This window comes from Salvelinus sp. IW2-2015, linkage group LG18 (assembly GCF_002910315.2).
Source record: "Salvelinus sp. IW2-2015 linkage group LG18, ASM291031v2, whole genome shotgun sequence".
Taxonomy (NCBI): Eukaryota; Metazoa; Chordata; class Actinopteri; order Salmoniformes; family Salmonidae; genus Salvelinus; species Salvelinus sp. IW2-2015.
In genome coordinates, this window is record NC_036858.1 from 34,029,730 (window position 1) to 34,301,945 (window position 272,216).

The 272,216-nt window shown below is 42.0% G+C and overlaps 4 protein-coding genes and 1 pseudogene across 11 annotated transcripts; 3 read left to right on the forward strand and 2 right to left on the reverse strand.

The window, feature by feature from the left end:
- The first annotated feature begins 16,779 nt into the window (after positions 1-16,779).
- On the forward strand, positions 16,780-24,588 carry LOC111978386 (core histone macro-H2A.2). 2 transcript variants are annotated; one of them, XM_024008416.2, is made up of 9 exons: positions 16,780-16,943; positions 18,567-18,758; positions 19,271-19,377; positions 20,194-20,388; positions 20,512-20,619; positions 21,815-21,914; positions 22,020-22,109; positions 22,357-22,531; positions 23,985-24,588. In XM_024008416.2, the coding sequence occupies exons 2-9, from the start codon at positions 18,587-18,589 to the stop codon at positions 24,148-24,150; spliced, it is 1,113 nt and encodes a 370-aa protein (XP_023864184.1). In that variant the 5' UTR covers positions 16,780-16,943; positions 18,567-18,586; the 3' UTR covers positions 24,151-24,588. The 2 variants fall into 2 exon arrangements, with proteins under 2 accessions (XP_023864184.1, XP_023864183.1); XM_024008415.2 differs by having other exon boundaries at positions 16,781-16,943; positions 20,509-20,619.
- Positions 24,589-24,646: 58 nt separating this feature from the next.
- Positions 24,647-135,597, reverse strand: LOC111978387 (Golgi-specific brefeldin A-resistance guanine nucleotide exchange factor 1). Of its 5 annotated transcripts, none has more exons than XM_024008417.2 (40): positions 135,316-135,597; positions 119,159-119,262; positions 118,649-118,715; positions 72,294-72,425; positions 67,119-67,237; positions 66,505-66,613; positions 65,998-66,058; positions 59,137-59,191; positions 55,862-56,009; positions 53,750-53,940; positions 53,467-53,638; positions 53,008-53,219; positions 52,812-52,910; positions 52,465-52,659; positions 52,026-52,221; positions 51,756-51,893; positions 51,552-51,640; positions 51,140-51,342; positions 50,726-50,849; positions 48,373-48,498; positions 46,865-46,947; positions 46,410-46,646; positions 42,933-43,026; positions 42,665-42,841; positions 42,268-42,332; positions 41,948-42,071; positions 41,728-41,799; positions 41,516-41,610; positions 41,100-41,253; positions 34,035-34,260; positions 33,654-33,811; positions 33,173-33,419; positions 32,187-32,377; positions 31,040-31,190; positions 30,518-30,648; positions 29,172-29,273; positions 28,771-28,884; positions 28,345-28,528; positions 27,587-27,760; positions 24,647-27,464 (listed from the first exon to the last, which is right to left on the reverse strand). In XM_024008417.2, the coding sequence occupies exons 2-40, from the start codon at positions 119,252-119,254 to the stop codon at positions 27,190-27,192; spliced, it is 5,586 nt and encodes a 1,861-aa protein (XP_023864185.1). In that variant the 5' UTR covers positions 119,255-119,262; positions 135,316-135,597; the 3' UTR covers positions 24,647-27,189. The 5 variants fall into 5 exon arrangements, with proteins under 5 accessions (XP_023864185.1, XP_070304586.1, XP_070304587.1 ...); XM_070448485.1 differs by having other exon boundaries at positions 32,175-32,377; XM_070448486.1 differs by having other exon boundaries at positions 53,458-53,638.
- A 12,685-nt stretch (positions 135,598-148,282) lies between these two features.
- Positions 148,283-165,786, forward strand: LOC111978714 (pituitary homeobox 3-like). 2 transcript variants are annotated; one of them, XM_024008929.2, is made up of 5 exons: positions 148,283-148,508; positions 151,011-151,064; positions 157,472-157,598; positions 162,025-162,230; positions 164,059-165,786. In XM_024008929.2, exons 3-5 carry the CDS (start codon positions 157,490-157,492, stop codon positions 164,623-164,625), a joined length of 882 nt encoding a protein of 293 aa, XP_023864697.1. In that variant the 5' UTR covers positions 148,283-148,508; positions 151,011-151,064; positions 157,472-157,489; the 3' UTR covers positions 164,626-165,786. The 2 variants fall into 2 exon arrangements, with proteins under 2 accessions (XP_023864697.1, XP_023864696.1); XM_024008928.2 differs by lacking the exon at positions 151,011-151,064 and having other exon boundaries at positions 148,284-148,508.
- Positions 165,787-174,314: 8,528 nt separating this feature from the next.
- Positions 174,315-182,909, forward strand: LOC111977914 (inactive pancreatic lipase-related protein 1-like; annotated as a pseudogene).
- Positions 182,910-187,517: 4,608 nt separating this feature from the next.
- On the reverse strand, positions 187,518-230,210 carry hspa12a (heat shock protein 12A). Of its 2 annotated transcripts, XM_024007636.2 has the most exons (12): positions 229,804-230,210; positions 211,541-211,617; positions 211,196-211,326; positions 207,258-207,444; positions 203,873-203,977; positions 203,575-203,691; positions 201,297-201,468; positions 196,020-196,106; positions 195,286-195,390; positions 194,550-194,808; positions 192,902-193,005; positions 187,518-191,600 (listed from the first exon to the last, which is right to left on the reverse strand). In XM_024007636.2, the coding sequence occupies exons 1-12, from the start codon at positions 229,892-229,894 to the stop codon at positions 190,969-190,971; spliced, it is 2,067 nt and encodes a 688-aa protein (XP_023863404.1). In that variant the 5' UTR covers positions 229,895-230,210; the 3' UTR covers positions 187,518-190,968. The 2 variants fall into 2 exon arrangements, with proteins under 2 accessions (XP_023863404.1, XP_023863405.1); XM_024007637.2 differs by lacking the exon at positions 196,020-196,106.
- Between the last annotated feature and the right edge of the window lie 42,006 nt (positions 230,211-272,216).

A 272,216-nucleotide genomic window follows, 5' to 3' on the forward strand; every position in this document is an offset into this window, starting at 1 on the left:
GCAGCATAGTGACTTTTCCTTGTGGATTGAGAACGTTCTTTGCTATACAAGAGGCAAAGTTCACATTTGCATTTCCACTTGTTTTCAGGTATTAAGCAATGGAAAATCCACCTTTACTTTCAACTCAAACCTCCATTTTACATCCTGGCTTCATAATGGGGGTTTAAACGAGGATCATAATACTATTTTTATGGCGGAAATATAGAAAGCGCTCTGGATCGAGCCAGGGGCCATAAAATGAGATCTGCTTGTGGCAACCCCTGTTCGGGCTTTCGTTGGAAAACGGTGTCTTTAGGAAAACCTATCAACACCTCCGCACACTCCACAGCCTGAAAATCAGGCACCTATTCAAGAATCTGTGACATTTTGGAGACGGCCTCAGTGACACTCTCCCTTGTTAGCGTGGAAACATTCTTATGCGTTTTACACATTTCAAGCCGTTCATGCTGTCCGGCACCGCTGATCTTTCAGAGTCAAGGGAGTGCTTTTAATACAGCGGCACCAACATTAATGTGAGTGATAAGTGACAAGCAACCAGATAGTGTAGACAGAATTTATCCACTGCTCAGCGCTCCCTGGTGAGGAGGCCTGGAATGGAAACAGAAACTCCAACAGTCCCCAGCTGGGACTCCATGGTTCACATACTGTTGAAAGAAAAGGGCTGAAACCAGACGGCCATTAGAAGCTACTGTACAACATTTCTACACAGATCTTTTTTCTGTCCTGAAGATCATTATAAATAATGTGACCATTAGCCAGTGTGGCCATTTGGCGTCTAATGCAACTTCAACAAATTTGTTTTCTGTCCATGATAAGCCTGGAAGGAGAACTACATGTTTGTCCTCATATTCGAGCACCAGAGTAAAATGAGCACACAGAGCCTACAGCACAGAAACAGTTCATAAACCATTTCTCAGTCCTTAGCAAATAAAGACGTTCGCAGCAGATGTGTCGAGGACAAAACGCTGATGACAGACGCAATCTTCTCATGCTATAATTCAGTAGCTCCACAGTTATGTTGTGATTTATGAATTGCTTTTAAGACAGAGCACACTGGATTACATCCACTCAGCTGTCTGTCCCTGTCCTCCCTCCACTCATCTTCATCTTGTTTTGGACTACACAGGCAAAAAAGTGAAAGAACCACAGAAACAAAGGCTTGCCACCATGCCTAGGTATCAAATAGAGATTGATACCCACAGGTTTTCCCACAGGTCTCCCTTCAAGATCTGTGTACCTTCCTGAAGGGTGGGGCTACTGGACAAGGCACTATTTTGTCTACTCTTCGTTTGGAACTCAGTGTCAGATTACATTTATATAATGGCTGACATATCGTGATGTCTGTTCGTTTGGGTGTCCATGTATGTGTAGCACGTAAATAACGGGCCTCGTACGAGTGTCAAACCACCAGTATGGAAAACATTTTTGGGGTTGAAAAGCATTAAAGAATACATTAATTTGAAGTAAGGCAGATGACAAGCTTATATTTTTTTTAGACGTGGGCTGCCTGGGTGGTTGTGTGTGTCCTCAGACCTCCATCTTTCACAGGAACAGGAAATACTGCAGATTTCCTGGGAAATGACACTCTGCCAAGTTTAAATGCCACCTCTAAAAATACCCGTGTGGAATGCAGGGCTTGGCAGTGGAGTCAACTGAGTGGCCCGGGCCTTGTCGCCACTCCGAGGGCCTATTTTGACACGACAGCGCCGTCTGAGCGAAACCCGAAACCTGCTCCTCTGTTCAGCTCCTTCACTTTAAAGCGTTATTTCTGTTCTGAGACTCTTTTTGGGACGACTTGCAGGGTTCCAAGAGCAGATGAGGGAGGATTTTTGGGTGCTATTCCCCAGGGCCCCTGTACTATTTGCCTGTCTTGAGGGCCCCAGATTTTCTGGAGAGGATCTATCGCTCACTTGTCTGGATCCTATAAATCCCTGCCATAGGTGCCCACGCTGATACGGCATGATAGGTCTATTATGTGACCCCTTTCTGGTGGGACAGCCTGTTCTAGGTTAGAACTTCCTCACCCCGCCCTGCTTCCTCCAGCTCTGGTGACCCAGCGTCACGAACGTGCAATGGTGTCTAACATGATTTTACACTTTTTCGAAAGCTATTTTGAGATAGTGGACTACAGCATTTCTTATTGACTCTATTTGTATTAATCGTTTTACAGAGTGGATTTTAAACATGTGTTCTTATATTGCAACGTCCCCCCACTTTAATTCATAGCTTTATATCAAAGGGCTAAATTCATCTAAATATCGGAGCGCCTTTCAAAAATGTTATGTACATTTCAAATTGAAGTCCTTTAGCAGTTCCCCTCCCCTTTACAGAGGAGAAGTTGTAACAGTGACAAGACATGATGAATGGCAAATAAAACAAATCAGTTGTCGACTGATTCCAACTGAAATAAAGTCAGATCCACGACACTGCACTGCGCCTCTCCAATTTAGCGGTGTATTTCACAGACCCTCAGCACACTGGTGGGTTTCCATCCACAGTCAATCTCTATCCCATTCTCTACTAGGCAATTCTCCTCAGGCCTTCACCCCTCAGGTACCATTTTATTGTAGCCTCATTTAGGATGTTGCTCATTCTCTAACGGAAGACCTGTGCATGTATTTCTGGAGAAACTTCCTGGTCTAGAATGAGCTTAGCTAGAGCTATTAAGTCCAAATTACTGAAGATGGAGTTTTATAGGAATCTTACAGGATATTGTATATACAGTGCATTTGGAAAGTATTCAGAGCCCTTCCCCTTTTCCAGATTTTGCTACGTTAAAACCTTATTCTAAAATGAATTCAATTCTTATTTTCCCCTCATCAATCTACACACAATACCCCATAATGACAAAGTGAAAACAGGTTTTTAGAAATGTTAGCAAATATATATATATATATATATATATATATTAAACAGAAATACCTTATTTACATACATTTTCAGACCCTTTGCTATGAGACTCGAAATTGAGCTCAGTTGCATCCTGTTTCCATTGATAATCCTTGAGATGTTTCTACAACTTGGAGTCCACCTGTGGTAAATTAAATTTATTGGACATGATTTGGAAAGGCACACACCTGTCTATATAAGGTCCCACAGTTGACAGTGCATGTCAGCGCAAAAACCAAGCCATGAGGTCGAAGGAATTGTCCGTAGAGCGCCGAGAGAGGATTGTGACGAGGCAAGAACCCGACACAAGAACCCGATGGTCACTCTGACAGAGCGTGAGTGGCCAGAGTGGCCAGACGGAAGCCATTCCTCAGTAAAATGCACATGGCAGCCTGCTTGGAGTTTCCCAAAAGGCAAATAAAGGACTCTGACCATGAGAAACAAGATTATCTGGTCTGATGAAACCAAGATTGCACTCTTTGGCCTGAATGCCAAGCGTCATGTCTGGAGGAAACCTGGCACCATCCCTACGATGAAGCATGGTGGTGGCAGCATCATGTTGTGGGGATGTTTTTCAGCAGCAGGGACTGAAAGACTAGTCAGAATCGAGGGAAAGATGAACGGAGCAAAGTAGAGAGAGATCATTGATGAAAACCTGCTCCAGATTGCTCAGGACCTTGGAAGGTGAACCTTCGCCCCAGTCTAACAGGAACACAACCCTAAGCACACAGCCAAGACAACGCAGGAGTTCTTCGGAACAAGCCCCTGAATGTCCTTGAGTGACCCAGCCAGAATCCGGACTTGAACCCGATCGAACATCTCTGGAGACCTGAAAATAGCTGCGCAGCGACGCTCCCCATCCAACCTGACAGAGCTTTAGAGGATCTGCAGAGAATGGGAGAAACTCCCCAAATACAGATATGACAAGTTTGTAGCGTCATACCCAAGAAGATTTGAGGCTGTAATCGCTGCCAAAGGTGCATCAAGTATTGAGTAAAGGGTCTGAAAACGTATGTAAATGGTATGAGTTTTTTATGTTTAATACATTTGCAAACATTTGTAAAAACCTGTTTTTGCTTTGTCATTATGGGGTATTGTGTGTAGATTGATGAGGGGAAAAAACAAACAATCTAATCAATTTTAGAACAAGGCGGTAACGTAACAACATTCTGAAAAGTCAAGGGGTCTGAAGACTTTCCGAATGCACGGTATATTTTTCATCCCAGTAATGATACCTGCATACTGTATCTCCTACCGTTATGCCATCAGGACCTTTGTGAGCCCTATGAGAATGGAATTGAATGGATAGATGGAACTGGCAGTCACTGACACCTTTAACAGTCTCAGCAGAGGAAGGGTCTGCTATTCGGGTCTCCTCATGACTGAGCCCACCAATGGCATTCACGGTAGGTCCAATTTGTATGTCATTTCCGACCACAAGAAAGGTGAACGTTATCGCATTTGGACTGCTTTAGAAGGGCAGCGCTTCAGTCATCTTTTTACATGGCCTAAACTGACAGAGAAGAAGACCGTTTATTTTACTAGGTGAGACATCTCACAGTATTAGTAAAGCATTGGCCACACATTCACTTTACCATTGTAGAAAGACATCACTAACAATCTCTATTTCAGAGCCAAAAGCAGATTTGACAACTTCCCACAGATGGTCATGACCGAACAGGCATAAAAGTACCAACTAAATATCCCCTCAAATGAATCCTATTTCAAGGGACATTATTACATAAATTACAATATGAGCCATAAATGCATGGGGAAAGCAGCCAAAACAGCCATAGAGTAAACACATGTAGACTACTTTTCCAGCTGGCTCTTTACGGTGCCACCTGAGTGCGTTTTGGGGTTTGGAGGCTCTTTTAGGTGGGTTGCTGGGAAATGACTAGAACCCCGTCCATCCATGTGCTGTTGATGCGTTTGTGACAGGTCTGAATCACCTGATACTAGATTATAAAAATGGGCTCCATATGATTTTCATAAATCGCAAAACATATCAAAACCCCACAATGTTAGAAAGACTAAACATGAAACCACTGTATTACCATATGTATCTACTGGCTACTTATCCAAGGGATAACAGAACCTGTCACGTAACGCAGGAACAACAATAGGAGATGTACTTTTCTCTCTTCGTATGGTAACAGACCATCAGACTGGTGGTCTGTTACCCCCCCCCCCCCCCCCGTTAACTGTTCCAGGATAGTATTCCATGGTTTTGTCAGACAGCAGAGAGCAGACAGTGTTTGGGGTCCTTTGATTGTGGTCAGATTCAGTGAATAAGAAGTTATAGGCCAGTTAAGTAATAAGGAACACTGAGTATCTGACAACGAACGATATGTACGCCTCTCTTTCCACCACTGAGGGGTCAAACTAAGCAGAGCCTTGGGGAGGTCAGCAGAAGGGGAAACAAGCACCTACAGGAGGAAAGGAGCAGCAGCAGCAACCACAATAGGAAGCTACAAATGTCAAGCTATCATAATTCATAACTCACTCCTCTAATCAAGCCCTGAGCTTTCTGTTGTTGATAAAACCATCCGAGTTATCCATTTACAAATAGTCTCTGAAGCAGTCTGACATCAGCAGAAGTAGGAACTGACAAACTCTCCATCCCACTCTTCCTGCACCTTAGAGCAGGTCATATGAAGAAAAAAAAGCCACTGGAGTAAACATCTCCCGCAACCCTTAACTGACAGATAAGGAGTGTACTGAGGTAACAAAGGGTTTCCCTTTGTCGTATGAGTGGGGTGGGTGTGAGGTGACAGCGAGGGGAAGGGATGGGGAAACCACACCTTGGTACAGAGGGTCACATTCCCAGGGTGAGGGTCTTGAATCATGATACACAAACTCAGAGCTTCCTGTTCACCTTTATGGCGTATTTAAAGCTGGAAACACATACAGTCTGTCATCCATGAGATCATGTACTCCAGAATGTACGTCCCCCCCGAAGCTTCCTCTAACAGAGCCCACACAGACAGGCCTGGGGAAACCATCTCTTCTGTTCCTCCTGAGGATGAAGCAGGCATCTGGCACCCTATGGCTATTACAGACAGGACCATCCTGTGAGCAGGCTACAGTATAGGTTAGGTCATTAAACAAATAAGGCCAAGGTTAGAAGGGTCTGCATCCTCTCTGCTTCTATCTATATAACTGCCATCTGGTTCTGCTTTATTTCACAACTCTGGATAAAAAGGATCATCTTCTTTATCATTAACTGATCTTGGGTTGTCAGCAGATACACTGAGTAATTCACACATTTTATGGCATGACGTTTTATGGCATGACACAATATTTCTCAGTTTGATGGGCGTGGTGTGCTTGTGTCAGTCAAGGCCAATCTGGACTATATTTCATGCTTATTCAGAATGTTTTCAAAATAAGCCTGCAGCTGTGTGGGCTTGGTTGTTTTGGGAGTGAAAATGCTCTTGGTCACCCCTGAAAAATAATAGTGCATTTTTTGTTGTGGAAATAAACAAATCATATCACTTAAGTATTCTATTATGTTGACTCTCATGTGTGTTTTCAAAGTAACACAACTAGCGGGGTACAATGGCAAAATATTGTACATGTACGTGTTATAAACCCATGTATTTATCTGTGTGTAAGACATGTAACATTTAAATATATGAATAAAGCCTGTGCAATGTGCCTACCAGATCAATACCTACAACACAATCTCAGGTAATCATTAGATTCATTTGAGTGTTTAACTAGTCTGCTGTAGCTTAATGCCTGAGACAATTACATTGAAGGAACCACAGTAGACATGCGGATGCTGACCTCTACTGGGTAGCAAGCGAGATACAACAGGGCAGGGCAAGATGAGAACCCAAACCACTCTGTCCACCTGGATGTGAATTACTAGCAAGCTCTTATTCACAATATCATCACTTTACACTACCTGAGAGATCATTTTTACATAAAGCTGTACACAAGACCATCTCTTCCTCAACTGTTTTATAGCATAGAACTAGGAATGATGGGAAAAATAAGAAAGGCTACAGAGCTTGCCAGCATGGAGTCCTAAAAACGGAAATGAGGTTACCCCTGGTTTGTTCAGCCATTCCTATGGAACAAATGAAGGGGTAAAGAATAGGGTTTTGGGATAAATGCCAAAAATACAGTCTGATGTTAACACAGGCTTAAGAGATCTTATATGTTGTGTTCTATGAGATGATATCTGTCAGTTAACATGACCTTTAAGAATTCTGAAGTTTTTATGTGCTTTTTTTTATTACATAAATGCTTCAAATTCACACAAACAATGTTAGCTGATGAAGATTATTTCATAAAACAAAATGTATAAGATCTTCTAAGCCTGGGTTTACCACAGATCTTGTTTTCTGTGTTTATCCAAAAACCCTACAAAAACGTTGTTCAATTATCCCCATAGTCTTTGTCCAACGAACTATGGCGGAGTCATTGCCTACAAAAAAACGACATTACTATTGCTATCTATTGCTGAATAGCGACAACAAAAAATCGCTAAGGATCATGGTGAAAGTGGCATAACTAGCAAAGGATCATGGTCGATGTAGTCATTTTCATCCTGCCTGAGAGAGTAAACCAATTATGTATATAAACCCTGGATTACAGATGCTATGTAATTGGCCATTGAGAGTCTTTGAAGCCACCGGTCGGCCATATTGGCACTCCCCAGTTGGAGCAGTCCTCCATAGGAATGAATGGAATTCTACAGTATTTCAATTAAATGTTTCAAGGACGAAATTACATGGATTTAAGTATGTTTTTGTTGTAGTGGGGACAAACGTTAGTACTCTCTAAAAATAAATACTTTAAAAGTAAAAGTTCTTTGTCAGACAAGGGCTTTTGGCACCGCTAGGTTGCTATGCAGTAGCAGACCAGCAGAGCTCGTGACTTCACTCTCCAGATCGGACACTGGAGGCCTGATACAGGCACGCCTGGTGCCCAAATAGATGACGTATGTCACGCAGCTGAGAGTTGAGTGTTGAGACGAATGGATTCGGTTCAGTCAGTCGTCATGATCAGCCCTTCCCAGGAAGAAGAACAGATTCTGTTCAGTCATTTCAGTTCAGTCAGTCGTTCTGATGAGCCCTTCTCAGCTAGCTAATGTACGTTTGTTGCTAGAAACTTCAGTGAGAATTTGAAACTGGTCTTCCGAAGTTGGGACTTGAGTGTTCAGAATCATTCCGCTTTTTTTTTCCAGAGTAATTGTATTTTTATTTTATTGTATGTTACGTTAGACGCTAATGCCGTAGTTGTACATTTCCGATGAAAATCAATACAATAAATGTGCTTTAGCGGTCACTATGACCTTATATTGGCTTGGTAACCAGCTATGCAGGAAATATCACGTCTTATATAGTTTCAAATGTGGATTCCAAGGCTTTAAATATAAGGTCAGGTTCCCTTTACTTTAACAACACAAAAATAAGGTAATGTTATGCCTTTTGAACACCTTTTCAGTGGATGTAGGCATTTTTGCAATGTCCCTGGATGTTATTCATCAGCTACCGCGAGAAATAAACAAAACTTAAAAAAAAAAATATTTTCATTATTTTACAGTCCTAGTTAAATTCTCACCAATAATGTTATTTTCATGATTATGGTATTTATTATTTTATTTAAGATTATCTTTGTGTCCCTGATATCACTTTCCACCCTGTTAGTTGTAAATCTCCATTTAAAAACCCCTTCCCCACAATGACACCACGTTCAGGAAGTGTCATCGTTTCTTCGGTGGGAAAACAATGGTGCAAAGCTAAATAAACAAACAATTTATTTTTCTATGTTGTTAGTCTGTATGTCCCACTCATAAATTTACAAACTGTTAGGCTAAATTATAGAGAAAATTAACAACATATTATAATGTTTAATAGAGAAGGTAAAACCCTGTTCAAGTGTTCACCATTATACCAACTCAATCTTGCTCACACAGAACTTTGGCTAATTTAAGGCTCCAACTTTCCTTTCCTGTTAAATTCCACCTAATCTTGCATTGTCATACCTACAAAATCACGTTGTCACACATGTAGGGTCCTTAAGAGGTCTGGAGAAAGTTATGTTGTAAAAACGGTTTGAATCCTCCACTGGGATTTTGATTGGATGTAACATTTCAAGAACCCTCCCCCACTAGTCCCTTGAAGGGGGTGGTGTGTTATGTTCGTCACTGTTTTCTGACCTGGTGCCACCGGCCCGGATCCACAAGGGGGCAAGACCCCTCAGTTGAAACTTGTGCCCCCTTAGTTTTAGTTTTATATCCCTATATAAAAATAGCACAAAAAATAAATAATTGTGACAGGTTGGTGAAAATGTCTCAGCACAATGGACAGAGCACACAGCGGTATGTGTGGGGTGGGTATGAAAAGCCACTTGGGCGGTTAACTATGACTCCTTTAGGTTTCCATAAAAAGCGGGAAAAAACACTTATCATTGGTGGTAGGCTAAGTGAATAACGTGATACACGGTAATATTTGATTTTGATTTATAAGGGCAGGGTCAAGTTTACCATTGAAGCTGCTTCACTCAACCCTGCCACACGCCCCACCACTACAGAGTTTACTTAGCTTCTTAGCTAGCTGTAAAAAGCTCTAAGTTGTTATTAGCCTTAGCCTATTTCGCTAGCTCGAACCAGCTAATCTGCCACTGCCACAATGGATATAAGAAATTGGCTTAGACAAATTACACAAACAAGACGCAGGCCTCCTAATTGTCCCTAGAATTTCCAAGCAAACAGCTGGAGGCAGGGCTTTCTCCTATAGAAATCAATGTTTATGGAATGGTCTGCCTACCCATGTGAGAGACGCAGACTCGGTCTCAACCTTTAAGTCTTTACTGAAGACTCATCTCTTCAGTAGGTCATATGATTGAGTGTAGTCTGGCCCAGGAGTGTGAAGGTGAACAGAAAGGCTCTGGAGCAACGAACTGCCCTTGCTCTCTCTGCCTGGCCGGTTCCCCTCTCTCCACTGGGATTCTCTGCCTCTAACCCTATTCCAGAGGCTGAGTCACTGGCTTACTGGTGCTCTTCCATGCCGTACCTAGAAGGGGTGCGTCCCTTGAGTGGGTTGAGTTACTGACGTGATTCTTCCTGTCTGGGTTGGCGCCCCCCTTGGGTTGTGCCATGGCGGAGATCTTTGTGGGCTATACTCGGCCTTGTCTAGGATGGTAAGTTGGTGGTTGAAGATATCCCTCTAGTGGTGTGGGGGCTGTGCTTTGGCAAGTGGGTGGGGTTATATCCTGCCTGTTTGGCCTGTCCGGGGGTATCATCGGATGGGGCCACAGTGTCTCTGACCCCTCCTGTCTCAGGCTCCAGTATTTATGCTGCAGTAGTTTATGTGTCGGAGGGCTAGGGTCAGTCTGTTTATCTGGAGTACTTCTCCTGTCTTATCCGGTGTCCTGTGTGAATTTAAGTATGCTCTCTCTAATTCTCTCTGGAGGACCTGAGCCCTAGGACCATGCCTCAGGACTACCTGGCATGATGACTCCTTGCTGTCCCCAGTCCACTGCCGTGCTGCTGCTCCAGTTTCAACTGTTCTGCCTGCGGCTATGAACCCTGACCTGTTCACCAGACGTGCTACCTGTCCCAGACCTGCTGTTTTCAACTCTCTAGAGACAGCAGGAGCGGTAGAGATACTCTTAATGATCGGCTATGAAAAGCCAACTGACATTTACTCCTGAGGTGGTGACTTGTTGCACCCTCGACAACTACTGTGATTATTATATTTGACCATGCTGGTCATTTATGAACATTTGAACATCTTGGCCATGTTCTGTTATAATCTCCACCCGGCACAGCCAGAAGAGGACTGGCCACCCTTCATAGCCTGGTTCCTCTCTAGGTTTCTTCCTAGGTTTTGGCCTTTCTAGGGAGTTTTTCCTAGCCACCGTGCTTCTACACCTGCATTGCTTGCTGTTTGGGGTTTTAGGCTGGGTGTCTGTACAGCACTTCGAGATATTAGCTGATGTACGAAGGGCTATATAAATACATTTGATTTATATCAGTCTCAACATCAACAGTAAAGAGGCGACTCCGGGATGCTGGTCTTCTAGGCAGTCTGAAAGTTTCCAGCTACAATAGTCATTTACAACATTCATAATGTCTACACTGTATTTATGATCAATTTGATGTTATTTTAATGGACAAAACAAATAGCTTTTCTTTCAAAAACAAGGACATTTCTAAGTGACCCCAAACCTTTGAACGGTAGTTTATACAATATTGACACTTTCTCAATCAAGAAATTGTGTAAGGTATCAGTGTGTGGCAAGGTGTTGCGAGACGAGACAAGCCCAGGAGTTATTTGGAAGAAAATTGGCTGGAATTACCTTCCAGTTAACAAGGTGGAGACAAGTATTCCGATTGGTTTACCGGACATCCTAGTCCCATGTGATTTCTCTTTGATGCATAAAATAGCCAGTCAAACAGGCTTGTGTAATATGGTTAACTGCTCTCATACATTTCTTATGAACTGAAAGTTTCCCTCATGCCTGTAATTGCTGGCACATATATTTGCACATTTTCAATAGTCTGTAAATGTCCATTTAACTTATGATTTATGTCTATAGCCTTTATGTCTATTTGCAACATCATGGCAAGATTCTGTGGGATTACACAGAAAAACCAAAAATGGTCAACAGCCTACTGTGCAGAATTGACAACGAATGAAGGTGGGCAACCATGATGCATTTTTCTTGGTCTACATGTATGTATCTATGTATGCATGTATGTACAGTGCCTTCGGAAAGTATTCAGACCCCTTGACCTTTTCACACATTTTGTTAGGTTACAGCCTTATTCTAAAATTGATTTAAAAAATGTAAATCTAGACACAATACCCCATAATGACAAAGCAAAAACACGTTTTTAGAAATTCTTGCTAATTTATTAAAAATCAAAAACGGAAATCTCAGTTACATAAGTATTCAGACCCTTTACTCAGTACTTTGTTGAAGAACCTTTGGCAGCGATTACAGCCTCGAGTCTTCTTGGGTATGACGCTACAAGCTTAGCACACCTGTATTTGGGGAGTTTCTCCCATTCTTCTCTGCAGATCCTCTCAAGCTCTGTCAGGTTGGATGGGGAACGTTGCTGCACAGCTATTTTCAGGTCTCCCCAGAGATGTTCGATCAGGTTCAAGTCTGAGCTCTGGCTGGGCCTCTCAAGGACATTCAAATCAAATCAACCTTTATTTGCCACATGCGCCGAATACAACAAGTGTAGACTTTACTGTGAAATTCTTACTTACAAGCCCTTAACCAACAGTGCAGTTCAAGAAGAAGAAAATATTTACCAAGTAGGCTAAAATAAAAAGTAACACAATAAGAATAACGAGGCTATATACAGGGGGCACCGGTACCGAGTCAGTGTGCAGGGGTACAGACAAGTTGAGGTAATCTGTACATGTAGGTGGGGCGAAGTGACTATGCATAGGTAACAAACAAACAGCGAGTAGCAGCAGTGTACAGGGGGGGGGGGGACCCATGCCAAATCCTTTCAGTCTCCTGAGGGGGAAAAGCTTTTGTCGTGCCCTCTTCACGACTGTCTTGGTATATTTGGACCATGATAGTTCGTTGGTGATGTGGACACCAAAGAACTTAAAACTCTCGACCTGCTCCACTACAGCCCCGTCAAAGTTAATGGGGGCCTGTTCGGCCCACCTTTTCCTGTAGTTTCCATGATCAGCTCCTTTGTCTTGCTCACATTGAGAGAGAGGTTGTCCTGGCACCACACTGCCAGTTCTCTGACCTCCTCCCTATAGGCCATCTCATCGTAGTCGGTGATCAGGCCTACCACTGTTGTGTCATGAGAAAACTTAATGATGGTATTGGAATCGTGTTTGGCCACGCAGTGGTGGGTGAACAGGGAATACAGGAGGGGACTAATGACACACCCCTGAGGGGCCCCAGTGTTACGGATCAGTGTGGCAGACGTGTTGTTGCCTACTCTTACCACCTGGGGGCGGCCCGTCAGGAAGTCCAGGATCCAGTTGCAGAGGGAGGTGTGTAGTCCCAGTAGTCAATGAACAACATTCTCACATAGGTGTTCCTTTTGTCCAGGTGAGAAAGGCAAGTGTGGAGTGTGATTGAGATTGCGTCATCTGTGGATCTGTTTGGGCGGTATGCGAATTGGAGGATGCTGTTGATGTGAGACATGACCAGCCTTTCAAAGCACTTCATGGCTACCGACGTGAGTGCCACAGGACGGTAATCATTTAGGCAGTTTACCTTCACTTCCTTGGGCACAGGGACTATGGTGGTCTGCTTGAAACATGTAGGTATTACAGACTCGATCAGGGAGAGGTTGAAAATGTCAGTGAAGACACTTGACAGTTGGTCCGCGCATGTTTTGAGTACACGTCCTGGTAATCCGTCTGGCCCAGCGGCTTTGTGAATGTTGACCTGTTTAAAGGTTTTGTTCACATCGACTACCGAGAGCGTTATCACACAGTCATCCAGAACAGCTGGTGCTCTCGTGCATGCTTCAGTGTTGCTTGCCTCGAAGCGAGCATAAAAGGCATTTAGCTCATCTGGTAGGCTCGCGTCTGGGTTTCCCTTTGTAGTCCGTAATAGTTTTCAAGCCCTGCCACATCTGACGAGCATTGTAGTAGGATGCAATCTTAATCCTGTATTGATGCTTTGCTTGTTTGATGGTTCGTCTGATGGCATAGCAGGATTTCTTATTAGCTTACAGATTAGTCTCACGCTCCTTGAAAGCGGCAGCTCTAGCCTTTAGCTCGATGCGGGTGTTGCCTGTAATCCATGGCTTCTGGTTTGGATATGTACGTACAGTCACTGTGGGGACGACATCATCGATGCATTTATTGATGAAGCCGATGACTGAGGTGGTGTATTCCTCAATGCCATTGGATGAATTCCGGAACATATTCCAGTCTGTGCTAGCAAAACAGTCCTGTAGTGTAGCATCCGCGTCATCTGACCACTTCCGTATTGAGCGAGTCACTGGTACTTCCTGCTTTAGTTTTAGCTTGTAAGCAGGAATCAGGAGGATAGAATTATGGTCAGATTTGCCAAATAGACGGTGGGGGAGACCTTCGTATGCATCTCTGTGTGTGGCGTAAAGGTGGTCTAGGATTTTTTTCCCCTGGTTGCACATGTGACATGCTGGTAAAAATTTGGTAAAACTTATTTAAATTTGCCTTATAGAGTTGGTTGAGAGCGGTCTTAGTGCCAGCTTCACTTTTTGGTGGTAAATAGACGGCTATGAATAATACAGATAAGAACTCTCTTCGTAGATAGTGTACAGTCTACAGCTTATCATAAGGTACTCTACCTCAGGCAAGCAATACCTCAAGACTTCTTTAATATTAGACATCGAGCACCAGCTGTTATTGACAAAAAGACACACACCCCCACCCATCGTCTTACCAGAGGTAGCGTCTCTGTTCTGCCGGTGCATGGAAAATCCCGCCAGCTCTATATTGTCCATTTCTTCGTTCAGCCACGTCTCGGTGAAACATAAGATGTTGCAGATTTTAATGTCCCGTTGGTAGGATAATCTTAGTATTAGGGCATCAATTTTATTTTCTAACGATTGCACCGTAGCAAAAAAACGTGAAGGCATTGGGAGTTTACTCGCTCGCCTCCGGATTCTCAGAAGGATCCCCGATCTGCGTCCCCTTTTCCGGCGTCTCACGCAAAAGGCATGGATCTGGGCCTGTTCCAGCGAAAGCACGATATCCTTCTCGTCGGACTCGTTAAAGGAAAAAGTTTCTTCCAGTCCGCGGTGAGTAATCGCTTTTCTGATGTCCAGAAGTTATTTTCGGTCATAAGAGACGGTAGCAGCAACATTATGTACACAAAATGGAAAAAAAAATATTAAAAAATTGCGCAATTGGTTGGGAGAATGTAAAACGTCAGCCATGGTCTTTGGCGCAATCTTTTTCAGAGACTTGTCCCGAGGCCACTTCTGCGTTGTCTTGGCTGTCCTGTTGTAAGGTGAACTTTCGCCCCAGTCTGAGGTCCATGGCGCTCTGGAGCAGGTTTTCATCAAGAATCTCTCTGTACTTCGCTCCATTCATCTTTCCCTCAATCCTGACTAGTCTCCCAGTCCTTGATGCTGAAAAAACATCCCCACAGCATGATGCTGCCACCCCTATGCTTCACCGTAGGGATGGTGCCAGGTTTCCTCTAGACGTGACGCTTGGCATTCAGGCCAAAGACCAGAGAATCTTGTTTCTCATGGTCTGAGTCTTCAGGTGTCTTTTGGCAAACTCCAAGCGGGCTGTCATGTGCCTTTTACTGAGGAGTGACTTCCGTCTGGTCACTCTACCATAACGGCCCGATTGGTGGAGTGCTGCAGAGATGGTTTTCCTTCTGGAAGTTTCTCCCATCTCCACAGAGCTCTGTCAGAGTGACCATAGGGTTCTTGGTCACCTCCCTGACCAAGAACCTTCCCGCCCGATTGCTCAGTTTGGTCGGGCGGACAGCTCTTGGAAAATTCTTGGTGGTTCCAAACTTCTTCTATTTAAGAATGATGGAGGCCACTGTGTTCTTCGGGACCTTCAATGCTGCAGAATTTTTTTGTTACCCTTCCCCAGATCTGTGCCTCGACACAATCCTGTCTCGGAGCTCTACGGACAATTCTTCGACCTCATGGCTTGGTTTTGGCTCTGACATGCACTGTCAATTGTGGGACCTTATATAGACAGGTGTGTGACTTTCCAAATCATGTCCAATCAATTGAATATACCACAGGTGGACTCCAATCAAGTTGTAGAAACATCAAGGATGATCAATGGAAACAGGATGCACCTGAGTCTCATAGCAAAGGGTCTGAATACTTATGTAAATAAGGCATTTCTGTTTTTTTATTTTTAATACACTGGGCTTTCACCCACGACAGTGTCTATGGTTTACAGAGAATAGTGCAACAAACAAAAAAAAGAGCCAGTGGAGGTCCTGTGGGCAAAAACAGCTTTTAAAAAAAAAAAATTAATTAAACTTCAAAAAAATTCTTTCACCTTTATTTAACTAGGCAAGTCAGTTAAGAACAAATTCTTATTTACAATGACAGCCAAACCCGGACGATGCTGGGCCAATTGTGCGCCACCCTATGGGACTCCCAATCACAGTCAGATGTGATGCAGCCTGGATTTGAACCAGGTACTGCAGTGACGCCTCTTGCACAGAGATGCAGTGACTTAGACCAATGCGCCACTCAGGAGCCAAATGAGAGAGGTTGAAGAAGAATGGCAAGAATCGTGCAAATTAACATTCAGGACACAAACAGGCATATAACGGCCCAGTACAATAGTGGTGTGCAGAACGGCATCTCGGAACGCACAACATGTCGGTCCTTGCCATGGATGGGCTATTGCAGCAGACGACTACACCGGGTTCCACTCATATCATCTAAAAAATAAGAAGAAGCGGCTCCAGTGGGCACGTGATCACCAACACTGGACAATTGAGGAGTGTAAAAACATCACCTGGTCGTAAGAAATCCTGGTCCTGTTGCTTCATGCCAATGGCAGAATCAGGATTTGGCGTAAGCTGCATTAGTCCATGGCCCCATCCTGCTGGTGTCAACAGTACAAGCTGCTGGTGGTGTAATGATATGGGGAATGTTTCCCTGGATCTCATTAGGTCCCTTGATACCAATTTAACAACGTTTGAACACCACACCTTGCAGAATCCATATCTGAAGAATTCAGGCTGTTCTGGAGGCCCGGTACTAGATTGGTGTACCTAATAAACTGGCCACTGAGTGTGTATATGTATTCAGAATTTATCATTTACACATTTTCCAAACTGCTCTATAGGCATACAAGGCCAAATTCAGTCGTATATATTCAACCAACATTCTTCTCCCCTTCAAGCCATGTTAAGGGGGCGTTTTCATTCTATTTTCCCCGGACTGAATTTTTCCCCTTTGCAGCATCAGTAGTAGTAGAGCCAGCCCCCTATGTAGCCTATGTACGTACGGTGGTTGTAGTTTTATTAACAGGATCCGCATAAGGACAGCGAATACAGCCATTCTTCTGAGACTTGTGAAAGAGAAGATCAGGCCTGCATCGATTCGTGTAAAGGAGGACAAACAGGTATCAAACTTGGATAATTTCACTCTCGCGCATATCCGGTTTATTGCGTTTTGTGGCGAGCTGCGTCTTCGAAAGAACGTTCCTTTCCGACCATGTCTGATGAGATTACACATCCAATGGATTGAAAACAAAATGGGGGTTGCGCTGTAGCATGGGAGGAACATAATTACAAGAAAGGTTATGGCCCGATGTCCCAGACATTTCTATTTGAGAACAACAGCCGCGGATGTCTAGTGGATAGGCAACCAACTTAAAGCAAGGCCATTGATTAGATAGATAGTTAGTTAGGTGTGCATAATCCTGTTGCGATAGGAGGAGCCGGTCAGAAGAAAAACGTTTCAAGGGGTTATTTTTATTCCTGCATAATGGGGCGTATATGTATAAACATTTGCCATATTCATGGATTTTTGTACATTTAAAACTGCTATGTCGTTTAGGATCTGTAGTTACGTTTAAGACGTCATATTTGACAAAAAAAAGCATTAATTAAATTACTGTTCGTCGAGTAGCGTATTGTAAGCTATTATACTAGGTGGCATGATCTTTTGTTCTTATATTTTTCATGTGCATGTGAGCAATCCAGAATCCAAAACGCATTCAAGATGCACAAATCAATGCATTCGAAAGAATATATGTCTGGTCTCAGATTGCAAATGCCATTTCCAAAACTGGAGTCTAGGCCACCGCGGCCGTTTTCTGTACGGTATTATTGAGTTTGTTTACATAGTTACCTTTGGGAAAGTACGTTGGCTACCCTTACCTCGAAAAGCAGACTAAATACTATACAAATATTAAGTATTTACAAATGATAAATAAAAATACGTTAATCAAATAATCCTATATGGCGCGCAATTAATTTTTTTAATTTTGTAGGCCTCTTATTCCATCGTATTTTGGAATTGTCCTCCAATGATATCTGTTAGTGTGCTTTGCTAGTTTTAGTCAGTCTCTGATCTTATCAGCCTTGCAGAACTGTAGTCCCACATGAGGACTACAAAACTCCAACCCACACAAAACCCACACAAAACAGGCTGAAATAATCCTATATGGCGCGCAATTTATTTTTAAATTTTGAAGGCCTCTTATTCCATCGTATTTTGGAATTGTCCTCCAATGATATCTGTTAGTGTGCTTTGCTAGTTTTAGTCAGTCTCTGATCTTATCAGCTTTGCAAACTGTAGTCCTACATGAGGATGATATGATGCTCCTGAAAGGCACCTTCTCAACCTGGAATCTCAATCTTTGTTTCTCAAGTTTACAGATCTGCACAGATCTGTTAATGCATGTGTATCAGTTTAAATAATGAGTGGTCAAATAGCCTGCTGACAAGTTCCAACTTTTCACGCTCAGACTTGGTTATGCTACATGTACACACCAGCATCTAGTCAATGTATGGAAGCTTCAACGTGGCACATTGCAAGCTTTTGGAGGCGTAAATTGAGTCTTTATAAAATTCCTTTGGGCAAACAAAACAGGTGGTAATTATAAAAAACAGTTTTGCACATTGCTGTAGTGTATTTCAATTGGTTCATCGTTGCCTGTACAGTACAAGTGACCCATTTAACATAGTTTCAATCTCCATCCTTAACACTAACCATGGTAAATGGACTGTTGTCCTCCCAGGTAGACGTAGCTGAGGCAAGATGTCAGCCCGAGGAGGGAAGAAGAAGAGCACCAAACTGTCCCGCTCTGCCAGAGCAGGGGTCATCTTTCCTGTGGGGAGGATGATGAGGTATCTACGCACAGGGACCCACAAGTACCGCATCGGCATGGGGGCACCCGTCTACATGGCAGCCGTCATAGAGTACCTGGCAGGTTGTTGTCTCACCTGAGTGAAAACACACACACACATCTTTCTTCAATTCAGTTGTGTGTCCAATATAACAGTAAAAATGGTATCTAAAATATATACTGAATAAAAATATAAATGCAACATGTAAAGTGTTGGTCCCATGTTTCATGAGCTGAAATAAAACATCCCAGAAATTTCCCATATGCACAAAAAGCTTATTTCTCTCAAATGTTGTTCACAAATTTGTTTACATCCCTGTTAGTGAGCATTTATCCTTTAGCCAAGATCATTCATCCACCTGACAGGTGTGGCATATCAAGAAGCTGATTAAACAGCATGATCATTACACAGGTGCGCCTTGATGAGAAAACAACAATTGAATCCATTTTAGAATAAGGCTGTAACGTAACAAAATGTGGAAAAAGTCAAGGGGTCTGAATACTTTCTGAATGCACTGTATTTTTGTTCAGTATATAACTGATACTTTATAATTTGTGTCTGAAGATTTTCTAATGACATTCATTTATTTGTTTAGCTGAGATTTTGGAGTTGGCAGGAAATGCAGCAAGGGACAACAAAAAAGGCAGAATAACTCCTCGGCACATTAAACTGGCTGTAGCCAACGACGAGGAGCTCAACCAGGTACAGTATTATTCCCATTAAAATAGACAAACATTTAGGAAATGTCAGTGTTTGTCGCTCCACTTCATTGCATCATCGTTACACTATATTATATTGCAGTATATTTCCCAATAGGGATCCATGAAACTATGATGAAGGGTGTCCCTTTGTCTTAAGGGTTCAGGAAGGTACAGATGACGCCATATGGCATCAGGCATGAACTGCCACCGCTTCGTGGTTAACCCCAAGTGGAAAAATGTTTTATTGAGGCCCGATATCCTGACAAGACATACAGTGCTGTGAAAGTATTTGCCCCCTTTCTGATTTTCTCTATTTTTTGCAAATTCTTGATACTGACTGTTATCAGATCTTCAACCAAAACCTAATATTATTAGATCAAGGGAACCTTAGTTTACAAATAACCGGAAAAATGTATACTTTTATTTATTTAATAAACATCCAACAATCAATAACTGGTTGTGCCACCTTTAGCTGCAATGACTGCAACCAAATGCTTCCTGTCGTTGTTGATCAGTCTCACGTCGCTGTAGAGGAATTTTGGCCCACTTTTGCATGCAGAACTTCTTTAACTCGGTGACATTTATGGGTTTTCAAGCATGAACTGCTCGTTTCAAGTCCTGCCACAAAATCTCAAATTGGGGTTTAGGTTTGGACTTAAACTAATTCCACTTAATAGACAATGTTCTTTATCATTTCGGCAGGATTTTTTTTACCACTTGACTAGTAAAGTATTTGTTCAGAGCAAAGAAATTGACCAATGATAGACTGAATACCTATTGAAAAGTAAACTAATTCACCTGTTCTTTGGCCTCTCAGCTTCTCCGAGGGGTGACCATATCAAACGGAGGGGTCCTGCCTCGTATCCACCCGGAACTATTGTCCAAGAAGAGGGGCAGCCGAGTGAAAGTGGACACTCAGGTGACCGTGCCAGAGAAGAGGGCGGAACGCGTCAAGAGCATCAAGAAACCCACCACCAAAAAAGGCAAAGGCAAACCAGGCCGCAAGCCAAGGGTCAGTACACATGAATGGGCTTTGTGAATGATGGCAAACATCTCAATATTTGTCAATGTGTTTGTTATAGTGTTATAAGAAGCATGAATGTGTTCTGTTTTTCATTGATTCCATGATAAGAAGAGCACAGAAAACGACAAAGAAGCTGTCGTAGCCAACTCAACAGTGGAAGATGGACCAGGTGATGGATTCACTATCCTCTCAGCGAAAAGCCTGTTCCTTGGACAAAAGGTATCATGTCATGTCAGTTATGACAAAACTGTCATTCTGTGACACCTATTGTAAAGATACTTTTGTATATATAATGTGGACACCCCTTTAAATTAGTGGATTCTGATATTTCAGCCACATCCATTGCTGACAGGTGTATAAAATCGAGCACACAGCCATGCAATCTCCATAGACACACATTGACAGTAGAATGGCCCGTACTGAAGAGCTCAGTGACTTTCTACATGGCACTGTCATAGGATGCTACCTTTCCAACAAGTCAGTTCATCAAATGTCTGCCCTGCTAGAGCTGCCCCGGTCAACTGTAAGTGCTGTTATTGTGAAGTTGAAACGTCTAGGAGCAACAATGGCTCAGCCACGAAGTGGTAGGCCAAATCGTCTGTCCTCGGTTGCAACACTCACTACAGAGTTCCAAACTGCCTCTGGAACCAACGCCAGCACAATAACTGTTCGTCGGGAGCTTCATGAAATGGGTTTCCATGGCTGAACAGCTTCACACAAGCCTAAAATCACCATGCGCAATGTCAAGCGTCAGCTGGAGTGGTGTAAAGCTTGCCACCATTGGACTCTGGAGCAGTGGAAACGTGTTCTTTGGAGTGATGAATCAATCACACTTCACCATCTGGCAGTCCGAAGGACGAATCTGGGTTTGGCGGATGCCGGGAGAACGCTACCTGCACGAATGCATAGTGCCAACTGTAAAGTTTGGTGCAGGTGGAATAATGTTCTGGGGCTGTTTTTTATGGGTTGGGCTAGGCCCCTTAGTTCCAGTGAAGGGAAATCTTAACGCTACAGAATAGCAAGGTCCATACAGAAATGGTTTGTCGAGATTGGTGTGGAAGAATTTGAGTGGCCTGCACAGAGCCTCAACCCCATCGAACACCTTTGGGATGAATTGGAACACGACTGCGAGCCAGGCTTAATCGCCCAACATCACTGCCCGACCTCATTAATGCTCTTGTGGCTCAATGGAAGCAAGTCCCTGCAGCAATGTTCCAATATCTAGTAGAAAGCCTTCCCAGAAGAGTGGAGGCTGTTATGGCAGCAAAGGGGGGACCAACTCCATATTAATGCCCATGATTTTGGAATGCGATGTTTGATGAGCAGGTGTCCAAATACACCTTGGTCATGACACGTATGCATTAAGTTTCTTAGTAACTTTGTCATAACTTCAACTCTATATCCCCTTAAACAGCTTTCACTAACAGAGAGTGAAATTAGCAAGATTGGAACGATCAAGGTGGAGGGAATCATCAACCCCACAAATGCCGAGATGGACCTCAAAGAGGGAGTGGGTGAGGATGCCAGACCTGCTCGTCTTTTCATCTTAGAATCGCGAAAGCTTCACAGCCCATTATACTTTTGACTCTTTCTTACCTGTTGTGTGCTGTGGTCTGCAGGCAATGCTCTGGAGAAGGCAGGTGGGCGGGACTTCTTGGAGGCAGTGAAAGAACTGAGGAAAGCACAGGGACCTCTGGAGGTAGCGTCAGGTATGGAGACACGGACACCCAAACTAATGTCAAATCTGCTGGATGAAAGGGTTTGCTTTTGTATGGTTAAAAGGATGCAATTACTGAATGTGCTTATCCAAATACCCAAATGTAGCATAATCCAGTTGATTGAAACACATTGTCTCACCTCACTTCAAAACCAACTTACAGTACACTGTCAATGCTACATTTAAACCTACACGTGAAGAGTGAAACGTCAGTGTGTGTGTGCGTCTTCCTCCTGTAGTTGCGGTGAGTCAGGCCAGTGGGATGCCAGCTCGTTTCGTCATCCACTGTAACATCCCTCAGTGGGGCTCGGAGAAGTGTGAGGACCAACTGGAGAAGACTGTCAAGGCCTGCCTCTCTGCTGCAGAGGAGAAGAAACTGAAGTCTGTGGCCTTCCCCTCACTTCCTGCTGGCCGGTGAGACTACTCAACTACAGCTTTAAAGGAAAATTCCACCCAAAAACTATCTTTTGGTATTTGTTTCATTAGTCTATTGTTGTTAGATATGACATTCAAAATACAGAAATACAGCCAGTATGTTGTTTAAATCTATACCAGTAGCTAGGTTTCCATCAATTTGTCGAACGATATTCAAGCGAATATTCTAATTCACACAAAAGAATATGCCCATACAGATGCCATATCTTGATTTGATCACTGTCAAATTCAAATGAGCCTCGTGATTTACATACATTCACTGAAAACCCGCGGATCTTTCTTGCTTGCTCAAACGCTAAAGCACCAGACAGAATAAATGTCCTAGTACTGCAACATTCAAAATGTTTAAAAATGCAGGCATACACATCAACAACCGTCGTTTTGTATAGCTTAGTAACAAGCTAGATGTTGGTCTCCACTATGACACACAAGTGTATCTGAAATGCAGCTATACGCTACATATAGCCTGCTGTAGCCTATTAAGATCTAACATATGTATTACCAGCAGCGGTGCTTTTCTATCAAACTGGCTTCTTGTGAACACACGTAACTTTTTTATTTACGGAATAAAAAAACTGAAATTCTATTTGTTTTTAAGGTCGATGGTTTGGGCACAAAGTCTGCTTTAAACAGCAAATGTGCCCACTCTGGTCTCGGCATGTGCTCTAGCCAACAGCTCGCCGATACAGTGCAGAGGATATGCCTACATGATGAAATTATGGATAAGAGAGAGATTGTATTTATTTGTCAATTGGCAGGCAAGCACCAATCATGTCACCAGCATAAAATAAGAACCCTTGATATCTATTGAAAACTAGCATTAAGCTTATCATGCACTTTCACCAACCTGTGAAGTTTATCATAATTTATTTAATCTGTAGCCTAATCGGCATGCTTTTTCAAGTTGAAGTGGGAGAACCACACAACATATCACGTGACTGCAAATTTACCTCGACATGGTTATTCTAAATATTGCACAATAAATTGTTTCCACCGGAATTTGTTGCATAATCGTATCACAGCCCCCCAAAATATCCACCTTTGTGTAGCATATTTTGTTTTGTCGACAGTTAGGAAATGTACAGACAATTTGACCGTTTCCATCAGGCCTGTAGTGAGTTTATCAGACAGGCACTTGACTCACAAAAATGGTTAGATGGTAACCTGCTGAGTAACAATAACAATGTTATTTTAAAAGGTACAATTCATAAGTTTGGAGTCCAGTAATAAAAAAAAGGGGCCTCAGCGGTCTGAACTAGGGCTCTCAATTTATCTTTCCTCGATTCCTTCTTAAAACACATTTGAGAAAATGGTCCAGGGAGGGACCTTGAACCTTATATTCAAAAAAGGTTCAGGATGCAGCAAGGAGATAGGAATCGCAGAAAGACTAATTGAAATTAAGCCCACATCTGTGCATCTCTCCTGGTTCTAGGAATGGATTCCCAAAGCAAACAGCCGCCCAGCTGATCCTCAAGGCAATCTCCAACCATTTTGTCTCCGCAACGACCTCTTCCCTGAAAAACATTTACTTTGTACTGTTTGACAGCGAGAGCATCGGAATATACCTTCAGGAAATGGCCAAGCTGGATGCCAAGTGAAGATGAGATAGAGATGCTCGATTTGGGGGTGTTTTTTAACGGTTGCAGTTGTATTTCAGATGGATCTTTGTTTTTGCAGCTGGTATAGTGTGATGGAAGATGCTGTAAGTAGGTGTTTTTGACGACATCGGGTAGCCCTCGGAAGGTGTTAAAACATATTTTTTTGTGAGTGAAGTACTGTATGCATTTATGTTACCGTCTTCCTTTTACGGGATTGCATTATTTTTTAGACTAGATTAAATTAATAATCCCCATGGCTTGTCATTCGTATCCCTTATTTACTGATATTGTTTTTACATTCCATGTACAAAGACAATTTTAACGGTTGTTTTTCTGCCAGAATCACTCTGTAGTTTCTGATACAGTTAGTTTACTAAGAAAGAAAAAAAGTGTTTCACATTCTGCTTTGAAATAAAAATACAGATGTTTTACACCACAGATCCAGCTGTGATTTGATTAATGCATAATTTACTAACAACCATGAATAAGACAACAATCCAGTTTCATTACATTTATCACAATGTAAAAAGTACATGACCTATTCTTCATATATACATTATATTCATGTAATTTCTTGTTCACTCAAGAATTAGCTCCTGGTATACCTAACAATACAGTACAACAAATTAACATAACAACTGACAGAGGGGCTCCACTTCATTGTGTTGTGTTTGTGCACAGACTAATGCAATTTCTGACATAAGGCAGAGGATTCGGAGAGTAATGTAACCTGACATGGAAGTAGTTGCTCCCAACTGTGCTTTGACGAGAGTATTAATTCCCCAACACCCCATTCATAGCTATAAAAATACTATAGACTGATAGGGGTAACGGCCAAGAAATAAGCTGCACTGAAGTTGACTCCGATCACAAGGTTGGGTATTCAAAATAGACACCTGACGTGTTCTAAGTGGTTGAGGCTTTTGAAAACCATTGTTTGTTCTTCCGTCATCACATGCAGTGAGAAGTCTGGTACGAGTATCGTTTGATAAGATGATCAAGGCTCTAACTTCAACATGCCAATGTTCCAACTCTGCAATCCATAGCTTACTGTACAGACGGTGAAATGCAAATATACTTTCACTGAGTCAAGTGGGGTAATTGTAGTCCCGTATGAAACTTACGCAGATGATCTGGACCAAATCATCTCATCTCTTGAAAATGAAAACTGAATTTAAGATCTGCTTGTCTCAGATTTACTGATTGCGGTCTATGCTCAATCTGCTCACGTCATATAATATGACAATATGCTTACTCAAGTCTTAAGTGGCCACAATTGCTGTATGCATCATGTTGCTTAGAGTGTTGGACCAGTAACCGAAAGGTCGTTGGTTCGAATACCCGAGCTGACAAGGGGAGAAATCTGTCGATATGCCCTTGAGCAAGGCACTTAACCCTAATTTGCTCCAGGGGCACCGTACTACTATGGTGGACTCTGTAAAATAACACATTTCACTGCACCTATCCGGTGTATGTGACAAAACATTTATTACACAAACGTGACGGATACAAATGACAAAAGGCAATATTGTACTCCATTAAATAATCTCATTAAGACCTTACTATTAAACTCTCCTAACCTGATCGACAAACGCTGACACGTACAGAGTTTCACCATCACAGAACACAGCGAACCAACCACACACCCAGGCCAGACCAGTTGTCACATTCGGAATGTTCTAGGTGCTGCCCTTGTTAGCAATGGCAGCATCTCAAATCCATCTTTCCAAGCCAAACCATGCACACCTTTGTCCCGCTTGGGTATAACAGTATTTAAAGTACGTAAAGTGTCGTTTTAAAACATATCTTTGTTCTTTTGTGTTTTAGGGCCATTGTAATAAAAATTTGCAAACAAGATTGTGACAACTTGTAGGCTAATTTCTAACCTCTGACACAATTTTATACTGGAAATATGTATGCTTTATATTACTGTACACTTACATTTCGACCCTCCAATAAAATAGTTATGATATAAGTCTGTTTTTGTTTTAAGACAGTGCCCTGACACTTTGACTGGAGTAAATTAATCTGTTTACATCCTATTCAGTAAACATGCAGTACCTAAAACCCAAATAAGTTATTCACTATGATTTTGTTCCTGGCAGAACCTCTAGATTAATGTTAAGCACAGGCATACTCAGGCAAAACTTTAGCTATTGGGGGCCCTAAACGAGATTTGGTTGGGGAGGCCCCCCACCAAGCGGGCCATTTTTTTTGTGCCCCCCCCCCCCCCTTGAAGGTGGAGAGAAATATCTTTTAAAGTAATTTCCTGGAAAACATTTTGCCATGGGGTGTAGAGAAAAATGTTAGCAGTTTTAAAGCAAGTTTACTGCAGTTCTATACATTTTTCCATGGGGAATAGACATTTTTGCCATACATTTCATGCAATTCTACTGACTTTGCTGTTTTAAAGCTTATTTCCTTGCATTTGTTTCCCATTTTTCCATGGGGTGGAGAGACATTTTAGCAGTTTTAAAGCCAATTTCCTGCAATTCTACACATTTTGCCATGTTAATGATATCTGAGTGAGAGTGACTAACAAAATCAAAAAAATGGTGGGCCCCCTAGAAGTCAGGGCCCCTGGGCAAGTGCCCTGTCAGTATTTGGCCATGATTACTACAAGTTTAGATAACTGGCTAGACTAATTTACCAATCAAAAAATTGTTAGACGACATAGCTAATTGGAGTGACTGACAAAACAAGAGAAAAACTGCTAATGCACAACCAATTTTCAAACTTGCACCTTGTGTATTCTACTAATCTAACTCTCGAAAGTAATTTGAGACCCCGACGGAGTTCCAAAAAATGTCTGCCGAATAAGTGAATATTGAAGGACAGCAGGCCCCAGGATGTTAGATAAGACTTCAAAGCTAGATGTGTCTGTTGTTTAGTGTCGTCTGAGAGGTGACCATGGATGTCATGGGTCTCTCTCTGTGTGTCACAGACGGTTTATTCCCCTGTGTGAAGGGGGCAGAGCCTAAGGAGAAAGGTGGGGGATGGAGTGCCCCCCGTGAGAGTAGGCATAGGGCTATGGTGGCTCTATTTGACCTGCGGGGTGTCACTATGGTCAGTGGGGCGGGGGGCGGGGAGCAGGGGGACAGGGCAACTGGCCTCAATGAGGGCGGGGTTGAGGATAATGGGGAGGGACATAGGGGGCACGCCCCCCACCTGCAGATGGGAGGCCAGGGGCTGCAGGATGAGGGGGGACTGACTYRTGKGKGASTGRMTCAGSGGGSTAGAGATCTGGGGRGACATCTTCACTGGGGTGCGCATGGGGGGAGTCGACGGGGGCACTGGAGATGATCTGTCTGTTCCTGGAAGAGAAGAGAGGACATTGATTAATTCACTGATTGTTGGCTATGAAACTGACATTGACTAAATTGATCGTTGGCGTTGGCCAGATTTCATCTTTGACTGGCCACGTTAACATGGTTACCGTTGGTACTAGGTGGTGGGGGACCTTGGGGCGACACTGGTCTGCTGGAGGTCTTTGGCTCTGTGGGGGCAGCTGGCACTGGCACAGGAGATGGGGCCTGAGCTGGGGGTGGCGAGGCTGGGGGGCAGGGGGCAGCCGGCTGGACAAGCTCCACTGGGGGACTAGGAGCAGGATCTATGGACACAGAGCACATACAGCCATTACATTTCAGAGATCTAGCATTGATGTATATAGCAGAACACTGAAACAAGACTAAGTATAAATCATGAAAAACATGTAGGCTGTGTTTTCGAAAATCCGATTTATGCTTGATCCAGGAAAATGCGGTCCGTAGGCTCCGTACGGAGGGTGTGATGCAAACGCGGAGCCTCCGTAGGCCTGCAGAGGCCAAATCAAGCTCCGTATCGCATCGCCATGTGCATCCCACATTTTGTAAGGTTTCCATATAGCTCCCCATTGACATGATTGGTTGACGGTAGGTGGGGGCGGTATGTCCTGTATAAACAACTCACTTCCTTGACAACTTCCTTCACAACAGCTATGCTCCGCGAAGCGCAAGAAGTATGGAGGCCCTGACTACTGCAGAGACCGCATCGCAGTAAATGCTGTACTGCCAATACAAATCCAGATAACCTACCTTGTTAACACTCAAAGCAGAGTATATATCCTGTCTCTTATACACATCTAGATGTGTATAAGAGACAGGTATATATCTGAGAAAACAGGGCCTTAATAGAAGCAGGTTTGCGGTCCAGTACCTGGTTGTGGTATGACTGTCTGTTTGAAGAGCTCCTCCCGGAGGTTAGGCAGGAAGCAGTTGATGCGTTCCCAAGTGATCTCCCACAGGTCAGAGTATCCCGTACGAGAGTCAGCGCTGTGGAAGATTCCTGCTGTGTCCATCACCAGCAGCATGTTCTTCAGAGACTCTGGGATGGCCTCCAGCTGGGGGTAGGTGGTGATAACAACCAGCCAATTAGCCATGCAATCACACACATAGATGGGAAAAAAACACTGCTTGAAATGAGCTGTATAGGAATAAACATGAATTATTACTTAAAGACCAGTATTTGTTTTCCTTTCTTTTTGTGTGCCCTCCTTTGAGTTTGACCACTCAGATTAGAAGCACCTGCGCTTATAGGAGTTGAAATCGACATGCGCTACTGTGTAACAGCAGGCATCCTTACCAGCAGGTCACTGGAGCCAGCGTGCATGTACTTGTCCATGAAGTCCAGGATGGTGAGCCACAGGGCAGCGAAGGTGGTCAGAGACAACAGGGGAGAGAGGTGCTGCAGGAACACCTAGGGGAGAGCAGAGCAATGGAGAGCAACAGTGAGATATGCAGATATGGCATGGGTAGACAGGCACACAGCATATTATACTATCGCTGTTCAGGCAGATGAGAAGTGCTAGACAGTAGAAGGATTTAGCAAACTATGGCAACTTCTCAACAACAACAAAAAAGAACACCCCAAAGGCAACAGACAGTTGTAGGAGAGTCTAAACCTGTGGTCTGAACACAGTCTGACAAAATATCAGATTTCACACTTTGAAATGGATGCCTGTTGTGTGTTGACTGAACTCTGACCTTTGACAGCAGGGTGCAAGCCCTCATCCTGGTCTCCTCCATTCCACACACGTCTGCAGGGCTAATATTGTCCAGAAGCTTGGTCAGCAGGGGGAACAGCACCTGGGAGCACACAGTACACAGTACTTAAAACACAGTTAACACTGACAACGCTCAGATTAGACAGACAGACCACTTACAGTGCATTCAGAATGTATTCAGACCACTTTACTTTTCCACATTTTGTTACGTTACAGCCATATTCTAATTTTTTTTTTTAAATTGTTTTTCCCCCCCTCATCAATCTACACACAATACTCCATAATGACAAAGCAAAAACAGGTTGTAGAATTCTTTTGCAAATGTATTAAAGATAAAAAACTGAAATATGACATTTACTTAAGTATACAGACCCTTTACTCAGTACTTTGTTGAAGCACCTTTGGCAGCGATTACAGCCTTGAGTTTTCTTGGATATTGGCACACCTTTATTTGGGGAGTTTCTCACATTCTTCTCTGCAGATCCTTTCAAGCTCTGTCAAGTTGGATGGGGAGATTTGCTGCACAGCTATATTCAGGTCTCTCCAGAGATGTTCAAATCGGGTTCAAGTCCAGGCTCTGGCTGGGACACTCAAGGACATTCAGAGACTTGTCCCGAAGCCACTCCTGCGTTGTCTTGGCTGTGTGCTTAGGATCGTTGTCCTGTTGGAATTTGAACCCTCTCCCCAGTCTGAGGTCCTGAGCGCTCTGGAGCAGGTTTTCATCAAGGACCTGTACTTTGCTCCGTTCATCTTTGCCTCGATCCAGACTAGTCTCCAAGTACCTGCCTCTGAAAAACATCCCCAAAGCATGATGCTGCCATCACCATGCTTCACCATAGGGATGGTGCCAGGTTTCCTCCAGACGTGATGCTTGGAATACGGGCCAAAGAGTTCAATCTTGATTTCATCAGACCAGATAATCTTTTTTAGTTTTTTTATTTATATACATTTGCAAAAATGTCTAACAACCTGTTTTCGCTTTGTCTTTAATGAGGCATTGTGTGTATATTGCTGAGGATTTTTTTTTATTTAATCAATTCTAGAATAAGGTTGTAACGTAATTTTTGGGGGGTAAAAGTCAAGGGGTTTGAATACTTTCCGAAGGCACTGTATTTCCCACTTATTTTAGAACGTGAGATTTTTCCATAATACTTATTTGCCATAGAAGCTAGGATTTGTCCCAAGTGCCTACTCTTTTAATGAATCGTCTATTTTCAGAGGAACCATTCAGCAGCCATTCTTGTGACCCACTATTCCCCATACGCACACCAATTTCCAGTGGTCCTCCTAGAATGTGGAAAATTATGTTCAGCATCCTCCTCTCACCTTGTTGAAGCAGGACTCCCACTCCACAGCATCTAGTGTCTGCAGGTCATGAACCAACAGTGCCCTCTGGAGGTAGGTCAGGGCCTGCATTCGCACCAGCCTCCTGGCGTCGCAGCACAGCCAGGCTATCCCTATAGGGTTCACACAATGTATGGACACTTGAGCTAAGACTGGCTATAGTGGAACGAGAACAAGATCACTGAGTCCACTAAGTCCATTCTCTCAGGGGTCATCAGTCAATTAAGGGGACCTAGGGAGTTATTTTTTACCTTCAAGCTTATATTTAGATGAATCTCCAAATATTAGTTATCAGTTCCAATATCAGCAAAAAAAATATTAACATGTGAAAACCTTGTCCACGAAAACAGGAAATGAGCATTTGGCTTCACACAATAACACACATTGACACTTAAAACATTCCTCCAATGACTATGAAACGATGATAAATTGTGTTTATTAAAGTTTAGAGGTGCCTTTATTTAAATAGGTTATAATGATAGCAATGGGGATAAAGTCTCTGACCTTGGAGCAGTGGGCACCAGCAGCTGGTCCACAGTGTCTTGGAGTCGGCCTCAATCTTCTTCCCTACAGGCTCCAGGCGGCGCTGCTCCTCTGCCCAGGAGCTGTAGATGCCGGAGGCCCTCGTATGCAGCGTGTGCATCAGATCTAACAGCTGAACCAGGGGGAAACACGGAACTCCATGTCAATGTGGTCATTGCTAATCTAATCACAGCTTGATTCTAAAACACGAATGTATGACTTAATGTCTGTATTGTCTTGCTGGCTCCAAGACACATACTACAGTATATTTACATATCTATGGCTGCGTTTAGACAGGCAGCCCAATTATGATCTTTTTTCCCACCAATTGGTCTTTGACCAATCAGATCTGAAAACGATATGTGAAAATATCTGATGTGATTGGTCAAAATACCAATTAGTGGAAAAAAAGATCAGAATTGTGCTGCCTGTCTAAATGCAGCTTAATATTAGTGTCAGTCGTCTGAGCATGAATACCTGATTCGTGCCAAATGAGTTCTGAAAAGAGATGGCAATTATTGCTGACAGATCACGTAACTTTGACTCACTCATATAGGGCCGGGATGATACCAGTATCGCGATACTTGTTAGTGCCGTGGCAAGGAAACAAAACGCAAAGCAGATTTCATGTTGGAAACAAACATCATTATGTTGTCATCCAGAGTCACATTTACAATATTTTACATACAGCAGGTTTTTAACAGACCAAAGAGTTTGGTCTGCTTTGTGTTTGAATTTTTGCCAAGGGAAAAACATTGCGATAGTGGTATCGTCACCGAATAGGATTAAACACCGCCAGAACATTGCTTAATTGCCATGACAACCATAGTCTGTCACTCAGCCTCAGTCTCAATTGAGTATGCAGAGAGAGAAAAGACATCTGAAATCTCCCAAAATTCCCACCTTTCCCCGCAACCCCACCTCCACCCCACACACCTGAGAGCAAACCTGGGGCTTATTCAGGAGGGCACAACGTTACAGAACGTTCAGAGAGATAATTATATTGTGTAGAACAGACATGATTGTCTGTTGTATAGTTCTGAACATTTCATCCAACCGAACAGAGCCCCTGAGCTCTGAGACCAAGGTAGAAGGGAAAGAGGGCTGTGGTACTTACGTCCTGACTAACCTGTAATGACACCGTGTGGTAGCTGGCAGGGACCCCCTCGTCCTCCTCATCGTCGCTATGGGAACGGGAAGGCCTCTGGCTGGAGGCCTTGGCGCGGCGGGATGCCCCCTCCTTGTACCGGGGCTTCCTCCTCACACGGGACTTCTGGGAGTCGTACTTGTGGTTCTTCTTCTTCTCATAGGTCCTGTAGCCTGTAGGTCAGTGGAGATGAAGAGACAGTTTTAGCCATTGTTACAGATATATCCTGAATAATTATCTGAATTTATATTTCTACAGATGTCATATTTTGACGGCTATGACTTAGCGCTTGGGAAAAAATGCATTCCTTTTATGTTAAACCAGGCAACAAAAGGCTATATCAACTTTGAGTAATAGCAGGTTTCAGGGCTGTGTGGTTTCCATTAGCTTCCATATAGATAAGCGCTGTGCTTAACTGAGGTCCTTGATCGACCAAACTTTATTATTAAGTGTGTAAAGCCGTGTTGACAGCAGGTATCTAAGGGCCTGGAGCGCTGGGAGAAATGAAAAGGCTATCAGTGGTGCCATGCCTGCAGAGTGCACCAGCACCACCTTCCACTGTAATCCCGGGCTTTACTTTAGTCTTTTCTAGATCAAATCAAATCAATCTAGATCACTAACAGACTGCTGTTGCTGGGGAGAAGGGAAGTGATACAGTCCTCAATTAGAGGGTTGGTGTGGAGGAAGCAGGTTAGTCACTCTATAGGCATGCCTTTGGATCCCCTTCCAAAGGGTTTTGAGACTAACCACCAAAAATAGCAAACTGTCAAAGCTTAAATTACTCAAGCATAGTTTGATGACATGTGTTAGCTTGGAAAACAGCATTGATGGAAAGAAAGGCAAATACAATGCTGAATTCATTGTTGGAAGATTTCTAGTTGTTATGAAAAAACTAAAAACACTTTGGAAAGACAGAATACAAAATGAACCTCAAACAAGTATATATGTCAGTCAACAGAAAGCCATACCTCCGTTTAGGCTGGCCTCCACAAACACCCGGATGGCCTTGACACACAGCTCAAAGTTCTCGGGGGTGACGTGTGCAGCGTCGCGTACTATGAAGGAGAGGGACTCCACACACTTGATGAGAGACTTGGTGTCGTGGAAACCCATGTCTTGACCCAGGGTCAGGCTGTACTGGTTCACTAGAGGGTTTAGCAGGGTCGTGGAGCCAGAAGCCGCTACCTTGCTGATGTGCAGGTCGTCTTTCCCAACCTGCCAATATAAACACACTGTGTGAGATGTGCCGTATGTTGAGGCATTGAGAGTATTGACTGACATTGATATGACAAAATAACACACGAGTTTCACTATTACTCTCGGGCCTTCCACAATAAGCAGCGTAAAATAGTATCAATGCTATGACGATCTCTGGAATTGATCGTCTGAGCACTTAAAAGAAAAGCGTGTGCACGTGATGTGGAAGTGTGTGTGGGTGGGGGCTCATACCACCAGCCATCCGCTGCTGGTCACGTCCACGTCAGTGACAGAGCGGGGCATCCTGGACTTTCCGTGCTCCGTGTAGACCTCAGAGTCAGAGGTGTACCCCCGGTCCAGACTCACCTCACTGGGGTGGTGGAACGACAGCTCACTGTCCGACTGGGCACCTGGAACAAAGGTGGAAACGGGACATGAAAACAACAGTTTAGCAGACATAAAAACGCACCACTTAAAAGTGTGGATGTGTGCCCTGTAATATAACAGCTGAGCTGTTTGTATAAAGTCAATAAAATTGACCATAAACTTGTAGATTTTTTTCTCAGCAGCTAAGGACAACAATGTAGCCTACCATTCCACGTGATGGTGTGTGTAAGTAAGTAAAAGGCTGACCTGTGTCGATGTCTGGGGTAGTGGAAGTGACCCTGAAGGAGGCGGGGGGTTTGATCCCGGCCCCGATGCACTCGATTAGGGAGAAAAGGGTGAACCAGTCGTCTGTGCAGTGGATGTTGGCAGCGTTGGTCTTAAGCAGCTCATGGAGGCCATAGGCCACCTCCCGGCTAACCCGGGCCAGGACGTGTGGTTTCATCATCAGCAGGAGACGCAGGGACAGCAGCACCTAGAGATGGGGTGGCAGAGGGGTTAAGGGGACGCGGTCACTTTAAAAGACCAACTGCTTGAACTGGCTGCGACCTCAATCTCACCGATTAAGGAAGTGAAGTATGTTCCTTACAAACAAAGTTCAATTTATATAATGACAGTTTTAGTTCTCACAGTTCTGCTAGGTCTCACTGCACGTTTGAAGGGACAACAAGATTAAGACGAACAAATGTAGGATTTGTGACAAATACATTGTGGGGAAGCAAAAGGAAGAAGAATACACTATTAGTTTACCGTAACAATGTCCATCTGGGTTAGAGATAAGATTGAGAAAGGGGAGCAAAAGATAGTGCTCCATTTACAGTTTCTCGATTGCTTGAACACTGAAGGAAACTGGGATCCACATGGCCAAAACAATAACCTCTTTTGCACAACAGTTAGTCATTTCTCATCCTTTTCACACTAAATGCAAATGCGGGACACTTCTTTTGCTAAACAGACGCAACTCTGAATCACAAGACACTTTTTGCTAAACCGTAGACAACGCTCTACATAAGACACAAATCAATTGGACCTCTATACCAGGTGGTGTCAGAGGAAGGCCCTAAAAATGGTCAGACTCCAGCCACCCAAGTCAGACTGTTCTCTCTGCTACCGCACCGCAAACGGTACCGGAGCACTAAATCTGGGACCAAGCCATATAAGATTACTAAATAGTCTGGATAACTATTTGGTATACTATCTGCATTGACCATTTTTGTACTAACACTTCTTGACTATGCACACCCACACACTGGACTCTACCCACACATACAGTACAGTGCCTTCAAAAAGTATTCATACTCCTTGACTTATTCCGCATTTGGTTGTGTTACATCCTGAATTCAAAAAGGATTACATTAAAAAAAAATCTCAGTCATCTACACACAATACCCCCATAATGAAAGTGAAAACATGTTTAGACATTTTTGCAAATGTATTTAAAATGATATACAGAAATATCTAATTTACATAAGTATTCACACCCCTGACTCAATACTTTGTAGAAGCACCTTTAGCAGCGATTACAGCTGTGAGTCTTTCTGGGTAAGTCTCTAAGTGCTTTCCACGCCTGGATTGTGCAACATTTGGCCATTACTCTTTACAAAATTCTTCAAGCTCTTTCAAAATGGGTTGTTAATCACTGCTAGAAAAACATTCAGGTCTTGCCATAGATTTTCAGGAACATTCACCGTCTTCTTGGTAAGCAACTCCAGTGTACATTTGGCCTTGTGTTTTAGGTTATTGTCCTGCTGAAAGATGAATTCATCTCCAAGTGTCTGGGAGACCAGGTTTTCCTCTAGGATATTGCTTGTGCTTATCTAGTTTATTTTTTTATCCTGAAAAACTCCCCAGTCCTTAACGATTACAAGCATACTCATAACACGATGCTGCCACAACTATGCTTGAACATTTGGAGAGTGGTACTCAGTAATGAGTTGTATTGAATTTGCCCCAAACATAACATTTTGTATTCAGGACAAAAAGTTAATTGTCCCACTCCACTTCAATGGCTGTGCGAACTGGAACACGCTGTTGTACACGTCGATCCAGAGCATCTGGTGAGTATGCAGGTCATGGAAGAACTGGGACATTTTCAGTTTCCAGGAATGGTGTACAGATCCTTGCGAGATGGGACTGTGCAGTATCATGCTGAGACATGAGATGATGGAGGCAGATGAATGGCACCACAATGGGCCTTCAAATTGCCATTGATCAAATGCAATTGTGTTCGAACTCTGTTCACAACGTTGACATCAGCAAACCGCTCGCCCACTCCATGCCTTGCATATGTCATCTTCCCGGTAATGTTAAAACCAGGATTCATCCATGAAGAGCACACTTTTCCAGCGGCCATCAAAGGTGAGCATTTGCCCACTGATGTCGGTTACGATGCCGAACTGCAGTCAGGTCAAAACCCTGGTGAGGATGACAAGCACGCAGATGAGCTAACCGGAAACGGTTTCTGACAGTTTGTGCAGAAATTCTTCCGTTGTGCAAACCTAGAGTTTCATCAGCTGTCTGGGTGGCTGGTCTCAGGCGATCGATCCTGCAGGTGAAGAAGCTGTATGTGAAGGTCCTGGGCTAGCGTGGTTACACGTGGTCTTTGGTTGTGAGGCCGGTTGGACGTCCTGCCAAATTCTCTAAAATGACGTTGGATACGGCTTATGGTTGAGAAATGAACATTAAATTCTCTGGCAACAGCTCTGTTGGACATTCCTGCAGACAGCATGCCAATTGCACGCTCCCTCAAAACTTCAGACATCTGTGGCATTGTGTTGTGTGAACAAACTGCACATTTTAGAGTGGCCTTTTATTGTCCCAAGCACAAGGTCCACATGTGTAATGATCATGCTGTTTAATTTTCTCAATAGGGGGGGCGCTGTTCTCACTTTGTAAAAAATTGTTCCCAAATTAAACTGCCTCGTACTCAATTCTTGCTCATACAATATGCATATTATTATTACTATTGGATAGAAAACACTCTCTAGTTTCTAAAACCGTTTGAATTATATCTGTGAGTAAAACAGAACTCATTTTGCAGCAAACTTCCTGTCAGGAAGTGAGAAATCTGAAATCGAGGGCTCTGTTCCAGGGTCAGTTTATTAATTTGCATGGAATCTATGGGTCTACATGCACTGCATACGCCTTCCCCTAGATGTCAGTAGGCAGTGAGAATTGGAATGGGGTGTATAGCTCTATCTGAGGCCGAATAAGACCTGTTGGACCTGTTGGACCACTTTAATTTCTTCACCATGGCGCGAATCGGTCACCTGGATTGCGTTCTGAAAAGCTGTCGTTATCGACGTTAGATATCTCCGGCTCTGATTTTATTCGATATATGTGTTAAAAACATCATCAACTAGTTATATTAAACCGACTTACAATCAGTTTATATAAGTTTATTCCGATTTTCGGTATTTTCTTTGTGATGCGTTCTGGGGATTTGGACACTTCTGTGCCGCATGGCTAACGTTGGCTAGCGTTCTACAGATGAAGACGACATTCTACAACCGAGCAACGATTATTCTGGACAAAGGACAACTTGTACAAGATTCTGATGGAAGCTCATCAAATAGTAGGAACGATTTATGATGTTTTTTCGTTATTCTGTCGAAAATGTTTAGACGTAATTTGGGCGCTGTATCTCTATAACGTAAGCTGTAAGTCGTACTAAAGTTAATTTAAAAAATCTAACACAGCGGTTGCATTAAGAACTAGTGTATCTTTAATGTTGCTGTCCAACATGTATTTTTAGTAAAGCTTATGATAGTTATTTGATTAGCATAGGTGCCTCCAAGATTTCTCCGGACAATATTTCTGCATTTTCACTACGTATTCACATTGTTCAACCACGATTTGTGCCGCTAAATATTGCACATTTTCAAACAAACCATATATGTATTGTGTAATATGATGTTTATAGGACTGTCATCTGATGAAGTTTGAGAAGGTTAGTGAAAAAAATTATATCTTTTTGCTGGTTTATTCGCTATCGCTAACGTGTCTTAATGGAATGCGGCTGTGTGGTAGGCTATTGAGTAAGCTAATATAATGCTATATTGTGTTTTCGCTGTTAAACACTTTAAAAATCTGAAATATTGGCTGGATTTCACAAGATGTTCTCTTTCATTTGCTGTACACCGTGTATTTTTCATAAATGTTTTTATGATGAGTATTTAGGTATTTACGTGTGGTTTTCTGTAGTTATTCTAGCTGCTTTGGTGAGACTACTGCAATGTAAAACTATGATTTATACCTGAAATATGCAAATTTTTCGAACAAAACATATGCTATACAATAAATATGTTATCAGACTGTCATCTGATGAAGTTGTTTCTTGGTTAGTGACTATTTATATCTTTATTTGGTCGAATTTGTGATAGCTACCTATGCAGTAAAAAAATGGTGAAAATATGCGGTTGGGTCTTTTGCTATCGTGGTTAGCTAATAGAAATACATATTGTTTTCCCTGTAAAACATTTTAAAAATCGGAAATGATGGCTGGATTCACAAGATGTGTATCTTTCATCTGGTGTCTTGGACTTGTGATTTCATGATATTTAGATGCTAGTATTTACTTGTGGCGCTATGCTAGGCTATGCTAGTCAGCTTTTTTACTGATGAGGGTGCTCCCGGATCCGGGATTGTGACCAAGTAGAAGTTAATCAATTTCTTGATATGCCACACCTGTCAGGTGGATCGATTATCTTGGCAAGGGATAAATGCTCACTAACAGGGATGTAAACAAATTTGTGCACACAATTTGATAGAAATAAGCTTTTTGGAACATTTCTGGGATATTTTATTTCAGCTCATGAAACATGGGACCAACACCTTACATGTTGTATTTATAGTTTTGTTCAGTGTATCTACCTCAATTTCCTCTTACCCCTGCACATCGACTCAGTACTGGTACCCCATGTATAGTACCAGTCAAAAGTTTTTCTTTATTTTTTACTATTTTCTGCATTGTAGAATAATAGTGAAGACATCAAAACGATGAAATAACACATATGGAATCATGTAGTAACCAAAAAAAAGTGTCAAATCAAAATGTTTGATTCTTCAAAGTAGCCACCCTTTGCCTTGATGATAGCTTTGCACACTCTTGGCATTCTCTCAACCAGCTTTACCTGCATTGCTTTTCCAACAGTCTTGAAGGAGTTCTCACATATGCTGAGCAATTGTTGGCTGCTTTTCCTTCACTCTGCCGTCCAACTCATCCCAAACCATCTCAATTGGGTTGAGGTCGGGTGATTGTGGAGGCCAGGTCATCTGATGCAGCACTCCATCACTTTCCTTCTTGGTCAAATAGTCCTTAAACAGCCTGGAGGTGTTGGGTCATTGTATGTTGAAAAACAAATGATAGTCCCACTAAGCGCAAACCAGATGGGACGGCATATCGCCGCAGAATACTGTGGTAGCCATGCTGATTAAGTGTGCCTTGAATTCTAAATAAGTCACAGACAGTGTCACCAGCAAAGCACCATCACACCTCCTCCATGCTTCACTGTGGGAACCACACATGCAGAGATCATCCGTTCAACTACTCTGCGTCTCAGAAAGACACAGCGGTTGGAACCAAAAATCTCAAATTTGGACACATCAGACCAAAGGATAGATTTCCACCGGTCTAATGTCCATTGCTCATGTTTCTTGGCCCAAGCAAGTCTCCTCTTCTTATTGGTGTCATTTAGTAGTGGTTTCTTTGCAGCAATTTGACCATGAAGGCCTGATTCACACAGTCTCCTCTGAACAGTTGATGTTGTGATGTGTCTTTTACCTGAACTCTGTGAAGCATTTATTTGGGTTGCAATTTCTGAGGTGCAGTTAACTAATGAACTTATCCTCTGCAGCAGAGGTAACTCTGGGTTTTCCTTTCCTGTGTTAGTCCACATAAGAGCCAGTTTCATCATAGCGATTGATGGTTTTTGCGACTGCACTTGAAGAAACTTCCAAAGTTCTTGACAATTTTCAGATTGACTGACCTTCATGTCTTAAAGTAATGATGGACTGTCGTTTCTCTTTGTTAATATGAGCTGTTCTTGCCATAATATGGACTTGGTATTTTACCAAATATCTTCTGTATACCAACCCTATCTTGTCACAACACAACTGATTGGCTCAAACGCATTAAGGAAAGAAATTCCACAAATTCCACAAATTAACTTTTAACAAGGCACAACTGTTAATTGAAAAGCATTCCAGGTGACTAACTCATGAAGGTGGTTGAGAGAATGCCAAAAGTGTGCAAAGCTGTCATCAAGGCAAAGGGTGGCTACTTTGAAGTGTTTAACACTACATGATTCCATATGTGTTATTTCATAGTTTTGATGTCTTCACTATTATTCTACAATGTAGAAAATAGTACAAATAAACAAAAACCCTTGAATGAGTAGGTGTCCAACTTTTGACTCGTACAGTATATAGCCATGCTATCATTGCTCATTGTGTATTTATTCCTTGTGTTACTATTTTTTCTCTCCCCCCTATTATTATTTATTTATATTGTTTTCTGCATTGTTGGGAAGGGCCCATAGGTAAGCATTTCACAGTTAGTCTACACCTGCCGTTTACGAAGCAAGTGACAACATTTGTATTTGAATCGTGTTGTCTTTTTTTCACGTTAAATAACAATGACTCACATAATATTATATTTGTACCACCAACCTGTAAACTACCTTTGCATAATTAGTCCATAACTAGACATGAAAGTGTTTTCTGGTGAGTTATTTGGTTTTCCATGGGTTGTAAAGTAGACCACATTCCATTTTTCTTTTTTTATATTGCTGAGAAAAGTATTCAAGCAATCAAGAGAAGCTGTAATGATATAGCAGTTCAAGGTCAATAGGAATGTCACATAATAAACACTATTGAGGTTACAGGCCAGGGCATCAAGTCCCTCTTGGAAAAAAAGATTAGACCAGTTAAAACCTGGATAATCAAATTGTCCCACTGATCAACACAGACTGTAAGGTAGTTCATTGTGTGCCTTGATGCCCGAGCAAATACAACAATTGAGAGAAACATCTGACACCAGCAAACAACTATCACAGGAAACATCCTTTGTGACTTGTTATACAACAAATTGAAGCCTCCTTTTTAATTGCTTTAAAGACTAGGCCAGATAAGACCAATTGCTATGGTTAAAGGACATTGACCTAACAAAGCTGTGTGTGTGTGTCCATCAGATGTAAGACTCATTGGATCAACAGTCCAATCATCCAATCACTCAGTGCTATCACTGCATCATTTCTGTGTTAATGCAACGATGCACTCCTAGATAGTTTGGTTTCCCCTTTCGTGTGCGTGTACCTGGGAGCTGATGTCCTCTCTGCGCAGCAGGCGGATGGCCAGTCTGATGAGGCCCACCACGGCCCTCTCCACCAGGAAGCAGCTCTCTGTAGCCTGGACACACAGGTGGCACAGGTGATCCCGCACCGTCTGCCATACACACGACACACGGTCCCTAAACACACACACACACACACACACACACACACACACACACACACACACACACACACACACACACACACACACACACACACACACACACACACACAGAGAGAGAGAGAAACACACAAATGATAAGGACTCGATAGCATAACAAAGCCTGATGTTGAAACAGCTGATTTGACTGATGTCATTCCTAATGGACAGATGTGGGACAAAACACACTGGCCCTGACTCAAAGCAAACATTCTACCCTTTCTTCCCTCTGGCTGTACCTGTTCTCCATGACTATGCGTAGCAGCATCTCCAGGCAGAACGCAGCATCCTCCTCATCATACGTCTCCTCATCAGGTGTGACTGAGATCAGGGCCTGTCCACAAGAAACAGTTCTTAGAAAACAATACTTGAACGTTTTATACTCCCTGCATTTTAGTAATTAATATTCAGACAATACATAGACAATATTTGCCTGTAATGTTATGATTACCTTCATCAGCTCCTGTAGAGACTCCAGCTGCAGGAATTTACTCTCTGTGATCAGCTTCTCTGGGTCACATTGCTGGAGGGGGAGTGACAACCCCCCCAAAATGTTTTATTAATAAAACAATTAAATGCACTATATGAACTTATCAACAGAGGCAATTTGGATGAGTGTGATAGAGAGAAAGCAGTGGGCTAAGGGGTGATGGGTGTTGTAGTTCTGGTACCTTGATACAGAGCATGGCTGCCTGCTTGGCCTCCTGGTTCTCAGTAGAGGGCCCACGTTGACCAGACTGCTCCGCTCCACTTAGTGTCAGCCAGTTCACAAAGCTCAGCACCGCAGACTCACCCCTGGGAGAAAGGGAGGAAGACATAGAGATGTCAAACACGTTAAAAAAACATGTAATGTTTAATGATAGCCACCCATTTTACAACATGGAACTGGATTTAAATGTCAGAAAAGCTCTAGGTTTTTTTTAAGTGAAAGAGCTCAGCCTGGTATTTGAGCGAAACAGATGATGTGACATGATTCTAAGGTGACTTTTACCGATTTGACGGCGTCTCTTCTCTTTGAAGGGAAATCGTTCCATTTGGCTCCACAAAATCCTCCACCTGAATGGACATAAGCACACAAACGCCACAGACATTCAAGAAGGAAGTCATGTCTAGTTTAATATCAGTAGGTGGCAGTAGAACATTCATAATGTCTTACAGAAGAGTCCGCAGTCTTCCAAATTCAAACAGAGAACCATTTCATCCAGCAAAATGAATGGAAGGTTTGAATTTTCCAAAGGTACTCATAAACATGATTGAGGCCATTCGTTTTTTCTGACCATGTAACCTGACCAGGAAAAAAAATGCTCACCCTTTCTGGTTACGTCACAACAAGGTCAGGTAAATCTCCTGTCCCTGACCATTGTCAGTAATAACGAAACAGTTCTGACCTCCAGCATGGCCTTGGGCAGCAGCTCGGCTCTGAACAGCTGCAGCATGGAGTCCATGATGTTCTTCCAGCCCTCCCTCAGGATGTCACCGTGCCGGTGGGCCAGGTGGAACATTGTTTTCACCGCTATCTGTGCCTTCCCGTTACTCCCAAACACTGTGGGCAGGTTCTCCACCGACTGTATTGAAATCATCCAGTGGAAAACGTTAGAATACTCTAGTGCACTAGTTGAAATGCGAAGGTTCCCACATTTGAAATTAAGCACTTACCTCACTGCTGAGTGTTGTAAACTTGCAGAGGGAGATGATCAAATTATCAAAAACGTCACTGAATCCATAATGAGCTGATATCATGGCACATTTCCTAAAAGGAGAGAGAGAAACAGATCATCAAGCCTCGCTCTCATTCGCTGCTTTCCCCAAGGGACCCTTCTTCAGCATCTCCTCAGAGCCACATCGCTGGGCCCAGAACCATCTGTGACTCGTTTCAGGAAACTAGGCGTATGTCGTGCGTCACTACTTCACAGGAGAGCCATTTGAACAAACTTTTTTTTAATCAAAGTGAGTTTTTTGGCAGAAATGCCTTCTGAAACATGTGAACTTTCATTTGCCTTAATAACAAACTTGTAGGCCATCTGTAAATACGAATAAAATTGTTAAATTACGAGCCTAGTTGGTTTAGCCACAGAAAAGTTTTGAAATCAGTGGAAATAGAGTATGATCGCTAACGAGATGGAGAAAATGTTGCCATTTGATTGCAAATATGCAGACGGAGTCGAAAAGGGAACACACAAAAGGCTGTTACATCTTCAAACTAAGGGCAACCATTGCGTCCGTGACAGAGGGAGAAGCGTCCATCCATGTATACGGGTAAGAGAGTCTAGCTAGCTACATTTTCAGATATTACACGTTTCTAATTTTGTCAGAAAATCGTTTTCATTTCAAGTTAAAGTGTACTGTTAGCTAGCTGGCTAGCTATTTATTTGAGACTAAATGGATTTTATTTACGTATTACATTGTTAAAATAAAAGTGTTCATTCAGTATTGTTGTAATTGTCATTATTATTATTACAAATATATATATAATATAAAAATCGTCCGATTCATCGGTATCGGCTTTTCTTGGTCCTCCAATAATCGGTATTGGTGTTGAAAAATCATTATCGGTCGACCTCTACTCTGGATTAGACGTCGACCGATTATGATTTTCAACGCCGATACCGATACCGATTATTGGAGGACCAAAAAAAGCCAATACCGATTAATCGGCCGATTTTTAAAATGTATTTGTAATAATGACAATTACAACAATACTGAATGAACACTTTTATTTTAACTTAATATAATACATCAATAACATCTATTTAGCCTCAAATAAATAATGAAACATGTTCAATTTGGTTTAAATAATGCAAAAACAAAGTGTTGGAGAAGAAAGTAAAAGTGCAATATGTGCCATGTAAGAAAGCTAACGTTTAAGTTCCTTGCTCAGAACATGAGAACATATGAAAGCTGGTGGTTCCTTTTAACATGAGTCTTCAATATTCCCAGGTAAGAAGTTTTAGGTTGTANGTGCAATATGTGCCATGTAAAAAAGCTAACGTTTAAGTTCCTTTCTCAGAACATGAGAACATATGAAAGCTGGTGGTTCCTTTTAACATGAGTCTTCAATATTCCAAGGTAAGAAGTTTTAGGTTGTAGTTATTATAGGAATTATAGGACTATTTATCTCTATACCATTTGTATTTCATATACCTTTGACTATTGGATGTTCTTATAGGCACTTTAGTATTGCCAGTGTAACAGTATAGCTTCCATCCCTCTCCTCGCCGCTACCTGGGCTCGAACCAGGAACACATCGACAACAGCCATCCTCGAAGCAGCGTTACCCATGCAGAGCAAGGGGAACAACTACTCCAAGTCTCAGAGCGAGTGACGTTTGAAACGCTATTAGCGCGCACCCAGCTAACTAGCTAGCCATTTCACATCGGTTACACCAGCCTAATCTCGGGAGTTGATAGGCTTGAAGTCATAAACAGCGCAATGGAAGAGTTGCTGGCAAAACGCATGAAAGTGCTGTTTGAATGAATGCTTACGAGCCTGCTGGTGCCTACTATCGCTCAGTCAGACTGCTCTATCAAATCATAGACTTAATTATAACATAATAACACACAGAAATACGAGCCTACGGTCATTAATATGGTCGAATCCGGAAACTATAATTTCGAAAACAAAATGTTTATTCTTTCAGTGAAATACGGAACCGTTCCGTATTTTATCTAACGGATGGCATCCCTAAGTCTAAATATTGCTGTTACATTGCACAACCTTCAATGTTATGTCATAATTACATAAAAGTCTGGCAAATTAGTTCGCAATGAGCCAGGCGGCTCAAACTGTTGCATATACCCTGACTCTGCGTGCAATGAACGCAAGAGAAGTGACACAATTTCACCTGGTTAATATTGCCTGCTAACCTTTCTTTTCGCTAAATATGCAGGTTTAAAAATATATACTTCTGTGTATTGATTTTAAGAAAGGCATTGATGTTTATCTTTAGGTACACGTTGGAGCAACGACAGTCCTTTTTCGCGAATGCGCACCGCATCGATTATATGCAACGCAGGACACGCTAGATAAACTAGTAATATCATCAACCATGTGTAGTTATAACTAGTGATTATGATTGATTGATAGTTTTTTATAAGATAAGTTTAAAGCTAGCTAGCAACTTACCTTGGCTTCTTACTGCATTCACGTAACAGGCAGGCTCCTCGTGAGGCAGGTGTTTAGAGCGTTGGACTAGTTAACCGTAAGGTTGCAAGATTGAATCCCTAAGCTGACAAGGTAAAAATCTGTCGTTCTGCCCCTGAACAAGGCAGTTAACCCACCGGTCCTAGGCCGTCATTGAAAATAAGAATGTGTTCTTAACTGACTTGCCTCGTTAAATAAAGTTGTAAAAAAATATACATAAAAAAATCGGCAAAATCGGCGTCCAAAAATACCGATTTCCGATTGTTATGAAAACTTGAAATCGTCCCTGATTAATCGGCCATTCCGATTAATCGGTCGACCTCTACTCTGGATAACATAAAAACAGCCTAACCAGCTCTGCTAGGGCAAGTAAAATGGTCAGAGTGAGCTGTTCTCTCATTTGTGTCAGGAAGCAGCTAGCCAACTTTAACAAGTTAGCTTGGGTGCTTGACTGCTGTCAGGTCAGAAAGCTTGGATCAACCGTACTTTTCGGCCAGAGCGTCCGGTGTGCGCTCTGAAGCTCCGAGAGCGAAACGCTCTGAATTTACAAATGGCCAATCTGGCAACGCTCTGAGTTTATGAACGCCCAGAGCACACTCTGGCACTCCAGATTAAATTTACGAACACACCCGTAGTATAAACCAGCCTTTAGTCTAGAAATCTTTGGTTGTTTAGTACATAGACTCACATGTGAATCCTTAAAGAGATGGGTGGGGCTAAAGCTTAAAAGGGTGTGAACGACGCTGAATGGGTGTAGACAAAGAAGAGCTCTTCCAGTAGGTAACAAAACATTAAAGGGTCATTTTCTCAAAAATGAGATTACAAATGTATCAACTTTTAAATCAGAATTACTTTCCCATTGTACTTTCCCAACTGTAATGTATGATATACCATTTTCTATCTCTGAGTCTCTACTTTTATTCAATGTAAAAAACATTTTTTTTTTTACATTGAATCGAGCCGGTCGGTCACATCTGAGCAGGCCTAGTGTACCTAAAGCCAGCAATGGCCTTCTGGATGATTGTGTCGTCCAGGCTCTTGTCGAAGACGTAGGAGAGGGCTGCGATGGTGGGACCCCAGGTCATGGTGAACAGGTCGTGGTCGTAGCTGCCGGCGGGCACATGGAGGAAGACCCCCTCGGAGGTGGCCCCCCGGTGGAGCAGCACGTTCCATACATAGTTCTCCTTCACCAGGCCAGACTGCTCGTCTGGCATCACTATCTCTTCATTCCTACACGACAGAGAATACCATGATTGCTAAGGCAACTTTGATCATCTAGGGTGGGTCGTTTGACATGGGGAAAAAACCCAGACATAACTTACTGTCAAAGTGCCAACGCTGAAACAAATAAGTACATCCTCTTGAAATAAGATTGATTTTCTTCATCTTGTGTGTGTGTGTACGTCACAAACATTTCTATATAAGATCTACAAAAGACTATGGCTTACTTGATTGCATTGTAGATGTCCTCCAGCATATCCTGATCAAAGTCTGTATTTCCATTCACACCCTTCAGATTCTTCTTGAATTGCTACATGAAGGGGGAAAAAAGAAAGACAGTTAACACTGATAATATGGGAATCAGGGCACCCTCATCACACCAATCATTGTGGAGCTCTGCCAGCTAGCCTGGCTCTGGTATCCAATGCTTTGGCATGCAATGCTCTTGCTAATTGAGCATCCAATAATTAAGGGGGTAGGGGTCCAAGCTTTACCAACGTATGTGTCACTTAATACGGTTAGGTGTAGTGTTAGTCAAACAGGATCGAGGCCAAGAGCCACAGCAAATAAACACATCCACCGTGTGTTGACTGATCGAATCAAGGCTCCTGGTTGGCTGCGTGCTTTGGCTAATGGCAGGTAAACCAGAGGGGAAACTCGAGATGCTTTGCAGCGGGATGGACAGACAGAGAAATAAACACAGTGAGGGCTCAGGGTCGGCGTGGAGCAGACGACGGTAACAATAGCCTCCACAGACACAAAGCAGCTGGCCGTGATGCCTGCCAAGTAATCATGGGACTGACAGCCAGAGACAGCAGAGCTGTTTCCACACCGACATGTTTGTTGAAGAGCTACAATGTTGCACTATGCACTAGCTGAGTATAATTCAGAGCAATAGCATCTTCGACTATTGCCATGAGCCTCACAGAATATCGTATCATGGCATTTGTATGACAATTGGATAGGTCACATCGTAAGAACTTTCATCCGTAATTACGGTGTTGTTATATACTGTGCTGAGAGTCAGTAAACTGAACAGTGGGAATTTCATTGCCCTCTAAAATTTCTTATCGAAGGTCACAATTGCAAATGGCAACCGAGGATCGGGTATGTCTTGTGTGGGAGAATGGCCCACCATAGGCCTCTTTAGAACCCTGCCCATGGGACTTGTGTTTAGTCTTCAGGCGCTGTCACTCACACAGAGAGAGGGAGCCAGGACTGCTCCTCCCGTCCTCCCCCCCATCCTCGCCCACCCCCCTCACTTCTCCCACCCCTCCCGTCACGTCCTCTCTCCCTCCTCACTTCTTCCACCCCTGACTAAGCAGGATGACCTAATCCCATAGACCACCACTGGGCACAGCTGTTACTGGAGGTCGGCTTTCTTCAGACCATCAGAGGGTCTGGAAGAACCAGCACAACATACTAAATGTAGGGTGTCTAAAAGGGTCTTAACAGGGCCTCTTGTGAAACCCATCGCTGCATGGCACAAAGCGCTCATAAGAGGTGATTCACATCATATCTAACATATGTGGGTTATAGGTGCATTTCTGAACATTTCAACTAAAGACAAAATAAGATCGGATAAGATTTTGTTTTGTAGTAGTAGAAAAATTAAATTGGTAGGAATAGTAACTTAGTCCATTTATATCAATAAAATATATTTAAAATATAAAAATAGTGAGCGAGTTTTCATGGGAAATAAATAGTGTGTGTGTGTGTGTGTGTGTGTGTTTACCTCAATGGTCATGGGGATGTTCTGCTTGCGCACGTTGTTGTTGTGTTGGTCCATGTTGAGCATGATGACAGCATAGGCCAGGGCGAAGCCTGCGTCGTTGGTCATGAAGGGAGAGCCGTTCACTTTCTACACACACAGGGAAAGACACACTAATATAACCCTCTGTCCATAGAAATACTTTCCAGGTCACGAGGGCAACCCTCTCCGGTTATTTAAGGAGCAGCCAGTGGCCTTGCTGGTTTTGTCCCCCTGCCCTCGACAGACAGGCCGGCTCTGTTTATTATGTATGCCTAGTCACTTTACCCCGACCTACAAGTGCATATTACATCAATAAACTCAACTAACCTGTACCCCCGCACACAGACTCTCGGTACTGGTACCCCATGTATATAGCCTCATTATTGTTAGTTTTGTGTTACTTTTAAAAACATATTATTTTTTACTTAAGTTTATTTAGTAAATATTTTCTTAACTCATTTTTGTTAAAACTGCATTGTTGGTTAAGGGCTTGTAAGTAAGCATTTTACGGTAAGGTCTACTGTTGTATGCGGCGCATGTGTATAAATCAAATCAAATTGTATTTGTCACATCAACAGCTGAGTTCCAGATACACACATCAATATAACAACCTTGGCATATCAAAACATCTAAACTCAGCAACAACAAAAAAACGTCCCTTTTTCAGGACCCTGTCTTTCAAAGATAAATCGTAAAAGTCCAAATAACTTCACAGATCTTCATTGTGAAGGGTTTAAACACTGTTTCCCATGCTTGTTCAATGAACCATAAACAATTAATGAACATGCACCTGTGGAATGGTCGTTAAGACACTAACAGCTTACAGAAGGTAGGCAATTAAGGTCACAGTTATGAAAACTTAGAGAACTGCAGATGTGGCCAGGGAAATAAATCGCAATGTCCGTACCGTGAGACGCCTAAGACAGAGCTACAGGGAGACAGGACGGACAGCTGATCGTCCTCGCAGTGGCAGACCACGTGTAACAACACCTGCAAAGGATTAATACATCCGAACATCACACCTGCGGGACAGGTACAGGATGGTAACAACAACTGCCCGAGTTACACCAGGAACGCACAATCCCTCCATCAGTGCTCAGACTGTACGCAATAGGCTGAGAGAAGCTGGACTGAGGGCTTGTAGGCCTGTTGTAAGGCAGGTCCTCACCAGACATCACCGGCAACATCGTCGCCTATGGGCACAAACCCACCGTCGCCGGACCAGACAGGACTGGCAAAAAGTGCTCTTCACTGACGAGTCACGGTTTTGTCTCACCAGGGATGATGGTCAGATTCGTGTTTATCGTCGAAGGAATGAGTGTTACACCGAGGCCTGTACTCTGGAGCAGGATTGAGGTGGAGGGTCCGTCATGGTCTGGGGCGGTATGTCACAGCATCATCGGACTGAGCTTGTTGTCATTGCAGGCAGTCTCAATGCTGTGCGTTACAGGGAAGGAATCCTCCTCCCTTATGTGGTACTCTACCTGCCGGCTCATCCTGATATGACCCTCCAGCATGATAATGCCACCAGCCACTGCTCGTTCTGTGTGTGATTTCCTTGGTGGAAGAGTGTGATAACATCTCACAGCAAGAACTGGCAAATCTGGTGCAGTCCATGAGGAGATGCACTGCAGTACTTAATGCAGCTGGTGGCCACACCAGATACGGACTGTTACTTTTGATTTTGACCCCCCCTTTGTTCAGGCACACATTATTCCATTTCTGTTAGTCACCTGTCTGTGGAACTTGTTCAGTTTATGTCTCAGTTGTTGAATCTTATGTTCATACAAATATTTACACGTTAAGTTCGCTGAAAATAAACGCAGTTGACAGTGCGAGGACGTTTCTTTTTTTGCTGAGTTTATATTTGTCCTGCTGAAAGTGCAGTCACAGCTGCTCAAAGAGACATGTGTGTGTGCAGTAAGAATATCTGTGAACTCATTCAAGGCGATTGTGTATGGACAGGGAGACTATGAAAAGACATTACAATAAAATATTTTCCAGGTCACGAGGACGACTCTCTCCGGTTATTTAAGGAGCAGCCAGTGGCCCTGCTGGTTTTGTCCCCCTGCCCTTGATAGACAGGCCGGCTCTGTTATGTCAGCCTTGCAGTTGCAACTTTATCCTGTTCCCCTAATTACCTGAGTGACTAATGTTCCTGGCCTTGATCCAGATCAGGGTCACAGTTCCACTGGACGTAATTACATGATGATAGGGACAGTTGGTGGCAACGATTGCCTTGCGGTAATGGAAGAAGTGTGTCCCTCCCTGTGCCCCTGTGCATGTGTGTGAGGAAAAAGAGAGACTTCCAAGGGGGGTAAGGCAGCTGACTTACATGCCAGGTGTCTGTGAAGGTTTCCAAAAGTCTATGGATGACCGGAGCCTCTCCTGGCAGTCTGAAGGCCTCCAGATACAGACGCAGCGCCTCGTCAATACGCAGCCCTCGGAAGGTGAACGTGCTGCACGTGAGAATGAGTATAATTCACTAATATGGATATTCTGAAGTATATTCTTCCGTTTCCTGTCAGGTCTTTTTACTCAGCTAAACATATCCATTTGTTTACTGCATTTTATAATTGTTAGCGATTAAAGACAATTCCTAGGGTTCAACTAAATAAACGTCACTGCTTCACTATTCATTGCTGCACTAGTAACCCGAGCCAAGCTTCAGTACAATTCAATGAAGGAGAAGATCCAACTGGTTGTACATCATGCTGCCCGGTAATAAGAAGAAGACTGGGGCTCCTACCTGACGAAGCTGTCCAGTAGCTCCATGTATTTGCGGTCACTGATGAACTCTCCGATCTGCTTCTTGTCGAGGCGGGGGTTCTCCCGGAGCCACTGGGCCACCTCGTTGTTGTCCATGGGGCTGCTGAGGAGACCCTTCTCCTGCAGGAACTGGATGCCCTTCTTAGGCTTCTGGTTGAACTGCTCTGTGCCGCTGTTCAGCAGCTGTATTCGTACAATATAAATATGATCACTTTATCTTAGCGACACAAAGCGGGTCGAATCACAACTTGAGATCCACAAGCGGACTCAAACGCCATTGTTGTCAATGCATGGTTTATGTCAAAGTCTGAGTTACAGGACGTGTGGAAACATCATTAACGGCCACGCATAAGTCATTTAAAACAGATGCACAACAAAATCATAAAACATACCTTCTTTTTATTTCTGATGTCCAACAGCTCTTGAGAATCAGGTAAACAAGACGAGAAGCGTTGTGGCTTTTTTGGTTCTTTCTTCTCAGCTAAAATAAAAAATAAAATGTTCACACTTAAATCAATTTCATTCATGTCTATGAACCTGAATGCTAACCCAGTGCTTGAGGAGACCTGGCCACTGGTTAGTAAAATCAAACTTACCTGGTTCTGTCTCCTCCTGGTCTCGTCTGCCCAGTCTCATCTTCTCTGCCATCAGGTGTCCGCTGGTAGGTGGTAGGGGCACACTGTCAGCCTCTGGAACATTCTGACCGTTGGCACTGTTCACCTGCCTGCTCGCTTCTACAACCACATCAGAAAAACATTAATGAATAACCCTCTATACACATCTGATACAATCATTGTCAATGTAAATGATGGACAAAGACCATCAAAGCTGAAAGTATACCAAGTGTATGAGAGCAATCGGCGTACCCGTGGTTGTGTCTGTACAGTCGTTGGGTGAGCACTCCCCTTCTGCCAACACCATTTCTGCGGATTGGTCCTGCTGAGTGGTGCTGTTGAGCACCTTGGCCTGGCAGTGGGCCTCAGTGCTGTCAATCACAGTGAGTAGGGCCTCTAGTGAGAGGAGGTGGGTTGTGTAGAGCTGTCCGGACACAGGGAAGGCATTCTGCAAGACAACATGACACAAATACACCATAGTTCAACAAAAGAGAACAATGTTCCCCTGAAAATGAAAAGCATGTGACGGTGTGCATCAAAAGGAAACAAATGAAGTATTAAGCCTTGACTGAACGGGACAGTGGACACTCTTCTAATGCAGATTTTTAGAAAGTAAACAAAACCCTAAGCTCTCCGGAGTGATCATCAAGTGAGTGTGAGTGGCCAGAGAACAGGCATCATCAGTTCCCACCTTGGAGAGCAGCTTGGTGAGGTCTTCAAACAGGTTTGAGCAGTAGAAGTCACAGTCGTGGTTGATGTAGAGCTCGGTGACGAAGCTGGGGATCCTCGAGAGCTGCACCAGGGCCTCCAGGGCCATCTCCTTCATCTCATAGGGCATCTTCATGTTCTCTGACGTGATGATGTCCATCAGCTTCTTCAGATACATCTGCAGACCGTGAGAAGGTGGTTAAGTTGGTCACTCTGTTCAGCTGCTGCTTTTTACCATGACTCAGCTTGTGTGTGGTGGTGTCAAACTAGTCATTAGTGTGTGAACACGTGTGACAATATCAAATGCGAAGAAAATAAACTCCCAAGTACCTCGAGCTGAAACTTCAAATGTCCTCGCATGCTCTCAAAGAGCAAGAAGCACCCTCGAATGGAGGCGGCATACAGGTTCATACGGTTCACACTTAGCAACTGAAATAGAAAAAAACAACACGGTAGTTACGTTGTATTGTGTTGAACAGATGCAATAGAAGGTTCCCCTCCTGAACAAACCTGTGGCGTACAGTACCTGGAAGAGGTGTCTGCAGAGCTCGTCTTTGACCAGGCCCAGCAGTGACTGGTAGGGGGCGATGTGAGCCGCCTCCAGAGCCACGGTCAGCAACTGCAGGCCCATGTGCATCATGGCGTCCGTGTTGTGGCGGTCATGGGGGTTGGTCAGTGAGATGAGGAAGCGGAAGATCTCCCGCAGACAGGGCAGGGAGTAGGGGATGAGAGCCGTACCTGGGAGGTTAGGAAATGACAACATGACAGTTAGGAGAGGATTCAAAGCCATCATTTGGGTGAGACGTCAGGGTGGGGTGAGACACGGGATATAAAAGGAGACACGCAGAGACAAGTTGTGAGACATGGGTTGAGACGTGTTGAGACATGAGGAGAGACATAAGGAGACACACAAGGTGAAATGCGAAGTGGAACAGGGTGAAATCCAAACAATGCTGGAGGTGGTGGGATGGCTCACCATCCTCACCGTCTCTCTGTGTTTGCTGTGGTGTGAAGCGGACTCCTCGGGGGTTGACATAGTCCATGTCATGTAATGAGGCTGAGTCCGAATGCTCCGTCACAGATTCTCCGTCCTCCAGGACCTCAGGGATGGACTCCACCGAGGTTGACTGGGCATGCTCCACCTGCCTACCCTCAGACTGGCAGGGGAAACAGAAAAATCAGCGTATGAACATTAATGAGCATGAACAAAGACTAGGAATATGCAAAAAGTGACCGATAACATAGCTGATTCCAGTGCCCCCCCCCACCTGAGTGTACAGGCGTCCAGGCTCTGTGGAAGGGGTGGTGGCGGCAGAGCTGCTCTGGTCCAGGTCTGTCAGGTCCTCTCTGGAGGTGGCCTTGGAGCAGGTGTCCAGGCCGCTGTCTGTGGGGATGGACATGGAGGAGGCCACGCTGTCTGAGACAGACAAACTATCCTGCTCGATGAATGGGACACCACCTGGTAGAAACACACAGACCTGTGTTAGCTACATCAGCATTTTTTGTTGAAGATCGCCTAGACTTATCCATGCTATTCATCTCTCCGCTTTAAAATGCATGACAGTATAAATGTTAATATATCTATGAGGTTTAAGTTTAATAGAGACATACAATGAAGCCCCCTTGGACCAAATATGATTCTCTAAGCTGTTCTTTACCGAAGAGGCATTTGTTATTGATGTTGTGGCGGGGCATGCATTGATAATGTTTGATCAATTGTCTGTCTTCCGGTTATTACAACGCGGTCGACTTAGGGGTTCGAGCATTGGTCGACTGTCTGTGCCCTTCCTTAGTTTACCTTCTATGTCTATCCCCCCGAACTTGTTTCTAACACGGTCTGAAAAAACAATAAAATGTGTGAAAAGAAAATGTTCATAAACTCAGCAAAAAAAGAAGCGTCCCTTTTTCAGGGCCCTGCCTTTCAAAGGTAATTCGTAAAAATCTAAATAACTTCACAGATCTTCATTGTAAAGGGTTTAAACACTTTTTCCCATGCTTGTTAAATTAATCATAAACAATTAATGAACATGCACCTGTGGAACGGTCGTTAAGACACTAACAGCTTACAGAAGGTAGGCAATTAAGGTCACAGTTATGAAAACTTAGGGCACTAAAGAGGCCTTTCTACTGACTCTGAAAAACACCAAAAGAAAGATTCCCAGGGTCCCTGCTCATCTGCGTGAACATGCCTTAGGCATGCTGCAAGGAGGCATGAGGACTGCAGATGTGGCCAGGGAAATAAATCGCAATGTCCGTACTGTGAGACGCCTAAGACAGCGCTACAGGGACACAGGACAAACAGCTGATCGTCCTCGCAGTGGCAGACCACGTGTAACAACACCTGCAAAGGCTCAATACATCTGAACATCACACCTGCGGGACAGGTACAGGATGGCAACAACAACTGCCCGAGTTACACCAGGAACGCACAATCCTTCCATCAGTGCTCAGACTGTCCGCAAGACGCTGAGAGAGGCTGGACTGAGGGCTTGTAGGCCTGCTGTAAGGCAGGTCCTCACCAGACATCATCGGCAACATCGTCGCCTATGGGCGCAAACCCACCGTCGCTGGACCAGACAGGACTGGCAAAAAGTGCTCTTCACTGACGAGTCGCGGTTTTGTCTCACCAGGGGTGATGGTTGAATTCGCGTTTATCGTCGAAGGAATGAGCGTTACACCGAGGCCTATACTCTGGAGTGGGATCAATTTGGAGGTGGAGGGTCTGTCATGGTCTGGGGCGGTGCGTCACAGCATCATCGGAATGAGCTTGTTGTCGTTGCAAGCAATCTCAACGCTGTGCGTTACAGGGAAGACATCCTCCTCCCACATGTGGTACCCTTCCTGCAGGCACATCCTGACATGACCATCCAGCATGACAATGCCACCAGCCATACTGCTCGTTCTGTGCGTGATTTCCTGTAAAACAGGAATGTCAGTGTTCTGCCATGGCCAGCGAAGAGCCCGGATCTCAATCCCATTGAGCAAGTCTGGGACCTGTTGGATCCGAGGGTGGGCTAGGGCCATTCCTCCCAGAAATGTCCAGGAACTTGTAGGTGCCTTGGTGAAAGAGTGGAGTAACATCTCACAGCAAGAACTGGCAAATCTGGTGCAGTCCATGAGGAGGAGATGCACTGCAGTACTTAATGCAGCTGGTGGCCACCCCAGATACTGACTGTTACTTTTGATTTTGACCCCCCCTTTGTTCAGGGACACATTATTCCATATCTGTTAGTCACATGTCTGTGGAACTTGTTCAGTTTATGTCTCAGTTGTTGAATCTGGTTATGTTCATACAAATATTTACACGTTAAGTTTGCTGAAAATAAACGCAGTTGACAGGACGTTTCTTTTTTTGCTGAGTTTACAAGATTGAGTCTCACCAGAGAGGTTGTTGTTGCTGAGGGTGGTGGTAGGGGCCTGCTCCAACCCGCCCGAGGCACTTCGCACCATGTGACGGGGGGGATGGGGCGAGCGCTTCTGCTTCTTCCACTTTGACGACTCACTCATCCCACCAGCACGCATCTTCAGCTAAAACCGGTAGAACACACACAGTCAGTACACAAATACACAAAACCACTGGCTGTGCTCTTGGCTAGAGGGTGTCGTAATATCATCATATATTGTACAGATGATGGTATCAGGTTAATCTTTTAAAGGCAATAGGATCCTTTTCCATACAGTATTTGGACAGTGCCCCAGTATAACACAGTCTTAAAACAGAAAGTCATACACAGACGTCTGAAAACACAACACTGTTTACTAACAGCTGAGATTGCATAGCAGTCACCCCAATGGCAAGATACAATATCTGTACGAAGGTGGAATAAGAAAATTCAACAAAAAGTCACACAGGATTAAACACAAGAAACAAATTCAAGCAGCCACAATGAAAAAGGTCATGGCATGGTTTTGTTACTCCAACACTTATAATGAATCTAACTACATCAATACATCTTTTAAAAACATCTTGCAAATTGTATTTATTTTTTTAATAGCATTGTGTATGAATCTTCAGAAGTGGGTGGTTAGTGGGTTCAGAATAAGAGGACAGGAGGGGCAGGGAGGATGAGGAGGAGGGATGGTCATTCTCCAACTGAGTCACCAGTCATCTCCTTACCTGCACTCGTTTGTTTTTCCACAACATATTGTAAGCCTCAGGAGAGAAGGGGGCAGGTGCCCGTGATTAGTGATGGACGACATGTCAGCAGCAGCACACAGACAAGCAACTCAGTGATGCATGGGGTGTGGGGGGGGTTCAAACAGAGTACCATGCAAACCCCACCGGGATGGGCTTGTTTGGGGAAGAGGGTAGCGGGTTAGGGGGAGGGACACAGGCAGGCTCCATACGGAGACTTTCACGAATGAGCAGGCAATCAGACAGAACGGCAAACTTCACATTGTAACTGCTCAAGCGGACATTTTTTTGACCCCCTTTTTCTCCCCAATTTCTATCTTGTCTTATTGCTGCAACTCCCGAACGGGCACGGGAGGCGAAGGTCGAGTCATGCATCCTCGGAAAAACACGACTCGCCAAACCGCGCTTCTTAACACCCGGCCGCTTAACCCGGAAGCCAGCCGCACCAATGTGTCGGAGGAAACACTGTTCAACTGATGACCGGTGTCAGCCTGCAGGTGCCCAGCCCACCACAAGGAGTCGCTAGAGCGCGATGAGCCAAGTAAAGCCCCCCCGGCCAAACCCTCCCCTAACCCGGACGATGCTGGACCAATTGTGCGCCGCCCTATTGGACTCCTGATCACGGCCGGTTGTGATACAGCCCGGGATTGAACCCGGCTCTGTAGTGACGCCTCTAGCACTGTGATGCAGTGCCTTAGACCGCTGCACCACTCGGGAGGCCCCAAGCTGACATTTCTGGTGCCCATCAATATTAGTATTTGTACACTTGGAGTCCAGGTTTGATGGGGTATGATTGTGAAATAAAAGTGTCACGTGTGTTCTTCTCTACTGTTTGTGGTATGAGGCTAAATCAGAAATGCCAGGGAAATGTCCAATCCAAGCCACACGATGCATACAGTGCATTCGGAAAGTATTCAGACCCCTTTACTTTTTCCCACATTGTTACATAACAGCCTGATTCTAAAATTGATTAAATTGTTTTCTACCCCCCATCAATCTACACACAATACCCCATAACGGCAAAGCAAAATATGGTTTTAATTTTTTTTTGAAAAGTTGTTAAAAATAAAAAACTTAAATATCACATTTACATAAGTATTCAGACCCTTTACTCAGTACTTTGTTGAAGCACCTTTGGCAGCGATTACAGCCTTGAGTCTCCTCTGGTATGACGCTACAAGCTTGGCACACCTGTATTTGGGGAGTTTTTCCCATTCTTCTCTGCAGATCCTCTCAAGCTCTGTCAGGTTGGATGGGGAGCGTTGCTGCACAGCTATTATCAGGTCTCTCCAGAGATGTTCAATCGGGTTCAAGTGCGGGCTCTGGCTGGGCCACTCAAGGATTTTCAAAGACATTCCGAAGTCACTCCTTCGTTGTCTTGGCTGTGTGCTTAGGGTCATTGTCCTGTTGGAAGGTAAACCTTCACCCCAGTCTGAGATGCTCTGTGCTCTGGAGCAGGTTTTCATCAAGGATCTCTCTGTACTTTGCTCTCTTCATCTTTCCCTTTATCCTGACTAGTCTCCCAGTCCCTTCCGCTGAAAAACATCCCCATAGCATGCACCTGTTTTCGCTTTGTCATTATGGGGTATTGATGAGGAAAATAAAAATGCATTTAACACATTTTACAATAAGGCTGCAACGTAACAAAATGTGGATAGAGAGAAGGGGTCTGAATTCTTTCCAAATGCACTGTATATAGAAATGGGTATGAATACATGAACAGTCTGAAATAACGTAATTTGTCGTACAGCCTGAAACCATTAACCTGTATTTATTTTCGTTTAAATTAAATTGAATTGAGTTTATTGGGATAAAAAAAAAATCTAACCACCAAATAATGAAATGTCTTTTTAAGTTGTTAATAATTTATGATGTGGAAATATGAAATTCCTTTAAACCCAGGTTATAAGAAAATGCTAAAATATCCCTAAAATGCACCCTCATGCATTCACTCCAGAAAGCCATGCTACTCTGGCCTATTTCAATGCACTAGTCGAGAGCCAATCGAAAGGTGTCTTTAACAAGTACCCTCTCTAAGCCCCTCTGATTGGTGTTTTTAGGCTGCTCTGTACAAATAAGATCATGTGTGTCCAGGATACAGGATGGGATCTGTGGGAGGGAACACAGGCAAATATGCATTCTGTAAAGAGGAACTCAAATAAAAAAGAATAATAATAAAATTTAAAAAATTCAGCATTTGATGAGATGGCGGTGATATTGGGAAAAGGACAATGGGTGGAAGCAGAGGGAGGGAAAGGCATACTGGGTATGCAGTTGCAATTCTACACGTCAAGACAATATATTATTGTTTTGACAGTTTTCTTTTTGGCCGTGGGGGAGCAAAGACCTAGCAAAAAGAGGTGTTGCTGCGGTGGACATCCCTGTAGAGTACAATGATTATTCACAGCACCATGGGGATGACAGGAACCAGGAGGCGACAAGGGGAGGGGGTGATGCAAGAAAATCAGTCATAGCCAAACATCACTGGCACATTCAACATTAGGCCTAATTTGATTTTACCTTCTTCATGTTGGCGCCCACAAAACTTTTGGCCTCCTCTTTAAACTGGGGTAGTCTAAAAAAAAGAAGGGGGGGGTGGATGTCAATTATCAGACTTATACATTCATTAATGTAGCTATGTGATACATTGTCCTGTCCTCTCCTCCCTCTACGTTGAGTTCCTGTGCCTTCTCAAACTCTACCATCAATTCATCAGCCACCGTGAGGCGACAGGAAACCTGATATCCACACACCAACAAAGCAGTTTCCGTTTGCAGCGGATATTTGAAGTTGAGTCACTTTTATATGTAGAGCTAGAGCAATCAATCAAATTAAATGTAGTTATAAAGCCCTTTTTACATCAGCAGTTGTCACAAAGTGCTTATAAAGAAACTGATCCTAAAACCCCAGAGAGTAAGCAATGCAGAAGCACAGAGGCTAGGAAAAACTCCCTAGAAAGACTGGAACCCAGGAAGAAACCAGGCTCTAAGGGGTGGCCAGTCCTCTTCTGGCTGTGCCCGGTGGCGATTATAAGAGTACATGGTCATTAAGAGCACAGAAGGCTTTAAGCCCTTGCAAACTGTAGGTTACCAAGGGCAGTACTTGAATATCACAGTTTAGACTAACATGGAGACTCAATGTCATTAACGCCACACTGAAAATAAAATCTGTATTGTGTAACCACATGCATGTCAATATCCAAGCAGGGACAAAGAACGGAAAATTGTTTGTCATCTTAGATGAAATTTAATTAAATCCCCCAAAGGCTTGCAGAGAGTAAATTCAAAACAGCTGGTGTAGAAGTTGACAACTGCTAAACAAAGCTTGTTAAACTAACCAAAGCTCCATGAAAATAACCATAAACACAGAGAGAGACCGACGCTTATGAGGCACTAGGCTGACAGAAGCAATCTGTCTGAGGGACCTGCATTTCCATCCCGAACCCAGATGAGCTTCTCAGTGGCTTGACGAGATGAGCTGTGCAGCGTAATGTTTCTACTCCTCACACATTGTCCGAGAGCCCTGTGCTTTGTGGACTCTTGGGCTTTGCGGCGAATGAGATGTCACTGGCTACCACACACACACGGAGACGGGCCCCCCCCCCCCCCCSMCSYYAMCTCTGCGTTAATAGAGTGTTGTCTTGCAAGCTCGATTATTGGATGATCTGTGAGTCCAACAGATTAACATTCATAATACTTTCAGTAGGCAATCTAAGCCTCCTCCTGAGCACTCAATGAGATCCGCTGCTCATTATGCCCGGCTGCCCAAGGCTCTTACGTCTTTATTATGGATGAGCTGCGGACAAGAGGGGGGGGGGGGCTGGGTGAGTGAGTCTACGTAATAGGCATCCTCAACGTACTCGCACGTTGTTGTGGGAAGGAAAGTTGTAATAACAGGCCTTCATCTTTTCACCATTTATTTGACCTTTATTTAACTAGGCAAGTCAGTTAAGAACAAATTCTTATTTTCAATGACGGCCTAGGAACAGTGGGTTAACTGACTTGTTCAGGGGCCGAACGACTGATTTTTACCTTGTCAGCTCGGGGACTCGATCTTGCAAACTTTCGGTTACTAGTCCTAACCACTAGGCTACCTGCCGCCCCGATGGCTGTCATTCATTTCTATTTGCATATCCGACAACTAGTAGACAGTGTTGTAAGAGATATGATAACAAGCTGCTGCAGTGCATGACACACAACTCCCAACGACGACACAAATACACAAAGAACGTCCTGATGGTGACTTAGCGATATCAACGGGCTCTACTGTGAAAGACACCACGTTTCTTAACAAATCCTGCATCAAATAGCCTCGTCTGAGATCCATGCGCCTCCAAGAGAGAGAATTACACCGTGACTTTGTTTTGAGCTCTGTTTATTTTTGAGGTGGCGAGGGGGGGGCGGGGCGTAATACATTTAGAGAATGAGACGACTCTATTCCGGCTGATTTTATGATCATTTCTGGCAGGATTACTGGCCATGCTAATTCTGTGTGTGTTTATGGGGGAGACGCTCTTCTTCATCTATATGCAGATCATACAGTCTGGCGCTCTGCAGGCTCATCCACTCGTCTGTGAGACGATGTGACTGGAAGTCTAATGTACGGGCCTCTGGGACAGGGGGTGGGGGGAGCGATATGGCATGCTTCCCCACTATGCTGAAGTCGGTAGAGAATCATGTTATTGCATTAGTGGACCGGCGCCTTGTTGACCTCTGAATGCAGAGGGAAATTAAGACGCTAAGTGTTGCTGAATACGTTAATGTACAATGCCTTCAGAAAGTATTCACACATTTTGTTGTGTTACAAAGTGGGATTAAAATGGATTTTATTGTCATTTTCTGTTAACGATCTACACAAAATACTCTGCAATGTCAAAGTGGAAGAAAAATAACATTTGTAAAAAATAAAAATAAAAAACATGAAAAATAAAACACTAATATATCTTGATTAGATAAGTATTCAACCCCTTGAGTCAATACATGTCAGAATCACCTTTGGCAGTGATTACTGCTGTGAGTCTTTCTGGGTAAGTCTCTAAGAGCTTTCCACAACAGGATTGTGCAACATTTGCCCATTATTCTTTTCAAAATTCTTCAAGTCAAATTGGTTGTTGATCTTTACTAGACAACCATTTTCAGGTCTTGCCGAAGATTTTCAAACAGATTTAAGTCAAAACTGTAACTAGGCCACTCAGGAACATTCACTGTCTTCTTAGTAAGCAACTCCAATGTAGATTTGGCCTTGCGTTTTAGGTTATTGTCCTGCTAAAAGGTGTATTCACCTCCCAGTGTCTGGTGGAAAGCAGACAACTGGGCTGTCCTCTAGGATTTTGCCTGTGCTTAGCTCCATTTCATTTTTTTATTCTGAAAAACTCCCCAGTCAACGATTACAAGCATCCCATAACATAATGCAGCCACCACCATAGTTGAAAATATGGAGTGGTATTCAGTAATGTGTTGTATTGGATTTGCCTCAAACATAACACGTTGTATTCCAGGACAAAAAGTTAATTTCTTTGTCACATTTTTTGCAGAATTACTTTAGTGCCTTGTTACAAAAACAGGATGCATGTTTTGGAATATTTTTTTTTCTGTACAGGCTTCCTTCTTTTCACTCTGTCATTTAGGTTAGTATTGTGGAGTAATGATGCTGTTGATCCAACCTCAGTTTTCTCCTATCACAGCCATTAAACACTAACTGTTTTAAAGTCACCATTGGCCTCATGGTGAAATCCCTGAGTGGTTTACTTCCTCTCCAGCAACTGAGTTAGGAAGGACGCCTGTATTTTTGTAGTGACTGGATGTATTAATACACCATCCAAAGTGTAATTAATAACTTCACCATGCTCAAAGGGATATTCAATGTCGGCTTTTTTTCTTAATCTACAAATAGGTCCCCTTCTTTGCGAGGCATTTGGAAAACCGCCCTGGTCTTTCTGGTTGAATCAGTGTTTGAAATTCACTGTTCAACTGAGGGACCTTACAGAAAGTAGTTATTAGTTATTTAAAACAATTATTTTTAACACTATCATAGTACACAGTGAGTGTCCATGTAACTTATTATGTGACTTGTTAAGCTTACTCCTGAACTTACACTATACAGTGCATTCAGAAAGTATTCAGACCACTTTACTTTTTCCACATTGTGTTACGTTACAGCCTTACTCTAAAATGTATTTAACAGTTTTTCCCCCCTAATTAATCTACAGACAATACCACATGAGAATTCAAAATAAGTTTTTAAAATGTTTTTTAAATGAAATAAGTATTCAGACCCTTTACTCAGTACTTTGTTAAAGCACCTTCGGCAGCGATAACAGCCTTGAGTCTTCTTGGGTATGACGCTACAAGCTTGGCACACCTGTATTTGGGGAGTTTCACCCATTCTTCTCTGCAGATCCTCTCAAGCTCTGTCAGGTTGGATGGGGAGCGTCACTGTAACAGCTATTTTCAGGTCTCTCCAGAGATGTTAGATCCGGACTCTGGCTGGGCCACTCAAGGACATTGAGACTTGTCCCGAAGCCACTCCTGCATTGTCTTGGCTGTGTACTTAGGGTCGTTGTCCTGGAAAGTGAACCTTCGCCCCAGTCTGAGGTTGAGCACTCTGGAGCAGGTTTTCATCAAGGATCTCTCTGTACTTTGCTCCGTTTATCTTTCCCTCAATCCTGACTAGTCTCCCAGTCCCTGCCACTGAATAACATCCCCATAGCATGATGCTGCCACCACCATGCTTCACCATAGGGATGGTGCCAGGTTTCCTCCAGACGTGACGCTTGGTATTCAGGCCAAAGAGTTCAATCTTGGTTTCATCAGACCAGAGAATCTTGTTTCTCATGGTCAGAGTCCTTTTGGCAAACTCCAAGCGGGCTGTCATTTGCATTTTACTGAAGACTGGCTTCCGTCTGACCACTACCATAAAGGCCTGATTGGTGGAGTGCTGCAGAGATGGTTGTCCTTCTGGAAGGTTCTCCTATCTCCACAGAGGAACTCTGGAGCTCTGTCAGAGTGACCAGGAAGCTCTAGGAAGAGTCTTGGTGGTTCCAGACTTCTTCCATTTAAGAATGATGGAGGCCACTGTGTTCTTGGGGACCTTCAATGCTGCAGACATTTTTTGGTACCCTTCCCCAAATCTGTGCCTTGACACAATCCTGTCGTCTCGGAGCTCTACGGACAATTCCTTCAACCTCATGGCTTGTTTTTTTGCTCTGACATGCTCTGTCAACTGTAGGACCTTAAATAGACAGGTGTGTGCCTTTCCAAATCATGTCTAATCAATTGCAATTACCACAGGTGGACTCCAATCAAGTTGTAGAAACATCTCAAGGATGATCAATGGAAACAGGATGCACCTGAGCTCAATTTCAAGTCTCATAGCAAAGGGTCTGAATAATTATGTAAATAAGGTATGTTTTTTTATTTTTATAAATGTGCAAACATTTCTAAAAACCTGTTTTCGCTTTATCATTATCGGGTATTGTTTGTAGATTGATGAGGAAAAATGTTTATTTAATCCATTTTCGATTAAGGCTGTGGAAAAAGTCAAGGGGGCTGAATACTTTCCGAATGCAATATACACAAAAGTATGTGAACACCCCTTCAAATTAGTGGATTCGTCCATTTCAGCAACACCCGTTGCTGTATAAAATTGTGTATAAAATCGAGCACACAGCCATGCAATCTCCAAAGACAAACATTGACAGTAGAATGGCCTTACTGAAGAGCTTCGAGACTTTCAACATGGCACCGTAATAGGATGCCACCTTTCCAACAAATCAGTTACATTTCTGCCCTGCTAGAGCTGCCCCGGTCAACTTTAAGTGCTGTTATTTTGAAGTGGAAACTTCTAGAAGTAACAACAGCTCAGCCGTGAAGTGGTAGCTCACACAAGCTCACAGAATATGACTGCCATGTGCTGAAGTGTGTAGTGCGTAAAAATCCCCTGTCCTCGGTTGCAACACAGCACAAGAACGGTTCATCGGGAGATTTATGAAATGGGTTTCCATGGCCGAGCAGCCACACATAAGCATAAGATCATCATGCGCAATGCCAAGCGTCAGCTGGAGTGGTGTAAAGCTCACGCCATTGAACTCTGGAGCAGTGGAAACGTGTTCTCTGGCAGTTCGACTGACGAATCTGGGTTTGGCGGATGCCAGGAGAACACTACCTAGTGCCAACTGTAAAGTTTGGTGGAGGAGGAATAATGGTCTGGAGCTGTTTTTCATGGTTCGGGCTAAGCCCCTTAGTTACGCTGAATGGAAATTTTAACGCTACAGCATACAATGACATTCTAGACGATTCTGTGCTTCCAACTTTGGGGCAAAAGTTTGGGTAAGGCCCTTTCCTGTTTCGGCATGACAATGCACCCGTGCACAAAGCGAGGTCCAAACAGAAATGGTTTGTCGAGATCGGTCTGGAATAACTTGACTAGCCTGCACAGAGCCCTGACCTCAACCACATCAAACACCTTTGGGGTGAATTGGAACGGCGACTGAGAGCCATACCTAATCGCCCAACAACAGTGCCCGACCTGACTAAGGCTAGTGGCTGAATGTGATGTCCCTGCACTAATGTTCCAACGTCTAGTGGAAAGCCTTCCCAGAAGAGTGGAGGCGGTTATTGCAGCAAAAGGGGAACCAACTCCATTTTCATGCCCATGATTTTGGAATGAGATGTTCGACGAGCAGGTGTCCACATACTTTTGGTCATGTAGTGTATTTAGGCTTGCCATAAAAAAAGGGGTTAAATACTTAGACTCAAGACAATTCAGCTTTTCATTTTTTATGAATTTATAAAAATGTAAAGAAAACAAACATTATTCCACTTTGACATTATGGGGTATTGTGTTTAGGCCAGTGACAAAATCTCAATTTAATACATTTTAAATTCAGGCTGTAACAACAAAATGTGGAAAAAGTCAAGGGGTATGAAAACTTTCTGAAAGCATTGTATTTAATGATAATTCCAATTGAGGCTTGACAGGGATTATACCATTATCAGTAGATGGTAAACTGACTTTTGCATAAAAAAAGCTTGAATGATTATCATTGGCGCTTTAACATGGTTGTTTACAGAACCAATGGCTCACACGTCTGATGACGAGGACTGGGATTTTCAGTTGGAGTTTAAGTTCACCAAATGATCTTCATACTAAAAAGTCAGACATTGATTATGAAGCAACTTGTAAAATTAAACAGACTTGTAATTTACACACAGCACAGTGAGGTAAGCCCTAACCCTACAACTTTCCCTCCCAGTGGTTTTCTGGGTAGGCACTCTAATCCAATATCCTGAAGTTTTCCAGTCCCAGTGTACGGTCTGGAGGCTTGGGCTTGTCTCACACACACACACACACACACATATATCTCCCCACCCTTCCCTTTACCTGGAAAACAGCAGCTGCACCATGTCCACCAGTGTGTGTTCGGCTGATTTCCTCAGGAGCTCTGTGGAGAGGGAAAAACAAACAGAGGAGGTGCCATTAGAGCCCAGAAGACAAGAGGAAAGAGGCCAGGCTGGGACCTCTTGTCTGTCTATGTTTGGCCTGGATAAGGAGGGCATTTTATTAAAGCACAGCTCAGGGACTGAGGTAGGGTTGGGGGGTAAAGGGGGGGGGGGTTAGTGAACTACTAACGCCTGAAGGTCTGGAGGGGGTGAGAGTTGTAGATGAGTGGTAGAGCTCATCAAAACGTTAGGCTGGAGTGATGAGGATTCCAGAGGCCATGGAAGCTAAACGTGAGAATCAGGTTCATATCCATGAGTTACAGAATTTTTTCCCTGGAAAAGCTTCATAAAATACAGCTTAGTGTCTTTCTAGCAAAGCATGTGGACTAGCTGCAGTTCCTTCCAGGTGCATTAATCACTGGGAGAATTACTGAGATGGAGAACTCACCGCTGAGGCGCATCTCGAAGCAGATGCGGAAACACGACTGCATGATCTCACACACAGACTCGTTGGTCAGGTGGGCTCCTACGGGCGTGAGCAGCAAAGTCCTCAGGACCTGTCAAGGCAGAGACAGTGTGTATACATGCGAGTGTGTGCATGCGTAACATTCAGGGTTGCCATCTCAGTTCCACATGGGCTTTTACGAGCAGAGGAGGCTGGTGGGAGGAGCTATAGGAGGACAGGCTCATTGTAATGGCTGGAATGGAGGGTTTGGAATCAAACACATGGAAACCCCGTTTGACTCCGTCCATTTATGCCATTCCAGCCATTACAATGAGCCCATCCTCCTATAGCTCCTCCCACCAGCCTCCTCTGTTTACGAGGTATGTCATCATACAGTAAATGTTCAACCTCAAAGGGAATCCAGCCAGGGTATTCATGCATGTAATACACTTGTATAAAGTTTCAAATGACAACCCATTCCCCATATAGTGCAGCATCTAATATGTGCACTACTGTAAACTGGGAAAAGGGTGACATTTGAGATGGAGGCCTTGAGCTTGTTTGATTGATCATCGTCTGGTGCACGTCTAGCGGGGAGATTTTAGCTGTAAGATTACCTGTAGGATTTTCATGAGCACTACTTCATCGCTGGCGGGGTCCGTCCCTACGAATCTGGCGTGTGTGACGGCATCCGCCATGTTCTCGATGGCCTCCGCCGCCGCCTCGTGGTTAGCATCTGCACAGGACAGATAACAAGATGGCCAATGTGATCATCTCCTTAGAAATCAGCGGACATTTTATAAAACCGCTCATTTCTTACGCTGCTCATTCAAGCCTCAAGTCTGCCAAGTTTCACTCACAACACTTCAGCTGAATTTAAGTGACAACTCCATTTGGAACTGTGTGAGGCACACGACAATGTTCAAATATGGAATGCACATTGATATTGCCATCTTCTTACCAGATGTAAATACTGTGCTACAAGACAATCTGTGAAACGTTTGATGTTAAGGAAATCCTTATGATGGCCTTCAACCTCAAAACGAACATACCTGTGTGGCAGACATTGTTTTCCAGACCAACTAAACCACTATTCTTTTCCGATATGATCAATGAGGACACATTTTTGTCATCTGAGATATTGAATAATTAAAATAGCAAAAATTCCAAGTAAAAGCCCTAGTGTCGCTCCACCTCAAAAAGCACAAGGAAGAGGATTTTGACAGTCTGACAAGGTATGACAACAATCCGTGTTGGTTTTGTTGTCCACTGTTTCAAATGCTAACTTTTTAGCATGTGTCACAAATCAAATGCAAATCAATGGTAACTATATTAGCATTTTCACACTTCATGTCCAACAACTTCAAAAGCCGTCGTTGGCTAATGACAATTTCTTAGGATTCCTCATGTACTCAATGTTTGAAAAAGGTTTGGTCCAAATCGGATGTTAAGTACAATATTTATTGAATATTATATGATTTCTATAAATTAAAATATTATTTCAGAACAATCTGAGATGGGGGATGTCATAGCTTGTTGAAATGACATGGAACGACCCCATGCTAAGGCAAGAGGGGAAACAAAACTATCTAGGAGTGCATCATTACATGAATGCATGTTTAATGCACAGACAGCTGCTGTCAAACAGATAATGCAGAGGACAGGTTTTCTGACAAGTGATAGCACTGCATGATTGGACTGTCGAGCCAATAAGTCTTACATCTGATGGTCACACACACACAATCTAGCATGGTCAATCCAGAAGGTCCTTCAAAGCCTGGAGATCTAATCACCAAATGTGGCCTTTTGTGGGTCGTGCTGGCCAATTGGCTGTCTAGGCAACAGGAGCTAGTGTTTTGAAACCCAACAAGGCCAGGCAGCAGCCTGGAGCCAGCATGTTTTTCTTTCCCATCGCTCTTAAAAGGAGCATTTCATTAACTTGGCCTAATAAGCAGAGAGCATACTAGGGGAAGGAGAGGGATAACAAGTGAAAGCCTTTCCAGGTAGAGGTCTGATGCCACACAACATTCTATCTATTGACAGATAAATAGGAAGGGTTTAGGCGGGGGAGGGGGGAAAGGTTTAGGCTGGTGCCATCCTTCCCACTGACAATCGATAATTGCTGTCATTAGCCAAATGAAGTGGGGTGAAGTTACTTATCAGTGAGATGTTTAGCAAATTAGTGTGTGTGTAAAGTCTTGGAGCGTTTGTCGACGCTGTGAAATAACGTTTGCGCCGAGAAACGGCGCAAACGTGGTTAGCCGAGTGAAACTGTACACTGCCAAAGTCCCTCAACGAGGCGAGGGTCACAACAACCGCGGGAGTTGTGCTGAAAACGTCTCATCCCACCACAGAAACTGGAGCCACGGGCTATCCAGCAGAATGTCAGAAGTGATATTAAATACTAATCCCCCTAGCCTAAGGGGAGGACTATTGTTAAAATAACACCGTTGGCTGGGAGTGCGTGGCTGGAACAGCTGTTCTGTAGTATGATGTGAAAAAAAGAACATTCAGACTGCCGAGTAAGAGAGAGAGGAGAGTGGGTTTCAGAATGCCACACACAAAAACCCCAGAGGCACATACTGTACGACGACCAATACATCTCAAACCAAACAAAAGGGTGTGTATTTTTCCTTAGTGTAAGACAACTGCTGATGTAAAAAAAGGGCTTTATAAAATAATTGTGATTGAATAGCACAACAACCCATTATCAGACAGGCCCAGGTAACATTTTTGTAAAAATACCCGATCTTCAAATGTTGCAATAATAGTTTCGCTGCATTAAAAGTTGACTTAACTGGCCTTCATGTTTTAATATGTTTTATATAATGCCTATATGACGTAACAACTCATTAGAAAACCAGTGTGATATTTTGCGCCTCTCTTTTGAGCGGGTAATGAAGGCAAATGCTCAGTTGAGCTGTTCTATGAGCCTTATGAGGCTGGTGTGGTCATGGCTGCTTTCAGCAGGCTGAGTGGTGGTACCTCTAGGCTCTGAGGGATGTCGGAGAGGAGGGGATCAGGATGTCCATCAGTGGAGGGGCTTAGGCCAGCACTCCCTCCGTGCCAGCAGACCTCAGGCCACAGATTGAGGGGAATTAGCCCTCACTCAATGAAATGTGTGCACGAGTGGGAGTGTGTGTGTGATTTCCCTTGGTCTCTTCCTTCCATCTTTTCCGGACCCCCCAGGGCGACAGAGGGGGTAAGGCAGGGCCCATTGCAAACAGAGGAAGGGTGACGGGGGGACAAAGGGACGACACGAAGGGGAACATGTTCGGAGTGACACGCAGGGTAAAAGCAACAGGGCTGAGTTACATGCTGTGGTGTGTTTCTCCTGAGAGGAGCCTTGGGAAGGGATATTAAGAATGTGTGCAAACTTGCAGAGCCCTCTCCACCACATCACAGACACGGGAGAAAGCAGAGCTCTGTAATCATTCAAAGACAAAGACCTCCACTACATACCATACATCTAATGGGAAACATTTGAGAAATTATTGAAAATTGACAAATTGACAAATAAAATGATCAAAAACGAGTGAATGACCATTAAATCTGAACATTATTGACACTGCAACCAGCAGATGGCAGTGTTCAACAGGATCAGCCCTCTGCCTGTCTCTTAGTATCAGTCATTCACCACCAACACAAGTCATTTTAAACCTCTTACTCCGCTTGTACAACGGTGTGACAAGTGGACAATTGAGCAAAAAATGACTTCATTTGAGACATTTTCTTTGGCTGGGGTTTTGAAAGCAATTTCAAAATTACTGCATTTTCCAAAGTTTTCATAGATTGAGTAGGCCTACTACGTGTGCAGTACTAATGTAGGCTACATGTCATATTGTTAGCTAATATAGACAGCCAGCTCTCATAAACGTCTGAACGGAGGGATACTAAGTTGACTTTTCACTGGAGAAGGGCCTAATCAGAACGGCTGGAGCAGGCTCATTAGTATAAAAGCCCTTCGACACTGAAAGATTGTTCATTCAGTCTCACATGACTCTATGAACACGAGACAGACCGTCTCTAGTTCACCTGGTTATCAAGGTAAGAGGTTTCTCTCCGACTCTGCAGTCAATTCTAAATAACTAGGTACTGGCATTTCCTTTAAATGACCATGTCGTAAGTACCAGAATACTACTAAGGCAGTACTTAGGAACTATTTGGATTTAAATGGTAACTAAGCCCTGTAAATTTGGCACTACTTACTGGCTAATCAACAAGACATCAGGGCCAACTCTATAGTAAGTACATATTCTAGTAGTGAAGTGAATAAGTTATTCAAGTGAATACGTTATTCTAGTGAATAACGATGTTAATGTCTAAACAGATTACATTTAGAAATCAATTTCAGTATTTTACAACCTTTTCGGGGAGGCCTAGAATTAATCCGTTGAATTAATCAAAGCTCTAGAATTTATTTTACAATTGAAATCATAATACTTTATAGATGCAGAATCTCCGTTGAAACGCTCAATCATTATTTACCATTTTATTAGAAAGTTTAAGTGTTTAACTACACTACATTTATTGTCCAGTAATATGCTGTTGAAAAATGCATGTATTTATGTACGATCAGAGTCCAATACAACCAGTGCTTCCTCAGTTCCTCAATACGTCTAACGACTGTGATCCAACGAGCCGCTTGCTGTGTGAGCAGACAGATGGTGTAGGGGAAAATGATGCCGTTGACTTCAGTGTGTTAACAAGCTGGGAAAGACCTCACAGCATTTGAGGAACACGGGTTGAATTCAAACGGAGGGTAATATCTGAGCGTGTCATATCCTTCATTCTGCGCTGGAGGGCCATTGTCTTGAGGGCTGCAGGGTCACGTTGCCATGGTTTCCCACCCATTTGAACTCCACTGATGAGGTGTGTGTGTGTGTGTGGGGGGGGGTTATAGGATTAGGAAACCGGCGTTGGGTTTGGAGTGACAGACAGGGGATCTGGGAGTGATTTGTGAGAGGCTGATCTGTGATGGTGTGTGCTTGTGGTTTGTGAGAGAGTGGTGTGTGTGTGAGGGTGTGTGAGGCCGTGCATCTAGACTCAGTTTGCCAGGTATTCCAAGGGCTTGTGGGATCAGACTCGAAAAAGACAACTACGGTACACCTCAGGACACATGCCAAAAGCAATGGTCGTAGAGCTGAAATCAAATTACACATAGCCTACCCTTCCCACATATGTTGTATTCACCAAATATTTGGCCAATATAACAGCTGAATGATAAAATTACAGCCCAATAAAAACAACATGTTCAGGACAGGGATGCGATAAATGGTGTTATTCAATGTTACAATGGAGCTTATTTATTTCAGCGAGGCGTCGCAGCTGTTTTGACGGTCGGAGATGTAACATTTATTCAACCCCTGCCATTTAGAATAACATCTGGTGATACATGCTTTCTTCACACTTTGGCAAACTGGCGGACGCCTGCCATATTTCCATGATGATGCTAGCAAGGACGAGCTGTGCCATTTCTGTAGTAAACAACACGTCCATTTAAGCATCGATAAATCAGAACTCGTCATTCTTGGCATGCCTGGAGCCAGAGGGAGTCCATGATGACTGTGTTCTCACAGATTGACAATATAAACAAGTCACCCCTCCAATTGGAAAGCCGTCTTTAACAACAACGTAGTGGTCCCACACAGAAATCTCTGTCAATGCTACATTAATATCATGGCTAAATAACTGACAGAGCACCTTACAGTGTTCTCTGTATATAACATAAATGCTTAGACAACAGACCTGACCCGTCTGTCTGTGTGTATGAGGACAGCTGTGCTGCTCACCTATGAGGCCGTAGGACAGGAACTTGTTGACAGAGGTGAGGGCCAGGCCTGTGATTGGTCCGGTGGTGTCTTCAGATCGTACCACCTCCAGGAAGGGCCGCAGGAATACGTTGGGCTCCACATCTGACAGCTCTGCGGAGACAGAGAGGAGAGGTCGGTCAACACTTACAATTAAGCAACACTGAATACAAAACAGCTTTAAATGTATTGATAGGTTTGTGTTTTGGTGGATCAATTTAAGTGATCATTTAAAACTATATACACAGTGGTTCTTCCTTTAAAAGTTGTCTCATACTGCAGCACACCTTGTGGGTTGCCGCAGAATTCTATGGCCAGTTATTTAAGTGTCAGCCATAGTTGCCATTAATGCTAATTTGACCACCAGAGGGCATCTTTGAGAAGCATTTGACAGTTTTTAATATAGGCTGTACATAGAGAATTTAAAAACTTTTTTTGTAAGAACATAGTATATGGGATTGATTTTAAGAAATGTCGCTTAATTAATTTTATTAAAATTATAGTGTTTCTATTCCAAGAAAATTGAAAAACGAAACCCTCAGGGTTTTGCTGTACAACGTGACCGGTCGGGAGTAGGCTACTAAGAGCAAAATAATCCTAACATTTCCACACTCTAATTGTGGGCTAACCAACACCGAAACGGAGAGAAAAATCTCATTGATTTATCAAGACCAGTCCCCATGCTTGTCTCAGACTAGAGCGAAATGGTGCTGAAATAGTTGACCACACGAGGGTAGACTATTGCTTCAAATCCTATTATAACAATTGGATGACTTTGGGTTTTCCAGTAAGCAACAATTTGTTGCCTTCATTAGCCTACTTTATTCTGAAAAATGTATCCGTAACTCTGCCAAGCCTACAAGCAAAGATGAACTGGTGAAGGCCATCAAGATGTTTTGGCTTGAGAAACTGACCATACAACAATGCAACAAATATATTGATCATCTCAGCAAGGTTTTATCCATGGTCATGGAGCTGGGGGGGAAGTGCAACTAAAATGTAGTTGAAATAAACATTTAATACAATGCAAGTTGGGGGGGATTGTCACACCTAGAGTAGCCGGGCATTTAAAATGACAATTTTGTAAATAAATCAGAAAAAAGTTCCAGAGCTCACAGGTGACTGTCCGCCAATACCACCTGGCTCTAGATCAATGCATCAGCTGATTCGTTTTAAAATCACAGCTAAAGCGATTTCATTAAGGGTTTCAGTTAGGAAAATATGGCGCTGTACAACTGGACCAGTCGAGTGTACTGTAGGCCTAAGCTACTAAGTGACTGCAAGTGATGTGCAAAATAATCCTAACATGCCCAAATAAAAATTTGCTTGATTCATCAAGACCAGTCCCCATGCTGTCATTCATTATTATTACTAATAATCGCTGGATAACAGATCGGTGCTCGGAACTCATTAAGAGGCAGCTTCTATCTCAAATATAATCATTAATTCAGAAGGTTAAACCCATAGGTTTTAGGTCTGCAGTAGGTAAAAATGATTATTCATAAACCATGTGCCATGGAGTCGGTACATCGAAAATCTCTTCCCAACTATTTTGCAATCTATATGGCACAGCTGTCCATTTAATGGTCCTTAAATAAAACTGGTATATATTTGTACTTTTCACAATTTATTTTAACCAATTTTGGTCTTTAATGCAGGACCGACAGACAAGTTCTTTACTTTCCCCCCCTTTTTCTAACTGAAATTGCAACCAACTTTCTATGGCTTGTTTAAAAAATAACGATATTTTGGAGATGATTTTGTTTCAAATACCCGAAAGTGAGAGATTGTAATCTGAATAAAGGGGAAAAAGCCAATCTTGAACATGGGGTGAGACACTTAAAAATGTGTAAATAAAGACAGTTTGTTATTTAGAATGATATATTTCTGTTTTTAGAGGGAAAGAACACTGAGAGCACACCGTGCCTATTTTTCAAAAATCGTCAGTCCACATCTAGTGAAATTCCCCCATTGTAAACTCAGCAAAAAAAGAAACGTCCTCTCACTCTCAACTGCGTTTATTTTCAGCAAACTTAACATGTGTAAATATTTGTATTAACTAGAGGTCGACCGATTAAATCGGGATGGCCAATTAATTAGGGCCGATTTCAAGTTTTCCTAACAAATCGGTAATCGGATTCTTTGGACACCGATTGTGGACGATTACATTGCACTCCACGAGGAGACTCCGTGGCAGGCTGACTACTTGTTACGCGAGTGCAGCAAGAAGCAAAGGTAAGTTGCTAGCTAGCATTAAACTTATCTTATAAAAAGAATCAATCTTAACATAATCACTAGTTAACTTACACATGGTTGATGATATTACTAGTTTATCTAGCTTGTCTTGCGTTGCATATAATCAATGCGGTGCCTGTTAATTTCTCATCGAATCACAGCCTACTTAGCCAAACGGGTGATGATTTAACAAGCGCATTCGCGAAAACAGCACTGTCGTTGCACCAATGTGTACCTAACCATAAACATCAATGCCTTTCTTTAAAATCAATACACAAGTATATATTTTTAAACATGCATATTTAGTTAATATTTTACCATATTAATGACCTAAGGCTCGTATTTCTGTGTGTTATTATGTTATATTTAAGTCTATGATTTGATAGAGCAGTCTGACTGAGCGGTGGTAGGCAGCAGCATGCTCGTAAGCATTCATTCAAACAGCACTTTCGTGCATTTGCTGAGCTGTTAATGACTTCAAGCAGGCTGGTGTAACCGATGTGAAATGGCTAGCTAGTTAGCGGGGTGCGCGCTAATAGCATTTCAATCGGTGACGTCACTCGCTCTGAGACCTTGAAGTAGTTGTTCCCCTTGCTCGGCAAGGGCCGCAGCTTTTGTGGAGCGATGGGTAACGATGCTTCGAGGGTGGCTGTTGTCGATGTGTTCCTGGTTCGAGCCCAGGTAGGGGCGAGGAGAGGGACGGAAGCTATACTGTTACACTAGCAATACTATAGTGCCTATAAGAACATCCAATAGTCAAAGGTATATGAAATACAAATGGTAGAGAGAGAAATAGTCCTATAATAACTACAACCTAAAACTTCTTACCTGGGAATATTGAAGTTAAAAGGAACCACCAGCTTTCATATGTTCTCATGTTGTAAAAGTTAACTTTTTTTACATGGCACATATTGCACTTTTACTTTCTTCTCCAACACTTTGTTTTTTAATTATTTAAACCAAATTGAACATGTTTCATTATTTATTTGAGGCTAAATAGATTTTTTTTTTAAGTGTTCATTCAGTATTGTTGTAATTGTCATTATTACAAATAAATAAATAAATAAATAAATAAATACAAAAATCGGCCAATTAATCGCTTTTTTTTTGTCCTCCAATAATCGGTATCGGTATTGAAAAATCATAATCGGTCGACCTCTAGTATGAACATAAGATTCAACAACAGACATAAAATGAACAAGTTCCACAGACATGTGACTAACAGAAATGGAATAATGTGTCCCTGAAAAAAGGGGGGGTTAAAATCAAATGTAACAGTCAGTATCTGGTGTGGCCACCAGCTGCATTAAGTACTGCAGTGCATCTCCTCCTCAAGGACTGCACCAGATTTGCCAGTTCTGCTGAGAGATGCTACCCAATCTTCCACCAAGGCACCTGCAAGTTCCCAGACATTTCTGGGGGGGAATAGCCCTGGCCTCCGATCCAACTGGTCCCAGACGTGCTCAATGGGATTGAGATCCGAGCTCTTCACTGACATTCCTGTCTTGCAGGAAATTACACACAGAACGAGCAGTATGGCTGGTGGCATTGTCATGCTGGAGGGTCATGTCAGGATGAGCCTGCAGGAAGAGTACCACATGAGGGAGAAGGATGTCTTCCCTGTAACGCACAGCGTTGAGATTGCCTGCAATGACAACAAGCTCAGTCCGATGATGCTGTTACACACCGCCCCAGACCATGACGGATCCTCCACCTCCAAATCGATCCCGCTCCAGAGTACAGGCCTCGGTGTAACGCTCATTCCTTCAATGATTAACGCAAATCTGACCATCACCCCTGGTGAGACAAAAGGCGACTCGTCAGCGAAGAGCACTTTTTGCCAGTCCTGTCTGGTCCAGCGACGGTGGTTTTGTGCCCATAGGCGACGTTGTTGCCGGTGATGTCTGGTGAGGACCTGCCTTACAACAGGCCTACAAGCCCCCAGTCCAGCCTCTCTCAGCCTATTGCGGACAGTCTGAGCACTGATGGAGGGATTGTGCGTTCCTGGTGTAACTCGGGCAGTTGTTGTTGCCATCCTGTACCTGTCCCGCAGGTGTGATGTTCGGATGTACCGATCCTGTGCAGGTGTTGTTACACGTGTCTGCCACTGCGAGGATGATCAGCTGTCCGTCCTGTCTCCCTGTAGCGCTGTCTTAGGCGTCTCACAGTACGGACATTGCAATTTATTGCCCTGGCCACATCTGTAATCCTCATGCCTCCTTGCAGCATGCCTAAGGCACGTTCACGCAGATGAGCAGGGACTCTGGGCATCTTTCTTTTTGTGTTTTTCAGAGTCAGTAGAAAGGCCTCTTTAGTGTCCTAAGTTTTCATAACTGTGACCTTAATTGCCTACCGTCTGTAAGCTGTTAGTGTCTTAACGACCGTTCCACAGGTGCGTGTTCATTAATTGTTTATGGTTCATTGAACAAGCATGGGAAATAGTGTTTAAACCTTTCAGAAGGAAGATCTGTGAAGTTATTTGGATTTTTTCGAATTATCTTTGAAAGACAGGGTCCTGAAAAAAAGTGCTAAAAAAGTACCAAAAAAACACACAAAAAAAGATTGGAGGCCACTGTGTTCTTGGGGACTTTCAATGCTGCAGAAATGTTTTGGTGTGTTCTGTGCCTCGACAATCCTGTCTCGGAGCTCCTCAAACAATTCCTTCAACCTCATGCCTTGGTTTTTGCTCTGACATGCACTGTCAACTGTGGGACAGGTGTGTGCCTTTCCTAATCATGTCCAATCAATTTATTTTACCACAGGTGGACTCCAATGAAGTTGTAGAAACATCTCAAGGATGATCAATGGAAACAGGGTGCATCTGAACTCAATTTTGAGTCTCATAGCAAAGGGTCTGAATACTTATGTAAATAAGGTATGTCTTTTTTTAAATAAATGTGCAAAAGTTTCTACAAACCTGTTTTCACTGTCATTATGGGGTATTGTGTGTATAGATTGAGGGGGAAAAAATAATGATACATTTTAGAATAAGGCTAATGTAACATAACGTGAAAAAAGTGAAGGTCTGAATAATTTCCTAATGCACTGTATACAAAAAAGAAAATGACTTGATTAGAGATCACATGGCCTCTACTCTGAAAAAGGAGCAATATTATTTTCCAATATCTTAATGCTCTCAGATATCTCCCCTTATGGCAGTGGGATTTTCAAATCCCAACCAAGTGTGGGAAGTCTCGGTAGGGCCTTAGCCCTCAGTTCTGCTGTTGTGCACAAACATACAGAACAGCGTGGTCAACAGCAGTGTGCGGACTTTTCTCTGCCTTTAATATGCTTTGCTCTCTATAAAAGGTCTGTGTAAACAGCTATGGTGCCCCAGGGCAGATCAATAGGGAATTAGCTGCTGTGGAGGTTGTAACCTTTTCCCGCTGCTACAGCACGGTAAGAGATGGGAACAAACGTGTGTGTGTCAGAGAGAAAGACAGAGGGTGAGACACACAGAGAGAGAGAGGCATTCAAGTACCGCCTCTTATTCACCTTGGCAGCATGGTATCTTATTACAACTCAATTTCCAAAAGCTCTTTTTAAAGGCAGCTGTGTAGGATGTGGGATTTAGCATTAATGAAATTGACTGGAGAGTGACTGGGCTTGGTGTGGGGGTGGGGGTGGGGGTTGCTGGTGGTGCAGCAGGGTCAAAGCGACTGGAAGAAATCCCATAATGCCCTACAACAGTGCTTGTATGTTTACATTTTCCAAAACAATGACAAAAGATGTGTACAATTGACAGAGTGAAAAACAATGAACAAGCTTATTCTAAAGCACCCACAAGAGGCAGATTGTGGTGTATCAATTAAAGATTCAAGTCAGGTTACATCATTGAGCCAACCAAACACAGCTGCAGAACATGAACCAAATCTTCCTCTTAATCAATTCACAGAAATCCAGTTCGCCTTGCATCTCTCGCGATTGGGAAACCACCTCGGGCCAATCCACAGAGGCTTGGGTAACAGCTCCCTCTGAGGGTAACTAAGAGAGAGAGAGAGATGGGGGTGTAGAGGGGCTGCAAAATACAAAGCAGGTAAAACAACAATGGCAAATTAGTGGAGTCACGAACACTGTTTGGAGTGTTGTGTAGAAATACTGCTTGCCATAGCAATATCACATGGATTAGGCTTCCTCTGGAGCAGCTACTCTAAACGCGAAAAAACAACTTGTGACTTCAAAGGCTGAGAAGAGCCTCGACCAAATTTCCAACAGTGCACATGTGACCGCCACGCATTAGCTTGTGATATCCAATACCCCCGCGGCTTGTTTGGAAATCAAATATGTAATCATTTTCGAAATTTCCACAATCCTTCATCGGACGCCAGGTTGCTCTTAGACTTGCTTCTAAAAGTAAATCTCCTCCCGCTTGCTTTTTCTTTTTCTTCATTTTTTGGGGAAGCTGATGTTTTCTTTGTATTCTCCCTCAATGCTCCTTTGATGGGGTAGGTCCATTTGGTGTACGTTTTGCCACAACGCTGCAGTATCGGACTGAACAACGGTCTCAAAGAACCATAGGGGTCACCTGAACTCCGCTGAAAAGTAATTTCCTCCATCAGATATCAAGGCAGAAATAGCAAAAACAAACTTAAAGGGGTTGTGTTCCTATCAATCATTGCATCAGCTCTTAGAAACTTTTAAAGGAGGGGGCTTAGTATACATTACTTTACAGTTGGGAGAGGAGCAAGGGACGGGAGAGGAAGTTGCTCAACTGAATCTGTCAATAGAGGCTGATAAAGATTTCATCAAAAGCGATCACCCCTTAAGTGCCACGGCTGCGTCTCAAAGACCCTCAGATTGGTGAACTCAATTGTGTTGTATTGATCCGACTGGCCATCGGTAAGCAGGGGCTAGGCCATCGGACAGTCTCTGGCTGGGCTGCCCAATCTTCTTAAATAAAGGCTAAATATGGCTCTGTAGTTCAGCTCAATCTCCAGGGCTTGTAGAGTGAAATAAATAAAGACGGCCGCAGCACCACCACGGTGAGACGATCACACCATAACCAGGTTGACCTCTGGCTGACATTGCTCTATATAAAAAGAGGATGAAAGTCACTCACCATCCATGTAAATTGCCTCCCAACTGTCTGTCTGTGTGTGTGTTAGAACAATTTTCTGAGGTTGTTTGAGGACATTTGGCCATCTTGGAACCATAGCCCATTGTTCTGCTTGGTGTGAGCAGCCATGTGTGGCCTACCTTTGCAAACAACCAAAGCAGAGACAGGGAGAGCCTGATCCTTTGCCCCCAGGAAAGCACCTCAGTCCGTGCCATCTAACGTATGCACATTGGGGGTAGAGCAGAAAGGGCTTAAACAACACATATGGAATCATGTAGTAACAAGTGTTAAACAAATCAAAATATATTTATATTTGAGATTCTTCAAAGTAGCCACCCTTTGCCATGATGACAGCTTTGCTCACTCTTATATATAAATAATATTATCTATTATATTGCTCAGCTCTATCGCGACTCGAACTTTGCATGTGTTTCTGATTAATAAACAGCGCCATGCTGGTGGGTGGTACCATTCAAATAAAAATGGACCGAGATACCTGCCAAAAGGTTGAACATACGTATTGTTAGGATCGTAAGAAAAACCAAGCGTGAAACATGAAGAGTAAAGTTAAATTAGGTCTGTAAACGTACAAACCCTGTTACGACTATGAATTAACATTTACACGTTCAATTATTACTTTACGTATCCTTTTACTCAGTTAAATATATTTTTATACATACAAACTTTTGTCAGTAATGTAGCATCAGCAAAGGACAAGAACCGAATGTAGCTAGTCGAAGCTAGCTATTCAATCAAGCGACTCTAACCCAAACGTTAGAGTTGCTTTCCAGCTTCCGGTTTCATTTCCAAAAAAGAAGTCTAGAGCTTGTTTTAGAACTGCAATCAATAACGACGTTATACCAACAGATGGCGTAGTATAGGCTTGGGCCTTCAGCAAATGACTTGTGAGATAATGCTAATGACACAGAAGAGCCTTATCTTGAATAAACGCCTGAGCTGTAAAATAGAAGGTAAATATGATTTAGGCTAGGCGGCCGATTCCGCTATCTAAATATGCCATGCTGTTGTGTGTTACTTAACGGCCATATCATATATTTTTATAGCTGCAATGAATTACACTTTTTCCAGTATTTGGGAGCACGGACTGTCGGCCTTATATTCGACATTTTGACTGTTTTATTAGTGAATTCCACTATTTACGTAGGCTTGTTATAACCATTTGTGAAGCACAACCCCACCACGCAGAGGCTGTATCCATATCAATACGAGACCAAACGAAATATTGATTAAGTCTTGGCTATAACCTGTCCTGAGTGAAATAGCCAAGGGGTCCCAAATGGCCAAGACTATCTATATCCTATTCTTATTGACAGATCTGTTTTCCCTATCAGCCACTGCACGTGCTTCTTCAACTATTTTGTTTAAAATTCATTTAGAGGCTATATTTAGGCCTGTGAGCTAGGGTCTCCTTTTTAAGGGGAGCCCTATAATAAATACTGAATGGATGACATACTGACTGACTGAACTGAATGAAGGATGAATTAAATGTTCAAATATGTTGGAATGAGGACTTGCACGCATCATGCATGCCCTGCACTTTATTTGGCTAGTAGGAAAATAGGCCTACATTAGGGTATAATGACTATGGCTGCATGCCTCCAGAAGGGCTTTTCAGAAGGCGTATGGTGCTGCATGGAGAACACAAGCTCTTCAACTGGGCAGCAGTGTCGCGATGGAGGGAATAGCCTATACGGAGACAACCTCAGGCCACTGCAGAGTTATTCTAAAGTGTGGGATTAAGTTTATGCCAGACAGCCTACGTTTAACCTCTCCCTTGTTCATTTCAAAGTCCATATGTTCATGACCAGATTCATATAAATATTTTCTAATTATTTTACATTTATATTATAACCTCCTACAGAATATGCTTTGGCAAGATTTTCAGTGATGAAATAAATATCAAAATATTTGGAATGGCCACTCAGGTGGTCATAAATAATACATACATTTAGCAAACATCTATTATTGTTTCATTATTTCTGGTAGATACGACTGGTTATGATTGCAGACAGAGCACAGAGAATTTGATGGTGCAATACTGAATTAGTCATATGTTGATAAGATGCATGCATGGGGATACCCATGCTGTCGTAGGCATAATACAGCTAGTGGTATCTAGGCTTGAGCTGGCAAACAAATCCATTACATTAGCTACTTAAATGTGAAGTAAACTGAGGAGTAATAGAGAACGGAGACTTTTAACTTGAAAAGATGCAGGATACTTCTTCCCGGTTTCCCTGACTTCCGGTTTTTATACTGTGTTATGCTTGTTTTCGTAGCACTCCTCACAGGCCATTTGGTGTATGTTTGTGAAGTGAAACTGCCAAAACTCGGAAAGGTAATATTGTACGTCAGAATTGCAAGAAGATTTGTTCAAGCTAAAAATGTTTGTCTGAAATCGTAACATGGTGTTTGTATGTTCACAGATGAAATTGCACGTTTACATTTCATGTTTCACACATGGCTTTCCTTACAATCCTAACAATTTACGTATGGATTGTCTTACGATCCTAACAATATGTACCTTCAACCTTTTGGCAGGTATTTCGCTCCATAAATAAAACTCAGGACTGAAACGAAATCTAGACTAAAAATTATTTAAAAGTAATTTTATAGGAAAAGACATCAGCACGAATTTGCACGAAGTGGGCAGTTCAGTTGTCACTTCAAGCCCGAATATATCATACTTAGACTAAAAGTTAGATTTAGCCACAGAATCAAAACAAAATCACATAAAACATATGCTTTACACAGTATACGCCTACACAGCACAGCAAACTTTGGGAATAACTTTGTGATTTTAACGACCAACTTCCATGTATAAAACATCAACTAAGAGCTCCAATGGCCATCATATCCCGTTTCATTAAATTGTGATAAATTTCCCCCTTGTTGTGCATTCAACTGAACCAACAGAGAGAAATCTGAATTCCATGAGAACTATGCATTACGCTCTACAAACACAAAGCCAATTTTCCAAACGGTGCATGTGTATGCATGTGTGTGAGGGAGATGGGGTGGGCAGGGGGACAGCTATTCAGAGCAGCACGATTACAACACCAGAAATACAAACACTGCTTGACTCTCAGCACTCGGGCTGGCGGCCCCTTTGTATTTGCTTAATTTAATCACAAAAGGATGAATAACTTAATTTGTCAGACTGCTGTGTCACATTTTACACAGTCATACAGTCCTGGTGCCCTCTGCCCAGTCTAACACAGGTCCCTCTACACCTCCTCCATTAAGACCCTGTTAGTCACTGACAACTCCACAATTAAAAAGCATTGTTGATTTATTTAAAAGGGGCAGTGCATTCAAGAACAAGATTTGTAAAAAATAAAAATAATAATAAATCTTTCCACACTATGATGTCGAAATAAGACTGAAATTGTGAAAATTATGATAATGCCCTTTTAGCGGAAAAACTTTTGGGCGGAAAAGACACCTGGAATTTCAGCCTGTCCAGGTGTGATGAGTTTTTGGACAACAGCATGACATCACAATCTGATATGATTATTCTGACCAATGACCAGTCATGCATATGAATCCTCCTACTTTGAAGGGGTAAGAAGGGTAGGCTCTCTAGAGTCTAGACCAGGGGTAATCAATTCTTAACCTACGAGGTCTGGAGTCTGCTGGTTCTGTTCTACCGGAATTCCCAGTTCCCCTCCATGTTCTGACATTTTAAGACTCGTCTCCACAGCTAAAAATGTTAATTTAACGTAACGCCTTTCATGAGCTAGCAGAACTGTTGTGAATGTCTATGAGCTAGGGCTGACCCCATTTAGTCGACTGGCTGATTGTTTGGTTGATAGGCTGTTGGTCGACGGAGATTTCTTTAGTCCAGCAGTAGAGAAAAACATATATATATACAGTTGAAGTCGGAAGTTTACATACACCTTAGCCAAATACATTTAAACTCAGTTTTTCACAATTCCTGACATTTAATCCTAGAAAAATTCCCTGTCTTAGGTCAGTTAGGATCACCACTTTATTTTAAGAATGTGAAATGTCAGAATAATAGCAGAGAGAATGATTTCTTTCAGCTTTGATTTCTTTCATCACGTTCCCAGTGGGTCAGAAGTTTACATACACTCAATTAGTATTTGGTAGCATTGCCTTTAAAGTGTTTTAGTTGGGTCAAACGTTTTGGGTAGCCTTCCACAAGCTTCCCACAATAAGTCGGGTGAATTTTGGCCCATTCCTCCTGATAGAGCTGGTGTAACTGAGTCAGGTTTGTAGGCCTCCTTGCTTGCACCCGCATTTTCAGTTCTGCCCACAAAATTTCTATGGGATTGAGGTCAGGGCTTTGTGATGGCCACTCCCAATACCTTGACTTTGTTGTCCTTAAGCCAACTTTGGAAGTATACTTGGGGCCATTGTCCATTTGGAAGACCCATTTGCGACCAAGCTTTAACTTCCTGACTGATGTCTTGAGATGTTGCTTCAATATATCCACATAATTTTACTTCCTCATGATGCCATCTATTTTGTGAAGTGCACCAGTCCCTCCTGCAGCAAAGCACCCCCACAACATGATGCTGCCACCCCCGTGCTTCATGGTTGGGATGGTGTTCTTTGGCTTGCAAGCTTACCCCTTTTTCCTCCAAACATAAGGATGGTCATTGTGGCCAAACAATAATATTTTTGTTTCACCAAAAAGTACAATCTTTGTCCCCATGTGCAGTTGCAAACCGTAGTCTGGCTTTTTTTAATGGCGGTTTTGGAACAGTGGCTTCTTCCTTGCTGAGCGGCCTTTCAGGTTATGTCGATATAGGACTCATTTTACTGTGGATATAGATACTTTTGTACCGGTTTCCTCCAGCATCTTCACAAGGTCCTTTGCTGTTGTTCTGGGATTGATTTGCACTTTTCGCACCAAAGTATGTTCATCTCTAGAAGACAGAACGCATCTCCTTCCTGAGCGGTATGATGGCTGCGTGGTCCCATGGTGTTTATACTTGTGTACTATTGTTTGTACAGATGAACGTGGTACCTTCAGGCGTTTGGAAATTGCTCCCAAGGATGAACCAGACTTATGAAGGTATACCATTTTTTTCTGAGGTCTTGGCTGATTTCTTTTGATTTTCCCATGATGTCAAGCAAAGAGGCACTGAGTTTGAAGATAGGCCTTGAAATATAGCCACAGGTACACCTCCAATTGACTCAAATGATGTCAATTAGCCTATCAGAAGCTTCTAAAGCCATGACATCATTTTCTGGAATTTTCCAAGCTGTTTAAAGGCACAGTCAACTTAGTGCATGTAAACTTCTGACCCACTGGAATTGTGATACAGTGAATTATAAGTGAAATAATCTGTCTGTAAACCATTGTTGGAAAAATGACTTTTGTCATGCACAAAGTAGATGTCTTAACCGACTTGCCAAAACGATAGTTTGTTAACAAGAAATTTGTGGAGTGGTTGAAAAATGAGTTTTAATGACTACAACCTAAGTGTATGTACATTTCTGACTTCAACTATATATCATGGTGTACAACACCATCCAACACACATTTTTGATATGCGTTTTTCTGGATTTTGTTGTTATTCTGTCTCTCACTGTTCAAATAAACCTACCATTAAAATTATAGACTGATCATTTCTTTGTCAGTGGGCAAACGTACAAAATCAGCAGGGGATCAAATACTTTTTTCCCTCAATGTATTTATAATTGAGTGTTTACACTGTTCCAAATTGTCAGGGAAATTATATTTATAATAACCATTTTTTCTTGATCTCCTTATTGTTATTACTATTATAATAATAATAAGTAATGTCTTTATCATTAGTAGGCTCCCAAGTGGCACAGCGGTCTAAGGCACTGCATCTCAGTGCTAGAGGCTTCACTATAGAGTCATTCATGATTTGAAATGCAATCAAGCATTTCAGTTTTAAAATAAAACGAGCCTTGAATAATTAGCTTAAACATTACATAAACCGTTACATTTCGGAAATTGCATTCACGACGGAATGTGACTGTTTTTAATCTTTGCTGTAATAAAGGCAAGGCAAAAAAACTTTACACTCTCTGGTAGGCTTTTACTTTATTTAGTCTTCGCAATGTTCAAAACGGTCAGAAAAATGATATTGTAATTATATTGTAATCATAATATGCACACAGAGCTTGCTCCTTACCTTTTTCACCAGTATTTTCCACAACTAGTCACATTTATTCCACACATCTGACTTTCCCTATACCTCCTGAGCAACGTGTTTCGAGTTTCACGTCCTCTGCATGCATTTTTCTGTCACATGTTCAGAGTTTGTTAGAACCAATTTATTGACGTGATTATGATATGCAATAGGCACGGCCTGCCCGCTCATTAGGCAGGATTAAGGGGCCACCTATGGCGACAGATTGACAAGGGCAGCATTTTCTGAGCTAAACTGACCAAGACACACCGACAACACCTAAAAACCTCACATAATTATTCTCAAAAACAATGACAATCTCCCTCAACCAGTGGCATATGTGCTTTTTAGGTGAGCGCTGATGCCGCCCTTTGATAAGTAGTGCCCACTTAGTCAAAGGCAGGGCCGCAAAATATTTAGCATGTCCATTCCCAGCGTGCATCTCCAGGGTGTTGTTGGACAGACGCATCCACCAACGTTCAGTCCAAAAAATTAACTAACATAAATCATAAAGCAGATATAGGATATGGTAGAACAAGTATGCAGCCTTTTCTGAAGCCTACAGGCTGGACATAAAATGTATGACAATGTAATGAGACGGACACTATATGATCGCAGGTTTCTCGGATCAAATAACCTAACCTAAATGGCGCTCAATCAAAAAAAATTATGAGTTGTCATATTAACAAAGCAACGTACATTTTTTTGACAGGCTGATCATAGCGAAAAAGAAAATACTTCTGCATTTCCCGCTGTGTAAACACATTGCAAATAGGCTCGCGATACCGAACTGTATCAGGAGTTAGCTTATATTCAGTGCTTATATAGCTAAATTGATTAGCCACAGGAATAAGGACTAATAAAGCCAATGCAATGGCCCGTTTTACAAACGGTAAAAAATTCCATTGCACACCACCATGGTAGGCTACACCCTAGTAAGCACGAGCAGACGTCTTTTTTTGGTCCTGTCCGGAAATCATTCGCTGTATTTTACAAACGGTAGGCTTCTCACATAGATGGGCATTCATAAAATGTCATTTCAGGCAACACTGTAGGCTACACCTCAGTAAGCACGCACCGACGCCTACACCTTTTGGACGTCTTTTTTTTTGCTGCAGTTCCTGACCAGCCATCATTTCCCCATCCACGGACATCGAGTTGAGTTTAGTTGAGTTTTTTACAGGGACAGTGCACATTAATCAATGTTTCAGTAAAAGTGCCGGTTTTAGCCAGCCGGCTAATTTTCAACCAGTTTCTGGTCCGGGCCGGACCAAATCTGAACCAATCATGGACATCTAGGTTTTGTTCAGATTTGATGGGGTCCAAACTGGCCTTGATTTCAACGTCCACGGACAGAGTTTTGGTCCCTTTTGTGCCCTATTTGGATGGGATTAGTTTTACTTGTGGAGGTTGGGTAATGTACATCTGTAATTTTTGTCCCGTCTGAATCTGCCATGTCAGTACTTTTCATGGCCAGAGTGTAACAACTCCAACCAGAATAACCTAAAGTTTGACAAACTCCAAGGTCCTCTTATAATACTAGTCCAGTGAGAATCGACATTCCTGTGTTTTGAGAGAATTCTGAAGTCTGAGTTTGACAGGTGTTGCTCGCGGTTTGCGCAAGTAACTGATTTGATAAATTGAACTAAGTGCTGCACATAAGCTATATTTGAATGGCCTACATGTAGCCTATCAACTTTCACAGTGAATGTGTGTATGAATTGAATATTACCAAATGCTTCAGAATTTTTTTTTGCCTATTTAATGCAACCCTTACTGTTAATAGATAGCAAAGCAACAGCATACAACTGACCTAAATGTACTTTCTCATCCATAGCCTTAAAATGGATCTCAAGTGCAATTGCACTGTTTAACGCACATCTGAAGGGCGGGGGGAAATTTAGGAGGTACTGCGGATCCCTACAAAATCCTAATGATTATGATCACACTTCCTCAATTAAAATATTATGGCGACACTATAGGAAAGATGGTTTGGTATGGTTTAGAAACTTGGGACCAAGGTAGAGTTAGTGTGGCCCCATCACCTGGACATGTTGAAATACTGTATCTTCACACCTAGAATAAAAGCCTCCAGGCTTGCATCATAACTGTCAATTTATTGGGAAAAATTTAAGAATTACACAGGGCAGTTTGGAAAGAAATTGTGAATTGTCCTTTGGAATAATGTACATTCTGGAGTAAAAATTACATAACCAACGTTCTCTAGTAATACTAGTCCCGTGCGAATAGGTCTTTGGTCACGTGCATGCGAAACATACATGTGTCAGGTAAAAAGAGCAAGGATTGAGGGAATTGCGAATGTTTTTCCTAAACAAATGAGGTATTTCGGTAACAGAACTATGAAATAACACATATGGAATAATGTAGTAACAAAATATATTTTATATTTGAGATAATTCAAAGTAGCCACACTTTGCCTTGACAGCTTTGCAAACTCTTAGCATTATCTCTACCAGCTTCATGAGGTAGTCACCTAGAATGCATTTCAATTTTTTTATTTAACCTTTATTTAACTAGGCAAGTCAGTTAAGAACAAATTCTTAAATTCTTATTTAGACTACCAAAAAGCCTCATAGATGACCAGTTTACAGAGCAGTATAGAGTGCAATGATGTGTCCGATAAGAAGAATTGGTGGCAAATCTGATGGCCGAATGGTAAAGAAAATCTAGTCGCTTGAGAGCACCCTTACCTGCCGATCTATAAATGATATCTCCGTAATCTAGCATGGGGAGGATAGTCATCTGAATCAGGGTTAGTTTGGCAGCTGGTGTGAAAGAGGGATTACGATAGAGGAAACAAATTCTAGATTTAACTTTAGCCTGTAGCTTTGATATGTGCTGAGAGAAGGACAGTGCACCGTCTAGCCATTCTCCCAAGTACTTGTATGAGGTGACTACCTCAAGCTCTAAACCCTCAGAGGTAATAATAACACCTGTGGGAAGAGGGGCATTCTTCTTATAAAACCACATGACCTTTGTTTTGGAGGAGTTAAAAACAAGGTTCAGGGTAAAGAAAGCATGTTGGACACTAAGAAAGCTAGGTTGTAGAGCATTTAACACAAAATCCGGGGAGGGGCCAGCTGAGTATAAGACTATCATCTGCATATAAATTGATGAGAGAGCTTCCTACTGCCTGAGCTATGTAGTTGATGTAAATTGAGAAGAGCGTGGGACCTAGGATCGAGCCTTGGGGTACTCCCTTGGTGACAGATAGTGGCTGAGACAGCAGATTCTGACTTGATGCACTGCACTCTTTGAGAGAGGTAGCTAGCAAACCAGCCCAAAGACCCCAATACTCCTTAGCCGGCCCACAAGAATGGAATGGTCTACCGTATCAAAAGCTTTGGACAAGTCAATAAAAATATCAGCACAATATTGCTTAGAATCAAGGGCAGTGGTGACATCATTGAGGACCTTTAAGGTTGCAGTGACACATCCATAACTCGAGCGGAAACCAGATTGGTGTGCCTTGTTAAAAGTTAATTTGTGGAAATGTTTTCCTTCTTAATGCGTTTGAGCCAATCAGTTGTATTGTGACAAGGTAGGGTTGGTATACAGAAGATAGCCCAATTTGGTTAAAGACCAAGTCCATATTATGGCAAGAACAGCTCAAATAAGCAAAGAGAAACGACAGTCCAACATTACGTTAAGACATGTTCAGTCAATCCGACATTTTTCAAATACTTTGAAAGTTTCTTCAAGTGCAGTCGCAAAAACCATCAAGCGCTATGATGAAACTGGCTCGCATGAGAACCGCCACAGGAAAGGAAGACCTAGAATTACCTCTGCTGCAGAGGATAAGTTCATTAGAGTTACCAGCCTCATAAATTGCAGTCCAAATATCTATTTTTATTCAACTAGGCAAGTCAGTTAACAAATTCTTATTTACAATGACGGCCTACACAACGCTTCACAGAGTTCAAGTAATAAGACATCTCAACATCAACTGTTCAGAGGAGACTGCATTAAATCAGGCCTTCATGGTCGAATTTCTTGCGAAGAAACCACTAGTAAAGGACACCAATAAGAAGAAGAGACTTGCTTGGGCCAAGAAACACGAGCAATGGACATTAGACTGGTGGAAATCTGTCCTTTGGTCTGATGAGTCCAAATGTGACATTTTTGGATCCAACCACGGTGTCTTTCTGAGACGCAGAGTAGGTGAACAGATGATCTCTGCATGTGTGGTTCCCATGGGGGGAGGTGGGGGGGGGGGGGGTGCTTTGCTGGTGACATTGTCTGATTTATTTAGAATTCAAGGCACACTTAACCAGCATGTCTACCACAGCATTCTGCAGTGATATGCCATCCCATCTGGTTTGCGCTTAGGGGACCATCATTTGTTTTTCAACAGGACAATGACCCAATACACACCTCCAGGCTGTGTAAGGGATATTTGACCAAGAAGGAGAGTGACGGAGTGCTGCATCAGATGACCTGGCCTCCACAATCACCCGACCTCAACCCACTTGAGATGGTTTGGGATGAGTTGGACCGGAGTGAAGGAAAAGAGGCCAACAAGGGCTCAGCATATGTGGGAACTCCTTCAAGGAGCTGGTTGAGAGAATGCCAAGAGTGTACGAAGCTGTCATCAAGGCACAGGGAGGCTACTTTGAAGAATCTCAAATATAAAATATATTTTGACTTGTTTAACACTGTTGTGGTTACTACATGATTCCATGTGTTATTTCATAGTTTTGATGTATTCAGTATTATTCTACAATGCAGAAAATAGTAAAAATAATGAAAAACCCTTGAATGAGTAGGTGTCCAAACTTTTGACTGGTACTGTATGTTGCAGCTTCAGCAACACCTACAGCGCGATAAACACTTTGATGTCATGAAGGGGCCGATGCAGCAGGGAGGAGAGAAAGACAACGGGTGCAAGTCTGAGCCTGACCCAGCACAATCAAATCAATTGTTGGTCGGACTCCCTCTAGTAATTTGTGTGTCTTAATTATTTAATCAAACTGTGTGCTTAAAGCATCATACAAGCTCAGTGAATATAGTTCATTTGATTAAAACACATAGTCAATATGGAAAAATACACGTTTAAAAATGTCAAACGAATCGATTGGTCGAAAGAATAGACTACTCTTTTTTTTGTCAGGGACAGCCCTAGTATGAGCACACTCACTGTAGTGCATGCACTGCACACAACCTGATGCTAATGTGCCCTCACAGTAACAAAATAAATTTGCAACAGCAGACCTGTCAAATCCCTTTATCTACGAGGCTCTACTACACCACACACACAGACTCCAATTCAGACAGTCCATGAGCTCACAGTGAAAATTACCTCAAAATGACACCCTCACCCTGGGTGCATGAATGGGGAGCAGGGGTAAGGGGAGGGTGTGGGGGTTGACCAGTGCAGCAGCCCAAAACCAAATACTGATGGTTATTGATCTGGAGCCCCGCTCCTGGAATTAGAGTCGGGGCCCTTCCAGCAGCCGGCTCCTAATGCTGGGGGAAAGGGGACGTTTTAACAAGGCCAGCAAGCCTAAAATGAAATCCAGGGAGAATTTTCATCTCGCGCTGGCAAGTCCTGGACTACAGTCTTATCCATCTGTCGGGAGAAGCTTGATGCATGTCAACTCGACGAGCCCCCCCCTCCTTTACTCTTTTTCCCCTCACTCCCGCCTTCTCTTGAAGGAAATTGGCACTTGTCGAAGGGGGCAATTAGGATGTAACAATGTTATGGAACTCCATATGGTCGTTTCGTCCAACCCACAGTGGTATTTTATAGATGCTTTGAACAATGCCTCGACACAACCTAAACAGGCAATTTAAAAGCCCCAGAGAAATTAAAACTTTTCCAAGTGCTTCAGAAGTAACTATGTAGCTTTTGCAGGGCTACCGCAGGAGTGTTTTCCAATGGGGAATGGCATATAGTTTGCATTTGTATATACAGTTGTCCAAAACTATTGACACCCTTGATAAAGATGAGCAAAAATTTCTGAATAAAATAATTCAAATACTGAGCTATATTGTATGCTTAGACAAATTGGGAAAACATCAGATTTTATACTATTACAATTACTTAGAGTTTTTTTCTCTCAAAAAGGTAGGGGTCAAACTAACCAACATCTGTTTTCAATATCTTTTAATAAGTCACCTTGTGAGGATAATGGTGTAGAGCCTTTTTCAAAAATGTTGGAAAAAACATTGGGAGGGATCTTAGACTATGGTTCCATACAGATTCCTTCGAGGTCCTTGATATCCTTCGTCTGGACTTAAATTCAAAAGTACATTTTTCCCAAAAACCTGATTGTTTCTGCCAGGAGGCTGTAGCTTGGCCGCAAGTGGCCCTTACAGAAAGACAATAAAACCCCAAGCACACATCAAAATCTACAAGATATGGTTAATTAGCCACACAATCGCCATTTTGCAATGGCCATCTCAGTCTCGGGACTTGAAACCCACTGAAAACCTGCGATTTGAATTGAAGAGGGCAGTCCATAAGCGCAGATAAAGGATATCAAGGGCCTGGAAGAATTCTGTATGGAAGCATGGTCTAAGATCCCTCCCAATGTGTTCTCCAACCTCATAAAACATTTTAGAAAAAGTCTCTGCGTTAACCTCGTAAGGTATTGAAAACAGAGGAGTCAATTTGACACCTACCTTTTTGAGAAAAATGACTTGTTAAACAATTTTATTAATATAAAATATTTTTTTGCAAATGTTTTGAGAATACACTATAGCTCTGTGTTTGAAATATTTATTTTAGCTCATCTTAATCAGAGTGTCAATTTTGGACCCCATTCTATAGTAGCCTAGCAGTTAAGAACGTTGGGGCAGAAACCAAAAGGTCGCTGATTCGAATCCCCGAGCAGACTAGGTGAAAAATCTGTTGATTCAAAAAAAATATGCATCACATTTTTCTCTGATATTAACAATAGAGGCTTGTTGCAGTATTTGCTGCAAACCCTTGGATGCAAAGGACTCCCTCATTCATGATGCCCATCTTTAAACACATTGACTAGGTCTAAACCACCAACATGATTAATCCGAAGTCAAAGCAGGACTAAACGTGTCGATTATTCTCAACGGAAACCCTTTGTGCCTGATGGTGGCTTTGTGTAACTGCTAGCATACTTGTCCCCCCCACTGCTGGCTGGGGACAGAGGTGGAGGCACGCAGTGTGAGTGTGTTTGTGTGCACTGTGCACGTCCATGCATGCGTAGGGGGCTGTGAAAGTGACAGCACAGCATAAACTTTAAATCACAGATAAACAAGAGGCCTGTTTGGTCTCCTAATCCAGTCTTTCATGCCTTCTCTTCATAATCGCTCCATCAGTCTTTCAGCGGGTCAACCAAACGGAGGCCCCTGGCCACCAAGGCTTTGTTTGCCACACCTTGGGCCAGATATTAAAAAAGGCAGTGCTAAAGACCAAACAAACACACACAGCCTGGCCAGCACCTCTGACCCAGGGGGCTCTGTTCAAACTGCCCTTTGGACTTATATTGACTACAAACAGGAGAGGACCTCACTCGGGAGAAATTCCCCTGTTTATGAGAAAAAGAAAATGCGAGACAGCCGGACAGACCGAGATAGATAGAGCGAGCATGCTAAACGTTTAAAATTGGAGGGGCATACAGCCATGGTAATAGCCAGGCAGTCGACAAAGGCTTGAGGAATGTGGGCTACAAATTCAACCACACTCTTCCGTTGTCAATCTCAAGCCCTAACCTCATATTTTTACTCAAATCAATAGCTGTATTGCCTTTCATCTAGGCTAAACAACTAAAATGTCCATGTTCTCAGACGACCTGTAGCTAAAATACTCTTACAAAGACAAACTCAGCTCTTCTTATGTCCTAACATAAAAATGGAAGCAAGTTGATAAAAAGCATAACCAGCGCATTCAAAAAGCATGACTTCATTAGTAAACCTTCCCGGCCAAGGGAACCGGTGCTGCGCTATGCTGCCTTGCACCTGTTATCCTGTACATAAAATGTATTTTCTATGCTGCATACTTTGCACAGAAGCCGTATTATTCCAGCCGAGGGTTGGCCAGGCTCTGGCGTCCAGTTAATGTGTTTCACAGCCTGCCGTCACCACTATGATGGATGGACATATTTTACACTCAATCAACTAATAAATAACGGATGTTTTATCATGCTGAATTAAAACATTTGAGAGAGAAAGAACGAGAGGGGAAGGGGGGTGAAACACATGGAGTTCAGTCTCTCTCTCTCTCTCTCTCTCTCTCTCTCTCTCTCTCTTCTCTTTCTCTCTCTCTCTCTCTTCTCTCTCTCCTTCTCCTCTCTCTCTCTCTCTCTCTCTCTCTCTCTTCTCTCTCTCTCCTCTCTCTCTCTCTCTCTCCTCTCTCTCTTCCTCTCTCTCTCTCTCTCTCTCTCTTCTCTCTCTCTCTCTCCTTCCTTCTCTCTCTCTCTCTCTCTTCCTCTCTCTCTCTCTTCTCTCTCTCTCTTCTCTTCTCTCTCTTCTATCTCTCCTCTCTCTCTCTCTCTCTCTCTCTCTCTCTCTCTCCTCCCAGCTCTCGTCTCTCTCGTTCTTCTCTCTCTCTCTCTCTCTCTCTCTCTGTGTGTGTGTGTGTGGCGAGGGCCAAAAAGGTGAATTTTTTTTTTTTTGTTGCTGCATTGAAACATGCAAAAAGAATCCCTGCTAGAGGGAAATGCAGGGTTTTAACTAATTAAACAAATAATACGATCTACATGATCAGTCTCTGTGTGTAAAATAAAAGTGGTTAATGTGAACCTAACAGCTAAAACATTTAAAGAAAGCAATCCAATGTTATTTGTTGCCTAGACTTTACTGCAAATGACACTCAAGTCTTGAGAATAAACAATACACACATATTGCAGCTAGCCATAACAGCCTTTATAATAGACCGCTTGTGACCACACACATCTAAATATTTCACTTGGGGAAAAAACATCTTAAAGTAGGAATAGAATGAAACAAACTGCCATTCTATTTTTACTCTATTATAGTGGCCACTAAAGTAGACATCGAACAAGTGCACAAGGCTACGTGTGTGCAAAAATAACGTTCATTGAGTAAAAAAATATATAATCTCCCCCCACACACACACACACACACACACGTGTTACTGTCAAGTTCAACACAACAAAAGCAATATCTTTGGGCTACACTGCACAATATTACATTGTACACTTTCTGCCTGTGGACATCTGTTCTACAATGTGCCAGCAGAGCATGATACCCTTTGTTGGCAAAGTGAGAAAGAGGGAAAGTGTGTGGTGTTCCTTTCACCTCTATAGTGGCATCCATCTTAAGCCAGGCCCAGCTCCAGCTACACTTGATCCCTGAATCCATGTGTTTAACAAGCTACACCCCATTTTCAACTAATTCTCTCATTCTGAAAATTAACCACATACTGTAGAGGGAAAACATTAGTTCACAGATAGTTCGTTAGCTGGTTAACATTTCACACAGATTGACAGGGTCCAGTAAGCAACTAACGTTAACGTGTTATAACTTGAGGAACAGCAAGGAGTCGTATACCAGTTAATACTATAGCGAATTGGTTAGGTTACTAACGTTAGCTCATCTGATGTTGTAACGTTAGCTGTCTGACTTTATTAGCCAGCTAATTTTCACACCATAAACTCAATTATTTGATCAGTTAAGTTGGCTAATGTTGCTCAACATTTCTCTGGCTAGCTAACGGAGAATTTGATCCAGCTAGCAAGATACTTAATGCAAACAATACTTGTTCCTCCACACTTTCCCCCTCACCTCAAACTTTCCAAGTATTCTTTCATCACCTCAACCCAGTCTCCGTGGTCAGGCTTCTCAGCTACCTCTTCGTTATCGTTCAGGAGACGCGCTGTTGTAACTGGCAAACTGCCTTTCCACTCTCTACTATCTTTCCAGAGTGCCCTCTGATGCTGTAACTAGCTAACTGGTTGACTCTTTCTTCAGTCGCATACTGCATTCTGTTGTTATGTGAACGATTGGCTGAGCCTTGGATACAGCCAGTATTGCTCCAAACGCGCATCACTCGTTCGCTTACAAACCCCCCAAACTTCTCATCAGATCTACACAAATCACGTAGGTCACCTATTTTGGATTCAAAACAGCGAATTTCGATGAAAGGTGACTAGTTTGCATTCCTATGTCAAGTAACACTAGTTAGCATTCGCTCTCGAAACTACCTTCAACTTCCTTCAAACTGCACACAGACAAAAATGGTATCCATGACTCCCAGTAAGTAGGAAAACATTTTTAAAATTGACAAAATCTCGCACTATCCCTTTAATTGTTTCGATGCCTCCCAAAAGATGCAGAAGCGTATAAGTGGAATACTGTGATTGTTCTAACCAGGGGAGTTCGCACAATTAAAGATAACATTTTACCATACTTTTGGCGAATGCATTGTGTAAAAAAGCACCAAAACACATTAAATTATTCCTATTTCCAACAATAAGTTCTCACGACATTTCAAATGGATGATCTTAAAATTAGGTTTTCATGACCAAGTTGCTCTAGAAACCTTTTTCTCACAATTACACACCTCACGGTAAATACAGCCCCCCCATTATCTAATCCAATTCCATCATTTTATTTCAAAGTAAGTTCGCTGTCATGCGCTGCCCTTCAGATGAGGTGGCCTGGTATTATCACCTCTATTTCCAGAAAATAAACAGAGCGCAAGATACAGAATTTCCATCTGATCCTTTGACCATGTACCCTTGCCGATCCTGGTGTGCATCTTGGGAAAGAAGTGGGGGGAAGGAATGGGGGTGGGTGTCAGGACAGGGGTAGGAGCGGGGCTCTCTGTTTGGTACAGTAAGAGGTTAAGCTGTAGATGGCGGTCGGCTCGGCAGGATAAATCGGCACACATGCTCCGGATCGGACTAGATTTCACACCCCTCCTCATGAGTACTACCATCCACAACTGCATGGAAAGAATGAGTGGGGGGGGAGCGAGAGCGAGACAGAGAGCGAAGGGGCGGGGGGACGACTCCCCCCTATTTGTTTCACCTGCTGCATTCCTTCAGCTTCCATCTAATGGCATTCCCTGGGGTCTAAAGGAATCCTGCAACCACACACTGTAGATAGACAACAGGCCCCAGCTATTGTGTTAGCAAGACACAATACCCACTGGCAAACAGGAGCATACTAAAATCAGATTACACCGGTTTAAGCCGAGCGGTGTGGACTCACAGAGACCAATGCTTTTTATGTGAGGAGTGCCGTTGAAGAGCTTCTTACAAATGATATTTGAACACACTTCTATTCTAGAATCAGTACTGTATGTTTCTTTTCCATTTCACAGCGGCAAAGAGTTTGATTATCTTAATAAATATTCTGTACTGTGCCAAAAACAGCCATTAAAAAAATTATAAAACCATCAATGAGAACACAAACCTGAAAGACATTGTGTCAATCTTTTTGGTCTGTCTTCAAAATACTTATTTCTTTGTAGAATGAATTGCTTACATTTATATGGAAAGCTCTCCTGGAGGAAACTATTTACCAACTGTTTAAAGAAAATCTGAGCAAGATGAACTGATTCGAGGAAATGGGCCAGTGATCAACACAAGCATTGCAGCCGCTAATAAAGGTATCTTACTCTCTCTCACTCCTCGGTCCATAACTAGAGATTTTAGGGCATGGGAATACATCTATCCAACACTCCAAGTGAACGAACTAGTGGCCCGTCGGATGTTTAGGACACAAGAGTCCACTGTACAGGAGTCACGAAATGACACCAAAACCTCCTGTCTGCTAGCATGAGCCCGCCAAGGTGCATTACACAGTCAGAGCTCTGGCTGCTCTCCAGATAGAATTCCCCCAAGGGCTACTGCTGAATTCCCTCCAGAGCACGGACGCTTCCTCAGCCACCTTGACATTACTGTCAGGACCAGCTGTGCTTCTGCTGCTGTGCTCACACAATGGAGGGTTGGGTAAACCATAAATGAATGGCTGGATAAATCACTGCAAAGACCACAGTTAAATACACGATCTACAAGAGGTGTTGCGTGTCATGCCTAAACTAATGACCGTTAGGCTACATGGTCATCATTTTAGAAGGTAAAGGATCTAGTGCTGTTGATTCTTATTCACTTCAGTTCGTTTAAAGATGTCACCTCTCTCCAGAAAAATATACACACGGTACGGAGAAATTGTTAGTTTTTTTTTAAAGAATTTTGAAAATGTTTGAAACGGCTCTAGTGTGGGCATTGATTTATCAATGAAAAATCTACCAGTCTGACCAAAGATTCAAATGGTTTCACCCCTATTAAAAATCAATGACCAGTTTGAGCTGCCTTGATCGCATCTAAGCGCATCATTGCGCAAAATGTTACGCAGCATCATCTGGATATGTTGGCAGAAAAACGTTCACCTTCTGCTACCATTCCCATCAAGCATTTTACACATACAATTTGATGCATATGTTCGATAAATCCAACGCATGCACCACACAGGACTCATTGAAACAGCCTCTGCAACGCAATACTGAACGCAGCGTTCAATTGGAAATGAACGTAGTTCTGGTGTACCAAAACACTGTGTGATCGAGGAGTAATAGACAACCGTCAGGAAAAAAATGATTCAGTGGAAAGGCCAGTCATCCTCTCATCCCTGCCTCCTACTCTGCGCAAGGCCCTCATTTGAATGTACCAATCAGCCCCAGCTTCATCAGTATTAATAGTCTGATACCACTGTATTTAGACATGATGCGTTCTTGATATCCGCCCAGCATTGACAGCAAATCCTCCGTGTGTTTAATACATCGTAGCAGTTAGGTTGGACGGATTAGTCTCAAGTCATCTAGTGACTATATTATGAGCCGCAGCATTAAGAGGGATTAATACTAATCTTGGCACTTTTAGTTTACCCTGGGCTGGAGGGTGGGTGGGTCGAGGGGACAACGAACCACCGCGCCCCAGCCAGTCAGCTCCTAAACACAGCAAAAGCACATTAATGAGAGCTTCCATATGCTGTCGCTCTCCCTCTGCAGTTAGCAGCCTAGCCAATACACACTCACTCGGCTAGTATACCGTTTAGCCAGTCTGCGGCGCACATTAATAAGTAGTGCAGATTACTGCTAGCCAAGGGTGGAGTTAACACTACAGCTGGGGGAAAAAACTCCCAAAAGTGTGACTTAATTAATATAATCCAACGATATGACAAGGAGTTTTTCTTACACCATAACGTACATCAAACCAAGAATGTTCACATTTGATTTCATAACAAAATACATGTGCATTGCGTCCTGTCCAAAGTGTAACGTAGCCTCAACGTGCGGCAGTCCTCTCCATGGCAACGCATGGTGACTTTAGACAACAGAGGCTTGGGGGCGGAGGGACATTTCTGTCCAGTGATGCCACATGGGCTCCATAGCGGGGGAAACAAAGCCTATCGGGTTTATCCCCACTGGGGCTCTGAAATGCTCCGCTCAGTGGCTGGAGATGCCCTGGCTGGCTTAGCGGACTAAAGGCGACAACTGTCATAAATGACTCCCCCGTGGGTCCGCATATCTACGATACTGTAACCAGCTTTCGGTAAACGGAGAGGCCAGGGGCTGGGCCAAGGGCCGAGAGGGCATGCTATATGGACACCATCCCGCAGCGAGGCTATTGGCATGGTTCTAGGTTCTATGCTCCTTCCTCTGTAGGTGGGGTGTCAGCAGGATAGAGAAACTTAACTCTCCAGTCTTCTCTACAGATACCAGGAAATGCAATCCTTCAAGTTTCCCTCGGCATTTGTGCAGTGGGGCTGTAGAGCAAAAAACTGAGCCACTATCGCAGTTCACATGGCAGGCCCTTCTAGTGATGTATAAAGTGCACTTCCCTGGGGCTTGGTGTTTGTCATAAAACATCTCTCAGCACATCATTTACCCAAACCGGAGAGGCAAAGGAAAAAAAGGAATACAAACAACTTACAAAAGTGGTGTTTGAGTTTAATACTGAGGCCGTTTGCCAGGAGTGCAGTAATTTTAAACCATGCCTTGTTAAGTGGCTCCTCCAAGATGCTGTGGGTTAATGTCGAACAGCTGAGCAAATGGGATGGGATCCAGCTAGTGCATTATCTTTATGAATTCATGACAAAATTCTGCTCTGTAAGCGACGGCGGGCTAGATGTTTGTAAACAATGGAGGCTGCTCTCACATGAGAAAGTCGAGGAGCAAATATTTTTATGTAGATCTAACTACTTCCATCCATATGACTTGTGGTCTCTTCTCGCCTCGCTTACCTTCCGCCTTGTCAGCCTCAGTACCGCTTGAGTGGATTCAATTCTAACTATCCTTAGAATTCATTACAAGGCAATTGCTTTCATCCATAATACTCTAAATACTGACCAAGTCAGAGCCTAGTGTATCAAAACATTCAACATGGTCAAATGGAATCGACCAAGCCTTCAAGTTTATGAAAATAGTTTAAAGTATTTTTTTTTTTCTCTCCATATGTTTTATAGCACAAAATGCCTTGATCAGGAAAACATGCTTTAGTCAAAAACAGAATTGTTGGTTGTTTTCTACTAGGCAAGAGAAAGAAACAGGTTTTTAAGAGTATCTTCTTGCAGATTGAGTTGGAAACATAGTTTAACTCATCATTTGGATCACAGTGCAAACACAGACAATGTTGCTTACATTACAGGCTTTACAGGGATTAGCTCCAAACCACTAAATGCAGCTCTCCACAAACTTTTACACTCTTCCACTTGTCCAACTGTAGAAATAAGTGAGAAATTGCGAGTTCTTTTACATCAACATTTTCCAAAATAGGCTATATCAGGTTAAAAGCATTTAAACCCCGACCAATATTTGGCGAATAAATAGTCTGGGACAAAATAAAGCCAATTTTAAAAGATTGGTGTTGAACAATATCATCTATTTTCACAGCGGCCAAATTGTCTTTCCCATAAAGTGCGTTTTCTGCAGTGCGCTGCGTCTCCATTGCGCCCTGCTCGTTCTGCACACGCAAGGCTGCGCCTATCCGATCAGACTGGCATCACTGCCATGGAATGCTGAAGTCCACATTTTTCCCATTCAACAAGGAAAAACGGCCTTTCAAAACCAATCAGCTAGAAATGTTGCTTTGTTTTTATTTTCGACTGAACTTCCTGGAACCCATTATGGAGCTGTCAGGGATGTATATTTAGCTATGGCAACACAGGGCCTCCTCGCCCCCTTGCGCCATTGGCCATGTCACCTCTGATAAACAGAAAAACAATTGGCAATCCCTTTTGTCACCTTTAAAGAAAATGGCTGCGTGTGTCGTGTGTGTCAGACGGTCTGACAGGTAGACAAGAGGTGGGGCATCTCTGTGTACACAACTGCAATGGGTCATTGGCTAGACGTGCCCTACGTCCATTTCTACTCTCCTGCCCTGACAGCGCCTGATACTACATTCGCCCGATGAGCCACTCCCATCTCTCTTGATAAAGGACTGTTTAAGAATAATTCTGAGTGAATTATCTAAACTAACTATGAAAGTGCCGGTCACAACTTCAATGTCCCTAGAGATGATCCCCCTTCAACGGCCCAGCATATTGAGACCACTGAACCGGTTGAATTATCTACTATGCAGCTGTACATTAGTGCTCAAGGATAAACAATAGAGTAAATGTTTGACATATAAAAATGGCTGATGATAACGCCAATAAAAATACATCAACACTGTTCTTGAAATGCATTCAAGTACCCCATCAGAGTAAAGACGGTTTGAATGATGAGTAAACCACATTACATTATCACAAACAAATGTCTATTTATCCCAAAATCTGTAAAACTACTATATGATTGCCAAAGGCGCTTAACCATATAACCATATAAAACAATGCAATGAAGAGAAAATGTGAAATATAAAGACATGAGGGGCAGACAACCTTATGGGTGATCCGAGAGCCTTGAGAAAACAAACCCTATATTTCAAGATCTCTCCTTATATGTACCATATACACTGAGTACACCAAACATTAGGAACACCTTCCTAATATTGGGTTCTGAGGAATCTGTGCATTGAGCCCTGGATACGTTTGACCAATACTTGACTCAACAGTAACAGTGCTCCCCACTGGTTCACAAGTTCAGTTCCCCCTGACCTCATTGTCTGAGATACAGAGCACCACCAACCCCCCCCTTTCTCTTCTCACCCACACCCCTTCCCAAAAATCAAGACAATACTACTCTGCAAGTGTTCCCAGGTCGTTAATCAGGGACGGCATTTCACCACTCATAACCAACTGCACTACCGCCAGTTTAGCAGGAATTTTTACAATTTAAAACCAACATGGGCTTATGTGCATAGCTGAGATAGCTGAAGTCTGCCTTGTACATAGAGGAGCTACTCTGACTGAAGAGGAGGGGCTACAGAGAGCTGGAGCCACCCACCCCTCTCACACAGGGATTAGACTACAACTGACAAATCTGGGTATATTTACCTCACGCTTTACTACAGCATCAACACCTTCGTGAGTGTTTTAAGAGGCAAAACGATATAAACATTTTACAACAACGGGGAAGTCCAGTTTCCAAAGCAAAACTCGCCTCATCTGTAACTTTAAAATGTCTCAAACTTCACCGCAGTTCAAAAGCCATTTATGAAGGAGATGAGCGGTGAAGGGGGGCCTCTGTCATCAAGGTGAGGCTTTGTCCAAGACATGAAAGAACCAGGACCACCTCGTCCCTTATGTCCATGTCACAGTCACATCCGTCAGCCAGAGGAGAGCCATGGCGATAAAAAAGGGAGCCAGAGAGAGGGAGGGGTAGACTGGCAGTATTTCGGCAGGTCTATTTTGCTTTCAGACCAATCAACACCTCCTTGTTGTCCCAGGTTCTTAGCGGGTCTCCTTGTCAGCTGTGTGGGTCGCTCGGCCCGGCCGGCTCCCTCCCGTCTGCAGGACGGCTTTTGTAATCGGAGGCACTGATCCCCATTCTATTTAAGAAGGATGCGTCAACAGGTTTTTTTTAAAACGCTCACCGCACGTCACCTCTTTTCGATTCAATATTTATGATCCCTGAAACGCTGGCAGTTGTTTAATCGTCCCACGCCTGTTCCACCCCTCCCCGCCACCGCTCAGCCATTCCCCCAGTCGTCCCACGACAAGACTATCTTGACCCATGTCACCTTTACAGCGCACACTCCTCAAAACCCAGCTGTGACCTCAAAATAGGTTGTCTTTTTTTAATTCCGAGCATCCAATTGGAAAGTATTGTATTTTGCCAGTGACAAAACAGGAAGGGGGATGGCAACTATGGATGCACAAAAGAGAGTTGTAATCGAGTATCTTCTTAGCATGTTCAATGAACAAGGTGATGATTTTAACCTCCCCATCACAAACACATACGTTGTCAAAATGTTTGTATTTGTATTCATCAGTGTTGTGGTACTCGAGACCACATATTGAGTGTCTCGGTCTTTAATACATTGGTACTCGGTCTTGACTCGGTCTCGGACAGTGAGGACTGGTAATTTCTTCCCGAGACCAGCGGAGTAAAAATTAAATAAATGATAAGCTTCTACTCAATCAGCGCATTAAACCGCTTCACCAGGCCAAATATAAATAAATATATACATACATATATGTATATGTTAACAGACATGTTAACAGACTAAAAAGCTCTGCTACAGCAAGTAAAATTGTCAGAGTGAAGTTTTGTGTCTGGATGTAGCTAGCTAGCAAGCTAGCCAACTTTAGCCAGTTAGCTTGGGTGCTAGGTTGGGACAAGCATGCATTGGCTAGGTTGGGACAAGCATGCATTGGCAGGCAAGCTGCAGAAGGATGAGGCGGCTACAATTCCCCATCATTTATCAGTGCAATTTTAACAACAAACTAGCTGAAAAAGTTAGTGTTTATCTAATGTTCCTTCATTAGATTTTAGCTCATCTTGCTCTGGCTAGCATTAGTTGTTGATCTTGTTGTTGTTTATGTGCATAACAGAGAGAGAGCCAACCTTTTCATGGTTGTTTGGTTAATAGGACTGTACGGCTCCCGAATGTAAGAGGACTCACGTGGTATTTACATATTAGCAGAAATGCATTCAGGTGTATTTTGTGGCTTTTGGCAAATGCGTTCTAATGATCTAAAGTCACGCTGTTGCTACTGCCTGTAAACACTCAGTCCAGTTCAAAGTGAAAGATGCGAGGCCTGTGTGTCAAATGGCTTGTTTGTATAAAGGTCTACTGTTGCGCTGATTGGCTATAGTGCAATGGTCTGTGTAGACTCCAGTCCTGGACAAAACAGATGTTTTATTTACGGCAGTGTCTATCAATTGTCCAAAACGCACAGCCGCTTTCCCACTCTATATTGCTGTCAAATTTTCACAAATGCCTTAGTATAGAGTACCAGTCAAAAGTTGACACTAATCATTCCAGGGATTCTTCATTTTGACTATGTTCTACATTGTGGAATAATAGAGAAGACATCAACATAGCCACCCTTTGCCTTGACAGCTTTGCACAATAGTCACATTCTCTCAACCAGCTTCATGAGGTAGTCACCTGGAATTAATTTCAATTAACAAGTGTGCCTTGTAAAAAGTAAATTTGTGGAATTTATTTCCTTCTTAATAGATTTAAGCCAATAAGATGTGTTGTGACAACGTAGGGGTGGTATACAGAAGACAGCTGTATTTGGTAAAAGACCAAGTCCAAGTTTGGAACCACCAAGATTCTTCCTAGAGCTTGCCGCAAGGCCAAACTGAGCAATCGGGCGCTCGGGAGAGGCGAAGGTCGAGTCATGCGTCTTCCGAAACATGACCTGCCTAAACGCTCTTCTTACCACCCGCCCGCTTAACCCGGAAGCCAGCTGCACCAACGTGTCGGAGGAAACATCTGCAGGCACCCGCCCACCACAAGGAGTCACTAGAATGCAATGAGCCAAGTAAAGCTCTCCCAGCCAAATCCTCCCCTAACCTGAACAGTGCTGGGCCAATTGTGCGCCCCCCTATGGGACTCTCGGTCATGGCCGGTTGCGACACAGTCTTGGATCGAACCCAGGTCTGTAGTGACGCCTAAAACACTGCGATGCTGTGTCTTACACCGCTCCGCCACTCAGGAGGCCCCTTCAGTTTTTTTATTTAATCAATGTGCAAAAATGTCTAAAAACCTGTTTTTGCTTTGTCATTATGGGGTATTGTGTGTGGATTGAGGACATTTTTTAAAATCCATTTTAGAATAAGGCTGTAACGTAACAAAATGTGGAACAAGTCAAGGGGTCTGAATCCTTACGAAGGTACTGTATCTACAATACAAAATCCATGTCTACATGTATGTAGAGTTATTGTCTTACGTGTATCTGAGCCTGTGTGTGTGTGTGTGTGTGTGGTCTCTTCACAGTCCCCGCTGTTCGATAAGGTGTATTTATCTGATTCTACTGCTTGCATTAGTTACCTGATGTGGAATAGAGTTCCATGTAGCCTTGGCTCTATGTAGTACTGTGCGCCTCCCATAGTCTGCTCTTGACTTGGGGATTGTGAAGAGACCTCTGGTGAGATGTCTTGTGGGGTATGCGTGGGTGTCTGAGCTGTGTGCTAGTAGTTTAAACAGACACCTCGGTGCATTCAGCATGTCAACACCTCTTACAAAAAGAAGTAGTGATGAAGTCAATCTCACCCCCACTTTGAGCCATGAGAGATTTACATGCATATTATTAATGTTAGCTCGCCATGTACATTTAAGGGCCAGACGTGCTGCCCTGTTCTGGGCCAAAAAAACTCAGCAGCAAGATACAGAAAAATAGTCGTCAGGGGCCTCCCGAGTGGCGCAGCAGTCTAAGGGGCTTTACTTGGCTCATCGCGCTCTAGCAACTCCTAGTGGTGGGACGGGCGCCTGCAGGGTGACTTCAGGTCGCTAGTTGAACAGTGTTTCCTCCGACACATTGGTGTGGCTGGCTTCCGGATTAAGCGGGCAGGTGTTAAGAAGCGCGGTTTGGCAGGTCATATTTCGTAGGACGCATGACTTGACCTACGCCTCTCCCGAGCCCGTTGGGGAGTTGTAGCGATGAGACAAGATCGTAATCATGAAGTTGGGGAGAAAAAGGGGGGTAAAAATTACAAAAATAATCATAAAATAGTTGTCTCTTCTGGGAACTGTACTAGGTGTTCCAAAAGCATCAATACAGGAACTTACCAAGTGTTCCCAGACTAAAATGTTTTTATGAAAATGGTCCTTCTAAATTATTTCACTAGAATTCAGGGATTGGGAAGAAATGTAGACATTTTGGGGGGAATTCTATGTATCAATGTGTGTGTGAGAATCACAGTTGGAAGTTGATGCACACAGCAATGCTTACCTAATTGGATATGTGTTTAGAATGTTCGTGGTCACAGGGCCCTTATGGGGCATGAAATAACAAGCAGCTGTGTGTTGTGAGACTGCATGTGTGTGCGCGTGCGAATGTGTGTGTGAGGTGGGTGTGTGTGGGTCTGTAGGGAGGTTTATTAACACAGTCCATCAAGGCAGTATGGTACTCGTACTGAGACGCCCAAGGCTTAAGAAGTGAGCGCCACACAAGCAAGACAGTGCCTCCTCACAATACTAATATCGGCCCTTATTTTTTTACAAAAATAAATATAATCCCATTCCACCAACCCCCACCCCACAATAGCAGGGCAACTTCCACAGCTAGTCAGGTGTGCAGTTTGAGTTCTCCAGCTTTGCTCCCCTGCTGCGGAGATTATCCTGGCCACTAATGTTACAGACAGTGAATCAGTGGTGCACTGCTTTATTTCTGACTTTCCAACGTACAACTTTGGTGTCCACCAATCATCAATTGAATGCAATATTTCACACATTCTACTCAACATATCTTCCTACATGAAATTATAGTCTGTCGAAGGTGTTCGGGGTTGAGCCCCTATATTTGTCCATGCTGAGACTGTGACAAAGGTTTTACAAACAGGCATGCCCTATAGCACACCAACTCCATCAGAAGGAAGAGGGAAAACACTAATAGGGACTATGAAATATGTCCACATAACAGAATCCCTGATAAAAGACCAGCCAGCCCCTAACTACAGCCCCTGGCATCAACATGCTTTAGCCTTATGTTGTTTTTTCAGACGGTTAACCATTTTGGCATGATAACCACAAGGTACCTTTCTGTTGTTCTCCCTACGTGTTAACAATGCACACAACTTAGAGAGACGTGGTTCAAGCTAAGGCTATATTGGAGGAAAAGAAAGCAGACAGAGATAATCAACTTCTACCAACGTTATTTTTGCTGGAGAAAGCTGGAGGCTAAACCAAATGAGCTAAAGATCTAGCTGATATAATCCAAAGCATTTGCATGGGGGTAAATATTCATCTGGAAGATTGAATAGATGTACTATATAGCCCTATATCATTTGAATCTATACATCAGAAACAGTCTCAACACTGTAGGTGAACTAGACTAGAGCACTGATCCCATGTTTCACCAAGGCACCCGAGATCTACTGGGACTGTGATGTACTAAAAAGACATTCCAGACACAGAACAGAAATGCAAATCACATCACGCTGGAAAGTGATCTGCTACAGAATGACTAATTAAAAGGTGAAAAAAATGCCGCCCGTGAGGCGCCAACAATACACAGAACATAAACCGCCGCCACGCAAACACAACACGGGGCCTCCTCTAAAACAGTTTCAGCCTCGTGTCAGGCTATAAATAGCGATGCGCTCACATAAACATTGAAAGCAAATACTTGGCACCTCCATTTTCAATACCGGGTCATAGTCAATCTGCTAAATATTGTTCGCCCCATCAAAGTGGCACCACCAGGTTGTTTTTAGAGCAGACCTCCAGTGGGGACGGGCGCAGGAAGCAGGTGTTGAAAATGTCCCAAACCCCAGCTTAATACCCCCTGCTTTATTCATATTCTCAGTTCCCAGTGTGGAGTCCTTAAAGCATTATTGAACATAAAGCCTATTACCTCCAGGCTGAACAAAGGCAGAGGGGAGGTCCTGCTCGAGATCTGCCCCACAACGGGCCAATTACCACCTCATAAGATTATGCTTAACAGAACATTAAAACACAATCCAGGTAGCAGACTGGAAAACACTAAATCCTCAGCATTGGTCCACAACTGACAACGCACATTAGGCGGGCCTTGACATGAACTCAACTGATCCACTCTAGACTCTGCGTGCCACCGCTAAACCTGGAGGATAGAGAACCCTGTAGGTTTCCTTAGACTTTGTCTGTAGCCTATACCCCCCGAAACGTATCAATGCTATCTTTACCGGAATATCATCGACTGTTATGTCATCCTATTTGTCCCTCGTATGACATAATGCCTGTAGTGGTTAGAAACAGCAAAGAGGGTAAAATCATATATCTTGTTAAAAAAAAAATCCTAACCGGAGCACGTGTGCGCGTCAGGCCATCATTAATGCAGACGACAAAAAGGAATTAGCCAGCCATGTTTGCTTATCATATTCTGCACTGCACCTTTCAAAACAAAAGCTGTGCATCAAAGTACATGTCCTTGCCTTTGCCCTTCAATGACCTACATAGGATCTGAATAGTCGCACCAAACAGGTTCTACAGTAAATTGGTAGTTATCGATTGATGTCGACTATTCGGTGACTAGAATATTTGTTATTCACATCCCTAGTGACTTATTTTGAAGAACCATCGGAGAACTTGGCAGGACAAGTCATCGACAAGTGCTCCGAGACAAACTTTCAGGAAGCAATGCTCTACTCCTATCCTCTTCTTTTGCTTAACCAAACGGTGTACCCCTGCCCCTCTCTCTTTTGGGGCTCACAGGGGCTGTTTTGAGCCCGTTTTGCCCTCTGTTCCTGTCAGAACATCCGGATCCTCCAAGCCACCTTCCCCCACTGTCCCAGGCCAATATGATTAATGGCCCTCTGCCGGGACTCTCCATCCACTCAGCACATTGTTGAGAGGCTCTGAAACAGGACAACAGTTGCATCGCCTCTTCACACCGGGCCTAAGCCCTGCCTGTCAGTCCCCGGTTAAAGCACGGTTAACTGGACAGATTTACAGCTACTAACCAGCACTAGGTGACAGCCTGTCTTGGTAGAGGACCCCGATTAATCATGCGCATTTGATGGGTGCTTTTACAACGACGAACCAAAGGCTTACTGCACCAACAATGGCCCACATCCCAAAAACCCACTGCTCTGCTGGTCATAAGGTTAGCATGCATACAGTGTCCAAACATAAAATGTTCCATATGACTTTTTGTACTGTACTGAAGTTTCATATTGTGAAATTTGTCCAACATTTTGCCATTCCTTTGGCTTGACAGTTAACCGTTAAACTTCCCCAAGCACCCAATAATGAAAGCTTGAGTACTGTTCCTAGAAAAAAGTTTTAACCCTTTCCCCATTCGGACTGGGGCATTAATACTACGAGGGTGCTAAGCGTTCCACCTTTCCCATTGACAGGAACAAATGAAAGGTTGGGAGAAGTAGCGGACAGGACACCATCTCTCTAATGGAAACCTCCAGGTCTTGGGTTTTTGGCACAATGGAAAATAAGTCTTGTTCCTTAAGGGACAGCAGTTATAAATTCCTCACAGGGTCAAACACTTGCTGTCCTTCAGGTCTGGGCCCACACAATGTTTCCCTGTGACATTCACAGTCAAAGAGTAAAAAGTCCCCCCTACCTATAAGTCCCCGTTATAGCACAGTGGTGAATGAGAATCCACATGCTTTAAAGGGATGGGGATAAGCAAATATACAGGCAACTTCACAGACTGAATTTCAATAGCACACAATCTTATCGCATTGTATTATGGCATGGTGGTTGTCTTCAAAATACCTATACTCAAGAAGAGAAGTGGATTTGGTGTTATAAATAGGCATTATATCAAGCATCAGGAAAATGACCAAGGTATTAATGGCTCTGACAAAATCATCCTCAGTAATTACTGGCTTTTTGAAATGAGCAATAAAAATGACTTTAAAACTGGGACTGAGAATATAACCCTCCATAATCATAATCTCAGTGGTAAACCCACGGCGTACTGAGGAAACACCAGGGACATGTAATGAAGTTCTCACAGTGGCTATTCCACAGGGTAAAATGTCTTCATGAGTAAACATATTTGTATACGTGACTGAGCGGTATGAATTATGGCTCTTACTTGGCATTTGCCGACTGCATTCTGGCGGTTCAATTGGGTATGATATATGTGCGAATATCAGGTGGCAGAGGAGCGCAGGGGGCCTAAAGGGCACAGTCGGTTCCCACGTGCACAGACTACGGCCCTCAGAGGCCCGGCCACAGCTGCCTGAACACAGCTGTGCGGCCAAGACGGCACACACACTTGACCTTGAACTACGAGTGTGTGTGTGTTTCTACTTATTGATGGACGAGACTGTACAATGATGTACACGTATGGGGTGTTAGGCATTTCATAGATAAAGTAACACATAAATAACGTTAATCCTTTAATAAAGAAACTAGGAACAACATTTTTATTTAAAAAAAAAAAATAACAAGCAGACCCTGATTTTAGCTTGTTAAGACACTTTATAAAATTATTTTTCAGTCGCAAAAATGTAATTTCTTCAGCATCCACTTCCCAATTAAAGGGAGGAAATCATCATGAACATGAAGTGTTTTAGACAAAAATAACATGATTCAAACGTGCTCCCTTGCCTAATTTTGCCACTCCTGCCAAAATTGTCTCTGCATTGTCCTTTGCTCAGGGGACAAGGAGGTAATTATTGAAAAGGTCAGTCTGCAAGTGATCAAATCATGGCTACGGCATTCACTCTACGCTTTCACTGCCATGCCCCCTAATATCAACCACTGGTGCCTTTCTGGTGATTCCAGTCAATTAGAGGTGTGCTTGTGAATTTCGTTAGTGTTTGGAAAAAAGAGAAAGAGCTGTCAGTCAAAGGCCGCTCTGGCTTTAGATCTTGTGGGTGTTGGAATCTCAGAACCTGCATTTGTAGGAATAAAAATGAGGGGATTTAGACTGACTGCTTTCTCTGCAGACCTGTCAAAAATCTGACCTTCACAGTAAAGGAAAGGGGAGGAAGAAAAAAAAGATTTAAAGATTTAAAAAGCTGAGTCTGAGACTGACTTGTGCATAACAAAAGGTAGAAAAGATAGACCAAAAAAATACATATCTGAATGAATTGTGTTCACCCTGCTCTTTTCTATCCTACTTCTCAGAGGTATAGTCGACCAATGTACAACCGATAATATAAATCCACAGAATTATTCAACAGGGGATTGAGACAGATTTCTCTGTTTGATGTTAAACATAGATCATTTATAGAATACATCACTTCCCTGCCAATGTCAGGGGAGAGCTCTGATTGAATTCACACATCAAAACAATGCTTTGTATTTTTGGATGTTGTAAAACATCCACTGCCTATGGCTTCAATGAGCAGATATGGACAGCTCAACGTAATAGGCATTACCAAATTTGTCACAGGGCCAATTTGTCGCTATTAGTTGCTTGTTTGTAATTCCAGTGTAGTGAGGGGATTACCCAACACATATCCACATGGTTATCCCTGTCATCACTGGTCTACTTACTGACCCAGATGTTCAATGACTTGTGGACAGCACTGGCAAACCATAACTACAAAACCATGAGGCAATAAGGCAGACAAGGTTTCAATCAGGCTTTGGCGTGAATATAGAACATTCAAATTTAACATATAAATATGATCTACAATGACAGCTGAAGAGACTTAGAAAATGTCATACCCAAAAACAGCCAATACCAACTAAATTGTATTTTGTTACAGTAGTACTAATGACCTTTGGTAGACAAACTGCAATATTTGTGTGTTTTTATACACTATCGTTCAAAAGTTTGAGGTCACTTAGAAAAGTCCTTGTTTTTGAAAGAAAAACACATTTTTGTTCATTAAAATAACAAATTGATCAGAAATACAGCGTAGACATTGTTAATGTTGTAAATGACTATTGTAGCTGGAAACAGCTGATTTTTTAAAGGAATATCTACATAGGCATACAGAGGCCCATTATCAGCAACCATCACTCCTGTGTTCTAATGGCACGTTGTGTTAACTAATCCAAGTTGATCATTTTAAAAGGGTAATTGAGCATTAGCAAAACCCTTTTGCAATTATGTTAGCATAGCTGAAAACTTTTGTGCTGATTAAAGAAGCAATAAAACTGGCCTTCTTTAGACTAGTTGAGTATCTGGAGCATCAGCATTTGTGGGTTCGATTACGGGCTCAAAATGGACAGAAACAAAGACCTTTCTTCTGAAAATCGTCAGTCTATTGTTGTTCTGAAAAATGAAGGCTACTCCATGCGAGAAATTGTGAAGAAACGGAAGATCTCGTGCAACGCTGTGTACTATTCCCGTCACAGAACAGAGCAAGCTGGATCTAACCAGAATAGAAAGAATGGGAGGCCCCGGTGCACAACTGAGCAAGAGGACAAGTACATTAGAGTGTCTAGTTTGAGAAACAGACTACTCACAAGTCCTCAACAGGCAGCTTCATTAAATAGTACCCGCAAAACACCAATCTCAACGTCAACAGTGAAGAGGCGACTCCGGGATGCTGGCCGATTAAAAGAAAAGATTAAGATGGGCAAAAGAACACAGACACTGGACAGAGGAACTCTGCGGATCAACTCATCCCAAACCATCTCAATTGGGTTGAGGTCGGGTGATTGTGGAGGCCAGGTCATCTGATGCAGCACTCCATCTCCTTCTTGGTCAAATAGCCTGTACACAGCCTGGAGGTATGTTTTGGGTCATTTTTCTGAAAAACAAACGATAGTGGGACTAAGCGCAAACCTGATTGGATGGCATACCGCTGCAGAATGCTGTGGTAGCCATGCTGGTTAAGTGTGCCTTGAATTATAAATAAATCACAGAGTATCACCAGCAAAGCACCCCCACACTATCTCCTCCATGCTTCATGGTGGGAACCACACATGCAGAGATCATCTGTGATGTTGAGATGTTTGTTACTTGAACTCTGAAGCATTTATTTGGGCTGCAATCTGAGGTGCAGTTAACTCTAATGAACTTGTCATCTGCAGCAGAGGTAACTCTGGGTCTTCCTTTCCTGTGGTGGTCCTCATGAGAGACAGTTTCATCATAGCGCTCAATAGTTTTTGCGACTGCACTTGAAGAAACTTTCAAAGTTCTTGACATTTTCCGGATTGGCTGACCTTCATGTCTTAAAGTAATGGAATGTCATGTCTCTTTGCTTATTTGAGCTGTTCTTGACATAATATGGACTTGGTCTTTTACAAAATAGGGCTATCTTCTGTATACCAACCCTACCTTGTCACAACACAACTGATTGGCTCAAACGCAATAAGGAAATAAATAATACAAATTAACTTTCAACAAGGCACACCTGTTAATTGAAATGCATTCCAGGTAACCATCTCATGAAGCTGGTTGAGAGAATGCCAAGAGTGTGCAAAGCTGTCATCAAAGCAAAGGGTGGCTACATTGAAGAATCTCAAATCTCAAATATATTTTGATTTGTTAATCACTTTTTTGGTTACTACATGATTCCATGTGTGTTATTTCATCGTTTTGATGTCTTCACTATTATTCTACAATGTAGAAATGTTTAAAATATAAAGAAAAACCCTGGAATGAGTAGGTGTCCAAACTTTTGACTGGTACTGTATATAACGAATACGACATTTTGAATAGTAAGCAGGGGCAGTTTGGAAAGACGTTGGCGAAATATAGACCCTTTGAGATCCTTAAGTACAAATAATTCCTCTCCAAGTCATGCTGTACATTCAAAAAGTCATGTTTGTATGATATATATTAAACAAAAAGGGGGAAAGTCTACCCTTTCATTGTTTGCAAACAAGAAGTTAAAATCTAAAAGCCGTAGATGCAGATTGCAAATCTGTAGAAAGCACTCAATTATATGGGTCTAATGAGCTTAGTGATGGAAGATTAAGCATTTTTATCAAAAACATCCCTTCCCAAGGAGATACAGGGCCTACTTCCTCTGGGGAGAGAGAAGAGTGTGACGTGGTAAGGTGGGGTGGCAGAGGGGATATGCATGGCATATGCTTAACCACTGGTCCAGGCTCCATAACTGTGTCCTCTGTTTGAAATACAGAGAACCCCTCCTTCCAGAAGTTGTAGGGGGAAAACATTTCAGAAAGAGAGACAACACTTCCTTTCCCAGAACAATTTATAGCTCTGCTTGACAAGACTCCCTGCTATATTTACCCAACTTAAAATTGCAGATGATATACTTCCAGCTGCATTGTGCCATGGCACATGGCCCTGTCAATCACGCTAGGAGAACAGAACCTTTAACAACGGGGAGAAAGTGGCTGAGAAACCTTTCAGTACTAATCCACATTTTGTTCACTGGTTGCTTTTGTTGTTAGAGGAGCTAAGATACACAGTGTGAATGGAATTACTGGGCTTTCATTAAGCAGACAGCTGGGCCACTACAGCCCACCCGGAAGAATTCGTACAGAAATATTGGTTGGGCGGGTGTGGTGGCAGGGGACTTAGCTTGTGTTTGTGTTCCCGCAAAACAAAAACACATTGATCAGTCTGTCAAATACAGAGTTGGGCTTTGGCCTGGTTAATGTGATCTCCTTTTTTTAGGCTTTCATCGCTCACCAGGACATGGACATGCCATGTCAGAGAGCCAAATATGCACAAGATTGGGGGTAAAGGGAGGCAATAACAGCTTAACCCCCCTAATGTTTGCCCATTGCAAATTTCATATCAAACCTCATGAGTATCAAAAAAAATGAATTGTATAATCAAGTCAGTCTGCTCAAACTCAAATGGAAGTCACAACATGGGATAACAAAAAATATTTAGTCCATTAGAATAATATTCAAGCATCTTCTAATATTCCAGAATGGCAACTTGAGCTAAACTTCTTCTGTAAACTAACTGGCAACCAAGAGAATACATCAGTTACCTCTTTAGAATCAAAGCAGACGAACATAATATAACACTTGTTCCCTAATGCTGTGGACTACTAACAAGGCCTTTGGTGTTCTGAGAGAGGTTGGGGGGGATGAAAAAGCGTGGCAGATTCCTCCCAGGCCCCTGGCGCAGCCGTGCCTGTCCATCTCGAGGCAGTGGCATTCCCTGGAGGAAGCTCTACGCCTGGAGGGGGCTGAGACCATGGCTGCAGAGTCCATGTGTTCCATCTCTCCACTAGCTGCTACTGTGGCTGGGGATGGGGCTGCCAGGAATCCCATTGCAAAAGCATGACAGCACAAAGGCTTGACCGCAGAGTTAGCTCACCCGGCGACCATCAGCTAGCACCCCTCCATTAATACACACAACAGAGCCACTCCAAATGATCAATCACTACAGACGGTGATAGAGGGACGGGGGGGAACGGGGATGGAGGTCAGGGGTTCTAGTGGGGTTGTTGCATGCGAACCCTATACGGCACTATAGATACCATAAACGTTTACAAGAGATACAATTGGCTGACTTACATGTTTGAAGAACTTTAAACGCAACTTGCCATCCCATGCCTTAAAAAGTAAATTAGAGTAGGGAAAACTAAATCACTTCTACACAAGTGAACTCAGTACAGCCAGAATAACCAGATTACTAGTATTTTCTATGTCAAGTATTTCCAAACTATAAACCAGATGGGACTTTAACTAAACTCAGCAAAAAAAGAAACGTCCTCACACTGTCAACTGCGTTTTTTTCCAGCAAACTTAACATGTGTAAATATTTGTATGAACATAAGACTTAAAAACTGAGACATAAACTGAACAAGTTCCACAGACATGTGACTAACAGATATGGAATAATGTGTCCCTGAACAAAGGGGGGGGTCAAAAGTAACAGTCGGTATCTGGTGTGGCCACCAGCTGCATTAACTACTGCACCAGATTTGCCAGTTCTTGCTGTGAGATGTTACCCCACTCTTCCACCAAGGCACCTGCAAGTTCCCGGACATTTCTGGGGGGAATGGCCCTGGCCCTCACTCTCCGATCCAACAGGTTCCAGACTTGCTCAATGGGATTGAGATCCGGGCTCTTCGCTGGCTATGGCAGAACACTGACATTCCTGTCTTGCAGGAAATCATGCACAGAACGAGCAGTGTGGCTGGTGGCATTGTCATGCTGGAGGGTCATGTCAGGATGAGCCTGCAGGAAGGGTACCACATGAAAAAGGAGGATGTCTTCCCTGTAACGCACAGCGTTGAGATTGCCTGCAATGATAACAAGCTCAGTCCGGTGATGCTGTGATACACCGCCCCAGACCATGGCGGACCCACCGCCCCAGACCTCCACCTCCAAATCGATCCCGCTCCAGAGTACAGGCCTCGGTGTAACGCTCATTCCTTCGACGATAAACGCGAATCCGACCATCACCCCTGGTGAGACAAAACCGCGACTCGTCAGTGAAGAGCACTTTTTGCCAGTCCTGTCTGGTCCAGCGACGGTTGGTTTGTGCCAATAGGCGACGTTGTTGCCGATGATGTCTGGTGAGGACCTGCCTTACAACAGGCCTACAAGCCCTCAGTCCAGCCTCTCTCAGCCTATTGCGGACAGTCTGAGCACTGATGGAGGGATTGTGCGTTCTTGGTGTAACTCGGGCAGTTGTTGTTGCCATCCTGTACTTGTCCCGCAGATGTGATGTTCGGATGTACCGATCCTGTGCAGGTGTTGTTACATGTGGTCTGCCACTGCGAGGACGATCAGCTGTCCGTCCTGTCTCCCTGTAGCGCTGTCTTAGGCGTCTCACAGTACAGACATTGCAATTTATTGCCCTGGCCACATCTGCAGTCCTCATGCCTTAGATGAGCAGGGACCCTGGGCATCATTCTTTTAGTGTTTTTCAGAGTCAGTAGAAAAGCTTCTTTAGTGTCCTACGTTTTCATAACTGTGACCTTAATTGCCTACTGTCTTTAAGCTGTTAGTGTCTTAACGACCATTCCACAGGTGCATGTTCATTAATTGTTTATGGTTCATTGAACAAGCATGGGAAACAGTGTTTAAAACCCTTTACAATGAAGATCGGTGAAGTTATTTGGATTTTATGAATTATCTTTGAAAGACAAGGCCCTGAAAAGGTGACGTTTCTTTTTTTACTGAGTTTATGAATTAATGAAGAGAGATGAGTAAAGCCATACATACACCACTCACAGTGCATGAACAGACTTGCATGGCTGCCACCTGCTGAACTTATCCATGAGACTCTCAATTACAAACACACCTGTGAAGATACAATACCCTGTAGGCCCTCCAGAAGGGCACCTTGAACAGGGGACTTCATACAACATTTTGTGTCTTATCCATCGCTCAACATATTTGTAAACAAACAGATTGTTGAAAGTGTAAACATGTTCTTACTCAATTGACCTGGTAAAACAGGGGTTTAAATTAAAATACAAAAGAAATCCATTGCTCCATTAAGAATCAGGATGCCAAGACTTGAATTTACATTAGGATAACTTAGTAGACAAGAGAAAAGTGAAATGTAAAGACTGACCAAAAAAATGATGAAGGTCATGTACTCTAATTCTGCCAAGAAACCTCAGATGTCACTGTAGTGGAATAGGCAGTGGATTAGACTAACTAACCAAGTAATGTGAAACAACCTCCTTTACTCAGCAAAGTGTATGAGATTAAACATTTTCACATGCATCATGTTGGCGACAAAGCAAAATGGCATCATGAAATGTTTGTTGCCAACATGAAGGATAGTTTGCCAAACTCCATAGGCCTATACCTCTGGACAAAGTTTATTCCACCAGCATAGTATATCAAGATGAGCAGGATCGGACGGAGCGAACACGTTCTGAGGATGCCTAAAGGAAGTTGCTCTCAGATGAACACCTACGGGAAAGCACAAGCGAGGCAGGCCAAAGAACGTGACATTGGACAATGGTGGCTGAGCTGGAAGAGAGGAGACTCATGGGACAGGGCACAAACTGCGGCCTAAGACTCCATTTGAAGATTGTTACGGCATTATGTCCAAATCGGAAATAAAGAGGACTAAGAGTAAAAGTATAAAACATTCTTATGTCTAAGTACAAGGAGAAAATTGCCCTGTGAAGGAAATATATTTGATAGTAATAGTACATACTAAGAACAAAATATGGTCACAACCAAAACCCATCAAGGAAACATAACTAATGTGAAGGGATGAATTCTCTTCTTAAAATCAAGCAAATCCAACACAGAGTATATTCCATTTTTTACTGAATTGCGTGTTGTGAGAAGAACTCCGAGGTACCGGTGTCTTGAAGTGTTGAGCATCTTCCCCTCCTTGAGCAGAGAAGAACACTTGCACAACTTAGCGTAACATTTACCTTCGCCGTCTTGTTCATAATGAGGCACTTGGATAAAAGACGAACAAACAGTGATATCGTATCAAATGGGACTTCTACAAATGATTAAGCTGAGTAGTCCCCCGCAGTAAGACATTGGTAGAGATAATATTGACAAACTTGAAAGGCCAGCCCATTTCTCTGTGGAAATCTGCTGCACACCTGATTAAATATGTTCTTACTCTTCAGGCAGGAGAAGGCACTTTGTGATAATCTGAATGCGTTTAGCCTCAAGGTCCCCGACTGACTGAGGTTTATTCATGTAACGTATTGGCGGAGGGAAAATTGAAAATATGGCTTTCATTTTAAGCTGGTCTTCTTCCATGGACAATGACAATGATAGTCGTTCTAGTATAATGAACAATTGCTATAAACTTAAAATACTTTCATGTGTTGTCATCTCCTCTGTATCTGCATAATAATGTAAGTATGAAATGCTGTTGGGGAGGAAATAATAGAGAGAAGATTTGCAAAGAGGGCTAGTCAGGAATTAGTAAAGGAGACTGCTGCAGGTATCTATTTGCCTGAGGGATGACAATTTAGAAATAGGGACTTACGTTAGATATCCACTAATATTCTGTAGTTCTATAGAAGAAAAAAAAAGGCCAAATATACACTGCACCATGTACTGCACTTGCCATTATTAGGTTATTACCTTTCATATTGTTGAGAATCTCTTTCAGGTGGCTGAAACTGTTAAGCAATGGATCTTGTTCCTCATCCTGTACAACAATAAAACAAACAGTACTGGCATCAACAAAAACTCAAGCATGAGAGGACATTGAAGCTCAAAGTGAAACTACTCCATTCAAATGCTGTAGATTTGACCAAATTAACACAATGCCTACAATTTTAACGCAATTACTTTTTTTTTCTACTCAGAGTAGCTGCCTATGTAGACTTAAGGTATTACAGTATTTATGACGATTAGGCCTTAACACTACACAAACAAACATTCATGGCAGCGCTATGAAAACTATTTCTGCATATCTCTTCTTTTTAATGTTCCTTCCTCTTGTACCAAGTCTGAAACACTCATTCCTTGAGCAGGTAGTTCTACAATTAAAAAAGCTCAACTAAACTGTTGTCTTTTATCAAACTAAGCCTTGATTGGGAGATACTATTGTGTTACAAAAATTGTCTTTACCAAGACAAAACAACTTACCAAAGGAATATGGGTATTCCACCTTGAATTCCTCTTGATGGCACCTACAACAGTACAGATCTCCCCTTGGACAATGTATATATTCTTGTCCACCATCCTGATACCTGAAAAGACAAACAAAAAAATGTATATACATTTTCAGTAGGCTTACTTCTTACTAAAGCAAGTAAAGTAATGAATGTAAAATAGCTTGGTAGTCAAAGACCAGCCAGTCAATGGAACTGTCTTAACTTAAACATTTTATCTTACAGCTAAAATCATCATAAAGCAGCTGTTCTCTGGACACCGCCTCAGACAAAATCGGGAAAGCCGAACATTATTAGATTGACATTGGTAATATTTGAATAGCAGTTTCCCCATGTACCTCAAAATGGTTGGATTAACCGTTAAGCAGGCCAGAGAAAGGTACTGTAGAAAGATAATATTGTGTATCTGCAGGGAAATGTTATTTGACTATTGAGACAGAGGAGGTCATACTGAGGCAGAATTCTGTTCAAATTCATGATAAGCAGATTCAAAATAATAAGAGATGAACGGTACAGGGTGGTTGGAGTGCTGAAAGGCAAGCATTGATAGGCTTAGACTCGGGTGACTTAAATGCAAACAGAAGTGTATTATCACTTGTTTCAAAAGTGTTAACTCTCTGTCACAACACATTTAGTGAGGATATAGCAAATTGTGTGGCTCAGTAGAAGAACATAAGATTTGCTGTGGTCCTCCAAGGTCTCAGACTTCCCACATAGAGCCATTGCTTGAATCCAAATACGGGCCTGTATTTGTAAGAATGTAGCTAGCTATATTATTTAAATGTAAAATATACCATACAGCGTACAGTTGCTATTGATATGTGGCTTAGGCCATCACCTGTAGAACCACAGTGCCTTCAGAAAGTATTCACACCGACTTCTTCCACATTTTGATGTGTTACTGCCTGACTTTAAAATGTAAATTGATATTTTGTGTCACTGACCTACACAAAATAGCCCATAATGTCGAAGTGGAATTATGTTTTTAGAGATGTTTAAAAATGAAAAGCTGAAATGTATTATGGAATTGTTATCGCAAGCCTAATAAGTTGCATGAACTCAGTGTGTGCAATAATGGCATTTAACATGATTATTGAATGACTACCTCAAATTTGTAACCCACACATACAACTACCTTTAAGGTCCCTCAGTCGAGCAGTGAATTTCAAACACAGACTCAACCACAAAGACCCGTGAGGTTTTCCAATGCCTCACAAAGGGCACCTGGGTAAAAATAAAAAAGCAGACATTGAATATCCCTGAGCATAGTGAATTTACTAATTACACTTTGGATGGTCTATCAATACATCTAGTCACTAGAAAGATACAAGCGCCCTTCCAACTCAGTTGACGGAGAGGAAGGAAACCGCTCAGGGATTTCACCATGAGGAAATTGGTGACTTTAAAACAGTTAAGAGTTAAATTGCTGTGAGAAAACTGAGGATTGATCAACAACATTGTAGTTACTCCACAATACTAACCTAAATGGCAGAGTGAAAAGGAGGAAGTCTGTACAGAATACAAATATTCTGAAACATGCATCCTGCTTCAAATAAGGCACTAAAGTAAAACAGCAAAATTTGTGGCATAGAAATTCACTTTATGTTTGGGGCAAATCCATCATCACTGAGTACCACTTTATATTTTCAAGCTTGGTGGTGGCTGCTGTTATGGGTATGCTTGTCATCGGCAAGGACTAGGCAGTTTTTTAAAGGATAAAAATAAACTGAATAAAGCTAAGCACAGGCAAAAAACCTTGAGGAAAACCTGGTTTAGTCTGCTTTCCAACAGACACTGGGAGACAAATTCACCTAAAACACAAGGCCAAATATACACTGGAGTTGATTACCAATAACACATTGAATGTCCCTGATGGACTAGTTACAGTTGACTTAAATCTGCTTGAAAATCTATGTCAAGAGTTGAAAATGGTATACTAGCGATGATCAACAACCAACTTAACTGGGGTTGAAGAATTTGTAAAAAATGTATGTGCAAATATTGTTCAATCCATGTGTGCAAAGCTCTTAAGAAACTTACCCAGAAAGACTCTCAGCTGTAATCGCTGCCCAAGATGTGTCACTGCAACCTGAAAGGTTCTAAATGATGTCACCATTGCCCTTGATTCTAAGCAATGTTGTGCTGCTATTTTTATAGACTTGGCCAAAGCTTTTGATATGTTAGACCATCCCATTCTTGTGGGCCGGCTAAGGAGTATGGGTGTCTCTGAGGGGTCTTTGGCCTGGTTTGCTAACTACCTCTCTCAAAGAGTGCAGTGTATAAAGTCAGAATATCTGCTGTCTTAGCCACTGCCAGTCACCAATGGAGTACCCCAAGGCTCGATCCTAGGCCCCACGCTCAGTAGGAAGCTCTCTCATCCATTTATATGCAGATGATACAGTCTTATACTCAGCTGGCCCCTCCCCGGATTTTGTGTTAAACGCTCTACAACAAAGCCTTCTTAGAGTCCAGCAAGCTTTTTCTGCCCTTTACCTTTGTTTTGGAGGTGTCGAGGTTATGTGGTTTGGTAAGAAGAATGCCCCTCTTCCCACAGGTGTGATTACTACCTCTGAGGGGTTAGAGCTTGAAGTAGTCACCTCATACAAGTAATTGGGAGTATGGGTAGACGGTACACTATCCATCTCTCTGCACATATCTAAGCAGCAGGCTAAGGTTAAACCTAGACTTGGTTTCCTCTATCGTAAATGCTCCTCTTTCATACAAGCTGCCAAACTAACCCTGATTCAGATGACCATCCTACCCATGCTAGATTACGGAGACGTAATTTATAGATCGGCAAGTAAGGGTGCTCTCCAGCGGCTAGATGTCCTTCCCATTCGGCCATCAGATTTGCCACCAATGCTTCTTATTGGACACATCACTGCACTCTATACTGCTCTGTAAACTGGTCATCTCTGTATACCCGTCGCAAGACCCACTGGTTGATGCTTATTTATAAAACCCTCTTAGGCTTCACTCCCCCCTATCTGAGATATCTTCTGCAGCCCTCATCCAACACCCGTTCTGCCAGTCACATTCTGTTAATGGTCCCCAAAGCACACACATCCCTGGCTCACTCCTCTTTTCAGTTTGATGCAGCTAGCGACTGGAACAAGCGGCAACAAACACGCAAACTGGACAGTTTAATCAAAATGTGGAAAAAGTCAAGGGGAATGAATACTTTCTGAAGGCACTGTATTTGGCTAACTCACAAAATTATTTAAATAATCAACTTATAAATTGTTTATGGAAAACAATAGGGCTGTGACGATACCAGTACCGCAATATTTTTCCATGGAAAAAATTAAAACACGAAGCGGACCTAACTCTTTGGTCCTTTAAATACCTGCTGTTTGTAAAATATTGTGTGCTATTGCTTGGAATATAAATACATGTGAGACTCTAGATGACAACATAATGGTGTTTGTTTCCAACATTAGGGCTGTTTTCCTAAAGTGTTATGTTTCCTTGCCACGATACTAATGATTATCGCAATACTGGTATCGTCCCAGCCCTAGAAAACAATTGCGCAGGCATAACCATAAAGCAACTAGCCAAATGGTGCTTTCAAGACAACTAGGAACTCTGAAAAAAACGAGGTCAAATTGTGACGTTATAGGATGATGCCCGAGTTTGACTTGGAATTCCACTGAAAACTGAATGCATCCGGTTGTTTCCATCCCACTAAGGCTGCTCTGTCAAAGATGAGAATCTCTGCATCTTGCTAATACTGAAAAACCACCTAGCATATGAACAAAACGATGTAACTAGCCAAGAAACACAAGGACAAAGTCACACTTAAGTGGGTCGTTCTACCTCAAAAAGCAAAAGAGGATTTCAAAACCCACCATCTCAGATGGTTCTGAAATCATTTCTGTAGTTCGTAACAGATAGGATTAGCATTCCTGAAACATTGTTGAAATATAATTTTAACTCTGAGAAATTAAGCTAATTGCTTGAACCCAAATTAGCCATTTTAATTTATAGGATTCAGATATTCAATAAATATAGTACCCAACATCCGATTCGTACCAAACTTCCAATGAGTAAAACATGAGGAGTCCCCACAAAAATTGTCAAGTCACCCACGGACCCCCCCACGCCAATCTCACCCAACAACTAGTATACAGTATGAGTTCTATATGTTTGACAAGTAGTATGAAGCTGTGGCTTGGAATACTGCTTCTCCATACTACGTAATGTATTCCTAGTGAATCTGGTCATTTCTTCCCCTCACTGTTCAGAGAAATTAGTCATTGAAGTCACTTGCAATATTTACCATTAAGTAGTGTGAAAGTACCAGGATTTGACCATTAGAAGCTGCTGTTGCTACTATACCGGCACTTATTCATTTAGCTGGTCTCTTGTGTTTATTAAATAGATCACAACACTTCCATTGCAACATTGGGTAGAAAACTAATAGATTTGTCTCATTATGAAAATAAATTGTGGTCATCCTCACAATTCAAACCAGTCCTCCATGAAAGCAATTACATTTTTCCTAATAGAAACCTAATGATTCAAACCAACTCTCCTCGAATAGTCCAACCTGGGGTCTCATTAGCTTCCAGAAATATGCATTTTCAAAACCCAGACTATGAAAAAAAAAGAAAAGTGTTTTAAATAGGGGATGGGCAGTAACCAGATTTTCATATCATCCTTCTCTCATACCGGGAAATAAGGTATTACCGCCATAAAAAAACAACATTGGGCGTCTAGTACGTAACGAAATTAGCACAAGTAATAGCGCATTTCAATGCAGGTTGCTAGCTAAATATGCTAACGAGCGCAAACGAAAAATAAACCAATTTTAACTACAGGCTATTTAGATCATAAAGTCATACATACAGAGGTAGGCGCTACCAAATGTCAGTTTTGACATTTATAAGCTAATGTGAACGAGAGACATTCTACAAATGAACAAAGTCTTGACACATGCTTGTCTGAAGGAAGAACAGTACTGGCTCTGCAGCAGCATGTGGCTACATGCTGTGTCTGTGTGGAGTCTGGAGTCACTAGGGCAACGAACCTGCCTGCTCTGCTCAGAGAAGAAGATGGGCCAAGAACTGAGAGGAAAAACGCAAGGAAATCAAGATAGTGGCAGCAGTACAAATAACTTATCTAAAGGGCTTTGATTTACAAACACAGCAGAAAGCTGACAATATGACGCCCCTGTCACCTTATTAATTCAGCCACTTACTTAGATTAACTAGCAAGCGTTAATGCAAAATTCAGTTTTTCACACAGGAAAAAATATAAAACAAAAATATAAAACGCATAAGAAATATCTTGCTGTGTTTTGTAAACATGTGAAATGCACCAGACTAATTTTGTGCTTCAATTGCGCTTCTCCACTCAGATGAGAATTCACGAACGGGCATTCTATGTAGCTACTTTTCTCGGTGTAGCCAGCCTACTTTTCTCTGGTAAAATGCAAGATTAACTTTAAGCAAAACATGAGGAAATATTTTTGGCTACATTCTTTCTATGATAAACAGAAATATGATGGTCATGCATCGTTTTTGCAAAAAATTAAGAGCATTTACTTGTGTGGCTGCCAGCCAAATAGCATTCCACTTCTGTTGTCATCTGATGAAAATGAAGCATTTTCTGCCGAATGTGTTGCACTAATGTATTTTCTGTTTTTTGTATTTTTTGCTTCACTCCATTGAAGCAAAAAAACGCTTGTCTTTCAATATAAAAACGCGACCCTCATCAATATACAGCAGGACTCACCTGCTCCCGCTTTCTCCCGTTGTGCTTTTTACAAACAAGCACGTGATTAGCTCAACTGTTCTGGGGAACTACGGTAAGCTTCATAACGTAAAATAATGTGATAGGTGAAATAAAGAACGCAATCTGCTTCATCTCCTAACGTATTGCACAAGTTGACTGAAGGTATTTACTTAAAAAGGTAGCCACAAATATTAAACTATGTTGAAAAACTTTCAACGGTATGAAAAACCCATCTAGTGGCAATTTCCAAATACCCCAGTATACAGTATATACAGTATACTGCCCAAGCCTAGTTTTAAACCATTTCACCTGCGTTTTATATTGAAAGTCCGCGTTTTTTGCTTCAATAGTGTGATATGGGGTGTGCAACTATCATTTTTCTTCACGCAAAATACATTAGTGCAGGGCACTCCAGCCCTGTTCTTGGAGAGATACCATCCTGTATTGTAGGTTTTTGCTCCAACTCCAGTTGTAACTAACCTGAATCAGCTTATGAACAGCTAATTATTAGAATCAGGTGTGATAGATTCGGGCTCTCCAGGAACAGGGTTGGAGAGTCCTGCATCAGTGCAACACATTCGTCAGAAAATCGTTTTCATCAGATAACAGAAGAGCAACTATTTGGCTGAAGTAAATTAGCTTACAATGAGAAAGGTATTTTTTGAAAAAACTTTGGAAAAACTATACCCGAGGAAAGTAAAAGAGAAAAGTAGCAAACACATCAGTCAGAGGCTATCTTCATGATCTAATGACGAAGGCAAAGATATTTCATCCGAGTGGAGAAGTGCAACTGAAGCACGAAGTCTATTTTTACAACCACTGAGAATGTTCAAATACGTTGAGGAATTATTGTCAATCTTTCCAACTGTTTCCCTTTCGATAACCACTTAGCGTGAAAAGGAAAAATGTAATGCTCTGATCCAGTGTAATAAAATAGGCCTACCTGATTACTTCTTATCCCTTGCGCAAGTAGACTAAAGCTGTGTCTGTCCCGAGCTCACTGGCAAGGGAAACTGAGGGCCCATAATATGTTGTACAATGTAGCAAGGAGCTTCAGGCTGGACCCAATTGATAATACACTGCTCAAAAAAATAAAGGGAACACTTAAACAACACAATGTAACTCCAAGTCAATCACACTTCTGTGAAATCAAACTGTCCGCTTAGGAAGCAACACTGATTGACAATAAATTTCACATGCTGTTGTGCAAATGGAATAGACAAAAGGTGGAAATTATAGGCAATTAGCAAGACACCCCCAATAAAGGAGTGGTTCTGCAGGTGGTGACCACAGACCACTTCTCAGTTCCTATGCTTCCTGRCTGATGTTTTGGTCACTTTTGAATGCTGGCGGTGCTHTCACTCTAGTGGTAGCATGAGACGGAGTCTACAACCCACACAAGTGGCTCAGGTAGTGCAGCTCATCCAGGATGGCACATCAATGCGAGCTGTGGCAAGAAGGTTTGCTGTGTCTGTCAGCGTAGTGTCCAGAGCATGGAGGCGCTACCAGGAGACAGGCCAGTACATCAGGAGACGTGGAGGAGGCCGTAGGAGGGCAACAACCCAGTAGCAGGACCGCTACCTCTGCCTTTGTGCAAGGAGTAGCACTGCCAGAGCCCTGCAAAATGACCTCCAGCAGGCCACAAATGTGAGACCATATGCTGACACATGCACAAGGGGTCTGAGGATCTCATCTCGGTACCTAATGGCAGTCCAGGATGGCACATTAATGCGAGCTGTGGCAAAAAACATGACATTTAAATGGTATTAATATTAATATAGTTATATTCCCGTTAATTTCCACGGAAAGTTTCCACCTCTGAATATTCCACCAAAATGTGCAACCCTACTTATGACCGAAAATCACTTCTGGACATCTGAACAGCAATTATTCAACTCGAATTGGACAAAGATTTTTTTCTTTAACGAGTCCCGACAAAGGATATACGGCTTTCTCGGGAACGGGGCCAAATCCCCATCATTTGCATTTAGAAAAGACGGAGAAAAAGGGTTCTGGAGGTCAGGCTGCCTTTGAGAATTCATAGACGAGTGAGTAAACCTCCTCTACCATAAGTCCTATTAGCCAACGTGCAATCATTGGATAACAAAATGGATGAGAGCCGATCAAGGATATCTTACCAACGAGACATTAAAAACTGTAATACCTTACGTTTCATCGAGTCGTGGCTGAACGACATGGAAAACATACCACTGGCGGGGTACTCGGTCCATCTGCAAGATAGAACAGCTGCTTCCAGTAAGACGAGGGGTGGCGGTCTGTGTCAATAACAGCTGGAACATGAAATCTAATATTAAGCAAGCCTGAGGTAGAGTCTCTCATGATAAGCTGTGGAACACACTATTTACCAAGGGTTTTCATCTATATTCTTCGTAGCTGTCTACATACCACCACAAACCGATGCTGGCACTAAAACCACAATCAATGAGCTGTACATCGTGGCCAAAAGTTTTGAGAATGACACAAATATTAATTTTCACAAAGTCTGCTGCCTCAGTTTGTATGATGGCAATTTGCATATACTTCAGAATGTTATGAAGATTGATCAGATGAATTGCAATTAATTGCAAAGTCCCTCTTTGCCATGCAAATGAACTGAATCCCCCAAAAACATTTCCACTGCATTTCAGCCCTGCCACAAAAGGACCAGCTGACATGTCAGAGATTCTCTCGTTAACATAGGTGTGAGTGTTGACGAGGACAAGGATGGAGATCACTCTGTCATGCTGATTGAGTTCGAATACCAGACTGGAAGCTTCAAAAGGAGGGTGGTGCTTGGAATCATTGTTCTTCCTCTGTCAATCATGGTTACCTGCAAGGAAACGCGTGCGTCATCATTGCTTTGCACAAAAAGGGCTTCACAGGCAAGGATATTGCTGCCAGTAAGATTGCACATAAATCAACCATTTATCGGATCATCAAGAACTTCAAGGAGAGCGGTTCAATTGTTGTGAAGGAGGCTTCAGGGCGCCCAAGAAAGTCCATCAAGCGCCAGGACCGTCTCCTAAAGTTGATTTAGCTGCGGGATCGGGGCACCACCAGTACAGAGCTTGCTCAGGAATGGCAGCAGACAGGTGTGAGTGCATCTGCACGCACAGTGAGGCGAAGACTTTTGGAGGATGGCCTGGTGTCAAGAAGGGCAGCAAAGAAGCCACTTCTCTCCAGGAAAAACATCAGGGACAGACTGATATTCTGCAAAAGGTACAGGGATTGGACATCTGAGGCTGGGTGTAAAGTCATTTTCTGATGAATCCCTTTCCGATTGTTTGGGGCATCCGGAAAAAGCTTGTCCGCAGAAACAAGGTGAGCGCACCATCAGTCCTGGTGTCATGCAACAGTAAAGCGTCCTGAGACCACTCATGTGTGGGGTTGCTTCTCAGCCAAGGGTGTGGGCTCACTCACAATTTTGCCTAAGAACACAGCCATGAATAAAGAATGTACCAACACATCCTCCGAGAGCAACTCGCCCAAACATCCAGGAAACAGTTTGGTGCGAACAATGCCTTTTCCAGCATGATGGAGCACCTTGCAATACGAACAAAGTGGATAACTAAGTGGCTTGGGGAACAAAACATCAATATTTGTCCATGGCCAGCAAACTCCCAGACCTTAATCCATTGAAACTTGTGGTCAATCCTCAAGAGGCGGGTGACAAACAAAAACCCACAAATTCTGACAAAATCCAAGCATTGATTCATGGCAAGAAAGTGCTCCATCAGTCAATGTGGCCCAGAAGTTAACTGACAAGATGCCAAGCGGATTGCAGAGGTCTGGGAAAAAGAAGGGTCAACACTGCAAATATTGACTCTTTTCACAACTTCATGTATATTGTCAAAAAAGCCCTTTGACACTTATGAAATGCTTGAATATACTCAGATCCACTAAACATCTGACAAAAATATCTAAAGACACTGAAGCAGCAAACTTTGTGGAAATTAATATTTATGTCATTCTCAAAACCTTTGGCCACGACTGTATACAGCCATAAGCAAACAGGAAACAATCATATAGGTGGCACTCCTAGTGGCCGGGGACTTTAATGCAGGGAAACTTAGATCAGTTTTACCTCATTTCATCAGCACGTTAAATGTGCAACCAGAGGGGGAAAAAGTCTAGACCACCTTTACTCCACACACAGAGACACGTACAAAGCTCTCCCTCGCCCTCCATTTGGCAAATCGGAACATAATTCTATCCTCCTGATTTCTGCTCACAAGCAAAAACTAAACCAGGAAGTACCAGTGACTCGCTCAATAAGGAAGTGGTCAGAGGACGCAGATGCTAAACTACAGGACTGTTTTGCTAGCACAGACTGGAATATGTTCCAGGATTCTTCCGATGGCATTGAGGAGTACACTACATCAGTCCCTGCCTTCATCAATAAGTGCATTGATGACGTCGTCCCCACAGTGACCATACGTACATACCCCAACCAGAAGCCATGGATTACAGGCAACATTCACACTGAGCTAAAGGGTAGAGCTGCCGCTTTCAAGGAGCGGGACTCTAAGCCGGAAGCTTTTAAGAAATCCCGCTATGCCCTCCGACGAACCATCAAACAGGCAAAGCTTCAATACAGGACTAAGATTGAATCCTACTACACCGGCTCTGACGCTCTTCAGATGTGGCAGGGCTTGCAAACTATTACAAACTACAAAGGGGAGCACTGCCGCGAGCTGCCCAGTGACGCAAGTCTACCATACGAGCTAAATAACTTCTATACTCGCTTTAATACCAGCAACACTGAAGCATGCAGGGGGCATCAGCTGTTCCAGAAAACTGTGTGATCACGCTCTCCATAGCCAATGTGAGTAAGACCTTTAAACAGGCTAACATTCACAAGGCCAGACGGATTACCAGGACGTGTACTCCGAGCATGCGCTGACCAACTGGCAAGTGTCTTCAATGACATTTTCAACCTTTCCCTAACCGAGTCTGTAATACCAACATGTTTCAAACAGACCACCATAGTCCCTGTGCCCAAGAACACCAAGGTAACCTGCCTAAATGACTACCGACTCATAGCAATCACATCCTTAGCCATTTAGTGCTTGAAAGTCTGGTCAAGGCTCACAACACCCTTATCCCAGAAACCCTAGACCCACTCCAATTTGCATACAACCCCAACAGAGCCACAGATGATCCCATCTTTATTGCACTACACACTGCCCTTTCCCACCTGGACAAAAGGAACACCTACGTGAGAATGCTATTCATTGACTAAGCTCAGCGTTCAACACCAAAGCTCATTACTGAGCTAAGGACCCTGGAGCTAAACACCTCCCTCTGCAACTGGATCCTGGACTTCCTGACGGGCCGACCCCAGTTGGTAAGGGTAGGTAACATCTACCGTGCTGATCCTCAACACAGGGGCCCCTCAGGTGCATGCCCAGCCCCCTCCTGTACTCCCTGTTCACCCACGACTGCATAGCCAAGTACGACTCCAACACCATCATGTTTCCCGACGACACAACTGATCACTGACAACGATGAGACAGCCTATGGGGAGGTCAGAGAGCTGGAAGTGTGGTGCCAGGGTAACAACCTCTCCCTCAACGTGAGCAAGACAAAGGAGATGATTGTTGACTACAGAAAAAGGAGGCCCGAGCACGCCCCATTCTCATCGATGGGGCTGTAGTGGAGCAGGTTGAGAGCTTGAAGTTCCTTGGTGTCCACATCACCAACAAACTATCATGGTCCAAACACACCAAGACAGTCATGAAGAGGGCACAACAATGCCTATTCCCCCCCAGGTGACTGAAAAGATTTGGCATGACCCCCAGATCCTCAAAAAATTATACAGCTGCACCGTCGAGAGCATCCTGACTAGAGGTCGACCGATTAATCGGAATGGACGATTAATCGGGGCCGATTTCAAGTTTTCATAACAATCAGAAATTGGTATTTTTGGGCGCCGATTTGCCGATTTATTTATTTTTTTACACCTTTATTTAATCTTTATTTAACTAGGCAAGTCAGTTAAGAACACATTCTTATTTTCAATGACGGCCTAGGAACGTCCTGCCTCATTCAGGGGCAGATGACATATTTTTAACCTTGTCAGCTCGGGGGATCCAATCTTGCAACCGTTCAGTTAACTAGTCCAATGCTCTAACACCTGATTACATTGCACTCCACGAGGAGCCTGCCTGTTAGCGAATCCAGTAAGCTAAGGTAAGTTGCTAGCTAGTGTAACGGATGTGAAATGGCTAGCTAGTTAGCGGGTACGCGCTAGTAGCGTTTCAATCAGTTACGTCACTTGCTCTGAAACTAGATGTAAGTGTTGGCCCTTGTTCGCAAGGGCCGCGGCTTTTGTGGAGCGATGAGGTACGACGCTCGTGGGCGACTGTTGTTGATGTGTGCAGAAGGTCCCTGGTTCGCGCGCCGTGTCGGGGCGAGGGGACGGTTTAAAGTTTCGTGTTACAAGGACACATTACTTAAACTTATCTTTAAAAAAACAATCAATCAATGACTGTCATTGCTCCAATGTGTACTTAACCATAAACATCAATGCTTCTTAAATCAATACACAAGTATATATTTTTAAACCTGCATCATTCTAGCTAAAAGAAATCCAGGTATTAGACAAGGCCAATATTAACCAGACGTTGAAATTGTGTCAATTTCTCTTGCGTTCATTGCATGCAGAGTCAGGGTATATGCAACAGTTTGGGCCGCCTGGCTCTTTGCGAACTAATTTGCCAGAATTTTACGTAATTATGACAACATTGAAGGTTGTGCAATGTAACAGGAATATTTAGACTCATGGATGCCACCCGTTAGACAAAATACGGAACGGAATAAACGTTTTGTTTTCGAGGTGATAGTTTCCGGATTAGTCAAAGGTATATGGTTTAGAGAGAAATAGTCGACGCGTTATAATTCCTGTAATAACTTGCGGCTGAATTTGAAAGGGGTTCCTTCATATTTTACAGTTCATGTCTTCCATAGAGAATGTCTTAATCTACTTCAAATAAGGTCTGTGTTTCGTGCACGCTTAAACCGCCTCGACGTTTTGATACCCGTGTAAATCTCACTAGGATAAGGTAATGTTTGTCAACATATTTTCATAAATCCACTCTACAAAAAAATGTATCTTCGCTTATATTTAGCCAATATTGATCAGAGTTACCTTGTCCTATGGATATCTACACAGTTATAAAATTGGCACGGTGATGTAAGCCTACACGAAACACAGACCTTATTTTAAGTGAATCTAAAAAATATCCTATGGAATAAATGAAGGAACCGCTTTTCAGATTTTGCTAGGTGTCATGGGAATTATGACTCGCACTTTGGTTGTCAATTCTTACCATGCCCATTATTAAAATAGGATTTCCTGCATATAGAAATTAAGGTTTTTGTTTTCAACATTCATCACAGGTAACTTAAACTCTATTTTTATTCAAACAGTTGAGAGTATTTGTCTCCTAAGCAGACTCTTCAGTATCATTGTCACTTCAGAGCTGTGTGTGTGTATTTATGTATTATATTAAGTTAAAATAAAAGTGTTCATTGTTCATTCAGTATTGTTGCAACTGTCATTATTACAAAAATGTGTATGTATGATATATATATATATTTAAAACTTTTTTTTTTAATAAATCGGCCGGTTAATCGGTATCGGCTTTTTTTGTCCTCCAATAATCGGTATCGGTATCGGCATTGAAAAATCATAATCGGTCGACCTCTAATCCTGACGGGTTGCATCACCGCCTGGTATGGCAATTGCTCAGCCTCTGACCGCAAGGCACTACAGAGGGTAGTGCGTACGGCCCAGTACATCACTGGGGCCAAACTTTCTGCCATCCAGGACCTCTATACCAGGCGGTGTCAGATGAAGGCCCCAAAACTTGCCAATGCCCCAAAAATTGCCAAGGACTCCAACCACCCTAGTCATAGAGTGTTCTCTCTGCTACCGCACAGCAAGCGGTACCGGAGTGCTAAGTCTAGGTCAAAAAGGCTTCTTAATAAGGATCGGACCCTTTTTTTCAATTTGTGTCTAAAATGACACCCAAATCTAACTGCCTGTAGCTCAGGACCTGAAGCAAGGATATGCATATTCTTGATACCATTTGAAAGGAAACACTGAAGTTTGTGGAAATGTGAAATTAATGTAGTAGAATATAACACATTAGATCTGGTAAAAGATAACACATTTTTCTTTGTGTTTTCTTGTGTTTGTTTTTTCATCATTTTCGAAATTCAAAATTAAGGCCACACTATTATTCCAGTTTAGGCACAATTTAGATTTTGGCCACTAAATGGCAGCAGTGTATGTGTAAAGTTTTAGACTGGTCCAATGAACCATTGCATTTCTGTTCAAAATGTTGTATCAAGACTGCCCAAATGTGCCTAATTGATCTATTAATACATTTTAAGTTCATAACTGTGCACTTTCCTCAAACAATAGCATAGTATTCTTTCACTGTAATAGCTACTGTAAATTGGACAGTGCAATTAGATTAACAAGAATTTAAGCTTTGTATAGCTTACAGCTATACTGTTATTTTATTGTTGCTCCTTAATTATTTGTTATATTTCTATTTTATTTTCGTTAAACTGCATTGTTGGTTAAGAGCTTGTAAGTAAGCATTTCACTGTAAGGTCTACCTACACCTGTTGTATTTTGCGCATGTGACAAATAAAAATGTATTTGATTTGTCTAGCGTATTTTGTTCTGTTGAAAGTCTACCAACAAATTTGCTGTTTCCATCAGGCCTGTTGTGACATTTTTTTATCCAACATGTACTTTACTCACAGAAAAAGGTTGCATGGAAACCTTGTTACTGTCTATCTTTATTTCTCCAAACACAATTCCAATCACTGTCTTTTAAGCATTTTAACAATGCTTCTTACACATTTTCTAAAAGAGAACTGATACTGTATACTGGTCGTTAGGGTGGGATTGGCATGGGTTGTGGGGGGTCCGTGGGTTGCTTTTGCCAATTTTGGGGGATTCCCCATGTCTTACTCATTAGTAGGAAGACGTTTGCTCCAAATCGGATGTTGGGTACAATATTTATTGAATATTATATGAAATCCTATAACTTAAAATGGCCAATTTGAGTGCAATCAATTAGCTTAATTTCTGAGATAAAACTAAATTTCAACAAAACAAAGTTTCAGGAACACCGATCTTAACCATTTCAGTACAGAAGATTTCAGAGCAATCTGAGACAGTGGGTGTCATGGCTTGCTGAAATGACATGGAACGACACTAGTAGCCTTTCGGGATAACTCAACCAACTTCTACATTTGGGCTTTCCAAATGCTCTGTGTGACTGACCACCTGCCAAAGTGGCTGGTGAAACAGGGCTCCACAGTGCGACCATTTTACTCACATACGCGCCTAAATGTTTTGCTGTGCGACATGGAATTTTTATTTAGGAGCAACAGTGCACCTACAAAATTAACAATTCTATTTAACACCTCAAATGTTTCATTGTGTTGCTAAATTTGTTTGTGTACACCTACATTTTTCAATTAAGGCGCATATGTGCTCCTTGTAAAAAAGGTCAGCCCTGTGAAATAGACATTCTTACCCACCAATGCCAAAATCTACCCGCATTTGGTGAGTGTTAATTTAACGTCAAAATGTGGAAACAATGCCAGGGCAATTCATACTTAGTTGCCATCATACCTTGTTCAAAGACTATTACAGGGTAAGGAAACCAATGTGTCATTTAATAATTTGGGTGACCTATCCCTTTAACACATCTATGGCCCAATTGATAACCTAGCAGCAATATTGCAATCTAGCTAGCTACTCAGCTAGTCAGGTACAGGCATCTGATGATTAGCAAGGATAGTCCAGATAACTAGCTGGCTAAGTAATAAAGGCCTGCATTATCACTTGATTTTCAACATGAACAGACAGCGGAATGTCAACCAAGAATATTCCTAATACTGCTGGTGAATTAAGTTAACACCCCATCATGTGATGAAGCATACAGGTTGGCAAAGTAGATAAAGTAACGTTCATTGGATTGACACCAATGACGTTACAATCTAGCTAGCTAGTTAAAGTAGCTAGCTCTCTGCATAAGACAGCTAACGTTAACTACATAAGTGGCTTGCTGTAGAATTCAATAGCTAGCTAACTGTCATGGCCAACGATTTAGCTAGCATTAACTCGTCTTTCTTGGTGAGACAGATAACATTAACGTTAGTTACTTAGCTACTTTATCACGCTAACGTAGTTAGGCTCAGTCATACATTTGACAGGTCGGCTAGCTAGTTATGCCCTAGTTTACATCGTTGACAACACACAGCGTCGGTGTGAAATTAGCCATTACTGGGTTTTTGAAGCATCAGCTAGCAAACTAACATTGCACACAACTTTTGGGATCAAACTGAACTGCGAAAATACCCTACCTGTTAGGAGTTCCAAGATGGAGTGCTGTGCGATTTCAATTGATAAGCTAGCAAGCTAACTGCCCAACAGTGATGACCAATAATCAATTACAAGACATAGGAAAACTACTATATTTTGACATTCCAGTACGTGAGACACATTCAAACCAAAAACTATTAATTCAAAAGGTAGCTATATGGTTCCTAATATACACAAATGAAACACATAAACCGGCCGACAATCTGTACTTAGTAAACACACTACGTGGAAAAGCTGGGTCTTCACAACCGAACATGCTGCACTGCCACTGGAATAGTTTGACAGCTCTCTAGGCCAATCGGGTTTGACTGCTCGGTAAACCAATCAATCCCGATTAAATATAATTATTTTAGCAAAAAAATATTGATTCACTTGAAGATATGGGAGTTTTTTTTTAACATTTACCATAATTAGGTACATAAATTTATGTTGATCCATAAACTAATGTTTTTCAGCTAATCCCAGTCACAACAGAACTAAAATCAATGAATCAAAATGGGCAGGACTACATAAGGACTACGTAGGCAGCACGGTTGATTGAGTGTTCGTGATAACGAAAGCATGATGGTCAGCATCCATGGCATTGCAAAATACTGCAGCACTGGTCAGTTTTAAAAATCTTTGACTGCAGACTAGGCTACACATCTCTGCAACCTGATGTAAACAACATTACAAGCTGTTCATTGTAGCCTATGTTTCCAGTACATGCTGGCTTCATCTGTTGATACACATGTATGAAGGTTTTCGTTTAATTTTGTTTCATACAAAATACCAGCCCTGTTTGTGGGCCGGTATGATGAAAAAATCATTCAAAAATAACATTATTTCGGGAGCCAATGTTTCCTTATGCATTCATGGTTGTGCTATTCTTTAGCATTATAACCATTAATTATGGAATAGTTATTAGTTATGGAATAGTTATTTCCATAATGGCTGATTAATCAATAGATAGACCTATTGAAAGTATATGGAGGGAAAACTTCATGTGAAATATCTCATTTAAAATGTAGCCTATAATGCAGCGTAAACTTTCATTTTTGTAGAAAATAAAAGCATTTATGTTTCTACATGTCATGTAAAGATCTTGTGGGGTTTTCTATAACTTATCAAAATTGAATGTACAGTATATCAAAGCCCTTATCTCTCTGTGTGATATCAGTGGCCTATTTATTTAACATATATTCCATGACAATTGTATTGCTTTGTGTTTAAAACATGCAGCGGTAACTCCTTACAATCAAAGCCCTTTATTTGCCCATTTGCAAAGTGTTTGATCACCTGTGGGGTTTGTAATTACAACATTTCATCTGCAAATAAAGGAACGTAATAGACACGCCAACCCCACTGAGGCAATAACAAGACAGATATCTTTATGGATGTCAGTCATACACCTGTACATACATGACATTTGTGGTATGCTCAACCAACAGGTTATGTTTTGTACAAATTGTTGTGAACATCTGTCAAAATAGTAAAAATAAACACCTGGAACCTAGATGATAATATTTAATCTACAAAACTAAAATTGTTCAACAGTTTGCACATTGAAACAATGTGTTAATTTATTCATCAAACAGCACAATCATTATTACATAATTATAGACGATGATGTGAAAGAAGTAGGCTTCTTCTCCACTACATGAAACATCTGGATTTCTTTTGATGACACAGAGTGGAATATGTTACGGGGTTCATCCAATGGCATTGAGGAGTATACCACCTTATTGATGAAGCCGGTGACTAAGTGCATCGACGACGTTGTCCCCACAGTGACCGTACGTACAACCAGACGCCATGCATTACAGGCAACATCCGCACCGAGCTAAAGGCTAGAGCTGTCACTGTCAAGGAGTTGGACACTAATCCGAACGCTTATAAGAAATCACGCTATGCCCTCCGACGAACCATCAAACAGGCAAAGCGTCAATACAGGACTAAGATTGAATCATACTACACCATCTCTGACGCTCGTCGTGGCAGAGCATGTAAACTATTACGGACTACGAAGGGAAGCCCAGCTGCGAGCTGCCCAGTGACGCAAGCCTACCAGACGAGCTAAATGCCTTTTATGCTCGCTTCGAGGCAAGCAACATTGAAGCATGCATGAGAGCGCCAGCTGTTCTGGACAACTGTGAACCACGCTCTCCGTAGCCGATGTGAGCAAGACCTTTAAACAGGTTAACATTCACAAGGCCGTGTACTCAGAGCATGCGCGGACCAACTGTCAAGTGTCATCACTGATATTTTCAATCTCTCCCTGACCGAGTCTGTAATACCTACATGTTTCAAGCAGACCACCATAGTCCCTATGCCCAAGAAAGCAAAGCTAACCTGCCTAAATGACTACCCCCCTGTAGCACTCATGTCAGTAGCCATGAAGTGCTTTGAAAGCCTGGTCATGGCTCACATCAACACCAGCATCCCGGAAAGCCTAGACCCACTCAATTCACATACCGTCCCAACACAATCTCAATCGCACTCCACACTGCCCTTTCCCACCTGGACAAAAGGAACACCTGTGAGAATGCTGTTCATTGACTACAGCTCAGCATTCAACACCATAGTGCCCACAAAGCTCATCACTAAGCTAAGGACCCTGGGACTAAACACCTCCCTCTGCAACTGGATCCTGGACGTCCTGATGGGCCGCCCCTAGGTGGTAAGGGTAGGTAACAACACATCTGCCACGCTGATCCTCAATACGGGGGCCCCTCAGGGGTGTGTGATTAGTCCCCTCCTGTTACTCCCTGTTCACCCACGACTGCGTGGTCAAGCACGACTCCAACACCATCATTAACAGTGGTAGGCCTGATCACCGACAATGATGAGACAGCCTAGAGGGAGGAGGTCAGAGACCTGGCAGTGTGGTGCCAGGACAATACTCTCCCTCCACGTGAGCAAGACAAAGGAGCTGATCGTGGACTACAGTCAAAAGGAGGACCGAACATGCCCCCATTCAAATCAACGGGCTGTAGTGGGAGTTGAGAGTTAAGTTCCTTGGTGTACACATCACCAAACTATCATGGTCTAAACACTCCAAGACAGTTGTGAAGAGGGCACGACAATACCTTTTCCCCCTCAGGAAACTGAAAAGATTTGTCATTGGTCCCCAGATCCTCAAAAAGTTCTACAGCTGCACTATCGAAAGCATCCTGATCAGTTGCATCACCACCTGGTATGGCAACTGCTCGGCATCCAACCGTACGAGCTACAGAGGGTAGTGCGTACAGTCCAGTACATCACTGGGGCCAACCTTCCTGCCATCCAGGACTTACCGAGTATAGTAAAAATAAAGACAAACCTTGGAATGTGAAAATAGCAATAAGAAAAACCCTGGAATATGTATGTCTCTAAACTTTTGACTGGTACTGTATATACTAGGCGGTGTCAGAGGAAGGCACAAAATATTGTCAAAGTCATACTGTTCTCTCTGCTACCGCACAGCAAGTGGTACCAGAGCACCAAGTCTAGATACAAAAGGCTCCTTAACAGCTTCTACCCTCAAGCCATAATACTGCTGAACAATTAATCAAATGGCCAAATGGACTACTTACATTGACACTCACCCTGTTTTGTTTTTACACTGCTGCTACGCGCTATTTATTTTCTATGTATAGTCACTTTACCCCTACCTACAAATTACCTCGACTAACCTGTTCCCACATACATTGACTCAGTACCAGTACCCCTTGTATATAGCCTCGTTATTGTTCTTTTGTGTTAATATTTACTAAAGTTAAAAAGTAACTATTTCTTGAACTGCATTGTTGGTTAAGGGCTTGTAAGTAAGTATCTACACCTGTTGTATTCGGCGCATGTGTCAGCGTTAGTGGTGTATAGGTGAGGATGGAGTCAAGTGCAGGAAACAGAACTGAGTAAAAAATAACATACTTTACTCGGGAGAAAAATAAAAAGTACAAACAAATCCACGTAGGGATAACCAACCCTAACACACAAGACTAACACATAACAGGAACAATCACGCACAACACATAATGGGAACCAGAGGGTTAAATATGGAAATAATAATAACTTAATGGGAACCAGGTGTGTACACTCAAGACATAACAAATGGAAAACAGAAATATGGATCGGTGGCAGCTAGAAAGCCGGTGACGACGAGCGCCGAACGCCGCCCGAACAAGGAGAGGCACCAACTTTGGCGGAAGTTGTGACAACATGAGAATCTATGTGATGACATTTTTAATTTATTTTATTTGACTTCATCAAAACTGAAAATATTTACTCAAGATATCTGTGAAGTAACTATAATTTTTATTCATAGTTATCCTATTACAGACTGATAAAACTGATGCCAGATTTTGGAATCAGTTGCCAATGAAACCTTTAGGATGTTTTCCATTATAGAGTTGGTTATAAGAATTCCTTTGATGTCATATTTCTCAGGCAATTGAATCTAATTCATTTATAAGTCTTAATTTCTAGGCACTGGTGTGCTTGTGGCGTCATTTGATGGAGTTCTGCATACAGTAACATAGTTTGCCAGGCAGTTGTAAGAAATTAGACAAAATCAGGTTTAAAGGCCTAGTGCATTCAAAAATGTGATATACCTGTCTTTTATAAATATTTTCACACTAGGTGGTCGGAATAATACTGTAAAATTGTGAAAATTATGATAATTCCCTTTTAATGTATGAGCTTTTTGAAAAGACTGCCTGAAATTTCAGACTGTTTTGGTGGGATAAAAGTTTTGGCCTGCCTGGTGACATCAACAGGCTGTAAATTGGTTAATAGACCAATAAGAAAGAGAGCTCCAAACCTCTGCCAAATACAGCTAGTTTTCAGTTTTCAGTTAGTGGCAGAATTTTTGGGGGTGCATGCGCTACAGAAGGCTAAATCTGTCCTTAATGCAAGACTAGTAAAGGCCCAGTGCACTACTTTTGTGAGAAGATTATTTTTCTAAATTCAGACTTTTCAGGGGGTGCTGCAGCACCCTCAGCACCCATACTTCCCGCGGCTATGATTAGTGCTGTAATAAGATAGATAGCTTAGGCTATTATCAGGGCATTTGTTGCTACAATCTTTAGACACATTTGGATTTTTGATCATCTGGAAAAAATACTAATTGAAAGTAAAATGATGACAGACCTTCAAATCAATTAGCTTCCCACTGAGCAAAAACTGGTTGAATCAACGATGTTTCCACGTCATTTCAACAAAAAAGAATCTATGTGATGACGTTGAATCAACGTGGAAAACTGATTGTATTTTGCAAAAAGTCATCAACGTAAGGGAATTTGGTTTGTTTAACCTAACATAGTGACATTAACATAGTGACATTTTTTGTTGATTTCAAGTTGATTTCACGTTAGTTGACAACTCAACGAAATGTAAATCAAAACTAGACGTTGAAATTTCATCTATGCCCAGTGGGTTTCGGCAGTGGGTAAATCCTATATGATGAGATGTATTGATTCATGAATGTTGGCAAATTTACCTAAAATGATCAATATGTAAAAGGTATATACAGTGGGGAGAACAAGTATTTGATACACTGCCGATTTTGGAGGTTTTCCTACTTACAAAGCATGTAGAGGTCTGTAATTTTTATCATAGGTACACTTCAACTATGAGAGACGGAATCTAAAACAAAAATCCAGAAAATCACATTGTATGATTTTTAAGTAATTAATTTTGCATTAATTGCATGACATAAGTATTTGATACATCAGAAAAGCAGAACTTAATATTTGGTACAGAAACCTTTGTTTGCAATTACAGAGATCATACGTTTCCTGTAGTTCTTGACTAGGTTTGCACACACTGCAGCAGGGATTTTGGCCACTCCTCCCTACAGATCTTCTCCAGATCCTTCAGGTTTCGGGGCTGTCGCTGGGCAATACGGACTTTCAGCTCCCTCCAAAGATTTCTATTGGGTTCAGGTCTGGAGACTGGCTAGGCCACTCCAGGACCTTGAGATGCTTCTTACGGAGCCACTCCTTAGTTGCCATGTCTGTGTGCTTCGTGTCGTTGTCATGCTGGAAGACCCAGCCACGACCCATCTTCAATGCTCTTACTGAGGGAAGGAGGTTGTTGGCCAAGATCTCGCGATACATGGCCCCATCCATCCTCCCTCAATACGGTGCAGTCGTCCGTCCCCTTTGCAGAAAAGCATCCCCAAAGAATGATGTTTCCACCTCCATGCTTCACGGTTGGATGGTGTTCTTGGGGTTGTACTCATACTTCTTCTTCCTCCAAACACGGCGAGTGGAGTTAGACCAAAAAGCTCTATTTTTGTCTCATCAGACCACATGACCTTCTCCATTCCTCCTCTGGATCATCCAGATGGTCATTGGCAAACTTCAGACAGCCTGGACATGCACTGGCTTAAGCAGGGGACCTTGCGTGCGCTGCAGGATTTTAATCCATGACGGCGTAGTGTGTTACTAATGGTTTTCTTTGAGACTGTGGTCCCAGCTCTCTTCAGGTCATTGACCAGGTCCTGCCGTGTAGTTCTGGGCTGATCCCTCACCTCCTCATGATCATTGATGCCCCACGAGGTGAAATCTTGCATGGAGCCCCAGACCGAGGGTGATTGACCGTCATCTTGAACTTCTTCCATTTTCTAATAATTGCGCCAACAGTTGTTTCCTTCTCACCAAGCTGCTTGCCTATTGTCCTGTAGCCCATCCCAGCCTTGTGCAGGTCTACAATTTTATCCCTGATGTCCTTACACAGCTCTCTGGTCTTGGCCATTGTGGAGAGGTTGGAATCTGTTTGATTGAGTGTGTGGACAGGTGTCTTTTATACAGGTAACGAGTTCAAACAGGTGCAGTTAATACAGGAATGAGTGGAGAACAGGAGGGCTTCTTAAAGAAAAACTAACAGGTCTGTGAGAGCCGGAATTCTTACTGGTTGGTAGGTGATCAAATACTTATGTCATGCAATAAAATGCAAATTAATATTTAAAATCATACAATGTGATTTTCTGGATTTTTTGTTTTAGATTCCGTCTCTCACAGTTGAAGTGTACCTATGATAAAAATGACAGACCTCTACTGCTTTGTAAGTAGGAAAACCTGCAAAATCGGCAGTGTATCAAATACTTGTTCTCCCCACTGTAAGTGGTCATTTAGGGCCCAGGTCGCTAAGGGCCCAACCCTCCAAAAAATAATAATATACTGAAAAAATATATAAACACAACATACAACAATTTCAACGATTTTATGAGTTACAGTTCATATAAGGAAATCAGTCAATTTAAATAAATTCATTAGAACCTTAATCTATGGATTTCATATCATGGTACAGGGTGCAGCCATGTGTTGCCTGGGAGGGCAATGGACCCACCCACTTGGGAGCCAGGCCTAGCCACAGAATGGGGTTTTTCCCACAAAAGGGCTTTCTTACAGACAGAAATATTCCTGTTTCATCAGCTGTCCAGCTGGCTGGTCTCAGACGATCCCGCAGGTGAAGAAGACGGATGTGGAGGTCCTGAGCTGGCATGGTTACATCTGGTCTGCGGTTGTGAGGCCGGTTGGATGTACTACCAAGTTCTCTTAACAACATTGGAGGCGCTTATGGTAGAGAAATTAATATTCAATTCTCTGGAAACAGCTCTGGTGGACATTCCTGCAGTCAGCATGGCAATTGCACGCTCCCTCAATCTGACACATCTGTGGCAAAGTGTTGTGTGACAACTGCACATTTTAGTGTTGCCTTTTGTCCCCAGTACAAGGTGCACCTGTATAAGGATCATGCCATCATCACCTGTCAGGTGGATGAATTATCTTGGCAAAGGAGAAATGCTCATTCTCAAGGATGTTAACAATGTGTGCACAAAACTTAAGAGAAATATTTCAGCTCATGAAACATGGGACCAACACTTTACATGTCGCGTTTATTTTTGTCAGTTTATATACACTGCTCAAAAAAATTAAGGGAACACTTAAACAACACAATGTAACTCCAAGTCAATCACACTTCTGTGAAATCAAACTGTCCACTTAGGAAGCAACACTGATTGACATTAAATTTCACATGCTGTTGTGCAAATGGAAAGACAAAAGGTGGAAATTATAGGCAATTAGCAAGACACCCCCAATAAAGGAGTGGTTCTGCAGGTGGTGACCACAGACCACTTCTCAGTTCCTATGCTTCCTGGCTGGATGTTTTGGTCACTTTTGAATGCTGGGCTGTGTCACTCTAGTGTAGCATGAGACGGAGTCTACAACCCACAAGTGGCTCAGGTAGTGCAGCTCATCCAGGATGGCACATCAATGCGAGCTGTGGCAAGAAGGTTTGCTGTGTCTGTCAGCGTAGTGTCCAGAGCATGGAGGCGCTACCAGGAGACAGCCAGTAATCAGGAGACGTGGAGGAGGCGTAGAGGGCAACAACCCAGCCAGGACCGCTACCTCCGCCTTTGTGCAAGGAGGATTAGGAGGAGCGCTGCCAGAGCCCTGCAAAATGACCTCCAGCAGGCCACAAATGTGCATATGTCTGCTCAAACGGTCAGAAACAGACTCCATGAGGGTGGTATGAGGGCCGACGTCCACAGGTGGGGTTGTGCTTACAGCCCAACACCGTGCAGGACGTTTGCATTTGCCAGAGAACACCAAGATTGGCAAATTCGCCACTGGCGCCTGTGCTCTTCACAGATGAAAGCAGGTTCACACGCACATGTGACAGACGTGACAGAGTCTGGAGACGCCGTGGAGAACATTCTGCTGCCTGCAACATCCTCCAGCATGACCGGTTTGGCGTGGGTCAGTCTGTGTGTGGGGTGGCATTTCTTTGGGGGCCGCACAGCCCTCCATGTGCTCGCCAGAGGTAGCCTGACTGCCATTAGGTACCGAGATGAGATCCTCAGACCCCTTGTAGACCATATGCTGGTGCGTTTGGCCCTGGGTTCTTTCTAATGCAAGACAATGCTAGACCTCATGTGGCTGGAGGTGTCAGCAGTTCCTGCAAGAGGAAGGCATTGATGCTATGGACTGGCCCGCCCGTTCCCCAGACCTGAATCCAATTGAGCACATTGGGACAACATGTCTCGCTCCATCCACCAACGCCACGTTGCACCACAGACTGTGATGCTTTAGTCCAGGTCTGGGAGGAGATCCCTCAGGAGACCATCCGCCACCTCATCAGGAGCATGCCAGGAGTTGTAGGGAGGTCATACAGGCACGTGGAGGCCACACACACTACTGAGCCTCATTTTGACTTGTTTTTAAGGACATTATATCAAAGTTGGATCAGCCTTTAGTGTGGTTTTCCACTTTAATTTTGAGTGTGACTCCAAATCCAGACCTCATGGTTGATAAATTTGATTTCCATTGATAATTTTTGTGTGATTTTTAGTCAGCACATTCAACTATGTAAAGAAAAAAGTATTTAATAAGAATGTTTCATTCATTCAGATCTAGGATTGTTATTTTAGTGTCCCTTTATTTTTTTGAGCAGTGTATATAAATCAGCAAAAATAAACATCTTCTCACTGTCAACTGCGTTTATTTTTAGCAAACTTAAGAAGTGTAAATATTTGTATGATCATAACAAGATTCAACAACTGAGACATAAACTGAACAAGTTCCACAGACATGTGACTAACAGAAATGGAATATATGTCCTGAACAAAGGGGGGATAAAAATCAAAAGTAACAGTATCTGGTGTGGCCACCAGCTGCATTAAGTACTGCAGGCATCTCCTCCTTATGGACTGCACCAGATTTTCCAGATCTTGCTGTGAGATATTACCCCATCTTCCACCAAGGCACCTGCAAGTCCCCGGACATTTCTGGGGGAATGGCCTAGCCCTCAGCTTCCGATCCAACAGGTCCCAGACATGTTCAATGGGATTGAGATCCGGGCTCTTCGCTGGCCATGGCAGAACACTGACATTCCTGTCTTGCAGGAAATCACGCACAGAACGAGCAGTATGGCTGGTGGCATTGTCATGCTTGAGGGTCATGTCAGAATGAGCCTGCAGGAAGGGTACCACATGAGGGAGGAGGATGTCTTCCCTATAACGCACAACGTTGAGATTGCTTGCAATGACAACAAGCTCAGTCCGATGATGCTGTAACACACCACCCCAGATCACGACGGACCCTCCACCTCCAAATTGATCCTGCTCCAGAGTACAGGCTCAGTGTAATGCTCATTCCTTCGACGATAACGCGAATCCGACCATCACCCCTGGTGAAACAAAACCGTGACTCGTAGGCGAAGAGCACTTTTTGCCAGTCCTGTCTGGTCCAGCGACGGTTGGTTGTGCCAATAGGCGACGTTGTTGCCGGTGATGTCTGGTGAGGACTGCCTTACAACAGGCCTACAAGCCCTCAGTCCAGCCTCTCTCAGCCTCTTGTGGACAGTCTGAGCACTGATGGAGGGATTGTGCGTTCCTGGTGTAACTCGGGCAGTTGTTGTTGCCATCCTGTGCCTGTCCCGCAGAGTGTGATGTTCGGATGTACCGATCCTGTGCAAGTGTTGTTACATGTGGTCTGCCACTACGAGGACGATCAGCTGTCTGTCTGTCTTAGGCATCTCACAGTACAGACATTGCAATTTATTGCCCTGGCCACATTCTGCAGTCGCTCATGCTCGTTGCAGCATGCCTAAGGCACGTTCACGCAGATGAGCAGGGGCCCTAGGCATCTTTCTTTTAGTGTTTTTTAAAGTCAGTAGAAACACCTCTTTAGTGTCCTAAGTTTTCATAACTGTGACCTTAATTGCCTACCGTCTGTAAACTGTTAGTGTCTTAACGACCGTTCCCCAGGTGCATGTTTGTTAATTGTTTATGGTTCACAAGAATGGGAAACAGTGTTTAAACCCTTTACAATGAAGATCTGTGAGGTTATTTTGATTTTTACGAATTATCTTTGAAAGACAGGGTCCTGAAAAAGGGACGTTTCTTTTTTTGCTGAGTTTATTTACACAATGTGCAAGTTCAAAATTGGGTTGTGCATCAACAAGTTCTGTTGTTATGTCAGTCACTGACAGACTGAATTAGCCATGTCAGATTGGTAAATTAGTCTAGCCAGCTATCCAAACTTGTGTTAATCATGGCTGAATACTGACCGGTCACGTGCTGAGGGGCCCTAACCTCCAGGAGGCCCCCATTGATTTTGTTAGTCACTCTCCCTCAGATTTCCTTTACAAGGTGTAAGTCATGGCAAAATGTGTAGAATTGCAGGAAATTTGCATTCAAAAGTACATTTCTCTATGCTGTCAAGAGTGAGGGCCACTCAAATGTTTTGTCCGCTAGGGGGGAGATGGGCCACAACCAAATGTCGCTTAGGGCCCCCAAAAGGCTAAAGTTGGCCCTGTTGACAACCCTCAATACTTGATTAGCCAAACCTAAAACTGTCACTTTATAGGCTACATGGTATACACATACAGCGCATTCATTAAGTATTCAGACCCCTTCACTTTTTGTTACAGCCTTATTTTAAAAGTGAATCTACACAATCTACAGACAATACTTCATAATGACAAAGCAAAAACAGGTTTTTCGAAATGTTTGCACATTTATTAAAAATAAAAGATCAAATTTACATAAGTATTCAGACCCTTTACTAAGTACTTTCTTTAAGAACCTTTGGCAGTGATTACAGCATCGAGGCTTCTTTAATATGGTGCTACAAGCTTGGCACACCTGTATTTGGGGAATCGTGGTACAGCTATTTTCAGGTTTCTCCAGAGATGTTCGATCGGGTTCAAGTGCTGCAGAGATGGTTGTCCTTCTGGAAGGTTCTCCCATCTCCACAGAGGAACTCTGGGGCTCTGTCAGAGTGACCATCGAGTTCTTGGTCACATCCCTGACCAATGCCCTTCTCCCCAATTGCTGAGTTTGCCGGGGTGGCCAGCTCTAGGAAGAGTCTTGGTGGTTCCAAACTTCTTCCATTTAAGAATGATAGAGGCCTCTGTGTTCTTGGGGACCTTCAATGCTGTATCATTTGTTGGTACCCTTCCCCAGATCTGTGCCTAAACACAATCCTGTCTGGGAGCTCTCTGGACAATTCCTTCGACCTCATGGCTTGGTTTTGGCTCTGACATGCACTGTCAACTGTGGGACCTTATATAGACAGGTGTGTGCCTTTCCAAATCATGTCCAATCGATCGAATTTACCACAGGTGGACTCCAATCAAGTTGTAGAAACATTGCATGGATGATCAATGGAAACAGGATGCACCTGAGCTCAATTTCGAGTATTATAGGAAAAGGTCTGAATCCTTATGTAAATAAGCTATTTCTGTTACTTATTTTTAATACATTTGCCAAAATTTCTGAAACCTGTTTTCGTGTAGAGGAAAAAATATCAATTTTTATCAATTTTGGAATTCCACAAAATGTGGGAAAAAGTCTAGGAGTCTGTATCAATATATATTTTTTGTTTAACTACGCAAGTCAGTTAAGAAGACGTTCTTATTAACAATGACTGCCTACCATGTTCAGGGGCAGAACAACAGACTTGTCAGCGCGGGGAATTGACCCAGCAACCTTTTGGTGACTGCCCTTACGCTCTAACCACTAGGCTACCTGCCGCCCCGAAGATGACACATCCAAACAAAAAACGTAAATATTGTAGTACGTTTTTTGTAACGATTTTTTTTTAAATACTAAAAAAAATACCCTGGACACACTGAAATTACGTTGAACCAACGTGGGATAGACGTTGAATCGACGTTTGTGTGAATTGGCTACTTTGACTCGGATGGATATCAGCTGGACTAATCGAAACGCAATGCAAGCCGAGGCTACAGAGGAAAGTGTTGGGTAGAGGGCGCATTCGTGTGAGAGTGCATGCATGGCTGCAAGATAAAGCGATGTAGAGCGCGCGAGAGAGAGAGTTTGTGTGTGTGCGTGCGTGCGTGCGTGCTTTAGTGCGTGGGGGTTCCTTGCGCACGAGCGTGCACTGTGTGGGTTGTGGGGGACAAGTAAAAGCTGTGAAGTGAAGTGGGCAGTCCTTTCTGTAGTGGACTTGTCGCACAAGATATTTAGCATAAAGTCATTCCCCCCGCTGTATGGGGTTCAGGCTTTCACTCTTCGACTGCCTTCATGTCTGACAACATTGAAAGAAGGAAACTGTCACTTTTTTACTTTACAGCCGGAGGAACTTCATGTCAGCAGCATCTCATTCGGACAATCATTAACCTATACATCAAGCTTGCCTTTTCGGGGGATTAATTTAACCAGACCAGACCAGGATTTCATGTAAGTGCGCGTATGATAGTTTCATTCTCCCAGTAAACTTCAAACGTCATGGTTGTGTCTGACTGAATGTTATGTCAGCATGTGCATTAGCATGTGCATTAGGCAAGCGAATTAGACTAGACTAGATCACCATTGTTTGAACCATCATGTAAATCCATAACGAAGCCTATAGCTACATCACATAGTGGGTTGCTAGTCTTAAACATAGCCAGGCTACCTCACGAACTCAAACTTTACCAGCAAGTTACTCTGATGCGATGGACTAAAAGTATAGGCTACTCGTTAACACCTTTACCATGATTTAGGTGGTTAAACGTATTGAGCAGAGCAGGGTAAATAAATAGATTCATGTTTACAGTTTACTTTAGCTCATTATTCATGATGATGAAGATGATGATGACCTGTCACATCACATCTGTCCAGCACTTACAAACTCAAAGTTGTGTGATAAGAGTGCTCAATGTTACTATAACCAAATGTGCATGTCCTAGCTGAATGAAACAAACATCTATTAGGCCTAGCCTGTTTACTTTGACAATAAAACTGGAAATGTAGACCACAATTTATCTAACATTAGAGTGTAATTTTGGCATTGATTCATGTCTTCAGTAGATTTTAGGGGATACACTTTTTAAACCTTGCATCTGCTCCTCTTGTGAATTGTTAATTTGCTTTAATTAAGTTAACATAAGTCACAGTTTCCATCCTTATAAATCTAAATAAAATAGTTTTCTGGAACAAATATGCTGTATGGTAGAGTTAGTAGGCCTATGTCAGCATTGATCGGAATATATAACACATTTTGCTCATTGTTTGTCCAAATTATAAGTGCTTTCGAAATGCTATGCATTAATTCCGGTGTGGCTCCGGCGGTAGGTCATGGCGCTTGCCAGGCCAGGGTTGGGGTTTCGATACCCACGAGGGACTGGTACAAATACTTTCGAAAATGTATGTGCATGTTACTGTAAATTATTGATACGTGCTTCTGCTAAAAATGTATTCTTATTTACAATGACGGCCTATCGGGGAACAGTGGGTTAACTGCCTTGTTCAGGGGTAGAACGACATATTTTTACATTGTCAGCTCAGGGATTCGATCCAGCAACTTTTCGGTTACTGGCCCAACGGTCTAACCACTAAATCACCACAATGTAAAAACACATAGTTAAGTTTTGACTTACATGGGAGAGCGCTCTCTGTGAGAATATGTCTTAGGTCAAAAAATATTTGAGGGTCTATCCGAAATTGATAGGTGGCAGGTGCTCCCGATCCACAAGAAAGAAAAACACAGTTTCTACCCTCTGCCCGCTCCGGTCTAGGCCTCGGAACTCTCTCCGTACAAACATGCGTGCGTGCACTCACTCTCCCCTGAACATAAACGTATTCAGTTTATTTCCTTTGTTATGACGAATTTATAGCAAATTAAACATTATATTAAAGTAACAAAACAGGCCTATAAAGAACGCACTGCTATTGTTTCATATAGGCTAACAATCCTTTGTTGGGTCTATCCATGTGTGTGGCCTATTTGCCTATCTGCGTAACAAAATGGAAAACATATATCTAAAGAGGATATACCTGACGAATTCAACTTTATTTAGCCTACTTATTTAGCCTACATTTAGCCTACATTCTAACTATATAGATGTTTACAATAATTAATATATTATTTAGAGAGATGCCATACAGAAATGTGAATAAATTGACGTGACAATTAAAATTTATTTAGCCTTTGCTAGCAACGTGTCTTAAACATCTTGGCCTAGATATGGTAGATCTATATACATTTATATATACATATACATATATATATATACCACAAATATATATATATACAGATATATACAGATATTTATTGAGTGTGAATAAGAAAAAAACAGCCTACAACGTTGAACTGATTTGCACATCTGCAACAAGTGTCACTCCATTAATTCGATTTTACTCAAGGTCATATGGCCAACCATTATAATTTATTTAACAAGTGATATGGCACCAAGATTGCATTATTTAGGCCGTGCAACTTTTTAATTGCATGTTATTTTGTGGTTTTCAGTCTGACATGTACCACCTCACAAGTGAAGTTAAAGATCAAGGGCATATCAGATGAGATCATTTGACTGTATTGTAAATAATATATTTGTATTACGGAATCATCCGGTTTTGAAATTAAAACCACTGAGCTGTTTGAACGAAAGATTTTGGCGTAGTCTATTCTGTTAATTCAGCGACAAAGCATGGAATACTGTTGAATTAAACTGCGACAAGGGATAGGCCTATAATTTAGGGTGCAAGTGCAAGCATGCCTTCCAAATAACCTATTATTCTCGGTCTTATAATTTTCACTTGTAAAATGTGATCATGCTATGGGCCTCAGCCATGTGACAGTTAGCCTAAAAGTTGTTTCTTATATGCCTATTCATTGTTGAAATTGTTTAATTGTCCCTACGTAGTAGACTACTTGTTAACTGACTTGATCGCACTGCTTTGCTTTCTCTTGGCCAGGTCGCAGTTGGAAATGAGAACTTGTACTCAACTGGCCTACCTGGTTAAATAAAGGTGAAATAAAAATGTATTTAAAACATTTAAAAAAAAATTGGCCTGATTTTGCATTACATTTTGCATACATTTCATTCAAAATATATATAATTATTATTCGATTCTATGAGCGATAGATATAGTAGGCTATAACTGATATTTTGAATTGCTCCTCTTTCAGATTGCTTTCTGTTTCTTAATTGAAAATGTTTTATTGTGAATATGAATGCCTAGGCAAAGCTATAACGTTTTTCACAAAGGCCTATCAGCCCAATCAACTGTCATTTATTGGCAAATAATCTGTAATAAAACATTTATATTAATGATAATAATAGCCTATAATAAAACGTATCATTATTATTATTATATGGACTTTATAACATCGAATTAACATGGATAGCATTACTATCCATTGACTAACTTGGAGTTTGAGAAATCCGAGTTTGTTGTGCGCATGTTGAGAAACTTCGCTTTGACCCTCCCAGTCATATGCAAATGTTTGTTAGGAGGGGAGAAATTAACATCTACAAACATTGGGCCGAAATTCCATCTGCCGCCTCCTCGAGGAGGCCTTTAATAAATTCTCAGACAGCAAAGTGACATACATCTTAATCAAGTCTTAATCCAGGGAATTAATTCTCAACGCGTTTTTATGAATAATTCCAAGGCATGCACAAGTCGTGGAAATGTAAGCAGTGAGCCTCTGCCTTACCAACAGATGGACCCACCAATCTTCGGAAAAATGAGAGGATTTCTGCTTCCATTATTTTTTATTATTAGATATATATTTTAATGAGCCCGGTGTTGTACTGCTTAAGGCACTCTACTTATGCAAACTACACACCCCATCTCGCATCGACTCCTACTTAATGTTGATTTGCTCAGTTGAACACGAGTATACTTCATTCAGTTCATAAGACTATGAGTAAACATACACTTCCATCTGTGGTCACATCAATGTTTTACGCTGTATTAAAGCCATCGTTGAGACAGAAAACAGAGGAACACAGAGATGGAATTTGGATGCAAAAGTGGTGGTGATCCCAAAATGAACATTGCATGGTGCACGAGCACGAGCGCAAGCCCTTAGAACAAATCAGGGTACTTCTAATAAAGTACCAAGTTCACTCAGTGAATTGCTATGGGTTATGTTTGTCAGACGAGCAATTTGCCTGTAACATTTCAGCATAGCAGGTTACGATCAAGAATCTGTTACAGCTCTATCAACATAGTAGGCCTATAAATGTCAAATATTGTCAAATGTCTTTACAACTGTACTTGATTTGTAGACCATTGAACAACAACAAAATAATGATCTAACCTGACTATGAATAGTATCATCATTTGCTGTAAGGATTCCAATTGTAATATATTACTCTACTGGATTGACATCACTCATTTCAATGGGTGAGCAAGGCTATGTACAGTCTGTCTCTATTACGAGTAACTTATGGATGAAGTTGAAATAGAGTGCAAAATAATCAGTCATCCTCAACTCTAGGCCTACATATTTATACAAATTTCTTTAATAAATTAAACGAGCCACCATGGTGAAATTGTAATATTTATATAGACGTTAGGTGAAGTAATTCATTGATATTGTGACAGATGTTGTCAAATATGAACGGAAATGATTGGTATAATTAACCAAGGCACCTTTATAAAATGTATGCACTTGCAACTAAATAACACACCATTATTTATTGAACTGGGGACATCCCATACAGGGTCTCTTGAAATTCATAAAAGCTTATTTTCAGTTATATCCATGTGTCTTTGTTAGGCCCATCACCATGATGGGTTGTTGGCCTTATCTAAATCTAGCGAAGGGACTTCATTTGGAATACAAAATATGTCATATCGTGCCTCGGAAGGAGGCACTGATACCTTGTTCTAGACTAAATGCGGGCGTGCGTCACCCGCACTCTCTGCCAAGCTGCCCAGCCTCTGTCAGCACTGCTATGACACGGTCCCATACATCACTGTCAAAGGATATGTATCTGACAGTGTCATATTCATATTTCTGACCAAAATACTGGACTTCTCTGGTGGCGTAGCCTATACACAAAGGACAGCAGCTGTTGCTCTCTTTCAGGCAAGTAGCCTCTGAGTTTTTCGGTGGGTTGCTTTGCAATGAGATTGGATGCGTTCTTTTTCAGTTTAGGTCTTGGTTGTAGACCAAACGGATATGTCTTTGGCCCATACCAGATTTTTGATTTCAACAACCTTACATTGCATTTTTAACAAGCTTACACAATAGAGAATCCTAAGCAGTAATTATATTTGATGACTTAAATGTACTTAATGATAAGCAATGTTACTTTTGTATTGACCTCAGATAAATATTTTATATCAAAGTTGAAACAATCAACTGAAATACCATTTGACCTGCAAGTCAACTATAACCCACAAAACCAGAACCTTATTAGTACTATCGCCTCAACGCAAAATAAGTATATTTTGTAAAGCAATCTCTCTGTGAGATTTGACCTTATCCGCAATCTCACTTCTCACCTATGGGCCAGAACAAAGCCTTTGGGAAAGAAACTAACACCATAGAATAATTCCAAAATGCTTTATATTTTGTGAAGGATCGCTTTGGCATGGCTCTTTTCACATGTCAAATTATACCTGTATTAGTGCAATAAGCACATGATCACAACACTGCCCCCTGTGTCTCCCATGCAGTTGTGATTGGATATGGGCTTACAAGGTCTTTACTCTTCAAAAGCATTGACGGATTGTTACATGTATAAGTCATGGATGATCTATGTCATGTCATAAACTAAGGGTGACGGTACAATAGGTGTACTGTGATTTATAATACACAATAAGGATTCTAAAACATTGAGGACTACATTGGCATAAGAATGTATTGATATTTCTCTACTTGTACCAAACAGCATAACGTTTTATATTTCATAATGAGATACTAAATTATAACTGCTAAAAACATGATGCAATGAAACTTTAAAAAATGCTTGAACATAAGTGTATATTTTTAGTTGAACTCTTGTCTTCTGTTGCTTTTTCCATCATGGTGAATGCAAATCTTAAAGTGTCGACCAACATGACATATCATAAACACTTGTTTTATTCCTGCAGTTCTTCAACTCTTTGAAGTGGAATACAAATATGTTGATAGGCGTACATGTATGGAGATGTGCATAAAGAACACAGCACGAGGCTTCATCATGTACACTCTTAGAAAAAAGGGTTCCAAAGGGGTTCTTCGGCTGTCCCCGCAGGAGAACCCTTTTTGGTTCCTGGGAGAACCCTTTTTGGTTTCACGTAGAACCCTTTTGGGTTCCATGTAGAACACTCTGTGGAAAGGGTCCTATGTGGAACCAAAAAGGGTTCTTCAAAGGGTTCTCCTATGGGAACAGCAGAAGAACCCTTTTAGGTTCTAGATAGCACGTTTTTCTGAGTGTAGGGCTTCTTCTAAGATCTCTGGGGCAGAGACACTCGCATAGAGGAGCAGATTGCTGTCAGGGATATTCTGTAGAAATGGAAAGAATTCGGGGAAACGGAAATACAGCTAGTATTTGCTTGATATGATTAATCAGTTTGAGGATTTATTGTGTTTACCATTCAAACTGAGAACAAGCTGTCCAAGTTAGTCTGCAAATTCTGATGGTCAGCAAGTTGGTTGATCAGATCAGAGCCCCCACTCAGTACCGTACTTGTACTTGAATGAAAATGACTGGGAAATGTGGTTCAAATCATATCAAATCAAATGTTATTTGTCACATGCACTGTGAAATGCTTACTTACGAGCCCTTAACCAAAAGTGCAGAGTTTTTAAAAAGTAGGTAGGAAACATTTTATTAAAGGAAATTAAAGGAAATATAGTAACAAAATAAAATAACAATAACAAGGCTATATACAAGGGGTACCGGTATTGAGTCAATGTGCAGGGATTAGTCAAGGTGATTGTGGTAATATGTACATGTAGGTAGGTGTAACATGACTACTGTAGGCTTAGATAATAAACAGAGAGTAGCAGCAGCGTATGTGAAGAGTGTGAAGGAATGTGAATGCAAATGTGTGTGTGTGTGTGTGTGTGTGTGTGTGTGTGTGTGTGTGTGTGTGGCGTCAATATGCATGTGCGTGTGTGTTTTGTCTCTGTGTCCGTGTGTGTGTATGTATGTCCGTGTGTGTGTGTTGGGAGTGTCAGTGTAGTATGTGTGAGTGTGTGGTTATAGCCCAGTGAGTGTACATCGAGCCTGTGCAAGAGAGTCAGTGCAAAAAATAAAAAATACATTCGAATAAAAAAAGGGGATCAAAGCAAATAGTCTGGGTATCCATTTGAATAATTGTTCAGCAGTCTTATAGCTTGGGGGGTAGAAGCTGTTAAGGAGCATTTTGGTCCAGACTTGGCACTCTGGTACCGCTTGCCGTGCGGTAGCAGAGAGAACAGTCTATGACTTGGGAGGCTGGAGATCTTTTTGAGGATCCGAGGTCCCATGACAAATCTTTTCAGCCTCCTGAGGGGGAATAGGTGTTGTCGTGCCCTCTTCACGACTGTCTTGGTGTGTTTGGACCATGATAGGTCCTTAGTGATGTGGACGTCAAGGAACTTGAAGCTCACTTTAAGTTTGACATTTAACTGCATGTTTCTCCAGTGAGTATCCAGCTCAAGTGAGTGAGGTTTGATGTTATGCCACTATGGGCCACCATGTGATTCGTTCACATCATAGTTCACAGAGACACACCAGAGGAGTCAAAGGGTGCACAGCTAATGAGGGGCTTATAGAGTGACAGAGACCGGCATGAAGAAGGCTGATTTAAATACATGCATACACACATAAACAGTCAAATCAGATTTTAAAAAATGATAAAAATACACCTTATGTATCAGCGGGAACTGTGATGAGACACACACACAGATAACATAAGCCCTATACATACAGATACACATGTACTTTGTGTTGTCATGTGTGGTAGTAGAGTAGTGGCCTGAGTGCACACACTTAATGTGTTGTGAAATCTGTTGTGAAATGTAATTTAATGTTTTTAATTGTACTGTATATAACTGCCTTCATTTTGCTGAACCACAGTACAAATGCACACAAACACACACACACACACACACACACAAACACACATACGCCGTCACTTATGGCACATGGTTGAGGCAGTGTTACTACAATAATTTTTGTACAAGGCAAAGACCAATTAGCTCCAATTTGAGAACGCCTGGAAAGGGGTTGAGAGGCGGCTAAGTGGATTGGAACCTACCCCCGTCGTTAAACGTAACACGACATCATAAATATCAAGAAGCTTTGAGGGAGCGATTGTGTCCCCCATATCTTCAAGGTGTTAACTACGCTTGTATAAATAAACGACCTGTTATTTTAGGCTTCATTGCGTATCAGCCTCCCTCACGAGGATGCTATTCGGGTCATATATTTTACCACTATAACTCCAAATGAACAAAAATAGAACTAACAGTAACAGAACACATTCGTAGTTATTACAACGTAATATAGGCCGACATTTAGCGTGCGTTCGTAAATTCACTCTGGCTATCTACTCCGATTTCAGAGCACTCTCATCTGATTGTGCGAGAGCGCAGAATAACTGACAATTTACGAACAGGCAACACCCGTGGAATCTGACCCATGTCAGTAAACGTCGACAAAAAAACGCCATTAAACTGTTGCAGGCAGCACAGTTACAGTCACCAGCGCTCTAGATAACATTAAAACAGCCTAACCAGCTCTCCTAGTACGAGTAAAATGTTCAGAGTGGGGTGTTCTCTTATTTGTGTCTGGAAGTAGCTAGCAAGCTAGCCAATTTTAGCCAGTTAGCTTGGGTGCTTGACTGCTGTTGAGGCCAGAACGCTAAGATCAACTCTACGCTCCTATAGTGAAACGATCTGAATTTACGAACGGACAATCTGACATCGCTCTGAATTTACGAATGCCCAGAGCGCACTATGAGGGCAGTGAATTTACGAACACACCCTTAATCGAATAGGTAGGCTATTTCAGAGATCGTCTTGTATCATGAATAAAGTCCACCAGCAACGTGAATGTTATCAAAATATGAGAATATTCTAAATCCTGCTCATACTGTAGCCTACATGATTAGCACTAGCAGTTTGTAAAGATTTTACCACGTAAAGGAAGTGTGATATGCATAGTTATTCCCTAGTTAATCTGTGTTGATATTGAAATGTAAAACATGCTGTAGGCCTAAAACATTTTAACTGTCCAAGCATTTGTTATATTACAATTCAGGCTTATTATAAAAATTATTATCAACATAATTATTGTAATCATTTCTTGTTCTTTCAAGTTGTTTATTTTTCTAGTTGTTTATTTTGTATTGTCAATTAGGTTGGAGGCCAAAAGTGAGGTGAGGATGCTTGTATTATGTTGCCATATTGATTTATGCTGAAATGTATTGCCTTGCTGTTGCAGAGCCTGGAGGCCGGGGTTATGGATTTTAACCTTCTGACGGACAGTGAAGCCCGTAGCCCGGCGCTATCGCTCTCGGACTCCGGGACCCCACAACATGATCAGGGATGCAAAGGCCAAGACAACAGCGGTTAGTTTCCACGTATACCATGCATATACATTAAAGGAGTGTTTGACCGATGTCCTCAGACTGAAATTGCGGATGAATAGGCTTAGGCTATATGTTCATGCATGTAGGCCGACCAATCAAACACTTGTATAATAATAGGCCTAATAATAATAGCCTAATATAATAATAATAATACGATTAATAAGATTAATCATAATCATAAAAACAACATCACGATGCTTTTCTAAAGTTGTTTATAGCTTGCAATACCTATTATTATTGTAGCCAATAGTGTCCGTAATTATATGTGGATATCAATGTAATGATATTAATTGGCTTGCTTCTTAGGCTACTGTTGCCACATTTGTAATTTCTTAACTTGAATGCCAATATTATTCGAATCCAAATGTGTTATTTTGTACTGCGCATAGAAACCTATATGATTCACATTAGATACTTGTCCTTTTCCTTCATGAACTGAAATTGCAAGTTCATTCTTCACGCTTGTCTTTTATAAAGCAAGGGTTATTAACTGCGAGACTTTAATGGAAGCTACTGTAAACATCTGTCATGAACCCCTTGCGCGTTGGCGGAGAAGCAGCTTTGTGGAATTTTGGATTGTGCGTTTCTTTGCACACTGATATTTTAATCACTCTCAATTAAAACCTAGAAGCTAAAACACATAATGAACGGAAATAAGCCTAAAGTCATAGACATACAAGAATATCCTGAGCAACTATTGCTCAGGCTTGAAAGCTAAATGTCTGCCTCTGCATTTCAACAGTCTGCATGTCACTTTATAACAAATTATGCCAGAGAAAAAGCAAATATTTGTGATACCGGTGCGGTCTAATAGATGACATCTCTGTGGATCCAGCGTCTGCAACAGACCCCATAAAGTGTGACTAATGTAAACTTACTCCGAAATGGACGGTCCTGAGTGAGTGCAGGGATTTAGGAGAACGCCTAAATGTGAACCATGGATTACGCACTATAACCTAGCATCAACATAATGAGGCATAGAGGCCAAAATATCAAGTGGCAATATTTCCAATGTAGCCTACTTGTTTTGTTCACTGACTACGGAATGTTTATTCTAGAAAAGGTTTAGCTAGTTGAAATTACATGTAGAAAAATAAACAAGCAGTTCATTCATTGTTCTTTCGTGTGATATTGGATATTGTTAGAAATGTCAACCAATTAGTTATTTTTTTCAATGTCCACTTAAATGGTTATTTGTTCAGTGTATATATATTTATTAAATAAACTGTATCTCCATGATGACAGACACCTGGGCATCACCTCTGAAATATTCTATCCACTTAATTTCATTATTTAACCTTTAGGCAAGTCAGTTAAGAACAACGTCTTATTTACAATGATGGCCTACAGGGGAACAGTGGATTAACTGCCTTGTTCAGGGGCAGAATGTCAGATTTTTACCTTGTCAGCTCAGGGATTCGATCTAGAAACCCTTCTGTTACTGGCCCAACGCTCTAACCACTAGGCTACCTGCCACCCCAGAAATGTCACCCCCCCTCCCACTTCGAATTTGGCCTTATTGACTGACAAATGTCACATGGGCAATAGCACACTCAAGTGGCATCTCTGAAGTTTCAAAATGAGCAAAATGTTAATAAATGACACACATGCTGTGTAGATACAGAGGTTTGGCTACAGTAGGCTTATTTTATTCAGCCCCTTTTGATAATATACAACTTGGGAATGTATCATTTCTTTCACAAAATGAGGACACCCCTAGTGATTAGAACATGCTTCAGATTGCAGGGTCCTTGGTGCATTATGAGCAGCCTAGAGAGGCTATATTATACATCAGCATTTGTGGGTATCTATGCATGTATTTCAAAGCATGTGTGCATGCATTTGGATATATAGACACAGTATGCTGCTACATTGGTGCTTTTCTGCCTGTCCAATGGGTCAAGCATATACATTCAGATTGAATTGCCTAACAACTAAGTCTGCTGTGTGGTTGGCACTCATAAATCCCCCTCCAACAGGGCTTCAGACATTCTAGTGCTGAGAATATCTCAGCCTGTCAGGCTGAAACAACTTTCAAAGAAATATGATGAGTGGAACGGGGGCTTCTATATATGCTCCTCAATAATGCTAATTTACTGTAAAGCCCTTAAACCCATGCATTTATCATCTCGTTGCTCTAAAACTCTCTATTAGTTTTCATCATCATGTTTAGGGTCGCTCTAAAATTGAGTCAGTGTTCGACTGACATGTTGTTCCAGTGGTTAGTGGATACAGGACATTGCTTCTCCAACTGACTCTCCGACATCTCATCAGTTGTGCAAGTGGTGGTGGGGACTGACTATTATTTGGTTGGTTGGTTTGTTTGCTGGCTGATTGACTGGCAGTTTGACCAAATAAGTTGCTGTTACAAAAAGCTGCAAAGGTATACAGTATTTGCCAGACATATGCCTTCTTCTATACATTTGTACACCATGAATATATATTAGCCCGTGCACTGTAGGTGTGTGTAGTGTAGCCAATTGATTGATATGCCTGTGGCAATGTATTACACGTGAAAAACAAAACAGCTATTCATATTCATTGTATTTGCATTATGTCAGTGAGTAAAGTAACACTTTTCTACGAAGCTGTATATTCTACTTGGAGATCAAGAACAGCGTAATCCGTAATCAGAAAAAGCAAAATAAATTGACTTTATTTACTCTCATCACTGAGATTGCTTTATAGTAGGTTTTCAAGGTCTGCCCTCTTTTCTGTATTGTGACATTGGAGGGGAAATGGTTTTTGGCCAAATGATGGCTAAACCAGTGTCAGTTTACTAGTAGATAAGAGCAAAGGCCTGGTCCTATTGGTTTTTCCAGTGGCCCTGTGGAGTCTTTTAAACCCTGCTGACTATTTCTAACTGCTCCCAGAGAGCTAAGCCCTTGCCAAACAGTCCGAAACCTGCCCGGTAACAAAAGCCTGATCCCTGGGATTAGGTAGCCAACTAATTTCACTCTTTCTGTGGGGTCCTCCAATTGCGGAACTCAGATGAAGAGAGAAAGGATCTTGGGCAGACATAACATGTCTGATTGGTTCTGGTGTTAGTGCCAAGCGGGTTTCACGGGCAATTTCAATTATTGATTCATTTTAGACAACTCTGAAAAGAGGATACATAAACGCAGTCCATGAATCTTGTAATATTGCAAACAGAACTGCAAAAGTCTGAGGTGGAAACTGTTAACAATTTGGCATATTATTAGAAGAAAATATAAATAAAAACTTTTTTCAAATAGCATGGGAAAGTATGTCCATTAAGTTAATTAATTTCAAATAAAAGAGCACACCTGGTAACATGACGGTCTAAATTAGTCACAGACTATTGCCAATATGCTTTGGAGAAAACTGTGAGAAGTGTGATCACTTTTCAATGGAAAGACACTTCACTCTGTAGAGATGATTGGTGCTCTTGTGCAAAAATACTTGACAATTGAATGGGAATTGAAATATGCCTGTCATTTAGATTGAGTTAAAGTCGTACGTGCTTTCTCAACTTTTTTCCCATGCTTTAATCATTTATCCCACTACAGTCGATGTTCATGCCCCCTGCTGAAATACAATTAGTGTAATAAAAAAATCCCCATCAGAATCTGAGTCTGTTTAAGATAGAGGTATCTGTTTTTGTTTTGCATGGGCTGCGTCTCAATCCCCCACCACGGTGTTTGTCAGACCATGAGACATTGCGATAATCGGTCTTCTTACGAAAACGTCTGTGCGTAAGAACGGTTTGGCCTACAAAAACTAACATGACCACTCTATGAAAAGATGAGACTCTCACGAACGTGATGGTGTTTTCCGTTTTGCTACTGCCCCCACAAGCGTCACGGGACTCGTCTGAAATTGGTACCGCCAATGTGCCAACTTCTGTCTGTAGCGTCTGAACAGTTTGGGCTACACACTAATACTGTATGACCCCTCTATGGAAAGGTGAGACTCTCACGAACACATACATGTTTTGCTCTAGGACGACCACAAACCTCACAAGACTTGTCTGTACTGTAGGTATATATGGAAGTAGTTTAGTGCCCCAATTATTTTTTAGACATGGATCATTGAATAAAATAAAATCCTGATCTTATATCTCTCAGATATAGGTCAGACACTTTTAAAACAAACTTTCTTTGATATATTTTTTGACTATCTGTTTTCTACATGTATCAACCTGTTATTCAATGCGTTTCTATGGGCTAATAGCAGTAAGGCCAAATTCAATGTTTCATTAAATAATTTGTTAATATATTTTTTTACACCTAAAAGGATCCTAAAATTTAAAATCATATAGCTAAATGATCCTTGGTATGGCCATCTTAAAACGATTCCATATTTTAGCTTAGTAGAAAATGTAATGTATTGGGCTTGTTTTTTGTACTGATTGTAACTCTCCATCCCTGTTGTTGCCTCCCAGACACAGAGAAGTCCCACCAGAACCAAACAGATGAGTCGAACGCAGAGGACGGCTCTCTGAAGAAGAAGCAGCGCAGGCAGAGGACCCACTTCACCAGCCAGCAGCTCCAGGAGCTGGAGGCCACCTTTCAGAGGAACCGCTACCCCGACATGAGCACACGGGAGGAGATCGCCGTGTGGACCAACCTCACAGAGGCACGGGTTAGGGTGAGTCCCCCACACAATCACTACTGAGCCAATACTGAACCAGTGGTTGAGTTTTGTTATTATTTCCCCATTACATAAAACATTGGGAAAAGGTGCCCATCAGTCTGAATGCAATCCAAACCCACTTTCTTTAGGATTTAACATTTTGACTTTTACCTCTTGGGTTACCTAATAGTCATTGTTTTGAAACATGGGCTCTTTTCTACTCTAGCTATGTCATTCACCAAAACGTTTGTGGTAGTCAAGCATATTATTTCAACATAATTCTGAAGGTAAAAAGGCAATTGAAGGTACAAATGTAAAAGAGTGTACCTAGCCAGGGATTAGGTACAACAACCTAAAACTAGGCTTCACGTGTCACGCAAAGGTCAGAAGTGTGCTCAGCTCCTGACCCTAAAATGACCTAAGCCCAGTGGTTTGGTCGTCCCCCAGTGTGGAGCAGGTGGGCTCACATTCCAACGGATGACAATAAAATCACTGCCTGCCTGGCGAGTAATGGATCAAATTCATGTTGGCCAGATAAAAGGTCACATAGCACACAGTCTTGGTTGTTATTTTGAAAGAACAACAGACCACACACGGCCTGGTCCTAATGTCTAGCAGTGGCCTTTTGAGCCTCACTCGTTCCCTGCTAATCCCACATGGACGCAGATGCCCCCCTGCATATCCCGAGTACTACTCCTGTCGTCTTGATTTATGCAATTTAATGAGGAGTTTGAAGTCTTGTCTATATGAGAATAAAGAGAAAGTCCCAGCACAAAATGAACGCTCAGAGAGAAACGGAGTCGTGAGCAATGGACGTGGGTACTTTAGGTCACAGCGAGTGTCTTGTATCAGTCATTTGACAGTTTTAGGAAAGTGAGGTAAGGTTTGCCACAATCACCTCATTCACTAACCATTTGACATTCAGATGTTTCCATGATACCTAAACAACATAGCCCAAGAGTCATGTTAAAAGGCAAGAAGTCTTCCTCAATAGTGGGGTTTCCCCTACTGTCAATGGGTACCATGGAAAACTCACTGCTATGTGCACTGTACCCACACATTTAATAGTCCAGAGCATTCTATTACTATCACAACAGATGCCTGGGCTGCTGGCTGGCAGAACCACAGATTGGGGGTTTGGATGAGATACTGTATGCCTGGCACAGCGGTTCTAGATGATGAAGGGAGGGAGGGAGATTAGTTAGCCCCAGCAGTGTTAGTGGCCTTTTTACATTTAAATTAGAATAATTTACATGGGAATAATATGCATTTGATTAATACAATTAGATTTTAACTGTACATGACAGTCCATTTCTGTCATTTCTGTATTGAATTCCTATAATAGGTATATTGCCACACAATGAGGAGTTTTGAAGTCTTGTGTTTTTGAGAATTAAGAGAAAGTTCTAGCACAAAAATGAACGCTCAGAGAGAAATGAATACTTCCCCAATCGGGAACTGAATTAAGTACCTTCATTTTAGATTTGCCGAGAAAACGTTAATCCATTTGATACCCTCTAAAAATAGGACCTTAAAATGACAAAATGTGAAGACAGCTCTATAGCTTGACATTTCTTTCACTGGGAGCTTATAATTCAAATAAGTGAACCGATCGTTTTAATAAACCATGGCTAATATGACTGTTTGATGATAAACTTAGTTGCCTGGATTGTTCTTTCTTTCAGAAAGTCTACAGAGCAACAACATACTGAATCTTGCCAAAACTCTTTGAAAGATATACATTCTCAGTCATTGCATACCAATTTTTCGCACCTCACATTATGTTGAAAAGAAAAGCCCATATTATCTTGCCTTTTTCTCCTTCTCTGTTCTTCTCTCTCAGGTATGGTTTAAAAATCGCCGTGCCAAGTGGAGGAAGAGGGAGAGGAACCAGCAGGCTGAGCTGTGTAAAAACGGCTTTGGTGCCCAGTTCAATGGATTAATGCAGCCCTATGACGACATGTACTCTGGCTACACTTACAACAACTGGGCCACCAAGAGTCTGGCCAGCAGCCCACTGTCAGCCAAGAGCTTCCCCTTCTTCAACTCCATGAATGTAAGCCCCCTGTCATCCCAGCCCATGTTCTCCCCCTCCAGCTCCATCCCCTCCATGAACATGGCCTCCTCCATGGTGCCCTCGGCAGTGGCTGGGGTGGCCGGCTCGGGCCTCAACAACCTGGGCAACCTCAACAATCTCAATAGCCCCACGCTGAACTCGGTCGCAGTCACCGCCAGCACCTGCCCCTACGCCACCACCGCCAGCCCTTACATGTACAGAGACACCTGCAACTCCAGCCTGGCCAGCCTCCGGCTCAAGGCCAAGCAGCATGCCAACTTCGCCTACCCGACCGTGCAAAACACCGTGTCAAACCTAAGCCCTTGCCAGTACGCAGTGGACCGGCCGGTATGAATGACACCCACACCCACCCAGCCTGCCCTTTACCCCCCAACCACCCCTCTCAGACCCACTGACCCCCATCTTCTTCCTGGTCCCTGCCAGGCTCCATCAGTAAATCAGAGTTAACTGCACACATCACCATTACACTCTTAGAAAAATGGTTCCAAAATGGTTCTTCGGCTGTCCCCATAGGATAACCGTTTTCTGTTCCAGGTAGAACCCTTTTGGGTTCCATGTAGAACCCTCTGTGGAAAGGGTTTTACATGGGACCCAATAGGGTTCTACTTGGAACCAAAAAGGGTTCTTCAAAGGGTTCTACTATGGGGACAACCAAAGAACCCTTTTAGGTTCGATGTTTTTCTAAGAGTGTACATGGACTGGTTAAGAAAATGTTGTTTGTCTAACTGATGGTACACAACAGGAATAATCTTCAACAGTTGGAACAAATCCCCTGATGGACCACCACGCTTCAAAGAACTCTCTCAAATACGGTGAGACTTTGTTGCTGAACCGACCAACTGTTAAAAAGGATTTCTAAATTTAATCTGAGATCATTTTTTGGGACTGCATGACTAGAGTGGATTTGAAATGAAGAAAACTTGGATGCTCCAACTGCACTGGTGGTCAAACATGAAATCATTGTGACGCTTGCCACCATCACGGGAAAGGGACCTGTGGTTGCAATATGGGATAGAGGATGTATATAATGGACTTGTTTTGTTTTGTATGTGACAAAACTATCTATGAAACGTAGAACTTTGGAGATGAGAAAAGCATGTTCTTCAAGAGCAGACCCTAGATTGATGTACTATGAGTACCTCCTTTAGGAATTTTAATCTTTGTTATGAATTCCACTCACCTCAGAAGGTCAGGTGTCAAAGGTCAAATCAGAAACAAGAGAGGAGCTAGCAGAATGTAGCCTCAGAGAGTAAAAATAACCGGGAGCGGAGACAAAACAACAATTTACACATCTGTCAGAGAACCAATATCAGAAACTTTTTAAAGAAAAGCCTAAAAAAGCCATTGAATATATAAGTTTGTGTGGTGTTATAAAAAGGGAGTCCATGACTGTAAAAATGTATGTAAGAGTGCAGTTATAAAACAAGCTTTTTCCTGGTGTAGCCTGCTTTGTCTCATTAACATAATAAAAATGATCTGTTTTTATGAACAACCCATGGGCTAAAAGTGAGTACCATTGAAAGAAAGTCACCAGTTTTTCCCTTACAGGTACTGCATGTCTTCGTCTATGTTCTATGACATTAGACTGAGTGACTAACACACAGGTCCTACACACAATGTTCCCCTTGAACAAGCGTCAATGCCATGGAAACGCTGTCTAACATCCATGGCAACGTAATGCAACGGGGGACGTGGGGACTGGAGAGAGATGGTGAGATAAAGATGTTCCTGCTGCCTGGTCACTGATACGTTTGACCTACACTCTTTGAATCGACAGCCACAGCGCACTCTCCAGGCTATCCCGTAACAGGGGGAATTCTTGGGGCTGTGCCACAGAGGCCGGTGCCAACATTACATAAGCCCTCAGTAGGTGTCCCTACGGACTTACATGTACAACCAAACGGACTGACAGCTGAGCCTGGGCCGTCCAGCTTGTAACAGAACAGCCTTTTACTACAATGGTATTTTTACGTTCTACTTTTTGCCTTTCTGTGTATTACATACTAGTTAACATCTACAATGTGAGACATCACTCTCAAAATTGCAGGCATAAAGCAACTGAGTTATCACATTTTAGAACAACAAGGCAGACAAAGAAACAATTATTTGAACATTGCGTAGTTCTTATTAAATGCTACTTTTTCAACAACACAACTCTGTAGAGAAGTCTCTTCTCCCAGCAGTCCAAAGAGCCTGTCCATGGGACCACAGTAGTCTGTGGAGCGAGGTAGAGCAGTCACAGTGTTTGGTTTCCCCCTCCACATAACACATATAATCAATATTCCACTGGAGGGGAAACATCCCACCATTCCACTTTGTTCACACTGCCCAGCACAAGGAGAATGCATTCAAAATAGTCCAAAACCTTTGTCTGGAAAAATCCAAACAACTTCTAGAAGTGTTAACGATTACCTTTGAGAATACAGAGGGAAGGAATAGAATAATTGTTTTAGTTTTCGGACAGTATTCTATGGTTCATAAAAAAATGTTTGAAGGTCCCGCACATCATGAAAACAATTTAGTTCCTGCATGCATTTCAGCGCCAAAAGGTCAAGCAACATCAGCAGATTATAATTTATCTGTCACTTCAACTTCCTTGGGACCAATATCACTAGAATTACAGTCAACAACAGCTTAGCATTAAGACAAGCATTCACATCTCCCTTTACCCCTTACAGTCTCTCTGCTACAGCCAGCCACCTTTCGGGAACACTGTGGTAGTGGCAAGAATATTAAAGATGATGAAATAATATTTTCATTTACTACTGATGAAGAATCAATCATCAGATTCTATGACGATGATCAGCTCTAATGAGGGCTCTAGGTAACCAATCTGTCCTTAAGTCCTTATGACCGACCGCCTGTGTCAAAAATCGCTAAGGAACATATCCAAAAGAATTGCAAAATATATATATTTTTCATGAAATAGAGAGGCGTTGTTTTTTAACATCACTCACACATCATTTCTGTAATTAGAGTACAATAATGAAGAAATAATTAAAAAGCCAGCTATTACATCTCATATACTCGGACTAGTAGAATGTAATATACGGATCCATTTAGGTTACCCTGTGTTAACTAATTTGTTAATTGCATACATCATTGGGAACTATGGTTTAATTACATATCATGATTCCACCTTTGTCTATGATATGGTGAATCAACGGTATGAGCCAGAGTGACTAAATTAAGAAGGAGAATATCATAAATGTAATTTGGACTTGAGCAGAAAGTGCCATCATAGTAATTAGTGTTAAAAACACAAACAGAATGAGGAAGGAATCGCAGTTCTTTTTACAGTATGTTCCCAAAGAGGATTAAGGAAATGAAAGTCTGCTGAGATGGCTTTTCAAACTTATTAACAATACAAATTGATGAAGATGGGAGGAAGCTCCCGGTGGTGTTTTAATATGATTCTCCTTTATGAGCTGTTTGCTCAATCTGTACAACACTGAATAAGTTTTAGGTTAGTTAATTGTGGAGAGTTTATTTTGGAAATAGGTTTTGAATTAAGATGTATATATACACACTGAACAAAAATATATAAGCAACATGCAACAATTTCAACGATTTTACCGAGTTACAGTTCATGTAAGGAAATCAGTATGGGTTTCACATGACTGGGAATACAGATATGCATCTGTTGGTCACAGATACTTAAAAAAAAAAAAGGAAGGTGCGTGGATCAGAAAAGCAGTCTGACCATTTGCCTCATGCAGCGTGACACATCTCCTTCGCATAGAGTTGATTAATGGCATATGCTAAATGGCATATTATTGATCAGGCTGTTGATTGTGGCCTGTGGAATGTTATCCCGCTCCTCTTCAATGGCTGTAAGAAGTTTCTGGATATTGGCGTGAACTGGAACACGCTGTCATACACGTCGTTCCAGAACATCCCAAACATTCTCAATGGGTGACGTGTCTGGTGAGTATGCAGGCCATGAAAGATCTGGGAAATTTTCAGCTTCCAGCAATTGTGTACAGATCCTTGTGACATGGGACAGTGTATTATCATGCTGAAACATGAGGTGATGACGGCGGATGAATGGCACGACAATGGGCCTCAGGATCTAGTCACGTTATCTCTGTGCATTCAAATGACCCATCTTTAAAATGCAATTGTCTTCATTGTCCGTAGCTTATGCCTGCCCATACCATAACTCCACTGCCACAATGTTGACATCAGCCACCCGCTTGCCCACATGATGCCATGGCATCTGCCCAGTACAGTTGAACCCGGGATTCATCTGTGAAGAGCACACTGCTCCAATGTGCCAGTGGCCATTGAAGGTGAGCATTTGCCCACTGAAGTCGGTAATGACGCCGAACTGCAGTCAGGTCAAGACCCTGGTGAGGACGAAGAGCACGCAGATGAGCTTCCCTGACACAATTTCTGACAGTTTGTGCAGAAATTCTTCGGTTGTGCAAACCCACAATTTTATCAGCTGTCCGGAAGGCTAGTCTCAGACAATCCTGCAGGTGAAGAAGTCAGATGTGGAGGTCCTGGGCTGAAATGGTTAAACATGATTTGCGGTTTTGAGGCCGGTTTGACGTACTTCAAAATTCTCTAAAACGATATTGGAGGCTTATGGTAGAGAAATTAACATTCAATTCTCTGGCAACAGCTCTGGTGGACATTCCTGAAGTTAGCATGCCAACTGCACACTCCCTCAAAACTTGAGACATCTGTGGCGTTGTGGTGTGTGACAAAACTGCACATTAAGATTGGTATTTTATTGTCCTCAGCACAAGGTGCACCTATGTAATGAGCATGCTGTTCAGCTTCTTGATATGCCACACTTATCAGGTGGATGGATTATCTTGGCAAAGGAGAAATGCTCACTAACATGGATGTAAACAAATGTGTGCACACAATTTCAGAGAAAAAAGCTTTTTGTGCATATGGAACATTTCTGGGATTGTTATTTCAGCTCATGAAACATGGGACCAACACTTTGTCGTGTTTATATTTTTGTTCAGTGTATCCTTTTATAATATGGCTAGGGATGGTGTTCTGCCCAAATTCATGCCCTTAAATGTTTAAATTGCTATAGTTTTGTCATTTAACTAATCATCACAATACATTGATTATACAACTACATGAGAGACTGCACGTTTTGTCGGCTGCAACTTCCAACCTCATGAAGGATGACACTGTATACAAGACGTAGAGCATGCCTTGTTTGTGTTTAATCCAATTAAACCCTTCCTTTTCAATAGGAGAGACTCGGCTCTATCTGAATACTCRCAATAGGAACAACATGAGTTATGTCTGACAAGCTGTACCCTGTGGGAGCAGGGAATCTGTGGAACAAACATACTAGCAAGCCACAGAAACAGCGAGCCAAACTTGGGATATACTTGAGGCCTTGAAGGGGTGGTTTTGGGGTGCTACTTTATCCTACTGTACCGCTCAACACTATTTGAAGGATTTAGTCCAACTATACCCCCAGTTAAACCAACTGCTTTCTCAGTCACATACACAAAACAACAGAAACCACATGCTGTGTTAGTTTGGTGCTGCCCTTGGATGCTTCAGCCTGGTCCTGTGTGTAATTCTCCAGTAATAAGAGCCTTGCTGTGTCTGCCTCCCTCCCCCTCCTCCTCCTCCTCCCTCCTTCTTCCTTCCTCTTCCTCTTCCTCCTCCAGACTGTGGTTCTCCTCTCCAACTGTAATACATTAGCAGGATTAACATTCCAATGGTAAGCCCCGCAGACGAACCTGCCGGCTTTTCTGTCCTCTTTCCCCCCGCCCTGCAGCCTGCTCCATCTTGCACGTATTTTCCCTTCTCCTGCCTCGCTTTTCCCCCCCTCACACACGTGTCACAGTGCAATGGTGCATCAAAGGTTTATCTCTCGAATCTAACAATATTCCTTGGTTCTTTTTCCCGGTGTTACCTACATGTGTTGTAGGGCTAGTTTTGACAGGTTTGTGGTAAGATGTTATACTGTAGAAATGTGGAAATTAATAAGACAATTCAATGACATTGACGAGTCAGAGTGCATGCAATTTTATAAAAAAATCTTTAGAGCTGGGGATGATTTGTTACTGCTGTATTCTTAATCGTTGTGTTTTAATTTTGGTTATCTCGCCACTTGTTTGTGGAAACCTAATAGCCAAAGCAAAGACAAATCGAGCAAATAAACAAATGCAGCAAGTAAACTAAGACGACACAGCCACAAACACACATTGGTCTTGAAATAATCAAAATGATAAACACACATACTGTATTTGACCCATGGGGTGCTTCACTAAACCAATCCCAGACACCTCCTATTCCACATTATTTATCCAGAAGCCCCAGGGGAGAGAGAGCACCTTAGGACTGTTTTCTCATGGGATTATCCTCCTGGGTGGAAACTCCACAATGATCATCTCATCTAAATGCTTTGACAGGATCATCTGGCAAAGATTACCCCTCCCTCCCTGTTTCACATATATTATGTTGTCGAGTTTTCTTCTATTTCTATACTATTTCTGTGCAAATTTATTTTTTTGAGCTTTGGATAGGTTAGGTGTCTGCTATATTCCTTTTGATGATAATAGAATTGCAAGGTAGCAATATCATAAATAGGTAAATTACCAAACAATTATTCTGAAATTGTATATTGTATTTCAGTATTTGATTTTCCTTGGACATACTCACAGTGTCATTCATGTTTTGTTACCCTCAATTTGGTAGGTATTGAAGAAGCTTGCTAATATACATTGACTTCACTTCATATAAAACATACGAACCCCTGGATACATAAAATTGGTGGATCTCCTATATCTACTACGATATACTGAACATTCAGAACACCTGCTCTTTCTATGCCATAGACTGACCAGGTGAAAGCTATGATCCCTTATTGATGTCAATCAGTGTAGATGAAGGGGGTGGAGACAGGTTAAAGAACGATTTTTAAGCCTTGAGACAATTGAGACATGGATTGTGTATGTGCGCCATTCAGAGGGTGAATGGGCAAGACAAACGATTGAAGTGCCTTTGAACAGGATATGGTAGTCGATGCCAGGCGCACCGGTTTGTGTCAAGAACTGCTCCGCTGCTGGGTTTTTCATGCTCAAAAGTTTCCTGTGTGTATCAAGAATGGTCCACCACCCAAAGGGCATCAAGCTAACTTTTTTAAATGTACATTTTATTTAACTAGGCAAGTCAGTTAAGAACAAATTCTTATTTACAATGACAGCCTACCCCGGCCAAAACCGGACGACGCTGGGCCAATTGTGCGCCGCCCTATGGGACTCCAAATCACGGCCGGATGTGATACAGCCTGGATTTGAACCAGGGATTGTGGTGACGCCTCTTGCACTGAGATTCAGTGCCTTAGACCGGGGGGAGGGTGCGCAACTTAATATTAGGAATGTGTTCCTAATGTTTGGTATACACAGTGTATTCACTTAACAAAAATATAAATGCAACATGTAAAGTGCTGGTCCCATGTTCAATGAGCTGAAATAAATGATCCCAGAAATGTTCCTTACACACTAAAAGCTTACTTCTCAAACATTTTGTGCACAAATTTGTTTACATCCCTGTTAGTCTTCTCCAAGATAATCCATCCACCTGACAGGTGTGGCATATCAAGAAGCTGATTAAACAGCATGATCATTTTCAAAGGTGCACCTTGTGCTGAGGACAATAAAAGGCCCCTAGAATGTGCAGTTTTGTCACACAACACAATGCCACAGATGTCTCAAGTTTTCTGTGCAATTGGCATGCTGACTGCAGGAATGTCCACCAGAGGTGTTGCCAGAAAATGTAATGTTAATTATCTACCATAGGCCGCCTCCAACATAATTTTAGAGAATTTGGCACTACATCCAATTGGCCTCACAAACGCAGGCCACATGTAACCACGACAGCTCAGGACCTCCACATCCGGCTACTTTACCTGTGGGATCAGGGGAGGGGGGTGCAGAGAAGTATTTCTGTCTGTAATAAAGCCCTTTTGTGGGGACAAAATTATTCTGATTGGTTGAGCCTGGCTCCCCATTACTACACACCTGCCCAGTCATGTGAAATCCAAAGATTAGGGCCAATTGAATTGATTTAAATTGACTGATTCCTTATATGAACTGTAAACTATATGAAATTGTTGCATGTTGCGTTTATATTTTTGTTCAGTATAAAAGGGATAGTTATTGAGGCGAAAGAGAAACTGCCACTGCTTACTCTCCAGTGCCATCTCTTGGAAATGGACAGTAGTTGACAGAAAATGAAATGAGAAAAACCTGTAATTGAAATTGTACTGATAGCGTTCACTTATTCAAAGTTTTAATTTAATGTACAAGTGGATAATTTTCTTTTTAAGCATAGTATATTGGTATGATACAAAAATGGATCTACATGTAAAAAAAAAAGAAGAAGAAACCTACAAGCCAATTTCCTGTCTCTCTTGTTCAGTATCGGTGTAACAGCATGCAACAACACAAAATAGGAAGTGGATATTCAGCTGGGTGATGTAACAGTTAAAGGTTAGGGTTCATTGAGAGTTTGCGGTTAGGTTAGGGTCTTCCGGCTGCTGTCCACTTCCCATGAAAACACACCTACACTCCTGAGGAACAGCAGTGCCATCACCAGTACAGTACAACACGGTATATGGTGTACACATACTGTACGTACACAGTGTACATGTCTGAGCTGGCTGTGATATCAGTTTGGTGATAACAAACAGTATGACTTATAAACGCTATACATTACTGACAAAAACATATTCTTGTCAGAATGAACCAGGTCTAACCAATTTGTAGAAGACACAACCTGTAACATACACATGAAATAGATGCCTGGGAAGACGTAAACATTCCAGTTTTATCATATTCATTCAACATGTAATTCAAAAGTGATTTATTGAGCAAGTTGTGTTTTGTGTATGTTTACTTATTCATTCAGTCACTTATAAACCTTGAACAGTGTCTAGCATACTTTTCCACAATCTCAACCGCTACACTACAGCAATTCATTGTTTCTTGTTTTCTAAAGCCCGTTTATACCTGGTTGTAACATGCATACTTTGTTCTGATATTGTCCACATTTTGATTGTGCCCAGATTTTGGACAGGTGTAGACGATTGAAAGTCGCCTTGTGGTCTGATTGTGATCAGATCTTCCCGACCACTTCTGGAGGTAGTCAGAAGCGTTGTTTACACCTTGCGCTAACATGTGCATTTTGTGATCTGATTAAAATGATCCAATCACTATCTGATTAAGGTTTGTTTTGACTAAAATGTGTCTCTTATCCGTCGACTGTTTCTGCATTGTGACCAGATCAGCTGGTGCCTTCCTGTCAGCAAATTGTTTGACAGATATTCTTTCAAGATAATATTTATTTATTTATTTTAAGACAATTACTGATGCCAATGATTTTAGAGGCCAGTATAATGATGATTTAAATGGTTTGACCATCCAGATCTGTTTACACTTGATTGATATCCGGACACAACGAGTCCCTGACTTCCTCAGGAGGTGGTCTGGAAAATCTGATCACAATCAGATCGCAATGTGTCTTTTAATTATCTACACCTGTCTAAAAATATGGGCGCAATCAGAATGTGTAAAAAGATCTGAGGACAAAGGGCTGAGGATAGATCTGAGGAAAAGATCTGATTGGTCAAAATACCAATAAGATCAGAATTAGGCTGTCTGTGTTAAACGCAGCCATGTTAGCATTGGTATAAATGGGGCTATACACCCTATAAAATCATTGACAGGTGACGCCATTGACTTGGCATAAATATACGTCTTTAAATAAATAAATTCATATTATTTTGAAAGAATATCAGTCAAAAATGTGCATCCAGGGAGGGACCAGAATATTTGGTCACAATGTGGACATAGTGGACGCATAAGAGACACATTTTACTGCCATGTGTAGATGCAATGGCTACAATGGCTGCGTTTACACAACCAGACCATTTATTGGCAAAGATCTGATCTGATTGTTCAAAAGAACAACAGGTAAAACCGCAAACAACGTTGGCACGATCAGAATGTGGTTAAGATCAGGACACAGGAACAATGTTAGCACCAGGTATGAAGGAGGCTTAATTGACACAACTGATTTCAACTAGGTAATTAGGTAGCCTGACATTTTAAATAGGTGTGACCTATTTAATTGGGATGTCTTTTTATGGTTGTAATTTGCTCTGGAAATACTGTTTATGAACATAAATTAAACTTTTAGAGTGACGCCGGTGTGTTTTGGACTTCTTACGCTTCGATCACACTGACAGCATCCTTGCGCAAAATAGGCCGCAGCATCATCTGGATATGTATGGAACAAAAGTTAATCATTCGCCTTCTGCTACCATTTCTGTCAAGCCGTCTACGCATACAGTTTGACGCATACCTTCGATAAATCCAACGTATGCACCACACCGAATACACTGCAACTGCCTCTACCAATGCAATGCTGCAAGGCAAATGCAGCGTTTCATTGGAAATGAATGTAATTCTGGTGTACCAAAGTGCAATGAAGCTGTCTGTGTGATCTAAGCGTTGTTAACCCCGTTTGACTGCTGGGCTGTTGTGTTGGATTCGTATATTTCTTCTGCAGCCGCTGATACCAGAGTCGTTTGAAGGTAAGCGGTTCTTGTACATATTTTTTTTTTTATTTTACCTTTATTTAAGTAGGCAAGTCAGTTAAGAACAAATTCTTATTTACAATGACGGCCTAGGAACAGTGGGTTAACTACCTTGTTCAGGGGCAGAACGACAGATTTTTACCTTGTCAGTTCAGGGATTCAATCTAGCAACCTTTCGGTTACTGGCCCAATGCTCTAACCACTGGGCTACCTGCCGCCCCTGAACATAGAAGATCTTAGGAAATCCCAGGACATAGTGTCTATAATACTGTAATGAACTCACATAGTTGCTGTCACAAACTTCAAACTTCACACAGTTGTCACTGACTAGTTGGATAATTTCCCACTGAGCCAAGAATTTCTGTACTTACAGGATTCGTATAAATACATTTTTATCAGGTTTTTTATTTACATTTGTCAATAAAACATGAATGCAGTTGTTTGTCATTGTTTTGTTTACTGTTTGCGGCCCTGGTTGTCCTGAGAAGACAATGGTAAAACACTTCAACGTGAGACTGAATATGAATGCAGCGCAAGCAGATGGATGAAAAATAGTGAATTTCAGCTTTTTTTCACTGTGGGATTTCGTGAGACTGATGGAAACCAACAACTTCTAGTGTTTTGTTAAGTGTTAGTGAATGCCAGTTTTTCCACAATGATTCATATTGTGTACTGTGCTGATCAGTTATAATGCTACTGTATATAGATGGTGTATCTTTTGGCCTTGACATGAACTGATGCTATAGTATGTACACAATAGTATGTGACATCTGACACCTCCAACTGCCTGTTTCCCAGACACAGAAGAGTAGCACCAGATCAGTGTATATTAAAAGAGCAAACAGATTCAGCACAAATGTCTGTCGTTAATAGTACTGGTTACTTATTCATTTCTTACAGAGAGTACGGTAAATACTAATGCTTTTTTTGACAAGGGTGACGAGAACTGGCTTATTGAAATGTGCAAAGTAGGCAGTGTTCAGTTCTAGTCTGAGTGCACTACATGTTGAGTCCCTCCCAATGGGACTTGTGTACTATGCTTGATATTTTATTTTTGGGTGAGTGGGTGGTTCTCTGGATAACACCAAGGAAGTAAGTGATAGTTAACACCGGGAACAGCAGTGCCCATTGTGGGGTTGATGTCATGTTTGTGTTCTTAGACGATACTGACAGAGGAAGAGGTCAACTGCATCTGTGTGGACTGGAAGAAGGGGGGGGCTGACCCTCTGCACACAGGCAGCCAATAACATCTGAGTCGTTGGCGCCCAGGTGGCCCACATGATTGACGTCTTCTGGGTAAGTACTGTCTGGACCATAGGTACTGTATACACAGGGTTGGTGTGAATTCCACAATTCCTTTTCCCTGTACATTTTATTCAATTCAAATTCTACTAAGCTAACATATGGAATTGTTTTAAGATATACTGTGGATATTTTAGCTGTTAAAATTCACTTGTGTAGATATATATTTACAATTTGATAAAATATAGAATTTGTCCTTTGCTGCTATAGCCCATTGAAAGGCATTGAGTAACACGTTCATAAACCGCAAAAGACAATCAAAGGAAGTCATAATGTTTTGAAGTCTCTGTCCTATATCTAGGAGAAATAAGAAGGCTCAGGAATTAGTTTTTAAAAATGGACATGTATTTGACCCCTTTAAGGGTGGGGGGCACAAAATCACTTATATACATTTTTTGGTACCGGGTTAACTTCAGACGAGTACCGTGACAAAACTGAGAACACCATCGTGAGTCATGTTTCTATGGTTGTCATATTAGTTTTTAGGTCAAACCTTTCGGGATGCCACAGACGTTTTCATGAGAGACCGATTTTCGGGATGTCTCCTGGTCTGACAAACAGCGCTGTAGCAAATCCACTTTCCATCGCAGCTGTGGAAGGCTGACACGAGCGGATACGGTGGAATGAGACACAGCCCATACAAAACGGATACGTCTAGCTTAAACTGATGTATTCTGATGGAGAAGTAATTATTTTAATTAGATTGACACAAGGCTGCGTCAATCCACTTTAGGCGTTCAAATCCTGCAGTAAATGTTCTATAATTGCATTATTTCCTTTATATTTCTTTGCATTAGTTTAACTGGGAAGTGGAAAAACACTGAATTTCAATTCTGAAGTGACATTTTTCACCATTCTAATGTAGTCCAATTCTATAACTTTAAGATTGTTGGAGTTGTAATTGAATTCAACAAATTCTCCACTTCATAAGTGAATTAAATTTGAAATTATATTGGAATTGACCCTGACTGTCTACACGTGCACATGCCATATGTTGTTTCACAGCTCAAGAATGTTTAAACCTAAAAACATATCTATTTCTGTTGCGGCAGCATGGACGCACAACTGTCACACAGCAAACCGAGCGTTCTAGGTTGAAAGATAGCATTATCACTCCAACGCTCACCGTAACATTTTCTGTCACAGGAAGGCTAACATGGTCCACGTTATCGGACAGTCTGGGGGCACACGCTGCTGGGGAGGTGGGCCGCAGGATCAGCATGCTAGGACGCATCACAGGTCAGATCTTAGCTAAGCACATGTATACATCGTCATGGATCTACGTAATGCGTTGAAACCCAGGTCCCGAGCCCCCAACTCCTATTCTGAGCCATATAACCCTTCTTGAAAACGTGTAGATGTAAAGTGATTGACTGAAATTCTGAGTTAGAGGTTGTGTGTTTGTCCTCCTCTCTCAGGGCTGGACCCAGCACAGCCCTGCTTCCAGGGCCTCATTGCCACGGAGCGCCTGGACCAGTCCGATGCCACACTTGTAGATGTCATTCACACTGACACGCTGCCCTTCATCCCTTATGTTGCTATGGGACACAATGGCTGTTTTTAAATATCAAAATAAAGTGCACTTTTTGAGTGTGACGAATACCCTGGCTTACATTCGTGGCTTACACAAAATATTTCTGTTCATATTAGCGGAATACAGCATAAGACTAAATCATCCTTTTTATTTCAGGCAAGGGCATATCTCAGGCTGTTGGCCACATTGACTTCGACCTTAACGGAGGAGAGCACATGCCTGACTGACAAGAACATTGTCTCTACCATTGTGGACATTGACTGCCTTTGGGAAGGGGAGAATGTATGCATATTTGTACTGTGTCTTGAAACCTGTAGAATTGGGGGAAAATGCTTAAAAGGTGAAGATAGATGAGGATCAACCGCAAGGGAAAATAACTCCCGATTGCGTGATATAAATGTAAATGTAACTTCCGATTTGAGCTGACATGCAGCAGCGGCAACGTGAATGCAGTCTCCGCTAACGCCGGAACATTGCCTTTAAATTTCAATAACACTAATGCTGAACTTCTGCGATACGGATTGAATAGAGCCAGGGGAGAACGACTGCCACCTCTCATTGAAGCTACAGAAGTTGAATGCCAACTGCAGTACTGCAGGCATTGTTAGCGGAAAACAGGACCCCCCCCCCATTACAGCGAATGGAAAAATGGCAATCTTTTTTTTTTTTTTAATAAACAATGATACAAATAATTGCTTCTAATAAACCAGATGTATGTCCTTGAACTGATAACTTCAAAATTGCACACAGAATAAGTTATAAGGATAATTGAGTTGCTAATGGCAACCTGCAGTACCCCAGTTGGCCTTCAACGTGAGCTACTCAATGAGAGGTGGCGGCACTGAGTTAGCCAGCAACATCACTTCATGGATAAGCTCAAACTGCACATGTTTTTCCTCCATGAGACACTATCTTAAGACTTCATTTGGCTTGAATGCGCTATTGAGTCTTCACATAGGAATGAATGGTGTCCCTTGATCGATGTATGAATGGCCAAAGCCAGTCAGTGAATAGAGACCCCAATCTATTAACCAGCCGTTACAAGTTGATGTAATGTAACTTTCTATGTAGTGTAAGGTCAGAACTAGCAGCATAGGCACTCCATGTCACAATGACTCACACATTTTCTTGTCTGGCCATCTGAAAATGTATCCCCTGGAATATTGGAGTGGTACGAATGGTAAAACCATAAAGAACACCAGTTTTTTCAATTGGACCGGTCTGGACAAATATTTTCTAAAATGGTGGCAGGCCCCTTCAGTTATGTGCTGCTGCCTTGGGGGCCAGCACAGCTGAATCTGCCACTTTTGATTGTAGAGAAGAGTGGAAGATGGCGCCACAGCTTTTGAAGCGCCTGGTACTTGCCCTATGCTGGGAGACTACAACATAGCCCATGGCCTTCACCCATCCCTCTCTCTGCTTTGCCCCCTTTGTTATTGTGCCAGACACGCGCAATGTTGTTGCCTGCAACCATCTCTGATCCTACAAGTACTACAATGACAGACTCGTAAACCCTGAAGGCTTTACGGGATACAGGTTTTGACTCCGTAAGTGTTTTCTTTATTTGGGTTTGAAAGTTTTCCCCAACTTACTGGGGTTGCGCTGAGTTGTTAGGGGGCCAAGGCTGGGTGGCTGTCCTCCATTAACAAACTACTCTAGGCTATCACATGGGATGGGGAGGCGCATCGCTGGCTGCAAAGACTGTCCTGGGGGGGCACGCACGCACCTGTTGTACATGACATTGATATGGCTGTGAACTGTTTCTATGGTTTTAGAAGTTGATTTGCCGGGAATGGGTTCAGCGAAGACTGTAGCAGACGGGCGTCCCCCATGATTTCTATGGGAGGGAATGCAGCTGTTCACGTTAATGGCAGTTTATCCCTGCTTTGGGTCGCATCCCAATCAAACAGCCCCGGGTGCATGGTGCATGACCTCATACATTCGGAAAGTATTCAGATCTCTTGACTTTTTCCACATTTTGTTACGTTACAGCCTAATTTTAAAATGGATTTAAAAAAAAATGTTTTCATTAAGCTACGCAATACCCCATAAAGACATTGCGAAAACAGGTTTTTAGACATTTTTACAAATGTATTAAAAATAAAAAACATAAATACCTTATTTACATAAGTATTCAGACCCTTTGCTATGTGACTCGAAATTGAGCTCAGGTGCATCCTGTTTCCATCTATCATCCTTGATGTTTCTACAACTTGATTGGAGTCCTACTTTGGAAAATTCAATTGATTGGACATTATTTGGAAAGGCACATACCGGTCTATATAAGGTCCCACAGTTGACAGTGCATGTCAGAGCAAAAACCAAGCCATGAGGTCGAAGGAATTGTCCGTAGAGCTTCGAGACAGGATTGTGTCCAGGCACAGATCTGCTGCATTGAAGGTCCCCAAGAACGCAGTGGTCTCCATCATCCTTTAATGGAAGAAGTTTGGAACCACCAAGACTCTTCCTAGAGCTGGCCGCCTGGCCAAACTGAGCAATCGGGGAGAAGGACCTTGGTCAGGGAGGTGACCAAGAACCTGATGGTCACTCTGACAGAGCTCCAGAGTTCCTCTGTGGAGATGGAGAACCTTTCAGAAGGACAACCATCTCTGCAGCACTTCACCAATCAGGCTTTTATGGTAGAGTGCCCAGATGGAAGTCACGCCTCAGTAAAAGGCACATGACAGCCCTCATGGGCTCTCAGACTATGAGAAACAAGATTCTATGGTCTGATGAAACCAAGATTGAACTCTTTGCCCTGAATGCCAAGCGTCACGTCTGGAGGAAACCTGGCACCAACCCTACAATGAAGCGTGGTGGCAGCATCATGCTGTGGGGATGTTTTTCAGAGGCGGGGACTGGGAGACCAGTCCGGATTGAGGGAAAGATGTACAGAGATCCTTGATGAAAACCTGCTCCAGAGCGCGCAGGACCTAAGACTGGGGTAAGGTTCACCTTCCAACAGGACAATGACCCTAAGCACACAGCCAAGACAACGCAGGATTGGCTACGGAACAAGTCTTTGAATATCCTTGAGTGGCCCAGCCAGAGCCCGGACTTGAACCCGATCGAACATCTCTGGAGAGACCTGAAAATAGTTGTGCAGCGACGCTCCCCATCCAATCTGACAGAGCTTGCAGGGATCTGCAGAGAAGAATGGGAGAAACTCTCCAAATACAGGTGTGCCAAGCTTGAAGCATCATACCCAAAAAGACTTGAGGCTGTAATCGCTGCCAAAGGTGCTTCAACAAAGTACTGAGTAAAGGGTCTTAATAGCGTCTTAAATGTGATATTTCGGTTTTTGTTTTAATAAATGTGCAAACATTTCTAAACCTGTTTTTGCTTTGTCATTATGGGGTATTGTGTGCAGATTGATGGGGGGAGGACAATTTAATCCATTTTCGAATAAGGCTGTAAAGTAACAATGTGGAAAAAGTCAAGGAGTCTGAATACTTTCTGAAGGCACTGTATGAGTATGTCCCAAGAGATGCTGACCTACGCCTCGTTGTTCACGTCGCAAACGCCCTCGGGTGTTGTTCCTTTGCCCTGTTGACAGCCAAACCCTGCTGTTCCCACAACTATAAACTGGTGTCATCCTGAACTAAATATTTATAGGGTGGCGATCTAAGACGCATTAAAAGTTGTGAGGAGCTTTGCGTGTGTTCCCCCTATTTCAGGTACTCAAAGCCATGGGTGAGAAACGATGAGTACTCACAGATTGCTTTGGCGTAAAGAGGCGGAAAGTGATGGGTCATAACATGCAAGATCCCTTAACATTTCACCTTGGGCAGAATATTAACTGTAGTGGACTGACTCCTAATGCATTATCAAACGTGCAAAACGAGCTAACCAATACTTTTATAGCTTGTCCTTTTGCATTTTCGTGAATGGCCAAAAATGGCAATTGTGGATAAATACTAAGCTTTAATCTTTACTTTCAAACTAAAATGCCTCAATTGAATGTCTCCCAGTACAAAAATCTACACATTCTTGTTTCTATACCTTGCCATATATGGTCATATTCTATATTCGGGTCCCTCGGCGCTAACAAATCCACTGTCTAACAATGTTTTCACCTGATTCTGTAATTTGTATTTATTTTTATGAGAGGTGTTTACCATGTGCAGACAATATGCATGTCCCACTATGGGTCACTCTGCTGACAAATTCCCCGTCCCCAGTGGCCAATCCAAGATTAAGTTCTACCTGAACACTGGAGACGCTGTGCCTTTTGCCCGTAAGTGGCCTTTCCCTGGCTTTACTTGGGCATCAGATATCCCTCCTGATATATAGCAGCAGCTCAATCTTGTGGGTGCCAAACTTGGGAAGCATGGGGTTGATGTGGTTGTTGCAGAGGAACTTCACCTGAGTCACCTTGCCAATGTAAGTCTCAGCGTGGATGAAGAGCTCGTAGGTTTTACCAGGACTCAGGGGGCCACTTTAGGAAAGAACAGAAAATGTTAATTCCTTTATTCCGTTTAGTTTAGGGCAGGATCAGTCAGTTGTCCTGTAAATTGATCTGTGATTCAAGTTCAGCCTTCAGAGGTTCAACTGATTTTATGGGCTATGATGTGACACTTACAAGTAGAACAATGTAACATTTTTTAAATGTGTGTGTGACATTACATGATCTCAACTCATCTATAAACTACTTTATATCGATGGGAAATGGTAAATCCGTCTGCCCTGCCAGTCCGACTTGTGTGGCAGCAGTCTGCGCCTCGGGACAAACGAGGGCGTTCTGTTAATGCTAGCCGTATGCCCCTAGTGCCAAAAATGGGCTCCTGAGGCTTCAGACTCAGCCCTAACAAAACTAGTACTGCGATAGGATTTACTGCCTATGCGCCTCTTTACCAACGTTTGTGTTAATTTGGTTTGGAGCGTAAACCTATGATGAGACGAACACATTAAATAACACGCTGTTTGTAATGTATTTATTGTACACCAGCTAACATGGACTGTAGCCTCCTAATATATAACAAGTTATCATTTTGAGGAAAAAAGCAGCTCTCTGAAAGATGTATGCTCTGTAAAACCCTAGAGGGCAGTATAGGACCGTCATCTGTGATAAACATTCGTCCATTCATGTTCCACTGGCTCACCATATCTCTCTGTTGCAGCTTTTTGTTCTGTGGAAACGAGATGGTGCGTGAGATCGTGCTTCAGACCCTTAAACCATGCGGACCTGAGTGAAGCACAACATGACATCCTGTGCTTTTCAATGAAGTTACAGCATTTCAATTGTTTCTACAATTGGGTACTGCAGCTGCAGTCAAATACATCTACACAATGAAGCATTGCAGCAACATGAGTGGAAGAAAAAGGACAGACGTATATCCCGACATGTTCAAGGACAAAGTAATCCTTAGAATGGCAAAAAAAAGTGTATAAGCTATCATATGAAAGAATATGCAGGATCGGGTTGAAATCCTGATTTGAATTGTGTGTTCGCATAATGCGTACAGGAAGAAAGTTCTGCGTCTCTTTATTAGCCTAAATGTGGAAAGACTGGGGGCTGCATTTGTGCAAACACAAATCTACACTAAATTACACGTTAATATCATGTCGCTCCTTTTCCCATTTAGACAAAAAGTGCAGCCAGCCAGAAAGCCTGCCTAATGTGTCATACGTGTATTTCCAAGAGGCCTAGTGTCTTCACAGCTCTCATTAACGTGTCCCTGGCCTTTCACCAGCTTAGTAAATCCTGATTGGGTCTCATTGTTTTGGCATCATTTATTTGAATACCCACCCTGTGATTACGGCTAGGGAAAATACAGCATTAAAAGGCAAGCTGCCATTTTCATCAGAACGCTAACAAAGTGCATTTGTATGCAGTGACTAAACAGAGTCGAGCCATCAGCATTCACACAATACCAATCAGAACAATCCGCAGAGCCACAGCCCCGAGAATGACTACATTATGGTATTAAACATAGCATTGAATATGGGGCTAAGGGGCGGGGGGGGGGGTGGGGGGGAATGCTTGTGTCTTCAAATCCGCCGTAGACATCCGTCACTGTCTATCTTTTCGATTTCTTTTTAATAGGCTCATTGAATGCAGAGGCTAATGACAAAATAGCTAGCTAATTCCAGTAATTATGTCTGTTTGCCTGAGGGAATTTGTGGATGACAGCGTTTCATTTTGATCAGTGCTCCCAGGGCTCTGGGGGTGGCTTTGTAGCTAACAAAGCACACACAGGTCAAGCATTAGCAAGGTATACTTAAAACAGGGGAAAACACGACAGATGACAGAGAACAGATTTTTCAATGTGTCTTCAGTTATATAATTGGATGTGTATACAAAAGGATGCTACTAAATGAATGACAGAGAGAGGTTTTGGTAACTTTGAATTAGGTAATGGTTGGACTAGATAATGGCTTTGTGGGACACCTTGAATACCAATCTTCAAAATCATTGCTTAGCAAAAACCTGATTGTTTTTGTATTTCCTTTATATGGTTGGGATGTGGTTTATCTAGATTATCATAGATTGATAAAGGGATTAGGATGTTTCCTGGCAAATGGAAAAAGCTCACCAGAATAATTTTGTAGCTGTACCTGTCCTAAACATACTAAGACTACTTCGTAGTGGGTAAGGCCTCCTCAAACTGAAGTTGGTGTGCCCACATTAGGAACAAAGGGTTGCTGGTCTGATTTCATGCTGTTTTCATGCCATGACTTTACTAGAATATCTAACAGTTATTTATATAAAACCCGCACTCAAAAAATACACACGTGCAGTCGCATGTTCAGTCAGCCATCCAGTCCAATAAAACGGTCTTGACTCTTTCCAACACTGGATTCTGTTGTTGGAATATGTTACAGTAAGGAGTGCCATTCCTCTCATGTACACAATTTGTTTGTATGTAAGTGCCTGTGTATATGTGTGTGTGCAGCACAGGTGGCTGGTGGCACCTTAATTGGGGGGGACTGGCTACATTTAATTGATGGAATTAATTATTAATGAGATGGTATCAAACACATGCTTTACATATGTTTTCATATCATTCCATTTACTCCATTCCCACCATTATTATGAGCCTTCCTCAGCAGTCTCCTATGGTGTGCAGGTACATTTGTGTGTGGAGGGATGTTACCCAAACAGACCTCTCATCAACATGCAGTGACACTCATCTCATAGATAAGGGTGTATGCTGAGCAAACAAATACTAATAAAATCAAATGATGGCTAGGTAACCTGACAGAGGGGGGAACGGCCCAGCAGAGTACAAACGTGCTCCAAATGGAATGAAAACGTGTGAAGAACTGTGAGACTTCAGGCATCATGAACATCGACCGCAACATCACGCTGGAATGAAAACATGTAAAGCTCCCAGCTCCAAATCTCACTGCTTTCCTGACAGAATATATGAGTGTGTGAATGTGTGGGAGGGATCACACCAGCAACTCAAGGGCCTACTTTGAGAGTTTCCCCTTGAAATTGCCGTAGCAACTGCCCTACTTTCCAGCCATTTCGGAGACAACCAGTGCACCTATCCTATCCTTCACCCTACCCATCCCCCTCGCACACATCCAACAACTAAAAACAACCTTGCCCTGTGTGGGGTTGAGAGCCTCTCCACAAACACTCCTGTTAGAATAACACACTCGCTCCTAAATGCACACAGTGGTTGAATAAGAAGTGTTTAGTTTCATATTCAGCTTGTTGGATCATTAGCGAGGGCGCTTGAGGCTAACTACAATTTAGCAGTGGACTTTTTAATCCAAAAGTATGTACATGTGAAATGAATAATGGCACAGTATTGCAAGCTGAGTAGAGCAAGGGTTCCCAAACTTTTTGGGTCCGGGGACCCCTTTTGTGATAGAAAATTAATCAGGGAACCCCACATAATCAGAACACAACAAAATGGCATACAAGGAGTTTTGCTATGACTTTGGCAGTGCATGGCCTGACGAACCAAGTCTCGGGCCCTGGGAAGAAACATTTTAAAGGCCCATGGCATTGAAGAGAAATTTTAACAGTTTTCAAGCAAATTTACTGCAATTCTACACATTTTTTAATGGGGCAGAGATATTTTTTGTTGTTGCAGCTTTAAAGCTAATATCCTGCAATTCTACACATTTTGCCATAAGGCAGAGAGAACTTTGCAGTTTTAGAGCTTTAATTACAGTGCATTTATGTAAAAAAAAATATATACAAGAAGTATTAAGTTGAAACATTTGTAATTGCTGGAGTAACGTGGATACCAATATCCCTGTGAGCCTCCCAGGCCAATATTGCCCAGGGTTAAGAACATAAATTGTAGATTAATAATATGACATTTTATTGTATTATATTACACCCTCAATTTATTCCATGGATCCATTGGCCAAAATTCTTTTAATCTGTTGTTAGTAATATTCATACAAAAAAATTAAATGCAGTACTTCTGCGGACCCCACTTTGAGAACCCCTGGAGTAGAGAATAGCACATTGAGGTTGGTTTGAAGCATGTGCTTATTTCGCAACCTCTGTTATTAAACCCGGGATTTTTTGGGTAAAAATCATCGCTGTACTATATGAGTACTACTATACATAAGGCACTCCAAAGCCATTAGGCCTAATAGATACCGGCAGTTATGAACCCATGTCTCCATAACGTCACAACTCGACACAGCACAAGTCAATGAGTCTTGAATTTCAGCAAAAAAAACAGCTGGAGCTTATTTTGGATCTACGGTTCTTTCTCCTAATACACTGATCTGGCCCGGGCGGAGAGATCAAAAACAGATGAGCAGCAAAGTTTGAAATCATTTCGAGCTGTCATTACCATGGAGATATAGACCACTGAGTTAGTGGAGGCTGCTGAGGGGAGAACGGCTCATGATAATGACCAGAAAGGAGCAAATGGAATGGCATCAAACACATAGAAACCATGTGTTTGATGTATTTGATACCATTCCACTGATTCCGCTACAGTCATTACCACGAGCTCGTTCTTCCCAATTAAGGTGCCACGAACCCCCTGTGCACTGAGTTGGAATCGTCCGTTGCGAAAACACCAAAAACAAGTCACAGGTGGTGAAGCAGGGTATCACTACTGCATAGTACTGTACTAGTTATCCCATCATTTCAATGCTGTATTACGTAGTCTCAGGTAGTGTAGTTTCAAAAAATGTTGGTAACACTTTATTTGAATATTCCATCTATTAACCTTCACCCTAGCCCTAACCTTTACCCTTATCCTAACCCTGAACTTAACCCTTAACCTAACTCTTACTCTAAACCTAACCCTAACCATAACCTTTTCATGCAGTTGCTTATCAACAGATAGTTTGTCGATACTATGACCATCTGTAGAGCATCCACAGATGGAGTATCCAGAGTACCCAAATAAAGTGTGACCAAAATATCCACTGGAGAGCAGTGTTGCTTTTCTGATAGTCTTATTCTCTCCTCCTACCCAGCCCGAGGGCACAGACCCAAATGGGTCACACCCATATACAAATCTGTGGCTGCTTTGGATATACCTCATCAAATTGTGCTAACACTGAATAGAACACATAGAAAAATATGAATTAGCTTGAATTGGGTTTCAAAACTTTGGTTTTATTGCAGAATACATTGTATCTGTTTCCAATATTAGTGATAAAACAGCAGTGACTGTTTATAGCCACTGCACCGGCACCTTGCTGTCTTGGCCTAAATAAACATGCAAAGTATAAATCATTTCATTAAAAAGTATGATATAGTCTGTTTTCTTCTTCCCCTGTTACTTTTATTGATGTGGGAAGTCTTTTTGAGGATGCATGTGTAGCATGTCATGAAACCAGCAACGAACAACGACAGGTAGTCAGATATTCTTTGAAATACACATTTTATTGGATGACAGTTTGGCTGTGAATACTTGGCATTGAAATACAACTCGTAAGAGCAGGAAACTTGTAACTCAACAGTAGAAAAATCACATGTGCGTAAACCCAAGGATAAACTGAAAAACGTATGATTTGTGAAACAGTTAAGAGTGGCAATTTTGGTTGAATAGTGAAGTAACTTGTTCTACGACAAGCATAGAATCAAGTAGCAGTGAACTTTCATGTCCTGTAATATTGTAAGCTCTAGATAAAGAGTTAAGCACTTTCTGTCGTAGTATGCAGAAGCTAGCTAAACTGATGCTCCTTAACTGTCTCCACCCACCCATTCAATTACAGGTTAATAAATGACACTTCATAGAATTTGACATATTTACCCTCTTTAGGGTGCCAATTGTCATATTCTGCTGCGTTATAAACTCAATACGATGCGAACTTCAGCTAAACATGTCTTCATACAATTCGGACTAAGCTTTGAATATAAAGCCGCTACATACAGTATATTGTGCAATACATAATACTGGAGGCGGCACAAAATACATGTATTTATCAAAGTAGCAATACATTAAAGAAACAAATGCTGTCTTTTTCTTTCCTTCAACTCAATAGTCATCCATTGACCTCCATGAGGATGAGGAAAGGGTTGATAGATTAACCTGTTATGAGTTGTTAGGATGGAGATTGAGCAGATCTGCTGCGATAACAGTGTGTGAGATGATTGATTGGGACATGCCATGTACATGTAAAAGCATTTCCTTCGCAGTTAATTATTCATTTGTCATTACATCTAGAGTTGAAAAGGCCACACTTTTCTCCACACATGGTGGTGTAACATTATCACCACACCTAACCCTCAAACTTAAAAAAGTGTGGTTAGAAATGATGTTTTCTCATCATCTGTAAAGATTTAATCATGCAAAACGTGCACTGCAGGAGAGTGCCAAAGGCAGCATCGGGGAATCAAAGCATGTGCACTTTTTCACGTCAACAAGTCAAGGGAGACCAACTTAAATTCACAGAGTTTTTCTGTGAGAATCTACCTCACATTAGTTTGAAATCCTCAGTGTAGGGTTCTCAGAGAGGAACACTGCTGGAAGACCAGGTAATCATGCATGGTCTGCGCTATACCTTGTTACCAACCACTCAAATTGAGTGCATCTGCAAACAACAGCTATGGTAGAAAACAAAATCAATTTAAATCCAAACCCAGTTACTAGTGAGTAATACACTACCTCTGTCTTGAATCAAGACTAGGGACATGAATTGTGTCTATATGCTGAATAGTTTTGACATCTCATCTTAACTTAGGCATTCATTTGGGTAAATGATTGTATGTTGGGCCATAAACTTTTTTCTTCTTCTCCAGTATAAAGCTATTTATTGTATCTATATTTTTAAATATGAAGTTGTTTATATTGCTGTTGTTTCCTTTCATCAATACTTGATTTAGGGGATAATACTTTCAACAGCAGCTTCCGGCAGCTGCAGCCTTGAAACAAATTTAAAATGGAAGCACAGCACAAAAATGTAAATGGTTGAGTTAAATTTTGATAAGGAACAATACCTTGCAATTGTAAGGTTTTATTGCTCTTGTATTACATTTGTTGGGGAAGAAAGACAATGATTTGGAACTGTAATTTTCTATTATTTGCAGGGTGGTTGAAGTATAGTTTCAGTTGACCTTGTGTCTGTCAGTATGATTTGCCAATTACTGTAGTTAGAAAGACCCCCAAAAAATATTTGCTATTGATATTTTGAATACAGGTTTTCAAAAGCCAATTGTCATTTTATTGTAAACATTTTAACTAAACACAAATTGACAGTTACAAAGCCAACACAAATATTTGCCCAACCCAGAGAAACTCCATGTTCCATAACAATAACCACTCATGTTTTAAGGACAAAGGTATTCAAGGTCTCTTTCGATGCTCACTTTCACTCATTGTCGATGAATGCGGCATTCAAATTCTGCCTCGACTCGCATGCTATGGCTGGTGAGAATAGTGGGAAAAGGTGTCTGTGTGAAAGCATACATACTCTCTGTTCTAAAGCTGCTAAAATAATAACGCTAAAAATCTGTACAATATTTAAATACTGTATTTACAGAAATAAACATATTTTCAATTTCATCTTTCCTTTTCAACGGCCTACACAATCTCCTGAATTTCAGATATTCAAAAAGGAAATTCAGTGTCTTTTTTGTCCTCGGTCGTCTCATAAGCATAACAAATGAAGGCAACCACAAAGCACATTGCAATGGCTATATTCAAATCAGTTTGCCGGTTCAGCTAGCAGCATTGTCAACTCTGCCACTTTTCACATTCTCGGATTTATATTTTGTTGTGGATCAGCGCAACATGTTAAACAGTGAGGTGGATTTTTACGTTGTTTGTAAGAAATGATAGAACGTCTCGACAATCAAGCCTGACGTCTAAACAGCTAGTTGTTAGTCTCTCTATATTTCTAACACATAGATTTGTTTGCAGTGCTGAATAAGCCACATTTAGAAGCCAACCTTTGCCTTAAACAGATATTGTTGACAGGATAGGAGACCGTCTGCTTACATTTGACCAAAAATGAACTGAGTTTCCATGACTTCAAATGTATTTTAAAAGCTAATGCACCAAGTTTGTTTTCATAAGGTAATATAACTCCTTTCTATGGTATCTCATGCCTAACCACAGGAGATGGTAGAGATAAATACAGATTTGAAAGCTATCCAGTGAAGTTTAACTGATCAAGTGGAGTGTTTTTGTTGGAGAACCACTGCCTTCCCTCATCTCAGGTGCTCTCCAACCCCGACTCAATAAAACTCTGGTCTGATGAGTAGGATAAGCATCTGAATGATAGTTTCTAACTGTTGTTCAAGGAAACCCCAGGAGTTTGGTTTTAAATGCCTAATGGTCATAGCAGTTGTGAAAATTTGGTCCCATGAGCGAGGGTTGGAGAGGACATAGGTTTGTAGAGCATTGTGTCATAGCATAGTGTTGTAGCTGTAAGAGCTGCAAGATAGGAGTACTACAGTATCCACCTACCATGACCTAACACAGCTACAGCACACAACCAAAGATAACACACAATGGACCTGAAACAAGGCTGTACGTATCAATAGCAATATATGCCTATAGTACAAAGCTGTGTTGTATCTCTGTACATACTCCAATCTAAACATCTCTAGAGCAGAGCACATCAATATAGCCTGCACTTAAGACTAGATACACACACAGATGGTACACAGGGATAAAACCTGAATGCTAGTTTGTTTCTGACCAAGGAGTCAGCTAAAGCAGAAACAAACTAGCACTCATGCTAATCTGAAAAGGCCCAAAGATCAATATACTGCTACATTCTAGCCACTGTCCCCTGGCTCATTGTGTGTGTGCTGCTGGAGGTTTCACTTCCTATGACCCTTTGACCTTATTTCTCCATTTCACCCTATTTACTGACTGAGGAAGTCGATGCTAGCCTTGACGGTACGCGAAGTGGCTACGTCCACCGCCATGGCCCGGATCTCCGTGTCCCCAAACTGCATGAGCGTCTGGATCTCACGGCGCACGACGGTGCTCTCCGTACCGGTCACATCCAGCCGCAGGGTGCCGCACTTCCTCACACCCGGCTCGCTGATGAAGCCCACGCGTTCCTTCTCCGAGCAGTAGATGTGGATGACGATGACCTGCTGGCTGGGCTTGGCGGGCGTGTAGCTGCGTTTCACCGTCTCGCCCAGGGCCACGGATTGATCGCAAGTGATGAAGGTGTCGAAGACATCGGTGCACCAGCGCGTGCCGTCCTTCACCAGCATCTTGTCGGGCGGGTGCTTGCCCTCCACGTAGCGGTTGAGGACGCCCACGCCGTAGGTGAGGGGCGAGCGGCGCACCTTGATGACGCTGGGGTCCAGGCCGAAGAGAACGGCCCCCTTGAGGATGGTGAGGCCCACGTCGTGGGGGATGATGATGCGGCTGCGTCCTTGCAGCATGTTCTGCACCGCCTGCTGCAGCAGGGGCGACTCAGCAAAGCCGCCCACTAGGAACAGGAACTTGATGTCAGACACCTCCGGCTTCTCAAAGAGATCGGCTGAGAGGGAAAGAGTTGTTATTCAACTAGAGTTCTACTCTATAGTATGTGAAGCATTAATACAATTTCAGTTTTCTGCAGGCAATAGCATATGGCTATGTGTTATGCCAGAGGACAACATTTCCTGAAATATTTATCTCCAAACTCCCCTCCCTGTTTGAGTCCCAAAGTTATCAGACAGTTCGTCAGACTCCAAGCAGACCATGCTAAAGTAATGTGACCCACTTCTTACTCTCTGTCCAAAAACACTGCATGCATAATTGAAGTAGGTTGGTTTATTTTGGGTGGGAGTACTGGGAAGACTGCTCACTGTACAGTGAGAGGAAGCCTTGGGATGCAGTGTGCACTCCCCAGATATCTCTTCTGGGATCTCAACTCCTTAGAGAATGGGATGGGAATGCTTTCAATTCAGCCTGGGTGGAGTGCAAACCTAGACTCAGTGGTAGACGTAACATAATAAATGTAAATCCGGGACACTCCAATTAGTATGATATGTTATGTTTCATATGCTATGTATTAATTTGTGAATGTCCATCATCCATTTTGTATAATATGTTACGAATTACAATTCGTATATGTTATGAATTACAAATTGTATGACATATTATGAATTGGAATTTGTACAATATATTATGAATTGCAATTTGTATAATATGTTACACATCTGAAAAATATATTAGATGTTACAAACTCAAATTTGTTGTGGCTAACGTTAGCTAGTCTAGGGGTTAAGGTTAGGAGTTTGGTTAAAGGGTTACGGTTAGGGGAAAGGTTAGCTAACATGCTAAGTAGTTGCAAAGTTGCTAATTAGCTAAAGTTGTCCATGATGAGATTCGAACACGCAACCTTTGGGTTGCTAGATGTTCTCATTATACGTCAACCCATCTACCCCGACCAACCACCCTACTTTCATTTTTGCCTTAAGTAACATTATTTTATATGTAATCATACCAAATGTAACATATCATACTAATTTACTATGTTACGTCTAGTCTGAGACCAGGCTGGGCGTGCTCACATACAGTATGGTGATGCATACAATCCAATCTGAAAACATAATCATGCTGATGCTTTATTAATCTTGGTCAATTGAGATATGTCACTTTGTCAAGACAGCAGCAGGGCCAACAGCTGAACATTATATAGGATGCAGTATTGCTACACCTAAGGTTTGGCTTCCAAATATAGAATGACAACAGGCAATATCTTTCAGATACTACCAGTATACTGTATATGTGTGTCCGTACTAAGAAGTCCCTTCAAGAAAACAGTTTTTTAAATGAGTAATAGTGGCTACTTACTGAGGTGCTGAATGATGTGGTCTATGGTGGGCTTGAAGAGGGCGTTCATGGCATCAGGGTTCATTCTCAGCATGCCCTGGGAGGACCACTTCACAAAGTCCACACTGCAGAGAGAAGGGAGGACAGATTAGCATGCCATTATTGACGCTGCTCTGATTACCAGTAGATTGGTAGGCTACCGTATAAGCACTGATACAACACACTCCGAACCAGACTTCCTCCTTCGCCAGTAGGTGGCCTATAATGACTTTATGACATGTAAAAAAAATAAAAAATAAAAGATTTACAGTTGGAATGAATATAATGAAATCCCTGTATCTTTCACAAATGTTTACCGATTGTGCTTCTTGGTAAATTATCTGTATGGAGATTTAACACAGTGAGCTTTCTGTGGAATACATGTACTGTATGTCTGTAGGGGAACAATAGATAAGTAGTGTCTGCCTCCATGCAAAAGCTCTCTGTTTTTCTACATGTACGGTATACTCATCCCCCTCAGTGTTAGTATTGTAACAGATCTTATAGGAGTGTATAGAATCCATCTGGTCTCTTTCGAGAATTCTCCTAGACGTGAGTGTGTGCTTGCCAGTGACCTCTCTCTTTCACAGAAAGGCTTTTGCGGCACAGCGAGACATCCTAAATGATTTACAGTTCTGACTATGAGTCAGAGGACCCGCAGGACCCCTGGAGGCTCCGGTTTCTGGCGTCTGAATGTCTTTAAGGGTCCCATGAGTTTAATACAGGATGAAAATCTATACTAATGTAAGACAGTACTTTTAACAGCCAGACTACAGGATAGTATCAAAGCGAGACAAGGTCTTTATATACACAAGGTTTATTTCAAGTTATTCAGTCATCTTTAGTGAATCCAAGTGCACATACTGATCCAAACATTTATTAGTGTAACACTACTACTGCACATACTACTGTGTATAAGCAGGAAGAAAGCATGTTAGACTTATCTAAGGTCATTTGAACTGAATGAACCAGAGTGGGAATACTTAGTCAGCTAATGACACTAGTCTACTATATTGTACAATAGACACGTCTCTTAATGAGCTGACTGTAAGGTGGTAGAGGGGGAAAGGTGGTGAATTCTGAATTCGCTGGTTGGCTTACTGGGCAGTTTCAGACTGTATAATGGATAATCATTGCCAGTGCCTGGACAACTGATAGATTGATAGAAGTAATCCTCATTGAATAGATTTTATATTGCACTATTTTCTATGCATTTTACTGTATCGTATTGCATTGTGTGTTTTGGTATTATGTCCTATGTTTTTAAGCACATGTACCCAAATGAAGTTCCACTGGTGGTATAATAAAATGTATCTAATTTATCACACAGTATCACAAACAAATGGATAGTAATGGTCATATGTCGCAAGTTGGTCATTTAATGTTTGGGTAATGGAATTGAGATCTGTTGCAGAGGAGACGTGTGTGTATTCCCCTGGATACATACACCAAGTAAAGGTATATTACATCCGACAGCTAGCACATGCTTATTCAGACACATGCTTGGGTAATCGGGTAATCACTCAATAGGGACTTTCAGTGTATTCTGTATCCTATACCGATCCTCGAACCCTCTGCAATCATACACACACTCACATATGCACACACACACACACACACACACACTCACTTGCTCTTGCGCAGGGCGTGCTCCACACTGTGACCTCTGAACTTCTTGTAGTAGTCGATGAAGGAGAAGGGCAGGTTGATATTCAGGGGGTTGGTCCTGTCCGGGGCCGCTGCCCGTTTCCGGGACTCAAACGCGATCATCAGATCCACCCAGGCAGCCGGCCGCTTGATCTTAAACTGGTCGATGAAGTCGGGCCCGAAGATCTTACACAGGAGCTTCTCAAACTCATAGTCAATACCAATGGAGCCATAAGGACCGCCTGAGGAAGTGAAAATGAGTGTCGGTCAATAAGAGCTCAAATGACACCGAGTCCACAGAACAGAGGGGATGCATGGACCCTGATTAAGCCTTTGAAAGTGTTTTTTTGAGACTAGGAGTCCATGTGTAGCTCATGGGGATGTGTGAAATATACTCCTCAGCCTGAAGTTTCCCCACTTGCGCCAGCGAGCAGCTAGCTTTCCGCGTGGCGCAGACTGGTAAGACACTCCAGGAGGGCGGTCACATGTGCTAGCAAGGCAGAGGTCCCAAGTTTGTGCCAGGAATGGGATGAATTAGGAGGAAGTGGTACTTGCTAAGCAAGCAGTGTGACGTCCTTTACACATGCAGCCACCCCAGAATGTGATAGAACAGCCAGAAGAATGTGAATATTTTTGAATTGAGGATATTGCCTAGATCCATCTCAGTGTAACATGTATTCAGAGAGAGCTGTTATCTGAGCATTGAGCACTCTCTTTACCTGAGGCCTTATAGAGCTCCTTGAGATGTCCCTCAGGGAGCCGTATCTGGTGGACCGTGAGGTCAACCGTTCCGCCACCACAGTCAACCACTACATAGCGGTCACCTGGGGACACGGAGAGAGAGAGAAACGTCATTGGAGGCGAAGGAGCAGAAGACTATAGTGGTAGCCAATAACGCCTCTGAAGCATGACTTCTGACAATTTCCTCTAAAAGCGGCTTCTGTTTTTGGGACACACTCAGCGGATGGTCAACATGAGTAGTCATGAGGCCGTCGCGCCCTAAAACCCCAAGTGGGTACTGGAGAACTAGATACAGTGTATCGGATAGAGGATAAGCCAATTGCTATACTGGATTTCAGTCTTTTTATACAGTAGATAACCTACTATCACCATGCCCACACTGTCACACTGGTCAGTAATCACCATGTGATCATGTAATCAACCATACGGTCACTGACATGTCAACATCCAGCCAAACCTACAGGAAGCATTTGATTAGTAGAGAAATGTAATCGATTAGACTGTAAAAGCATGAGGTTATTAGCAAAAACTAGAACGATATTAAGTAGAATAGATCCTCCCACTCAATAAACATAAGGTTGTTGTTTTTCAAGGCACCGAATAACAAACACGATGCATGATCAGCAGCATAAGAAACAGCAGGAGCAATTACTCTATAGAGAGGGAGGAGGGAGAGAGAAACGGAAGCGTAAAAGAGAGAAAGAGACTCTACCTTCTTCCAGCTCCGACCAAAGCTCCCCTATGACATTTTCCACCAAAAAGGTGCGGCTCTGCCGTTTGCTCCGGACATGCTCCTTGGCTGGTTATTGACAGAGAGAGAATGACCGAGCGTGAGAAGGGTGGAAGCGCTTTGGTGAAGCTGTGTGGGTCATACAATGTAAGTCAAGCGACAGGATGATAGGGCTATATGATGTCTAGGATGGATGTGTGACGTCAGCAGCAGGACTCCAGAATTGTCCACATAGCCTACCTGCAGGTACCCATCCCAGAAACTGTGTTGACTTGCAGGAACGAGCAAATCTATTGTGAGACTATTTGGATCTAGTGTTTCATTTTCCGTTTTTTTATATTCAAACTGTATTTTATTAGCATATACTGTTGAAGTCGGAAGTTTACCTTAGCCAAATACATTTAAACTCAGTTTTTCACAATTCCTGACATTTAATCCTAGTAAAAATTCCCTGTCTTAGGTCAGTTAGGATCACCACTTTATTTTAAGAATGTGAAATGTCAGAATAAGAGTAGAGAGAATAATTTATTTCAGCTTTGATTTCTTTCATCACAGTCCCAGTGGGTCAGAAGTGTACATACACTCAATTAGTATTCGGTAGCATTGCCTTTAAATTGTTTAACTTGGGTCAAACGTTTTGGGTAGCCTTCCACAAGCTTCCCACAATAAGTTGGGTGAATTTTGGCCCATTCCTCCTGACAGAGCTGGTGTTTCTGAGTCAGGTTTGTAGGCCTCCATGCTCGCACATGCTTTTTCAGTTCTGCCCACACATTTTCTACAGGATTGAGGTCAGGGCTTTGAGATAGCCACTCCAATACCTTGACTTTGTTGTCCTTAAGCCATTTTGCCACAACTTTGGAAGTATGCTTGGGGTCATTGTCCAGTTGCAAACCGTAGTCTGGCTTTTTTATGGCGGTTTTGGAGCAGTGGCTTCTTCCTTGCTGAGCGGCCTTTCAGGTTATGTCAATATAGGACTCGTTTTACTGTGGATATAGATACTTTTGTATCTGTTTCCTCCAGCATCTTCACAGGGTCCTTTGCTGTTGTTCTGGGATTGATTTGCACTTTTCGCACCAAAGTACGTTCAGCTCTAGGAGATAGAACGCGTCTCCTTCCTGAGCGGTATGATGGCTGCGTGGTCCCATTGTGTATATACTTGTGTACTATTGTTTGTATAGATGAACGTGGTACCTTCAGGCGTTTGGAAATTGCTCCCAAGGATGAACCAGACTTGTGGAGGTCCGCAATTTTTTTTCTGAGGTCTTGGCTGATCTCTTGATTTTCCGATGATGTCAACCAAAGAGGCACTGAGTTTGAAGGTAGGCCTAAAACGAGTTTTAATGACTCCAACCTAAGTGTATGTAAACTTCCGACTTCAACTGTATGCTGATGAAATGTTCTTCCTATGGGGAAAAAAATGTGTTAGCTGCAAAGGGAGGAGTGAACGCTGGCCAAGGAAAGGACATTCTACTCTAAATGTTCAGAACTGGAGAATGCAATTATGATCAGTACTTACAGGGTAATGGTGACATTAATTGCATATGGACCTTGTAATCACTGGTTGAAAACAGGACAGCAGTAGTAGTAGCATGACCACATCGACCAAGATGTCAGAAGGACATTTTGTCCAATAGAGCGGAAACAATATGAAGGGAAAGGAGGACTTTCCGACTCCCATTAGTCCTCAGGAGAGTGTGAGAGTGGGGTCTATCTATGTCACCATTAACTCCTCCGTCGACATGTCAAAACACAATGAAGAAATAACTTTCCGGGAATGCTGTGAGAACATTATGAGTTAGCTATGGTGGAAGCTGCTCGAATAGAGGAGCGGCCATTATGGGAAAGTTAATGTAAGGAGGAAACAGCGGCAGCTGGACAGAGAGTACACTTTCCCTTCCCGTAGGCTTCCTTCCAACATAAAAACACCTCCGTTGGAAAAGAGTTATAACATCCTGTTGGAAACACCATCATTAGGGAGGGGACATTGACTTGTGCCCCCTTCTTTTGGTCCAACCTCTCTCTGACCTCTGCATTGCTACTGAAGGTAATGCACACACAAACTGACCATCTATCAAAGGGTTCATTTCAAACCAACTACATTTCCCATAATTATTATGGAAAGACAGATGATAGAGTAGAAGATCATTCCGTTGGATGGTGCTACATTGTCGTCGCCGGTTCTAAAATCCAGTATATAGACTTGCGATACTACGAGCACCGTTTTGGAAAACAAACTCAGCATTTTACAAGAATGTAAAGATATACGAGAAATACAGTACCAGTCAAATGTTTGGACACACCTACTCATTCAAGGGTTTTTCTTTATTTTTTACTATTTTCTACATTGTAGAATAATAGTGAAGACATCAAAACTATGAAATAACACATGGAATCATGTAGTAACCAAAAAAGAGTTAAACAAATCAAAATATATCTTAGATTTGAGATCCTTCAAAGTAGCCCCCCTTTGTCTTGATTACAGCTTTGCACACTCTTGGCATTCTCTCAACCAGCTTCACCTGAAACGCTTTCCAACAGTCTTGAAGGAGTTCCCACATATGCTGAGCACTTGTTGGCTGCTTTTCCTTCACTCTGCCGTCCAACTCATCCCAAACCATCTCAATTGGGTTGAGGTCAAGTGATTGTGGAGGCCAGGTCATCTGATGCAGCACTGGCCTCCACAATCAGCACTCCATCTCCTTCTTGGTCAAACAGTCTTTATACAGCCTGGAGGTGTGTTTTGGGACATTATCCTGTTGAAAAACAAATGATAGTCCCACTAAGCGCAAACCAGATGGGATGGCGTATTGCTGCAGAATGCTGTGGTAGCCATGCTGGTTAAGTGTGCCTTGAATTCTAAGTAAATCACAGACAGTGTCACCAGCAAAGCACCACACCTCCTCCTCCATGCTTCACAGTGGGAATCACACATGCGGAGATCATCCGTTCACCTACTCTGCATCTCACAAAGACACAGCAGTTGGAATCAAAAATGTCAAATTTGGACTCATCAGACCAAAGGACAGATTTCCACCGGTCTAATGTCCATTGCTCGTGTGTCTTGGCCCAAGTAAGTCTCTTCTTCTTATTGGTGTCCTTTAGTAGTGGGTTCTTTGCAGAAATTCGACCATGAAGGCCTGATTTACACAGTCTCCTCTGAACAGTTGATGTTGAGATGTGTCTGTTACTTAAACTCTGTGAAGCATTTATTTGGGCTGCAATCTGAGGTGCAGTTAACTCTAATGAACTTATCCTCTGCAGCAGAGGTAACTCTGGGTCTTCCTTTCCTGTGGCGGTCCTCATGAGAGCCAGTTTCATCATAGTGCTTGATGGTTTTTGTGACTGCACTTGAAGAAACCTTCAAAGTTCTTGAACTTTCCGGATTGACTGACCTTCATGTCTTAAAGTAATGATGGACTGTCGTTTCTCTTTGCTTATTTGAGCTGTTCTTGCCATAATATAGACTTGGTCTTTTACCAAATAGAGCTATCTTCTGTATAACACCTCTACCTTGGCACAACACAACTGATTGGCTCAAACATATTAAGAAGGAAGGAAATTCCACAAATTAACAAGGCACACCTGTTAATTGAAATGCATTCCAGGTGATTACCTCATGAAGCTGGTTGAGAGAATGCCTAGCGTGTGCAAAGCTGTCATCAAGGCAAACGGTGGCACTTTGAAGAATCTAAAATCTAAAATCTATTTTGATTTGTTTAACACTTTTTTGGTTACCACATGATTCTATATGTATTATTTCATAGTTTTGATGTCTTCACTATTATTCTACAATGTAGAAAATAGTATAAATAAAGAAATACCCTTGAATGAGTAGGTGAGTCCAAACTTTTGACTGGTACTGTATAAACTCTGCAAGTCTTACAGTATGTGCTCATAATCATAGCTTTAGCCCCGGACCTAAGCCGACCAGACACAGCTTAAAGCAGGTCATTAGAGAGTCTTTAAAAGAAAAACATCTGCTCCAAAGAGCCACCAATAGACTTCCGCTCTATAATAGCATGAGGTTAGCTTTGTAAACCATGATGGAGGCAATGAACATTAAATCAAATCAATTATCTTCATCCAAGAACCTTAAGGTAACAAGTGTCTAGTTACAGAGCAAATACTGTTTTCATATTGTTGCAGTGAGTAATAAGCATCAAAAAATACTAATGTATACAGTACGTCATCTCTCATCTCAGTTCTTATTAAAGACAGTATACCATATCTACTGTAGTCCTAAAGGGTTTCCTCTACTGTATGTGTGGGCGAATCAGATTGAATTCCAACTAACGCTACAGCACTACTATATAGCCATAACATAGCCTTCAGCTTCTGTACAGAATCATTCAAGCAAGTGAATGCTAGTGTGTGAGTGTGGTTAAGTCCCTAGTCAACAGCATAGCGAGATAGGACTGAACGGCACTAAGCTTCTAAATCTCTTGTTTAGATGATCTATGGAGAACCAAAACTCTTTCCCGAAACAAAAGATCGATGAGTGAGAGAGAGGAAAGGCTTGAGGGAGTTTATGGTCATTTGCTATTGCTGATTCGCGTGGGTGTCAAATATGAGATTGGATTTCATTGTTTAATACGGACCAGTTCTAAGGTGGCATTATTTAGTATTTGAATGACCTTTTGTACATTCAGATATCAGTACATTTTCCGTGCTACATCCTGAATACGAATAGTTGTTGGCTAATTTTCCCATAGTATTCAAGGGCTCGTGCACATTTTAGGAAAAAGAAGCAAAAGCAAATAGACATGGAGAATGTGATGATTTGTATTTGTCCATGCATTTTTTCTATCTGAATATGAAAATGAAAGTTATGTTAGGGTTGAGGATATTGTCCCATACACATTATCCGTTGAGAGGAAATGTATGTTTAAGATTCATTGAAGGCACTGGTTGTTTGACTATTAGCAGCATTTTACATAAACGTACAATATCACTGCAGTAACCTGTGACCTGACTTGAGTGGGAAGACGGTTTTTCCCCAGCCACCACTACCTCTCCATCGTGAATACAGTTATCCAGAATTAATTCTACAGACAAAAACACAGATTTGACTCTTTTTGGAATGATAAACATGCTTGTCGACCAATAACCAATCTATAGTCCAAGATTAGTTTCAGAGGCATATACTGTATGAAATCGTTACATGGGGGATGCAAAATGTTACCATGGTACATTACTGTGACGTTCAATGTGATGCTGATATTCTGATTGGCCTGTGGGGTGACGGGGGGTGGGATTTACCCTGGGTCATCCCTGCCCCTACATTCTCAGTGGGGCTGAAACCGTTCTGGTTGGTCTTGGTGCCAATGTCAATCATCTGGTGGAGGCGGAGCTTGCGGCAGTAGATGGAGGCTGCCTCGGGCTCAAGGGCAATTATCAGCTGCTCTGGGTTGTCACGGGGAACCAGACCAGCCTAGAGAACGGCAGAGCACAAACAGGAAATACTGGACATCAGCTTTTTCCTTAACAGGTTTCAGAAAGATGACCTCAATAAAACCAGCAATGTGAATAACTGTCCTAGTAAGTTACTATAAACATCGCTCATTGGTTAATATTCAGTGTATGTTAAGGATTCAAGATACCTCAAAATAGAAAGTAATATGGCCGTCAACACCAAACTTTTTTCTGAATTAATTTATGAACATCAAAGTTACAATGTCTACATACCCTTACACAGTAATACAACACTATACCATATACAGCTGAAATGGAACAATTTAACACAACCATCATTCATCTAAAACATTATCTAGTTCACTACTAAACCATAAATGGCTGTTGGAAAAGTATTGGGCTCATGGGCAGGCCACAGATTTGAATAGGAAAATACTTAAGGGATAAATCATGCAATCCTAGCATAAAAGCAATTCCCAAAAGCTATTACATTTCTCGAAACATCCACAAGCAACAACTGCTTTTGCAGCATTCGAACAACTTGAAGGCCTATCAATCAACATGCTGTTCTGGCTGGTTTGTGTTTCTGTCCACAATATACACAGAAAAAGACAGGCAAATTATCACATCCCTGTGCTTTGTGAGATTCTGCATGTCGCGGTGAAGGGGTCAAGGAGAGTGAGGAGGAAAGGAGGAGAGGGAGACGTGGGTAAGGTAGGGGTGTTTCGTTTTTCCCCCAGTAACAGTAATAAATGATCCAGCCAGAGGATGCTGAGTCACTGCAGATACGCAGCCACTCCCCCAGCCCCTAACCAAACATCCTCCCCCTCTTACTGTGCCTCAACCTCCACTGCAGATATCAGGTGATCAAGCTGTCTAAAGAGCCTCTCTCCTCTTCGTCTCTCCTCCTCTCAGATCTCTCCTATCCTGTCTCCTTCTATTGCTCTCTCCCCTCTCTCCTCCTCTTCTCTCTCCAGCCCATCTTCTTTGTTCACTGCAGAGGGGAGGGTGGTGTCTCTATCCGGCGGCTGCAGCCTCAGACAGACTGCCACACCCATGTGACACTCTCTCACACATACTAATGTCCTGTACCTCCACCCCTCCCTCCTCACACACCTACTCCTCCACCCCACCCTCTTCACACACCCACTCATCCACCCCTCCCTCCTCCCTCCTCACACTCCCACCCCTCCACCCCTTCCTCCTCACACACCCAATCCTCTAGCCCTCTCCCCTGAAATTCCCCTACACAGAGTACCACACTGCACTACCATGTGACCATCGCACAGCTCTCTGCAGCTCCCTCCCACCACTGTGCTCCTCTGGGGGGAAACAAACAACCCTGCCTTTCTTACTATGCTGTAAGCTGGCATGTGTGTATTGTGGAATAGCATACATTGGAGTTAGAGTCGAACCAAGGTATTTGTCTTATTTATTTTCCTCTCCCTCACAGCCTATTGAGAATGATCACAATAGCCCCTTCATTCTCATCCTCTATTCTCATCCTCAGTATGCACCCCCTCCCTGCTATCCCTTGTCTCACTGTCCTATCCTCAAATTCTCTCTCTTGGGACGACTCGTAGTGATGAAAGGATCCCTCTCCCTGGTGGCTCCCCCCAGCTGCCCTCCCTCTACTCTCTGTCCTCTCCTCTACTGCTGTCGTGGTGGATCAGTCTTTCTCTCTCTACCCCCATACAGGAGAGAGAGCAAGAGAAAGAGGGGGAGGAGAGTAGTCGTCACTGTCTGGCACTGCAGCTCCAGAGCAGCAACCAACCTCTCTCCTATAGGTAATAAATCACAGCAGCAGCCAGGGTGGTAAAGCTAGTCATGCACCGTCATCACTTTCTCTCCCAAGTACCTGCAGTGCCTCTGCCAAACGAGAGCTAATGGCGAGACTGTACAGACGCATCATTTACTCTGAGGGAGATAGATGGTTTGAGCGGCAAAAGTTTGTCATTTGAGCTGTTGAAAGCAGACTACAGCAGACAGACAGTAATTTGAAACGAGGAATATTTGACTTTCAACCTTACAATGTGTGTATATGCATGCATGAGCGTATGTGCCTCCCTGTGTGATTGCATGCGTGTGCACATAGACGTGTTTTGATTGACAGGGGCCAACCCACCTTGTAGGCTGCCTCCCTCATGAACTGCTTGGCTGGCATTTTCCAGATGGCTGGCACTGTGATGACCCATCTGATGTCTGCATTGTCAAACTCTGCACCCGCCTGGTCACTCAACTCCTGCACGGGATCACATCAAGCATGGCATCTATGTTCCCTGACCCACCATAACATCAGCACTATCGCTGAGCATTAAATGCTACTTCTAATTCATATAAGATACATGTATTCAATATATGAAACTAATGTATTATTTTTTTGCATGTACTATACCATGCAGTAGAACCTGGTAATACTTTACCTTTAGTGCTTGCTCCTTGAAGAACGCCAGAGCATATGCAAAAATATCAATAGCTTTTACTCTCTTCCCATTGGCTGCATGGAGTTCTGTGTCGATGGAGAGATTCTGATTGGGGGAAAGAAGGGACGACAGAGAAAACTAAAGTTCCACCTTATCGTAATCTTTTCATTTAAACACCCTACAGACATCTACTGATAAATACTAAGACAGACCCCAGTCAACATACTCAGCCTTATCCAAATTGTGTCCACTTTACCTCTATAGTGAAATATGTGCAATAACAGTAGCCTGAGCCAACAGTTACTGGCAGTGTTACCTCTTACTTGGCACAGAACACAGAACTTCAAAAGCTTGCTGCAATGTCAGCTCAGGGCAGCCAAGCTGCTAGCCCAATAATGGACTAGAGGAGCCTAACGTTACTCCTTATAGTCCAAGGACCTTACATGTTCTGTTTAAAGGGCGAATTGGCTCTGGTAGCCAAAACAGCCAAATACGCCTTCTAAATGTGAATCGATTCTCAATTGCAGTACGGCTCTGGAAACATAAATCCCTTTACTTTCATATCACATCAAAATAATTTCACAAATGCAAAACATACACTTACTGTACACCAGTGGCGGTCAGGGCCGTTTATGATGAGGGAGGACAAATTTCTTTCATGCGCATGGCCTTTCTATTACAGCATGTTGGATGACTGTCATTCATATTCCATTCATCCAGCTCAATGTAACATCGATAGGTTTAGGCTACTACATGATACTCAAATTGTCCCTTTACCCATTATGAGGTGGCTACAACCAAGCCTATGAATGAAAGTTTACAACATAGGTGCGCACAAGTCGAGAGAAAAATTTGAGATGACAGACAGTGACACATTCACCACCTTGCACACTCTTTTGCCTACATCATCTTATCTAGGGTGTAAATGAATACACCCCTGATCATCCATAAACACAGTTCACCTTCATAGTAGCCGTAGTATTCCTTCTAACCTCTATGCACTCTCCTCCTCTCACCTTTTTTCTTCATTGTGGACTTCAATGAACAACACATCAGCTGTATGTGACCAGGCGAAAAAACCTTTCCAAGACAAAACCATGTCATAACCGCTACACACAGCCTACATCGTTGTCCCCATATTATCTAAAGTAACGTCCTAGTCAACATAACGTTAGCTAATAGAACTAATGCATTAGTAATCCCACTACAATCATGCAGTAACAGTCAGTAACAGTCAGTAAGCAGTTACACCGGCAGTCCCCAGTGGCAATAAATTAATAAAACCAAAAGCTTAACTTGAGTTCCAGTGTTGTGTTGGATAGTCATAGCCAGCTAGCTAACATAGCATCCCTCTGTTTGAGCCGGGTGTTTGAGTAACTAAACTAGCCAGCCTCATTTGCTAGCTAAGTACTGTTGACTAACCCCTGACGCTGTATGTTAAATTGTGACGTGCCATGACGTAACGTACAGCACGCATAATGCAACTCATTCTGTGTCGTACAGCCTCTCTCCACCAGGTGTAACGGATGTGAAATGGCTATCTAGTTAGCGGTGGTGCGCGCTAATAGCCTTTCAATCGGTGATGTCACTTGCTCTGAGACCTTGAAGTAGTGGTTCCCCTTGCTCTGCAAGGGCCGTGGCTTTTGTGGAGCGATGGGTAACGATGCTTTGTGGGTGACTGTTGTTGATGTGTGCAGAGGGTCCCTGGTTAGAGCCCGGGTATGGGCGAGGGGACGGACGTAAAGTTAAACTGTTACACAGGTGTAGCGCTTCTCTCGCAGATTAAAAACAAGAAAGGGACTGGGTAAGGGGGGATACCTAGTCAATTGTCGAACTGAATGCATACAGTTTTTGCGTCATTACTGCAAGCCAACATGACTCTCAAAAGCCGCGACAGCCGCTGTTTACTTCTGAAGATAACTTTAGCACCGCCGTAAAAACCCATTTCAAATTCATCACAAACCTTCAAATAGGTATGTAATGAAACATTATATAAACTCTTTATAGTGTTTTATTTACATTTTAGAGGTGATAAGTTGGACAGATCGGTGAAAAAAGCTGTTTCCCAACACGGCTTATCTCCCCCTTTCCCTATCATGCAGTAGGTTTCGCTTCCCCACCCGTAATTTTTTTTAAAGACCAGACGGAGCTCATTGCCTTCTTCAGTCATGCAGAGATGGGCATCATGAAGGCCTCGTCATTGATTTTGCTGGAAAGGGGAGAAATTGTGCTTTACAATGGTATTCATATTACAGTTGATCTGGAAGTATTACGTTTTTTGCGCGCAAAAATAATTGTACGTTACTGCGTGATGTACAAAAGTTCGTAAGCTAACTATAAGTGAAACTGAAAAAAAATGACGAAATCTCTCTCCTCCTTCATTTTTGAAGAAACTAATTTGTTGAAAACTGTTCAACTATTGTCTTTCTCTCTCTTTGAGTCAACTACTCACCGCATTTTATGCACTGCAGTGCTAGCTAGCTTATGCTTTCAGTACTAGATTCATTCTCTGATCCTTTGGTTGTGTGGACAACATGTCATTACATGCTGCAAGAGCTCTGATAGGTTGGAGGACGTCCTCTGGAAGTTGTCATAATTACTGTGTAAGTCTATGGAATGGGGTGAAAACCAAGAGCCTCCTAGGTTTTGTATTGAAGTCAATGTACCAAGAGGAGGACGGAAGCTAGCTGTCCTCCGGCTACACCATAGTGCTACCCTACAGAGTGCTGTTGAGGCTACTGTAGACCTTCATTGAAAAACAGTGTGTTTTAATCAATTATTTATTTGGTGACGTGAATATATTTAGTATAGTTTTATCTAAAACTTTTTCCAATGTTTTACAATTTTTATTTTTATGAAATTTACTGAGGGATGGTCCTCCACTTCCTCCTCTGAGGAACTGCTGTACACTGTTTTTACCGGCTTTAACACAGTTGCAGCCGACAGTATTTTTCAGTCTTACGTTCAAACACAGGTGTTAGGAGATGCAGAAAGCTAATTAGCACAGGTAGTCGACTCTATCTTCCGTCTGTTTTCCATAAACACTAACATGGAGATACGGCCGTGTGGGAACACTAACACTAACCCTGTGTTTCAATTTAACTTTTTATTTATTTTGTATTATTTCTCGCTGATATGAAAGATAAGGTCCTTATGCTTCCAAAACTGTACTGCAAGCGGTGCGTGTTAATGTACAGACCCAGCATCGGGGCTCTTAACAACACTCCCCCATATAGAAGACGCCTTCGTCCAATGACTCTTATGTGTAATGTAATGGAACTGAGAGTCTTGATCAAGGGCTACCAAGCTGCCAGCCCTGCACACGTGCAGACAGAGTAATAAGGGAAGTGTGTGTTTGCGCGAGTGTGCGTGTGTGTGTCTTTACCGCTGTTGTATGGAGTTTCATTTTGAACTTCTCCAGGTAGAGCCAGTGCCTGGACTCGGTAGGGTCCAGGTCGTGGTAGAAGTCACGTGCTGCATAGCCAAAACTATGGAACTTCCTGTCCGGGGTCAGGAGGATGGTGGTAGGCGTCTTCTGATTGGACACTCCGGGGTCGCCGCCCTCCCAGCGTCTGGGAATGAACACAAAACATTTAAACCAATGAGCAACTTGGTTAAGTCAATGTAGTTCAAATGAAGTTTTACTCTAATTTCAATGTTTACAACGCAGGTTCAAATGAGATGACAACAGTACTGGTTGATTACTTTTTTTCAAATCCAATGTATTTCCCACGTTTATTCCACGTTACAATACGTTGACAAATTACGTTGAAACAACATTGATTCAACCAGTGTGTGCCCAGTGGAATCTATCTTTCATATGTTTAAACAACTGGTTGAAAACTACGTAGGCCTACTTGCAAATGATACTGGTAAATTATTAAGGGGCCAGACAGTTCCCTACAGTGCATTTTCTCTATTTGTGTCAAAGGGCTCAATATGGCTCAATAAGGTGGAATGCATAAGAACATTCATGTATCCTGTCAATATTCCGACCTGAACTAAAATGTCTGCAAACTAAAGACACGACCAAGGTCAATCACACAAATTCAAGTAGTGTGTCCTCATCAGTCCCTCGTTGTCAGTCTAATGGCTTTCTGAACCTGACCTACACGCTAATTGAGCTACACTAGTTCTGGGCAAATCAAGACTAACTATAATTAGTTTGCTTCCCTTGGAGATGAGTGTATGTTTGGTAAGTGCCCTGATGAGATTATGGGTCTGTCTCACTGGGGGAGAAGCCTACTGTGACAGACTCAATTGGAAAATTTGGGGGAAACCACTGGAGGCTCACTGCTAATCTAAATTATAATGGAGATTATCTTGGGCTATTTTGCACACAATCCAAGTTTATCATTGATAGTTCAGATGTTCTTCATCATCATCCTCATCATTATGATCATTGCCATCGTCATGACCATTTTCATCATCATGCTAGATGGTATGTCCACAGCCATATGGGAGTCGTGATCCTCTTTGAAAAGACAGAATTCTGCTCCACTCCAAATCACATCACAGTGTTTCATGATCATGCTCTATGAAGCCCTAATCTAGGCTTGGTTACTAATTAACATAGTCATTTGTTACAATCAAATAATCCAGACCTGACGCATTTTTATTCAAAACTCATTCTGTCACATGATTCAACATTGCAACAACAACATAGCCTCAATGTGACTGCATCTGCGTATTAGTCATTGTAACAGAAATGAAAACATGGTTGTGATTTAAACTGTCACTGAATGCAAATCATCTCACAGTGTTGCTAAACTGATCTACATGTAGGAACAGATGAAGAATAGCCTTCTGTATAACATAACCTTAGATAGTCTGGACTGGAATATGCCTTACTGCATTAACAGCTCACTGAATAATGCATTAAGGAGTGAGAGTCTTTAAATTATGCATTTATTTTCACTGTGCGTACAGTATGTAAGACTGGGATTTAGAGCGGTGGGAGGCCAGAGGTCAGACCTCTGATAATCACAATCTAAAAGCCTTAGTACACGTACAGTACATATTACTAAATAAAGGATGGCTTACTACAAAACTTAGCAGGAGCAGAAATTCTATCTAAAAAAATGAACACACCAACAAATATTGTCAGTTGAAAGAGTAAGAGTGTTGGGTAGTTCTTGAGGAACTTCAGGAACTGGCAGCCATTTCGGGAATAGCTGTTTTTGTCTCAGGTTGGTTTTCTATTGGTTTGAGTGTTTAGCTATGCAATTGGATCAGTGGTGTAAAGTACTTAAGTTCTTTACGGGGTATCTTTACTATTTCTATTTTTCACAACTTTTACTTCACGACATTCCTAAAGAAAATAATGTACTTTTTACTCCATACATTTTCCCTGACACCCAAAAGTACTCGTTATATTTTGAATGCCAATTCACACACCTATCAAGAGAACACCCCTGGTCATCCTACAGCCTCTGATCTGGCGGACTCACTAATCAAACATGCTTCATTTGTAAATTACTTCTGAGTGTTGGAGTGTGCCACTGGCTATCCGTAAATTAAAATAACAACAAATTGGTGCCGCCTGGTTTGCTTAATATAAGGAATTAGAAATTATATCTTTTTTTTTTATGTTTTAATTTTTAAGTATATTTTAGCAATTAAATTTACTTTGATACTTAAGTATATTCAAAACCAAATACTTTTAGACTTTTATTCAAGTAGTATTTTACTGGGTGACTTTCACTTTTACTTGAGCCCATTTTCTATTAAGGTATCTTTACTTTTATTCAAGTATGACAATTGGGTAGTTTTCCATCACTGAATTGGATTCCTGCTCCATTGTGAGGGCCAGCGACAGTGAGGACAGGGGATGAATACTAATGTCTATGTCATAGAGACGCAAATAGCTGATGCTCACTATCAATACACCAATGCATTCCTCCTCTATTCAAAGAGGAGTTCTACCCTGAAATCTCTATCATGTGAAAATGTAAATGTTACAGCACCCCAAAATAGTTCATTTGAGGTATGGGCAAACTTTACAGATCCAGTCTGAGGGCTTATCCAGTGAAGCCATTGTTTATGTAAGGATTTGGAGAAGATGCTTCCATCCAAACTAAATAATCTTAGAGCTCTGGGTGTTTTCACTGCAAGGTCTAGTAGTACTAGTAAAAATATATTGCTCAACTGTTATCTGATGTCTGGAGTTAATGGCAGGAGAGGATTCCGCAATAGATGCTTCTCTCAGTCTGGGTCTCTGTGTGTCTTTGTGTTTCATCACCCTAGGGATGTTACATTAACGATACTCAATTTTTATCAAGAACAAAGACATAGAAAGAGTTGGAAGTTTATTCAGCACAGAATTTCTACATCTCTGTGTAGGGGCTTGTGATACTGTTCTACCTAGTAGTCTAACCAACAAAAGGTTTTAAACTGCTACAGAATTGATTTTTTTGGTGCCTGTTGTCTGTTAATATTTTGCAAGTGGGAAAGTGCTGATTTTGATCGAGAGTCATGCATAAAACTGTAACAAGTTGTATATAGAGTTCCCAGACATGCTTTCTCTATGGAAAACTCATTAGAACTATTGGTGATTGCCAGTTAAATCAACAAGATTAACTATGAATTAAAAAATTATTAAAATCAACAAAAACCTGCAACCACAATGGCCTTTTACAGATAAGATTGGCCAACCCTGCTCTAAGATATGCCATGAACTCAAAGTTCAAATAGGGCCCCTTAAAACTAGCACATGAAACCATATAAACACCTGTCGGTTTTGTGAGGGACTGCACTGTATGGAGGTTGGCCCTGGTGCCTGGCACACACAGGGGAGAGACTTGACCTGTGTGTTTTATGGGTCAGAGGATCTCAGGACTGTAGTCCAGCTGGTTCCTCAGCTCAGTGAACCAGATCATCCTCCCAGCGCTAACAGGACCATTACACTGACTGGGACCATGATGACCGCCAATGAGGCATATAAGTGGTGAGAGAGGGAGCAAACACTGTTTCATTTGACTTCTAAAGACAGTCATTGGAAATCCAGTTAGAAGCCTCTGTGCCCTTATACATCTCCATTTGATGACAATGAATTTGAGGAGCAATACTTTGATGAACACGTTTAACCTGGCTATCAGCAACCCTTCTGGTATGATTACGCATAGACAAGTGCTAAGACCAGAAAGTAGAACTATGCATTCTTATCATTATTAGCTATCTCTCCTGCATCACCTGCCAGATAATATTTAATAAGACTGCTATGGAAAAGAACAGCCTGACCTGAGTGCACCTCCTTATGACTCCTTCAATCTCTCTCTCTCCTCCTGCTACCAGGGACTGCATTGCAGCGTTGGCTTGGCTCACCTCATGGTGTGAATGCATTCTGGCTCCTTAGTGAAGGCGTAAGCATAGCCGCTGGAAGTGGTGCCAAAGTCGATGGCAACCACCACGATGAACGAAGGTCCCGTGTGGGCATTCGAGTCCGTGTCATTTTGCTGAGGTGGAGAGGACAGAAAATCAGAGTCAACAAATGGAGAACGTTTAAGGAGATGTGTGATTTATTCTGGATGGAAAAGCAGATGAGTTAGAAAGACTATGTGGTGAATCTCTCATACCAATCTCGCCTGCCAATCTCTCATACCAAAGTAATGGAGTTGTTTGACTTATGGATCTATCTCCACGCAGAATATTCCATGGAATGTTTCTTACCTGAATGTGGGAGGGTGACAGTGGGGTGATGCCAGGGTCACCCATGCTCTTTGCTGGAGAGGGAGTTGCCATTGCATCTGAGGAGACAAAGAGACATAGATACAACGAGTGGTAAAACAATAACAAACAACAGATACAGTGCCTTGGAAAAGTATTCATCCCACTTGGCGTTTTTCCTATTTTGTTGCATTACAACCTGTAATTTAAATTGATTTTTATTTGGATTTCATGTAATGGACATACACAAAATAGTCCAAATTGGTGAAGTGAAATTAAAAAAAGAACTTGTTTAAAAAAATTAAAAAAATGTAAACGAAAAAGTGGTAAGTGCATATGTATTCACCCCCTTTACTATGAAGCCCCTAAATAAGATCTGGTGCAACCAATTACCTTCAGAAGTCACATAATTAGTTAAATAAAGTCCACCTGTGTGCAATCTAAGTGTCACATGATCTTTCACATGATCTCAGTATATATACACTTGTTCTGAAAGGCCCCAGAATCCGCAAAAAGGCATGTGGGAGACTCCCCAAACATATGGAAGAAAGTACTCTGGTCAGATGAGACAAAAATTGAGCTTTTTGGCCATCAAGGAAAACACTATGTCTGGCGCAAACCCAACAACTCTCATCACACAGAGAACAACATCCCCACAGTGAAGCATGGGGGTGGCAGCATCATGCTGTGGGGATGTTTTTCATCGGCAGGGACTGGGAAACTGGTCAGAATTGAAGGAATGATGGATGGCGCTAAATACAGGGAAATTCTTGAGGGAAACCTGTTTCAGTCTTCCATAGATTTGAGATTGGAGTGGAGGTTCACCTTTCAGCAGGACAATGACCCTAAGCATACTGCAAAAGCAACACCTGAGTGGTTTAAGGGGAAACATTTAAATGTCTTGGAATGGCCCAGTCAAAGCCCAGACCTCAATCCAATTGAGAATATGTGGTATGACTTAAAGATTGCTGTACATCAGCGGAACCCATCCAACTTGAAGGAGCTGGAGCAGTTTTTCCTTGAAGAATGGGCAAAGATCCCAGTGGCTAGATGTGCCAAGCTTATAGAGACAGCTGTAATTGCTGCAAAAGGTGACTCTACAAAGTATTGACTTTGGGGGGGGGGGGGGGGGGGGGGGGGGTTGGTGAATAGTTATGCACGCTCAAGTTCTGTTTTTTTGTCTTATTTCTTGTGTGTTACACAATAAAAAATATTTTGTATCTTCAAAGTGGTATGCATGTTGTGTAAATCAAATGATACAAACCCCCCAAAAATCTATTTTAATTCCAGGTTGCAAGGCAACAAAATAGAAAAAATGCCAAGGGGGGGTGAATACTTTCGCAAGCCACTGTAGCTCAATCAAAATAATGAGAATTAGTACATACTGTATGTCTATTAGTATATTGTCACTCACTATTTCTCAACCATTCATATAAATTGTGCAGCTGTGATCTTAGTTATGATTGTTCAGTCATCCTCTGATAATACACTACAAAGAATATTGCCATTCTAATATTTTATTCGAAACTCCTAACTATATAACAACTCTTCATTTAAGAAAAAACGGCTGATGCACCTGCCTTTTAAACAAAACGCCATTTGAAATGAATTAAAGATTGTATTCGTCCATTTGCCACCACTTTCATTAGATTCACTTAATACTGCAGCACTTATGAAAAGGCCCTTTGACAATGCACAATAACAGTGCTTCCTCTACAGTTTTAAGTGTCTGGGGATGGTCTCTCAATGGGACATCATGTTATCTGTCCGTTTTCCACATGGCACATCCTTTTCTCGCCCTTACAGAGTGGCTGAGTGGTCCGAATCCCCACAATGCACTTTGCTTAGTAATTACTGTATGGAATTATGGACCACCTGTGGATAGACTCCACTTTCTCCACCCCCTCCCCCATGCCCCCATCCTAAAATCATAACCTTGAGTCTTATTTTAAAGTGCAATCTGCATTTCCTACATCCATCCTTTTCATTTAAATGAATGATACACATTGATTCTTGGAGAACATCATTTATAAAGGCCGCATGAGCTGAGATCTTACTGTTGTGCTGCAACCTGGATGTAGACGTAACATGGTACATTTAAATCGGTCTCCCTCCATTTAGTATGATATGTTACATTTATTAATTTGTGGATGTCCTTCATGTATGATATGTTATGAAATGTTACAAATTGCAATTTGTACAATATGTTACAAATTTGCAATACATATGATACAGTATGTTATGAATTACGATTTGTTGTGGCTAATGTTAGCTAGGTGGCGAATGCTAGCTAGGCTAGGGGTTAGGGGTTAAGGTTAGGGTTAAGGTTATGAGTTATTGTTAGGGATAAGGTTAGGGTTAGGGGAAGGATTAGCTAACATGCTAAGTAGTTGCAAAGTAGCTAAAAAGTAGTAAGTAGTTGCAAAGATGCTAATTAGCTAAAGCTGTCCGTGATGTGATTCGAACACGCAACCTTTGGGTTTAATTAACCATACCGATTGTAACAGGGCCATGCACAGACCTTTCAGGGGGCAGCCCCCCCCCCCAATTAATATCTCGAAATTCATATAGTAACATACCAAATACCTCTGTAGCGAAAATGTAAAATTTTTAGAGCATATGCCTATTTATTTCTGGACCAACACACTCACTCATCATCACAAATTGTAAGCATGCTATTTACAGTGCATCGGGAAAAGAGGCTGGGCTATCAGCTGATCATTGATGTTGATGATTGCTGTAAATCTTATTGTTAGCTAGCTTCATTTCTTTTACTGATTTGTGATTTACCTCTGTATGTCTTTCTGCCTCTCTCTGCTGCACATATCAGCCAACCGGACCGAATATTGATGATGATGTAGGCAAAATAAATTGTTATCAAGTGTTAATCAAATGTTATGCTACTGTGGCAGTACTGTTGATTTTTAAACTAGCTAGCTAGCTACACACACTCTACCGGTGACCGCATCTCTCAAGCCATGCATGTTTGGATACCGGGCGTGTGCAATTTCTGTACAGGGCAGACTACTGTGAAAAAGGCGCAACCGCACCCACAAGCTCTGTAGACGGCAGATCAACAGGCGCAACAAACGGACAGGGTGGGGGGTGGCAAACTTGACTACGACTTGTGGGCAGTGGGTTCCGAACAACAATGACAAAAATGTATACAAAAAAATTATTGGGGGGGAAATTATACCACCACCTAAAAGGGCACTATCTGTGCACGTGCCTGAAACATAATATATCATAATAATTTGAGTGTCACAGATTTACATTTACTATGTTACGTCTAGTTTTTGAGGCCAGGCTGTGTACACCATCAGAACCCAAAATATAAGCCTGTTTAACATTCTTTGTAGAAAAATTAAATAAGAATTGTAAACAAACACTGGTTAACAAACACCTCAAAACATGGTTAAAACTTAATTTTGATATCATGGATGGTCAGTCCTTGTATACAAAGCTCTGTCTATGAATTTCAGAGTGGTTAAATTTCTTCAGCCGCATCCCTCAGCTGCTACAAAAACAGTGGTGGGGAGCGCTTGGTTATTGTTTAAAATGCAGATTTCCCCTTTAAAAGAGAGCAATACAAATCAAATCAAGGAGTCTGAGTTTTTGTGTGTGTGTGTGTTTGTGTAGATTGTTTACCTGGCAGCATAAAATTCTTCATGAGAAATGTAATACAAATTTGTATTGAGTTCCATACAAGCGGTTGAAAATATCAATGCAGACCTTTTTTCAGACTATTGAGTGCAAGTGGATTTGGGCATCTGGTTGAGAATGTTATATTTATTTATTTTCAATTTCATTGAATAACCCATTAAATCCTTTACACAAGTCAACCAGAAACTAGAAAGCGGTGTCGAAGTCGATGAATCACTGACAATCACATTGTGGAGATGGCAATATAAACGTAAGAAATTTACATAACTGGCAGCAAATACATTATTAATTTAATAGTGTGGTGCCTTCACACTTACATAACTGTAATGTTATATAACAATATAATGATTTTCTTCAACATCCCACACTATTGTTACTGTCGGGCTCGGAAAAAGTGCTTATAATTAATCCGAAATAAGCAAACAATGCTCTTGCTCAACCTATCAACTGCCAACAAAGTTTCCTCAGAATGAGAGCTAAAGAATCAATGTTTCAATGAAGGTAGCTCACTTCAGAGAGATTGGATTGAATAGTGAAGTGGAGAAGCCCTAGAATAGCCTACAATCCTGAATTCTAATAGTCAAAATACAATCAAGTCCCAACAGCACGACATCATTTTCTTCTAATCATCAGAGTGAAAAAAGAAACACTGAGCCACCACAAATAGAGCTGCTAGATGAAGCCATAGATAGAGTATCCTGTTTCCCCTCCCTTTCTACATCCTAGCAGAGTGGTCCTGCTGCCTGGAATGTTCTACACACATTCTGACAGGAAGCAGAGCCATTCCTCCTCCATAAGCGACTGACAGGCCTGCAGACAGATATGTGTCCTGCATCTATAAAGTTGAAAACTTTTTCAGAGAGGCTCCTGATTTTCGTGCCTGGACTTTTTTCTCCTCTCGGCAGGAGGAGCTTTTACTTCCTGTTCTCGTCACATTCCTCTGTTTCCCCAAACAACTCTTTGCATTTTTCAGGCCCTCAGTACAGATCTCAGAATGGGTTTATACAGGAGAACTAGGCCCCAATCTATGACTGCACAATGGAGGTTTTTCCGATACCACAAATGAGCAGCAAGAACAGGAATGTAAAACTGGTGTCAAAGTTAATTACAAGTTTATAGAAGCTACTACTGCATTTTCCTGTGTGCATATTTGGTATTATATAGGCAAAGGCAGAGTTAGGATATGTCAGATACATAGACCACACTAGAGCTTTGCTAACCAACCTGAGCCCTGATGGGCCCCGACATTATACATCGGGTTTGGGCCGGGTAGGGCCTGTTTTTTAATTCATAACTAGGGTACGGGCAGGGCTCGGGTATCACACAATTGATCAGTCAAAAAATGTAAGCTGAGCCATTTGCTTGTGCTCTGCAGCACAGTACAGTCATATCTGACTAAGATCATAACATGGTGTCAGAAGTGCTTCAACCTCATCAAATATAAGACAGGAGAGATTATTTCACCGAAAAGAATAATGTTCCTTGTGAGTGATGAAAAAGTAGCTAACAGCTAACTGCTCTCTCATGTCTCTTCATTGAGCAGAGCAGCCCAAGCGGTGCCGTTGCTATGGATACTCTCAGACCCAGAGCCGCCATGAGCAGTGCGCATGCAGAGCGAGCAGTGCGTAGGGAGCAAGTGACACACAGAAAGGAGCAGCTAATGGATTTACTAACGGAGGGAGTCATTTCTGATTTCAGGTTTCGGGCAAGGCCTGAACGTCGCGGGTATGGGTAGGACTCAGGCTTAAAATTCATGCCTGTGCCTCTATACCTCACTAACAAGTTTTCATACAATACTCATTTGAATCCTTAAGACACAAATGGTTTGGATAGCTTCAAATAGACAGTGAAAAACGGGTTATTTCTACCTCTAGAAGCCGGGTTACATCGACAAGCTCTTCGTCTATCGAATGACATTGATGATTCTTCTCGTGTGATCATCATAGCCCACTCTCAGTGAGTGCCTGTGTGATAAAGAAAAAAGAAGCCAATCCAATCCACGCTTTTAACCTCTGGCCCTGTGGCACTCCCCTGAGAAATGATGTCAGAGCTTCCTCTTGTCATCTCTGGCCAGATAGCTAGGCTCACACCACCTCTTCAATACAGCTTCAAGTGTGAGGGGAAGGAAAGAAATGGCCGCACATGAAATGTCCTTCACGTCGTCTCTGATTTTCTCAAATTCTCATACTATAAGATTGAAGAACCAGTACATTTCATTGCTGCTCGTACGGGACGATGACAGCGAGAAAAAGGCAAAAGATGCATAAACACGATGAGCAAACACATTCCTTGTATTGCTGTTGTTGTTCAGAGATGCATGCAATTACCAAAAAAAGAGGCTGGTCTTTCATTATGGCTAGCACTAACATTTGATTGAAAAGGAACAGGGTAAGGACTTTATCCATCTTGGATCATCTGCTAATTTACCAAGAAGCGAGTTCACGATCGATGCATTATCAATGACAGTGTTGAAACCCATCCTTTACTTGACCTTCATTAAAGACAGAAGCAGAGCACTCAATATCTCATAGTGCAAGGCCTGATGAACGTCAACATGCTCCTTCTCATGTCTTGCTTAGGTTAGATTTAACCTGTGTGTCTTGTCCAATAGACCTAATCTACAGATCGTTATATTTGGAATCTGCCAAACTGGCCAAGCATGTTAAGCTAATAGAAATAGGTCCTTGGAGCAATAAACCACATTTTTAAAACAATCTTTACGTTTAGCGCAAAAATAAACACAACATTTTTGTTAAATAACTAACATCTGGCGAGCGAGTGCATGTTAAATACCGTACCACGGTCCACAGTCCATTCAAAGGTTCATTTAAAAAATAATAGACAAGTGAGATTCTTGTCTCTTTGCAAGTCTGATTAGATCTATTTGAAATCCGTTGCACCAGTTCCAGAGTAGTTCACAAGGTACTGTAGGCCTCATAGGCACACAGTCGGATAACTTCAGCCTTAAATGACAACAATGATATTCTACAAAGGACAAGTGCACGTGTATTGTGCATGTAATCAATTCAAGACATTCTGTACTTTTATGTATTATATAGTACAACTGGCATGTATAGATACTGTAAACATCAGAGAATGTGTAGATCAACCGTTTCTCCAGAGAGTGGACACTGATTGGGACAGCAGACGCAATTTGTGGCGTAATCAACAACGCCTACAAAGGCAAAGAGATGCCCCATTACATTCACTGCCACACAAAAAAATCCCTATCAAAAGGCTACATTCATGTGGATGAAGGGAAAATTAGTTTGGGTGGCTCTCCTTTTGAGAGAATGTCCTACTTCTTCCCTCATCTGAGGTCCCATTCATGCCATGCGGGGRGGGGGGGRGGGGGGGGGGGGGAGAGAGAGACCGCCTTCATTCTCCCTCCCTCTTTATCAACTGCATCCAGCTGGCCAAGTGCCAAGACACACAGTGCAGAGAAGCAGCAGCCTGACAACAGCTGTGGCTAGGAGAGTTTCTAGCACCCTTCATAGTCCACACACATGCATGCATATACACACACTCGTATCTAACTGTTTCCAGATCTGCTTTTCAGGTGTCCTGCTACGACTACTATAGGCCTGTTTAAATACATGTGGTAAAACTGAGATACTCCTCCACAGATGAGTGGAATGTATTGTGTAATAGTTATAGATAATCACTATTGTAGGGAGAACGGTGGACGGTCATTTGGCATGATGCTTCAGAGAATATGTCAATATTATTCAGCCTATTTAGTGAAACATGCAACTTGTTAGAAAAAATATATAAAATCACATAATTTACACACTAATAAGTATATTTCCATATACAAATGCAATCCCTGTGTGATAAGTCCTGCATATTATGAACAGTTAAAGATTCTCCCTCCATGTCCTTCTACACTAGCAGGAAGCACTGAGAAAGGTACTGATATAAAACTGCCTTGGACTCAGAAATCAATCTTTAGATCTGCGTCTACTGCAGCTCAAGGTCAAACGGTATCCCAGCAGTGGAGAATCTGCAGATAAGACAGAAATACACCTCCGCTCCACTGAGTGAAGCGTAAACTGATTACCATAGAACACAACTAGGTTTATCTTGATCAGCATATCCTCACCTGCTATGGTGCTGTAGATACTGTATGCATAGTGCTACCTTTCCCCTACATTATCTGCAGAAAAAATGGTGTAGGCCTATATGTCAAGTATTATAAACTCTATGGCATGAGAGGGGTGGAAAAACTAGCTAATATAACTGGTGAGAAATTGAGGGACTTCCAACCATTGTATTGTATTGCATGTTTCCAATGGTCAAGGTGCAACACAGAAACCACATGGTTTCTCTGAGAAAGTACCCATGAATGCCCTCTCAGGTATCCTCCAAACAGAGCGGAGGAGACGGGGAGGTAGGGACATCTGCTTAACTGTTGTATAGTAAAATAAACATGTCCAGCTAGCGGCTCCCCGCCGGACCTTTTAGAGAAAGAAGTCCTTGTTCTAGATCGGTCTGGAGGTAAATCAGTGTGACACTTTGACAGCAGCACATCAGTTGCCTGAGGAGCCTCAAAGTACACAGCTTAGTGGCTACACATCTTGTGCTTTTGACTGGCCCACTGAGCAGGGGAGCGGCTGGGAAATGGTGGGAACAGTGGCGCAACAATAAACATACACAGATTTGTCAGTTTGTCAAGGCTCGCTCAATGTCAATGTACATTTTCTGACCTGGCCTCCACAATCCCCCGGCCCAATCCAATTGAGATGGTTCGGGATGAGTTGGACAGCAGAGTGAAGGAAAAGCAGCCAACAAGTGCTCAGCATATGTAGGAACTCCTTCAAGACTGTTGGAAAAGCATTCCAGGTAACGCTGGTTGAGAGAATGCCAAGACAGTGCAAAGCAGTCATCAAGGCAAAGGGTGGCTACATTGAAGAATCTCAAATATTAAATATTTTTTATTTGTTTAACACTTTTTTTGGTTACTACATGATTCCATATGTGTTATTTCATAGTTTTGATATCTTCACTATTATTCTACAACGTAGAAAATAGTAAAAATAATGAAAAACCCTGGAATGAGTAGGCGTGTCCAAACATTGAAGTGGTACTGTATGTAGGTAGGTAGTCTAAGTTAGACAAACAGCTATCTAAATCTTGTAGTAATCATGGCCAGATAATGTGCCGATGGGGCCCTCGTCCCTCAGAGGGCTCGCAATGATTTGTTGAGTCACTCAGGTATCATACGAATGCACATAAGACATGGCAAAATGTGAAGTAGAATTGTAGGAAATTAGCTTTAAAACTGCAAAATGAGGGGGCCTCCCGAGTGGCGCAGCAGTCTAAGGCACTGCATCGCGTCACTACAGACCTGTGTTCGATCCCTGGCTGTGTCACAACTGCCTGTGACCGGGAGTCCCATAGGGCGGTGCACAATTGGCCCAGGGTCGTCTGGGTTAGGGGAGGGTTTGGCCGTGGGCGGGCTTTACTTGGCTCATTGCGCTCAAGCGTGGGCCGGGCGCCTACAGGCTGACTTTGGCCGTCAGTTGAACAGTTTTTCCTCCGACACGTTGGTGCAGCTGGATTCCGGGTTAAGCGAGCGGGTTTTAAGAATAGCAGTTTGGCAGGACATGTTTCGGAGGACGCATGATTCGACCTTCGCCTCTCCCGAGCCCGTTGGGGAGTTGCAGCGATGAGACAAGACGGTAATTGGATCGAAATTGGGGAGAAAAAGGGGGGGGGGAAACAACAATAACAACAACAAAAACATTATCTTCGCCCCATGGCAAAATGTGTAGAATTGCAGGAAATGTGTTTTAAAACTGCTAAATGTTCTCTCCGCCAACAAGAGGGGTGTCAACAGTTTGGGGTTGTGAGGTGGGGGGTGTTACTATGCCGACAAATTATAATATCTATCCGGACCCTTGCCACCTAGGAAATTTGTGTGAGCGGACATTATCAAATAGCATTTGAGTACCCCTGTCCTCCCTTGGTTCTCTTTTTAGTCGCCAATTTCCAACTCATGTAGCACTTCAAAATGACATGTAAGCCAAGCTTCAACAGCACATATTGGATAGATAACCTAGATCAAACATGAGAATAGTGTAAAAGTTCTTAGTGTGTGGCCTTACTACTACAACAAGAATATGGAACAATGTTAAGAGGAATTTGAAAGAAAGGAGTGAGCCTGGTTTCCTACAAGGGCACAGCGTTTAGGTCATACTGAGGAAATTGATAAAACCTCTCCAAAGAACAATGGCCTTGCTTCCTTCCTCTCTCTACGTTGGAAACCCGGATAACAACAAAGCCACGGCGAAATAATAAGACAATGGCTGATAATAAGACAATTCAATTTGATACACAACAGATAAAAATAGCTGCCCATTGTTTACGTATTGCAGACACGTTAACACTGCACGTTCAAAAGCATCCTCTAACAGCAACATCAGCTCGGCAATGACCCTTGTTATCAGTGCTTTCGTGCTATCATCCATTTCAGTGTTAAACTAAACACATGGGTTACACATAGCGATGGTGCTTTGAGTTTAATTGTCTGAGAATCTGCCCAGTTGTTTATTGGGTCTTTCCACGAAAAGAGTGCCTTTTGCGTCCCTTTGATATATAAGTATTAATTGTGCATCAATATTCATTTTTTTTAAACTGTAAATCCTAGTTATTTTGTTGCTTTGACAAAGTCATTTCCGAAGAGTATTATTTATTTAATGTGATTAGTGAATAATTTAAAGTTGAAGTCGGAAGTTTACATACACCTTAGCCAAATAAATTTAAACTCAGTTTTTCACAATTCCTGACATTTAATCCAAGTAAAAATTCCCTGTCTTAGGTCAGTTAGGATCACCACTTTATTTTAAGAATGTGAAATGTCAGAATAATAGTAGAGAGAATAATTTCTTTCAGCTTTTATTTCTTTCATCACATTCCCAAGTGGGTCAGAAGTTTACATACACTCAATTAGTATTTGGTAGCATTGCCTTTAAATTGTTTAACTTGGGTCAAATGTTTCGGGTAGCCTTCCACAAGCTTCCCACAATAAGTTGGGTGAATTTTGGCCCATTCTTCCTGACAGAGCTGGTGTAACTGAGTCAGGTTTGTAGGCCTCCTTGCTCACACACACTTTTTCAGTTCTGCCCACACATTTTCTATGGGATTAAGGTCAGGGCTTTGTGATGGCCACTCCAATACCTTGACTTTGTTGTCCTTAAGCCATTTTTTCCACAACTTTGTGGTCATTGTCCATTTGGAAGACCCATTTGCGACCAAGCTTTAACTTCCTGATGTCTTAAGATGTTGCTTCAATATCCTCATACTTTTCCTCCCTCATGATGCCATCTATTTTGTGAAGTGCACCAGTCCCTCCTGCAGCAAAGCACCCCCACAACGGGATACTGCCACCCCCGTGCTTCACGGTTGGGATGGTGTTCTTCGGCTTGCAAGCCTCTCCCTTTTTCCTCCAAACATAACGATGGTCATTATGGCCAAACAATTCTATTTTGGTTTCATCAGACCAGAGGACATTTCTCCAAAAAGTACGATCTTTGTCCCCATGTGCAGTTGCAAACCGTAGTCTGGCTTTTTATGGCGGTTTTGGAGCAGTGGCTGCTTCCTTGCTGAGCGGCCTTTCAGGTTATGTCGATATAGGACTCGTTTTACTGTGGATATAGATACTTTTGTACCTGTTTCCTCCAGCATCTTCAGGTCCTTTGCCCTGTTCTGGGATTGATTTGCACTTTTCGCGCCAAAGTACGTTCATCTCTAGGAGACAGAACGCGTCTCCTTCCTGAGCGGTATGACAGCTGCGTGGTCCCATGGTGTTTATACTTGTGTACTATTGTTTGTACAGATGAACGTGGTACCTTCAGGCGTTTGGAAATTGCTCCCAAGGATGAACCAGACTTGTGGAGGGCTACAATTTGTTTTCTGAGGCCTTGGCTGATTTCTTTTGATTTTGCCATGATGTCAAGCAAAGAGTGACACAAATGATGTCAATTAGCCTAACAGAAGCTTCTAAAGCCATGACATCATTTTCTGGAATTTTCCAAGCTGTTTAAAGGCACAGTAAACTTAGTGTATATAAACTTCTGACACACTGGAATTGTGATACAGTGAATTTTAATTGAAATGATCTGTCTGTAAACAATTGTTAGGACAATTACTTGTGTCATGCACAAAGTAGATGTCCTAACTGACTTGCCAAAACTATAGTTTGCTAACAAGAAATTTGTGTAGTGGTTGAAAAACTAGTTTTAATGACGCCAACCTAAGTGTATGTAAACTTCCAACTTCAACTGTACATCTGTCCCTCATTTTAAGGTCAAACTATTAAGTGAACTGAACTCTTATTTCAAAAGAAACATAGTCAAATCATAGTATTAAAACAGGTGAGCTGGTTCTACTATTTTTGGCAATTTTCTAGTGTTTTGTAGTGAAAAACTGAACGGTCGAGCATAACAGGTCAACCCGTAAATAAACAAGCTAGATTTATTGGGGGGTGGGGTGTAGCTTGCATTCAATTACCATTCCCTGTTGAACACAACAAGCATCCATTCCCCCTATCACAAGATGATTTATGGCTGACTAAGATGGAATCATCAACCCTGTTATTTTATTTAGCACTTAATAGGCACTTACTACAGTATTTTTTAAATGTAACCTCTTGAGATGGGAAATCATGTTTTTTATGAAGTTGAACATGTGCTCTTTATCACAGAATGTTAAAATTAGGTAAAATTTTTTTTTTACCAACTTATGCTTCTCAAAAAGCACCGGATTGGTGGAACGACCCTATTAAAGTATTCCATCAAGTCTAAACTAGTCATCAAACAGCACACCATATATTCAACTTTTGTGAGTTTTTAAGTTGTCCTTTAATTGTTGCAGTTTTTTTGTGTTTGAACTGAGGTAGTTAAGAGCAACAGAATCATTCAGTAAAGGTTCTTACGTAAATCTGTCAAAGGGAACACAGGTCCCAGACACTTTGAAAGGTGGATGTACAGTAGACATTGCAATGGGATGTAAACATTGCTGTGGTGTGAGGAAGAGCTTGTATCTGACAGCATCAGGATGGGAGTGAGAGATGTGAAGAAACAGTGTTTCCAAGTGTTTACATTCTTGGAATTCCACTGAAACATATGCAACCAATTAGGCTTCGTTGGACATCAAACAGGCTTGCGCTTCAGTAGGCGTTGGTTTCTAACATTGAACTGGTGAGAGCACAAAGAGTACAGTGGTGAGAGTACAGAGAGTACAGCTTTCTGTGGAGTACACTGTGTTTGATGGAGGAGAGAGAGACACATACAGACGGAGATTACAGTATTTTCATGAAGGGCCTCTTGGGTAATCGAAATGATGTCAGACTGCTGATGTCTAACAGCTGTTTAGGTCTTATTTTCACATCTACAATCCAATGGCATGTGAAAAGCGCCTCCCTCCCCCTGCGCCGCCTACTCCAAAACAGAATGGGTGCCTCCTATTGAGGGTAAACAAAGCCAATATCTTAGTCATGACATAATGCCGAGCATTGGACTTCTTGTCCCTTCCGAGTTTATTTGCCTTCCAATTGTAATTATTTTCAACCTCCATAAAATGTAGCAACCATGTTATTACTGTAGTAATAACAGCATTATTGGTATAAAACCAACTAATGTCAACTGTTACCCACACAGAATACACCTGTAATGTGATTAATGTCACCCATTATCACCTAGTCACAACATGAAAGATATCTTTGATTGAGAGAACACACCTGTGTCGTGGTGGGCCCTCTGGTGTGTGTCTCGTCTTGGAGTAGCGATCGGATCTGTTTGACCTTAGGGCCTCTGTGGCGCTGAAAGACAACTTCCTGTCTGGCCCTGGCCCATCAGATTCAGCCCCCCTCCCGCTCTTGTCTCAGGGACTCTAAGTCATTGGGTTGACCTCAAACAGAGACGTTAATGCCTGAGGCCTTAAACCACCTCCGACTGCATCCTAACCCCTCCCCTGGCCTGAACCCCTTGCCCAGCCACCAACCCCCAAAGCCCCCATGCATTTCACAAATGGATGCCAACAATGGCTTCGAGTGAAAAAGGGCAATTGTATACTAGAGCTCAAAGGTCTCGTACAGAGGCTGTACATGTTTAAAATGATAACATCTTTATCACTGCTGTAGCATGCAGCTGCACTGGAGTTGTAACACGACTTGTGTTGTGCTGTATGAATGCCTCCCTCACTTCTGCAAGAAGACAATAATGTGTTGGTTGCTATGGGAACTTCGAATGTTGTGTGTCACTAAATCAAATCAAATGTTATTTGTCACATGTCGCAACAACAGGTGTAGACTAACAGTGAAATGCTTACTTGTGGGTCCTTTTCCAACAATGCAGAGAGAGAGATACAGATAAAATAGAACTAGTGACATGAGGTATAAATACACAGTGAATATCGAATAAAAATAATGAGTAAAAATAACATGGTTATATACAGGGAGTACCAGTACCAAGTCGGTGTGCGAGGTCATAGGAAATGATGGCTGAGACATTATGTACAAAAAAAGTTAAGATCAGTGTAAAAAAAAAACACAAAGACAGCTACTATCCACTGCAGCGCCATCTTTCGTTTACAGCATTTGTGAGTGCAATGACGACAGCACACCTGTGGATCAATTTGTTTTTGACTGCTCATGATGTGTTGAGCCACATTGAGGTATTATATTGTATAGTCCTTTTCAATGCTTGTTGCTGTTCACCTATTAGTCACCCAGCTGATTTATGACCTGAATGACCTTGTAGTGATTCATACAATGCTATCTTATTGTTACGGCTGATTTCCTCCTCTTCGTCAGAAGAAAACAACAAACGAGAATCAAACCGAAAGCAGTCCCGTGTGGCACGAACACTGACACGAAATACAAAACAACTAAACGAAGTGCAGAAACCTATACAGTACCGTGTGGTGAAAACACTAACATGGAAACAAACACCCACAAAACACACGTGAAACCCCGGCTGCCTTAGTATGATTCTCAATCAGGGACAACGATTGACAGCTGCCTCTGATTGAGAATCATACCAGGCCGAACACAAAATCCCAACATAGAAAATCACACATAGACAAACCCACCTAACTCACGCCCTGACCAACTAAATAAATACAAGACAAAGGAAAACAGGTCAGGAACGTGACACTTATGGTAAAAGGTCTCCTAAACTCAATGCATTTCAATGTCTTCTCTGAAATGTCGCCTGACCTGACCTCATCACATTTACACTCTTGTTAATTGATACTCAAGATTGGTTCCTTGAATGCATGGAATGTGCAACGCTGACCCTAGTCTTTAAAAACACTCTACAACGGTTCTCTCCTCTCAGTGAAATTGATGAGGAAGCATCACACATTGGTTGGCCGGAGCCACATGTGTGGGAGTGTCCGTAAGTACTTGGATATTCTGTAGAACAGCTGGACAGAGCACACAGAAAATAGCCCAGTGATGAGGTCCACTTTGTGCAGCTCAGCAGACCAGAGGAAAACTGGGCTTACGACTGGGCTAAAAGTTGGCGATCACAGTGAAGCTGATTGAATTCCTAGATCATAGTACAAGTCGATCTGGAGAATCCACCCACAGAAAAACACTGGGGCTGATTGAAACGCTTTCAGGTGTTTAGAGCATTGATTAGACAAGAATGTATGACTGACTGTTTAATGAACTAGTTTGTTATAGATGACTTTTGTATTTGTCACCTTTTAGGTTAACGCCTCGCCTCGTTGCATCAAGCTGTCACCAATGCTATCTACAAAGGCAACACGAGATGAATCTGTGCATTTTGGAATCTGTGGTCACATTAATATCACATTCCAACCAAATAAGTGTCTGTGTCTGACTCCCCCACCCCTCTCTGAGCTCTCCCTTTCTCTCTCTACCTTAAATGTGTAGAACATGTGTGGCTATCCCTAAGGGAACACAAAGCTCTCTGTTAGTGTGGTCACTGGGTGTTCTCACTTGGCTAAAGCCAGTCCAAAATAGTTTTGGATTTTGCTCTTTAAAATAAATTACTTGAGCAAAAATCGGACAACAGAAAATGTGCTTAGCAAGTTATGATAGTGACATCGGCAATTAGAAGTAATGATAATTTGAAACAGATCATTGCCGTTTTGGTTTTGTCTACAAGCAGTATCAGAGGGTTTAGATGCTATTTGTCATCTCTGGGATTTGTATCAGCACACTAATAGGTACTTGAGGAATTGAGCACAGCTCTCATGATGAGAAATTGTCCTTGTAGCTCAGGTAATCAGCTGAGTGCAATATCAATTTATGTCCATTTGTCACATTCACACGTTTTACTGCACACAATTACAGTGCCTAATATTAGCCAAACACTGCATTTCAATCATCTGAAAAGGTTCAACATTACTATTCGAACATGTGCTGCTCCACTGACTGTGACCACACCCTGAATAGTATGGGGACTCCATTGTCCCGTTCTGCTTGCCTGACGACTCAAACTGAATTCTTCCGCTGCTCTATTTTCGCTACATACCGCAGTCTGAGACTGCCATCGTTGAAGTCATTTGTGGTGACATCAGAATGAGGGGTCTTGTACAAAACAAAGTCATCAGTGATGGGATCATCTCTAACTAATCAGAGTATCAAAGCCAATGAAATTTAAAAAATGCCGATTTACCTACGTATGTTCTGGCTCTGGGACCAATCAGAATAGTTAGAATGTGTTTGCATTCTAGAAATCGTCGGGGAGATTCTCAGATCCAGAATCATTGCGGAGTACTAACTAATGTCCGTGGGCGTGACGTAGAATTTGGCCGGAGAAAGGAGTTTGGGTAACCAGGCAATCGTTCTGCTGCAACGCTCAAATGTACATATTGATCGATTCCACAGTGACTGTGCTGTCAACCTCTATATCAGTGATGCTGAGGTAGCTGTCCGCACTTCCCATTACAAAATATGATTGGTGGGTGCTGTGCAGACTGAGCGGCAGTCTCTCTTCAGATAAAGTTTCAAGTTGTATTAGTCGTATGTACGGGATACACATGGTATACAACGTCCAACGAAATCCTTACTTGCAGGTTCCTTTTCGACAATGCAACAACAAAATGAAATAATAAAAGATACGAATACAAACATAAAGTAAAAGGCTCATTAGAATATAATAGCTTTAAAAAAAAATCATAAGTATAATACAGATAGGCACAATTTATAGTCAAATATTTACATACGTTTTGGGGTTAGGAGGGACAGATCTGGTAATGTCCCACTGCGTCTGCCTCATCCCAATGTGCAGCTGAGCTCACTGAAGTGCAGTTAGTGCACATCCCCACCCACCATTTCACAATGTCAGGAGTGCCTGGCAGGAGAGGTTAGGATTGGCAGCAATGCCCAAATAGCGTAGTGCTTGTAAAATGCGTAGTCTGTTTAAAACTTTTGAAGCACCCTGTCACAACCCAGTAAATGATTCCCAATCAAATACTTGCATGTTTGTTGATATATTGTCTGGATCAACAATGAACACCATCAAATAATACATTGTAAACTCATAACACTGTGGGAAAAAAACTCTCTCTAAAAGGTTTAACAGAGCAGGTGAAATGTAACCATACTCTAAAGTCATATATCGTCAATGATACTATTTAGGCCTTTATAGCATTTTGGGAAGTCATCAAAAAAGGGAAAGGGTCTGAATACTTTACGAATGCACTGGGCCTACTGTACTGTACACGATTCACCTACACCCCCATATTACATCATAGGAGAGGTGTCACATGATTTACTGTCCTGCTGTGGAGCCGATATGACACCTCTATGGAGCTTGTGGGTGATGGAAATAAAAGTAAATATGCCTATTCCCAAATAACATGTTGGACGTGAAAACCTAGAAGAAAACGTCAAATAAGTAAAACAACATGAAAATAAGAGCACTGGTTGAGATAGAATAATATCATTTGTCCCATAATAGAGGACTCGCTGCTTTTAATCAATTCAGACTATATAGCGATTCCTACTTCTAATCCGACGTTTTAACCACATTGCTGCGATACCTGGGATGATAGTCTGGCAAGCATACTTTTGCTGCATTGAGTCAAGCCTCCCGTGGGACTGACCATGTGACCATACTCTGCACGGTTATGGAGGACCAAACTCTACTGCGTGAGCATACCTTTTCTGCCCAAGGAAAAGGGGCGTCTAAACGCGACTGGTGGCGATTTTCTGGGGCTGTAGGGAAAATATTCTTCAGAGTAAAATAATGATTCTAATAATGAAATGTGTTTCTGTCTAGGTGGATTATCATATTTCCTCCATGTTGCGGCAGAGCTATTTTGAAGCTGCATGGCCACGACTGTAGCCTATACGCTTTACAATAATAGCTTCATTACAAACCTTTGTATAGCTAAATACATTTAAAAGGAGCGAATACCTCTATATAACATCGCCATCACATTACCTGGACGACTATAACCCAAATCAAACGTGAAAACGGAAAATGAGTCTCCTGGCGAGATCTCAAAGGCTCTAATGCGCACCGCCACGGATATAATGAGCGCACCTACTGTGTAGCTTTGAGACTGAAATAATAGATAGAGGGCCCTTTGAAGGATAGCCTTAAGAATCAAAAGCGTTTTACCTGCTATTATCTTGTCTGTTGCCGATTCTTTCTCAGTCATCATGTCCCGCTGTTTTATCTTTCCTTGAGTCTCCCCTAAACAGTTACACATTCAGTTTGTCCTTGTTTACTTGCCAGTCTGAAGCATTAGATTTAACTGGAAAATAGGATTTGCTATGGATGGCGCGCTAAAAAGAACATTTAAAGGATGCACAGCAGGGTTGACCCATTCAACTAAAAGCTTGTAGTCGAGTTTGGCCGATGTACACCTCCAAAGCAAGGAAGTCTGGTAGTACCTCAGGCTGCTACTTTCCGATTGTTAGGTAGCCCTCTGTCCCGCCCCTCCCGTCAGCTCGCACGGCTTGTTCTGGCAAGGAATGTCTCCAAATCCAGACCTAAAAGTATACAGTAAGGGCTTCTAGGATGCAGCACTAGGTTTACATCATCAGGGTCTTAGCTTTCCTGCACTGGCAAATTTTCATTAGTCATCTCCTATGCAAATAAGAACACCCCCCCCCCCACCACCACAAAAAAAAATCTGTACAATGGTTTTCAGGTTACCTGTCATGTTTTGCTTTTTGACAATTAGGCCTACATCAATACACTTCTACTGCAATATTGCATAAACATTTTAGGAATGGTAAAATGCACTATGCTGCTGGGTTTGTTGTACATTCATGATGACACTTGATGATGCACACTGAGTTCAATACATGATTAGACAGTCAAGGCTGGGCTCTCTAGCAATCAGGTATATGTTTAAAAAAACATTGTAGCGTTTTTTTTTTGTTGCTATATGAGCCACATTACAATTCCCATCAAGTGGGTTAACCCTATTGGTGCAAAGCATAGGGTGTTCACCTTTCATGCTAGTGAGCCTGCGGGAAGTAGGGGTGCTGAAAATAATAAAAATATATATATTAATCCAAATGTATGATTTTTTGAAGAAAGTTTCACAAAAGTAGTGCACTCTGCCTTTAACAGTCTTGTATTAGAGGACTGATATAGCCCACAGAGAAACCAAACTAAACATACTCAATTTACTAAATATAGTAAACAACATGTATTCAATGTCTTAGCAGATGAAAATAAACCCAATATAACTTTGTTATCTATCACACAATGAAAACATTATGCCAAGTGCCACAATATTAACAGCCTCAAAATCATCAGCATGCTAATGAAGAAAAGAGCAAAGATGTAAAGGAAAGGTTCACCCATTTTGAATGTTATATTGTTTTTGTGCATCTCTGAGTGATGATCTATCGATTCCCTGGGTCATTTCATGTTTTCATGTGTATCTGAGTTATTGTCGTTCAAGCATGCAGAAATCCGGCCGGTATGACGTAGCACTGTGATAGAATCACTCTCACTACACTGGAAGTGACTAGGACTGACTTTTAGATTGCGAAAACGTCAATCACACATGTCAGATTTCAATATTGGCCGATGTAATAACTCGGGAGAATGTCTTCTCTCGAATCAGCCATTGATAATATTTTTGTAATATAAAGGAGGGTCTACCACTTTTTCCTATTTGTCTGCCTCTTTAGTCCAGGGTGCATTGCATGGTGCCGTTGCCAGAGATATTATAGAAAGGAGATAGGAATCCAATGAATGAAGGAACGTATAATGCCCGACCCAGCCAACTGTTGACCAATCGCGTTCACATTGTCATGAGGCTTCACGCGGTTGCTAAGCTAATGGTCGCGCAATCCCTTCTCAAAGTCAGTGTATATGTCAAGAAACGTGCCTATTTCCTCGAAAGTACGTAATGTCACGATTCCAAAGCAATACGATATTACAGAGAGCAAGTTAATTATCTTACATCTCGGAAAATATTTGTAATGTTGTACTTCTTGCTGACAAAATTCGTGCTAATGTTGGGTTTTTGAGCTAGCGCCCAATAGACTACCATTCACTCCTTGAAGGAGAGCGCTCCTTGTCCCAGAATCGCCCAGAATGCACTGCACGGCCCATTGGCGTAGCATGGGCAACGTTTCCCATCTCCTCAAAAGTATATCTGCCATTGTGAATGTCAGACTCCACTCTGTGAGGCACATCGATCTGCAGGTTGAACATGGTGAGATTGTAGGCTCCTAAATTGATAGTGCAGTTTGTTTTGCCGATTTTACAGCTAACCAGCTATTTTATATGCAGATATTTACTTTGGTATTATTGTGTGTAGCTACATTTGCTACCTAGCTAGCCAGCTAGCCCATTGAGAGAGCATTGCAGATTTTGTAGTTGACTGGAGCTGCAACAGATTCCCATAACAATTTTCCATGTTGCTACCAACCTTATTATAATGCCAAAATGAAACATTTGTTCACCAAAACTATTGTTCTCACATATTAGTGTAATTTTACACAGTAAATTAAAGGAATGAGTGGTTTTGAGTGGATTTTCCTTAAAGATTTCCTAGATCAATTGTTTATTTAGTATTGTTATGTAGTTTCAACATTTACATGAAATGTGAACAATATTGGGATGTTGGAGGTAGAGAAATTGGTAGAGAAATTAACATTCAATGTCCACCAGAGCTGTTGCTAGAGAATTGAATGTTAATTTCTCTACTATAAGCCACCTCCAATGTCGTTTTAGAGAATCTGGCAGTACATCCAACCAGCCTCACAACCGCAGATCACGTGTAACCACGCCAGCCCAGGATCTCTACATCTGGCTTCTTCAACTGCGGGATCGTCTGAGACCAAATGCTCACCTTCGATGGCCACCGGCACGCTGGAACAGTGTGCTCTTCACATATGAATCCCGGTTTCAACTGTACCATTTCTACTTTACCGGGCAGATGGCCTGTATGGCATAATGTGGGCGGGCGTTTTGCTGATGTCAACTTTGTGAACAGAGTGCCCCATGGTGGCAGTGGGATTATGGTATGGGCAGGCATAGCCTACGGACAATGAAAACAGTTGCATTTCATCAATGGAAATTTGAATGCACAGAAATACTGTGACGAAATCCTGAGGCCCATTGTCGTGCCGTTCATCTGCCGCCATCAATTCATGTTTCAGCATGATAATGCACGGCCCCATGTCACAAGGATCTGTACACAATTCCTGGAAGCTGAAAATGTCCCAGTTCTTCCATGGCCTGCATACTCACCAGACATGTAACCCTTTGAGCATGTTTGGAATGCTCTGGATCTATGTGTACGACAGCATGTTCCAGTTCCCGCCAATATCCAGCAACTTCGCAGAGCCATCGAAGAAGAGTGGTACAAAATTCCACAGGCCACAATCAACACCCTGACCAACTCTATTCTAAGGACATGTGTCACGCTGCATGAGGCAAATGGTGGTCACACCAGATACTGACTGGTTTACCGATCCACGCCCCTAACTTTTTTTTTAAGGTATGTGACCAACAGATGCATATCTGTATTCTCAGTCATGTGAAATCCATAGATTAGGGCCTAATGAATTTATTTAAATTACCCATTAAATTTCCTTATATGAACTGTAACTCAGTAAAATCTTTTAAATTGTTGCATGTTGTGTTTATATTTTGTGTTCATATATTTATGAACATGACCCAGTTGTTCGTTCTATATGCTCCGTTCCCATGCTCACTGGCAACGTTCTTATCTTGCTAGCTAGCTGACACAGCCAGAATAAAAGCAAAGTAGCCGCATTTGCATTTGTTTAAGCTGTTTTCTATTGACATTCATTTGATACATCACAACAATTAGCTGATGATGCCTGATTTTGCCTGGCATAGCTAGAAAAGTTTGCCTTCTTGTCAGGACACTCCACACTGTTCATTACGAGGAGACTGCATTGCATATCAAACATTAGGCTAGAAGCTAGCTAAATAGTTTGTGGCTAGAAAACCTGCCAATATGACAACCAAATGAAAACATATAATTTGTTGAAAACAGCTGGTCAAACTAAAAACATGTGGAGGGATTTGACTGCGTAGCGCCACTTGCGTCATGACTGCAACAGTAGGGACTTGAGGAATTCCTGTTCATCACTCACCACGTTAGGTCATCAGATGCTCCAAAGCAATATGTCTCTGCAAAAACAAATCAGCTAGCTAGCTTAGTTTTGCTTTTTTGTTATTGCGTTTACAATGTATCCAATTTCAGTTTGTGTGGTTGTTGGTTTGGCTTTCTTTAACTTTGTAGCAGGTATGGTCAGCATGTGTAGGCGCATATTGCATCATGATTGCAAGTGTAACGGATGTGAAATGGCTAGCTAGTTAGCGGGTACGCGCTAATAGCGTTTCAATCAGTTACGTCACTTGCTCTGAAACCTAGAAGTAGTGTTTCCCCTTGCTCTGCAAGGGCTGCGGCTTTTGTGGAGCGATGGGTAACGATGCTTCGTGGGTGTCAGTTGTTGATGTGTGCAGAGGGTCCCTGGTTCAAGCCCGGGTCGGGGCGAGGGGACGGTCTACAGTTATACTGTTACATAAGGTGTCCTGATATTTTTCCAATTGTCCATTATCCAGTTTTAATACCCATTCTAGAATGCCCTTTCAACCAATCAGAAATGAGTATTCAACAATTTTGCGGTATAAAACGGTTTAATGTATTCAGGGTCATTCTTGAATTGGTACCCACTCCGTCAATTTCGGTCAGAAAATAGAAAGTGACATATTATTTAAAAGCCACAGGACTTGTCTTTTTGGAAATCGAGCTTAAATCTTCCTACTGGCGATGTTGTAAGAATGCCTTAGAATGCCTCATATTCATAGAGTTAGCAATTTAGGTCAAGTCACCAAAAGTGCAAAAAGGTTGTATGCATGGAAAGGGTACACCTTGGGTGGTTATCATAATACAATGCATTTCTTTCTACATCCACACATTGAATGTGTAATTACCATGAAAAGCATCCTCCATATTGACCGTTGATCTATCTCACTCATTTCTAATGGGAAAAATTTATGGGAAAAGAGGTTCGAAGTTTCCTCGCCTGTCTGTGTCACTAGGGTCATTTTAAGATGACAGGTTTGAAAATCCGTTCAGTCATTTTCGCACAGTGAGTCACTACCCAAACCAGATCAAACTCAGTGTTGTCTATTTTTCAGTGAGATCCGCTATTGGCTCTTTGATTTGTCGCTAGATGTCGCTAGATTACGTTTTGCCGTTGCCGCGACAACGTCACAGCCTCAATTTGCCTTGCTGTGGCATAGCTGCGGTCCCGACGCAACGTCTTCCACTGCACCAGCCCTCCCCTTGTGGTTCTCTGCCTGTGTGTGCACCGTTGCTGTGACTTCTGTTGTACAGACAGCTTCTCCCACTGTCGTTTGTGGTAGAATTGAGTGTCGCTAAATGCTAAATGAATCGCTAAATGCTATCAAAACCATAGAAACCTGGTTGTCAAAACTACCCAAAGGCAGCCTAAAAACTAGCTGGATTTATCTTTAGAATCTTTTACCAATAAAAGTCGCCAGAGGGGTCAGAAAACCTCCCTAAATATAGCGACAAAGTCGCTAAATTGGCAACACTGAATTCAAACTAGACATATCTAGTTTCAAGTGGCCAAGTCACATCATGTGATATTCTACTGCAATCTAGTGGATGAACGGAGAATCATACATGAGATCTGATTAATTCAGTGAAAAGGTTACGACTTCAGCTTTCTCCTTAAATGTATTTAATTGTAAGACTAAAAACTGAGGCATGTCTGCTTTCCACCAGGCTGGGAGATGTCATACGCTTTTTAATGGCTGTGTTTGTATGCGAATTTGCACATGTTTAGCGACACCATTAGGTAAAATATATGACATTTAAATCATATATATTACAAAGAGGACTAAATCATTTTGGAATGGTAATTGGTGGAATATTTAATTTCAAACCCAGACTTTCAAATCTCTTATTTCCCAAAATGGGAACAATTTCGAACCCAAACCAAATAAATAAACAATTGTTTTCAGATTTTCTTTGCCTCCTGTTGCTCTGGCTCTGTAATAGTTGCGTTGCTGCACATTGTCAGAATTACACGGTTCTTACCTTTCTAACAATACTAAGCATGTGTTTGTAGGACTTATTGTTTTGAAAACTAAATGTATGGAATGAAGGTAGTTTACAATGTGTCACTTAAATTGATTTTTTTTAAACGTAACCTTTATTTAGCTAGGCAAGTCAGTTAGGAACAAATTCTTATTTACAATGACCGCCTACCGTGGAACAGTGGGTTACATGTCTTGTTCAGAGGCAGAACGACAGATTTTTACCTTGTCAGCTCGGGGATTGCTGGATCCAACAACCAATATGCTATCTGCCGCCCCACTTAGAAAGTGCCACAAGAGGGCGTCAGAGTTTAACAGCACTTAACCCCAACATTTCTCCAAGTTTTCACCATCATTGTAAAGCCATATTTATTTTTGTTGCTTTTTGTTGTCATTGCAAAACATTATTATGTGATTCATTTTAAGGCAACCCCCCCACCCCCCCAAAAAAAACTGTCATTCATTTTAAGGTCAACCCTGTTACATGAACTGAACTCTTGTTTTAATATGGTCGCTCTATTCCTATTAAATATATATTTTTAAAATAAACATTGAAATGTTTTGTCACAGGGGGATTTATGGCTGATTTAAGATGAAATTCTCTAACCTGTTACGGTCAACCCCATTACTTTATACTTTGTTTGGCACTTAATCGGCACTTACTATAGTATTTTTTTTAACCTCTTGAGATGGGAAAACATGTTTTTTTATTAAGTTGAGCATGTGTTCTTCATGACAAAAAATGAGTAGTGGTAAAAACCACACTACCCAAAAGGGACTCATTTCGTGCAGCGCACCAGTTAATTGAGGATTTTCATAAATGGAGGCCACAGATGCTTAAATCTAAGGTTATTAACTCTTTAAAAATACATTTACTAAAGTGATATGATTAATCATTTTGTTCACAATGTAATTTTCCAATGACTATTTTTATTTAGACACACACCGAATATCAATGGAACCCTCCAATTTATGACATACTAAAAGGGTATGATTAGCTAATCATTTTCTTTAATCTAGACCCCTCCCCCATAACAGTTTGCCACTGGAGGGAATGCTCAAGGTCCATGTATATCTTTGTAATGAGGGATTTTTAAGGCGGCAACACCAATTACATAAAACTTTGAGACACATATCATCATACAGTGCCTTCAAAAAGTATTCACAATCCTGGACTTTTTCCACATTTTGTTGTGTTACAGCCTGAATGTAAAATTGTTTAAATTGAGATTTTCTGTCACTGGCCTACCCCATGATGTCAAAGTGGAATTATTATTTTTCTCTCTAAATTTGTATAAATTACTAATAAATTAAAACCTGAAATGTCTTGAGTCACTAAGTATGTTAAGGCTTGTTATGGCAAGCCTAAATAAGTTCAGGAGTAAATGTGCTTAACAAGTCACATAATAAGTTGCATGGACTCACTCTGTGTCAAATAATAGTGTTTAACATGATTTATTAATGACTACCTCATCTCTGTACCCCACACATACAATTATTTGTAATGTCCCTCAGTCAAGCAGTTAATTTCAAACACAGATTCAACCACAAAGACCAGGGAGGTTTTCCAATGCCTCGCAAAGAAGGGCATCTATTGGTAAATGGGTATTAATAAATAAAAGCACACATTGAATATCCCTTTGAGCATGGTGTAGTTACTAATTATACTTCGGATTCTGTATCAATACACCCAGTCACTACAAAGATACAGGCGTCCTTTCTAACTCAGTTGCTGGAGAGGAAGGAAGTTTCACCATGAGGCCAATGGTGATTTTAAAACAGTTACACAGTTTATTGGCTGTGATAAGAGAAAACTGAGGATGGATAAACAACGTTGTAGTTACTCCACAATACTAACCTAATTGACAGAGTGAAAAGAAGAAAACCTGTACAGAATAAGTAATACTTCAAAAAAATGTGGCAAAGCAATTCACTTTTTGTCCTGAATACAAAGTGCTGTCTTTGGGGGAAATCCAATATAACACATTACCACTCCATATTTTGGAGGTGGCTACATTATGTTATGGGTATGCTTCTAATCATTAAGCATTGAGGAGTTTTTCAGGATAAAAAAGAAATGGAATGGAGGTAAGCACAGGCAAAATCACAGAGAAACCTGCTTCTATTTGTCATTTTAAAGTGTTTTTCATGGTTGCAAAGGTGAGGGACGCAAATACCACTCCAATAATCACCCACTTGCTAGTTAGTAAGGACTACTTTATTGATCCCAAAGGGGAAATTGGATTGAACCAATACTGACACAACAATGAACATTGACCACAACACAAACAACTAACTATCAGTGAATAAAGAAATGCCAAGGTTAATTGATTAAAAAGTCTGTAAACAAGCAGTTGGTGAAAAATATATTTTAAGCAGTTGGTAAAAACAATATTTGAAACCGGCATTCTGCCTTGCTAAAGGGTAATATGCATATTCTTGAAACAACCCTGTGGTAGCCAGTGTGGAATTTTAAAGTTACATGCTCAACAATGTGCCTCTGGGGGTGCTCTTGAAAAAATAGGGTCCCCTAAATGGCCAGAAATAGTGTCTATAAATGACCTCATTGGACAGCAATGGGCACACCTCCCCACGCCCATGACCTAAAGCTTGCATTGTAAAAATTGGTTAGCTTGAGGATCGTGGGGTGTAGTACATGAAATGGGATCCATCATTCTCTCCTGTAGCCACGGCCCTCCAGTGGAGTGCTACTATAGCAGTACCATCATGTATCAAACACTCAACTCACTTCCCCCACATGATAGAGTGAGTAGGTGCCATCTTCCAGGGAAGGAAAAGAGCTACACTGAGAAGTGATGCTACACATGCAGAAGAAGTTCCCAATAAAGTCAGACAGCAGAGCCAGACAGCCAAAGCAGCACATACTTCACAATGGGGAATCTTCCTCTCGACCCCATTTCAAACAGAAAATCATTTGAGAGATGACTAGCCAGAAAAAAATTTAAACATTTTTCCTCCGCTATTGTCTCATTGAGAGGATCCAAATATATTCAGTTACTGTAGCAACTGGTGAAAAAAAGAGAAAAGAACCTATCAAGGTCACTTCAACATCCTAGCCCGTGGTGCACAAACGACCAGCTCCTTACCCCATCTAGTGGTCTTCTGCTATGTGACTTTCTCACAGTCAACTAACAATGATGGTAGTCAATTATGGTAGTACTACATGTTGATTCAGTGGACTGATAAGTGCACATTGGGTAAGTCCGAACAATGTGGTATAGTTCACATTTTTTTTTAATTAAAATATATTACTCAGATATCTGCCTGGTTTAGTGTACACACACCATACCACAGTCCCAAGTTATTGCATCAGAAGTAATCTGTTTACTCACATTGTGTCAATATGTATTTTTAACTGATAATAACTTATCATCACGAATTATTTCTAAAGGTAGACTCAGCAATATGACATCCTCATACACAGCAAGGCAACTCCCTGCCATACATCCATTAACTTCAAATAAAAAATTGCCAAGACATCCACTATTGGTTCTTTCTCAAGCTTTCAAATGACAATATAATAAACACATATAACACACCCAGATTTATCCATAAGTCTAACAGAAAATGTATTAAATTCATGGTATATTACTATAACAGAAAACAGTCAACATAGTTTAAGATTTTTCAAAAAGTTTGGATTTTATTTGTCTGGCATTTCTTTTCCAAGGAAAGCTATACATTGTGCGTGCACAAGACCTGGGGTCAAATACATGCATATTTTGTATTTTAAATACATATTTCCTGTGTATTTGAGTATTTTTCAAATAATGTGGCCGAATCAACTACTTCTATATGAAGTATTTGAAAGTATTTTGAAATATTTTCCTATAAATAGGCTACTATTTGACACTATTTACAAACTTGTTTCCAAATACATTATTTCAAATACCCCTAGGATCAAACATACCTGGGTTTTAATGCATGGAATATTTCATTATTTGTATTTGAAAAAACTTTTCAAGTGTATTTCCAAATACATGCAATCTTCAAAGAAAAAAAAACTTACTTCAAGACGTATGTGAAAATAATTGAATACAATAAATAGTATGCCTATTTAAACCCAGGTCTGGCATGCACAAACAGTGCAAGTGGCCATAAAGTGCAGTGGAGCATCTCTGAAACCCTGGTAATCACCTTTTTTAAAGGAAAATAAAGGAAAAAACCATCCATTAATGATGCTAGGACACGAGAAAAAAATGGTGATGGTGCTTAAGTGCCTTAAAAAATGTATATTGGTTGTGAGGACAAGGACCCTTCTCTCCTATCACAAAGCACATGAAGGCTTGGATGAATCAGGCAACATTTTAAGTATAGCTGGATTCATGTTCCACCACTAATGATGTCACAAGCGTTGTTTCTTGTTGCAGTCTTGCAGCATTATTATGATGAATTTATATCCGCCTAATTGGAAAATGCTCGCATAATCCTGGAGTGCAAGACATATTCAAGGATGGTCAACACACAAAACGAATTATCCAACTGGGAAGAAGGATTCTGTTTCTCGGATTGCAGAAGCACCGCATTTATGCTTGTTCTTTGCCATTCGCTTCCCACTGGGCAAAAACTGGTTGAATCAACGTTGTTTTCACGTCATTGCAACAACAAAAAACGATGTGCTGATGTTGAATCAACTTCACCCAACTTCTAACCTAAATCCAATGACATAGTGACATGTTTTGTTGGTTGCCTATTTGTTTCCATTTACGTCAAACAATTACCATCTTGAATTGGGATTAGTTAATGTACTAGAAATGATAACTGTAAAGGCCAGTGTATTTCACTATTTATGTGTTGTGTGAATAAGCGACAACGACGGACCCCTCTTTTTCCAACGGATAAATGAACAACAAACGCATTTCAGAGGTATGCTATGCTGGATCTTTACAACATCAACAGTAGGTTATAGTGATGATGCATACCATTGACAACAACAACTTTGTTTGGTTAAAATTAAAAAAATAGAACATCAATGGGAAAAAAGAAAGTACCGCGCAGAAGCACATGGAAACTAGAAAATACCCATAAAAGTTATAGTTTCATACAGAAACTTTGTCATGATACACTGATCCAAACCACCACTTCCCTATCCACAAGAGGGGGGTGTCGGTGCAGAAACGGTCAAGGCTTGTGCCAGGTGTGGAGTCGACCATCTCTCTCTCCCTCTCTCTGCCCTCACGCTGTGTTCAGGGAAGAAGCACCTGCAGGAGGGTCAACAAATTAATGAAACACATTCTCTAACAAGCATAATATAATACATACCTGAATTAGCCTACGAAGGGGAGGTTACGTTTCATTCTTTACATGGGGGTGTCATCTAATAATTATCTTAAACCCATACCTCAAAATGCATTACTTATTTATTATTACCCTTTATTTAACTAGGCAAGTCAGTTAAGAACAAATTCTTATTTTCAATGAAGGCCTAGGAACAGTGGGTTAACTGCCTTGTTCAGGGGCAGAACGACAGATTTTTACCTTTTCAGCTCGGGGATTTGATCTTGCAACCTTCCGGTTACTAGTCCAACGCTCTAACCACTATGCTTCCTGCCGCCTCATTATAAAAGTTACTTAATTAATTCCGAAAGATCTGATAAGATGAACTTGCAGGCTACAAGCGCGGCTACTAGCCTATATCCCACCCTCCAAAAAGTGCGTGAAGATGGGAAAATAGAATTAAAATAATCATTACAAATCATTAATATAAGTATAATAAAAATAATGTGCATGTTATTTGTAGCCTGCATTTTCAAAACCAACTCAACCGTTTGAAATGTTATCTACATTCAGTGACTAGGCTACAAACGCAATTACTCTACATAAAATGTAACACAAAGAAAATAAGTTTGGATTAATTGTTTTGTTGTTTGCTTCATAATCATTCTCTGTTGTATATACAGGCCTTGAATTAGGCTACCGTTTTGAGACAAGACCTTAGCTATAGGAACTAACAAAAAATAATGAATAAGATGATTTCAGTGCATGTTCAATTATTCAAACAGGCTCTGTCCATTATACCATTTTCACACAGCACACAGCTTTGGGCATAAGTAACCTTTTAGGCTAATTTTTTATTTCAATTATTTCTTCTTATGTACAATTTGATGTGTGTGCCAACCTTATCTTTAACCATTCATAATTAATAAACAACATATTTTGATAAGGCTAGTACACATGAACTACTTTATATATGCTCGTAAATCTTGTGTTATTGTATATGACTGACATGATGAGAATGTTCTCTAAATATCATTGAAATATATGTTTGAAAAGAGGAATGAATTATGCGTTCTTCAAAAAGAGGAATTAAATGCTCTTCAAAGTGATGTTTTCAGAATAGTAAGCATGCTATTGCCTAAATGAAAAACCTCAATATTCGAAAAGTTATAAATTTGGCCAAAATGTTGTACAAATAATGTACATTTAGGCCTACTTGCTGTATAAGGACTGCTTTAATTTCTAACGCACTCATCTGCAGTTTGCTGTGCGATGGACTATTAGTCAGACAGGTTTAAAGTGTTGACATGGCTAAAAAAAGTTTTAATTAATGGATATTATGGAACTATTATGTATTTTTCCAAGTAAACAATCTATATGGGATTTCTATGCTTTTTTCTAAGCTTGCGTTTTTTTAACAGAGGTTTTGGTCCTATAATGTTTAGACAATTATTTTCCATTTGAAATCCTTATACGAGATATCAGAAGTAACACAATATTCAACTCTATTCCTTCTGTTTTTGATTCTTTTCAACAACAGATTGCAATATGGACATAGCCTAAAGCCTTAGCAAAGTTGTCCTTGGGCGCTATGACACCTGGTTTTATACAATACCCTCTATTAATGGTGCTCCATATCTATATTCATGTATTTTCTCTTAATGTAATCTACTCATGTAGGAACTGATCGATGTGTGCAGTCTACTCTACACTCTTAGAAAAATAGGTTCTATTTTCTTGAGAGTGTAGGCTGTCTGATACATAGCCAGCCTACATATACGCAACGGTTGTAAGAAACATCATTCAGTGGGGCATTCAAGTGCCCATTTCAGAATACAATTGTTGTTGGCACGTATAAAACAGGGAGATTAGTGGTTTTGTGTAAAGTACACTCTTAAGACTTGGCTTAATAAATTCACTAGCTAAATCTTGCTTAATTCACTCTCCTAAGCCCACTGAGGTAGTTCACAGACAGGTCGACCATTTTTTTTTGCATTATGAAAAGGGACATGGTACACAGAAACTGCTCTGCTTGGGTACCTGAACACGCCAGAGGATTATATGTTAAATTATTTGTACTTTTCTTCCCTCGTCACCATCTGGAGCTAACGAAAATGCCAACAATTCACGAGTATGCATTTTCCACCATAGAACCAAAATAGCTGTCAAACGTAATTTAATGTATAGGAAAAGGGGCAAGGACAATTAGCAGGTGAATATCATATGATACACAACTAGGTCCTTTTGACCTAACTGAACATTTGGTAGCCTATAAACATATGAGTTTCAGGTAAATGGGTTCAGAAACTTTTTCAGGGACTTGAAATAGTTCACCTTTTGAAAATGACCAATAAACATTTTTGTTCAGTTAAAGGACCATCCTATATAAAAGGTTTGATCAGTTGAAGGATTCTATAATTTTGTGACAAATCCCATGTGATGGCATATCAAGTCAGTAACAGACTAGTCAAACAGCCTATTAAAGGAATAATCCACTCAAAAACTATATTTAGGTATTTCTTTCATTAGTCCACTGTTGGTACAGTCCCAAAATGTTTTGCATGTCAGCAATCACGTTTTCAAGATACAGGACTTTTAAAAAGCTAATTGTAACTTGCCACATCATCATGATGCCTTTTACATCATATGATGCATTTTGCATCATCATGATGATGTGGCAATTTACAATTAGCTTTTTGAAAGCAGTATATCTTGAAAACTTGATTGCTGACATGTAAACATTTTGGGGCTGTATCAACAGTGGACTAATGGAAAAAATACCAAAATAAAGGTTTGTAGTGGAATACTCCTTTAAATGCAAAGTCCTTGAATATATCACATCCTCATCATTGAGGTTTTACCTGTATTTGAAGAGTTCAACGGAAAGAAAATAAGTTCAGCTAATGGAGTTAGGTCGACCATCCGATTACAAAAAGGTTTGATAATCTTAAGGATTCAATTAACATTTTGACAACTCACATTAGCATGATGTATGCAGCCAAATCATTTTTAAGTACCCTTATTAAAATGTTCTCTTCAAGTTCGATTGAAGAATCAACCTATTTACTTAATTGAAATATTGTATTATTTGATTCAATATTCACAAGCAACCATCCACTTTGTGCTACATTGGACATTTTGTTTAGCAGCATTTGTAGGCCCTGGACAACATGTTCTATTCTAATATTATTTCAGTTTAAACGTATTGCCTTGGATGTCCGTTTAAAGTCGAAAAAATAGTTAGTCCAAGGTGGAAAGACATTGAGGAACTTTTATCCACTATACAGCTTTAAGAACGTATTATTCTCACTGAAGAGCGAAATATTAGGTTAGATATATAAATATATGTTTAAAAGACCATCAATACCCCATTCAGCAAACACCTGTTCAAGATTGAAAACATAACTAGGCGGGTATTTCAGTTAGGTCCAATTAAAGATGACAACCTCATCTCCGGTGTGTATTTGGCGGCTTAAGGCTCATGGGAAAAGACGCACTAATTAGGTAGAAACTGCACTTTTTCATGTGACCCCACCAACACCCCTGGTAAGCTGTTTAACATTATTAGTTAAACAATTAAAACGTGTGAATGCAAACTAACCACCTATCTTGGGTTGTTCTGACAATCACAGACGGGTATTGCATTTGTTATGAAATAATGTGGCGTATAACTCAGCAACTGGTGATTTATAGGCTAACATTGTATAACTATAGATTACACTCTTGCTTGCGCAACCCTCTGCAAAATATATGTAAAGGCCTTTCCTATAATGCTTTTAATTCTCAAGGATTCATAATGTAGTCAATATTGACCGATTCCAAAAACAGGTCATATTCATTTTTTTTTACCAAGTGGCCTATGTGCGCCACCAAATTAATATTGGGCACTGCATAATAAATACACCTCGGAAAGACAAGCAAAAGTCTATTTCAAAAGCCTAGGGCCTACGTTGCAATGGTGTAGGTTTTTCGAAGCCTATAGGCACCCCACCAGGCCACCTCAGTAAAATAATTGCGCTGGTCCCAAATGCAGCCACAAATTCGAGGGGTTGGGCCAACGGGTCTGGTCTTTTTTTGGAGCTAGTATATATTTTTTTGCTTCACTGGTCGATTTCTGCAATTGAAACATGTATACTTTTTTATCTGCTTCTCAAGTAAGGCTATTTCAGGTGATGCCGTTACTGGTTGTGCTGTCATTACCTATATAAAAAAATATGGTCAGCTATTTGAGCAAACAGAACATGCTTGGTTTTAAATGCCACTAATCTTTCTTCCCCCCACAGGTAGGTATATTGCTATTTTCACAGGGAGGCAGCAAGCAAAGGGATATCCACAATCTGTAAGTTTTTATTTATTTAAATGGAATCCCATCATTGTAACCTGTTTATTGAAATGGTTTTTGTTTGGAATAGAAGATTAGGATTTTCATACATGTTGTGGCACTTGATTTCATGGGACCATTGAGTAGCCAGCTACGTTACATAGTTGTGTTTTTTTTAATCATGTATTTCTATTCGATTTTTTTTGCCTTACAATGGCTGACAAACGGAGTGCACTTTGTTGGTGCTGTGTTGTTTCATGCAAAGTTCTCTCTCCAAGTCCTCTTCATTTAGTCTTGTAAGGAGCTTATGTTCTTCCCTTATTTTTGGCACTCTACCCGCATCTTATTGAACATGTAACTTCTTGCTCCCAGCCATTACCAATCATAGGGAGGTCATACTGTATTTGTGCCTCTGATGCATTTAGAACTCTTCAGAAACCTTTTTTTCCAATTGTAGTTATTGTTTCCTTTTGCAACATAACAATACAGTTGAATTACATTTGACACTAATTGACAAGCATTGAGATGTACACTATATATACGAAAATGTGGACACCCCCTTCAAATTAGTCGATTCGGCAATTTCAGCCACACCCGTTGCTGACCGGTGAATAAAAATCGAGCACACAGCCATGCAATCTCCATAGACAAACATTGTAAGTAGAATGGCCTTACTGAAGAGCTCAGTGACTTTCAATGTGGCATCATCGTAGGATGCCACCTTTCCAACAAGTCAGTTCATCAAATTTCTGCCCTGCTAGAGTTGTCCCGGTCAACTGTAAGTGCTGTTGTTGTTAAGTGGAAAAGTCTAGGAGCAACAACGGCTCAACCACGAAGTGGTAGGCTACACAAGCTCACAGAACGGGACCGGCGAGTGTTGAAGAGCTTAGCTCGTAAAAATTGTCTGTCCTCGGTTGCAACACTTACTACTGAGTTCCAAACTGCCTCTGGAAGCAACGTCAGCACAATAATTGTTTGTCTGGAGCTTCATGAAATGGGTTTCCATGGAAGCCTAAAATCACCATGCACAATGCCAAGCGTCGGCTGGAGTGGTGTAAAGCTCTCCGCCATTGGACTCTGGACCATTGGAAAGATGTTCTCTGGAGTGATGAATCACACTTCACCATCCGGCAGTCCGACGGACAAATCTGGGTTTGGCGGATTGAAGGAGAACGCTACCTGCCCAAATGTATAATGCCAACTGTAATGTTTGGTGGATGAGGATTAATGGTCTGAGACCGTTTTTCATGGTTCGGGCTAGGTCCCTTAGTTCAAGTGAAGGGAAATGTTAACGTTACAGAATACAAGGACATTCTAGACAATTCTGTGCTTCCAACTTTGTGGCAACAGTTTGGGGAAGGCCCTTTCGTGTTTCAGCATGACAATGCCCCCGTCCACAAAGTGAGGTCCATACAGAAATGGTTTGTCGAGATCTGTGTGGAAGAACTTGACTGACCTGCACAGAGCCCTGATCTCAACCCCACCGAACACCTTTGGGATGAATTGGAACGCCAACTGCGAGCCAGGCCTAATCACCCAATATCAGTGTCCGACCTCACTAAGGCAATTTTGGCTGAATGGAAGCAATTCCGGCAGCAATGTTCCAACATCTAATGAAAAGCCTTCCCAGAAGAGTGGAGACTTATAGCAGCAAAGGGGGGACCAACTCCATATTAATGCTCATGATTTTGGAATGAGATGTTCCTCGAGAAGGTGTCCACATACTTTTGGCCATGTAGTGTATAGTACAGAAGATAGAAAAGGAAACAACGTTTAATTTTTCACCGACAATCCCCCAACCCTCCCCCCTCACCACAAACATGGTATGTGTCTGCTAGCCAGCTAGTTAAACACACACAAAACTATCTAAAATGAAAAACAAAATGTTGGCCTAACTGTAAATGGCTAGCTAGCTAATATTATTTGTGTCTAGCTAGTTAGCCAACAAAGGCAATTTGTCCCATTGACTTAACATGGACTTCGATTACCATGATAATCAATTAGCATGCACACACCAGTGGATCTTTTTCGCAGTTGGAACATGACAACCTGAAAACAGTATGAGGACCATTTATTAACATATAATGATCAAATGTTGTACAATTAACAAAAATATCAGCGCAACAGGTAAATTGTTGGTTTCATAAGCTGAAATAAAAGCTCCTGCAAAAATGACCAAAGTGATGTTGTGCTTATCGGGCAGAGTTGTTGTAACTTAAGGATAAGGTCAGACGAGTCTCTCACATAATGAGGGAAAACATTGTACATATGGTCTACGAATTGTGACAGGGGTTCCAAAGGGGAGTTATTGCCTGACACTATTGGTCGTCCGGGGACTGGGACAGTTTTTTTTGTGTATCGTAGGGACTGTGTAGATTACCCGCATGGACCAGTTTTTGCTCACCAGAAATCTGATCTCTTTGGGTGAATTCACCTTAGTGTAGGTTCTCAGTGACAATTTGTTTGATATATATACCAAAAGCTGTTTTGTGGGGTTTGTAGCGAGTGTCTTATAGAACTTCTGATCGTTCAGTTGTCTGAGTACTTCAGTCTTATACTGAACAAAAATACAACCACAACATGTTAAGTGTTAGTCCCATGTTTCATGAGCTGAAATAAAAGATCCCAGAAATGTTCCATACACAGACAAAGCTTATTTCTCTCAAATGTTGTGCACAAATTTGTTTATATCCCTGTTAGTGAGCATTTCTCCTGAAAGGTGTGACATATCATGACACTGATTAAACAGCATGGTCATTACACAGGTGCACCTTGTGTTGGGACAATAAAAGGCCACTCTAAAATGTGCAGTTTTGTCACACAACATAATGCCACAGATGTCTCATGTTGAGGGAGCTTGCAATTGGCATGCTGACTGCAAGAATGTCCACCAGAGCGGTTGCTAGATAATGTAATGTTCATTTCTCTACCATAAGCCGCCTCCAACGTCATTTTTGAGAATTTGGCAGTACGTCCAACTGGCCTCACAACCGCAGGCCATGTGTATTGCATCGTGTGGACGAGTGGTTTGCCAATGTTAACGTTGTGAACAGAGTGCCCCGTGGTGGCGGTGGGGTAATGGTATGGGCAGGCATAAGCTATGGACAACGAACACAATTGCATTTTATCAATGGCAATTTAAATGCACAGAGATACTGTGTAAACAAAATCCTGAGGCCCATTGTTGTGTCAGTCATTCGCCGCCATCACCTCATGTTTCAGCATGATAATGCACAGAGGATGTCGCGAGGATTTCTACACAATTCCTGGAAGCTGAAAATGTCCAAGCTCTTTCATGGCCTGCATACTCACCAGACATGTCACCCATTGAGTTTGGAATGTTCTGGATCGACGTGTGCGACAGCGTGTTCCAGTTCCCGCCAATATCCAGCAAATTCGCACATCCATTGAAGAGGAGTGGGACAACATTCCACAGGCCACAATCAACACCCTGATCAACTCTATGCGAAGGAGATGTGTTGCACTGCATGAGGGGAATGGTGGTCACACCAGATACTGAGTGGTTTTTTGACCCACACCCCTACTTATTTGTAATTATATATTTTTCCCCCCAATTGTGATCTTGTCTCCTGTCCAATGGGCTCGGGAGGCAAAGGTCGAGTCATGCGTCCTCCGAAAAATGACCCGCCAAACCGCACTTTTTAACACCCACCCGCTTAACCTGGAAGCCAGCTGCACCAATGTGTCAGAAGAAACACTGTTCACCTGCCACAAGGAGTCGCTAGAGCGCGATGAGTCAAGTAAAGCCCCCTGGCAAAACCCTCCCCTAACCCGGATGACGCTGGGCCAATTGTGCGCCGCCCTATGGGACTCCCGATCACGGCCGGTTGTGATACAGCCCGGGATCGAACCTGGGTCTGTAGTGACGCCACTAGCCCTGCGATGCAGTGCCTTAGACCGCTGTGCCACTCGGGAGGCTTTTTTTTAAAGGTGTCTGTGACAAACATATGCATATCTTAATTCCCAGTCATGTGAAATCCATGGATTAGGCCTTCATTTATTTATTTAAATTGACTGATTTCCTTATATGAACTGTAACTCAGTAAAATCTTTGAAATTGTTGCATTTATATTTTGTTCAGTATATTTAGTAAACATATGAGACAGGAATGGCCAACAGTGCAATCCAAAACCGGAGCTGCCAATCAAATTTTGCTAGGTAATAAATTGCTCAAACACTACATAAACAACATGAGTCCTTGATAATGCATCTAATATCTAATCTGTTTTTATTTCTTTTTCTTTTTGTCAAGTTTAACATAACCTATACTTTGGGTCATGTTTGTGTCTTACCTGTTTGTGGAGGTTGAGTTTGTCTTTCACAGCACTCAAACTCTCTACAAGTGGGCAAGGCAAGACAGGGACTAATGGACAGAGGATGGAAAATGGTGAAAGAGTATCGTGAGTTTAAATAGGGACTAACATTTCTCAATAGTGAATCTAGCTCGCTAACGTTAGTTACAGTAGATAGCTCGCTAGCAAAAACTAGTTAGCTAACATTACAGGCTATGTTGTTTGGCTAGCTGAAGAAAAAACGAAGAGTAGCCTACATTATGTATTGTTTTTTCATAGTAGTTTATTTAATTATCTTAGCTAGCGAATAGCTAACATTTACCCAAGAGCCATGTAGCCTATTTAAAGATATGGCTCTGGTTAAAACTGTCGCATGGTTCCCAGTTGAAACAGTTCGGCAATATAATTTTTTTTCTTGAGGCAATTCAAAGTTCGTTAGCCGAAGTCTATGCTCCTTCATCTGTGATTGGTCAACAGTACTACTCCTAGTAGGAGTGTAAACTATGGATGGGATTCTTCAATTAAGTGTTTGTTGTCATTTAAAGAGAGGCAACTACTTTCCATTCAAATTTTTTCACTTGAGAAATACTGCACCAGACATCTTAGTTAAGTGTAAAATTGCGTGACTAAGACCTCCTTGTCAAAAACGTTACAATTAGTTTAATATTTACTCATTTATCTTAGATCAGGGCTCTCCAACCCTGTTCCTGGAGAGATATCGTCCTGTAGGTTCACACTTCAACCCTAATCTAGCACACCTGATTCTAATAATTACTGGTTGATAAACTGAATTGGGTTAGTTACAACTGGGGTTGGAGCGAAAACCTACAGGAGGGTAGCTATCCAGGAACATTGTTGGAGACTCCTGTTTTAGATTAATTCAGACTATTTTGAGGAAGTGTAAAGAGAGAGGCCCAACTCGGCAGAAAAGCTGTCTCCCTCCAGCAGGTGGCATTTTTCTTCTTTCTTTGTTTTTCAACCCACCAAGCAAGGAGTTTTTGTATGGAGGTCAATGAGAGTGTCGAATTTGGTCAACAACAAAAAATGTATGCCTTATTTGCTACATGAGGTTTATTTGATTGAATAGAAGTTGTGTAATGCTTAGGGTGTTAAGAGTGTACTGATATAAGTAGGACAAGTGACATCCCTGAAATTTTGAGAAAAAACAGATGGCTATTCATATTGATGGCAAGAGGCTTGTGGCATAGCATCTCTCTCCATTGAATACAGGCAGTTGACATCAACAACTCTCATCAAATATTCAAACAAGTATTAAAATAATGAAATGTATCCACCAATCCAACGAAAGGATAGGCAAGAGCTAGACTACCATGCCGCTTTGTGGACGAGGACTCTCATTGTTAGGGAGGAGAGACAAGTACTGTATCTTGTCAGTATAGCCATAATATTTGATACTGGCTGTGTTGTTGCTACTGCATCTCAAGAGGGACAAACAGTAATGTTGCTGCTTTTTCTCGTTTTTCAAGCTAAGGTATTTAAGAGACTATGTAAGGCACAGATGTTGCTTTGCCTAGCCAAGTTCTGCTAGAAGCAAACCGGTTATCTCCAACCATCCGCACTTCCCTAGTGTTTCTTTGACCAAATTAGAATTATATGCACAAGCATCCTACTGGTTCCAAAATGAACCCTTCTTTGAAAAGGGTTTCTCAAGCCACCCGTCACATCTGCAAAGTTTAAAGAACGATCTGATGGCAGAGTATGGGTTCTTCAATTAACCTACAGGTTCATGAAATAACCTTAAGTTTCCTTTTTTAACCTTAAATGATCTTAAGGATCAAAATCAAATACAAATGTATTGGTCACATACACGTGTTTAGCAGATGTTATGGCAGGTGTGGCGAAATGCTTGTATCCACCAGGAAGCTTTCATTTTTAGAGTGATGATGACACATGGAGGGTGGAATAGAATTTTTAATATGTGTTTCTGAATATTGAAACCATAAGGTGTGATTACTTCAGCTATGTCCAGTTAATGGTGGCAGTAACAAGCAATCATACTATTTGTATGAATCTCCACATGACCTAATAATCATGCATATATAATTAACAATACACATGTATAAATGTGCAAAACAATTTATTGCATTGACTGCTTGGTTTTGGACCAATATTGTAATCACTGCCGGTTATCCAAATAAGACGTTTTCCCAAATTACATTTATTTCTGAAGGAAAGGGACTAAATTGGTTTGTCTTAACTTGAGAACAGTGATGGATCATTATTGACTAGTAGGTTAATTAGTCACCAGATACAGTCAACTCAACTCTAGAATTAGTCCTGTTTCACTGGACTCACATCAGGGGAAATGCCTTTGTTAGATTAATCATTTGTGCTTTCATTAAATAAAACAACCCAATACGCATGCTCTACTATGTGAATGTGATGGAGATAAGCTTGTCTTTTTTGTGTGTCAGATATGATTTGTGTCAGTGGCATCTGCACACCCAGCCACAACCTGGAAACTAGCTAATGAATGCGCTCGATTCCGTGATGTCGCCGACACTGGTGCCCTCGTTGATTTCCTGTCCTGGGGCAAACTGCCCTTTTGTGTGAACCCTGATCACAGGCTTGAGCTGATACACTAGCCTCCTGACCGGTGCGGTTGTTAGTTCAATGCGGTTTTAGGATTGCTTAGTGTAGGCCACCGTATACATTTGGGTAGAGATAGGGGTGAATAGCTGCATAGTTTTTTAAGTAGAGTCACATTCTAAGCAGCGTTGCTTGTTTGTTTCAACGTCGAAATAATGAACGCATAGATGTTTTAGCAGATGCGCTGATTTTACACACACACACACACACACACACACATATTCCCACACGACGCACTACTAGCCTATATTTTCCATGTAGGCTATTATTTTTTATTTCTTCCACCAACGATTTACGTTGTATTGATGCTCTTTAAAGAGTTATAAAACATAGGCCTGACTAAAACATGGAAATAATATATGTAAATTATAATGTCAGATATTAAACCACCTCAACCGAACTTGTAGGCTACTATGTAGGTGTTTGTAGCCTATTGAACATACATTTTGGCCAAATACAGCCTAACTCGAATAAAGGTTTCGCCATGATGTAAATATGTTTACAAAAAAAGAATCTGACTGTGGAACAGTATGCATTTTCTGTAACTGTTTAATTTAAAGAGGTTGGAAAATATGTTCAACTCTACAGTCATATATTCAGTTTCTATACATGAGCCTCATGCAATTATTTCCTTTCCTTCAAAGACTATTTCAGGATGCCAAATGTGAACGACTGCAGTGTTTTCTTCCAGCAAGTGCGCATTTTGATGTCAAACATTGTCTCTTCTAACATCTGTGACCTCTTTGTCAACCAACGGCTGACAATTTACGAGACTGGTTTTAATGGGAAAAAAACGAGACATAGCCACATTGGTCTTAAAAATCTCTTCCGGCTATTCGACCCTGTGTTGTCGGATTTAACCCTGGTTGTCTGCCAAACTTGAATGCCCGGGTGTTATTATTAGTGGACGTGGTAAATATAAAGACGAAGATTAAACAATCTGACGCACATTTGCAGGGATATTCTAATTCACCGTACATTCTCCATGAGCACCAAACTGGGGAAAGTGATTACCAATTACAAGAGCATCCCTGAATTGTGTTTATTGCGCTCCTCATACTCTGATACACCCCTATGCAAGTCCTGTTGTCACTTATGATCGTGTAATAGTGTTTCTGACTTAAACACGAGACTGTAATATAATTACGTGCTAGATAGGATCACCCATAATCCTCAAACAGGGTTTAAATAGGGTAGAAGTTCACCATGGAATACCCCAAGTGAAGTTGGGAAGGAAAGAGAACGGAATGCTGTCATCCTTACATCATGAAGTGAAACCTATTTCATATGGCAAAGATGCAAATAGTAATAATTTATTCCACAGTGATGTTTAAAGATGTGCTTAGTTGTTGAAGGCTATTATTACATTGTCAGAAAACCCAGGTGTATTGATGTCTGTAGGCCTACTCGTTAAATGTTTATTTTTGGGCCTATAGACACATTGATTTGGCTATGAATTGGAATTAAACAGACATCAACCTCTGTTTTTAAACTAATCGATGTATTGTTATCACCAGTGACTCAAGCCATGTGACCATGAACTGTTGCTCCTATTGTCTAAACTAAATGAGTGTTGGTTGAGAATGAATAGCAGCGTTCAACTGCATAGCATGACCATTTCTGTAAGGCATTGTTTTCTGGTTTGTTATATATATTTTTTTGTTGCATTAAATTAAATTTGGTTTGGAAACCCATTGAAAAGTAGACGTTTGCCTACTGTTGACTGTTGGATAATCTAACCTATTGTCTATGGATAATCTAACGGATAACCTCAATTGATCACCAGATTTACCTCAGCTAATTATGTATACAGCCTTCTTCCGTGACATGAGTTATTATAAAAAATGATAGCCAAAATGTGGATAATGCAAAAGATATTGCCATATTTCTAGACAAATTTAAAGCCAGATTTGGGTAAAGTGGGATGCAGTGCAGTCTAAAATAAAGATGTGGCAAACAGAATGAGGTTAAAGATTATTGGACATTATGCCCATGTGCTATGCTATGTGCTAGTAGTAGCCCGAAGGTCGAAGAGCAGAAGTGAGAATGGGAAATCCAAAGATCATCTACTGATCATCTTGAAATGTTCCTTTGTTGTTATTTTAAATTAGCCTAATACAACCTCAGGGTCTTTACTAAACTATACATGAGAGTCAACGCGTTCAATGGTTTAGACCTAGCCTACTCCAATCAGGCCTTCATCAACTAACCTGAATTTATTATCGAATTTTTTTTTTGTGGAGGTCTGCTGAAAGAACCCCACCCCCCCCCCCCCCCCCCCCCCAAAACACATTTTAATTTTTTTGTGTGGTTAAAGCCAGGAGTTGGGATGGGGAATAATTGTTCTTTATTCAATCATTTGTCTCCAGCTCTGTGCACTCGTTTATCAAAAGTACCATACATAATTCCCCTCATTCTTTGAATGGATATTTCTCCCAACAATGGGAGCCTATACTGTAACATTTTGGGATTTGGTTTCTGTATGGCAGTGATACCTGGCTCAGCTGCATGGCTAATGAACACTGTAGCCATCGTTTTCTGACCCTTCAAGACATATAAGCCTCAGCTCCTAATGCTGTTTCTAATATTAATAATACTAATATTAATACATTAATCATTTTAATAACAGTAGGCTATTAATAATAACAGTAATAGTAATAACAAAAATAATAATAAATCATTAATGATAGGAAATGTGTTTGCTTGTGCTGAAGTAGCTTTTTATTATGCAATTCATTACAGTTGTATTATGGTCATACTGTTCTATTTGGGGCTCACATGTTTAACCACAGTTAGCTGAAATCATTTATTATTTTCTTAGGTTTGAACTTTTTTGTTGTTACTGCCACATTTATTTATCCATAGGGGATAGTCATATTGAAATAGGTTTTGGACAGTGGTATAAAGTAACTAAGTAAAAATACTTTGAAGTACTACTAAGTACTACTTAGTATTTTTTGGGGGTATCTGTACTTAATTTCATTTATTTGATCAAAATGTTATTTAACTAGGCAAGTCAGTTAAGAACAATTTCTTATTTACACTGACGGCCTACCCTGGGCAAACACTAACCCGGACGACACTGGGCCAATTGTGCGCCGCTCTATGGGACTGTTGTGATACAGCCTGGAATCAAACCAGGGTCTGTAGTGACACCTCTAGCACTGAGATGCAGTGCCTTAGACCGCTGTGCTACTATTTATATTTTTTACAACTTTTACTTTTACTCCACTACATTCCCAAAGAAAATATATACGTTTAACTCCATACATTTTCCTTGACACCGAAATGTACTCGGTTCATTTTGAATGCTTAGAAGGACAGAAAAATGGTCAAATTCACAGACTTATCAAGAGAAAATCCCTGGTTGCCTCCCGAGTGGTGCAGTGGTCTAAGGCACAGCATTGCAGTGCTTGAGCCATCACAACAGACCCGGGTTTGATCCCAGGCTGTGCCGCGACCAGGAGAAACATGAGGCGGTGCACAATTGGCCCAGCGTCGTCTGGGTTAGGGGAGGGTTTGGCCCGCCGGGATGTCCTTGTCCCATCGAGCTCTAGCGACTCCTTGTGGCGGTCCGGGCGCATGCACACTGACTTTGTTTGCCAGTTATACAGTGTTTCCTCCGACACATTGGCGGGTTAAGTAAGCTGTGTGACTTGGCAGGGTTGTGTTTCGGAGGACTTTTGACAGGGTTGTGTTTTGGAGGACGCATGGCTCTTGACCTTTGCCTCTCCCGAGTCCATACGGGAGTTGCAGCGATGGGACAAGACCGTACCTACCAATCGGGGAGAAAAAGTAAAAAAAATGTAAGTTCAAAACATTTGGTTGAGTAAGTTTGAGGGGTGAACGTAGCACTTTGGGATGTGTGAAACTTACTCCTCAGCCTCGTTAGTTAGCTTTTGAGGTGGCGCGATGTGTTTGTGAGTCCGAGGTTCCAAGTTCGGGCCAGGTATGGGCCGAATAGGTAGGAAGTGGTACTCTCTAAGCAATCAGCGTGACGTCCCATATGTCTTGAACGCTCGGAAGTCAGCGATTTCTGAGATCCCAGTTGTTTTGAACATGGCAGTCTCAGTGGAGGGAGAAAGAGCGGTTGAGGGCCTCTCCCGGTTCCTGCTATCTCCTTTCTTTTCTCCAGTGAGACTGACCAGAGAGTGGGCACCGTCTTCCACCTGATGGAAAAACCCGAGTCGCACCGCATCTCATGCATAAATTCATGTTGTTCCTATGACCAGAGAAATTGAGATATTCATAGATATTAAAATAGACACAACGAGCTGCTAATAATAACAAAAACGCAGGGCACACTTGGCTACTCTTTCATTGCCGCACAAGTGGACGTAGGAAGAAGTGCGTTTTATGTTTTTTTAAAAATGTTGAATAAAAGTGTTGATAGTGCTGAATAAATATTTAGACATGAACTCACTCGTAAAAACAGCATCTCTTTGCTGTGTTCTTTGACAGTCTCTCTCTGGTAATGGTTTTAAAAGTTATGACATTTCACAAGAAATGGAGAAAAGGGGGAACAACTAGTCGCCATTAAAGAGCAGAGAAGACTCACAGGGTTGGTATCCTCTCCTTTAGACAAGATGTTGGAAACCAACTACATTAGGGCAGAGGGTTTTATATTAGTTTTATACAGTGCAGTTGTATTTTTAAGTGAACATGGCTGGCAACGGTTTTGACCTTAGAAAAAAAATATATATTAAACGAAATACAGACAAGACAATGACAAGACAACCATAAAAAATCTGACCATTTTGTGAGGTGAAAACTCTTTCGAGATTTTTTTTTGTATTAGAATCCTATCCTAAGTTCATATGTCTTGTTGTGCTTCTCTCCAGGCGTATATGTCCTAGCTCCAAACACAGACCACGCTGAGGACTTCTCTGCCTTCCCACTGGGCACACACTAGTTGATTCAAAGTTGTTTCCACGTCATTTCAATGAAATTACATTGACCCAACATGGAATAAATGTTGAGTTGACGTCTGTGCCCAGTGGCTTAGCTTACCAAGATGACGATTCCCCCTGTTGACATTTGCCTCCTGGTGAAATGGGTTGCACTCTAACTCTTATTTAAGCACTGTTGTTTGGATTTTTTCTATTCCAACACTGGTTATTTTGTACATTTTGTTGTTATTTCTCCTCCCGGCTTGTTTTCTGATAGAAGCACTATGAAGGAAATGTTCAGTTAGGCCTGTGACAAGAAATGCGCTGCTGATGTTGATGGCTTGTTTCATCATGCTTTTCCCACTGCTATATTGAGGATAACGAGTTACCTGTCTAACATAACACAGAGTGTGTTCTTTAATGGAAGCCTCTCCAACAAAATCCAGGTAGAATCAGGAAGGGCAGCTGTCTAGGCCCCTTACTTTTTTCAATCTTAACTAACGACATGCCACTGGCTATGTGTAAAGTGTGTCTATGTATGCTGATTACTCAGCACTATACACGTCAGCTACCACAGTGACTGAAATGACAGCAACACTAAACAAAGAGCTGCAGTTAGTTTCAGAATGGGTGGCAAGGAATATGTTTGTTCTAAATATTTCAAAAACTTAAAGCATTGTATTTGAGACAAATCATTCATTAAACCCTAAACCTAAACTAAATCTTGTAATGAATAATGTGGAAATTGAGCAAGTTGATGAGACTAAACTGCTTGGAGTAACCCTGGATTGTAAACTGTCATGGTCAAAACATATTGATACAACAGTAGCTACTGTAGGATGGGGAGAAGTCTGTCTATAATAAAGCGCTACTCTGCATTCTTAACAGCACTATCAACAAGGCAGGTCCTACTGTCACGATCGTGTGTTGAATAAACGGACCAAGGCGCAGCGTGCGTAGAGTTCCACATGTTTAATAAATGAAACTCACCAAAACAATACCGAACAAAACGAACGTGAAGCTATGCAGTGCTCACAAGCAACAATACATAAACAAGATCCCACAAAAACCCAGTGGGAAAAGGCTGCCTAAATATGATCCCCAATCAGAGACAACGATAGACAGCTGCCTCTGATTGGGAACCATACCAGGCCAACATAGAAATACAAAAACTAGAGTACCCACCCTAGTCACACCCCGACCTAACCAAATTAGAGAATAAAAGGCTCTCTAAGATCAGGGCGTGACACCTACAGGCCCTAGTTTTGTCGCACCTGGACTACTGTTCAGTCGTGTGGTCAGATGCCACAAAGAGGGACTTAGGAAAATTGAAATTGGCTCAGAACAGGGCAGCACGGCTGGCCCTTGGATGTACACAGAGAGCTAACATTAAGAATATGCCAATCTCTCCTGGCTCAAAGTGGAGGAGAGATTGACTTCATCAATACTTGTATTTGTGAGAGGTATTGACATGTTGAATGCACCGAGTTGTCTGTTTGAACTACTGGCACCCAGCTCGGACACCCATGCATACACCACAAGACATGCCACCAAGTCCAGAACAGACTATGGGAGGCGCACAGTACTACATAGAGCCATGACTACATGGTAATCTATTCCACATCAAGTAACTCATGCCAGCAGTAAAATTTGAATTTAAAAAGCAGATAAAAATACACCTTATTGAACATCGGACACTGTGAAGCAACATAAACATAGACACATGCATACAAACACACGCTAACATATGCACTATACACATATGTACATATGGATTTTGTGTTGTAGATATGTGGTAGTAGAGTATAGGCCTGAGGGCATACACTTAATGTATTGTGAAATCTGTTATGAATGTATTGTAATGTTTTTAAAATGTATAACTGCCTTAATTTTGCTGGACCCCAGGAAGAGTAGCTGCTGCCTTGGCAGCACCTAATGGGGATCCATAATAAATACAAATACAAAATACACTAATGTCGGCCTTGCACAGCAGTTGCGCAGCCTCAGACCATAGAATATTGGCAGTCATTTTCTGATAATTTCCCAATGATTCTATGAATGACCACCATTCGTCGACACCAGGCAGGGGATCTGTTGCACACGGCTGACTGTTTGAGTTGGTCTGTTTTGTCCTTTACACACTTGAGTCTTACCAGTTACAGTTAGGGGTGTTCTACATTATGTCCCTCAGTGGTGATTTCATAGATGTACAGCTACAGGCTGAACATTCAGATCACTCATCACAGCAAACACTAGGGCTGTGTTTACACAGGCCTAATTCTGATCTTTTGACCAATCCGATCAAATTGTTGCAAAAAATCTGTTTGGCTGCCTGTGTAAACACAGCTTAAGAACAGGAAAAACATACTCTCCTGTGATCAGCAACCACTATCCAGCTGTGAAGTATACAATATATGTACAGAATTCAAGATTAAAGGCACAAAGCTTGGAAAATTGTGAGCAGTAAAAAGCGAGGGGTGCCCATGAACAGAAAATATAGGTGTTTTTGTACAGGATGTCACCATGCTTTAATAATTGACACGTCAGAATCTGGTTCAAAGTAAATAACTGTCAAATACAATGGTGAGTATAAGTGGTGGTATTTTATTTAAAAAGGCTGGTATATTTCATGTTCTCTGAGCAGATATTTATTGCATGATAATCATGAATGAGATGAAGCCCCTTTAGGAACATCTTGTATGTTATACTGATTACTAAGGATCAAAAGAAGTACAAAAATATTTAAACTGTAAATAAGTCATTTGATATACTGAAAACAATGACTTAGTACTTTTAAGTACAGCAGCTCAGCAAAAAAGACATCTGACTGGAAGCTTCACTGGAGAATGAAAGAAATCTGGGGCATTTTAAGTGAAACACAACAGTCCAGAATGCCATTGATTATTCCAGAGAGTGGATTCGTAGAAGTTCTTCTTTGCGTTACATTTCCATCTGCAACATTCTGAAAGATGGTCTCAAAAGAGCATACCCCGAGTAGAGACTGTGCTTGTTCTAGATTGCCTACTTGAGCTAGGCTTTTCTCAAATGATTTAATCTACAAAACACCTCAACTCCCAAACAACTGGGCATGAACTCATATCATACAAAGGTTAAGAAGACATCTGAGCAGTGCCTAGCTCAGAAGAACCTTCAACAAGTAGATTGACATGTTAGTTAGTTCAGGATCACTCTGGGTTGCTATGGCATCTTTCTACTAGTACTTAAACAAGCAGGCAGCGAGTATGTACATCTGAAATGACACTATTCCCACTACTTATGGCCAGGACTAGTAGTGCACTATACAGGGAATCAAGTGTTTTAAGACACACACACCATTTATGTTATACTTTTGCTCCATTATATAAACAGTGAAATCTAAAAAAATAAGTGCCCTGTTATAAAAGGGTTGGCAAATTTAATTGCAAACTAACCAAACACGGTTTACATCTTCATCATATCTGATAACTCGTTCTTCCTATTCCCAATTAGAGACATCGGATTTCCTCAACATCCCTTAATCAACATTGACTGGACTGGTTCAAGTAAAAATGAACCCAGACCACTCTTAAGAAATTAAAGCAAAATCTAAATTTGCAGGAGCTGTAGGTAGACTGGACTCATGTAGAACTCCTTTAAGGATTCCGGAACACCAGGCTCTAGCTATGGTTATGGATTGACTGAAGGGACACACAGTTACTCCCAGGCAGAGATAAAAGGGACATACAGATCATACAAAACCTCAATAATAGTACATGGTCTTCTTTCCATTAACAATTAAGAATGACACCATATGCAAGAGTTCACTATGCATACAGTCTGTCCATTCCAATCCTAATAAAGGACATGTGGGCAACTAAGAGAAGAGGTTGAGTAGAGACAAATCTCGCACACAAACACAACAGCATAGAACAGAGCAGTGAGACGTACGATGAAAGAGGAGAGGGAAGGGAAATTGATACCATAGTCTCATAAAGCGCATTGATTGTAAAGAACAGAGTTTTCCGTCCTCTGGACACAATGCGTCTGTTAGGAGGGAAATTAAGGTAAAGGCGTGGATCAGAAAACCAGTCAGTATCTGGTGTGACCACCATTTGCCTCATACAGCGCAACATATGTCCTTTGCATAGAGTTGATCAGGCTGTTGATTGTGGCCTGTGGAATGTTGTTCCACTCCTCTTCAATGGCTGTGCAAAGTTGCTGGATATTGTCGGGAACAGGAACGCGTTGTCATACACGTCGATCCAGAGCATCCCAATCAAGCTCAATGGGTAACATGTCTCGTGAGTATGCAGGCCATGGAAGAACTGGCACATTTCAGCTTCCAGGAATTGTGTACAGGTCCTTGCAACATGGGGCCGTGCATTATCATGCTGAAACATGAGGTGATGGTGGCGAATGAATGGCACGACAATGGGCCTCGGGATCTAGTCACGGTATCTCTGTGCATTAAAATTGCCATCGATAAAATGCAATTGTGTTCGTTGTCCTTAGCTTATGCCTGCCCATACCATAATCCCACTGCCACCATGGAAAACTCTGTTCACAACGTTGACATCAGAAACCGGTCACCCACACAACACCATACATGTAGTCTGCGGTTGTGAGACCAGTTGGAATTCTCTAAAACAGTGGATCCCAAACTTTTTATAGTCCCGTACTCCCTCAAACATCCAACCTCAAGCTGCGTACCGCCTCTAGCACAAGGGTCAGTGTACTCTCAAATGTTGTTTTTTGCCATCATTGTAAGCCTGCCACACACACACTATAATATACATTTATTAACCATAAGAATGAGTGTGAGTTTTTGTCACAACCCGGCTCGTGGGAAGTGACAAAGCTCTCTTATAGGACCAGGGCACAAATAATAAGATAATAATAATCTATAATTTTGCTCTTTAGTTAGCCATCTTACATATAAAACCTTATTTGTTTATCAAAAATTGTGAATAACTCACCACAGGTTAATGAGAAAGGAATGCTTGAAAGGATGCACATAACTCTGCAATGTTGGGTTGTAGTGTAGAGAGTCAAATCATATTTTATTGGTCACATACACATGGTTTGCAGATGTTAATGCGAGAGTAGTGAAATGATTGTGCTTCTAGTTCCGACCATGCAGTAATATCTAACAAGTAATCTAACAATTTCACCACAACTACCTTATACACACAAGTGTAAAGGAATGAATAAGAATATGTACATATAAATATATGGATGAGTGATGGCCGTGCGGCATAGGCAAGATGCAGTAGCTGGTATAGAGTACAGTACATACATATGAGATGAGTAATGTAGGGTATGTAAACATTATATAAAGTGGCATTGTTTAAAGTGACTAGGGATACATTTATTACATCAAATTTTTTATTATTAAAGTGGCTAGAGATTTGAGTCAGTATGTTGGCAGCAGCCACTCAATGTTAGTGATGGCTGTTAAACAGTCTGATGGCCTTGAGATAGAAGCTGTTTTTCAGTCTCTTGGTCCCAGCTCTGATGCACCTGTACTGACCTCGCCTAATGGATGATAGTGGGGTGAACAGGCAGTGGCTTGGGTGGTTGTTGTCCTAGATGATCATTTTGGCCTTCCTGTGACATCGGGTGGTGTAGGTGTCCTGGAGGGCAGGTAGTTTGCCCCTGGTGATGCGTTGTGCAGACCTCACTACCCTCTGGAGAGCCTTATGGTTGTGGGCGGAGCAGTTGCCGTACCAGGCGGTGATACAGCCCGAAAGGATGCTCTCGATTGTGCATCTGTAAAAGTTTGAGTGTTTTCGGTGACAAGCCAAATTTCTTCAGCCTCCTGAGGTCTATGTGGGTGGACCATTTCAATTTGTCCGTGATGTGTACGCCAAGGAACTTAACTTTCCACCTTCTCCACTACTGTCCCGTCGATGTGGATAGGCAGGTGCTTCCTCTGCTGTTTCCTGAAGTCCACGATCATCTCCTTTGTTTTGTTGACATTGAGTGTGAGGTTATTTCCTGACAACACTCCGAGGGCCCTCCCTGTAGGCCGTCTYGTCGTTGTTGGTAATCAAGCCTACCACTGTAGTGTCGTCTGCAAACTTGATGATTGAGTTGGAGGCGTGCATGGCCACGCAGTCATGGGTGAACAGGGAGTACAGGAGAGGGCTGAGAACGCACCCTTGTGGGGCCCCAGAGTTGAGGATCAGCGGGGTGGAGATGTTGTTTCCTACCCTCACCACCTGGGGGCGGCCTGTCAGAAAGTTGAGACCCAGGGTCTCGAGCTTAATGACGAGTTTGGAGGGTACTATGGTGTTAGATGCTGAGCTGTAATCAATGAACAGCATTCTTACATAGGTATTCGTCTTGTCCAGATGGGTTAGGGCAGTGTGCAGTGTGGTTGCGATTGCGTCGTCTGTGGACCTATTGGGTCGGTAAGCAAATTGGAGTGGGTCTAGGGTGTCAGGTAGGGTGGAGGTGATATGATCCTTGACTTGTCTCTCAAAGTACTTCATGATGACTGAAGTGAGTGCTAAGGGGCAATAGTCGTTTAGCTCAGTTACCTCAGCTTTCTTGGGAACAGGAACAATGGTGGCCCTCTTGAAGCATGTGGGAACAGCAGACTGGGATAGGGATTGATTGAATATGTCCGTAAACACACCAGCCAGCTGGTCTGCGCATGCTCTGAGGACGCGGCTAGGGATGCCGTCTGGGCCGGTGTGTCTGGGCCGGTCTGGGCCGGAGAGTAAAACATGTTTAAATGTTTTACTCTCGTTGGCTGCGGTGAAGGAGAGCCCGCAGGTTTTGGTAGCGGGCCGTGTCAGTGGCACTGTATTGTCCTCAAAGCGAGCAACGAAGCTGTTTAGTTTGTCTTTGAGCAAGACGTCGGTGTTAGTCTTAAATCATTTTCCACACACAGTCTGTGCCTGTATTTAGTTTTTATGCTAGTGAGGGCGGAGAATCCACTCTCACATAGGTACGTGGTTGCGAAGTGCATCAGTGTCTTAACTTCTTTGGGGTAGGGGGCAGTATTTTCACGTCCGGATGAAAAGCATGCCCAGAGTAAATGGCCTGCTACAAAGCCATAAAAGCTAGGATATGCATATTATTAGTAGATTTAGATAGAAAACTCGGAAGTTTCTAAAACTGTTTGAATGATGTCTGTGAGTATAACAGAACTCATATGGCAGGCAAAAACCTGAGAAAAAATCCAAACAGGAAGTGGGAAATCGGAGGTTGGTCGATTTTCAACTCAGCTCCTATTGAAGATACAGTGGGATATAGGTAATGTTGCACTTCCTAAGGCTTCCACTAGATGTCAACAGTCTTTAGAACCTTGTTTGATGCTTCTACGTGAAGTGGGGGCGAATGAGAGGGGATTGAGTACGTTCTATCATGAGCTGAACATGAGCTGACCATGTGCGTTCATGTGAGAGCGAGCTCTCTTCCATCGCACTTCTGAAGACAAAGGAACTCTCCGTTTGGAACATTATTGAAGAATTATCATCCTAAACATCCTAAAGATTGATTCAATACTTCGTTTGTCATGTTTTTACGGAATGTAATATAACTTTTTAAACTTTTTGTCTGTACTTTGCCCACGCGTTGTTAGTTTGGGAAGTGTACTGAATGCTAGAACAACAAGGAGGAATTTGGACATAATCGAACAAAACAAACATTTATTGTGGAACTGAGATTCCTGGGAGTGCATTCTGATGAAGATCATCAAAGGTAAGTGAATGTTTATAATGTTATTTCTGACTTCTGTTGACTGCACAATATGGTGGATATATTTGTGTCTTGATTGGGCTCTGCTCAGATTATTGCATGGTTTGCTATTTCCGTAAAGCTTTTTTGAAATCTGACACAGCGGTTGCATTAAGGAGAAGTGCATCTAAAATTCCATGCATAACAGTTGTATCTTTTAGCAATGTTTATTATGAGTATTCCTGTAAATTGATGTGGCTCTCTGTAAAATTAAAGGATGTTTTTGAACTTCTGAACGTAACGCGCCAATGTAAACTCAGATTTTTGGATATAAATATGAACTTTACCGAACAAAACATACATGTATTGTGTAACATGAAGTCCTATGAGTGTCATCTGATGAAGATCATCAAAGGTTCGTGATTAATTTGATCTATATTTCTGCTTTTTGTGAATCCTCTCTTTGGCTGGAAAAATGGCTGTGTTATTCTGTGAATAGGCACTCACCTAACATAATCGTTTGGTTTGCTTTCGTCGTAAAGCCTTTTTGAAATCGGACACTGTGGCTGGATTTACAACAAGTGTATATTTAAAATGGTGTAAAATACATGTATGTTTGAGGAATTTTAATCATGGGATTTCTGTTGTTTTGAATTTGACGCCCTGCAGTTTCACTGGCTGTTGAAGAGGTGGGACGCTACCGTCTCACGTACCCTAGAGAGGTTTGTTAACAGCGCAATTTGCCAAGGCAAGAAACTCTGAGCGCAACCCTATCCAGAAACCTGGCAGTGGCTTCTGATTACATTTTCACAGTACCGCTTGTTGCAATTTTGATGAGGCTCTCTTGTTCAGATATCAGTAAGTGGACTGGAGGCAGGTCATGACAGGGATAACGAATCCAGTTGTCTGTGTCATCCGTTTCGGGAAAGTACCTGTGTAATTGCGCACTCAGCTCACTCAGGTGCTTCGCTAAATCACTTTTGACATTGTCCGTAAGTTTCAGTTCATTTGCACCCAAAAAATCATACAACGATGGAAAGACATGTGTGTTGTCCTTGTTAATGCAGACAGAAAAGAGCTCCAACTTCTTAATCATAGGCTCAATTTTGAATATAGTTGCGGAGAGTCCCTGTAATCCTAGATTCAGATCATTCAGGCAAGAACAAACATCACCCAGACAGGCCAGTCGTGTGAGAAACTCGTCATCATGCAAGCGGTCAGACAAGTGAAAATGATGGTTGGTAAAGAGAACTTTAAACTTGTCTCTCAATTTAAAAAAATGTGTCGGGGCCTCCCGGGTGGCGCAGTGGTCTAGGGCACTGCATCGCAGTGCTAGCTATGCCACCAGAGACTCTGGGTTCGCGCTCTGTCGCAGCCGGCCGCGACCGGGAGGTCCGTGGGGCGACGCACAATTGGCCTAGCGTCGTCCGGGTTAGGGAGGGTTTGGCCGGTAGGGATATCCTTGTCTCATTGCGCACTAGCAACTCCTGTGGCGGGCTGGGCGCAGTGGACGCTAACCAGGTCGCCAGGTGCACGGTGTTTCCTCCGACACATTGGTGCGGCTGGCTTCCGGGTTGGATGCGCGCTGTGTTAAGAAGCAGTGCGGCTTGGTTGGGTTGGGTTTCGGAGGACACATGGCTTTCGACCTTCGTCTCTCCCGAGCCCGTACGGGAGTTGTAGCGATGAGACAAGATAGTAACTACTAACACRATTGGATACCACGAAATTGGGGAGAAAAGGGGGTAAAATTCAAAATATATATATATTTCTTTAAGTGTCAATACTTTGCCCCTTGATATGCAGCGTACTTCTGTATGTTGTAAAAGTGTTACATGGTTGCTGCCCATATCATTGCATAATGCAGAAAATACACAAGAGTTCAGGGGCCTTATTTTTTAAATTGTCATGTTTCTAAATGTCTGCGCAAGAGGGACGGTTTCCCGCGAGAGAGTAACTGTTAATGTGATTGGATGTTAATTATTTGACTAGGCTACCTGTATTTGATATTGTGTTGTTATTTCGCTGAACACTAGATGGTAAAATTGTATTTCTGGCAGTGAAATGAGGCTACTCAGGCGAGAAAAAAACCTCACCCAAATGTTGGAAAATATAAATACACTATTTGAAAATGTGAAAAAAAAGTGAATCGCATCTTTATTTGGCGTACGCTGCATTGCACATACCCCCCAGTATGGGAATACCAACATTAAATTATCTAGCAACAGCTCTGGTGGACATTCCTGCAGTCAGCATGTCAATTGCACTCTCCCTCAACTTGAGACATCTGTGGCATTGTGTTGTGTGACAAAACTGCACATTTCAGAGTGGCCTGTTATTGTCCCCAGCACAAGGCACACCTGTGTAATGATCATGCTGTTTAATCGGCTTCATGATATGCCACACCTGTCAGGTGGATGGATTATCTTGGCAAATGAGAAATTCCCACTAACAGGGATGTAAACAAATGTGTGCAAAACACGTATGATATGTTATGAATTCTAGCTAGGTGGCTAACGTTAGCTAGCTGGCTAACATTAGCTACGCTAGGGGTTAGGGTAAAGTTAAGGAGTTAATTAAAAGGGTTAAGGTTAGGGTTACGCCTCAATGAAAACGACAGTGTCAACTGGATATGTGTGCAACAAAAGTTCAACATTCACCTTCTGCTACCATTTTTTAAATCCCCTTTTCTCCCCAATTGGTAGTTACAGTCTTGTCCCATTGCTGCAACTCCCATATGGACTTGGGAAAGGCGAAGGTCGAGAGCTATGCATCCCCCGAAACATGCCAAGCCGAACTGCTTGTTGACACACTGCTTGCTTAACCTGGAAGTGTAAGGGGTGCGTAACTGGTGGCAGGGAAGTCAGACGCAGGAGAACAGAACTAGGTAATAGCCGGAGCAGTTTAATTCCAAAACTAACAGCATAAAGAAATAACCACCACGGGTACAAAACATGACGCGCACCAGTAAACATGTGCACAAGCACTTACAACAAACAATTCCACACACAGACATGGGGGGAACAGAGGGTTAAATACTCAACAATTAATGAGGTAAATGAAAACCAGGTGTGTAGGAAAACAAGACAAAACAAATGGAAAATGAAAAGTGGATCGACGATGGTTAGAAGACCGGTGACGCCGAATGCCGCCCGAACAAGGAGAGGAACCGACTTCGGTGGAAGTCGTGACAGGAAGCCAGCCACACCAATGTGTCGGATGAAACACCGTACAACTGGTGACCGTTTCATTGTGCATGTGTCCCGGCCCGCCACAGCAGTCTCTAGAGTGCAATGGGACAAGGACAACCCTCCCCCTAACCCGGACGACTCTGGGCCAATTGTATGTCGCCTCATGGGTTCTCCCGGTCGCAGCCGGCTGTGACACAGCCCGTGATTCAACCCGGATCTGTAGTGACGCCTCAACCACTGCAGTGCCTTAAACCGCTGCGCCACTCAGGAGGCCTGCTACCATTTCTGTCAAGCCGTCTACGCATAGTTTGATGCATACCTTCGATAAATGCAATATATTTATATTTAACGCAATGCTGCAAGGCAAAAGCATCATTCCATTGGAAATGAATGTACTTCTGGTGTACCAAAATGCAATGAAGCTGTCGGTGTGATCGAGGCGTTAGGGTTAGTGAAGTTTTAAGGTTAGGATTAGCTAGCATGCTAAGTAGTTGCAATGTAGCTAAAAAGTAGTAAGTAGTTACAAAGTTACTAATTATCTAAAATGCTGACGTTGTCCGTGATCAGACTTGAATTCACAACCTTTGGGTTGCTAGATGTTCGAGTTATACCCATCCACCTTGACCAACCACCCTACTTAAATTTTGTCCTCAGTAATCATCTGTCTTATGTAACCATACGAAATGTCACATATCATACTAAATGGAGTGTCACTGATTTACGTACAGAATAATACTAAATGTTCTGAGACCAGGTTGAGAGACCTGGCTAGTCTGGATTGGTACAGGGAGCTGACGGAGAGGACGGAAGGGGTTAATTGAGTCAACAAGGAGCATGAATGGCAGCGTCCTGACTTATGAGCCTCTGAGGCTGTTATTGAATCTGATCATCCTGGCAGGAACAGAGCTCACCCACTGGATCATATGCATCATATGCATTTTTTGTTGAATATTTTATTTTTGCATTTTCCAATTAAGAACATTCAAAACAAAAGTGAAAATATATTAGACAGCAATAGGACAAAGTGACAGTAACAGATGAGCGTAAAATAATAAATAAATAATAATAATTGTTTATACATAAGTCAAAATAAAGAGTAAAATAATAATAATGAGACATTGGATCATATGGTCACCTGCCGTAAGCTACATATTATACATTACGTGTGAAACATTATATAAGGGTTAAATAGACGTTCAATCAATGTGATGTGAGGGGAGATTCTCCATATAGTCAATAAAAGGTTGCCAAATTCTGTAAAATGTCTCTAACTTATTCCTCAAGCAGTAAGTTATTTTCTCCAGTGGGATACAACTATTAACTTCCGATAGCCACATTGCAACTGGCAGGGGGGAATCCGATTTCCATTTCTTGGCAATACATTTCTTGGCAATCGCTAGCAATATTTATGTTAGCTTTATAGTATGACTTTGCCTAAGATTGGAGTTAGTAAAGTTACCCAGTAGACAGACCTCCGGGTCTAAAGGGAATGCAACCCCGTGAATTGAGGATATGGTATCGCAAACTCCCTGCCAGAAACCGTGTAGTTTTGAACACTGCCAAGTGGAATGGAGGAATGTTCCTTCATCTGAGCCACATCTAAAACATAGGGAGGAGATATCAGGGTTGAACTTGTGCAGTCTAGATGGGGTGATATAGAGCTGATGGAGGAAATTAAACTGGATCAGTCTATCTTGAGTGCCTGTCTCTTATACACATCTAGATGTGTATAAGAGACAGGTAGATCTGGAGTTCAATGTGGATGTAACACCATCCCTGCATAGGTCACTCCATAGACCCTCATCAAGATCAATACCCAGATCTTTTTCCCATCTAAGTCGGGGTTTATCTAGCTCAGGCAAGGTTAGTCCTGAAATAAGCGCATCGTAAACACAGGAAATGGTCTTGAACAGTGGTTGGTCTGCATGGCAGAGTTGTTCAATAGATGACATCTTAGGTAGGTTCCATTGTCCCTTGAGAGWCACCCTAATAAAGTTTCGTAGTTGTAGGAAGCTAAAGAAGTCCCTGTTAGGCAAGTGGTATTTCTGTTTCAGCTGATCAAAAAACATAAGAACTCCCTCCTCATAACAATGTTCCAGATGAGTGATACCCTTATCAGACCATGGTCTAAAGTTACTATTCTGGAAAAACATAGGAATCAATCTATTGTTCCATAAACTACAACTCATCCAGAACGCCGCAGCCCGTCTGGTGTTCAACTTTCCCAAGTTCTCTCACGTCACCCCGCTCCTCCGCTCTCTCCACTGGCTTCCAGTTGAAGCTCGCATCTGCTACAAGACCATGGTGCTTGCCTACGGAGCTGTGAGGGGAACGGCACCTCCGTACCTTCAGGCTCTGATCAGGCCCTACACCCAAACAAGGGCACTGCGTTCATCCACCTCTGGCCTGCTCGCCTCCCTACCTCTGAGGAAGTACAGTTCCCGCTCAGCCCAGTCAAAACTGTTCGCTGCTCTGGCACCCCAATGGTGGAACAAACTCCCTCACGACGCCAGGTCAGCGGAGTCAATCACCACCTTCCGGAGACACCTGAAACCCCACCTCTTTAAGGAATACCTAGGATAGGATAAAGTAATCCTTCTAACCCCCCCCCCCCCCTTAAAAGAGTTAGATGCACTATTGTAAAGTGGTTGTTCCACTGGATATCATAAGGTGAATGCACCAATTTGTAAGTCGCTCTGGATAAGAGCGTCTGCTAAATGACTTAAATGTAAATGTAAATGTATAAAGGGGTTTTAGGGGAAAGAAATCCCCCTCGTCTGAACAGCTCATGCAGTTTGCACCATGCCAGGACAGAATGTATGATTAAAGGGTTGTCTGTGATGGTTTTTATAGATTTTCTGTCCCATTTGTAAAACAATTCTGCCCCAGTGTCATCATTTACCTCAAACTTTTCAATGTTCAACCATGAGGGAGAGGGACCATTGTCAAACCTCTGAGCCAGAAACCTAGACTGTGCWGCCCAGTAGTACATTCTAAAATTGGGGAGGTTTAAGCCCCCTTGACCGTAATCAAGGGTCAGTTTATCCAGGCCAACCCTAGGGGTTTTGCCGTGCCAGATAAACCGTCTGGTCAGCTTGTCGAGAGAGGAAAAGAATGCTGCTGGCACAGGGATAGGGAGAGATTGAAAAAAATATAGAAATCTGGGCAGGACATTCATTTTAATTACATTTATTCTACCCGGTAGAGTGAGAGGCAAGTCCATCCATTTACAAAGGTCACCCTCCACCTTTTGCAACAAGCTGGCCAGATTGAGTTTATATAGGTTGCTCAGGTTACCAACCACCATTATGCCCAAATATGTGAAGCCCATAGGCGACCATCTAAAAGGAAACTTGTGCTTAATGGTATGGTGGTCAAAGACAGACAACAGTAAGATTTCGCTTTGATCAAAAATGGTCTTATATCAAGAGAAAGAACTATAACACTGTAGTAGGATCTGCAAGTGAGAGAGGGAGTGTTCTGGGTTTGTTAGAAATAAGATAAGGTCGTCCGCAAAGAGTGACAATTTATGGGTATGGGGGCTCACCTCAAAGCCATGTTTGTCAGGGCACATTCTAATAGCCTCAGCCAACGGTTCGATGGCGAGGGCTAATTGGGCAACAATGTCTGTTTCCCCTATAGAGATGGAAAGAGGAGGAAGTAATCCCATTGGTAGCAATCCTAGCTTTAGGAGATTTGTAGAGTGATTTTATCAAATTTACAAACACAGTACCTAAACCAAACTTTTCCAAGACGCGAAAGAGGTATGGCCATTCAACCCTATCAAAGGCCTTTTCAGCGTCGAGGGAGACTGCGACACTAGGTATGTTGTTTTTGTTAGCAAGGTGAATTATATCAAAGAACCTTCTGAGATTATTGGAGGACAATCTATTAATTATGAAACCAGTCTGATCTGGGTTGACCAACAGGGGAAGACATGACTCCAGTCTCTTAGGTAGCATCTTGGTGACCAGTTTACAATCCGTGTTTAAGGAGGTAGATTGGTCTATAGGAGGCGCACTTTAGCGTGTTTTTCCCTTTCTTACAGTAATCACTGCTTGAGAGAAAGACTCTGGAAAGCAGTTGTCTTCCCCGGCTTTTTTAAGTACCTCTATAAGGTAGGGGACCAACAGCTCCCTAAATTCTTTATAGAACTCTGTAGGGAAGCCATCCTCCCCGGGAGATTTATTAGAAGGTAAGGATTTAATGGCCTCCAACAATTCAGGAACTGAGA

Coding starts and splice junctions, on each gene's coding strand:
- LOC111978386 (XM_024008415.2), top strand. CDS start 18,587: ATGTCAGCCCGAGGAGGGAAGAAGAAGAGCACCAAACTGTCCCGCTCT. Junction 18,759..19,270: donor CGTCATAGAGTACCTGGCAG/GTTGTTGTCTCA, acceptor TTATTTGTTTAG/CTGAGATTTTGGAGTTGGCA. Junction 22,532..23,984: donor CCCTCACTTCCTGCTGGCCG/GTGAGACTACTC, acceptor TCCTGGTTCTAG/GAATGGATTCCCAAAGCAAA.
- LOC111978714 (XM_024008929.2), top strand. CDS start 157,490: ATGGATTTTAACCTTCTGACGGACAGTGAAGCCCGTAGCCCGGCGCTA. Junction 157,599..162,024: donor CAAAGGCCAAGACAACAGCG/GTTAGTTTCCAC, acceptor GTTGCCTCCCAG/ACACAGAGAAGTCCCACCAG. Junction 162,231..164,058: donor TCACAGAGGCACGGGTTAGG/GTGAGTCCCCCA, acceptor CTTCTCTCTCAG/GTATGGTTTAAAAATCGCCG.
- hspa12a (XM_024007636.2), bottom strand. CDS start 229,894: ATGTGTAACTGTTTAGGGGAGACTCAAGGAAAGATAAAACAGCGGGAC. Junction 203,692..203,872: donor TCAAGGAGCAAGCACTAAAG/GTAAAGTATTAC, acceptor GATCCCGTGCAG/GAGTTGAGTGACCAGGCGGG. Junction 196,107..201,296: donor AGGGGCAGGGATGACCCAGG/GTAAATCCCACC, acceptor GTCAATAACCAG/CCAAGGAGCATGTCCGGAGC.